General features: G+C 56.8%; 5 protein-coding genes and 1 long non-coding RNA gene across 7 annotated transcripts; 2 read left to right on the top strand and 4 right to left on the bottom strand.

Annotated features, from left to right (window-relative positions):
* The first annotated feature begins 27,668 nt into the window (after positions 1-27,668).
* Positions 27,669-30,751, top strand: ISLR (immunoglobulin superfamily containing leucine rich repeat). Its single transcript, XM_055319971.1, has 2 exons — positions 27,669-27,937; positions 28,716-30,751. Exon 2 carries the CDS (start codon positions 28,724-28,726, stop codon positions 30,008-30,010), a length of 1,287 nt encoding a protein of 428 aa, XP_055175946.1. The 5' UTR covers positions 27,669-27,937; positions 28,716-28,723; the 3' UTR covers positions 30,011-30,751.
* A 2,505-nt stretch (positions 30,752-33,256) lies between these two features.
* On the bottom strand, positions 33,257-60,415 carry STRA6 (signaling receptor and transporter of retinol STRA6). Of its 2 annotated transcripts, XM_055320096.1 has the most exons (19): positions 60,267-60,415; positions 53,942-54,077; positions 50,059-50,125; positions 49,724-49,809; positions 48,449-48,588; positions 47,957-47,980; positions 47,603-47,769; positions 46,068-46,190; positions 43,833-43,900; positions 43,587-43,663; positions 43,260-43,321; positions 42,189-42,351; positions 38,697-38,772; positions 37,565-37,698; positions 36,119-36,236; positions 35,934-36,035; positions 35,040-35,203; positions 34,650-34,790; positions 33,257-34,121 (listed from the first exon to the last, which is right to left on the bottom strand). In XM_055320096.1, the coding sequence occupies exons 2-19, from the start codon at positions 54,046-54,048 to the stop codon at positions 33,973-33,975; spliced, it is 1,968 nt and encodes a 655-aa protein (XP_055176071.1). In that variant the 5' UTR covers positions 54,049-54,077; positions 60,267-60,415; the 3' UTR covers positions 33,257-33,972. The 2 variants fall into 2 exon arrangements, with proteins under 2 accessions (XP_055176071.1, XP_055176070.1); XM_055320095.1 differs by lacking the exons at positions 37,565-37,698; positions 38,697-38,772; positions 60,267-60,415.
* Positions 60,416-62,503: 2,088 nt separating this feature from the next.
* On the top strand, positions 62,504-170,229 carry CCDC33 (coiled-coil domain containing 33). Its single transcript, XM_055320094.1, has 21 exons — positions 62,504-62,667; positions 77,061-77,135; positions 79,278-79,354; positions 88,049-88,212; positions 101,813-101,946; positions 106,231-106,340; positions 108,157-108,273; positions 111,347-111,438; positions 112,759-112,879; positions 118,494-118,623; positions 119,199-119,332; positions 120,453-120,524; positions 132,520-132,714; positions 165,536-165,704; positions 165,954-166,042; positions 166,225-166,356; positions 166,452-166,542; positions 167,452-167,618; positions 168,651-168,737; positions 169,073-169,186; positions 170,064-170,229. The coding sequence occupies exons 1-21, from the start codon at positions 62,628-62,630 to the stop codon at positions 170,169-170,171; spliced, it is 2,418 nt and encodes an 805-aa protein (XP_055176069.1). The 5' UTR covers positions 62,504-62,627; the 3' UTR covers positions 170,172-170,229.
* A 1,814-nt stretch (positions 170,230-172,043) lies between these two features.
* On the bottom strand, positions 172,044-183,433 carry LOC129506407 (cholesterol side-chain cleavage enzyme, mitochondrial). The gene is made up of 9 exons (XM_055320097.1): positions 183,165-183,433; positions 179,627-179,782; positions 178,035-178,234; positions 176,980-177,183; positions 176,191-176,348; positions 173,546-173,712; positions 173,268-173,346; positions 172,662-172,859; positions 172,044-172,231 (listed from the first exon to the last, which is right to left on the bottom strand). Exons 1-9 carry the CDS (start codon positions 183,431-183,433, stop codon positions 172,100-172,102), a joined length of 1,563 nt encoding a protein of 520 aa, XP_055176072.1. The 3' UTR covers positions 172,044-172,099.
* A 17,738-nt stretch (positions 183,434-201,171) lies between these two features.
* On the bottom strand, positions 201,172-204,225 carry LOC129506195 (uncharacterized). The gene is made up of 4 exons (XR_008663721.1): positions 203,740-204,225; positions 201,972-202,844; positions 201,705-201,872; positions 201,172-201,529 (listed from the first exon to the last, which is right to left on the bottom strand). It is a non-coding gene; the product is annotated as an uncharacterized LOC129506195 (long non-coding RNA).
* A 23,541-nt stretch (positions 204,226-227,766) lies between these two features.
* Positions 227,767-249,888, bottom strand: SEMA7A (semaphorin 7A (John Milton Hagen blood group)). Its single transcript, XM_055319889.1, is given in 15 exon segments — positions 227,767-229,345; positions 229,646-229,713; positions 229,899-230,053; positions 230,164-230,291; positions 232,763-232,792; positions 232,795-232,960; positions 233,042-233,150; positions 234,042-234,226; positions 234,843-234,982; positions 235,545-235,655; positions 235,774-235,858; positions 236,050-236,142; positions 236,457-236,498; positions 237,038-237,189; positions 249,696-249,888. Coding segments are annotated over 15 exon segments (1,995 nt in total). The 5' UTR covers positions 249,865-249,888; the 3' UTR covers positions 227,767-228,983.
* Between the last annotated feature and the right edge of the window lie 1,826 nt (positions 249,889-251,714).

Raw genomic sequence — 251,714 nt, 5'->3', positions numbered from 1 at the left:
GGCTGGCCGTGTGTCAGTGGAATCCCTCTGCAAAACAGGGAGTGGCCAGGAAGGGAGGTATAAGAGGAAAGGCATAGAAATAGGGGAGCAGATAAACATTCCAGCTGTAGCTCCAGCTTCCATCTCTTCTCCTCCCTCACCCTTTAGGTGGGTATCAAGTCTTCCTAACTGGACCAGTCCACCCTGGGGACCCGGCCCAGGTCCAGACACCCAGCCTCCTATCCTAGCCTGTCTCCTGGCAGAGGTGGGGACTGTGATTCTTCCCAGGGCCAGAGCCTTGGGAAGAGTCCACCCTCCCTTCCGCCCCCACCCCTGGTTCCCTGCTCAGACCAGCAAACCTGTGTCAGAGAAAAAAAAAAATCCCTTCTGAGAGTCACAGCTCGAGCCCTCCACTACAACTAGCCCACTGCCGGGGACACGGCTCAGAAATATAATCTTATATTATAAAAGCTTTGTTCTATTCAAAACTGCTGCCTTTGAGCAGGGGGCAGGGACTGGCTCAATTTCATAACTGGTTCAGGAATCCACCCACATGATTGCATTTGGCAGAGGCCTGGCTGGGTGAGTGCTCAGCAGCTTTGGCCTAACCCAGTTCTCTGGTCATGGGTATGGAGGGAGGAGGGGAAGACGGGGTCCTTGTCCTAAGGACTGGAGACCTCCTAGAACCCTGAGGGCCCCAGGGAGATGTGCAGGGTTCTGAGAGTTCTTCCCCTCCTTGGTCCCGGGCTCTGCGTCCCGCTGGAGGGGCATGGACTGCTCAGCCAGCCTGGTGCTCTCGGGGCAAAGCCAGGCCCCAGGCTGGCCTCACGGGATGGGAGTGCTGGAGGTGGACGACCAGGGAGCCGTGACACTCCGTCAGGCCCTTACCAGCTTCCTTCCGTATGAATGGGTGATTGGCACATGCACAGAATGGTCTCCAGCCTCCAGCCTTCCTTCCTGTCTCTTCTAAAATTTTATTCTTTCATTTCCTCCCCATCTCTCCTCTCTAGTCTCTTTCTCTTTCTGCTTTTCCCTTATTTCTTCCTCAAAGAATCTCTTAAAATCCCAGGGTTGGAAGGAACCCTGAAACCTTGCCTATTTGAAGCTTCATTCTTTTCTTCAGAGCCCTCGTCAGCTGGTTGTGTGACCTCCATCGCGCTGATTCAGGGATGGGTGCAGTGTCGCCAGGGGGTGGTTGTCCAGATCAGATGTGGGTCCCCAAATGTGGGGCGATGATTAGGTGGAAGCTGGTGGCAGTGTGGGACGTGAAGGAATTCACGTGAGGCAAAACATAGGAGATCATAGTTTATTGAACACCCCGCAAGGGGGCACCTGGGTGGCTCAGTGGTTGAGCGGCTGCCTTTGGCTCAGGTGGTGATCCCGGGGTCCTGGGATCTAGTCCTGCATGAGGCTCCCTTGCAGGGAGCCTGCCTCTCCCTCTGCCTATGTCTCTGCCTCTCTGTGTCTCTCATGAATAAATAAGTAAAATCTTTAAAAATATAAATAAATAAATAAATAAAGTCTGTCTGTCTCTCCCTGACTTCCACCCCTTAAGCCTGACTCTGCCACTGGCACACCTCTGTGAGAACCCTCAGAGGTATGCAAGTGTAGTACCCACTTCCAATCCTCGCTGCAAAGCTTTCCATTCAATGCAGATTTTTTTTAAAGATTTTATTTATTTATTCATGATAGACAGAGAGAGAGAGAGAGAGAGAGGCAGAGACACAGGCAGACGGAGAAGCACGCCCCATGCTGGGACCCCCACCTGGGACTTGATTCCAGGTCTCCAGGATCACACCCTGGGCCAAAGGCAGGCGCTAAACCGCTGAGCCACCCAGGGATCCTCAATGCAGATTTTTTTAGTGTCTCCAGGTCCTGTGCTATTTTGTCATAAGACTTACCTGGATGCGGTATGGGAATGGAATCCAGTGGGTTGAGGAGTGTGTGTGTGTGTGTGTGTGTGTGTGTGTGTGCGTGTGTGCGCGCGCGCGCGTGTTATAACCATGTGTTGGGAACTGGAAAATGCTCAGAGAATGCAATATGACAGCAATAGCCTTGGAACTCACAGCAATTTATCAGGAGCAGTAATTCTTTGAGCTACAGAAACCAGATGCCCAGGATGTGGCCTTGAATCAGATTGGAAACCTGTCTGCAGAAAGGTGATTTGAAAGGAGTGCCCCCCTCTTTAGTGTCTCCTAAAGATCAGCTGGAATGAAAACCATCTTGAAGATCATGAGAGAAAGTCCATTAATACAAAAGGACAAAGGGATGCAGGGCTTCTTTGAGGAAGAAGCATCTGGAACGGGGTCCAGCGCTTCCTGATCTTGTATTTGGAATGCAGCCCTCCACTCATGCCATTGGAATAACAACCACAACTAAAGCTAACATTTCTAAAGATTACTCAAGTCTGTAAATGTTTGGACAGTTAATCCCCGGTGGTGATGCTAATCTTGATTTTTCCCTCCTTGATCTCAAGGCAAAGCAATTTGGTAGGTAAAGGAAAGAGGGTAGCATCTTGCTACAACTGTCTTGCCCCAGACCCCTTAATATCAGAGCCCCAGCTATGAGACACCCCATAGGGAAAGAGGGCCCCTCTGCCCAGCAGGACGCATCATCCGCAGAGAAAGAACCACGATGTATGAGCAACTGAGAAGAGAGACTGGGGTACATTTACCTTTAGGGATGAGGAATATTCTCTGCCGAAAAAGCCAAGCTCAGGAAGGGGGACCTAAGGAAGGCCCCTTGTAGAGGCCAGAAACTGGGAAGTCTGACCTAACAAATACCTTTACCTGTAACTCGCCAACACAAGGACATTGACAAGAGCGATTCTGTTGGAAAATTGGGAATGGAGAAGGCAGGGCCATTTCAGTTGTAATGTGTCAATTAATTGATTGCATTTGTAACCCACCCACCTACACATAAGTGTGCAATGACAAGATTTTGCCTTAGGACTCAATAAAGAATAATATACTGAAAATGGAAGATCTGCTGTGACGGGCATATAAAAGAGATTGAATTAGAAATGGTCTTGCAGTATTAGCATTTAATTCAAAATATGGCCAGTTTTCCTAATGAGACTTGATATGGATTTTTTTCAAAAAGCATCCAAAGACCCCATGATGAGCAGAAAATAAAACCAACTTGTTGGGTTAAATTCGTTGGAAAGACTTTGTACCGTCTCTTGGTTGAGTAAGTAATTTAGGTAATTTGAAGATGATATGATTTTTTAAATTGCGTTAATTGCACATGCTTTGTCTGGACATGTGAATGTAAGTTTAATAATTAAGTTTTAGTCCACATGGAATAAGGAGAATAAATGTTTATATTTTTATCAACTGTTTACTGCTTAAATATGTCCCCTTGTGTATTGGGAGTTAATTTGGTTTTGGCAAATTAGATGCACTTTCTCTTAGCAATACTCCAGCAAACTGGTCCTTAAATTGAGTCTAAAAGCCATTCAAGGCGTCCAGCCATTTGAGAGAAAATTGCCAATCAAAACATCAGAGAAGAACTTCGTAAGAATTGATCAGTGTTGAAATAGGGCAAGAATGGGAGTGGAGAATTAATTATCAATGTTTTTTTTTTAAATAAAAAGGCTTGGGACGCCTGGGTGACTCCGCGGTTGAGCATCTGCCCTCGGCTCAGGTCATGATCCTGGGGTCCCAGGATCGAGTCCTGCACTGGGATCCTTGTGGGGAGCCTGCTTCTCCCTCTGCCTGTCTCTGCTTCTCTCTCTCTGTGTCTCTCATGAATAAATAAATAAACTCTTTAAAAATTTTTAAATAAATCAAAGTGGCTTATTGTGCATTTAGCAGACTAAAAATGCTAATAGTCACCTAATAAATACTGACAATAAGTAATTAAATTTAATTAAATTAAAATTACCTATTAATAATACCAACAGTATGTTCATTTATTGAACTCTTACTATATTTCAGGCACATATATACTCTGGAATTTATAAAGATTCTTTTATTAATCCTTATGATAATCTTGTGTGGTGATAATATTATTATTCCAACTTAGACAAAGAAAACAAAGAGCAGAGAAGGTTAGTAATTTGCTGGAGGTCACATAACTAGTGATTTGCAGGGTTGAGGTTTGTATTTTGGCTATTTGACTCCAACAGAGCACTTAGCCACAAAGCCAAACCTCCTTCTGATACCTTTATAAATCAGCTAAAGTGAAGGATGATATATTTTATATATTGTTAAATTTGCTGCTATGGAGTTTGTCTAGAAAAAAGTTTCTTTTGCTGTCTCTCTTATTTCTCAAAATAGCATTTTTTCCCTAAGTATAAAAGTTATGGCTGATTAAATGTAAATAGGTATAGACACTTTAGAAAAATATTTGATGGCATACAAAGGTGAAAGATACTTTATAGCTCATGAGTAGGCAATTTCACTCTCGGGCATATACCCAAAGAAGTGAGCACTTAACGACCATCAAAAGACGAACGAGTCTTCTGGTCAACACAAGTGCAAGAATATCGTAGTGGCTTTATTTGTTAATACCCCAAATTGAAAATAACCCACATATCCACCAAGAGTAGAATGTGAAAAAAAAAAAAAAAACTGGTATAGGGGCAGCCCCGTGGCCCAGCGGTTTAGCGCCACCTTCAGTGCAGGGCGTGATCCTGGAGACCCAGGGTCGAGTCCCACGTCGAGTCCCACGTTGAGTCCCACGTCGTCGGGCTCCCTGCATGGAGCCTGCTCCTCCCTCTGCCTGTGTCTCTGCCTCTCTCTGTTTCTCATGAATAAATAAAATCTTTTTAAAAATAAAGGAAAAATAATCCTTGGAAATAAAGCAACCAAGTAATATGTACTCAGTATAGAACTGCACTGATACAGTAGCCACTAGCCAATGTGGTTATTTAAATTAAAATTTTAATTAAAATGAATAAGATTAAAAATTCAGTTCCTCAATCACATTAGCCACATTTCAAATGCTCAAAAGCCACACTGGCTAGTGGCTACTATATATTGAGCAGCAGAGATACAGAACATTTTTATCATCACAATTCTATTGGTGGTGGTGTTATAGAAAAATGAAAAAAGGGGCAGCCCCAGTGGCCCAGCGGTTTAGTGCTGCCTTCAGCCTGGGGTGTGATCCTGGAGACCAGGGATCAAGTCCCACATCGGGCTTCCTGCATGGAGCCTGCTTCTCCCTCTGCCTGTGTCTCTGCCTCTCTCTCTTTCTCTGTGTCTCTCATGAATAAATAAATAAATAAAATCTTAAAAAAAATAAAAATGAAAAAATACAGAAGTGTATAGAAAAAATAATTTATTATTGGAGCACCCGGGTGGCTCAGTCAACTGAGTGTCCGACTCTTGGTTTTGGCTCCGTTCATGATTTCAGGGTCGAGAGATCAAATCCCACATCAGACTCCACACTCAGCTCAGAGTCTGCTTGAGATTCTCTCCCTCTCCCTCTACTCCTCTCCCTGCTTGCACACGTTCTATAAAATAAAATAAAATAATGAATTTTTTAAAAAGAAAACATAATTTATTATTTATATAATAAAACCCATCCTATGAAAACCATAGTTAACATTTTTACATTCCTTCCAGTCTCTTTCTACAGAAATTTATTAAATTACCTAAGTAGCATATTCTTGTTCTAAGATAATTAAATAACTGATTAACTGAAATGTCCTTGACCACCACCTGCAATCTCAGAGCTCTCCCCAGCAGTAATCACTCTTACCAGAGTGATTTTCAGACCATTTTTGCATGCATTTATAGACATGCATGTATTTGTATGGAAATACAAACTGTCATTATCACCACCCCAGTTCAGGGAGCTTCCATCTGGTTCAGTTCATCTCCCCAGGTGAATGTGAAGGGCGTTGTCTCCACCATCGACACCCCACCAGGGGCCTAGGGCTCCACTCCCCTTCATCTTGAGCAACGGTGGGCATGGGATATTGTAAGGGTATTTCTGGAGCGTGGTGCTGACTGCATGGAGAGCTAGTCTGAGGCCCAGGGCCCGCCTGACAGTGATGCCTGCTAGGAGGAAGCCTGGGAGGTCTGCAGGCATGACTCAGCTCCCCACTGGAGACTCTCACAAAGGTCTTTTGCCGCTTTCACACCACAATGGAGCACGTAACTCTTTTGTGAGGTCGCCCAGAATCCTGCTGGTACCAACATAATAATTTTCTCTTGGAGTAGCACTGCAGGGACTTCTGGCACAGGCTCCCTCTGACTCAGACCAATACAACTCTCCGTGTTTACTTTTTGAGTTCAGTTCTTAATTCATTAATTTTTAAACTTTATTCATTTTAATGTATGCCGTTATAGCTATTAATGTCGCCTTAAGTGCCATTTTAACAGCATGCCCCAAGTTTTGATAGGTAGTGTTTGGATTGTCATTTAGTTTTAAATATTTTATTTCATGAGATTTGTTCTTGGATTCATGAATTATTTAGACACATGCTTTTAAATTTCCAAATGTATGTGCTTTTTTTCCTGCCACTTTTTTTTATACTAATTCAGTTGTGTTGTCAGAGAATGAGGACTGTATGATATTGGCTATTGGCTATCTTACTCTGAGGAATAGCGTGTAGTTAATTTCTGTGAATGCTTAGATATGTTCAAAAAGAATGTTCATTTTTGAATTGGGTTCATGATTATGTGTTCATTAGGTTAAGCCTACTAATTTTACTGTTTCTTTTTTTTTAATTTTTATTTTATTTATGATAGTCACACAGAGAGAGAGAGAGAGGCAGAGACACAGGCAGAGGGAGAAGCAGGCTCCATGCACCGGGAGCCCGATGTGGGATTCGATCCAGGGTCTCCAGGATCGCGCCCTGGGCCAAAGGGATCCCAATTTTACTGTTTCTATCTTCTATTTCCTCACCAATGTCTTGCTCTGCTTGCTCTATTAATTTCTGAGGAAGGTGTGTTCAAATCTCCTTTTGTGATTATGAATTTGTTGATTTTTCTTTGTCATGTTGCTCATTTTGCACTGTATACTATTTTTTAAAAAGATTTTATTTATTCATGAGAAACACACAGAGAGAGGCAGAAACACAGGCAGAGGGACAAGCAGGCTCCCTGCAGGGAGCCTGATGCAGGACTCGATCCCAGGACCCCGGGATCATGACCTGAGCCAAAGGCAGACCCTCAACCACTGAGTCACCCATGCGCCCCCAGCACTGTATACTTTTGAGGTAATGCCACAAGGTGTTATTCCTTTCCAGTTAAAATTTTATTGGAATATAACATACATACAGAGAAGTATTTTCATAAAGAGAAAACATGTATAACTAGCCCTCAGATCAGCAAAAAGAGAATGATGAGCCCCAAGCAGCCTCCCCATGTTCTCCTCCCTCCCTCTCCTGCCTCCTAACAGCATGGATTAGTTTTGCCTGTACTTACATTCTGCTTGTGAGACTCCCCCGTGTTATTGCATGTAGCACATTGCATCTGTGTTATTGTGCATGTTGTTCATTCTCACTATTGTACAATGTTCCATTGTGTGAATATACTGATTTCATTTATTCGTACTACTGTTTTTGGACATTTATGCTGTTTCCAGTTTGGGACTATTAGAATAATGTAAACATTTCTCTATTTGTCTTTTTGTTTGTTTGTTTAAAGATTTTATTTATTCATGAGAGACGCAGAGAGAGAGAGGCAGAGATGAGAGATGCAGAGAGAGAGAGAGGGAGAGATGCAGAGTCGCAGGCAGAGGGAGAAGCAGGCTCCCTGATGCAAGACTCGATCCCGGGACTCCAGAATCATGCCCTGAGTTGAAGGCAGGTGCCAAACCACTGAGCCACCCAGGAATCCCTTCTGTCTTTGGGGGAATTTATTCATTTTTGAGGGAGTGGAATCACAAGGCAGTACAGTATACATATGGTTAGCTTTGGCAGATACTGCCAAACAGTTTTGCAATATGTACCGACTGACCCTTGCACCAGCAGTGAGAGTCTTCATCAACACTCAGCATTGTCGGCTTTGGGTTGTAGATATTCTGTTGGGTGTGGAACAGCATTGTACGTGCTTATAAGTGACGCTTCGCTGGTGATTAATACATTGAATACTGTTGTTTACTGTCCATCTGGATAGCCTTTTATGTAGCATCTTTTACTCATTCTTCTATTTGGAATAAGAGTCTTTTTCTTATTGATTCATAGGAATTCCTTATATTTTCTGGAATATGAATTCTTTGTATTTAACATGTCATTTCTCTTGCTGCAGCTTGCTTCTATTTTCACTTTTTTTTAAGATTTATTTATTTATTTGAGAGAGAGAGAGAGCAAGGGTGTGCATGAGGGGGAGGTGCAGGGAGGGGCGGAAGGGGAGGGAGAGGGAGAGAATCCCAAGCAGACTCCCTATGAACTCAGAGCCCAACTCGGGGCTTGAGCTCACCAATCTGATATCATAACCTGAGCTGAAATCACGAGTTGGATGCTCAGCTGACTGAAACACCCAGGTGCCCCTGTTTTCACTCTTTTAATGGTGTGGGGTTTTTTTTTTAAATAAAAAACTTTAATTTTAAAACATTATAATTTATTGACTTTTTTCTCTATGATTAGAACTTTTTTGGAATATGTTTAAGAAATTTTTGCCTATCCCAAGATCATAAGAATACTCTCTGATATTTCCTTCTCAAAGCATTATTATTTTACCTTTTTCTTTTTTTTTTTTTTTACCTTTTACATTTAGTCTACAAGACATATGGAAATTATTTTTGTGTATGAGGTAAGGTGGAATCAAGATTTGCCTTTTTTCCATGCGGATATCCAATTTTACTGAAAAGATTATTGAAAATATTATCTTTTCCCCTGCTACAAAGCCTTGGCACCTTTGTCATTACTCAGGTGACCATATACCTGTGGGGATTCTTTTCGGGATTCTCTGACTCTGCTTCTGTCGTCATGCCTCCTTTTGTGACTTTTTCATTTCCCTATTCTAATTTGAAAGACCCTCATGATCACATTGATGATCAAGGGTAATCTCCCCATCTTAAAGTCAACTGATTAACAATTTGAATCCTGTCTATAACTAATTCCCTTTTGCTGTGGACCCTAACATACTCACAGATTCTGGGGATTAGGAAGTAGTTATCTTTGGAAGGCTATCAGTCTTTGAGTGATCCAGTTTTTCTGAATCCTCACCAGGATTTGGTGTCATTACTATTTTTTTTTTTTATGTTGGTCGTTCTGATAGGCATGTGATGATAGCTCATTGTGGTTTTTGTTTGCATTTCCCCAGTGGCTAGTGACATTGAGCATCTTTTCATGTTTATATACCACCTGAATATCCTTTTTCAGCAAAATGTGTGTTTGTGTCTTTTGCCCATTTTCCCAGTGGATTTTTTTCTTACTATTGAGTGTTGGAGTTCTTTATATATCCTAGATACTAGTCCTTTGTTGGATACATGGTTTGGGAGTATTTTTTACCCACTCCGAAGCTTGTCTTTTCATCCTCTCAACAGGTTTTTCACAGAGCAGAAGGTTTTATTTTTTATGAAATCCAGTTTTCAAATTTTCCTTTTATGGAAAGGAAATTATTTTGGTGTCAGGCCAAAGAACTCTTTGCCTAGCCCTAGATCCTGAAGATTTTTTCCTATTTTTTTTCTAGAAGTTTTACAGTTATAGGTTTTACATTTACATCTATGATCAATGTTAGTTATTTGTGTAAAGTGTGAGGTTTAAGTGGAGAGCACATTGCCCATGGATGTCCAGTTGTTCCAAGACCTTTTGTTCCAAAGGCTATTCTTCTTCCATTGAATTGCTTTTGTGTCTTTGTTGAAAGTCATTTGGCACATTTCTCCCTCTCTCCCTCTCACCCTGATTATGTGCTGTGAAGAAGCCCCAACTAACCTCCTGCAGGATGAGCCACCACATGGAAGAGAACAGAGGAGCCCCAGCCAGCAGCCATGACCAGCTGTCATACATACACTGAGGACATCCTGGACTCTCTAGCCCCTGTCAAGCCATCAGCTGACAGCAACCCCATGAGTGATCCCAGAGAAGACCAGCAGAAGAACTGCTCAGATCACCAACCCACAAGATTGTGAAAAATGAGAAATCATTTTTGTCTTTAACACTGAGCTTTGGAATGAATTGTCATGGAGCAATAGATAAGTGAACACTTGTAAACCACATATGATGGGATTTTTAAAAACCCAGCCTGAATACCTTTCCTTCCATTGATAACAATGTATTCACAATTTATGGTACCGAATGATATGTTTGGATCTCTTCCTGACACTTTATTTTAAGCTTCCTCCCTACCATGGTTTTCGGGTTTCTTTTTTTCCTCCTGTTTCTTGCCTTTCGTTAGATAGGTCAAGTTTTATTTATTGTATTTTTCCTCTTGAGGTCTCGGAGGTGAAAATTCTGTTTCCATTCTTCTGGCTTTTCCATGTAGGAAACAAAGGAATATATTTGAACCTGTCTCTTCATTTTTCTTTGGCTATCGGGTGTGCTCTGGGGGTAATTAGATTGAATTTTACCCAACAGAAGGGAAGATACTCTTTGTGGCCTGGAAAAATATAAAATATAGAGTAAAGCAATCAGAATCACCGCAGGATAGGAGCCCTGTGGTCTGTGCATGTGTGGGCGCGGGCGCGGCTGGTTCCTAGGAGATAGTTGAGGGCTGCAGCTCACCAGCAGTGGCCTCCTGCTCACTGGTCTGACACTTATCAAAAGCAGCAGTTTCTAGAGATTGACCCAGTGGCCACCAATGCCCATTGCTTACCCTCTGCTTGGCCTCAACCACATTTCAGCTTGGCTTCCTTCTTTCCTATAGGCCTTGAACTCTGCTTTCCCCCAAGCCTGAGCAAGCACAAGAAAAGGGGAATGCACCCCCCACCCCCTTACCAGCCTCTCCTGGAAACTGGCTGACTACAGTGGGACACTTCTTTTGTCACACCTCACTGGCATTTCCCCTTGCTTGCCTCCCCTCTATCCTATGAAAGAAAATCTCTTTTCCATTTTAATTTATTTGTTTATTTTTAAAGATTCATTTATTTCAGGGAGAAAGAGAATGAGAGCACCAGTGAGGGGAGGGGCAGAGGCAGAGGGAGAGAGAGATTCCACAAGTGGACTCCCCCCACCAAGTGCGGAGACCAGTGCGGGCCTCGATCCCGGGACCCTGAGATCAAGACCTGAGCGGAAAACCAAGGCCGCTTAGCTGACTGAACCATTCAGGTGCCCCTCTGTTTGATCTTAAAACACTTGCACATTTCTGCGATGGGAATGTTCTTTCTCCCTATTGCAATAGTCTTTGTTTCCAATGAAAGTCTCTCCCCGTCTAAACCCGGATTTGCATGTCTTTAACAAGATATAATCCTCTTTTGCTGGGATTGGAAACTTGAATACCATCAGAAACTGGGAGGTAGACTCCTTATGGGCAGGAGGGCCTTACCTCTTTGCTGGAACTTAGGCACCACTCGAAGTGTGATAGGTATTATGTGTTTTCTGAACGAATGAACGGATGGAAGGATGAACGGATGGAAAGTTGCTCAACTCAGGAGACGGCGAAGGAAGCTGGGAGACTTGGTGCCTGGCCCCTCTTGCCCCTAGAAGCTAGGTTCTCCCCATTTACAGCTCCAGGTACCAGGGATTCTGAAGGAAACACATCCTTCTGCCTTGGAAATATGTTCAGTCGCAGAGCAGGAAGCTCTGAGTTACTTTCTGAAAGAGCTACCCCATTTAGAACCTGATCCCTAGAAGTCCTTGCTCCTGCAGGAGTCAGCGGCTGGGTGACAGTAATGGAATTCACACGTTACGTGTGACGGGCTCACACAAAGCTCCAACGACTGCTTGGAAAGACAAAGCATTTTGCCAGTGACTGGCCTTGCCCTTCCGAGGTTTGCCTTCTCCAGCTTCTTGCAACTGGATGGATGCACGTGTCTCAGCAGCAGCCTGGCCCGCCCACGTGACTGAGGCAGGAAGTCGATCTGTTCGGCTCAGCTGCTCCTGACAAGGCTGAGTCGTCTAGAATCTGTTCACCCTTCCCCTGAAGCTGCTGCTAAGGCCCATCCCCATCCCCTGGTGGCTTTGTCAGCCTTGTTTAGCTTTTCCTCACTCTTGACCGGTTCTGGATTATTTCTGGATCCTATATCTGTCCTCTGACAAATCCCACATCGCTGCCAGCTTCCTGGTGTCTATAACTCTGAGAGGCATGGAAAAAGGACATTGTCCAACAGAACCAGCATCCCACTGTGGCAAAAATAGACTCGTCAAAAACAATTTGGGCACGCATGAATGTCCCCAGTCGCTGAACAGCCCTGGCTTTCCCCCTGGGGAGGTCCATCTTTAAGCATTTTTATGGTCTGATTTTAATTTTGATTCCTTTACTTAAAAAAAAAAATCACTGAAGTCCATTTTTAGCCGGCTATTCCTTCTCTGGGCCGCAAGCTCAGAAACAGTGTAATTATCCAACAGTAAGAGACGTTCCTCCTGGACCTGGAGTGCGCTCTCCCGGGCTCAGGCTGCAGGCCAAGCCTCACTTATGTCCTCCCCCCGGCCTTGCTTGTAGCTAACCTGTGGTCTGGTGGCCTGGCCCTCCGTCCTCCTGGGAATCTTTTCCAACCAGCTGACCTCCACCTGGCCCATCCCAATGTGTTGGAGCACTGCTTGTTCCTGGGAGGGGGGGGGCTGCATGGAGCACAGTCCCGCCTGCAAGTAACTGGTCTGTGCACCCGCGCTCCCTCTGCGGCAGATTCAGCTGCATCCCAGGAGCTGCATCTGCTCCTTGTCCCCACCCCTCCCCAACGCAGAGGACCGAGAACATCATGTTCAAGAAATCCTCGCCTGGCTCACTGTGCTCAACGCTCGCCCCCTCCCCCACATCTCTCAATCACTAGCAGGCCTAGAAGCAGTCATGATGATGACAGCATCGCCTCCTGCCTTTCCAGCTCCGGTGGAAGACCTGTGCACTGGTTTAGAAAAGTCACCCTGAAAACCACTAGTCTGGGGAGGGGACACACTCTTGTTTTGTTCTGAGACGTTCTGCTTTCTTTGCAAGGACGGACGTGCCTCCTGGGCTGTGTGCAGCAGCCTGGCTGAGCGGGAGGGACCTGGTCACACACAGGGAGGCTGGATCTCTCACAGATCCTGACGACACAGGTATTTCTAAATCAGTCTAGAGTTTTCATCTTCCCCCCAGAACACTAGGGCTCAGCTGAACCCTGGCAGCCACTGAATTAACCTCAGGCACATCACACACACACTCGTTACTGTGTTGAGTCCTTGATTGCTTCATGAAACATAAGTAATGGCTCCTGCTTCAGGGGTTGCAAATAAAATGTCCTGTAGGGAAACAGAAGGGAAGGGTTGTTGTTGTTGTTCTTTGAACATGTATTTATTTATTTATTTGAGAGAGAGAGTGTGTGAGACTTGGGAGGGGGGCAGAGGGAGAAACCTTCAAGCAGACTCTCGGCTGAGCAGGGAGCCAAATGCAGGGCTCGGTCTCACAACCCATGAGACCATGACCTGAGCTGAAACCAAGAGTCAGACCCTTAACCGAGGGAGCACCCAGGAGTCCCAGGAGGGGCAGTTTTGCTAACAGATGCACCATCTCTTCACAATGCAGAGCTCATTCTGCCAGCTACTCCAGCAAGCATATATTCTATAGTATTTCAAGCGTTGAACATGGCAACAAAAACATGTTCTCTCGAGCTCTTGGTTATTTTGATTTGAGAAATGGAGCTTCAAATTGTTTTCCTGACTTTTATGAAGATCTTAAGGAAATCACAGAATATATGAAATCAAAGACTGTTGCTATCTTTTCCAAATGCAAACTAGACTTTGCTCATCTATCTGCATATGTGGGAAATGGTGCAAAAATAAGTTCTGGAAAATTCTACTCAATCTATGAACTTCTTATCAAAAAAAACGATTTTTTTTTTTTTTTTTGCACAGCCTATGGCTGAATGTCCTGCTTACTTTTCACATAACACTGCAAAAAAAAAAAAAAAAGGTGTGATTTATTTACCCGTGATACTGAGACTTTCATGACAAAATTTTTGGTCACTTTTCAGTTTCCTCAAAGCTTACAGAAGCACTTAATGAGATCTTTTATTTATAGAAGTGGAAGGAGATAGCCTCCTTAGACATATGCCTACAAGATGTCTTGTAGAAAAGACGTGAAAACGTTGCCTGCTGTAAAATGGTATTTTCAAAGTGTGGAAACTTCTCTAATTTGGAAATACACTGGGGATGAGACTGGGGATGGGGGCCACTGTAAAATGGAAATTCGCGTGCTGTTTCTCCAAAACTGTTTGATGACCCGTAGAGAGGCCATGCAAAAAGATGAACCAGGGGCACCTGACTAATTCCATTTAGGCTTAGGTGTGAGAAAACCCCACCCGGCAGGGGGAGAAAATGACTCATTTCTTGGAAATAAGACTGCTTCAGAACTCAAGAAATTATCACCAGTAAAGGACAGCCAAGTTAACGGAACTTTCCATGTTTCTTTACTAAAACCTTAACTTATCTGAAATCCAACTTCAATTTCACGAGTTCAAATTACCTCTGTTATAAAACCATTTTTCCCGAGAGGAGAAGTTTAGCCTGTGAAGACGTTTGATGTGCTTCAAATATAAAATGAGGGCCATTTTAGACATGGAGAGCTTCTACGAAGAACTTAAGGATGTCAGGACCTGATTGACAAATAGTTGGTCTATTCAAACAAGCCTGTGAGCACAAAGAGGATGAGCATTTTTGGAGAGGAGGGAATTAATTCCTACAGGTGTAAGAAAAGCTACCACTGCTTAAGTGAAATCTTAAGTTTTCCCTGATCAAACACTTCGGTTGAGAGGATATTTAGCACGGTGTCATCACATTGAATGGACACGAGGAACACGTGCAACGTGGGCTCGAGAAGAGCAGAGAGGATTTTACATTTGTCTCTATTTGGGTTTACCAGGACGTGAAAGAAAAGGATATTCTAAAGGCTGCAGGAGATTCAGAGAACCGTTGCTGAACGAGGAAGCTGGAAGAGTAAAAACACCCACCTGCAGCATAGGATGGAAGGAAACATTATCATTGTCATTTCTTTCTTTTTAAAGATTATTTATTTATTTATTTATTTACTTATCCATGAGAGACACACACACAGAGAGAGGCAGAGACACAGGCAGAGGGAGAGGCAGGCTCCATGCAGGGAGCCTGACGTGGGACTCGATCCCGGGTCTCCAGGATCAGGCCCGGGGTTAAGGCAGCGCTAAACCGCTGAGCCACCCAGGTGCCCCCCACCCTTTTATAAAGATTTATTTATTTGAGAGAGGCAGAGCATCCTTGCAAGTGTGGGGAGGGGCAGAGGGAGAGGGAGACAAGCAGACTCCACGTTGCAACCAGAGCCCGACAGGGGGCTGGATCCCAGGACCCTGAGATCATGACTTGAGCCAAAATCAAGAGTCTTCCGCTTAACCAACTGAGCTACCCAGGCCCCACCTTGGTTTGTCTTTCTAAAAGTCGGTCATCCTGTTTGTCACTTAGCCTAATGCTTCTGAGACTCACCCACATCGTGTATTTCAATAGATCTATTCTTTTTACTACTAAGGGTATTTTGTAGGATGGATATACTATTGTTAATTTTTTTTAAATCTATTCACTAGCTGATGGACATTCTTGCTGTGTTTGGTTTTCGGTGATTATGTGCACATGCATGTAGGGCTCTGTATGAACATATGTTTTTCTTTTTCTTGAGTAACTACCTCGGCAGAAATTGGTATGTTGGATGGTAAATGGATGTTTCGCTTCGTGAGAAAGTCTCCAGGGTTTGGCGCCGCGGTTTGGCCCCAGGCCTGATCCTGGGGTCCTGGGATCAAGTCCCACGTCCGGCTTCCGGCACTGAGCCTGCTTCTCCCTCTGCCTGTGTGTGTGTGTCTCTCTCTCTGTGTCTCTCATGAATAAATAAATAAAATCTTAAAAAAGAGAGAGAGAGAAAGTCTCAAATTTCTAGTCTCAAATTTCTTTCCAAGGAGGCTGTGCCATTTTACATTCCCCCCACCAGCAATACGAGTTGCTCTACATCCTAAATAGCATTTGGTAATTTGAGTTTAAATTTTTTCCCCCTTTTCAGCCATTCTAATGTTGTGTTTTTTAAAAATTCCACCGCAGCTATTTTGATGGACATTCACAACTGTCTCAAATGGAACTGAGATGAAAAGAAAACAGAAAGATAATTCTTCCTGTGAAGCTGGAGAATGGGACAGGTGTGGCGAGGGGCCTGGGAACGCACGTGACCCTGAGCATGTTCCAGGGAAGGAATCCGGTTTTGGCTGAGCTTAGTGTCAGGATGACCCAGACCCTCCCCTCCCCCAGAAGCTCACACCAGAACCCTGAAAGTTCCCAAGAGGGAGGAAGGAATAGAGAAGGGGAGGGGAGGGGAGATGCTTGCTCAAAGTCCATTCTCAGAGGGTAGCATTCATGCGAGCTCCATGAACTGCCCATCCATCCACCGTCGGCCTGGTCCCCTGCTCTGTCCAGAACCTGGCTCGCTGCCTGCCCCTTGACAGGAACCCTTGGGACACAGCGGGATGAATGAGGGAGTGTCACTAGACTGCCCGTCTTGCCACCTCTCCCCACTCCTTTGTGGATCTGGCCCTGGAGCAGCAACTCCACCTCCTGCCAGCTGGGAGAAAGCCTCTTCTGTTCCCCCCCAAGGCCCCGTTTGTGGCCCATCTGGTCGCTTCCTCATACCCCTAACACCTACCTACCCTACTGCTCCTCCTCTGGGGCCGCTGACAAGCTGCCTAACAGCCCTCCCTGTGCCCTCACTTCTGATCTATCCTATCCTGCTCCAGTGCCAAATTCATCATTCCCAGCCCTTCCTGGTAGCTTTGCATGCACACATCCCCACTGGCCCTTCAGTGCCCACCGGAGAAAAGCCAGTGGGCAGTCTGGCCCTGCTCCCATCCTACATCACAGCTCCCACCGGCCTTCTGCAGGACTGGGGATTTTGGTCAGCTTGCACCTTCATGTCTTCTATCCTTTTTCTGCTAACGCTACTTCCTGTCTAGCCTGTGAAGCCCCTCAATGGAATGAAAGAACTAAGGCTTGAGAATCAGACAGACATTGCAGGTCCCCTTATTTCCTAACCAAGGGGACATTGACAGATTCTTTACCCTGAGCCTCAATGTCCTCTTCTCCAGGATGGGCAATAAAAATAACCTACGTTTTGGGTGGCTGTAAGGAGATGGAATGTATAAAGGGTCTCTGGCACGTAGTAGGTATTTAAAGAATGGTAGATAATATTTTTGGTAATTTCTGCCTCGAATAAGAAAGTAAAAAGGGCTAAAAACAGGGATAATTAAGCCTTTTTTTTCTAATCCCCATCCAGCCAAAACACTGGGGGGATACTTCCCTAAAAACATCAGAGGAACTGTCTGGAAGAGATAGAGTTTTAAGTATGGCTGCTGCTGCCTCTCAGAGAAGTGCCCTCACCCTGGCATTTAGGGTCTCCTCATCCACGGTAATAGCTCCCATACCCCAGAATTTGGTCAGTCAAGATGCTCCCCACTAGTCCCTTCTACCCCCTTCCTACCCACTGGCTAGCCTTCCTCCTTGGGAAAGAGATGAGCTAAAAGATCAAGTGTACAATGGGAAGAATAGGGAGACCAGCCAGTGAAGAAGAACTCTCATTCTCCAGTGTAGGCAATACGGGTCATCTCATGTGTGAGCCTCACAAAGGAGGACGGTCAGGATAAGCCAATAGAATGTGGCCCTGGGGCACCTGGGTGGCTCAGTGATTGAGCATCTGCCTTTGGCTCAGGTCATGATCCCAGGGTGCTAGGATAGATTCTGCATGAGGCTCTCCACAGGGAGCCTGCTTCTCCCTCTGCCTGTGTCTCTGCCTCTCTCTGTGTGTCTTTCATGAATAAGTAAATAAAATCTTAAAAAAAAAAATCAACAAAACAGAATGTGGTCCTGATTTCCTGATTAGGAGCTCCCTGAGGGCAGCCACTGAGCCAGGAATGTCCGGAGCAGGGACCAGAAAAGACAAATGATGGTTGGAGATATTCCAAGAAGGGGACCTTAAAGCTTCTCCAAAGCAATGGGCCCCTTTGGAATAGAAGATCCCCAGCATTGATAGTATTCTAGAAGGAACATTTATGATCATGCACTGGGGAAGAGCCTGAAGCTTCAAATAGGCTCTTTGATTAGATGTCCTCGCAAGCCCAGCTTCATTCTGAGTCCTGCAACTGAGAAAGCTCTGGGGTTTTGAAAGCCTTTCAGCTGCTTGAAAAGCAAACATAAACAGAAGATGGTCATACGTCAATAGCAAGTAATTAAGGAAAGTGGGGGCTATAAATATGAGGCAATGTCAGTATAAGGAGATGTGTGCAAAGCTGGGTCATTTTTAGTATTTGGTGAAGGCATATTATTCTTTTGACGATAATAATAAAGACAGCAATTAGAAACTCCAGGAAAGTCAAAAGCTGCACAAAAAGACATGGCATACAAGCAAAATGCGCTTTGCCTTTGAGCAACTGGTGGAGCATGAAAAAGTTGAATACATTTGACTTTGATGTGTTCTTAGTCACCCTTTGTGTAGCTTGGGCATCATGACATGGGATCAAAGGACAGGAAATGTAATCCTTAGGTACATACTCCTTCCTGGGCTCAGTACTCACACAGGCATGAGAATGTAATATTGGTTTGTCACTTTTTTTTTTAACTTTTAAAATCAATATATGGCCAAAATGCAACTGTTGAAACAACTTCAAAAGTGCTTAAACACTATCACCTCTGAAATATAAAGGTAAGGCTATTACAGACAGGCTAAGAGGTAGAAGAGTTGGGGGAAGAAGAAAGATGGGAGTGGAAGATTTCTCATGTTCATAAATAGTCATTAAATAGCATCTCCACTCTACAGAGGAGGAAGTAAGGGGCATTGTTTAAAGCACAAATGTCACCAATAGGGGAACCAAGAATATTTTAACTAGCAAAAAACGGAAGGAGGAAGGAAGGGAAGAACAGGAGCACGTAAGTGAGCTTAAAGCTTATTTTGTAGATGCATGTGTTAGTTTCCTAAGTTTGCCATAATAAAGTACCAAAACCCGGTGACTTAACAGAAACGGATTCCTCTTTAAAGGCCCTGCTTCCAAATAAGATCACATTCTGAGGTACTGGGGCGGGGAGTGGTTAGGACCTCAACCTACCTTTTGTTTTTTAAAGATTGATTTATTGATTTGACAGAGAGAGAGAGAGCACAAATGGGAGGTGGAGAGAGACAGGAAGAGAGAAGGGGAGACAATCTCAAGCAGATTCCTTACTGAGCGCAGAGCCCAATGTGGGGCTTGATCCCATGACCCTGAGATCACATCCTGAGCCAAAACCAAGAGTTGGACACTAAACTGACTGGACCACCCTCAACATACTTTTTTGAAAGGAATGCAATCCAACCCATAATAGGGAGTCGTTAGTCATAATAGGGAGATATTATCTAAAGTTTCCACACTAAGACATGGTCGTCTGTGCATGTATTTTAGACTTATGTGGGTAAATATCACTTCACTCCCGGAACCCCATGCTTTAGAAGGCTCTGCTCTGACTCTCCTTTGGCCCAGAGTTGCCAGATTTAGTAGAATTTTAGACAAACAAGGAATAGGGCTTTCTGTTTATTTACTTGTTCTTGGAATGAATATGTCCCATGTAATATTTGGGACACGCTTATATAAAAAATTATTGTTCTTTACCTGAAATTCAAATTCAACTGGGTGTTCTGATTCTTATCTGGCAATCTGGCAATTTTCCAAGGCATCTTTCTACCTAGAGCTTACATCCTGCTTCTGGACCAGCCTTTGAGGATCTGAGACCCTGGAATTCTCTGCCTAAATGAAATGGCCTGAGCATGTTTCCAGGGCCTCTGTAAGCCTATCACCCTGACCACTCCTCCCCAGAGAGGACTATACCAAGGCATGTGCTTCCCTAGGCCCAAGTCCGTTTGAGGGAGGTTGGGGACGTGGACAGACCTTGACTGTGAAGACTGAGGTGTCTACCTACCTACCTACCTGCCTGCCTACCTGCCTGTATGCACAGCGCCCTGCATGCTGCATGATGGAGCTGGAGGTGGGAAGAGAAATAGGACAGCTGTAGGTTGGGAGCTGGAGGCTAAGGGCTGCCCGTCTAGCTCGGGTGAGGGCCTCGGAGAAGTCCAAGAGTTCTCAATTTGAACTTGGCTTTCAAATGGCTTTGAGGGACATTTGTCAAGGCAGAAGAAAAAACACATTGCAGTTTGTAGGGTTTATAACTTTTAAATATTTAGACATATGGTAAGTGTGCCTCTCAATGTCCTTTACCCCAGGCCCTGCAAACGTTAGGGGCAAGGCCTGATGTGCGGCCACAGCAGAACTAAAAACAGAAACCATCCCAAACTGCTGACTCTGGGGAATGGATTGGGGGAAAGGAGAGAGGGGAATCTGATTTCCTGTGTTAACATTTGCATTCTTTACTTTGTTTTGAAAGTTATTCAAGTTCCCAACCCTTCCCCGGAGTCTTCCTGACCCCGACTCTCACCTCTCTTCTAGGAGCTTCTATAACCCTCACTGGCTGTGCAACATTCTATCCAGCCTGGACTGCTCTCCCAGAGGCCTCTGCAGCCATGTCCCCTCCCCAGGCAGACTGGCCGCCTGTCTCTTCTTGTTGTCTCCCCCAAGAGTGGCCGAGGGCTGAGGTTAGCATGGCCGGTTGCGTACCCTGCCTGCGGTCAGCAGCCCCGGCTGGAGCTCCTCCCATGCCTCTGTCTCTAGGTGGGGCTCACACCTGAACCCCTAGTCAAGGCCCTCGGGGCTGGGAATGCCAGGGTCCCTGTCTGCAGCCTCTTCCTGGTTGGTGGCGGGGAGCAGTGTGGCAGGGAAGCCTCGCTGCGGCCTGCCTGTTGATGAGAAGCAGTGACCGCTGTGCCAGATGCCTGTGCTGTCAGTGAAAGGCTCAGCCTTGCTCCCCGCTGTCCCCAGCCTCTGCCACTCCTGTTCTCTTCATGGCTCAGTCTCTGCCTCCTTCCCCCCCGCCCCCCGCCCTGTCTCCCCATTTCTCCTCTGGGCTCTCACTGCATCGCTCTCTTGCCCTCTGCCCACTGCTTCACTTCCACTTTCGCTACAGGCCACAGGGGAACTGCCACCCTCCCATTCCACACCCCAGGCCCCACTTCACCTGCGGGGTTACACCACCCCCACCCTCACCCCCCACATCTGCACCCACATGCAGTCCTGGTCTTTCAGGCTACCAGATGGTCCTTGGCTCAGGCCCAGCGCCCCACAGCTAACGCAGGGCCTGGAATCCCGACCCTGTAACTCTGTCCCAGTGTCATAGAACCTCAATTCAAACACTCTCATTCATGCCGCTCCCCATCCTACCCCCAGCCTTTGGGAGGGGCGGAGGTGGAAAACTGGAATCTGCTCTGTGCCCTGGGCTATGGCCAAGGTCTGGATTCCTGGAAATTGTGGGATCGGCCTGGGGAAGAACAAAAATAATTCTCATGAAATATGCCCCAGTTAGTGCTGCTGCTAAAAACGGCTCCACAGACTAGGGGAAGGTCAGAAGAGGGCAGCAAGGATGGTGCCGGGAGGAGGACCAGAAATACAGGCTGGAGAGGGGCCAGGGAGAGGGAGGTCAGGGCCACACAGAAGGGAGGAGGTGGTGGTTCCCCCGGCAGGAGGCCAGGAGGCGGAGGAGCTGGGGGCAGAGGCTTCCTGCTGGATGCACCAAGGCCATTCTTCATCCGTCCTTTCAACAGCAATTTATTGAGCACTTACTCAGAACCAAGAGCCCACCCACATGGAGCTCACTCTCAGATTGGGAGGATGGACGACAAACACTCCTAGATATGTCCGCGGTAGATCTTCCTTTGGGAGAGGGAGACCGAGACTGACCAGGCCTTTTTTTTTTTTTTTTTTTTAATAAGCTGGTCCAGGAAGGCCCTTCCAGGAAGCTGGCATTTGAACAAAGGCTCCAAAGACAAGAGAGAGGGAACTCTTCAAATACACAGGGATGGAGTCTAGTTCGAGAGAAGAGCAACAGGGATGACCCCAAGGTGGGAGCAGCTGAAGGGTGGGCCAGACACTGGGAGCTGGGCAGCGATGAGGCTGGAGACGGAGCCAGGGGCAGACCACTGAGGCACATCCAGGTTTCCAAGGTGGGGGGAACTGTGAGCCTCACATCTGTGTGACAGGGAGGGGTGTGCGGAGAGGAAGGGGGAGAGCGGGAAAGGGAATGGTGGGAGTGAGGCATCTGCTGGGGGTCAGCTTGGGGCCAGGCTGCCTCTGCCTGGGCTGGGCCTCTGGGCGGCAGAGGATGCAGGGGAGAAGGTCCCGTCAGGTGCACTCGTGAGCTTATGCACTCTCCGGCCCTGGACCCACACTCACCATCACATACGCAAACCCGACAAGGCTCTCATGTGCATGAGTAGGATTGATTGCATGTGAACACACACACACACACGTGCTCAGACTCATTGTTCATTAGAATATCAGGGCTCGGGTCGCCTGGGCGGTTCAAGGGTTGAGCATCTGCCTTTGACCCAGGGCGTGATCCTGGGGTCCCGGGATCGAGTCCCCCGTTGGGCTCCCCGCATGGAGCCTGCTTCTCCCTCTGCCTGTGTCTCTGCCTCTCTCTGTGTCTCTCATGAATAAATAAATAAAATCCTAAAAAATAAACATATCAGGGCTCTAGGACATTAGATCTTCTCGTCCAACTCCCACACAGGACAGAGAAACCAAGGCCCAGAAAAGGAAGGGACTTTCTCGAATCCCGTGAGCTGGTGGTGTGGATGGACCTCAATGCCCTCCGCAAGCACACGCATGCCCATGCACCCACAGCCCACGCAGACTTCCCCCCACGGCCTCGGCTAGTCAAGGGCGAAGGCTTCTCCCTCCCAGGAGAGCCCCGGGGAGCTGCAACCCCTTCTGCCTGGAGCTGCTGAGCTTCTGCCCACCTAAGCAGGGTGGCGGGGGGCCGCTGGGGTGGACATGGCCCTGCCGGGCAGAGTGCTGACCCCGGCCCCCAGCGCAGCGGGCACCCACTGGCCCCTCCAGCCCGGAGCCGGCTCCAGGCCTGCCGCACCCTCTCTCCCCACCCCTGTCTGCATCTCACACCCTCTCCCTGCCTCAGGTCCAGCCCTAGCTGTGCCCACACCTCTGCTTTCTCGCCCCTGCCTCTGCGTCTCAGTGTCTCCAGGCCTCTGTCTGCGGGGCTCTGTCCTTCTCCCTCTGTTTTCTCTGTCTCTTTGGGATCTGTTTTAACTTTCCAGGAAAAGCTGGAGTGGCCCGGCCAGCAGCCCCTAGTAAGCGGGAGCGAGGGTTCCTGGGGGTGAGGAGATGCTGGCTCACAGCAGAGGCAGCAGCGCCCTGGGAGGGGGAAGACAAATGGGAGGAGGAGGGGCTGGCCTCTGCTGAGGGCACGGGGTGCACAATGGGGCACAGGAGAGAAAATCCCTGTGGGAACAAGTGAGAACCACCCCCACTCGGTGACCAGTCATGCCAGGGACTGTCAGGATTTTAGTGCCAAGAGTCTGTCATAGCAGAACACACCTCAATCCTAGGCAAACTGGGACAGCTGGTCACTCTCTGATAACTAGTGAGGTCTGCAAGAGCCAGGGCTGGAGTAGGAAGGAAGGACTCCCAAACCTGTGCCCCCCAGTTCTGCCTTCCACAGCTGCGGGGCTGCTGAGGACCCAGGGGGTGGAGGGATGGCAGGGTCTGAGAAGGGCTCTCCAGGCCTGGGTCCCTGAGGCCAGCTCAGAGGAGGCCGGGACAGGGGAGATGGTAGCCCAGGAGGAGGTAGGGGAGCCAACCTCAGGCTTGTCTCCTGCCTAATCAATCATGTTATCTCCTATGGGATGGGCTTTTCGGGAAGAACTTTAAGCCTCTGACAGCCCCGGGGAGATGCAAGGGGCTCCCTAGGACATAATAAGCCCCCATCCTTGAAGGTGTATGAACAACTGGGAGCTGCACCACTACTCCTCAGGTCTACGGGGGTGCTCTTGTGTGACCCACTGTGAAGCACCTTGGAGGCTCAGATGGGTTTGGCTAAGGCCCACTTGGCCATGGTGGCCCTTGCCCTTGTGCTATTGTCCTTCCTGGTGGAGGTGGGGCATGGCTACACCCTGGACAGTGGGCAAGAGCTGTCAGTGCCCAATGTGTGTGGACCCAGTTCTGCCTGGGTAGGCGGCTCCCTGTTACTTTTTCTGCCTTTAGCACCCCCTGGCCATTCCACAGTGAGGTTCTGAGGGCAGAGTAGTGTTCAGCTGTCATCAGGCCTTCATGATGGGGAATGGGGGTTCAAGGGCTCTCCTCCTTCAGGAAGGCTGCTGACATACTCAACCACCCAAGAGTGTGGCTCTCCCACAATGTGTGAAATATTCTTAAAATGTCCTGTCCTAAGGCACCATGTGACCCTAAGCACAGCCCTGTCCCAGGCTGGACCCTGAGTGCCTCTCCCTAAAACGAGGAGGTAGAGAAAGTGACCTCTACAGTATCATTTCTGGCATTTGATGGCTACCGCATTCACCCATTCATCAAGTCAAGAAATAGTTATTAAACATCCCTGTTCCCCGGGATTACCAGCAACCAGGAGGATAAGACGTCTGCCTTCAACAGGCTTTCTCTCTTGCGGAGGGCTCTCACATTAAACACGTGGGAAAACATTTCTGCCAAGTGAATTAACTGAGGAGAGCTCTCCCAGGAGAGACAGAGTCCCAAACAAGCCAGCCAACAAGGAAACAGGCAGTGCAGACAGAAGGAAGCCTGAACAGAAAAAAAGAGAGAGAGCTATTACCATCTTCGCAGAAATAAACTATAGTATCCCTGAAACAAGAACAGGTACAGCATGTTTTAAAGAGAACATTCAGCAAATAAAAAGGAATCTCTGAAATCAAAAATTTATGTACCACTCTATGAGAAGGGTGGAATGGTGACACAGGGGAGACCTCCCTGAAATAGCGACAGGAGGATACACAGAGGTGATGAAGGAGGGGAGAGACGAGGAAGTGAGGGGTCCCTCCAGGAAGCATGACACCTGGCTAACTGGGGTTCCAGAGAGAGCAGAGACAGGAGAGGTCAGGAAACCACAGGCTTTCCCGGAGCTGGAGGACAGCTCCGTGGATTATCAGAAGCCGGAGATACAGCGGGTCCTACGGGCTGCCAGAAAGACAAAGCCCAGGTGGCCCGCACAGAATCGATGCCCCAGCAGCTGTGCAGCCCCCACACCAGCCCTGTAAGCACCAGCAAAGCACCAGCTTTGAAGGGAGGGCGTCCAGTAAAGTTCTGGGGTGCAGAGCTCCAGCTGGAGTTCTATCCCCAGCCCAACTATCCCTGGGTGGGGGGAGGGGCGGCACCAGAGTCTCCAGACAGGCGGCTCTCCCAACACCCCTCCCATGCACCTTTTCTGCAAGGCGTTGGAGGGTGGGTTCTGCCAAAGTGAGAGTGGGATCAGGAAGCAAGAGGTCCAGGCCCCGAAAGCTGAGTAACGGACCCCTGGACCCCCGAGCAATGGAGGTGGGCCACCCGCTGTGCTTGCGGCCCGGCCACCCTTCAGGTGCACTGGGTAGGAGAGGTCAGAGGCCTCAGGGAGGATCCTCCAAGGCAAAGCTGATAGAGGACCGCATGTGTTTACTCATACTGAGAGATTTACCCAGCTCAAGGAGAGTGGGGAAATGAAATGGTGATAAGTATTAAAAAGATAAATAAATAAAACTAAAAACATGCCTCCCTCTCTCAAGAAAAACTAGGGAGGAAAAAAAAAGAAAAAAAAGAAAAAAGAAAGAAAAGAAAAACCAGGGAAGCCCATGAGGAAAATTAATGGGGGAGCCTGCTTTAGTTTTGGCGGGCTCAGAAGGCGCTGCTCTGATGAGATGTTTGACGGAAGCCTGAAATGGCGGCAGGTGCCCACCACAGCAGGGGTCTTCACCCTCTGGGCCAGGTGGAGACCGTGAGCTCCTCAGAGCACCTTGGAGGTGGCACGGCCCTCACGTGAGCCAGGTGGTGTAGGGGCTGCACAGAAGCACAGGGAAGCCCCTTCCACCAGGAAACCCTCCGTGACTGGTATGGAGGTTTCCAAGTTCTCCTTTGCAGTGTGATGGAGTCTGGGTGTGCAAGCCTCTAGTGGAGCCACCGAGCTCAGGACTTTCTCCCCACTTGCCCAGCACAACAACGACGATGCCAGACAAGGCTTCACCCGCAGTGGGACGGAACTCAGACTGCCAGAACCTTCTCAGGATCAGACTGCGGGGTTTTGCAGGGGGTATACTGTCCTTGCCCAGACTTCTGCAGCCTCACTTGGTGATGGGAATGGGGGAGGGTGGTGATGAACTGCGACGAGGGCTCCCCCGGGGATGCTTTTGACCAAAGAGGACACTGTCTTTGGCCCTGCCAGGACGGTAAGTGGAGTCCTGAGCAGGATTCAGTCCGGTATACAGATGGAAGGAAAAGGAAGGTTGGGGGACGAGGGGACTGAGGGGACGTGAGCAGGCTTAAGGTGTGGAGGGTAAAAGGATCCAGTCTACAAAGTGCTTTTCGGGGGCTCTCCCACCGTCTGGTTTCTCTTGCGGCTCTCTTGTTCTGGGCCGCCTTCTCCTCCCCGTTCCCACTCCTCTGGGCCCTCCTGTTTGGAGGAAGAGGTCGGATGCCCTCACCCTGGAGGCATATGTCCCTTCCACACACAGCTAGCGTTGGGACAGTGGAGCCCAGAGAGCAGAGCCGCCTCCACAGACATCCAGCACCAGTGGTGGCATTTCAAGCACCGTGGGAGGACACAGAGAATATTCTGGAAGAAGTGAGACCCTCAACCTCACCCCGGCCTATCAGGTGGGCCATCCTGGGTAACGAACTGTCTCTGTGAGCCTGGGTATCCCAGATTCCTGGCCGGGGAAACTGGAGGCTGACCCGTCCCTGTCCTGAGTTTTGGGCCACAGGGTTCGGAGCCTCGTCACCCCTCTGCCTGCTTCCCCGACCCTGCCCCTCCCGGCACAGCGGGGAGCCCAGCTTGGCCCCTGGGCGCCCGGGGACTTCCCGGACAACCTGTGTCTACAGCAGCCTCTCCTCGGAGCCAGCAGGCAGGCCTGACACAGACAAGGAAGCTGTGTTTTCTTACAAAAATGGGACTAACATTTTGGCTTCTTACTGAGGTGTGGGAGCCTGGCAGGTTTTTCACACACTTTGGCCTTCTCAGCTTCTCATTGAGACACACCATCACCCACACAGACACGTGGACACAAAGACCCACACTCTACACGCAGACACACCCCCCATCCACACACAGACTCGCACACACCGGGACAAACGCAGAGAGGCGCACAAAGGCACAGTCTCATGCCTACGCAAACACACGTTCAAACGTTTCCCAAACACACAGATTCACACACATGGTCTCACGCCTCCGTTCCGCACAAACATACAAACTCACCCCCACACAGAAATGTCACACACGTGTGCCTACACAAGCACTTCTCCAGCCCCAGCCTGGTCGAGACACCCCCCTCCAACCCCGCTCATTCTCTTATTCAAAGTGGGGTTCACTGTGTCCCGCCTTCCAGGAGATTCATTCTTATGCTTCGCTCCGTAAAAAGTCTTCTAGCCCCATCCTCTCCTGGGTCCTGTCCAGCTAGTGCTGTGTCTTTAAGGAAGTTGAAGCTGCTAAAAGTGAGTGAGAGAGAGGGAAAAAAAAGAAAAAAAAAATTGGCATCTTTTCCCTCTCAAGTTTCTGGTGTCACTTATGAAACACGGGTCCTCGCTGCTGCAGAGCAGCAGTTGTTTTGCTAGAAGGAGGGAGTGTCCGGGCTCCCTTCCTGCAGCCTCCTCTCGGCGAGGCCCCAGGCACCCTGTCTGGGGAAGGGCAGGCACGTTTGGGCGGACGAGCTGCCCCTGCCGCGGCCTCCTGTCCTCCCTCGGGCCCCCGTGGCCCTGCGGCCTCCCCGGGGCCAACTCGGTCCTTTGTGCTCTTTGGTTCCACCGTAGAAGACAGTCGTCCACTTGGCTAGGAAAGACTAGTTTGAAGGTAAGCCAGCTGGAAGGCGGGAGGCCTGCTGGGCCCCGGTGCTTCCCCGTTGGGTCGGGGTGCTGGGGATGATCCCTTGTTTGGATCTGTGCACGGAGCGTCTGCCCCGCCAGCAAACGCATCCCCGGAAACCCCAACAGCATTTGGGCTGAGCCACTGGCCTCGCCCAAGCCAGCGGAGAGGTCCTGGCGGGGGTTTATTTAGGCAGCTGCCCGTGCAGCTTGAACAGAACAGGCCACGGGTCTGACTCCGTAGAAAGGGTTTGGTGTCTGCTGTGGTCAGAGCCTGTAGGACGGGAGGGGGCGGACGGGGTGGATGGGGGCGGCGTGCACTGCACAAGGGGCCTTGTCTGGGCCGGGGCAAAGCATACCTATGGGGGGCTCTGGTGGGAGGGGCCGTGGCCAGGATGTGGGAGGGCAGGAGGGAGGTTCCTGGAGTGCTGGGGGAGGGGGCCGCTGAGAGCAGATTTCAAGTCATAAAGTCAGCTCGGAGCTGGGGAGCGGGCGAGGCAGGGAGAGCTCTCTGCTTGGAGGAGGAGCTGGGGTCCATCTTCGCCTCTCCTGGCTGCATGACCTCGGGCAAGTCCTGGCCCTTCTCTGGGTCTCGGTGTCCCCTTCTGTAGAATGGCCTGCGGGCTAGGTGGTGTTGGGGCTTAGCTGGATTTCTGGGGGGCAGGGCCTTCCGATGGGGAAGAGCTCTGGCTGGCTGGGGTCCCGAGAGGGCCAAGCGCCTTGCACGGGTCCTTCGGGTCACCTTGGCGGCATGTCCTTCTCTGCAGGAGGTAGGATGCCGGAGCTGAGGCTGCTGTGCTGGGCGCTCCTCCTGGGCCTGGCGCGGGCCTGCCCCGAGCCCTGCGACTGCGGAGAGAAGTATGGCTTCCAGATCGCGGATTGCGCCTACCGTGACCTGGAGGCTGTGCCACCTGGCTTCCCGGCCAATGTGACCACGCTGAGCCTGTCAGCCAACAGGCTGCAGAGCCTGCCAGAGGGGGCTTTCAGAGAGGTGCCCCTGCTGCAGTCGCTGTGGCTGGCGCACAACGAGATCCGCGCGGTGGCCGCCGGCGCCCTGGCCCCTCTGGGCCACCTCAAGAGCCTGGACCTCAGCCATAACCTCCTCTCTGACTTCGCCTGGAGCGACCTGCACAACCTCAGTGCCCTCCAGTTGCTCAAGATGGACAGCAACGAGCTGACCTTCATCCCCCGGGACGCCTTCCGCAGCCTGCGTGCCCTGCGCTCCCTGCAGCTCAACCACAACCGCCTGCACACGCTGGCCGAGGGCATCTTCACGCCGCTCACTGCGCTGTCCCACCTGCAGATCAACGACAACCCCTTCGACTGCACCTGCGGCATCGTGTGGTTCAAGACCTGGGCCCTGACCGCGGCTGTGTCCATCCCGGAGCAGGACAACATCTCTTGCACCTCGCCCCACGTGCTCAAGGGCACACCGCTGAGCCGCCTGCTGCCGCTGCCCTGCTCGGCGCCCTCGGTGCAGCTCACCTACCAGCCCAGCCAGGACGGGGCTGAGCTGCGGCCTGGCTTCGTGCTGGCCCTGCACTGCGACGTGGATGGGCAGCCGGCACCCCAGCTCCACTGGCACATCCATACGCCCGGCGGCACCGTGGAGATCACCAGCCCCAACGTGGGTGCTGACGGGCGCGTCCTGCCCGGCGCCCCTGCAGCCAGCAGCCAGCCGCGCTTCCAGGCCTTTGCCAACGGCAGCCTGCTCATCCCTGACTTTGGCAAGCCAGAGGAGGGCACCTACAGCTGCCTGGCCACCAACGAGCTGGGCAGCGCGGAGAGCTCAGTGAACGTGGCCCTGGCCACACCGGGCGAGGGTGGCGAGGATGTGCTGGGGCGCAGGTTCCACGGCAAAGCGGCCAAGGGGAAGGGCTGCTACACGGTTGACAACGAGGTGCAGCCCTCAGGCCCGGAGGACAACGTTGTCATCATCTACCTCAGCCGCGCCAGGGCGCCTGAGGCTGCAGCAGCAGGAGAAGGGGTCCCTGGGCAGCAGCCCCCGGGCCTGCTTCTCCTAGGCCAGAGCCTCCTCCTCATCCTCCTCACTTCCTTCTAGCCTCCCGCCACCCGCCCTGCCCTGGGCCGGCTGGAGCAACCCCAGGGCCTCCCTGATTCCCGCCCCCGCCCACCCGGACACTGTGCCGAGGGGCCTGAGGATGGCAACTCCCAAGGCCTGCATGGGGGCCTCCACGTCTTCCTACCTCCCTTCTCGTCTCTCCTGGAACGCTCACCACCCCCAACTTCTAAACTTGCTCAAAGCTAGTGACTAGAACCGAATTTGATTCCGTACTCACCGTCTACGGTGCTGTTTGCTGCTAACCACACTGCCCATGCTCCCTGAGCGGGACGGCCTGCCAGCAGGGCCATGCCCGACCGACCGGGTGAAGCCTCACTGATGGAATTCCGGGCGCTGGGACCGACAAGCTGGCAAAGGCTGGGGCCCCGGGGCTGGGGCTGGGGACTTGGCGGGGAGGTGGCCCGAAGCAGACAGGGCGTAGGAGAGAGGACTAGGGTCTAGGGGCAGTGGCTGGCATGGCTCTGGGCTCTTGGTGACCTGCTTAAGCTCCTGCTGCCTCTTGGCATTCTCTGATGGTTTGGGGGCTCGGGAATCTGTGCCCTCATCTCAGACAGGACTGGAGGATCCAGGACGGCCTTCAACTTCTCCCGCTCTGTGCCCCTCCACCCCGGACACCTGTCCCGCCTCTCTCTCCAAGTATGCATCTGTAGCCTGCCCCTCCACAGAGGCTAGCCAGCCCGGGGCGGCCGAGAAATAAACAGCATTTCTGATGCTCTCTTGTGACTGCCTGGCATTTTGTCTGAATCGAGGACCCCTCCCTATCACCCCGGTTGGGGATAGGATAGGGAACTGGAGAGTCAGGAAGGCCAGCCTGCCCGTCAACATGCCGAAGGGGCCTGTGAGGTACACCCAGACTGTGAGGAGCCAGCACGAGAGAGGGGAGCCCATGGGTCAGGGGCCAGGCCTCAAGCTGAGCGGAGCGGCAGGTGTTCCCTGTCTTTCAACTGGCCCAGGGACAAGTGGGGGTGCGGGCCTGATAACCATCACAGAGCTTCCCTAGGGTCCTGCTGGCCCCGAGCAGTGCTTTCTGCCAGCAGTGGCCTAAGGACACATCGGGTCTGGGGGGCACGGAGAATGGAAGCACCCGGATTGTGGCCCTTCTTCCCAGTCCTGCTCCTGGGAGAGACGTTAGGGAATGGAGAGGAAATGAGGAACAGACAAGGCAAGATGGAGAAGAAAGAGAAAGGAGGAGGTGGGGACACAGGCCAGGGGAGAGAGAGAAAGACCTAGGGATTGAGGACGAGAGCGTCCTGGAGGGGGATGATGGAGATGATGAGTAGAGCTTTCCAGGAAGAAGAAACGGTATTCCTGGAGGAAAGTCATACGTGGGAGTCTTCCCCACACAGCAGGTGGATCAGCGACTGACTTGGGGGGTGGTGAGGGCCTAGCAGAAAGCCGCAGGTCTCTCAGAGTGGGGAGCACGTGGAAATGGAGTCAGAACCTGGAGACTGATCCCCAGATGTGTGTCGAGTCAGAGATGGATCTCCACCCCCACCCCTTTCCAGACCGAAGGGTGCTACACAGAGGGACAGGACCCCCCCGCCCCTCCCCCGTGCAGGAGGCTCTGCGGCCTCCCGAGCTCTGCACTCAGGATCGCTGAGGCCGGCAAAGTGGAGGCAGGGATGCCCAGGAGCCTGGGAGGCAACTGTGAGCCTTGGAGGCTGGCTGGCTCCCATTCCCAGTCCTCCTGGTCCACAGGCAGCACCTCCCCAGACCCCTCCCCCTGAGGTCACCAGCAGCACACGTCATGGGTCAAGGACGACTGTGCACCTGGTGGGAAGCAGCAGGCGGGAGCCAAGTCCCCTGTGCTGTGCCACCTTGGCCAAATGGCTGTCCATCTCTGGGCTGCAGTGTCCTCAGAAAACAAAGGACTGGTGGGATGCTTAAGGGTCCGACTGACTCTGATTATCTAAGGCTTGACATCCTCATCCTCACCCACCTTGGACCCCTGACATCTCTGGCTGCATTCACCCCACGCAGCTTGTCTTCAGGAAGTGGGGCCTGGGCCTAAGACCCGAGTCGGGCCAGCTGGGGAACAGCCAAGCTCTGAAAGAACTACCTAGTCCCCTGATTGAAAGTCATCGTGGCGCCCCAGCCCTCGGGGTGAAGCCCAGGTCCCCCAGCCTGCCATTCATCGCCCCTGCCTGGTTCTCTGCAGTCACCCACTACTCCATGCTCTCCCAGACCCGCTAATTAATTGCTCCCTCAGTGGTCTGTGATGTGTTCCCCTCCGCACCTTTCCCTGCGTTGTTCCTTTGGTCTGGACACCCTTTCTCTCCTTCTCACTTGGCTAAGTCGGCTCAAGTACCACCTCCTCCAGTAAGCCTTCCTGGATGCCACACCCACTGGCTCCCAATGTGGATGAGGTCCCCTCCTCTGACTCACACAGTCCCGGGTGTCCAGTGTCCCAGCCTGATCACACTCTATTGTGTTTCCTTGTTAAGGGCAGAGACCCAGTTGGTCTTCTCGTCCCTGTGACCCTGTCGGACACCAACTTAGGGCCAGGAAGGCATTTCTCAATGGACTGCGGTGGGATCAGAGCCTGCCCTCTTTGCCCTCCTCACGGGCAGCCTCCCAGGTGGGTGTGAGCTCCCTGGCCCCACCCCTAGCTTCATGGGTATTTGCGGCTGTAGTGGGGATGCAGGCCATGTGGGCGAGGAGAGCAATCGTTCTCCACTAATTGTGCAGACATTCCTCAAGAGCCCACTGACCCAGGTCTGTGGAGTGGCCACGCTTTCCCCACTCTCTGTAGCCCCCAGGCCCACCATGGACCCTATACCCTCAGGCATACATCCTCCACCTCCACCAGTTCCCAGCAAGGGCAGGGACCCTCCTTCCTCCCAGCTGCCTTTCCCTGCTATGCACAGGGCCTACTCCTTTTGGGACAGCTCTGTGCTGTGCTCCCCACCACCTCCACATCTTTATTATAATGCTTCCCTTCTTCCTGAGATCTCTCTTCCCCAAGTCCTGCTCATTCTTGAGGACCCAGAAAAAGTCCTACCTCCAAAGTCAATGTCCACAGAGCTCGGGGTTGGCATCATAGGGTCCCTGGTCCCTCTGCCACCCAAGGGGGATATGGCTCTGGGTCCTCCCTGGCCCCGTACCTGGTGCCCAGCCCCACACGCAACCAGAATACCCCAACCCCCCGAGGCCCCACAATCGCAGTGTTGACTTACTGGCAATAGGGGCGGTTTCCCCCATGTGCCCCGCCCCGAAGGAGGACTGTTTCTCAGGGACAAGTTTATTACAGGGAGCACACTACCCTCTTTCATAATATCTAAAGGCACACCAACTGCAAACATATCAGGCTCTCAAGTGTGGCCAGCGGGGTGTGGGGCCTGGTTTGTGCCACGACTTCGCTGCCGGGTGGGAGCCCATGGTTTCCTCCGGGGCTGCCTTACAGGAAGGCCCAAGGCCCCCCGGGGAGCAGCAGGGGAAACGCTGTGTGGTTCATGGCGGTGAATCCGAGGCTGAGCTGGGCTGAGATGGCACAGGAGGCTGTTCTGGCCTGAACCCCCGGCCCGGTCGGGAGAGGGTTGCAGGGCGGGCTGAGGCGGGTGCAGAGCCAGCACAAGGAGTGGCCTGGACTCGGCCGCCCAGCTCCACTGACCCCCAGACCAAGGGCCTAAACCACCAGTTCCTTCCTTCGGAGGAGGTTTCCAGAGCCTGCGGGGGCCCAACCAGGACCCAACCAGAGTCCAACCAGAGCCCTCCCAAGGCTCCTGGTGCGGACAGACCTCCGCCCGAGCCCAGCGCCCTGGCTTCTGCTGCTGGCAGCTGATGGGGGAACTGGCGGCAGAGCTGTGGGCACTACGCAGAGGCTCCCGGGGCTGGGAGGATGCTGGGGAGGCTGGGGAGGACGTGGGCTGGGAGGAGGGGAAGCACCCCAGCACCCACCAGGAGGCAGTGGCTTCCCCGCCCTCAGGGCCAGACTCGTTGGCCTAGGTGCCCGAAAGGGCCGGCTTCCGGAAGGCCTGCAGGGCCGGGTTGTGCAGCAGCGTGTAGGCCACTCCCCAGCGGGCCCTGCCCTGGCGGGCCCTGGGCCCTGCTCCCCTGGCCGCCGGGTCCTTAGTCTGCAGCAGCTGCATCCCTAAGAGGGAGAGACTTTCTGTGAGTCCGTCAGCAAGCACCCAGCCGAGCCCCCTGCACCAGCCCTGAGCGCCTCAAGGTCCCGGGGGGCCTGGGGCCCAGGGGGTTCCGAAAGGCTCAGGAGGTCATCCTGCAGGTGGCAGACGGGGGGAGGGGGAACTGGAGGAAGAGCTGGGGTAGCCAGCTCAGTGCCCCCCGCCTCCTCCATACTCTCCAGGCAGCGGGGTTGGGGGGCAGACACCTCATCTTGCGTGTGAGGAGGGGGTGGGTGTGTGCGCGCTTGTGGAATGCGGAGAGGAGACGTGTCCATACCGTGGAAATAAATGACCCTGAGAGGGACCAGGAAACTCCTCACTTCCTTTCTCCCCCAGGCAGCGGAGGAGGGAGGGAGGAAGGTAGCGTGTTCCTGGCACCCGCCCCACTGTCCCCCATTGTCGTTGCACACGCATCCTACGTGGAGGGGACCATGTGTGCCTCCCCTCAGAGAAGAGGGTGGTCTCCACTCCCATAGCCCAGGGGGAGGGTGCACCTTCTTCTTCCTCCTCCCGTCTGAGGCCGTCCTGGGGGCGCCTGGGTTGCCGCATGCGCAGAAGCAGGGTGCAGAAGGCTGTGGTGGCTGGATGTGACTGGCTGGCCTCAATCTTCAAGAAGCTGCAGTATGTGTAGTAGCCTGGGGAGAGTGAGGATGGCAGCCCTGGGGGGAGGGCCGCACCGGCCCCTGACACGCGCACGGCGAGTGGCCTGTGCACCTGCCGGAGCCCCTCCCCGGGAGCCCCCTTCCCCAGGAGCCAGAGCAGGGCCCACACGGAGCCCACACACACCACTGCGCGAGGTTACAGACTGGCTCTGCGGATGGATTACCACGTGCACGAGGTCAGGGCCCGGCCACCCTGCTCCTGGCCCTGCCCGGTGACCCTACCTGGGTCCAGAGCGGCTGCCCTAGGTGGCATCAGGCTGAGATCCATCTGGCCAAGGTGGATGGCGTTGTAGAGGGCAGAGAGGAGCACCCGCCAGGCGACCACCATGGCACCCACCAGCACGTTGATGGGGAAGAGAAAGAAGGTGACTGCATAGAGCACTCGCCTGGGGTGGGGGGAGAGAAAAGCCTGAGGCTGGACCCCCCCCCCCCCAGCCCCTTCCTCAGGGTCAGGGGCAGACCTGGATGAGCACAGCCGCCGAGTGTTTATGGACCAGCCACCGTTTGTCGAAGCAGCCTGCCCTGTGCTGGGCCTGCCCTCCCCATATGGCTTGTGTCCCACCAGCATGGGAGACTGGTGGTGGTACTCCCTTCTGTAGAAGGGTAAACTGAGGCCCGGAGACATCAGGTGGCTTAGCTAAGGCTGCGTAGCTACCCAGCGGCAGAACTGAGGCTCATGGCCTGGATCTTTCTGTCTCCCACCTCCCTCCCCTAGTCCCTTGTCTACTGACTCTGAGTCCCTCCTGGTGCTGAGGTCCTCCCCCAGCCTTTCCACCTAACGTGCAAGTTATGTTTCTATTAACCTCCTTCCTGTGAAGGGGGGAGGCACATGGTTTTGGGGGCACAGAGGATCCAGGGGGGGAGAGCAGTGCTGATCTCCAGAGCAGCAAAGGCTCCAGGAGTATTTCTGGCACTGTGATAGGTGAACAGAGGTATCCTGGAGTAGGCTGGGCCACTGTTCCCTTTCTGTTTGGGAAAGACAAGCTCTCCTACTCCCCATCGGGCTTCCCTGAGATAGAAAAGGGAGGCATGGCAGTGGAGGCAGAAGGACACAAAAGAAAAGACCCCGAAGAAGAGGCTGAGGTCCTGAGGGGACCACAAGCCCAGGAGGCTCACCGGTTGGTAAGCTCTGGGCGTCCATGGTGAGTCTTCAGGAAGACCCAGTGGGCTGCCGTGTTCTGTAGGATCACAGCCAGGGACAAGGTCAGCCAGAAAGGCCTGCAGGGGGGTTGGGTAGGATGTCACTATTAGGAGCCCTCTGGGAAGTGGTCCCAGAGCCTCTAGCTCCTCGCCTCTCTCACCATGAGGACTCCAAGTGTCGGAGGAGCAGGAGGTTCCTGCCATGGAGCACGGGCATGAACACCAGGAAGGCAAGGATTGTGGTCCCCAGGAAGAAGATGATCTGCTGTACCAGGAGCCCTACAGGATGGCGAGGTGCAGAGGGACAGATGTCGGGCTCTGCGCGACCCGGCCGCCCCGGTGATCCCAGGGGCCCAAGGGCTGAGGAACGGGGCGGGCCTGGTTTCCGATCCCTGCTCTGCCACTGCCTCGCTGTGCCAACCACAGCGAGTTACTTTGCCTCTCTGAACTCCGGTTTCTTCCTCTGTCGCCTGGGGTAGTGGCCCCTACCTCAGAAGGCTTATGGTGATGATCCAGTATGTCTGTGGCCACTCTTGGACAGCCTCAAAGTGCTCTGCAAACCTTATGTTCCTCCCAATGGCCCCAGAGTCCTTGGGGACAAGATTGCATTTTGAATGAACGTTCAGGGTCCTGCTGGCCAGAGCCTGGCACACGGCGGGCGCTGGCAAGTTGTCTATTGAAGCAACTGGCTAGTTGTTTATGTGGCGTGACGTGGACAAAAGAGCTCAGGAGGCGTAAAGTCCACCGGGATGAGGAATCCCAAGTTTTGGTGCTAGCAAGTCCTCTTCTCCTTCATCATTCTCCTCCTCCCGCAGGGAGGTGAGGACTGAAGGAACCACCCAGGAGGGGAGTCTGGCCCTTGCTTTTGCAGCACTGACCCCAGCCCCTCGCTTCAGAGGCCTTTATTCACCACCCCACCCCGGGGAAGAATCGGAAACGTGGAGCTGGGGCAGCCCCGGGGGCTCAGGGGTTTAGTGCCATCTTTGGCCCGGGATGTGATCCTGGGGTCCTGGGATCCAGTCCCATGTAAGCCTTCCTGCATGGAACCTGCTTCACCCTCTACCTGTATCTCTGCCTCTCTCTCTCTCTGTGTCTGTCATAAATAAATAAAATAAAATAAAACGGAGCTAGGAGGGGTCCTGGAAAGCAACCTAACCTAACCCTCTCAGGCAGGACCCCCTTCACAGCCCCGGGGACGTCCACAGACCCTGCCTTCATACCCCCGGTGATAGGGGTTTCACTACCTCTAAGGCAGCCCTTGGTGGCATAATGCTCCCTTAGAGAAGCAGGAATAGGCCTCCTTGAGCTTCCCACCTTGCAGCCCTGGGTCTACCCTGCGTGTAAAAAGCTGGTGGCACTGAGGGGCTATCCTCGGGTGAGGGCTATCTTTTCTCCAAGGGCTTCTGCACCTGCTCCCCTCCCCTAACCTGAGTGGAGGCCGAGAAGGAAGGTGGGTCCCTCTTCTCGCTCTCACCCTGGAGTTGGCCCCAGCACAGGTAGGCGGCACCCAGGGGCATCCAAGACCTGCTGAGCACTCTCCCCTCCCCAATTGGGGCCAGTTTTGGGGGCCAGGTGAAGCCAGCTGGGGTGTGCAAGGGGGAGCTCACCAAGGCAGGTAAAAGCAGTGTGGTAGGCGCTGAAGCTCATCCAACACACTATGGCCTGGCGGGAGGGGTGGGAGTGCTGGGGCAGGGGGCCCAGGTCCAGGGCAGCCCCTCGGTGCAGAGCTTGCAGGTTGGCCCTGGTTGGGGGACAGGGGTGAGGAAGGCAGGGACCTCAGGACACACACACACACACACACACACACTCCCTAAATTCCTCCCTGTCTACTTACAACCTGTGGCCATGGACAGGAAAGCCAAGGGCTGCAGGAGCCCGGGGGGAGATTACTAACCCAGCCTGGGTGGTCAAGTGGGGCTTCCTGAAGGAGGTGGTCTCTGAGTAGAGTCTTAAAGGAGGAATAAGAGTAAGTTTTGGTGCCCAGGTGGGGGCAAGGCAAGGATCAAGGGAGACAAATTTAGGCAGAAGGCTCAACCTGAGCCAGTCAGAAAAGTGAGGAAAGGACCGTAGGAATGGAAAGGGACTCGCAGTTGGGCCACCAGGGCAGGAGGCAAGGTTCCCGGCAGGCAGAGGCTCGGGGGACTTCCATGCCAGCCTGGGTAGGGCCAACCCTGTGGGGAGAGATCCCTGGGCGAAAACCCTGAGGCCTGGCCAGTGTGCCCTCTGACATTGCCCCCTTTCCCATCACCCTGCTCCCAACCAGAAGCTGCCCTGCCTCTGCACTCACGACTCAGCTCCGTATCCCTCCCCACGAAAGGGCAAGCGCAAGCGAGGCAGCGTGGCATTCAGCGGCCCAGAGCAGCCCAGCAGCAGCCGGCTCTCCTCCACGCGGACACCAGTGCCAACACTGGCACGAGGCAGGCTCGCTCCCGCTGCTGCTCCTTACGCAGCCCTGCAGCCCTTCCTCCCTCTGCTCTGCCTCCTCTTCCCATCCCAGGGCAGGGCGGGCTTTCCACGCTGCCTTCCCAATTGAGTCAGCCCACCCAGGTGGGCCCTTTTCAGAGGGCAAGGTCCACACGCCACCCCTGGTCACCGAGAAGGCCCCGGGCAGCAGGGCGGGACACAGGGACAAGCGGGGCCTACGGCGACTCTCCCTTCTTCCATTCCCAGGGCCGGCCCCATAGGCCTCCTGCAGCTCTTCCCCACATCTGCACCCGGGGGTCGGAGCCTGCCACTGACCTGTGTGTCACCAGTGAGCGGATCAGCATGAGGAAGGTGAGTGAGCACGACAGGACCAAGGCTGAGATGTAGCAAGCTGGAGGGGCAGAGAGGGAGCCAAGTGGGAAGCGGGAGCCTGCAGTTCCCTCGGGAGCCCCTGAACCGCCCCGGGGCAGTGCCTGGTGGGAGCTACCCGGGCCCATACCCACACCCATACCCACGCCCGCCCTGAGCAGAGGCCCTTGCCACTGCTGCCCGCCCGGCCCTTCTCGGCTGCAGTGCGAGTCAACGATCCCAGCCCTCCCGTCCTGCTCAGTGACACGGTGGCCAGGACAAGGAGAGGCCGGCTCTGAGCCTCCAGGCCTGGTCTCCACCCTTGTCTCGCTGCTCCCAGTGCTGTGTGATCCCCAGAGAGAGGTGCCATCCACCCCGGCAACCGCCTCCTTCTCGGCTTCCCGGCCATGTGGCGTTCGGGGGGCCACTCGGTCCCCCAGCCTCAGCTTGCTCATGCCGGGCACAGCGCCGGGCTGCCCATCTCCCAGCATGACGTGGGCCTTAAACCCAGCCCTGGCCATGCCCGCACACGAGTCTGCTGGTCCTCATAGCAGGGGAGCATGCACCGTGCGGAGCGAGCGGCTGAAGTATTAAAGCCCAGCAGGCTCTCCTGCCCTCCATCTGCAGCCCGCCTCGGCCCGCGCCCTCACGGCAGCCCAACCGACGAGGCCGGGCCCACCCAGGAAGCTGAGGCTCGGTGAGAGGGCCTGAGCCTCTAGCCGCACCGCTGGGAAGTGATGGGCTGACACCAAGCAGACCCAGCACCAGCCCAGGGAGCCTGCCCCCCCGATGGCCTCAGTCGTCCCAGGGCGGGTGTCCCACCCGGAGACTCAAACACACGCGGAGAGGCAAACGCTACTTGCACGTCGCCTCGATGCCGTAGCGGCGGGTCTCAGGGCCGGCAGCCCAGCTGGGCCACCTGGAGCGGCAAAACCCCTCGCGGCCCAGGTGGCACCCTGTGCCAAGAAAATCGGAATTTCTGGGTGTGACATCCGGTCCTGAGCTTTTGGAGTTTCGTGTGCAGCCTGGCGGGGAGCTGCTGCACCGGGGGCCTTCCAAAGACGATGATCCAATTGAATCATTGGATCAATTCATTAATTGATCCAATGATCCAATTAATCATTGAATTAATTCAATGATGAATTAATGATTCATTTCAAACAATTGATTGGAATCAACCAACCCACCGACTGGTATCAGGTGCCCGCTACGGGGGTTCTCAGAGGGAGGCTTGCATCACAGCCACCAGGACAGCTCGTTCAGGCATAGAGGCTGGGCCCACCCTCAGTGGTTCTGGGGTCTAGCAAGGGGCTTGAGCCTTGGGGTCTTAAAGAAGTTAGCAGGCGATGCTCAGGCACGGCCACGGCTGGACACAACTGCAGAGGAAAGCGCTGGGGGTGTGCAGCTCTGCCCTGCCCCACTGGCCCTTCGGGAGCCAGCGCGGCTCCAGCGGTAGGGCACTGTGGCCCGTTTCCTGCCAGGTCAGGAGCCTGCCGGCTGAGCGGGCGCAGGCAAGTGAATGGGTTAACACAGGGGGAAGGCTCAGCAACCCCCGTAGTGCCAGGCCTGGCTTTTGATCATCATTCATCTACCTCCTGCCTCGCTCTCCTTCAGTTGGTTCCAAACTTGGGTCTCCCCAAATCCTGGTACCTGTAAACCCTTCCTGCTATTTGCTTCCTGGGACCCTGCCTGGTAGATAGATCTCTCTTCCTCCACTGGGTGGAGGGCCTCAGGGACAAGGCTGCCTTTGTAGATTCAACACCGGTTCTGCAGTCGGGAACCGGAGTCCCGAGAAGCCGTTTGCCCAAGATCACACGGATTGTAAGTGAGCGGGAGTTCTAATCTGGTCCACCTGGCTCAGAGGCCGAGCCCTCTGTGAGCGACGCCAGGCTTATGGCCCAGGTGCCCAGTAGGCAGCCCTAAAACAGGCTCTTGGAGTTGGGAAGACATGAGCTCAGTACAGAGCAAAAGGCCCCTGGGCCTGGATATAATCCCAGTTCCAACTGTGGCTTACTGAGTGGCTTTGGGCCTAGCTCTAATCCTCCCCTGCCTCAGTTTGCTCATCTGTGGGCTGGGAGAGTAAACCCTACTCTGTTGGGCACCTGAATCCGAGAAGATCCAAAGTGGAGGCCTTGAGGCTTGGATGTGATGATAAATGTCACTGTAGGAGGTAGAAGCAAAGTCTGCCATCCTGGGCAGGTCCCTCCTGGCCTCCAAGCCTCCATTTCCTGTCCTGCAAGATGAGGATTGACGATGCCGACCTAAGAGGGCTGCTGTGTGGGTGCCGGCCTTGGATGCAGGCGGATGTGGGCCACGTCCGCTCCTGCCTGTGGTGCGGCTTGCAGCCAAGTTGGAAAAACCTCCCTGGCGATGTCATTTGCAGCCCACCCAGAACTTGTCACCTGTCCAGCTTGCATGGCCACAATTGCAGGGTAGCCTCCGGGATGGGAGCAGAGGCGCTCGGGAAGGTGGTGGGAGTGGCGGCCTGGGAAGGGAGCAGCCCCTGCACCCGTCTGTGCCCACCCCCACTTCCTGCTTCTTTCCAATCTGCAGGGAGAGGATGGTGCTAACGGCCAGGAGCAGTGGTGCCACCGGAGCAGTCACACCCCATCTGCAGGGTGGGCAGCCTAAGCTCCGACCCCCGTGGTGCTCCTCAGAAACCAGGGTGCTCATACCCACGGGGCCTCCCAAGTGAGCCGAACGCAGGCCTCAGGATTCCTGACCACCAGGCTTTGTCTCGAGGTGTGGAGGGAGCCCCAGCATGTGGCAGGAGGCTGTATTCCTCTTGGCTCCTCTCTAGCGGGTACAGCCTCAAGCAATGCCGCCCTGAGAGTCAAGGGGGGGCGCTTCCCCAACTCCTCTGCAGGGCTATTGGGAGGGCCTGTGAGGTGGTGCGGGTGCAAGGCCAGACTAAGGGCTGAAGGAGGCATCAGACCCCAGAAGGGGAGGCTGGTAGGGTTCCCTGGCCCAGGGCCTCATTGTCAAGGCTCCCCCCAAGCCTCCCAGGGAGGGAAGGCACAAGGAGAGGGCCCAGGAGGACAGGGATCAGGGAAGAGGAAGCACTACCCTGCCCAAACCCGCCCGCCATGGCGATTATTAGCTCAGAACCCGGCCCCCTCTCCCACATCACTGCCTCCTTCGCTCCCCCGGCAAGGCTGGAGGGGATCACACACCCCGAAGCCTTGCCCGGCTCCACACCCGAAAGCTGAGTGAAGACCCGGGAGCTGAGGGTGGGGGACACCTCACAAGCCCCAGGACTGCTTGGATGACTCCTTCAAGTCTCAGAGACCCGGACCCGGAAACTGCCAGCACCCCAGCTTGGAGGTGAGGCAGGTGGGACCCAGAGAGAGGAAGGGACATGCCCAAGAGCACCCCGCGTGGCCCTGGCAGGCTGGAACTGAGCGTGGGTAGCCGCCTCATGTCCCTACTGGGCCCCCTCAGGCCTCCTGGGGGCCTCACCTTCCAGAGCCCACAGGTAGTACTTCACCAGCCCCACCACCTCCTGCTTGTCCTCCGAGAGAAGGATCCCGAAGCCAGCCAGCAGGTAGCAGATGTCAGTGGTGATCCCTGCCCTCATCCTCTGGATGGTGGGTACGACGCCCACCAGCAGCAGCAGGGCCACCTGGAAGAGCCCCACGAGGAAGGTCAGGGACCTGGCCGTGCTCACAGCAGGCCCCCATCTCGGACCAAGTGTCTTCTCAGCCAGCAGGGTGACTTGGGGCATAAACCCTGGCAGCACACAGGCTGCATCCCCATGCCCAACGCCCCTCAGGGCTCTTATGGGCCCTTTACCCGCACGTTGCAAAGAGATACTTGAGCCCAGCAGGCCACAGCCGTGCTTCCAAGCAGCACAGCCGTATGTCTACACCTCTATCTATCCACCGTCTATTGTTTAAACTGCAGAAAATAACATTTCCAATTGCCCGTGTTGGCAAAAGCCAAGTATCCCATAGACGAGCACAGGCATTGAAGCTAGAGGGACCTGGGCTCACATTTTGGCTACCTTGGGATATTAGCGATGGGAATTTGGTCAGGTCTAATTCTGAGCCTCAATTTTGCTCATCTGTAAAATGGAGAAAAATCACACCTACCTCCCAGGATTTGGGCTTCTCAGTTTTCCGGGGGTGGCAATGGAGGGGATTATTCAATATCTCAAACACATATTATTTACAAACTACCCAAACCTGCCTAAACCCTCCCAAAACTGCTCAAAGACGAAAGTAATTCTAGTTCCTCTATTTTACAGCTAATGTGTTCAGAGATGTTGAATAACTTGCCTAAGGTCACACAGGAGGTAAATAATGGAGCAAGGATTTAAATCCGTGTCTGTATGACTCCAAAGCTCATGCTCTGAGTACAGGAGCCCCATGAGAGTTGACACTCCCTCTCCTGCGTGTAGGCCAGTATTCCCAAGATGTCCAGGAGCAGCCGGACAGGATTGCGGTTGGGGCTTTTGGGCAGTTGAGCTGGGCCTACGCTGTCCCAGGCTTAGGGGTTGGGTGCAGATGGCACGACAGGGGCAGGACATACCTGATATATGGCGCTCCCCGTCAAAGTGGCTGAAAGCACCAGCTTCAGAGGGAGTCGGAATCCTGCAGACCCCAAAAGAAGGGGTAAGATGTAAGGGGTAAGGTGGTAAGCCGTAGCACCACCCAGGCCCGGGAGCCCCCATCCCTCCCAAAGGGCCCAGGAAAAGGGCCAGGGCTTGTAGGCCCAGCGAAGGCAGGCCAGGGACTTCCCCTTGTCCCCAGCGGGGCCTGTTCCTACTGACTAGGGTTCTGGGGGACGCGAGCTGGCCTCTCACTGCAAGGGACGAGCGAGATGCCCTGCCACTCCACCTCAGCTGCCCCTCCATACCTCGTTGTGGAGTGTAGATGTAGTTTCTGTAGGACACCCAGGCCCGGGACAGGAAGCCATGCTTGGAGGCGCGGGAGCTGCAGAAAGACGGAGGCAGGCGGTTCCCTCGGGAGAAGCCCCTGCCCTGAGCCCGAGCCCCAGTTTGGTTTGTTTCTCATGCTGCCCCCCAGGCTGCCTGGGGCAGCCCCCGAAGCGGCCTGCCAACTGGGCCTGCCCAGGAGCCGGAGGATGCGTCTAGGACCTCACCTGCTTGCCAGCTTCTTCCGACAGAGGAGGGTCCTCAGATAGTCCTCCGAGTAGCTGCTCTGCAGCCCCTGGGGAGACAGACGTGCGAGCAGATGAGACCCGACTGGGGCCATCCCGGGGACCTGGCGCAGGTGCCAGAGTGGGTGCACGGGGCTCTGGAAAAACCTCCTGGCTGTGGTGAGGTGCAGAGAAGGGCCAACCTGCGGGGGCGAGGGCCATGGCCCTTAAAGCCGCCCTTTCTCCTCCACAAATGGGAGACGAGTGCCAGGCTCTAGAAGACTCAGCGCTGAGCGGCTCTTCCTAAGGGCTGGCTCCAGCTCTCCGTCTCCCCTGGACACATCCCTGAGTGGGACACAGGACGGGCCCGTTCCAGGTCACATTCCCCCCCCTCCCCCCCCCCCCCCGCCCGCCCCTGCCTCTCCTGCTACCCCAGGGAGATCACAAGGGTGACAGGATTTGCCTAAGCCACATTCCAGGCCCTAAGCTGCCTGCCAAGTGCCAGAGGCCCACAGCAAGATGGGGTGAGCCCTGCCCCCCATCATTAGGAGAATACAAGGCTGTCACCTGTTGCCATGGCAACCCCGAGACCCACCCCCACCCCCACCCCTACCCCAGGGTAGCTGCGGGTCAGCTCTAAGCCTGACTGGGTCCCTGAGGCTTAAACCTCTCTGCCCCAGGGCCAAAGAGGATTTGATTTCTCCCAGGACTCCTCCAGGGGAGAGGCGCCAGAGGAGGCCCCCAGCGGAGGGTGGAAAGGGCCCCAGCAGGTTAGACGTGTGCCCCTGGGGGAGCCGCTCCCCGCTTCGGAGACAACTAAAAATGAGGGGACAGTGGGCTTCCCCAGGAGAGTGAACGTCAGGAGGGCACAGGGACAGTACCCGAGGTGCCTACTGCTACCAACCCGGAGTGGGGTGGGCCCACGGAGGACCCGGGGTGGCCGCTGGGGGACCGGAGCCCACAGGCCTCTCTCCCCTCGGTCTCCTTCCATCCTTGGGGTCCGCGATCCCCCTCCGGCTTCCGTCCCAGCCCCCCTCCTGAGCCCCGGCCCGTGGTCCAGCCGCCCACCGCCACCCAGGACCGCGCATCGACCCCCGCGCACCTGCTCGCGCCCGGCATCCGTTCCAGGTCAGCAACTGGCACCAGCAGCTCCCTGCTGTCTGGCCTGCCTGCCGCCTGCTGCCCTTCCCCACCCCGAGAGCAACCGGGCCCCTGGGCATCTGTGGCCTCGGCCTCTCCGCTGCTGCCCCTCCCTTTGGGGGCCTCTGAGGCCTGGTTTCTGTCTTCCTCCTCCCCCACTGAGAAGAGAACCTGACCCGGCTCTGCCCTCGCCCTCTGCCCTCGCCCGGCTCTGGTTGGGGCCCGGCTGCACGTCTCAGGTCGCACGGTGCCCTCTGTTGCTGACTCCCGGGGTGCCGGGAGCCCCTGGAGCGCAGACAGTAGGTAGCTCTGGGCCCTGGAGCCCTGTTCGGGGCCTGACCCTTGGGAGGCTCCTTGATGAGGTTGCAGGAATTCTCTCTCGCTGTGATCCACCCACCTGTCCATCGAAAACTTCAGAAATATTTGCTGAGGGTCTACCACGTGCTAAGATCTGCCCAGTGCTACAAATTACATGTGAACAAAACAGACACTACCTGTCTCTGCCCCTTTGCTCCCTCCTCTTCCCTACCCCTGCCAGGCCTTCTTATTCTTTCCATGCTCCCGGTCCTCCCTGTCCTTCAGAGCCCCTACGGAAGCCTACCTCCTCCAGGAAGCCCTCCCAGCCTGCCTCAGTTCTCCCAGGCCCCTGCTTTATCTCACTTTATCCAACAGTAGCCAGCCCCAGACTGATTTCTATGCCACTCTGCCCCGGGAGCTTCCTGAAGCACGTGGGCACCCGCAGAGCTCCCAGGAGGCACCAGGCTCCTGGCCGGTCTCATTTCTCTGGCTGCAGTTTCCATGCGTCAGAAGCAGAGCTCAGACTTCCCCGTCCCCCGGCCCACCCCTCCTCTGTTGAATCCCCACCGTGCACGCAGCTGGGTGCCCCAGGCATCCCGGGTGCCAGCCGAAGGCCTGGCCTAACCTTTGCTCGGGGAGGGAGGACTACCCAGTCACTTGGTGACTCGGCAAATATTTTCGGAGCACCCACTATGTTCTGTGGCTCACGTCAGGCGTAACAGGACAGGGAATCAACAGATATGCAGCAGTTCAGGACATCCTGGGAGTGAAGAGGAGCCCAGCCCGGCCCTGCCCCTTTACCTCGGAGCCCGCTCCTGGCCTGCGCCTGATGCTTCTCACCAGCTGTACCGGGTACCAAAGGCTCAGGAATCCAAGGCCCAGAAGCAGAGGCAGGGAAGCCAGCAGGGAGTAGTACTTGTGGATCTAGACAGAGAGACCGACATCCAGACACACCTACCTTCGGCCTTCCTCCCCCAGCCGAAGACCAGGATCCACTTCCCTTCCCACTTGGCTCCCACTGGGCCTGAGGATGGTCTGAGGCTTCTTCTTTATTTTATTTTATTTTAATCTATTTATTTATTTATTTGGTCTGAGGCTTCTGGTTCTTGGCTCCCAGGCCCCTCAGCACAAATACTCCTACTGCCCTCCTAAGGCTCCGTGGAGGCACCTCCCCGGGGCTCCTGGGCTCCTGGGCTCCCACTGCCCTTAGAGGAGTCCAGTGAGGAAGTTATGTAATCCCCTCTTCCCTGCCCCAGGGAGCTGGGGCTGCCCTGGGGTCTGAAACCAGGGATACCCACTTTCTATGCTCCTCTGTTCCTGGGCTTTGGGCACAGGCCCCTGAAAATTAGACAAAGGCCTAATTCTACCTATGTCCAGTTGCCACCTGGGCACCAGGGAAGCACGAGCCCTACCTCCTAGCACTGCCTTCCCCGGGGTCAGGCCCCTTCTGGATCCACTTATTTATTTCTCAATTCAATGCATTTTTACTGAGAGCTTAGTATGTGCCAGGTTCTGGGTGATGAAAAAGACCAATGAAGTCCCTGCTTTCAAAGAAACCAACTAATCTTCATCTCTACCCTGGAGGATGGTGTTATCTCCACTTACAGGGGAGGAAACTGAATCTCAGAATGGTGACATGGTTTCCTCAAAGCACTTAGCATCACCTGGCATCATTCTGTATATTTATGTATTTGTTGTATCTTCCCTTCTGGAATGGCAGCTCTCGGGATGCCAGGGACTTCATCTGTCCTGTTCCTAGCTGTATTTCATTAGTTAGAAATGTCCCCGGTACAGAGTATGTGCTTCAAATATGTTTGTGGAAGGCAGCGAGGAAGGAAGGGAGGGAGGGAGGGAGGGAAGAAAGAAGCTGGGTTCAAACTCAGGTTGTTTGGCTCTGAAACCTATGTCTCCACCCTTTGGGCTTAGCTTCACACTCCAGCCAACAGCCTGTGAACCAGGCTCTGATGTTCTAGAATTCTCTTTTTAGCCATCCCCCAACTCAGGGCTCACCCTTCTCCATCTCTTCACTCCCACTCCAGCTTGGCCAAAGCCAAGGCTGGGGAATCAATAATGGAGGGATTTCAGGCTTCCTCTTCCTCCCTCCTGGCCCCCTCCTGGAGCAGAAGCTCCTGAGGACAGGCCCAGCTGCCTTGCCACCCCCACCCCTCCAAGGACAGAGGGCCCAAACTGGGAAGGGCTTGTGTGTACAGGGGTGGAATTCTGTGCACAGTAGGGCACAGCAGAGAAGTCCAGCATATAAAGAGAGGAAAGGAGCCCCCCGGTTCACGCAGCCCCTCCATGCTCCTCTGCTCAGGCTCTTGTGAGTCAGGGGTTACCTGGGGTGTCTGAGGACACTCTGCCCTCTGCCAGACCTGGACCCCAAAGTGAGCCCAGGACAGCATGCTGCCGAGCAGGTGTGCAGCTCCGTGCCTGACGGTGGCGCAGGCGGCCAGAGGGTAGTAGAGGGCAGGGTAATAGAGCAGGGCAAGTATCTTCCAAGGCCCTGGAAGACAAGATGGGCAGAGGGAGACACGTGATGGGGAGGCAGATGTGGGGGGTCTGGGTCCAGCCCCGGCAGGCCACTCTCCTGCCTCCCCCTCCTGAGCCCCTCAGCTGCTTCCGTGAGCAAGAGCCCCACATTCAAATTCAGGTTCTGACCGGTACCAGACTTGTGATCTCGGGCAAGTTACCTCTCAGAGTCACAGTTCTTCCATCTGTAAAATGGAAATAAGGGTAGCACGTTAGCCCACCTTGACCCCTAGCGTCCTCCAGGGTGAAACGGGGCTAACAGCCACGTTTCGAATTGTGGGCATTGTGAGGATTGGCTGCTCTCAGGGGGTCATGTTAAGGATGGTGGCCCCTCTTGGCAGCAGCTATCCTAGTACCATCACTTCCCTGAACCCAGCTCAATTCTCCAGAACTGCCCCCGGCCCCCGCTTCCGTCCCGCCCTCTTTCATTCTCTTTTCTGGAAAAGGGGTTGGCACAAGAACAGAGGAGGTGGACAGGGCGGTGTCATGCACTGTGGCTGGGAGGTTAGCAGGACAGCATCTTCCTGGCGGTGGCTCAGGACGGGGATGACTCCCTGACTCCCTGCAGAAGAGCTCTGCCCCAGGCTCTGGACTTCCACCCAGCCCAGCCCAGCCCGCCAATCCGGCCCCAGGACCTCCTCTGCCCCGGGTACCTCCGCTGGGGAACGAGGCCAAGGTCAGGAAGGGCAGCGCGTCCTCAGCGGGGAGCAGCAAACACAAGGAGCTGAAGAGGACCATGAAGACAGCCGCGGGCACTGTCCAGGTCATGTCCCCAGCCAAGAAGTCCACAGGGCTGGGGTAGAGACAGGGACAGGACAAGAAGGGGTCATTCAGGCCCTGCACCCCCATTTCCCGCCATGTCCCGTAAACCAGGCAGGTAGAGGGGGACACTTTCCAGATGGAAACTGAGGCCCACTCTCTGTTCATTCCACAGGTATCTGTGGAGTGCCCCCATGTGCCAAGTTCTGGGTCCCATGGCAAAGTGACTCAAGAGCTACCCCCACACCCCCAGCCTTACACACTCAGGCAGTGGGAACAAGCCCGAGCACTGCTCCCTCCGCCCACCCTGGAAGCTCCAGGAAACAGCTGCCTCCACACAAATCAGTCTGTCTCAGCTGGCAAGTCTTCAGAGAGCATGGAGAGTCACAACATCCTTACGCAACAGCCACCGCCCCGGCCCGGGTGTGGCCCCGGGGCAGAGGGCAGACAGCGGGCACAGCTGTCCCAGGCATCGGCCCTCTGGGCTCAGCGCAGGCCCCACTCAGACCCTCTGCTTCTGTCGAGCTTGACCTCATGCCCTGAGAGCTCCAACCGCTTCCTTCTCCCTCTACGCAGGGCAAGCTCTTACCTGGGCCCACCAGTAGCCCAAGCTAGTTCTTCCCAAATCTATCATGGCAGGACTCACCTGGTGCGTGGCCTGGGCCTGGGTGGCAAGGCTGTCTACACTGGGGCTCTAACCAGTACCTCCCCCAACCCTTTGGTGTCTCCCCCATGAGCCTGCCCAGTCTCATCTCCTGAGGGTCATCCCTGTCCCAGGCTCTGGGGTCGCAGGACTGAAGGAGACAGGGGAAGAAAGTTCTAGCCTTAGGGACTGAAGATGAGGCCCATATCATCTGCCATCAAGCATCAGGGTCAGGGTGAGACCCTCAAGGGAGATGAAGGTCCAGATTGCATGGGATAGGTGTCGCCAGGCTATGGGCCATCTGAGGAAATAGGTAGTGGAGCTGGTGTCTCCCTGGGTCTGGGACAGGAGCAGGCGGCCTGAGTGGGGCCCTCCCCTTCCCTCTGGGCCCCTGCCTAGGCCCAGAGATCCAGGTAGTCCATTCTTAGTAAGAGCAAGCGCCCTCTGGGCTGAGAGAAGTGGGGGTGTGGCTGAGGCCCCCACCATCCCAGAGTGGCCCTGTTGGCGCCCAGGCCTCGGCACCCACCTGGGCAGTCCAGGCCCACCATGCCTGGAGCGGGGCCGGAGTTGGCGGCGCCTCATGAGCACAGCCAGCAGCAGCAGCACGAGGACCTGGAAGGAGAACGCAGAGCAGGCCCTGGGTGCCCAGGACAGCCCCCCGCCCAGGGCACCATCATGTGGCATATCGGGGCCTGACCAAGAGAACCTTGGAGGGGTTGGACTCGGCCTGCATCCTGGTTGGGGCCCCACCCTGAGACCGCTCCCGGATTTGGGGCTCTTGGGGCCCCCCTCCGCCAGCCCCCCCCCCAGTCTGGCAATAGGGTACAAGCAGTGACTAGGCTGGCCTCAGGTTAGACTCACCGACAGCACCGCCAGGCAGGTGTGGAGGAGGCCGGAGAGCACGCTGGGGTGGCAGGAGGGCACTGCCCTGCAGAGCGAGGGAGGGCTGGCTCAGGCTTGTGGGAGGACCCCTGGCATGTGCAGCCAGGCTTGGGGTTCCAGGCTCTACACTGGGCCCTGCCCTCCACCTCTCTCAGCCCTCTCATCATTCCCTGACAGGCTTGCCCAGTTCCACCTCCTGGGGGTCATTCAGGGCTCTCAGGCCCCTCATGGGGTGCCAGCCTCATGCCAAGCTCTGAGGTTACGGGGCTGAAGGATACAGCAGGCGCCCAGGGGAAGGCACGGAAGAAACAGAGGGGGTCAGCTCAGCCTGGAGCCCCCTTCTTTCCCATCCATTCTTCCTGGCCTTCGAAGCCCACTTCATTCCCCCCTCCTCCAGGCAGCCCGACTGCTCCAGGCCTCATAGACCTGTCCTTCTCGGAACTGTGGGCTGAGCCCTGAGTGAACTGCCTCGGTGGAGCAGTCAGATGTATGGTCCTATGATTGGCCCTGTGGCATTTGATTTGAGTTTAAAAGATGGTTTGTTGAGGCAAAGAAGGGGAAAGGGAGCTACGCTCAGGGGGAGGAACACGAGGAAGTGGGTGTGGAGGCAGCAGATGGTGTGGCTGGGGCCTAGCAAGGCTTTCAGGTCGGCTGCTGTCACGGGGTGGGGGCAGGCGGGGAGCAGGTCACAGCAGGCGCGAGAGGCACTAGGGAGCCATTGAGGGTGTTGCAGTGCCAGTGTTCTAGATCTGGGGAGATTCCTAGGACTCAATCTCAGTAATAGCAGCAGCAGTAACTAGTACTTACTAAGAATGGACTACGTGCCAGGTGCTGTTTGCTCCACGCATTAACCCAGGTAACCCAGGTATTACTGAAGAGGTGGGTGCTATTATTAATCCCCTTGTGTAGACAAGGACACCAAAGCTCAGAGAGGCCAAGTATCTTGCCCAAATCACACAGTTAGGAAAGCAGCAGAGCAAGGATTCGAACTGAGGTCGTCTGGCTCCAGCGCCCACATCTGACCGGGAGGGGAGAGGTAAGGAGGACGGAAGGAAGTGTTAGGTTTAAGAACCGTATGAAAGAGTCATTTCTGTACGGCAAGAACAGTTGAAAGTTAGCATTTCCAGAGAGTTCAGCATAAGCAGTGCTGGGGGAGAGAGAGGACAGGCCGGCTCAGAGGCAAGTAGCAGGAAGAGCTACATGGAGGGGGGTTTCCAGGATGACCGCAGAGCTCTAGGCCCAGAGGGGAGGTGGGGACCAAAATCACACGCAGCCGGGGAAGCAGGCTCGGTCTCGCACTCAGGGGCAGAGGCCGGACCGCCGAGTGGGGAGGACACTGAGACCAAGGAGCAAGACAGGGAAGCCCGGGTGGCCCAGCGGTTTAGCGCCGCCTTCAGCCCAGGGCCTGATCCTGGGGACCCCGGATCGAGTCCCACATCGGGCTCCCTGCGTGGAGCCTGCTTCTCCCTCTGCCTGTGTCTCTGCCTCTCCCTCTTTCTCTGTGTCTCATGAATAAATAAATAAAATTTTTTTTAAAAAAGGAGCAAGACAAATGCTTCTAGAAGTTTGTCTCTGAGCAGGAGCCCACAGAGGGCCCCACTCAGAGGGGAAGGGAGAGCACCTGTCTCTGGGTGGGAGGGAAAGCTGACTGCCTGGGTCGTTGGACCCTGATACACTCCCTGCCCCCAGAGCAGGGCCTGCAGATCACCCTGAGCTCGGCCTCAGCCTCCTGCTGGGAGGGCAGGCCTGGAGGGAAGCCTCCGATTCCCCAGGCAGCCCTTTGAAGTGGCGGGTAGGTAGACAGCTGTCATAGGCATTCGTGTCCCCAGGGTCTGGCCCAGCAGCTCAGTATTGGTGATAAGTGGATAACACATGGGCAGATGTCAGGCTGGGCACATGACAGGGTTGGCGGGCTCCAGGGTAGGAAAGGGCCAGTCCTGTGCTCACAGAAGATCCCAGATGATCCCACCATCAGACTCACTACCTGCCTCCCCAGCCCTTTCACCGGGTATTTCCAGCACAAGGACAACTGGACAAGTGTGACCAGAAGAAGGAGTCCAGCCGGCCACTGTCACCAGTGCCCGCCAGTCCGAACCCCAGCCTGCTGAGGGACGCTGAGATGCAGAGGGGGATCACCATCAGGAGCTCCCCAAAGCTTTGGCGCACCGCCTCCCTGGGGTATCTGACTCGCTTAGGGAGAGGAAGGCTCAAGGTCATCTTGTTGGTATTCCCCCGAGCTTCCGCCTTCGGGGGTGGTGCTGGGCGGGGGGTGCCAAGCAAAGCAGCTCGGATTGGCCAAGTAGGTAGAGTCCAACAGACCTCATCCTTGGGGCAGTGGTAGAAGGCAGTGGCAAATTCCAGATGCCTCCCTTGTTAGAGGTAATGCTGCCCATTCCCTGGGCCCGGCCATGTACCCAGCTTCGTTCTGAGGCCATATCCCAGGAGCCTGGCCCCAGCCGATGCCCAGGGCCCTGAGGCTCCCGGGAATGCAGCTACAGATTAGGGTCTTAACCCAGGTCAGAATCCATAACCTCGTGGGTTTCCGGGCCCCTCCCCAATTTGCTGCTTCTCTTACCCCCAAAATATGCAGCAGAGACAAGGAGCCCACGGGCTGTCTAGATCAGCCAGGGAAGGGGGCAGGAAATCCAGGTGGCCGGCACCTTGGCCCCTCCCAGCACGAGGCCTGGGTGGGGCCTCCGTCCCTGCCGGGTGACCCAAGCGCGGCCAGGCCACAGCCCCAGCTCCCGGGGATGCCTGCCAATATTTCCCCCACTCTAGTTTGAGTTGTTGATGGAGAGCAGATGTGTGCACATCTGGTTCAGCCACCACCACCCCTCCCCAGCCTCACCTTTTCAGTTCCTCAAACCCTCACAACAGGGAAGCAGGGGGGATGAGGAGAGGCCCAGGAACAAGAAGGAGGGATCTGGACTGTGGAGCCCACATAGGCGAGGTGTTCTTGGCAGCATGTGGGGCCCAGGGAGGCCCAGCCCCTCTGCCAGGGCGCACAGACTAAACAAAGACAGGGTCTGGCCAAGGGAGCCATGGGCCGAGGTAGTCACCCTGGATGGGCAGAGGCTGCCTCCAGCCGTGGGCTCCCCCGAGCACTCTGGCAAAAGAGAAAGGGCCTCCTCATCTTCGTGGAGACTCAGAGCTGCCCAAAGGCCAGGGGGCGGCGGGGGGGGGCATCTTTCCTCAAGGCCTCCCCCTGCCCTGGGCTGCCCAGGGAGCCTGACGCTGCTAACACTGCACCCCAGATGGTCACCATAGGGACCAGTAACCCCTTGAAGTCCGGCCCAACTTCCCTCACCCACTCAGCCAACACTCTGCACTCCAGCCACAGGCCAGAGTCATCCAGGAGCCACCGGGAACCAGCTGGACCTGAATTCGCAAAGATAAGGCCCAGGAGGCTGTATTTCTCACAAATCGCACAGGGGGCACCTGGGTGGCTCAGCAGCTGAGCGCCTGCCTTCGGCTTAAGGTGTGATCCTGGGGTCCCCGGATCGAGTCCCACATCGGGCTCCCTGCACGAGCCTGCTTCTCGCTCTGCCTGTGTCTCTGTGTCTCTCATGAATAAATAAATAAAATCTTTTTTTTTTTTATAAAAACAAACAACAAATCACACAGGTGCTTTCTGAGTGACAGCCTGGCCCACGTTCCCCACCTCAAGCATCAGCACCAGGGCGAGGGCTGTTCTGGTGTCACGGGAGCCTGAAGCCCGGGGAGGCTGTGACTTGCCAAGGGTCACGCCGCAGAGGAACGGCCCCGTTCCTCCCAGGGGTCCTTGCCCAGGGGCTGCCCCGTCCCCCGTCAGTAACCTCTGCCATGGCCCACTCTGCTGGCAGACGCGGTGGGGGCCACTTACCCCTCTGGCGGGAGCTCCTGGCCATCCTGGGGTTCATCGAGGTACCAGTCGCTGTAGTCGTCTGCGGCCCCGGAGGCGGTCTGGTTCCCGGCCGCCTGGGACGACATGCTCCGGCCTTTCTCCTCCCCCCGCTCCCCTGGACAAGGGGGGAAAAACCACTACAGATGTGAAAAGAGGCTTAGGGAGAAAAAAAAAAAAAAGAAGAAACCCAAACAAAGAAACGTTTCTCTTTAATCCTGAAGGTTACTTTCTTGCTCTTAGCTCTCTGGGAAAAGCCGTCCGGAGGGCCGGGGCTGGCCCACGGGGAAAGGGAAGGGCTTCTCCTGTCCCTTCCCGTCCCTTCCTGCCCCGTCTTGCCCGCTCCCCCAGGGGGCGTTACCCCCTTGGGAAGTGTGCGCCCCCGGGGTCCCTGGACTCCTGCCGGAGCACCTGTCTGTTCATCTGACCACCAGCCCTTGGGCGAAGGACCATTTTCAAAGAAAGTTTGTCCAATCCAAGCTGCCCGAAGAGACACCCCCCCTCTTCCTTCCCGCTCCCCAAAGCCACCCAAACGGACCCACAGACACATACTGGGGAAGGGCAGGGAGGAAGGAGCTGCAGAGATGAAAGGATGGGCGGGCAACAGGCAGGCGACACAGCTGGACCCTCCCAGCTGGGCTCCAGGTCCCTCCTGCCCTCCCAGTAGGTTGGGTCGGTTGGGGTCGGGTCAGGTCGAGTCCAATCCCCCTCTTTACTGGGCTCCCGTGGAGACAACACCGCCTCCCCAGCCCCAGCCTGCGCTCTGCCCTGCTCGCTCTGCTCTGCTCGCTGGCTCCTTTGGCCCTCGGTGATGGGATCGCACTGTGGTCCTAAGAAGCTGCCCCTCCCAGGGTAGGAGGCCCCAGTTCCACTGGTGGCCTGAGCCCTGGAGGGGTGTGGCCAGGAGGGTCCAGCACCTGGCTGCGCACACATACCTGCCTCCTGCGCCTCCTGCACACACATCCTTGCCCACCGCATCTGCAGCCCCCCGCCCCAACACACAAGTCCAGCATTCTGCAACCCAAAGAGGTGGCTGGGGCTGGAGCAGGGGCAGAGGTGGGGATGGGGAGCCTGTCTGCGCCTTCTGTTAGGTTTCCATGAAGGAGGCAACATGTGTCTCACTGGTCAAAACTTTAGTTTCCAACTTGATTTCACCAGGAGATAACTCACCCTCATGAGGCGGAGATTAGTCCTTTAAACACAAACCAGACCCAGGGGGTAAGTAAGAACTCCTCCTGCCTCGGCTCCGCCCACGCCACGGGGTGAGGGTGAGGAAGGCAGGGCCCAGGCAAGGTCTGGGGCTTCCCCTCCTTCCCCCCACCCCTGAGAAGCCTGTACCCCAGCCTGGCTCCCCTCCCCATCCTGGCCCCAGCTCAGAAGGGAGACAAGATGCAGATAAACACACTGAGTTGTTCTCAGGCCCCTGTCCCTGGGTGGGGGGGTCAGGCACACGGTACATTTGAAGCTCCCTGTCTTTCCAGCAGCCCAGGGGGGCCCTCCCCAGCCAAGGCACTCGTTCATTCCACAAGTGGTTGCTCAAAAAGCATTTATCCTTGTATTCTTTTAACGTAAATTCATTGAACAGCTACTAAGCGCAGGCGGCTCTGGGCCCTGGGACGGGAGAGTGTGCCCTCCCGGGGGAGATGCAGACAATTAGCCAAACCACAGGGCTGAGGGCTGAGTCTTCCTGCCTACAAAGGGAAGACAGGCTGCTCTGATGCATGCCACAGGAAGCTGAAGTTGGTCTAAAAAAAATGGGGGATTCCCGAAAAGAGAAACCTTTCCATGGAGGTCTGAGGGTAAGGAAAAGTTAGCTATGCGGACAGTGGGGGTCTTGAGGATGGGAGTGGGGGAGAAGGAAGTGTGTTCTTGATAGAAGGAACAGTGCCAGGGAGGCTCAGAGGAGACAGAGCTTGAAATCCTAAAAGCTGGGGAGACTGGGTGGCTCAGTGGTTGAGCTTCTGGCTTTGGCTCAGGGCATGACCCTAGGGTCCTGGGATCGAGTCCTGCATTGGGCTCCCTGCATGGAGCCTGCTTCTCCCTCTGCCTGTGTCTCTGCCTCTCTCTCTCTCTCTGTCTCTCATGAATAAATAAATAAATAAAATCTTAAAAAAAAAAAAAAGAAATCCTGAAAGCTCCCCATTCAAACTTAGTAGCCAGCCCCACAAGGCCTTCTAGGATTAGAGACTGAGCATTCTGCCGGCCCCGTGGCTCCCCCTCCTTCCCAGATGACCCTCTTCCAGGAAGAGGGCTCAGACCACCCCTCTGCCACCCCCAGAACTGTCAGCAGCAGCCGACTCAGAACTGAACCCAAACTTTCTGTGATGCAACAGGGAGCAGGAGCCCCCACTGCCCATCCGATCCCAGAACCCTGGGCTGAATCCAGCCTCCCAGGCCTGGTGGCGAGGTCCTGGGGCACCTGCCTCTCCTCTTCTTCCTCCCTTATCCCACTGATGCGCACTCAGCACGGGGCTCTTAGGTGACGACGACTTTATAAACTGGATTTGGCCAAACTATGGCCTGTTCTAGTGAGCATCACTTGTCCATGGGCCTGTCCTGTGCAGCCTACTATGCCTCCAGCCAGGCTTTTGTCTCCAGCCTCGGCTCCAACCCTACAGCCCCGCATTCCCGCCACTGCTCAGGAGCTTTGGACTCCCAGCCTAGAGAGCAGTGACTCCTATCCCATCTTAAATCCCCACTCGTGATTCCTCCAGCAATTGGAGTCCAGTCTGTGATGGGGAGCTCACTCCCTGTATACAAGGCAGAGGCATTCACAGCTGGGCAATGCTGCCTCTCAGAAACTGCTTCCCTCCCTCGAGGGAGCCTCCCCAGGCTGGTTTGTTCGTTCATTCATTTATTCAACAAATGCCTATTGCATCCCCCTTCTGTACCAGGCAAGGTTCTACACGCTGAGAAGGCAGCAGTGAGCCTGGACCTGGGGCAGCGGGGGACACCGTGTCATGGTGCTGAGAGGGAAAGTAAAGCAGGACAAGAGAAGAGGGACACAGACAGGAGGTGGCTGCTTTAGGCTGGCTGGTCAGGGAAGGCCCCACAGAGGAGGGGGCACTTGAGCAGAAACCTGGGGGAAGGGAGGGGTACCCAGCCGGGCGCGGAGGAAGCCATCCGGGTGCCCGAGGAGCCTCCAGCAGCCTCGGGAGCTGCCAGGGAGGTCCCAGGCCAGCCCAGCCCCAAAGCACCTCTCCCTGACTGAACCCCGCTCGGCTCCCCGGCATCCATCGCGGTGGATGCCTTCTGGCAGACTGTCCCTGAGGGATACCCAGTGCCCATATCCCCTCCCTCCTCCCTGGGGAGGCCCCCACCAGAGGCGAGGACATCGTGAACTTTTTTGCTCACTTGGGTGTAGGCACAGTGGCCAGAAGGCAGCGTGTGCCCAGTGCCCAGATCAGGGCCACGTGGGAAGCAGGCAGGAGCAGGCCCTGGAGGAACAGCACGGTTGCTGGATGGCATTGGAAAGTGCCCCAGTTGGGGAGGCAGGCTTACCTGGGTCTGAACCCTGGGCTGGCTGAGTGACTGAGTGACTCCCTTGGCCTCTCTGGGTCTCAACCCTCCTCTGTCCCAGGAGGAGTAGGGCTTTCAGCCTGGAGATTCTTTGTGGGCTCTCTTCTCCCCAAGGCCCCTACTCCCTGCCCTCAATGACTTCATGGCCCAAGAATGTGGAGCCAGCACACCAGGCACCCGGCTGGCTGGCTGGCTGTAGCAAGAAGGCCAAAGCCACAGAGGCTGTGATGACCCAGGTGTCCCCCCGGCCCCCCGCCCGGTGTCTTCCACCCACCCTCCTGGCCCACAGCTCCCCGCCCATCGTGCTGGGGGCTGGGAAGAAGACAGGCCAGGTGGCAGACCACAGATACTGGGTGGCTGCATGGCTCGGGCTGGGAGGGGGACCCCACTTCTTGAGCCAAAGTACCTCCCTAGCTTGGAGCTGGAAAAGCTTGGGGCCTGCCTCTGTAAAACGGGAGGGTTGGCTCCAAGCTGTTAGGAAAGATGCCACCAGGCCAGACAGCAAGCAGGCTGGGAAGCGTACTGAGAAGAGAAAGACGGTAACACCGTGCGAAGAATTTCCCCACCCAGCGGCAGGGTCCACAGCCAACCCCCTGGAACTGGTTTTAGAGCGTGACTCATGCCTTGAGGAGTCGGAGACTGGCGCCTGCCACCAGGAGAGGAGGGCCTGGAGAATGGAGGGACTTCAGAGACACACTGCAGACACTTGGGGAAGAGAGGTGGGGGGCCGGTGGGGGGGGACAAGGAGCCGTCCTAGGCAGTCTTGGAGGCTTCCTGGAGGAGGGGGCCTGAAGCAGGGCTCCAGGGGTAGTAAGAATGAAACCTTAAGAGAGCTAAGAAGGGGGGTCTGGAAGGCAGGAAGATAGGGCAGGGGTCAGGACCACCTAGCTGTGGCCTGCGTGAGCCCATGTGGGCACATCCAGGTGAGGCTGATGGCAGGACCTGAGGGGCGGCGGCCCAGGCCAGCAGGGCTCCCAGCTGGGCACAGACTGGAGGGTGCCCAAGCCCTACTCAGTGTCAGAGAGGGTCGCAAAAGCCTTCTGGGTTCCGAGAAGACAAAGGCCATCTCCTCCTACCTGGGTTGGGCACGGAGCTGCCCTGCTCTGCCCCTGGGGCTGGAGCTGGCCCACGGAGGCCTTGGGACAGGGCTTCCTTCCTCCCCATGTTTTTGTTCAAGTTGATTAAATCTGAGGAATGTTTGCGTCCAGGAACAGAGGCCCACGTGTGCGCCTTCAGCAGCCTCTGGTTATCAAAATCCTCTAAGGGCAAAGTGCTAGGCTTAAAAGGAGCTAACAGTGGGCCAGAGGCAATGCGCAAGGCCAGCAGCATCCCGAACCTCGAACCTCAGCACCACCCCCAAGGGCTCCACATCCTCCAGAACACCTCCAGAATCTCAGCAATAGCCCCCAGAATTATAGCAACACCACGAGACCTCCTGGAGCCTCAGTGTCACCCGCACGAGCCCCCAGAAGGTCAGTATCGCCCCAGAACCTCTGAAACACCTCAGAACCTTGGTCATATCCCAGGGACCCTCAGACATGGCCAAACCAAGCACAAGCTGGGGCCCGATGGTCAGAACCATGGTGAGCAGTTGCAGAAGGTCCAGCCCACTGTCCACCGGCCTCCCAGCCCGGCCCCAGCTTCTCGGAGTCCAACACATCCCCCCAAAAGTTGCACAGTACCCAAACTTCAGTGACACCTCAGAGCCTCAGCAGTGTCCGTCACCCCCAGGAGTCAGCAGGGAATGCCCAAGGGGTGTTGAACTCAGGAGCAGGGACGGTGCTTTGCAGCTGGGCCCTGCCTATGGGGTCCGCTGTGGAGAGGGAGCCCAGTCAGGTTCGACCCCACGCAGGTCAGTGGGCTCTGAGTCTGCTCCCATGTACAGGGCGCCCATGTAGCAAACTGTCCCCAACACACAAGGGTGCCCAGCCTGTCCCCAGGCACAGCCTGACCCCTTCAGGGGCCAGAAGGCCTGCTGTTGGCTGCTAAGCTCATGAGGGGCGAGGGGGGATGGTTCTCTACCTCCTAGGTTGCTTGCCATAAGGGAGCATCAGGCCTCACCTGACACACCCTTCCTGGAATCCTGTCCCTCCCACCACCACCACCATCAGACAGGAGGGATTTCGTCCCAACTGCTCTGGTGGGAGTGTAGACACTGACTGCTCGGGTGGGAGGAAGGTAGCCGGCCGGGCTAGGGAGCAGCATGTTCCGCCCCTCCCGGAGTGTGAGGCTAGAAGTGACTCAGAGCGGGGAAGCTAGAGAGGCAGACTTCAGCTCAGGACAAAGGGAGCTTTCTTCCTCTCCCAGGGTAGTGAGCCCCCAATCAGGGGAGGCAATCAAGAAGAGGGCTAGATCGAGATGCTACAGAGGGTTTCCTGCCTTCAGGAGAGGACTGGCCGGAGGGCCGTGAAGGTTCTCCAGGGCTGGACGAGGCCCGGACTCCTAGCCAGTCCTGCCCGGGGTGGCGCCGCCTCGGTTTGGCCTTGAGACAGAGACCTGTCGTGCTGCCCTCCCTCCTCGCCCCCCCAGGAGCTGACCGGAGGCAGATCCCCTGAGCTCGCTCCCCTCCCTCTCTCTCTCCCTCTCTCTCTCTCTTTCTCTCTCTCTCTCTCCTTGTTCCCGCCGCTGTAAACTCTTCTGATGTGTCCCTGTCTTTGGAGCTGGCGCAGGCTCCCAGGGTCCCCAAGCACGGCCGCCTCCAGGTCTCCAGTCCCATCCCCCGCTGCGCCCCACGCCACCGTCCCATCCAGCCTCGGCCTCGGCCCTGTTCCCCCCCTCCCCGTCCTACCTGGCCACAGCCTGGCTCCGGCCCCCCAGGGGTGCTCCCCAGCAACCCAGGCCTCCTCCCCCGGTGCTGGGTGCTGGCTGGGATCCCGGAGACCTAGGCGCCGCGGGCTTAGCAGAGGGCCCCAGGGAGGGTCCCCAGCACCTGCTTCAGAGGTGTTCCGTCTCCTCCTCCCAGGAAGGCGGCTCCCTCCTCCCACCCACCCTCCCACCCGCCGGCGCTGGCCCTGCCCCGCCTCCCAGCCCCGGCCTCCTGCCCCCCACCCCGGGCCTCCCGCCTGTGGTTCCAGAACTGGACAAGCCCCCCCCCCCTCTCCAGCCCGGCCCACAGCCAGCCTGGGCCCCACGCAGCACACAGGATGGCCTGTCTCTGGAGAGCCCCCCCCCCCCCCCCCCCCCGCCCCACCTAAACCATTTGCCCGAAACTCGATCTCCCTGGCCCTCAGAGTCACCTCTGCTGGAGAAGCCCGCCGGGCTTTGATGGCTGAGTTTCCCCAGCTGTGGCCCCGGATGGGCTCAGGAACCCCCTACCTACCGTCATTTGTCACCATCCGTCACTCCCCACTCCCGGGGCCACTGCCTGATGAATTGCTCCAAGCCAGAGGGGAGCCACCAGCTAAGCTTTTAATAACCCGATCAGCCTCCCGCTGCTGCCCAGCTGGGCTGAGGGCCCTGACCATGGGAAGGGGGACTTTGTCACACTTTCGTGGGGCTTTGGAGCTTGGATTTCAGGAATGATCCATTCAAGGGGGAGAGCCTTCTCCTCAACTCCCCATAGCCCCGTTTCTCTCCAGAAGTAGGCCGGGGTTCTGGGGCCTGCTCTTCATCCCAAACACATTCCTGCAACCCCCAAGGCTGCGGGGACAGTGGGCCAGCCGATCCCCATCCCCGTCCTCTCTGTTCACTGGAGGCGGGCTCAGGCTCACCGTGCTCTCCCCTCCTCCTCCAGAGCCCTGGAGGGGTAAACAGCACTGGTGGTACTGTGGCAGCCGGGGGAGGGGGGAAGGGGCAAAGATGGGACCAGAAACAAAGCCCTAAATCCCCAGGAGATGGACACCCAGGGAGGCACCTTCCTCCTCCTCCAAGGAGAAAAGGGGTACAGCCAACAAAAAGCTTGGGCAGCCTACGGAGCGCGGGCTTTAGGATGGGGGATTGCTGCCCCGAGGTGATGAGGACCCAGACAGAGGGCATAGCCCTGAGAAGAGATATTACGCAGAAAGGGGTAAACCCGCAACTCAGAGATCTCCCCTTTGGCCCCTTTTCAGGAAATCTACCCTCAAAGACCCTTTGCATACAAATGCAGGGAAGATGCTCTGCCTCTTCCAAGGCCCCTCGTAATGCAGAAGTTGGCAACAAGCCCAAGTCTATGGCTCACATTGCTAAGTCTTGTAGAGTGAGGTCCTTCCTCAGGGATGGGATGCTCCGACCTCCAGGTCCCGGCGCCAAGTGTGCCAGCCACGAACGCCAGGCGCCGAGCAGCACACGAATCGTGGCCCCACCCTTTATGTGCACAGGTGCGTGCATGTACGTGTGTGTGTAAATACACCAGAAAATGAATCTAGTAGACGCACAGCAAATTGTTCCTAGTGGCCACACTCGGGAGAGGGAGGAGTTTGGGGCAATGAAGGGGGATATTCATTGCTCGAAATGTGTATTTACAATCTGTCTACCTACGTATCGAGTAAACAAAAGGTAAAGACTCTAAGGCTGTATGGAAGCCTGCTGCGTGAGAGCAGCTGCGCAGGCATCTCTGAGCTGTGTGAAACTGTGACCCTGGCCTCTCCGGAAGCTGACATACAGCCCCGAGACTAGGAAATGGCCAACGAGATGGAAAAGGAAGTGTTGACTGTAACTTCTGAAGAGAGGTGTTCTTTACAAGACAGATGTTTTCTTTCCTCCTTCCTCCTTCCAGCTGGCTGAAATGCAGGTGTGACAGCTGGATCTCAAGCAGCCGTCTTGGACTATGAAGTAAAGGTCATGAGTTAAGTAGGAGAGAGCAGTAAATCAGCTGCAAAGAAAGAGCCTGAGCCAAGGCCAGGCCTTAGGGCAGGAGCTCTCAGAGACCCCTGCTCTACCCATACTCACCGTCACATCTGGAGGAAATGGAGGCCCACAGAGGCCACATGATGTGCCAGGGCAGTGACTGAGCTAGGAGAAGTTTTGCCAGAGATCCTCCCTCCTCCCACCCCCTACGCATGCACAGAGCTCACAGCTCTTTGCCCAGAAACCTCCCTTTCCAGGGCCTGGACTCTGCTCCCTTCCATGGCTGGGGACTCTGCCTGGGACCCAGTCCCTGGAGTTGGGCGAAGGCCCCCGGAGATGGGTACGTGGCCTGCCTGAGACACACCGCGCAGCACTCGGTCTGATGAGAACACAGCAGAAGCTCTGCACTCGGGTGCCTACTGGTGGGTCCGTCAGTAACTCCCGTTTGGCTCCTTCCTCTCTTTCTGTGTCCTTGTCCTTCTGCTGCCCACCTATCCCAGGCCCCAAGTCTCTCCTTCCATCCCCGTTACTGTCTCTCTAGCCCAACCTCGCCTCGCCCAGTCTAGCCTGCCTCCCACCTTTCTGTCTCTCCTTCCTGTCTGGCTCTGCCCCACTCTACATCAATCTGTCTCTCCCCCCGCCCCGCCCCCTCCCCGCCTCTCTCTCTCCACTGTCCTTCCCTTTCTGTTCCTCTCTCCCGCTGTCTCCCCGTCTGAGCCTGACTGTGAAGTTTGTCTCTCCACCTAAAGGTTTGAGGTGGCACCTTTCCTTGGGCCTTCCGGTGTGCTCACCTGGTACTGCCCCTGCCAGCTCCCGCTCTCCCTCCCCAGTCACCTGCCTGTCCATCTCGGGCGCACAGGAGGACTGCTGCTGGTCTCCGAACCCCCAGAGTCTGCAGGGCACCCACGCAGGCTGGATGCTGGCTCAGGACTTTGAGTCCTCGGAGCCAGAAGAAGAGCTGAGTGAGTAGGCGCAGGGAAGGCGAAGGGCAGTGCTGTGGATGCTGCCAGACACTAGGGCCTTCTCCCTTCTGCTACTCGGGAACTTTCTCTCTTCTGAGCCGAGGCTGGCAGAGAGGGGCTGCCGGGTGAGGACAGGGGTCACGGGTACAGCCCCAGCCTCCTGCTCAGCTGAAGGCCAGGGAGCCGACTGCAGGCATGACCCGAGCCTGGAGCAGGAGGCCAGGAAGGGCAGGATCTGCAGCCTGACGGTGCCAGAGGCCAGAAGACAGAGGGCACAGTGTCGGGGTAGCCAGGCCCCAACCCTAAGGCCCACTATCAAGGGAGGGAAGAAACCAGACTTCTAATGTGGCCACAAAGAGGCCCTGTCCTGCTCTGGGCCTGTTTTCCAATCTGGGTGATGGAAAGAGGCTGCTGCGATGCTTCGCTTGACCAGTGCTGAGTCTATGATCTTATCACCCTGTAGGCTTCTGGTGCTGTGGACTTGAAAGGAGTGGGGTGTGGGCCTGGGATGGTTCCCCTCGGGCCAGGGGGGTGGAGGGGGCAGGGGCAGGAGGGGAGAGGCTGCTGGGGGAGGCTGGGTGCTGAGACCACCCCACTGGCCGGGAAATCCGGAGGCCTGAGGTCCAGGTCCTTCCCTTCACTCCCCTCTGTGATCTCTCTGAGGCTCTGCTTCCCCATCTGTAGAAGAGGATGGTAGAGCCAGGAACTCTCAGATGTCCCTGCTGGGAGGACTCAGCTCTGAGCAGACACCAGGAAGGTTGCAGGGAGCAAGAGAAGCTGAAGATGGTTCCTTGGGGGTGAGGACGGGGGTCTGAGAGCCCACAGGTGTCAACAGAGGAGGCTGAAAGGAGCCCTTGTGGGAAGCGGGAAGGGGCCGCTGGGAGGGGCTGATCACAGGCCAGGCTCTTCCAGACAAAGCCAGCAGCCTCTGAGCGGCCACTCTTCCAGGGAACAAAGGACACTGGAGGGCTTCACCACGGCCTCGTGTGCTGGGGCCCAGGAGGGAGGCCTGGACCTCAGCAACGCTGCCCCCTCCTCACCCACACCCTGCTCCTTCCTGTCCTTCTGCGGGAGCCAGGCCTCTGCCTGCAGTTTAAATCTTTTGAAAACCACAGAAGGCTGAGTCAGGGAGGCAGATGGGCGTAGAGGGAATCCTGGGAAGAGAGGAGGGAGCTGGTCCTGATCTGCTACCCGGGCTCAGTTTTTCCATCTGTGAAATGGGGGTGCTAGCCAGCCCTGACCTCTGGAAATTCTCTGAGGTTTCCAGACTTCCTCTGTGGAACAGAGGCCAGGCCCAGAGAAGTCTGAGAATTAGGAACCGCGACCTCCTGGGCTGCCCGGGCGGCTCAGTTGGTTAAGCATCCAACTCTCAATTTTGGCTCAGGTCATGATCTTGGGGCTTGTGGGATCGAACCCCATGTGGAGCTCTGTGCTCAGAGGGAGTCTGCTTCTCACCTTCTCCCCCTCCCTCTGCCCCTCTGCTTCTTCTCTCTATAATAAATAAATAAATCTTTTAAGAAAATCTTTATGAGGGCAGCCCGGGTGGCTCCATGGTTTAGCGCCACCTTCAGCCCAGGGCTTGATCCTGGAGACTTGGGATCGCGTCCCCCATCGGGCTCCCTGCATGGAGCCTGCTTCTCCCTCTTCCTGTGTCTCTGCACTTCTCTCTCTGTCTCTGTCTCTTATGAATAAAAAAAAAAGAAAAGAAAAGAAAATAAGAAAGAAAGAAAAGAAAATCTTTATGAAAAAAAGAAGAAAAAAAAAAAAGGAACCACTACCTCCTGCCCTGTCACTTACCTGGCCCTTACCTGGGCACCAGCCTGCACCAGGATGCATCTAAGTCCAAGTATGAGTCAAAAGCCCAAAATGGTCTTTGCTTCTCTCTGCTGGAATCCAGTTGAAGTCAACAAAGAACCTTTTCTTTTCTTTTTTAAGATTTTATTCATTTATTCCTGAGAGACATGCAGGGAGCCCCATGTGGGACTCGACCCCAGGACCCCAGGATCACAACCTGAGCCCAAGGCAGACACTCAACCGCTGAGCCACCCAGGTGCCCCAAAGAACCATTTCTTACTCTTTTGTGTGCAAGTAAAAGCTGGATTGGGTTTGTCCATCTACTCATTCATTCATTCATTCATTCGTTCATTCAATAATTCTTTAATGGTCCCCTCGGTACCTATCCTTTGCTCGGCTCTGGCCTGGACACACAGACATGACCCCTGAAGTTCTATTCCATCCAGTATGGTAAGTCATCATTTGAGACAGAAGAGGATGGCACAGAGTGGGGCACAGGAGGGAGTCACTGCCCCAGTTACAGAGGAGGAGGCTTTGAGCCTCCAGCAGGATGCACAGGGTGACAACAGGTGTGGCTGGGCCTTTGGGGCAGAGGCAAGAGTACCAGCAAAGGCAGGGGAGGGGACACAGGGCAGGCCGGGCCAGGGACAGAATGCCCCAGAATGAAATAAGCTGGTCACAAAGGGACAAATACTGCGGGACTCCACTTAGACGAGGTGCCTAGAGCAGTCACTCAGAGAGCCAGGAGAGTAGAAGAGTGGTTGCCAGGGGCTGGAGGGAGGAAAGAATGGGGAGTTGTTATTTAATGGGTGTAGAGTTTCAGTTTTATGGGAGGAGAAGGGCGCTGGAGAGGGGTTGCGCCATAATGTGAACGTACCTAACACCGCTGAGCTACAGGCATAGAGGCGATTAAGATGGTATATTTTACGTTGTGTATATTTTGCCACAGTTTTATTTTTTTTTAAAGATTTTATTTATTTATTCATGAGAGACACACAGAGACACAGAGAGAGGCAGAGGCACAGGCAGAGGGAGAAGCAGGCTCCACGCAGGGAGCCCAACGAAGTGGGACTCTATCCCTGGACTCCAGGATCACGCCCTGGGCCGAAGGCAGACACTCAACTGCTGAGTCACCCAGGGATCCCCTTTACCACAGTTTTAAAAGATAACTGTACACACACACACACATACACACACCAAAAGAATGAGCCTTCCCGAGAGAGGCTGAGCTGGGGCAGGGAGGCCCGTGGGGGAGGGCTGAGAGCAGCATGGTCACCCCCGCCCTTCTATAGAAAGTGGAGGGAGGGAGGGAGGGAGGGAGGGAGGGAGGGAGGGAGGGAAGGAAAGGAGACAGGAAGGTAGGAAGGGCCAAGGGTTGCCTGGCTGGGGTAAGCCAACTAGAAGGAACAGCTGTGTACAATGGAGCCTGCTCACTGGGACACAGGGCTGAGCGGCGCACGGAGGTTGGAGTCCCACCTTGTGACATCTCTAGGGCGGCACTTCAAACATGTGAGGGAATGGGCGCCTGGGTTTGGCTCAGGCCATAATGCCAGGGTCCTGGGATCCAGCTCTGTGTAGGGCTCCCTGCTATGCAGTGAGTCGACGTCTCCTCTGCCCCTCCCCAATGCCTCTCTCTCTCACTATCTCTCTCTCTCACACACATAAATAAATAAGTAAAATCTTAAAAAACAAAACAAAAACCCAAGCGTGTAAGGGAAGAGAGCTGCTGAATCTCTAAGACCTTAGACCTTAGCGGGACAAACCACAGCTTCTAGACCCAGGTTGGTTGGTCAGGCCCAAAGGTTTCCAGGGGGCCTCTCTTCCCCAAATGGCCAGACTCTGGCCTTTCCCACAGTGACTTACATACAGAGTTTCAGACCTCCAGAGCTGGGGGAAGACTTCCCATCCAACTCATACTTACAGTACAGATGGGGCCACTGCCCGAGTTCACGCGCAAGTCAGGTGACTAGAACTCTGGTCTCCTAAACCCTCTTTGCCTCAGTTTCTCCTTGGGGGAATCTGAAGGAACCGGATTCTAATCATTGCAGAGGAAGCCTACGACGTACATCAGGTCCCTTAGCAGGGCTGGCCAATACCATCTTTAGACTGGTTATCTCTTATTTTATGGAAATCATGAATTTCAGCCAAGGTGACTTCGAATGAACTCTTGAACGAAGCCTATGTCTCCATACATGTACTTTTCGGACTCAGAGCTGTTCTTCCCCAGCTTTAGGATACAGAAGGTCCTAATAGTACGAATTTTAGGCTTCGAGACAGTCCCAGGGTGGGTTTATTTATGTTTTTAAAGATTTTATTTATTTATGCATGAGAGACACAGAGAGAGGCAGAGACACAGGCAGAGGGAGAAGCAGGCTTTCCAAAGGGAACCTGATGTGGGACTTGATCCCTAGGATCATGACCTGAGCCAAAGGCAGATGCTCAACCGCTGAGCCCCCCAGGTGCCCCCAGGACAGGTTTAGTAGGGGAAAGTGTAGTGATAGGTACAGATCTGGGTGATCTCTCAGCCTCCGATTCTTCATCTGTAAAACGGAAATGAGTATATCTATATCACAGAGCCACATAGAGTGTCTGGTACGCAGGAGCTGCTCATCAATGAGTATCATAAATGGTGATGATGATGATGATGATGATGATGATATTGGAGGTGAAGATGGTGGGATGGTGGCGATGGTGATGATGGTAATGGTAGTAATGGTGGTCATGGTGATGGTGATAGTGATGGTGGTAATGGCAGACCCCAGGACCCCAGTGACTATGGTCAGTCATAGTGATGGTGGTGATGGACACAATGGTGATGATGGTAGTGGTGATGATAATAGTCATGGTGATGATATTGGTTGTGACAGAGATGGTGGTGATGCTGATGGTAAAGATGGTTCTTAGTGAGGCGTGTTCAGAATTTCTGCTCTCCTCTTGGGTATCAGCAAGACCCAGGCTCAGGAAGGTTGGGTTCCAGAATGACAACTCTATAGTGTAAGAAGCTTTGGGCTCTCTGTAAAGTGAAGCTGTGCCCCATACTGTGAGTTTTGATTACAAAGGCAAACTGGTTCCAGAAGCAGGTGCCAAGGCCATCCTCCCAGAGAACAAACACTGTCCCTCTTTCCTTGAGACCACCCGTTCAACTCACCAACTCTTGGGAATGAATAGGTATGTAGAGACAGGCTCCCCCAGAAATGGAAAGTGCTGAGAAACCAATAGCCTGTGCAATTCTGCACCCCCCACCCCAGTATTCCTCATCCCTGACCCTGCACTAATATTCCCCCACACTGGTCTCCAGGACTCCCGTCTCCGCACCCAGAGCCCCAGCCGTCGGGTGGGTGCTGCAGGTGGGTGTCCCCTGGGACCTGGCTCTGGCTCTGGCATCAGCCCTCCCCACCCACCCCTGCTGGAAGTCACTGATCGATGGGGCTGGAAGTCACTGATCGATGGGCCTGACCGTCCCCAGATCCTCACTGAGCAGAGCAGCAGAACTTCTGAGGGTGGCCTCATTCCGTTCCGGAGAGCCTGCAGTCGGAGAACGGAGGCGGGGGTCCCAGTTTGCAGGGGGTGACGGGAAAATGGAGCAATGCCCATACAGAGCAGGGACAGCACTGGGTGGGGTTTCTTTTGCCCAATGGGTGAGTGTCCCCTGACAGCCTTTGGTTCCCAAAGGAGGACCCCCCAAAGGAGGGGTTCAGCCCTGAACCAGATCCTGGTGGCCTCAGACCCAAGGAAGAGAGTCTAGTCCTTGTCCAGGCTGAAGGAGGGTCTCCCAATGTGGTTGCGTTCTGCAGCCAGGCAGTGTGGCTGGTGGGCCTCGAAGCCAGGACAGGTGGAAGCTAGTAGAGCCAGTAGTAGCCCATTTCACAGGCAGTGAAATCGAGAATCATCCCCAAGGACGCAGGATTCCATTTAATACCAGTGACATTTCCTGGGGGAACTTAGTGTGCACTGGGGAAGGGGATCCAAAGCCAGGCCAGTCCCAGAGCTCGCGGTGCCTGGGTCGACACTGGACACAGTGTGGGCCTGATATAGTCCCGTAAGGCCCGTGCCAGAAGGGGCGCTCTGGTGAGGGAGGGTGCCAGTCAGGCCCTCCGAAGAGATGTCATTTGAGATGAGTCCATTCATTCGTTCAACCATCAGACATTTGTTAGGTGCTGATGGTCCGACCCTATGGGCCTATCCTCGGCGGGTAGGACTCCAGGGTGCCAGGCCGGGCTCTGGGGAAGGTATTCCAGAGGGAGGGACCAGAATAAGCTGGCTGAGGAGAGGGTCTCGCTGGCAGCAGGGGCTGCGCCGAGGTTGGAGCCCAAGGCACCTGGCTTTTCCTGCAGCTCCTCTCTCTGGGCCTGACAGGGAGCCCAGCGTGGTGGACTGGTCAGGTTCAAGGGGGGCTGATGGGCTGGAGAAAGGGGAGCGAGTCAGGGTAAGGTGGCAAAAGAGCCAGGTGGATGCTCAATTCGGGAGGCACAGGGGAGAGAAGATAACATCATGAGCCGCGCGTTAGGCAGCAATCCGGCAGCATGTGCAGGGCAACCGGAAGGGACCCAGGCAGTCTCTCCTCCAGGTCTCAGCCTGTTACTGGACCACTTTAGCCTCTGTCCATCCATTCATTCATTCATTCACTCGTCAGTCCATTAACAAATACTTTTTAAAAAATCTACTAATACTTTGGACCACCTCTTGTATACCCGGCCACGCGCTGGGGGCGGAGAAGGCTGCTTGTGAGGGACTTGGAGGGTCCCGGGGTCCTACCTGACATCCCACTCACTCAGACCACACGCCCTGACTTCACCGGCCCTGGCCCCGCTGTCCTAGTTTGTCACAGGGCTCCACACACACATGCAGAGGCTCAGAGCTCAGGGGAAAGCTGTCCCCAGTTCTCTGGGACCAGCCCGAGCCAGGGCTGTGCAGGCAGCTTGCAGGCTGCTGCCCTGAATGCATGTGGGGGGGCGGTGGCTGCAGGGAAGGGGGGCCTTGGGCTGCGGGAGCCAACGGCGGCTGCTCTAATTTCTGTTATTTAATGCCATCATCTCCCTGCCATTCCACCTCTTAAAGTGTCAGATGTCTGCTTCTACCAAGACAAGAAAATGGCTTTCAAGGGAGAGAAAGATCGCTTCCCTCCTGGGAGGTCAGCAATCACAACCCTGATGGCAGGGCCTGGAAGCCAGTGGGGGACACAATGCCACGGGGCCCTTCAGAGGATAGCCGGGCCGCCTTCTTTCCGCTCAGGTGAACGAGGACGACGGGCACTTTTCTGGAGCTGGGGCTCGGAGGCTCCAAGCTACTGCTGGCAGGACAGTGGCGAGACGGGGTGGGGACAGTCCCTCCGGCCTGTGGCCAGTGCCCTCGGGAAGTTGTGGCCTAGAACCGCAGGAGCCCTCGGAAACCCTCCTCCCTCCCATTTGCCGATGGGAAAATAGAGCCCAGAAGGGAAGGACTTCACCCAGCTGTCTTGGGCTCTCAACTAAAGAGGTGGAGAAAGACAGCTGAGAGGAGGGTAGGGTGAGGTGGTGAGTCGAGGCAGTGATGCAGAAGGATGGAGAGAGGAGACTGCATGCACTGCAGCCAGTTCGGGGCCAGGAATGGATTTCCGGGCTCAAGGTCACCTCCTCCAGGAAGCCTTCTCTGCATTGATTTTGTTCCTTCCGGACTACCTTCCGTCATCGTCGCCGTCGTGTCTGCATCAGGCACTTAGACCGTCGAATCTCTTCGACGTACAGCTTCATTGTGAGCTCACAAGTTGTTCTCCATCTTGTGTGTCAGTCTTCAAAGCAGAATTGCTGATGGTCACGGGCTGAGTGCGGAGTCCAGGGCAGAGGGCAGGAGGTTAGGAATGCAATGATCCAGAGAGTAGGCAGGCAGCAGGAGGCGGAGCTCCAAGTGGGTGGCAGTGACTGACTTGAACCTCAGCCCCTGTGCCCCTGAGCCATGTCCACAGGATGTGCGGCCATAAAGGACGCACTGGTGCTGCCGCTGCATTCCCAGGATCCTGAGACTCTGCTGGGATGGCGAACACCCTCCCTTCTCCAGTTCTTGAATTCACCCGTGTGTGCCGGGATCCATCCAGATCCCTCCCCAAGCCCCTGACCCATGGATGGGGCACTGACACTTAGGCAGGGGCCCCGTTGGCGGGGCGGAGGGGGGGGTTCCCAAGCATGGAGCCAGCTACAGGTTTCCTGCCCCCAGCTGTATGGGGTGTTTGGTGACTTCCTCTCTGGGCAGAGCTCCACCAGACTCATTCTGGCCCCTGGAGCTACCTCCCTACCCTCTTGGCAGCTTTAAGACCACATGGCCATGCCACCCTGGCACCCCCATGGCCTTCCCTCCTTCCCCCAGAGCAAGAGGGAGTTTATCTGACCAGAATGAGGGTGGCCTGTCCAGTGCTGGGCATGGAGGGTCCCGGAAGGTGAGGAAGCCCAAGGTGGAGGCCACAGTCAGGCTGCTGGAGTCAATTCTTTTAAGGGTGAACGTTGCCTCCTGTGGGGTTGGAGGCAAAGGACACCACAGCCTTGGGCCTCAAGCCACTAAGCCCTCAAGGGCCACATCCCTCCTGGTACCTCACTCAACCTAAGAGATGCTGAAAGTTTAAGGACAAACTCCCACAGGCAGAGCAGTTTAAGAGAGAAACCTTGGGCTGGAAATTCCCAGTGATGGAAATTTCTGGAAACATGAACTTAAAAATGCCTTGCTTGTGGCTCTGGGAGCCATCCTCGGGGCTCTTTCACTCAGAGCAGGCGAGCATCCTCCCACCGAAGCAGGAGCTGGGGAAGAGAGGGGAGGGGAGGGCGGTGGGGATGGGGGGATGGGGTTCCCTCCCCCACTCTGCCCTGCATTTACCTCCTCCAAACAATTGCAGTTTTGTTTCATGGAAATGATTCAGTTCCCTAGGAGCCTTTTAAATGACGCTTTCAAGGGTCTTTTTTTTTTGTATTCTTTCCATTTAAAACACTTTTTTTTTCCCTTTTGCCCTGGAGGGGGAAAAAAGAGAAGAAAAAGCTAATAAAGCAATCACCAAATGCGGAGCACCTGGCTTGAAGCCTGTGGCTTCTGATGGTGGCTTTGGCACCAACCGGCTGGGGGCTTTCATTAAGGAGAAGTGGAGGGGAACGGAGATGGCAATGGCTGGCCCGGCGTACCCTCTGCCCTCAGTCCTTAAACCTCTGACTCCCTCTCCCTCCCTTTGTTCCCTCCCTCCCAGTCCCTCTCCTCCCTCCTCGCCCTCCGCTCCCCCTGCCCCTGCAGGCCCCCCATTTGGGGCCTGAGCCTGCACCCTTCCGGCCGGCCTGCGGCTCCAAGTCCTCCCTCTCCTCCCTCTTTACTCTTTTAAATTCATTGTGCCTTTTACTGCTCGCTGTTGCACACGCAGCCTCTATGGCCCGGAGACTGGAAGGGTTCGCGGGGAGCAGGGCGCGCCATGTGGGTCTCATTAACTTTACTGCAGATCGGCTCGGTGGGGGCGGGGAGATGGGCCTCCCCCTTGCTCGGCGTCGCCTCCGGGCGGCCTTAGGTGTCCCCGGCAGGTAGGCTTCCCCCACCTAGAGCAGCCCCCCTCCTGCCGCCCCCTTCTACTTTCCTGCCAGGAGGCCGCCCGTGGCCCGTTGCACAGGTGGGGACCCAGGCTCCGGGAGGCAGAGGCCGGGCTGGACAGAGGTGAGCACGTGGGAACTGGGTAGCCCGGCCCTGCCAGCCCCTCCCGGCTCGGTCCCCAGCCCCTGGGGTCGCCCCTGCTCCCCCCTCCCTCCCCAGCTCCATCAAATACCGGGATTGGGGGCAGGCAGCTCCTCCTTGCAAATGAGGCCGTTTTATGGGCTTTAGAAAAACACTTCGATTGTTCCCTCAATTACCCCGAGCGCACTGAATATATTAATCTCTCTCTTAACCGAGGGAGCCCGGGCTGCGGCCCCTCCCCCAGCACCCGCACCCTCTGCGGCTCAGCTGCAGCGACTCCCAGCCCCTGGCCTCCGGCCCTGGCGCTCAGCCTGGGTCCAGGCAGCAGGCTTTTGCTGTGTGAGCACGCACACACATGCACACACGCACACACATGCACACACACACGCACACACATGCACACACACACGCACACACATGCACACACACGCGCATGCGCACGCACACACGGGCACCCGGCGGACAGCTGCTTTACGTTTCTCTATCAATTTTCATTGATTTCCTCCTTTACTGTTCTTTGGAAGAGGCTTTTCTTGGAGTAAACTCGATCACGGTATTGTGGGGGGGGGGCTGCAGGCAGCTCCCCCTTCTGCCGGTGACAACTGCCTCCAGCTTGAACACACTCTGCCTCAGGCAGCCGAGTCCCCGTTAAAAGCTACCTGAGGTTTCCCTTTGTAGCTCAATTTTCTTTTATTTCAGGGAAACAAAGGCACTGTCAGGGCATTCCCAGGGAGCTTGTCACCCACTGGGGAGGGCTGAGGCTGGCAGGAGAGGTAGGAGAGGCAGGGCTGGCTGGTGCTGGCCCAGCGACAGGGACCAAACTGCCCCCTCAGGAAGGGAAGGGCCCTCGGCTAAATGTACCACGATGGGGGCCAGCCTCCTGCCCCCTCTTCCTCCTCTGCGACTCCCAAGGACTTTCTGCCCTTAGGGGCCCCGAGGGAGACCTCAGAGCTCCCCAGACAGAGCAGATACAGACCTGAAAATGCCTAAACTGGGGCGACCCGACCCGTATTCACATCCTCGCCAGGCCTGCCCCTCAGCCCCTCCTTCATGACTCCCGAGTCCCCTCTCTGTCCCCTCCCTATACTCGCAGAGTCCTAGCCAGGAGCCTAGCCGGGAGCTCAGTGGGGTGGAGTATAGACGCAGATCGGGGTCAGGCAGCTGCCCTGGGGCCCGGTGAGCCTGGGCTCAGATCAGTCTCTAGCTCCGATTTGGTAGCTGTGTGGCCTTGTGCAGATTGCATAACTTCCCGCAGCCTCGGTTTCCACATCTGTGAAATGGGGGCTAGCGGTGCCTGTCTTCCATCGCTGGGAAGATAAATGAGCTAGTTTACAGCCCTGGCTTACACCTCCTGCCCTGGGGGAGTGTTGAGTAAGTGTTTGCTGTTCTAGTAATGAGTCGAGATGATGTGTCTGGCCCTCAGTTTCTTTATCTAGAAAATAGCGTTGCTCCTTCTTGCCTAGCCGGCCTCCAGGGGAGGGGTGATGGGAACCTGGGAGCCCCACTCTCTGGGACCTGGGTACCGGGTTTTGGAGTACAGAAGGCTGGCCCAGCCTGATGCTAGCCTAGGAAGAAGCTCCATTAGCAGATTTTGTAACTGAGCATGCCAGATGGCCCCCCTGCCCTCCCCCTCCTCACCCCCCACCCCCCCACCCCACCCCCACCCCCCCCACCCCCCCCCCCCCCGCTCTAGCCAGGGGCTACTGCTGACTCACACCTCTTGGAGGCTGGAGGCTGGGGGGGGGGGGGCGGGCAAGGGGGAGATGGAGCGGAAGGGGATGCCTGCCTCTGATGTCCTTCTCTCTAGCCCGCCCAGGGGAGGAACTGTGGTGGGCTTCTCCTCTCCAGAACTTACCTTCCCAGTGAAATAGGAGGGAGGAGGGGCAGGAGGCTCCAGTTCTCTGGCCTTTTATGGTCATCTTCCCCTTTTCTCCTTCCCTGACACGGGGTGGGGGTGGGGTGGGGGGGGTAGGATGTGCCCCTGGCACGCACTCCTGAACACAGCCACCCTCGTGCACGTGCGGGTATACACACACCCAGCACATCGCATCCTGGACATACAGAGATCCCCGCCCCCCATCACAAAGAGAGATTCACACCAGCTAACTGGTGGACACACATGGGACACATGCCCCCCCTCGCACAGATCTGTACCTCCTTGGAGCCTTGCTGGCTTCGTCCCTGTACAGAACCCCTCACGTGCAGCCTCTACTAGGGAAGAAAGGGACCTGGGGACATGGCAGGTGTGCTGTACGAGGTGAAATTAAAACTGCATGTGAAACCAATCTTTAAGAAAACAGTGGATGGTGAAGGGCTGCAGAGAAGGAACATGGACAGCACCCCCACCAGCCTGACCTGGGCCTGCTTAGGGGTTGGCCTGTGGGGAGTCAAATGAGCCCCCAGCCTGGTCTTGGCCTGGTTCTGCAGAGGTCCTGGGCTCAGGAGCAGCTGAAGCCAGCAGGGCCCAGCCCCTTCCCCAGACAGATGGAGAATAAGTGGGGCTTTCCCTCTTCCCTCTGGATCTGATAGCCTGCCCTGGAGCCCAGTGGTGCAACCTCCCCGGGCCCAGGGTGTTCATCCATCCATCTGTCTGTCTATTCATCCATTACCCCAGCAGTAAACAAGGTAGCTGTGTCCCCGAATCCTCGGCGAGCCTCCAGGCTGAGCAAGGAGAGGCAACAGGAGGACAGTGACTCTCCAAGCTGACAGTGAGGACCTTGGGAGGAAGCGATGGGCATGACTGGGTGATCAAGGACTGGGTCTGCTGTAGGAAAACCAGCTCCGGTCAGGAGTCAGAAGACCTTGGTCTAGACCTTTGTCTCCGTTGCAGTGTAACTTGGAGCAAACCACTTGACCTAATGGTGCCTCAATTTCTTCATCTGTGCAATGGGCAGAGCAGTGCCTACTGACGGTGAGGTTGTGAAGTCAGGTGAGGAAGGGGGCGGGAAATTGCTTGGTTCGTCAAAACCCACCTCACAAATGTCAGGGGGACATCTGATCCCTTCTCAAAGAATGGGTGGGATTCCAAGAGAGAGTGAGGAGAGTGGTTTCCAAGTGGAGAGGACAGTGTGAGCAAGGGTGTGGAAGAAGAACGTGGAGGTGTGTGAGGGAACAGCAAGCAGGGAGGAAGGAAGAAGTGGGGACAGCATCTCTGTGGGGCGGGGAGTTGCAGGGATGCCAAGGGAACAGAGGGCAGGTGTGCTTGCTCCGAGGACCCTGAGCCTCTGCTAGCAACTGCTTTGAGCCAGGCTGGCAAAGGGGGACACTGCGAAGCCCACTGATGCGTCATAAAGGTCTTGGGGGTGGGATGGGACAGGTAGCTCTCATCCCGTCCATTTTCTGGAGCAGGAAACTGAGTCCTTAGAGGAGGTGACCGCTTGCCTGCGGCTCTTCATTGGGTCCGTAGCAAAGCCAGGCTGGAATCCAGGAGCCCCCACGTGTTTGGGTTTCTCAGGGGCAGTACTCAGCACAGAGGGGGGAATGACGGGGGACATGCCTTCCCAGGGAGACTCCTACTCTGACGGGCTTTCTAAAGCATGTGTCAGGATCAAGGGGAAGTGGTCTGGGGGAACAGATTTCTTCCTAGTGGCCCCATATGGCACCAAGTCCAGTCAAGACGGATTACGGAGCCTGAAGTTGAGCCATTGTGCCCCTGGTGCTGGGTGGTTGGAGAGCAGGACTGGGGATGGGGCTGGGGCTGTCAATGGCTCAGGGTCCCCAGGCAACCCTCCTAGCCCACTGGAGTTGGCACCTGCCAGGGAGAAAAAGGTGTTGCGTCAATAGTCCCAGGACAGAACCGTGCCCTTTCGCTGAGGGGTGCAGGAGGGTTACAGCTGAGAAGGTGCAGGGGAGAAACGTGGGCTTTGGCCTCAGATCCCAGTCTCTGCCCCATACCCGGTGCTTCTGGTCAAGTTGCTTCTCTGACCCTTTGTTTTCTCCTCTGTAAAATGGGGGTAACGATGCTGACTCCGCGGCGTGATTGTGAGGATTAAATCATCTGCCAGCCTGACTGTAACTCGGCAGCCCTTCCTGGAGGAGAGGAGATTCCAAAGACTTCCAGAACAGAGACAGACTGGAAGGCACCGCGGGTCCAGCCTTGAGGCAGGGGCGGCAGGACACGCATCCACATGCCTTCTGCTGCCGCCGGGAGGTGCAGGGTTCTTCTGTGTGAGGCCCCGATTCTGGGCCAGGCCTGGCCTCTCGGGGCTCCCCAGGAGACAAGGGACCCCAGCAAGGCCTCTGCGGTCATTGGAGGTCAGAGGGGAAGCCCCGAGCCTACCCTGGGGGAAAGGGTGAAGACTTGGTCCTTCAACCCCTGCTCTGCCTCCTTCCCTCCTGTCAGATGGCGGAGGCACGACTCCCCTGACATTGTTGACTTGAATTTGCAGCAAATTTAAAGAGGACACGAAGTGCTCCAGGAACACTAGCTGTGATCCTTGTGCTGGAGGATGGCGGCCTGCCAGGTAGACAGGGCTGGGAGGGAACGTTTCGGCAAAGGCCCGGAGGCTTGGCTTCCTTTGGGAACTTGGGGGCGATGGGGGGGGTGTCAGGTGAGGAGCAGGAGTCTGCCCCCACCCCTTGCTGAGCAGGGAGCCTGCCCTTGACTGACTGCTGGGAGGGGGTGGGGGCCTCCCGGAGCTGAGGCCCTGGGGTGGGGGTGGGGAGATATTATTTTAATCTTCCTCTTAAAGCATAATTGCTTTTTGTCGGCGGGTGTTCCGGGAGCCGCCTCCCGAGAGTGCTGTGCAGGCTCCGGTCCTCCGGGACCCGGGCGGGGCTGGCCAGCGCTGAGCTGCATTAATACGCTGCAAATGCGATTTCATGGCCTCAAATGAGATTAGGGCCAGAGGCTGTGCTCTCTGGTGGAGACGGTCCGGCCATGTGGGTGAGGGACGGGAGCCGGAGAGGGAGGGAATCAGGGATCCCAGGCCCACTAGGCCTGAATAAGCAGTTTCCTGTAACCCGAGCGAGCTCCTCGGGCCTGCTGGATCATCCCAGCCCCGAAGGGGGGGGGGGACTCCCCACAAGCACCTCAGTAAGGGCGAGGCCTATGGTTACAAGCACACTGTGCAGCCAGATGGCCTGGGTCTGAAGGTTGGCTCTTCTGCTCCAGCCTCTGCCTCTGTTTTCTCATCTGTAAAATGGGGACTAGAGTAGTACTTACCCCAGGACAAGTTGCAACAAATGAGTAACATATGTAAAATGTGTAGAATAGGGCCTGCCACACAGCAAGTACTTGTCAATTGTCAGTTTTTAAAGATTTTTTTTATTACTATTATTCATGAGAGACACAGAGAGAGGCAGAGACACAGGCAGAGGAAGAAGCAGGCTCCCTGCAGGGAGCCCGATGCAGAACTCCATCCCAGGACCCCGGGATCACGACCTGAGCCGGAGGCAGATGCTTGGCCACCGAGCCACCCAGGTGTCCCTTACTTTTCAGCTTTTAATACAAGGTTCACACACTAACAATTTGTGCCCTAGGAGGGCGAGAAGGCCACAGAGAACTTGGACTCTGGAGGAAGAAGGATTATCTGGCAGGCAGACACCATTATCCTCAGCTGAAATGGGGGCTCCTGGAGAACTATGGGGAGGAAGGCATCTGATGTCATCCTTCACTCTTTCAATGAGCACCCACCTGGCACCGAGCTTGTGCCAGGCAACAGCCTGGGCGCTGAGGGGGCACCCCCAGGTGGAGTTCTTGTCCTCAGAGGAGACAGACCCTCTCCCAGAAAAGAACAGTGGGTCATAAGCCTGGGCACAGAGAGGCTGTGAATCCAATGCTCCTGGGTGGGGATGGGGGCCGTGGGGGCAGGCTTCAGGGATGATTTGCTAGAGATTGTTCCATTTGTGTCTCAAACAGGCGTCATGAATTATTCAGGATGGCAGAGGGAGGAAGACAGTCCAGGCAGATGGAACAGCATATGTGAGGGTCAGGGAGCCCATTCAGGGCACTGCAGGCACCATGTGGCTGGAGCATGGGTGTGAGGTGGGGATCGGCCGCCCTGACGCTGGAGAGGCCGGGCTGGGCAGATGTGAGGCCTTCGGGGGGCCTGTGGGAGAAGGCGAGTCTCTCCTGAGAGCAGTGGAGCCCTCCTGACATGTTTACTGAGGCAGAGGAGGGACTCGGTCAGATTTGTGGGTGGAAGAGTCGGGGTGAGGGGAGGGCCTGAGTGCCCCCCCCCACATCTTAGCAGGGCTGGCTTCTGCACTCCACACCAACTAAAGGGAATGGCAGGTGGCCTTCTATGCTCACCCCCTTATTTAGTTCTTTGTTAACGAGTTATTGACTTTTCAAAAGAAAAATGCCCCAAAGCCACGTTGCATCTTTAGCAAAGTGATTCATGAGTGAGGATGGGCCCGGAGCTGCCCCTGATGAAAACTCTGGCTCCCCAGCTCCGGGAAGCCTCCTTCAACAGGGCGGTAAATAACCGTGCCTGCTGAGCCAGTAAGGGGAGTGGCATGCCGGTTACAAATCCCCTGCTGCGAGGCTGGGGCCACAGGGACTCAGGTCGGGGCACCCTGGTGCACACGTCAGGGGGAGCTGGGTTCAGAGCACCTGCCCCTCACCAGGCCCCGGCAGGTGGAACATCCTGGCTGCTTTGCAGGTGAGGAATGGCAGCCCTGCTGGGTCCAGAGGCTTGCCCAGATGCTCACTGCAGGGCCGAGCGGAGCCCAGGGTAAGGTAAGGCGCAAGGCGGGCTGCGGACTCAGCATTGCAGGAGGGGCCCTCCTGATGTCCACCCTCCTTCAGCCCAAGCCCCCGCCCCCCCCCCCCTGCATATACCACTCTGGCCGGGGCCACGCCTCGGCATTTGGAGATGCATTGGAGATGCAGACCCTTCAAGAGAACTGCCTCAGCTGACAACTGTCAAATGCCAGGGGAGGGACAGGGACTCTGTAGCATAGACACAGGCAGGCGTCACCAGGGACACAGAGGACCATTCGGAGCAGGGGAAGAAGGGAGTCAGGAAGGCTTCCCGGAGGAAGTGTCTTGAGCCAGACCCTGAGGACAAATGGAATGGAGGTAGGAAAGCAGGCGGCCTTGCTGACATGTCGGCCTGGAGAAAGGCTGCGGAAGGAAGGGCCTGGAAGCCAGCCAGGGGTGGGTCGGCAGAAGAGGGGCAGCTGGGGCTGGAAGCCGGGGGCGCAGGGCAAGAAGGCTTGCACGCTGGCAGAGGGCACGCACTTCACCCTGCAGGCATTTTTTTTTTTTTTTTTTTTTTGCTTCTCTGGCCCGTGTCCACTGGGGAGAACCTTCCAGGCCTCAGTCTGTTGAGCAAGGGAACGAGGAGCATTTTTGGAGTGCTCCGCTGAGCGTCAGTGCTACGTGTGGTACCTGCATTGCCTCTTTCGGTCTTCCCAGAAGCACCGACTCCCCACTCTGAGGAGGGAGGCCAAAGCTCAGAGAGGGTTAGTATTTTGAACCAAGATCACAGGGCTCTAAGCTGCCATTTGCTACGGAATCACACTCAGTTTCCCCGTCATCCTTTACCTAAGCCCAATGCATCAGCCCAAAGGAAATAAAGAGAGAGTGATGGGGGCGGGGGGGGGGTACAGAGGAGGGGAGGAGGAGCGGGGTTGTGTGTGTGTCCAGGGGTACGGGACAGGCCCACGGGGAACTGAAGGCCAGGTTTGACGGCTCTGGGGGACAGACTTCCCTGGACTTGCTGCACGGATATTCAGGCCCAAGGGACATCTGGGACGTGGCAGGAGGGACTGTGGACAGCTGTGAACCACTTGTCTACACTCTTCCTGCTGCCCACAAGCCCAGAGCAGAGCCAAGGCGGGAGGGCAGGACCCCTCCCTCCCCAAGGGCCAGCCTCAGATGCAGCCCAACGGCTCGCCCTCCGTAGCTGTGGGCTCCCTAAATGGCCGTTTAACCCCTGGCCGGGCCACCAGGCTGCTCCAAGTAGGGGGGCGGCGGGGAGGGTTACCTATTAGCTGTGAGATCACTCATTACCTGCTTCCCCTCAAGCTGGAATCTCTCCGAGTCCTCAGAGCCTGGCGCCAGCCCCTGGGCATTGGGGTGCGGCTCATTTCCCTTGGCTGGGGGAACCAGAGCTCCGCTGCGGGGAAGGGCCATGAGGCCAGAGGACGAGCTGGGGAGGCAGGGAGAGAGGGGCTCGTGGCTGCGTTAAGTAGGAAAGCCACAGGCAGTCCCGGGCCTGGGCTGATGGCCTTCTCACTGGCCAGGGAGGAGCAGTTCTGGGGGAGGGTTCGTGTGGCACAGGAGCGAGTGTCCCAGGGGTCCTTGGCCCAGGGCGCGGGCAGCCCTCCAGGGGGGTGGTAGGAAGGCCCTTCTGGTGGCTGCTGAGTGCACAGGCTCGTGAGCACGCTGGAGCCAGACGGCCTGGAACCAGAGTCCAATTGCATTATCTTCTTCCCAGGCAGGAAGGCCAGCAGGCTGGGGCTCCCCGGGCACAAAATTCTCTCTGGGTGAGCACCCCGAGTCCAGGCAGGGCAGGTCTAGGGGCCACAGTAATGCAGGGACGGGGCTAGGGTGCAGGATTTGCGGACGGTGGTGGTAGGAGCGCCCTCACAGCCCCGAGAGCCGAGAGCCGGCGCCTCTTTCAGCTTTGCTCCCGAAGTACCCTGCTGGCCTCCCCCAGCCCTGCTGCAGCCTTGGGAACTAACAGGAAGGAGCTGGCACCCTAGGGTGGCTGGGAGCCATCACCAAGACCCTGTCCACGCGTGCACCCGACTGGTGGTGACATTATCAGCCCAGGAGGCAGGCCTGGAAGGGAAAAAACTGGGAGTGCGACTCCCCGCTTTCAGCCTCCGCCATCTGGATGAGCTTGGCTGGTCTTTCCAGTTCCAATGGGAGGTGAGGCCTAGTTTTTCTGTCTTGAAACTGAGGAGAGCCACATCCTCCTTGCCTTTCTCTAGACTAGGGCTGCAGGGGGAAGGAGCAGGTCTCCACAAAGCCATAGCTCCTACCTCTTGCTGCCAGAGTGGGCCTGCTTTTGGTCCCCAGACCCAGGACAATGGAAAGAACACTTAGTATGGGGACGCATAGGGGAGCTCAGCGGTTGAGCCTCTGCCTTCAGCCCAGGACGTGATCCTGGAGACCCGGGATCGAGTCCCACATCGGGCTCCCTGCATGGAGCCTGCTTCTCCCTCTCTCTGTGTCTCTGCCTCTCTCTCTGGATCTCTCATGAATAAATAAATAAAATCTTAAAAAAAAAAAACAGTATGGAGTCTAAAACCGCTGGCCAGAGAACGAGGCAGGCCACAGAAGTCTTCCAGATGCCTGTCAACCCCACCTAGTACCCCAGATCTCATGTTTCCTAGCCCAGGATTCCTGGCCATGCTGCCTAGCATCTCCGTGGAGCCGACCTCACCCCAGGCCAGGGGCCAGCCACCCCTCATTCTGGCCTCTCCCTGCACAGAAAAGCACTTGGAACCGTGCCTGGCACATAGTAAGTGCTACGTAAAAAGAACAGTTATCTTTGTAATAATTCCTTATGGAGCTCAGAATTGGACTAGTCATAATACTGGGTCCATCCCCCAGAACATTGCTGGCTCTCTTTAGTTATTTATAATTTATTTTTGATGATATAATGAACACCCATTAACTGGCCGATGTAAGTGGCGTTACGATAACATACCTCCTTGATCCCTGTTCTCTCTGCCACCTTCCCACTCAGCCTCCAAATGAAACCATTTTCTCCAACGTTGTGTTTATGATTATTCAACAAATGAAACAAATGAGAGACTACGGGCACCCAAAGAGGCAGAACGGCTGCAGATTCTTTAACCAAAATAGCTGTTAGCCAAGTTGTAACTTCCTGCGAGCAGGGTCTCAGCCTCCACCACCGGGCTGGGCCACTGGTGAATCCTGGTGGACGTGCAGTTCAGGGTACAAAGAGCAGGGAGGGTGAGGAGTGAGGGCCACAATGCAGGCAAAACCCAGCTCCCAAAACACGGAGAAAGGCTTCTGAGCCCCCACCCCACTTCACCTGGACTCTACCTGGGTGACTTGTGCTCTGCCCTGTGATGTCACACAGCGTTGCCCAGGTGATCCTGCCAGGGGGAAGAGCTCATAGCTTTTCCAGGCTTGGAGAGAGGCAAACCCCTGTCTTTACCTTCCTGGGTGTACCGAGAGCCAATTGGTCCAGTCGCTGACCCTATGGAGCTGGTCATGGCCCAGAGGCCTGAAGCCAACTGCACTTAAAGAATGTCTCACTACTGAGAAAGCTCCAGGCTGCCCTCCTCCCCGGCCCTGCCTGTCCCCCTGCCTGTTACCCTGTCCAGGTCCCAGAGCCCGTGTATGGCACCCCTGAGACAACACTGACGCTCCTTACCGTACACCAAGTCCAAAGGCTCCAAGGTGCTCAGGCCAGCTGCCTGGACAGGACTGATGCCTGATTGCCCACGGATATCAGGTACTGGCCCCAAGATCGGTAAACAAGGCCAAACACTCCTGCCCCTGAAGAGATGGGACGGAAAAAGAAAAAGGTGAGGCCTGAGGGCATGGGTCCTGCGCTTGCCTGAGTTCATCTCTCCTTCAAAGTCCCTTGTTGTATTTGCTTCTAAATCACGACCAAAGCTTCCCTTCTCTGGGTCTCAGTGTTCTCAGCTGCGAAATGGAGAGCAAGGAGGTCTCTGCGATGCTTCCAAGTTTAGGCATGCTAGACTCCTGGGCCACATGGGATCTGAAATTCGGCATGCTTGCAGGTGTTGTCAGCCCCCGCCACCCTTACCTCGTTGTCTCTGCCTGGTATCCCCATGACCCAGGGAAAAATGTAGCTTCAACTGGTACCTTCCCCTACCAACAGCCTGGAAAAGAGTTTTTGCCCCGTTGTCACGGAGGCTCCGAGACCCCACTGAGATGGCTCCCCATCACCCTCCAAGATCGAGGAGATTCCCAGGCTGCTGCCCTGGGACTGCCAAAGCTCCACTATCTTACGCCCCTCCAGCCAGGGCCCAGACCCTTGCCCCAGGCCACAGATGCTCAACTCCTAGAAAGAAGGGATTCTGGTCAGTTTCGATCACTGCTGCATCCCCAACACTCAGCACAGCACCTGACACATAGTAGGTGCTTAATAAATAGCGGGAACAGAGCAGCGAGACCCTGCCAGGAGGGAACGAAGATCCCAGTGCCGTGAAATGCAAACAGTTTTAAAAAATGAATAAATCTTTTTTAAAAATGCAAACAGTTCAGTATGAGGCTTCTCCTTACCCTCTGCTGACTGTCAAGGCAGAGCCAAGGCCCTTGACTGTGCCAAGTACCAACAGGGAGGGCAGAGTGAGCTGAGACCAAAGGCACCAGATACTTGCTAGCTTGGGAATAGCCTCTTTGCAGTTAGACTCAAACCAAATAAGCTACAGGTGCCCCACTGTGGTTTCTACTTTATTACCCTTGACTTTGGTGTCTGTGGTTCCTGGCGTTCTCTCCCTACAGCTGCTTCCTCTCCTTGACTCCTCCCTCCCCCTCTCAGCTCCTTTCTAAATGTCAGGGGCGCTAAGTGGCCATCTGGTCCTGACGCTCATTCTCACCTGCCCACCTGAGCTGGATTTGGGGATCCGAGGAGCATGCATGGGAGCCCTGAGAAGGATACAGATTTGTTTCATTTAATCCATAAGTTAGTGGAACATTTTCAATGACTGAGTAGAATGCCCCGTAAGGACGTTCATATCACGTACACGGTAGCGCAGTCACATTTCTTCTTGCGTGAATCTTCCATAGATCTTAGACGTCAGTGCTCTCTGTGTAGTAAGGAAATTCATTCTTTTATACATATTGCAAATATTTTCTCCTGTTTGTCTTTCCTTCGTATCGTGGTGAATTGGCGGTTATTACAGAAGTTGGCATGGATATTTAATGGAATCAGAGCGTCAGTCCTTCCCTTTATGAGTTCTGACTTTTGTGTCATCTTCGGAAAAGCCTCTTCTCCCTGAATAGCACAACTCCTACTGCTCCCACTAACAAGCACGGGCTCCCCGGGTCAGGAGCCCAAGGGCGTGTTGTGGCCCATAGAAAGCTCAGCACATCCAGAGAGCAGAGCAGGGATGTCTGCGAGCTGAGCCGAGCACCCAGATGCAAGTGCTTTTGCCTCCCTGAGCCCGTTTCCCCACCTAGGTTGTGGCCATCACAATCCCCAAGGAAGTTTAGATGCTGAAACTAGAAGGAACATGCAGGATCATTTTTTAACTCAAAACCTTATGACACAGCTGCAAAACTGAAGCGGGGGTGGGAGGGAGCATTGGTCCTGATGCAGGCACCTCTCGGAGGGAAGCCTGCAGATCCTCATCCAGACGGAGGAAGGGGAGGCAGGGAGGTTGGCTCACAGCCCCCACTCCAGGCCTCACACTTAGGTCCTGGCCTCCCTGGCTCTGGGCCCAGCCAGCCCAGCGGGCACATGCCTGCAGGCCTCACCAGGAGGTGCCAGCCTGGCAGCTGGCCTCCCGCCCAGAAGTGAAGCCCCAGCAGTTTCCATCAATCCCCCCCCCCCCCCCCCCGCTGAAGCTTGATTTCCCAGAAGGCTGTCCCAGAGCAAGTAGGGGACAGAGAGGGGGCCGCAATTCATGGGCCCGGTCTGCAAAATCACTGATTGGGCTCCGGGGCTACCAGAGAGTCAGTGAGAGCCCTTGGGCAGCTGCCGTGCTGCTGGGCCCTCACTTCTGGGGCCCCAGGGAGCTGGGGACAGGCCCCGTACCCACACAGCAACAAGGGGGATGGGGCCACCCTCTTAGGCTGCTCCTGGGAATTGGGCCATGGGAGAGACATTAGTCATCTCTCCTGGCCTCACCGCAGGAACCATAGGCCAGTTACGGGGAAGACTGAATTACAACCATCCCAGACATCCCCACTGACCAGGAGGGAAAGTGAGGACCTCACAGGAAGTCAGGGCAGAGCTGGCCTGAAACCTACCTCTCTCAACACCCTGGGCCGCTGGTCTGCTCCCGCACGGCTGAACCAGGAGACTAAGCGTGCTGGAGAGGGGAGTGGGTTATGGGGGAGCACACAGTGGGGGGGGCGGGGAACATAGGAAGGGAGCGTCTCTGATCTATGAGTGGGGAGGGGTGGCCCTGTGCCTGCTTACCCCCACCCCCCACCCCATAGGGTTTCTCTCTGAGCACTGACCTCCCTCTGTTCCTCCCACCCTGGCCTGGCTCAGGGAACAGGGAGGGGGGAGGAGTAACTCTCAACACCTCTCCAGATGGTGACAGGCCCCCCTGGGCCCTAGTCAAGGGGCACTCCTCAGTCAGAGGGAAGGGGCCTCTGTAGGGTGGCACTTCTGGGCCTGGGAGGTGGGCTTCTCACCTCCTAATTAGTCATCTTGTTAGGCAAGGACCACAGTTTGTACCAAGATGGCCTTTCTGATAAGGTGAGACCTGTAGGAAGTGAGGGAGTAAGCCACAGGAATGGACGTGCAGGGGAGGAGGGAACGGCCTGGCAAAGGCTTTGAGGCAGGAGCCAGCTTGGGGTGTGCAAGAAACCCCTGGAGCCAGGGGCAGGCGGCCCGGGGATGAGGTGAGGGCGGCTTCCACGGCCAGAGGTCCTTACAGGCCTTCGCGGGACTTACAGGTCCTCACAGGCCACTGCGAAGCTCTGGATGGACCGGAGCTGGTGCTTCCAGCAGAGGAGAGATGTGGTTCGACTGTGAAGGACTGTGAAGGATCACGGGCCTGCTCCGGGAGATGGGCCGGGCAGAGGCAGGGTCGGAGAGGAAGTGAGAAAGCAGTCAGGGGCGCGGAAATCCAGTGTCACGCACCTGAGTGCTTGGTGGTAACAGTGAGAAGGGTGAGAAGGGTGAGAAGGGCTCCGAGTCTAGACCCGGTTTGAAGCAGGGCTGGAGAAGCATCCCGCTGGGGAAGCGGCCTCCCGGAGCGTGACTGGCCCAGAGCTCTCCCTCCGCCCAGGGCGCATCAGGACTGGGCCAGGGGATCCACCGACGCCCACCCCACCCCCAGAACTGGGTCCTTACTCTTCTCCTGGCCTCCGTCTCCCCTCTGTCACAGGACATTGTTTTGTTTTGTTTTTAAAGATTTTATTTATTCATGAGAGGCAGACACAGAGAGAGGCAGAGACACAGGCAGGGGGAGAAGCAGGCTCCATGCAGGGAGCCCGATGCGGGACTCGATCTTGGGACCCCGGGGTCGGGACCTGAGCCAAAGGCAGACGCTCAACCGCTGAGCCACGCGGGCATACCCAGGACATTGTTCTTGATCTCCATGGATGCGTCCTACTTTGAGGACTCCCCCTACCAGGGCCTGCCTTGGAATACAGGTTCTGACAGGCCGAACTTTCTAGATAAAAGGGCAACCCTCACACCCCCTTCAGGGGCCCATCTCCAAGCTGAGGAGGTCCCTGGCTTCTCTCCTGGGGCCAGGAGGGGGGCCCCTCGCATCAGCTAGTGCTGATCGATCAGCAGAGGGATGAGGACGGGGGCAGCCTCTGCCAGGTGAGGACTAGCACGGGTGGATGTGGGTCACCCACGTCCAGCCCTGGCACTGGGAGTGAGAGTCCAGCAGCCAGTGCAGAGGAAGAGCAGCCCGAGCCACAGCAGCACAGGTCCACAGCTGTCCCCAGCCCACAGTGTTTACTCCCAAACTGCTGGTTCTGCTGCCCTCCGTGAGTCCTCGTGCCTCCAGAATCAACGCGAGCCTGCCCTGAGCTGTGGGAGCTCCCTCCCTGCCCTGCACCTTGCTCCAGCTCCTCCGTCCTCCCAGCCACATGTGTCCTCCCAGCCCTGTAAGGCCTCCTCTTCCCAGCTGCCTTCTCTGACTGCACCGGCGGCTGCTCCTGTCTCCTCTCGGCAGCTCTCATGGTCCTTGGGGCCCCGAATCCCCAAGCTGTGGACTGTTGGGCTCTTGAACTCCTTCCCACGTGAGTCTGCTTGGGGCCACCAGCCCAGAGGCCCTGTGCGCCATCAGGCACCTCTCCACCTTCCCGGACTGCAGGGTTCTCTGGGTGGAAGATAGAGGGGACACATTCATCTCTTTTTGCTAATGCATCAGGTGACTCCATGGATGTGGATAAATTTTGTAAAGGGCCATGCATGGGAAGGGCCTAAGGTTACAGGTGGACTGAGGAAGGCCTGCTGCTAGTACCTCAAAAGCAGGCAGGACTTAGGAATCAGACGCAAACACCTGCAAAAGCAGAGGCCCAGTGGTGAGACGACTTGAGGGATGAGGCCCGTCTCTCTCTGCAGGAAGTGAAGCAGGGCTGGGGCGGACGTGCGTGGGATGTGGGCCAGAGGTGGGGAGAAAATGGGGCCAAAGGCAAATGCCCTGTAGTTCCAAACTGGGTGGAGGGACGACTCAGGGAAAGGCTCTTGGAGGGGAGCTGTAAAGGGCTGGAGTTAATAGGGAGGCTGGAAGGACAGGCAACCACCCAGAGGAGGGCACTCAGCCCTGGCTCTCTCCGCAGGTCGCCAAGAGCCCAGAGGAGCCCCTGAACACCGTCCAGAGCATGGAACCCATCACCAGCCACCTGTCCCCCTCTAATAAGGAGACCATCATGGTTACTCTCCACGGGGCCACCCACCTACCCACCTGCAAGGATGGCTCTGAGCCGTGGCCCTACGTGGTCGTGTAAGTAGTGCTGGGAGCAGAGGTCTGGGCTGGCATTGGGCTGGGAGCAGAAACCAGTGTACGGACATTTGCGCGTGAGCAGCCAAAGGTCGGGGGCGGCACTGTGATACCCAGGGGGGGAAGCCAAGTGTGAATCACACAGGGGCTGCAGGCTCTAAGTGAGGCCTGACATCTTCCCTGCTGGGTAGGAAGCCGCTCACAGGGCTGAGGAAGGAAGGAAGGAAGGAAGGAAGGAAGGAAGGAAGGAAGGAAGGAAGGAAGGAAGGAAGGAAGGAAGGAAGGAAGGAAGGAAGGAAGGAAGGGCCACTCCTTGATCCCGAAGCCAGCTGGGCCGGCTTGGCCACAGTTTGACCTCAGGGAGGTCGGCCCCTCCCCTGCAGGGAGGCCTGGGCTGGGCTCAGAGCAGGGTGGTGGTCAAAGGAAGAAGACCTGAGCCTGCCTCTCTGGGCCTCGGGGTGCCTGATCCGACCATGCCCCATTCCGGGGTAGGTGCTTGCGACCATTCTGCTCCTCGGCCCCCACTACTTCTCGGGTCATTGCTATCACAGGGGATGCCCTAGTTCCTTTAACGCACCCCACACCCCCGCCAGCCAGCTCCAGTCAGGGCACACTTCACACAGCCTAGTGCCTGAGTGAGGCCTGCACGCCACGTGCACTGCTCACCTTAGGGCCTCACTCCTCCCAGAAAGGCATCGAGGAGCAAGAGTGTCCATCCAGCCAACCTTCGGTATGGATGTTGGACGTGAGTTCGGTCTTGATTACAAGGCGCTGTGCGGTAACCCTCCCACAAGCTTGTCACCCCTGAGCCCCTGTGTAAACAGTGGGAGCCACCAGGGCCTCCCCAAAACCCCCTCTAGGACACCCGGCCTCATTCAGTGCCTGCCGCAGCCCTCTCCCAACACCTGCTGAAATCCCACCTTCGAAGCCTTACCCCTGACGCCTCCTCTTCCAGGCAGCCACCAGAGTTGAGCTCTCCCCGCTCTGGGGTCCGGCAGAGCAGTGATACCTCTGAGCCGACGCACTCTACATAAACAGTCAGGTGCTGCTCTTGTGTCCCCCAAACTGGGGTTCCAGAGCACAGACCCTAGCTCCAGCATTCCCCCCCATGCGCCCAGCACCGGCCTGAGCACCCACCTCGGGGCAGAGGAGCCACTGAGACAAGCCCTGCACCCCCACACAGTGGGAAGGGGGATGGAGGGTGCGCTGGGGACCAACAGGTGGAACACTTGCTCCTCTCAAAGGCCCCATCCCCCCCCAGCTCCTGGGCGCTCCCCTCCCCCACCTCCCCCTCCTGGGCGAGGAGGGACAGGTGGCAGAGCGCGGGCTTGGCAGGGAGCTGCCTTCTCCCCTCAGCTATTTCCATAAACCAATTATCGCGATCATCCCGGGAGATGCAGGCCCTGCCTATCACCAAGCCGCCGGGGCGCGGGGAGCGGGCGGGAGCGGGCGCCGAGTGGCTCCTCCGCGGCCGCGACCCGGCGCCGGCACCGGTTACCATGGCAACGCGCGGCAGGGGGCGGGGGCGGGGCGGGGCGCGCTCCGCGGCGCCCAGCTCCGCCGGGCAGGGGCAGGGGCAGGGGCAGGGGCAGGGGCAGCCTCGGGTTCGAGGCCCCAGGCGCGCGCCACCAGCCCGGGTGCTAATGAGATGCAAATGACAGCAGAAGGGAGGGCTTCTGAGACGGGAGGCCCAGCTGTCAGGGACCTGGAAGGGGCTTTCTCAGCCAGCCCCGGGGCGGGGGGCACCCCAGAGCGAGGACCCAGACCCCCAGAAGCCCCAGGGCCCCAAGCGCAGAGTGACAAAGCCGCGCGCAGGTGGGAGCATCAGTGCCGCAGTGCCCCTGCCCCTCCTGATGCGATGTGGGGCTTCCAGTGTACCTGGTGTCTCGTCAGTGCGCATTAATAATCTTTCATGTTCTTTCGAAACACATTTTCTCATTTTTTCTGTCGCCCGTGTGATTGGTTCCCTCAGCTTGGTGTCCTGGCTGTGGTCCCCGCCGGAGTCTGCTGCATTCCCACCCCGCACCCGCCACCCCCCACCCCCTGCGACCTCTGGGGGCTGCAGAGGAGCAGGAGCTAAAAGCTAGGCCTGAGAGTACCCTGGAGCCATGAGCTCATTCAGCCCAAGAGTGGGGACCCCCTAGCTGGGGGCGCTGCGGGGAGGCTGGGTCAGCTCACTCCTGTGCAGCCTTCCCCCGGCTAATGATAGGGCGCCCCTCTGGTTGGGACTGTCCAGACCAAGAAGCCCACGAGGCTCATCTTGTGGTTCCGCCTCTTTCCACCTGAGCTTCCTATCCGACCCCACTACTCCCCTGAAGTAGCTTCTCAGAAGTCAGGGCTGGGCCTGACCCTGTGTGCCCCCACCCTGTGCCCCCCTAGTGATGCTGGCTTCCTCCCTAGTCACCCCTCTTCCTCTGTACTGTGTGCGAGGAGATCTCATCCTCCTCCTGGTGTGGAGGATCACACTCTTCCACCCCCACTGCCGCCCCATCCCCTTCTTGTCACTGTGGCTCCTCTGAATCTGGCTGCTTCTCCACGCCAGGCTCCCTGATCTTAGGCTACCACTGTTTTCTTCTTAGCACATCTGATCTTGTCCCTCGTCAAACCCCAAGGGTTTTCACTGCTCCCAGAGTAAAGAGGATTCCGGGCTCCCCGCATGGTTGGGTCCTTGCCGTGCCCAACCCCCCAAGCTCCCCAGGAACAAGACCCCCCCCACCTCCCTTTCTTGGCTCCAGCCATACAGGGTGCGTCTGTTCCCTAGCAGACCCTGTTCCCTCCCATCCTAGGCCTTTCAAGCTCCCTCTTCCAGAACATCTTCCCTTTCCCTCTCCTCCTTGGATCCCAGCTTAGTCACCTCCTCAAGGAAGCCCTCCCTGACCTCCCAGACTGGGCCAAAGGCTCCCGCACCCCCTGCTTCCCTGGGACCACACACCTCTGCAGGTCACAGCTGCAGCTCCACGTGGTTGATGTGCTTTGATGGGGTGACGGGCATATTCCTCCTCAGTGTCCACCCCTAGGGAGCCCCTCTAGTTCCACCAGCGACCACCAGGTCTGTTTTGCTCTCCAGTCTACCCCCCACTGTTTAACAAAGTACCTGGAGCTAGGACACTGTCAGTAGATAATTGTTGAATGACTCTGGCCCCATTTCTAGCTCACTCTGGGACTTCAGGGAAGTTACTTCTCCCCTCAATGCCCCAGCACCTCATCTGGGAACCTGCGTGGGAGGGCTGTAGAGATGATGGAGGCCCAGGGAGACGCTGACAGGCCTAAGCCTGCCCCGGAGTGAGGGAGATCCTTAGTGCCACACCGGGCACGTGAGATCTACCAGAAGCAAGCCATGGGGCAGTGGAGAGAAGCTAGAATGGGGCCAGGAAAAGTCAGAATCTGGCCCACGCACCTGACCCCCAGTGTGACCTGAGGCCAGGCCATGGCCCACTCTGAGCCTCCCTTCCCGGGGCCCACATGTCTCCGTGCTGCCCCAGGCTTGCCGAGCTGCTTTGTGCTCTGGCTTCTGTTCTTTAAAGACTACAAGTGCCTCAGCTGCACACGCAGGACGGACTCCACACCCGGGTCTGCTGGACTGCTGCCCAGGTCCTGGGTCTCCTCTGACTGATCTGGGCCCCAGCGGTGCCCAGCACCTGCCTCCCAGCCTGGCACAGAGAGACCTGCCAATCAGAGCACAGCGGGGATCCCGAAGGCAGTGGCCCTGACAGGTGGGGGGTGTCCCAGCAGGCTGGCTGCGGGGAAGGGGCCAGTCGGGCGACATCCTGTAGGGTGTGCCTGCTGCCCACAGCTAAGGAACAGGGAAGTGCTGCTTCCTCTGTGAGCCTGGGGGAAGGCTTGGCCCATGCTGCCACAGTGGCAGGGGCAGAGCACAGGTCAGGGCCAGTTAGTCATACTCCACGGATCTTTGGTTTTCTTGGATCAGAGAGCCCTGACCCTGGCCCCTAATGGAGACTGACCTTGGTCATACACTGAAACCTGACTCTGGTCACAGACTGAGTCCTAATCACACATGGAGCCCCTACCCTGGCCACACACTGAGCTCTGACCCTGATGACTAATTGAAGAAAGTATTGAAAATAGGACAATTGCATAAGGTCCTGGTAAGAGAGGGTACATTTACGGAGTGCCTACCGCGTACCTGGCAAATATGCTAGGAGTGCATGCACACACGCGTGTGTGTATATGTGTTTGTGTGTGTGGTGTTTTTCATAATTTAATCATCATGTAGGCCTTTGAGCTAGGTAAAATATTGTCTCCATTTTACAGATGAGATTACTAAGGGCTCAGTGTGTTTCTGTGACTTGTCCAATATCACTGAACTAGTGAGTACCCAAGCCAGGATCTGGGACTCCAGAACCTAAAAGCTTTTTCAACCTCACTCCCTGACTTGATCTTCATGCAGTTGGTCACCCCTCTCAGAAGGGGAGTGTTGGGGCAGCCCGGGGGGCTCAGCGGTTTAGCACCGCCTTCAGCCCAGGGCCTGATCCTGGAGACCCAGGGTCGAGTCCCGTGTGGGGCTCCCTGCATGGAGCCTGCTCCTCCCTCTGCCTGTGTCTCTGCCTCTCTCTGTATCTCTCATGAATAAATAAATAAAATCTTAAAAAAAAAAAAGAAGGGGAGTGTTGGCATCAGGGTCCTAACCCAGACTTCTAGAGAAGATCCAGTGACCAGTCTGAAGACCCCTCCTGGGATCTGGATTGCCCACACCTTCACCCATCCAGCTGTGGGCCTTGGCTAAAGGCCCCAGAGGACAGGGATTCCAGCAGGGTGGGTGGAAGCCTGGCATGACTCACAGATGACCCGGGAGCTTGCCTCAGCAGCCAGAGGGTTGGGTTCAGCAAAAATAATAATACGCAGTGACAGTGATCATGGGACAGCACCAGGAATAAAGCAGCCCCCATTTGCTGATGGTGGCCCATGCTGAGCTCTCAGAGAGCTCGGTTCTCCTTGCACTCTGACTCTTATACAGCCGCCCCGGCAGACAGGTTGCATAAGCCCCATGTGATGGCCAAAGAGGTCAAGACCCAGGGACGTGAAGGGCCTTGTCTGAGGTCACATGGCCGGCCAGTGAAAGTGGAGCAGATGAAGATAAATGTCTCCCATTTGGCCACTAGCAACTCACTCTGGTAGAGTTGCTTCCCTCCCAGTAGGATGCTTGTAGAAAAAGGCACAGTGTTGGGGAGAAGGCCCAGGGAGGCCTGAGAATCTCAGGTCTTATCTCCCCTGCAGGGCCCCCAGCCTATGGCGTGGCCTGACCTATCTGCACCTGCTCCAAATGATGTCAATCCCTCGAGGCTCAGAGCCTCAGAATTTTTGTTCAGTGAGAACATCCCCGTATCTCAGAGCTGTAAACACAGCTGGTACCAGAGATTAAAAGGGGGGGGCTGCCTGAGAACCCCCCCCAGCCAGACTGAAGCCACAAGGCCTTTCCAAGTGTTCCCCTATCACCGACGTGCAGGGCCCTGAGGTCTTCTCACACTTGAGACCCTTATTCAGACCCAAAAAGCAAGAGCTCTTCCCCAGAGACACCCGAATCCTGGAGAGCAGCCCAGCAGGGCAGTGCTGACCAAGAGAAGCAAGTTCTAATGGGAAGATTTCAGGCCATGAGGCGGGCCCCGGGGGACCCTCCTGCTGTCCTCACTGCATTATGCACAGGCTGTCTCATCTGCTTATTTCTGAGCATGGGCACAGCTGCTGACAGGGCCCCTCCTTCTGCCCGGGACATCGCAAGTGGCCAGAGGCTGGGTCCTCCCTCTGGGCTTTGTCTGGCTGCTGTCCCGCTGGCCTCCCACCGCAGGCTTCCAGGTCAGGTGCTGCACGGTCTGGCATCTGTCAAAGAGGGAGGCAAGCCACTGGGCGGGGAGCCGGGGCTTGGTTCCAGTTGGGCTCCTCCTGCCCTAGTGCCGTCCCTCTTTACGTCTCCTCCCAGCCCCTGCACACACTGAGCTTCCGTTAGAGGAGGGCCCCGGGGGTGACGAGTCAGTGCCTTCAGGCAGAAGGAGCCAGCTCCGCAGATGCTCAAAGCAGCGACTGGCTGTGCGGGTCCAAGCACGGGGCCTCTTCAGAGGAGCGCCTGGTCCGCACTCAGGTTGCGCCTGGAGGAATGCAGGCTTCGGTTGCCCACCCTTTCCACTTCTCGTGAGAAGCCAGAAATCCAGATTGTGGAGTGCAATCAGCTAGTTTTTACATGCAGCCCAGACACCTGGGCTCAGCTGACGCCTCGGGCCTCCCCTCACGTCTGCCCCCCTGAACCCCGGGCCCGCCCGACTCAACCTCAGCATCCCACTTCCCCGGCATCCTCTTCTTCCTGGGGCTGCTGGTCTCCCCGCAGATGCCCGTTCTCTCTACAGGACTCCCAGACACACACACCCTTCCTGAAGCCCCCTCTTTCTTCGTTTCTAGGACAAGCCTCTCCTGATGCCCTCTTCTCCCTTGGGCCACTCCTGTGTAGCATCCTTCCTCCCTACACCCTGGACGTGTTGGTGCTCCCTGCTCAGTTCTTGGCTTCTCCCTGGACCTCTGCTCCCCTGGGAGGAGAGGAGATCTTCCTCCTCCCAGGCGAGCCCCAGGCCCCTCTCCAAGGCCCAGGAATGTCTAGATCCAGCCCAGGCCTCTCTCCTGGGCTCCAGCTCCACGGACTCACCTGCCAGTGTACACTCCACCTCAGACTCACACTCAGCCTTCCCCAGACTGGCCTTGTCACCTCCCGTCCCCCGCTCCGCCAACAGCTGGGGTTCACCCACCCTCCAGAAACCTGTGAGGTGTGGAACACAATTACGTGGAGGAGCTGAGCTCAGAGATGTTTAAAGGATGAACCACAAAGCCGGTAGGCAGCGGGGCCGGGGCTGAAAGCACAGCCTGTGAGCCCGAGTGTCAATCCATCTGGCCTTCAGCATGACAGGCCTGGAGATGCTCAGGAGCCTATGGGGTTTTATCCCTGGGGAGGGCTGGCTGTGGCTGCTCCCAAAGGTGGGGACAGATCCGCTGCTGGTCTACGTGAGCAGAAAGGCTGGTTGTCTGCCTCTCCCTCCCTCATCACTCATTGTCTCACTTTCGGGCAGCTCTGGGGCCTGTGGGAAGTGCCGGGCACATGCCAGTGTGCTCTGGGGGGCTGGAATAGCAGGGCCTGGGGCCATCCTGTGGCTGCGAGCAGGGGCCCTTGGGATGGTCAGTGCAGCCAGGAGAACCAGACCCAGGATCGGGCTCCAGGGCCCCAGGGCCCCAGGGCCTTGGGGGGCTCAGTCTTCACAGCTGAGCTCTGCTTCCCTCCTTTTGAGGACATGCTCTTGGGTTAGAAACCTGAGGCCCCCTCTCAGCCCAAGAGCTGCTCCTGAGGCTGTACTGAGAAGCTGCCCTGATTTAGAACAGGTTCCAACACAGGACACCCGGGTGGCTCAATGGGTGAGCATCTGCCTTGGGCTCAGGTTGTGACCCGGGGTCCTGGGATCAAGTCCCACATCAGGCACCCTGCATGGAGCCTGCTTCTCCCTCTGCCTGTGTCTCTGCCTCTCTGTGTGTGTGTCTCTCATGAGTAAATAAATAAAATCTTTTAAAAAAATAGACTAGGGTCCCAATAGCCTGGGCCAGGGGCTGGCCTAGCAGAGCTGGACAGGAAGGGCTGCCTCTGTCCCCGTGTGAGAACCCAAATGTCTGCCACACCTTCCCTTGTTCAACAAGCATTTGCTGGGTCCCACTGTGCCCAGGTGGGAACTGGAAACAGTTCCCGCAGTGGAAAGTCCCTGCATGTGAGGAGCTCACTGTCACAGTCCGGGGTGGGAGGAGCCGTGCACTAAACAGATCACACTCACTCATCCTTTGCCCACAGACTCCCAAGGCAGAAGGCAGCTGAGCAGGCTCCAGACCCCTGGGCATCGGGACCCCTTGGGGAAGGCTGGTCTCTTCCGGAAGGGGGCAGGAGGCAGGCTCTGTGTCTGAGATGCCAGACCCAGACTTTGGACTGAATGCCATGCAAGTTAAGCCAGAAACACGAATCAGAGTGATTCAGGTCACTCCCCTGAGGTTGGGAAGTTCACCTCTATGTCTGCCCACATTCCTCCTCCCGAAGACAGCATCCACAAGAGAGGGGGTGTTCAGAGTAATCCATCATGAATGAGAGCGAGGCCTCCCAAGCAGGGCTGTTTCACCCAGGCCTGTACCTCACCAAGGGACTGTCATTCTGCCCTGTAGGGCCATGGTATAGCCTAACAGCTGGACCCTCTCCCGTTTGCCCAAGAAATGGTTCTCAAGCCCCCTTATCAAGCTAGGCCACAGGGTGGACCACAGCTGGACACTCCCAAGGCTAGCAGATAGCTCTTGGCCACCCCCACCCACCCCCACCCCCTGCCTCAGCAGACAATGCCCGACAGGCTGGGCCTGGAGTCTGGCTTTGCACCCATCACAGAATTCCGTGGGCTGAGGTTTCCCCTGGGTTGTGTGGAGAGAATACCCCTGCCCTGCTGCCTCCCTGAGCACGGAGAGGGGTACATGGTGGACCGTGCGGGTCTTCCTTGAGAACAGTGGGATTGTTTCAGATGACCTATGTATGGGTAGGAAGGTGGGGAGCAGCATTCTTGTTTTGTAGAAAACCTGTCCCCTCTGCCGGGGTGCTCATCTCAGAGTCCCTGGGAATGCCTCGTTCTGATCTCCAGAGCAGACCCCACTGGCTGCAGGATGGGCAGAGGGGAGCAGCCGTGCCCACGTGGAAGGGGAGCTGGCTGGCCTCCAGGGCTCCAGAGTCAGCTCTTCCCTCAATCGGGGCCCACCTGTAGTGGTGTAGCACCATCAGCAATTAGTGATGGTTCATTAGAGTCCAATTAATAAATGAAACCCAGGATGAGAGCCATTGCTTTGCTAAGGATACCAGCCCTGCTCTTGCCTAAAGTGGCAGCCTCCCAAGAACTCAGAGCCCACAAGAACCAGCTGCCCTGGGGGCTGGGGGAGGGGCACCCACCAGGCGGGCGCCAATGATGACCTCGAGGGCCAAGTGCAAGGCGGACATCCCTGCCTGGAATCCTCGCTCCTCTTTGTGGAGCCCTGGCCGCATCTTCTGGCCCGGCAATCCCAGGGGAGCTGGGCCAAGGCCAGAGGAGGGCAGGGTTTTGCCCTCCTTCCTGCTGGCCTCGGAGGACAATGACATGAGTATGGAGAGAAGAGGGCTGGAGAAGGAGCGAGGTCAGGGAGGACCACAAGCCTCACTCCTCTGACTCCCCCAGCCCATGCTCCACTCCCAGCACACGGACCCTGGATGAGCCAGCCATGCCCTCCCCGCACCTGCCCCTGAGACTGCTCAGGCCTCTCTCAGCCTCAGGCCCCATCCTCCAATTGGAAAGGTCCTCCTCTCCATCTCTACATGCCCTGCATCCTCCAAGAAGCCTTTCCTCCCTAGTCCAGCCCCGGCAGGGTCACAAACCCAAGAATCCAGCCTTTGACCACCCCGTTCAGGTGACCATCTCTGCAGGGGCCGAGTCTCCCTTCCTACCCCTGTTGCGTGAGGCCGGGCAGGAGACAGGTCATTGGGTTTTTCTGTGCCTTCCACGGATGGAAGTAGGTCTGTGCCTGGGAGTCTGACTGCCTCTTAGGCTTCTGGGGGATGGGGAGGCTGGCCTTGCCGGTGCAGAGGCCAGCGGAGAGGGTACAGGTAGAGGGGAATTGCCCTGACGTCTCAGGACAGAATGGGGCCCAATCATGACATACCTGGCACCTGGCCTGGAGGACTCTCAGTCTGAACCAGTTTCCTCACCTTCTCTAAGTTTCTCAGGTGAGCAAGCAGTAGGACTGTGAAGGATCAGGTCAAAAGATGGCAAGACATCTTCTTCTACCATCCATCCACCTAAAGCTTCCAACCTTTGTCCATCCTGGTTCTGCCTGCCTACCTCCTTCCTCGAGGCTCCTGGGAACATCCCTCTGGTCTTTCAGGATTCAGAGTCCTGCCTAGTTAGGACCCCAGCAGCCAGAACAGACCCCCGTTGGGGTCCTCCCCTTCCCCTTGCTCTCCTAGGGGCTGCCCTGGGATCAACCCTCAGGACAAGCCAGGGGGTCCACATCCTGGGCTTCCAAAGCCTTGCCCTGCAGGCGGCCAGACCTTGACAGCTGTTCATGCTCCATACTTTGGGGAGTGTGGGAGACCAAGCAGACAGGGAGGCCAAGTGCAGGGGTGGGGGGGCTTAGAGACCTAGGAGGCAGCTTGAGGGCTGGCACACCGTGGGTGGAGACGGGTATCATGTGGCACCCAGACCTCCCAGGGGAAGCCTGTGTGTCTGTGTAAGCAAGTCTCCATGCAAGCACACACCTGCTTATGCTGGTGGAGGGGAACCGGAGGAGGTGGAGGCACTGATCAGGGGAAACTTCCCGAAGGCAGGGCAATGACACACACAGGTCCCACCCCTCGAGGGTGTGCTCTAGTGGGCCTTCCAGAGGATGGGTATGGGGAGTGGCTGGGGAGCTTGCACTCTCCCCATCAGTGCCCGTGCTTCCCCACTGCAGCCCCTGGGGACCAGACCATGCACCTCCCTTAATTACAGCCCCAAGAAGGAAAGCAAAATCCATCTTCTTCCTTCCTGCTCCCAGATGTGCTTGGGCCTCAATCCCATCCTCTTGCTTGGGTGGGAGCCCCAGAGCCTCCTGACTGGGAGGAGTGTGCTGGGGGATGGGCCTGGTAGAGAGAGGGTCCTTCCCCCCGCCCCTCCTGCCCCACAGCCTAGGGACCAGGATTGCTCAACTGTGCCTCTGAACCCAACTCCAGTTCCATCCTGGTGTGACTGCCCGCCCCCCATGGCTGGATTAAGTCTGAGCCCCAGGACAGCAGACAGCACCAGGCAGCTCCCCCAGGGCCTGCATGCTACAGCCAGGCCAGGGCATTAGGGATGGGAGGCAGGATCCTGCTCTTGCAGCTGGGCCACGTGGGTACAGGTCCTGAAGGGGCCCCTGGGCTCAGAAACTGCCCTGGGAGACCTGAGCCCCATCAGGGGCTGGGTGTCCTAGAACCCAGCCTCCCACATACCCAGCTCAGGGTACAGATTGGGGACTAGGAGCAAGGGGTGAGCCGGCCCCCTTCACCCCTCGAGATCTCCAGTTTCTAGAATAGCATCAAGGCCTACAGGAGTCAGCTGTGCCAGGAGAAGCCGTTACCCTGACGGCCTCCCTCCACCTGCTAAAAGCCTCCCTCCTTCCCCTGGGGCCTCACCCCTCCTAAGTTATTTGGCCCCCACTCACCTAGCCCCTGCAAACCTCTTTGATGTGTGTCTTGGGGGAAGGGAGGAAAGAGATGCTCCCTTTCCCCCTCCTAGGCCTGAGCAGAGTCAGCACCAGCCGTCTCCCTTGGCCTTGTCTGTTGCCAACCCGCATCTCTTGCTACTTGGAAGCCTTCCTGCCAGAAGCCCAGGAGCTTGTGAGAGAAGGGGAGGGAACAAGAGGCTGAGAACCTCGGGATGGTGGAAGACAGGCTGGCAAGTACAGGTCCTGGCTTCCAACCTGACCTGCTGTCACTGCACTGCTAGTGACTCGAGTCCCCTGCTCACCGCTGTGTCTGTCTGCTCTGGCCACTGGCAAGCTCCCAGGGACACACACACCAGGTGCTCATGCAGGAGCAGGTTGGATGTTTGCAGTGCAGAGGGTTGATTTCGTCCTTACACAGAATGTAAGGCACAGGGTGGCGGGAGGAGGGCTCAGATTGCTCCCCAGAAGGAGCAGAGGTCACCAAGTCGGAAGGAAGGGAGCTCCAGTGCCTCCCAGCCTTGATGCCTTCTCCTCTCCAGCCTGGCAGGCTCCCACACAGCCCCTCTGCAGGTGTGGGGAGGCCTGGTGTCTGGGAGATGCGTGCTCCTCGTCTTAGCCCTCCTGCAGGGCTCCCAGCCCCTGCCAGGCTGCTCTGGGTCAGTGACCTCTGAGAAACATCCATCTTGTGTCACAAATGAGGGAATAACATGAACTGGGGCCTTTCTTCCTGGTCCGTGTAACCACCCTGGGAGGGAGGGTGCCCTGACAGAGCAGGACACTGAGGCCCAGAGAGGGCAGGTGGCCCGGTCAAAAGGCAACTGTGGGCTCAGACCAGTTGTGTGGGTCCCTGATGCCGGTGCTCTCTCAGGGACTCCATACCATGGTCACAGCAGCCAGAGACCCCCCCCCAGTGGTAGATCCAGACTGGGGGTCAAGATGGGGGGACACCAGGCCAAAAGCAATTAAAGTGATGATGATCATTACTATTAACATGGCCATGCACTTACACATACGAATGCATTCCCTGCCCACAATGGCCCTGCGTTACCAGCCCCATTTTCACAGATGAGGGAAGCAAAGCACAGCAAGACCTTGCCAAAGTCACACAGCCACTAAGGGGCAGAGCTGGGATTTTGGAACTCCAGGGACCCTGTTGTCATCACCAGGCCACACTGGCCCTCAGCTGAAGCAGAGGGAGTTTGGAGACAGGACTGGCGAGAACGGTTGCCCGCAGGCATCCAGTAGGCGAGCGGGGAGCAAAGATCCAGGCTGCTAGGTCCCTCAGGTCCAGAGGTCGGAGGAAGCAGTGAGGACCTGGGGGTGGGGGGAGCCAGAAGCCTTCCTGGAGGACAGGCTGGGCTGCGAAGGCCACAGGCAGGTTTAGCTCCCACGTGGGGCACATTGGCTCTGAGCTCATGGGCCAACTCCCCCGCCCCACACTCCCCTTGGGGGCCTCCAGGGGTGGGTCCGAGGCTGGTGAGGACACCCTCTGTGCTTCCTGCCTCCCCGCCTAGGAAACCACCGGTGCATGGCACCTCCCCCTCCCAGGTCCGTGGTGTGGCTCCCCTGCTCCAGGCTCTGGGATGATCCCTGCAGTTAATGTAGCAGTGCCATTTACAGCCCCACGTAATAACCTCCTCAACAGAAGAAGTATTAACTCGCTGAACTGTTTGATGGCCCAGGAGCCCAGGGACATTTAATTCAGATACCCTGTGGCGTGCATTGGGTTGCAGAGGGCCCAAGCTCCCGCCTCACCTTGCACGGCCTGGCCCTACACGACTCTTCATGGCCTGTCCCACGCCAGTGTCCAGCCCAGGGCCCCAGGTGCAGGGAGGGCTGCAGAAGGCAGGAGCATGTGTGTGCTCCATTGAAGACGCTCAGAGCCTGGGAAGCTGGGCCGAGACTGGGGAACCTGGGCCAGCAGGTTAGAGACGCGAAGGTCAAAGAAGAAGCCAGCCAGGCGGGCACCACAGCCGCCCTGCCCAGGGACTTCCTCCTGCTGAACAGGATCTAAAGGAGAGAGGCAGGATGGGGAGTCTATGCACACAGGCGCCTGCTGGGGAGCCCGGCCAGGCAGGGGGCAGGAAGTCAGACAGGCAAGGCATCTATCCCCTCTCCCATCCCCACCCTTGGCCTCTGGTGCCCGAGTCCACAGGAAGGCCTCAGCAGTGGTCAGCAAGACAGTGTGGTCACCCGGGCAGTCAGGGGAGCTGAAGAGAGAGTCCGAGTGTCCCCTGGGCCTGGGATGACTGGAGTGTGTCTGCCTCGGAGGGAGCTCTTCATTCTTTGTCCACGCTTTGCTCAGATTTATGGACAGTCCAGGAGGAGTGAGCGGGAGGCAGGACATCCTTCCTCTGACTCAGCCTCTTCCTCCCCTCCCCAGGAAAACCACATCGGAGGACACGAAGAACCAGAATGCTAAGGCAGTCACATCTGTGACCTCAGAGCCCACCACAGCCCCTATCTGGGGGGACACGGTCAAAGTGGAGCTGCAAGCTGAGGACGCGGGGCAAGAAGGTGAGGCAGGGCAGGGGTGGGGGCTGACACGCTGGTGTGCACGGGAGGGGTGCGGGGCAGAGGCAGCCTCCCTCTCAACTCAGCTGGAAGCCACCTGAACACCTCTTTGGGCTCAGTTAAAAGCACTTTAAAGGAAAAAAAAAACACATAATACTGTCATGCCTCATCTCCTCAGTCTGCTCGAAAAATGAGTTGTTCCACATAAATGAATTTTCCAGACAATGAAAGCTTATCTTTTTATGGCCACTGTTATCATCTTCATGGTTGTTATTACTACCGTCTCCCACTGAACCAGCGCATTACAGCTTCCTGGCACATCCCCACACGTGGCTCGCTGGAGTCACACCTCCTGGGAGAAGTGATGCTGTTCCCATTGCTTAGGTGGGAACGCTGAGGTTCAGGGAACATCAATTATTGGCTCAAGCTCAGGCAGCCAGTAAATGGAAAGCCTGGGATCAGCACATGTGCTCTTACTGCAGTTCCAGTGTTCGAGCTGCTTCCCCAGAATGGCTCCTCATCCTGCCCTGTCTCCCTGGCACTGCCCACTGTCACAGAGAGCAGTGTTCCCGTGCTTCCTGAGGACAAGGTGCACTCTTCTAGAAACTGCCTGATAGTTCTTGCTCCCCCACCCCACCCCCAGAATCATTTCCAGTCCTGCCTTTTAGCAAATTCTAACACTGTAGGTAATTTAAGTTTTTCAAGGTGGGGCTCATACCAAAATCTCCAGGTGCCTGTGTATGTGTGTGCACTCATGGTTTCTGCTGTTGGGCGAGAGCTCAGGCTGGGCACACAGGAGTAGAGACTGGCAGATGCCAGGAAGCTGTGGGCACTGGCATCAGGCTTCATCAGCAAGAAGCCCTGAGGTGGTACTTCTTCCTACAGGCTCCCCTCAGAGGACCAGCTTTCCTTCTGCTCTTGAAATCTCACTAGGACTTAGAGCTCCTGTCTGCCTCACAAAGAACAGAGAGCAGCTGCTACAGACCAGGGAGGAGGAAAGGAACAAAGCACAGGAGGCACACCAGTAAAAGGGGAAGGAGCTAGATGTGGGTCAAGCCAGAGGATATTTTTCTGCCTATAAAGGGATAAGTGGGGCTGTGGAGGTGAATTAAGAATACGTGGAAGAGGAGGGGAGCGCCTGGGTGGCTGGCTCAGTCGGTTAGGTGTCTGCCTTTGGCCCAGTCATGAGCCCAGGGTCCTGGGATGGAGCCCTGAGTCAGGCTCCCTGCTCAGGGAGGAGCCTGCTTCTCCCTCTCCCTCTGCTGCATCCCTTGCATGTGCTCTCACTCTCTCTTGGTCAAACAAATAAAATCTTAAAAAAAAAAAAAAAGAATATGTGGAAGAGGAGGAAAAATTATCTAGGACTTCATGCACATGAATGTGTGTGTCTGTGTGTCACATATATACGTACGTGCAGTCACAATGTGTTGTGTGCCTGGCAATACGCGTGTGTATAGTGTGTATGTGTGCGCGTATGCATGCATCTATGTGGCTGACAGGAAGTTAGGGGTTGTGGTGAGTGATCCCTGGGCTGGGATCCCACCTTGAGCTCTGCACATTTGGGGTGACTATAGGAAAGGACATGATGAGTCAGTGGCCCTGGGGCCCATCTGTGCAGCAGACAGGGGGACAGGACACACTGCAGAAAGAATAAGAGGGTAGGGAAGCCCTCCTGGATAGGCAGGGACTATTGGCAGGTGCCTCTTTGCAGATTGAAGTAGCTGGATGCTCATTGGAACCTGGTTGGAACCGGTTGCTGTGGTGATGTCTGTGGTGGGGGTGGGGGAGACGGGCCAAGCCAAGAGGTGGCGGGGAGGGGAGGAGGTAGCTCAAGGAGGTGTTAATGAAAAGCAAAGGGGAGTTGCAGACCCGTGTCAGGGCCAAAGCAGGCGGGTGACAGAAATGGCTTGTTGGCCACACAAAGGGAACAGGGGGAGGCTGGAAGGGCACAATGCCCAGAGAAGAAGCTGATGAAGCATGTTTGTAACATGGAGACAGGAACAGGGACGGGTGGCTGTCCATTACCCCCAATTGCAGCTCATCTGCTGGCTGCCCACACAGAGCTTGGGGTAGGGGGAAAATACAAATACCCCTTCTTCAGCCTCAGCAAATTCCGACCAGATTTGGGGACTTGGGGCCCATGGGTAGTGGCCACGAGGGGCTACAGTTTCCACAGCTACTGCCGAAGCTTTGGCTGGGAGCACTGGAATCCTCCAGCTGAGTTTTTTCAGTTCTGCTCAGGGCTGGGTGAGTATACAGTGCACTACAGATGGTTAATGAGAAGGAAAATAGTGACAGCTACACGGAGCATTTGCTTAGAATTTCATAGCTTGAAAAACACATTTCCCTTCCTACGACAATATTAGGAGAGGGATAAGGTTTTTCCTTTATAAAATATTAACATTTTGCAGAACAGGAACATGGAGCTCAGAGAGGTTAAGTGACTGACTAAAGACCACAGAGCAAGTCGGTGTGTTCGTACTGGAACCCAGGTCTCCTCTCTTCAAATCCCTTGTCTTACTCTACGTCCTGCAAGGCAACCTTAAGTCTTTTGGGTACCCATTTCCCTTTCTTTCCTTTTGGCACAGATCCCATATGGCCAGCTCTTGAAGGACTTTGGCAAGTGTCTTTCCCTCTCTATGTATCCAGGATATCTGGGGGGAGGGGGGAGAGTAATTAGCAAACGCTCCTCCTCTTCCACCTCCTCCACCACCACATGCTCATCCAAATGACCCACCCAGTTCCAAGTGACCCAGCCACACAGGGCTCCCAGCCCACTGACCCCGCGTGGCCGGCAGCTGTCCGTGGTGCTGACACGGCCTTGTCTCGAGAAGGAGGCAGGAGGCAAGGGGCTGCTCCCGTCTCCCTCAGATACACCTGTCCTTCCCATCCTTCTCTAGAGCTTTTAGATGCTTCCCTCCTCCATCTCCCTTATTCTCTCCTCCCTCCTTTTCTCCTTTTCCTCCTTCCCCACTTCCTCTTCTTCCTCAAACCATGGACTTCCAGAGTGGAAAGATGCCTCCAGGGTCACAAGCCCAACCTCTCCCATCAGCCATTTACTAGATCTGTGTTGGTGGTAAGTTATTTAACCTCTCTCAGCCCCACTAACATTTTTTTTAAAGATTTTACTTATTTATTTTTTTTAAAGATTTTATTTATTTATTCATGATAGTCACACAGAGAGAGACAGAGAGGCAGAGACACAGGCAGAGGGAGAAGCAGGCCCCACGCAGGGAGCCTGACGTGGGACTCGATCCCGAGTCTCCAGGATCGCGCCCCGGGCCAAAGGCAGGCGCCAAACCGCTGCGCCACCCAGGGATCCCAAGATTTTACTTATTTATTCATTCATGAGAAACACAGAGAGAGAGAGGCAGAGACACAGGCAGAGGGAGAAGCAGGCTCAAAGCAGGGAGCCGGATATGGGACTCGATCCCAGGACCCTGGGGTCATACCCTGAGCCCAAGGCAGAGGCTCAACTGCTGAGCCACCTAGGCATCCCCCCACTAACATTTTAAAAACAGAGATGGTGATTCATACTTGAGGGGTTGCAGTGGGGATTAGTTGGGATAATGGCTCAGGAGCACCCATTCCCATATCTAGCATGCAGCAGGTGCTCACCAAGCAGAATCGCCATGATTATTTCCAGGTCATTGGCATTCTCCTCACAGTTCATCCTGAAGTTTATGCATTTTATGACAAAATGTAGTCTCCTTGGAGGCTGTTTTCGAAGTGGTGCATAGTTCTTCGTGTTAGACTAGTTTTCATTTCCTTGGAGTAGACTTTTGTTGATATTTGTATTGAAAGATTTCTTGAGCAGATCACATTTCCTTACTGAGACTGAGACATTTGCAACATGTGGGAGATAAGCCCTCCGCTCCCTGCCTGAGGAGCTGGTAAGAGGAAGGGGTACTACGCCTGCTTGTGTGTGTGTGTCTCTGGGCTAGCACATGTGTGTCTGTTGCCACGGGGGCTCCGTGCTGTGTGTGCCCATCTTTGGGCTGGGTGTTTCTGCACCACAGGAATATCTTTGTTGCATCTTTGGATCCTAACAGCACCTAGCATGGAGACTTGCTCTGGGCTGGGGCTCACACAGTGCTTGTGAAGTTGTGTGTGTGTGTGTGTGTGTGTGTGTCCCACATGTGTATACTTGCATGTTGGTTCCTTAATATGGCCCCTGCTTCCTGCTCTCAGCTACATTCTCACCTCCCACTGGCTCACTTTACTGGGAGTGCAATGCTGGTCAGCTAAGCCCTGTTTTGAACTTGTGCTCATTTTTTCTCTTTTAAGATGTGATCCTCAAGGTGGTAGACAATAAAAAGAAAGAGGAGCTGTTGTCCTACCAAATCCCCATCAAGTACCTACGTGTCTTCCACCCCTACCACTTTGAGCTGGTGAAGGTGAGTCAGGGCCCTGAGACAGGTAGGGGGAGAACAGATGGGAACCACCTTAATGCCCCCAGCTATTCCTTCAGAGCTTCCCATGCTCATCCTGCAGTATGACAAGTCTTGGGCCATATGAGGCTCAAGAAACCCAGCTCCTGACAGGTAGACGTGAATGATTTCCTTTTTTTTTTTTTTTTTTTTTTGATGTGAATGATTTCCATGAGAATTCGGAATTCTCCAAATTCATCTCTGTAAAATAGCCCAATAGCATGGAACATCTTCTACATTAAATGAATACACCAGTTAAACATATTTTTCTAGGGGCGCCTAGGTGGCTCATTTGGTTAAGTGTCTGCCTTAGGCTCAGGTCATGATCCCAGGGTCCTAGGATCGAGCCCCATGTTGGGCTCCCTTCTCAGCAGGGCATCTGCTTCTCCCTCCATCCCTGCTCTCATTCATGTACTCTCTCGCTCTCTAACAAATAAATAAAATCTTTTTTTAAAAAAAGATATTTTCTGATTTCATATATGTTAAAAGTGGGAAAGTATCTAAAAATCAAAGAAATACAGTACTTACAGAGTACCTAGTATGTCCCAGGTCCTGAGCTAGACACCGTCTCTAATCCTCAAGGTGAATTACATTTTGCATACATAGGGCTAGAGACCCAGAGAGAGGAATCCTCTCAACATGGGTGACAGTGCAGATGAGTAGCAGAGTGGAGGGTAAGCCCGGGTCATACTGTCTCCCAGGTCAGTTCTTTCTGTGCTGTCTCCACGCACTGCCTTGGCAGGAGGAAGGCCCCGGAAATTTGGGACATGTGGGAGGGCAAGTGTTCCCTGGAGTGCAGCCCTCTAGTAGGCAGCTGGGCATGAGCCTGAGCGAGGAGCTGCAGGTGCCTTAGTCCGTGGCCTGAGCTCCCCAGGGCAGCTCCCCCACTGACTCTCTCTCCCCAGTGCTGATTGGTGGAAGGGAGAACTCACTCTTTCAGTGCTCAAGTACTTAGTAAGTACCTACTGTGTGCTAGGCACTGGACCAGAGATGAACAGAAGCACTACTTTCCCTTCAACGTGCACTCCAGACCCCTACTGTGGTTTGGAGTAAAGAACAATGTGGTGTAAGATTGCCTGGGCTCCTATCGGGGGTCTGCCTCTTCCTAAGTATATATCCATAGGAAGCTGCTTAACCCCCTAGGTCTCTGCTTCTCGTTGGCAAACTAGAGAGACTGAGCATGCATTTGGTCAGTCAAATGCAACAATGGGCGTCAAGCCCCTAGCAAAGTACCTGACACATAGTGGGTGCTCACTTTGGGTTAGTTCTGTTCCTTTCTTCCCTCCCCACTTCCCATCAGGCCCTGCACCAGTTCTTCTTTCCAAGCACCTCCTCAACACCGTGGCCTTGGGGTCTTTATCTTCCATTAGCCCCTTCCCTAAGCCTGGATGAGGTACCTGGGACAGGCAGGGACAGGAAGGCCCAGAGAGATCAGTGAGTGACTCACCTGGAAGACTCAGCACTTTAGTTGTGATTCTGCGATCATCACCCAGGCCCTCTGGCTCTCTGGCCACTTCAAAACACAGGCCTTGTTATCACACCTTCACGAAGAGAGCAGTCAGGCAGTGGTGCTTGTGAGGGTGATGAAATATTCAAATAGAAAAGGAAAGATTTATTATATTGATCTTGGAAGGGCTCGCGGGGACCATGAGCTTTAATTATCAGCTTGGAGCCCCGGTGGAGCAATGCCAAGTGATTGTCTGCAGAGGGCTGGATTTATGGCAGGGCCTGCCCCTTAGTCACTCTCCTTCTTGTGGGTCTTCTTCCCTCACCCTGTCCCCAGGCCGCTCAGTCCGGAAAAGCTGAGGAAGCCACTGCCAAGACCCACCTATATGCGACCGTCATTCGGAAGGGCAGCTTCTTCCCCCGCTACATCGGCAGCAACCACACAGCTCTGGAGGTTCCAAGACTGGGGTCCCTGGGGTGGGGGGGAGAAGGGGAGGGGGGAAGGGGCAAGCTTTGAGAAGCCTCCAAGCCCTGCCCTTCGCCACCTCTGATTGGCCTGACTTTGTGAGGCAGAGAGGGGTGTCTGGGAAAGAAACCAAGGAGGGAAAAAGCAATAGGGCTTTACAAGAATAGCCAAAATAGGGACGCCTGGGTGGCTCAGTAGTTGAGCACCCGCCTTTGGCCCAGGGCGTGACCCTGGAGTCCCAGGATCGAGTCCCGCGTTGGGCTCCCTGCATGGAGCCTGCTTCTCCCTCTGCCTGTGTCTCTGTGTTTCTCATGAATAAGTAAATAAAATCTTAAAAAAAAAAAGGAATAACCAAAATATTTTGTGAAGAACAAGCCTTGGGATGACAGGGATAGGGATAGAGATGAAAATGAGGCCTAACCTTTCCCAGCATTTCCGGACACAGTCCTGTCCTAATGTTGCCATCTCTTGTTCTGCTCCACACACACTGTGAAGGGAGGATGGAAAAGGGGGAACTCCCAAAGGCTTCTGTTTGCCTGAATCTCATGTGGGGGGGGAAGCCCCCACTTTGGCCCATATTCTCTTCTTGTTTTTTCTCCTGATCTAGGGCTTACAACCCTACAGCCACCTTGTATGCTAGTGCAGGTCAGCCCTGCAGGTTCCCTCTGTTCCAGTCTCCCTCCCTTTTACATTATGTCCTTTCCTGAGACCTGCCAGCAATCCTTTCTCTCTCTCTCTCTCTCTCTCTCTCTCTCTCTCTTTCTCTCTCTCTCTCTCACACACACACACACACACACACACACACACACACACACACGAAACAAGGAAGAGTGGCCACAGCTCGACCTTGCTGTTCCCAGGCCACACCCCACAGTGAAAAGGCCATTTGCTTAAGACCCAGCAGAACCTTGGCCTGCAGGAGTCTCCACGGAGGATCCACCCCACTCCCACCCCAGCCCCCAGAATTACTGGTATAGAGTCTCTAGCGCTCCACCTATCCCTTGGCCCCAGCACAGCTGTCACCCCTTCTGGTTCTGATGGCAGACTGGAGAGCACAGTGGGAAGAGAAATTGCTTCTGTTACTTATTGGCTCATGAGCAAGTGGGCTTGGGCAGCTATCTCATTCACACCTGACCATTCAGCGCTGAACAGGTGTAAATTAGCCACGACCACCCACCTCTCAGAGACCTACTCTCAGCCCCTACACCTGTTGGAGTCCCTGTGAGCTCTAGGGCCCAACAGCCCTGCAGTGGACTCCCCCAGCCCAGACTCCTGGCCCCACTCAAAGTTTGAAACACCCACATCAGATCCAGTCCTTTGAATCTGGGTCAGGGATTCAGTCTCCAGGGACCCCAGTGAACCCTGAAAGGCCCTAAGCACTTAAAAAAAATTTATTTATTCATAAGAGACACACAGAGAGAGGCAAAGACACAGGCAGAGGGAGAAGCAGGCTCCCTGTGGGGAAGCCCGATGCGGGATTGGATTCCAGGACCCCGGGATCATGCCCTGAGCCGAAGGAAGACGCTCAACGACTGAGCCACCCAGGTGCCCTTTCCTAAGCACTCTTTCAAGGCCTGATCAGCTCACACGTGTGGGGAGTTGTGAGCTACCAGCTAAGATGGTCCTGGCAGAGGGGCCTAGAAGGGAGTGCGCAGGGAGGAGGAGAGAGGAGCCAGAGCAAGCCCCTAGTCCCAGGTGCCCTCTTCCCCATGAAGGTCAGAGCGAGGAGGACCAGCACAGTAACGTCCCACCCCTCAGGGTCTGAGCTGGGATCCTCAGGCCCAGAGTGGAGCGGGGACCAGCCTCGGTAACACAGTGGCCCAGCTTTTCGTGAGTGGCCCCTCAGCTGTGTTCGCAGCCCCTTCCTTCGCTGCTTGCCTTCCCAAGAGCACCCCGTAATCAGGACCCTCACCCATCCCTCAAGAGCAGCTCAAGCCCAGCCCCTCCCTGAGGCCTGGCTTCTCCTCCTCCTCTCCCAGCTGTCAGGGCTTCTGTCTCTCTCACACTCAAACACAGCCTCTCCCTCCCCGGTCCCCTACTTTTCTCCTTCATAAATGGAGCTCATTTATCCCGGAAACACACACCGAGCTCTTACTCTGTGCCAGGTGTGTGTGCTAACAGCTGGGGATATAGCAGTGAATGAGGTAGACATGGTCTCTGCCCCTCTGGAGACTTGGTTCCAGCCAGATGGACAGAACACGAAAAGAGAGAAATTAGAGTGAACACAGGCTATGAGGAGTGCCGAGGAAGAGGTGGTGGGGGGTGGGTGGCTAAGAGAAGGGGGTGGGCTTTTTTGGTCGGAGTGGTCACAGAAGGCTTCTCAAAGGTGGTGACGGTTAACCCTAAGGGAAGAGAGAGCCAGCCACTGAGTTGCTGGGGGGGGGGGGGGAGTCTAGGCAGTGGGATCATCATGTGCGGAGACCCTGAGGCAGAAGCAAGTGAGCAGGTTGGAGGGGGTGAGACGTGTGAGGCTGGAGCAAGGGAGGACCTGGGGGCCGAGGGCAGACAGGCCGACATATGCAGGCCTTGACCCTGATGGTAACAATTGCGGAATTCATTCCAAGGGCAGTGGGAGGAGTCACTGCTGGTCTCAAGCTGGGGAATAACATGGTCTAATTCATTTTTCACGAAAGCAGTTTTTGCCATCATGTATTAAATTGCTGGGGAAAGGGGATGGGTTGGGGGGCAAAATAGAAGCAGAGGCCAGTGATGGGGTCAGAAGTAAGAGGAGCCACAGGACTCACAGTTGGGGGGTTGGGGTGAGCGCTGAGGGGCGAGTGGGAGCCCATTTGGTGGGTAAGGGGTGAGGGCCAGGAGCCAGATCAGGAGTCGCTCGGGAGGGCAGTGGAGGTATATGGGGCAGAATCCGTGTCCTCCCCCCGCCTTCCCAAGGCCTAGTCAGGGCCTGAAGGAGGGCAGCTTTGAGCCGAGAAAGAAGTAAGTGAGGCAGATGGAGGCAGGGATGAGCTCATTACTGGGGAGAAAAGTGGCAGGTGGGTTGGCCTTGTCTCCGAGAGGGCTCAAAGCCACCCAAGGCTCACCTGCCTCCTCTCTTCCCCAGGTCTTTCTCCGGGGAGTCAATGAGCCCCTGGTCAACAACTGTGACCCCATGGTGGTCATTGCCAGGGTGGTTCCCAACTACAATGATTTTAAGTGAGTGGGGCCCAGGCGGGTGTGGGCAAGGAGAGGGCGGGCAGGGCAGAAGACAGAGGAGGGGAAGGGCTGTCGCTGCCACCACAGGCCCTGATTCCAGGAGCCCTAGAACCCTCCCCTCCCCAAGGCCTTTCAAACCTCCCACTGGGGTCTGAGGTTCAGGAAGTTGCCCACAGTCCCTGCCTGGAAAGGGGCAGCTCAGAACTCCCTGCAGATGTCCTCAGCCCTCCACACCTGCTCCGTCCCACAGTCCCCCCTCCTACTCCAGCGCAGGACCAAGGCTCCAACCAGTGGTTTTTCCCAAAGAAGGCAGCCTGTGGGTCTGCTCAGAACTTCATGACCTTTAGCCCCGCCTGTGAGTCCTCTCCCTCACCCTCCTGAGGTCTCCTGGCCCCAGCCAAACTTGTGCCCCTCCTCCCCAGACCACCTTTGGGGGTTTGGTGGATTTGCCGTCCTCAGGAAGGGTATTTGGGCTAGCGTGGCCCCTGAGGGTCACACAGCGTGGGGAGTCCTCCAGTGCACATGGGCCCTGTGTGACAGCTCCATTTCCTGGGGATCAGCTGTCTGCCTCTGTCACTTCCTCTGACTCTTCTGGCCCAACAGGACTGCGCCACACCATCTGTTGACCTGGGAACACTCCTTGCTTATTGAAGGAATGAAGCTGATACACTCCCTCCCAGCCCTCTTAAGAGCTAGGCACATGGGGATCCCTGGGCGACGCAGCGGTTTGGCGCCTGCCTTTGGCCCAGGGCGCGATCCTGGAGGCCCGGGATCGAATCCCACGTCGGGCTCCCGGTGCATGGAGCCTGCTTCTCCCTCTGCCTGTGTCTCTGCCTCTCTCTCTCTCTCTCTCTCTCTGTGACTATCATAAATAAATAAATAAATAAATAAATAAATAAATAAATAAATGAATGAATGAATAAAATAAATAAATAAAAAAGCTAGGCACATAGCCACACGCTTGCTCACTCGCTCACACACACACACCCTGGACCCTGCCCCTGCAGCCTCCACGTCCCCCTTGACCTAAACTAGAACTGCCACCACCAGGGTGGGTCATTCCGGCAAGGACTTCCAATGGCAGGGCTTTTTAAAGATGGGGCCGCTGGGGCAGTCAGATGTGGCCAGGCCACAGCAAGTCATGGGGAGAACCTGGGAGCTACGGCTCATCTCCAGACCCAGAGAGTTCTCCCACACCTTGGGCCGGTGATCAGAAGGACCAGGGTCCATCACCTGTCCTGGTGTCCAGAGCCCTGCGCCCTCCTGCAGGCCTGAGCCACCCGCGGCACTTGTGGACTGACCGTCTCCTTGCCTCCCCAGGGTCAACCAGATAAAGCAGGACGCAGCTTCCGTGGGGCTGCCCATCACCCGCCTCTCCTTCCCTAACCCATCGGTGATGCGCTTCGACGTTCCTCGGGGCAGCCAGAACGGGTGCCCTCAGGTACGGCCCCCCCCAGGAAGTGTGCCTCCTGCACATCAAAGGGTCACACACCCACACAGGTAGTGTGTGACCTAGTAACAAACCAGGAGGGACTGTCAGGCCTGTAAAAGGCACAGGAGAGAAGGACAAATGGTGTCTGAAACCGCTGATTGGAGGTCCCTAGAGTACACACATTCGCAGAGACAGGAGGTAGAAGGGTGCTCGCCAGGGACTGGGGGGGAGGGGGAGTGTTATTGTTTCATAGGTACAGAGTTTCCTGTTTGGGCTGGTGAGAATGTTCTAGAAATTGATAGTGGTGATGGTTAGACAACAATGTGAATTTACTTAATGCCACTGAATTGTGCACCTAAAGATGGCTAAAATGGAACAGTTTATGTTGTCTGCATTTTGCCACAATAAAAAATAAATTTTAATTCGAGGCAAGAGGGACGTGAAGCCTGGCTGATTGGAGTGGGTATCCAGACACAAGACTCTTGAGTGTTTAATAGGGGAGGGATTGTGCAGGGCGATAGGGAACGAGAGCACGGGAGTGGAGCTGGGGTGCACAGGACAAGATAGATGCACGTTCAGGGCTGGAGGGGACAGTGAGTGGTGTGTCTGAATACGTGGGGGAGGGGTGTGCAGACTGCGGCTGGGTACCAGGGAATGGCCGGGTCCGTCTCTTCCCATAGTCTCTACTTCAGCTGGAGTTTGCCCCACATGATGGTCCCCACATTCCTAGAAGCCTTAAAGAAGACAGGGGTGCCTGGGAAGTCCTTCCTGTTGTCTGCCCACCACTCTTCATGTCTGGCATGGCAAATACAGAAAGAGGCACCCCTTTGGAGCCCCCTTCATTTAAAGGCAAGGACATTTGAAGGCTCAAATATGGACAAGAATGATGGTGGCAGGGAGGGGTAGGACGAAGGGGGACCCCGGGGATAGAGGCTTCAAACCCAAACCAATCCTCGGCCTGATTTCCCCAGAGTCCTCTCACACATGGCCCTGCATTTGCCCAGAAAATTATGAACCAATCAGCAGGCAATCCCGAGGGGCAGGAGGCCTGGCTGCTGTAAAGAGGGAGCCCCCTCCCCACCCCGGGCCCTCTCCGGCTGCCTTTGCTGCCCCACCAGTCTGTGTAGCGGAGGGGCCCCTAGCTCCGGAGACCTGCCTCCAGGGCCTCCTGCATGTGGGGGATGGAGGCCAGGGGCCCTGGGACGCCAGGACACTTGTCGAAGTTCATGAGACCACATGGCATTCGGGCAGGTTGAGAACTCACAGAGGTGCGGGGCGGCGAGGATGGGGCAGGCTTGCTGGCGGGGGGTAGGTGGGGGTGGGTGTCAGCCAGCAGCTTTCACACTGCCCTTCCACTTCCCTTCCTGCGCCTCCATTGCCTCACCTGACTTGAGGGGCGGTGGCTGGGCCAGGTAGTGTCCGGGGCCACCTGCCCCCTGACACCTTGAGCTGCTGTGACCTCCTCCCCACCCTGCCCACATGCCTGAGCCCTGCAGCAGCAATTTGAGGGCCTGGCGCCCCTGGGTTTTGCCCCCTGCTCTTGACTTGCGAGCTGCATGGCCTTTGGTCCCTCCAGTCTCAGAGTCCTACCCTTACTGGGCTGTCAGGTGCGCTCTAAAGGGCTCAGGTGCCCACAGCGTGGGGGGTGGGGGCAGGGGCTTAGGGGCTCCTCCCCTGTAGGAGCTGCTCCTCCCCCAGTGTTAGATGCCCCCTGAGACCACAAGTAACAGACACCTCAGGGACCAGGCCCCACGAGGTTTGCTGTCACGCTGGGCACGGGGCCCTAGGCAGGCAGCTGCCGGAATTGGTGGATGCACCATGTCAGCGGTGTCCCCAGGACCTGCTCCCGACACCCCCAAATTGCCACCGGCAACTGGCTAACAGCTCCCGGAAGCAAAATGTCGGGGCACCCCATCCAGGCAGGGCCAGGACCCGCGAGGGAGCCCCTCCCCTCCACACCTGCACCTGCACCTGCGGCTTTCCTGAAGGCCCCCAGATGCTCTCCTCTTGTCTCATGGGCCCGAATTGGGTCACGTGCGCTCCTCTCAGCCAATTACGGGGGCGTGGCATCACCGAGGGGTCTGTAAGTGACAGGTGTGCGGAAGGGGTGGGCCACCAGACGAAGCAGGTCACCTGGGACGGAGGGGAGCGGCCCTTTGGGTCGGCTTCATGCCCCTGGGAGCCTGGTGATGAAGGCACGACGGTCAGTGAAGGGACGGTTGGGCCGCAGGGCCCGAAATGGGGCAGGACTCAGCAATTCCTCCCCCTCTGCACCCTGCACCTTTGGGGGGGCCATTGCCCGACAGGCTGCCCCCGTTGGCCTGCCCTCCCTGCAGAGCTGAGGCAGAGTTCCTGGCCGATGGGGAGGAAGCAGAGGAGAAAGAAGTTGCCCACCGTCCTCCCCTAATTCAGCTCCGACGCCCGTGGGCACCCAGGCTCTCATGGGGCCCCTGTCGAGGGCCTCGTCTCTCGCATGGACCACAGGAGTGGCCTCCGCTCAGGCCCTTCCCTTGGACCCCTGGCTGACAGGACGCAGCCCTGGCGGGCAGTCACGGCTCCCAGGCCTACCGGCCCAGCCCCACAGGCTTCCGGCAGGCACACTGGGTGCCCAGGTGTCCACATACATGCTGTCCTCTCCGGTCTCGCTGCACCCAGCCTAGAATGGCCCCCTCCCTCGGATCCCCCAGCCAGGAGTCCTTGCTTTCTCCAACATCCCAGCTCCCACCACCCATACTTGCTTAGACCTCTGCATGGATCATAGGAGAGTGTGTGTGTGTCCCATCACCTGGGAAGATGGTGAGCTCCAGAGGGGACAGGGTCTGACTCTAGCTCCCCGAGATGCCCCGCAGCACTCCTAAGGTGTACAGCATGGAGACGCCCCCAGGCGCCTCGCTGAGTTCAGCTGAACTTTCATCTTGGTGGCCAAGCAGGCGTCCAGAGCCAGGGTGTCCTAGCTCCCTCAAGGTCCCCCAGCCTCAGCCTCTCCCCAGGATGCGCAGAGCCGGTTGTGGTAGGTGTGGGTGTGGATGCGGGGGCCCAGGGGAAATGCGAGGAGGCCCTACGGGCCCTTGTAATGAAGGCTCTGTCCCCAGGGAAGGCAGGTCTGCCTCAGTGGCCAGGGGTTAATGGCTTTGCTGAAGATCACAGCTGAGGGTTAATCACATTCCTTAATTCTACAGCCCGCCATGGCCTTGCCCATTACTGTCTGTGGTCAGTGGCTTCCCTGCTGCACACTCTGCCCCCACCCCGCCACACACACATGCCACCAACACCTTCCCCGGGGCCCTGGCATCAGATTGCGAAGGAGGCTTAATCTGGAGTCCTTGCCGCTCCCCCTCCCTCCCTCCCTGCACACACAAGAGAAGCTGCCCCTCTCTCCCCAGGTGGAGGTCCGAAGGGATCTCTCTTGGAGGACTCCTCCTGGGAACCCATTCAGGGAAAGACCTGTCCTTACTGAGCAGTCAGACACTATTTCTTGCTTAGTCGACTCCATTTGGACACATTAACAGGCCCCAGAGAGGACAGCCAGCAGCCATTAAATGTTCCCCTTCCAGGGTGGGAGCAAGGGATGGGGGCAGAAGAGGACTGAGTGCCCCAGGGCCTGGCAGATGGTCCGGGCTACGGGGAGGCCCCTGAGGCTCCCAAGAGAATGGGGCAGCTCTGGGATGGGCATGGTTTGGGGATCAGTCCTGAAAGACCATTCCCAAGCCCCACAGAACCTGGAAGCAGCTTCTTTAGCCTGGCCTGGTGGCCGCGTGGTTGTCCCTGAGCTCCCTCCAGAGCCCATTCTCAGGAACAGTCCATCACCCCAGTCACGGTCCCTGTGTTCAGGACCCCTAGCCCCAAAGTGACTGCAGCCCATGTCCCCAGGGGCAGGGGCCTAGGCAGACACAGCTGAGCCTCAGGCTGGGCCTCAGAGAACCAGAGCGGACACATTAGTGTGACAGGCAGGAGGGCCTGCCACCGCGGCGGGGGCGGGGGCGGGTGGACCCACACTGATATTTCAAGATCCTGCATCAATAACTCTCCAAGCCAGTGGTGCATTTGTGCTGACCTTTCTGAGCAATGACGGGTTCCCGCAGGGGAGCAGGAGGTGGGAGCAGCCGCCACTGTCACTGACAGCCCCTGGCTGGGGATGAGGCAAGGCAGCCTCAGGGGGAGTCTGCACCAACGACCCCAGCCCCTCCCTGTGTGGGGACCATGCAGGGCGGCCTGCTGTGTTCCATTCCCCCTGTCCCACCTTCCAGCCTTTGCAGAGGCCTCCTCCCCCTGGAGTCCCGCCTTATTCCAGGCATCCTCCAGCCCTGCCCTGCTTGGAACCACCACCACCTCTGTTTTCCCAGCCAGACCTCCCTCCTTCCCTTTGCCCTCCCACGTCTTGCTTCAGAGCCATCCCCTGGTCCTGCTTCCTGCAAGACAGCTTCTGTGACCACCGTCGGGAATGTCCCATGTAGCCCCCTTATTCGGGGGCTCTAGTCAATGCCATCTTGTTTCACTGTGTAAATATGACTCACGCGCATGCCCGAGCTGGGGCCTGGTGTGCTATCAAATCCCCCAAATTCCGATGGCCTGCGTTGCCGATGCACCAAGGCTCAGGCATCTGAAGAGCCTCTGCAACCCATGTGGGGCAGAGGGGGGCTGGGGCCAAGGGTGGAGTTCATGTCTACTTTGGCGTCTATGACACCACCAGCCATGGGTGTGAGTGGGCACAACTCTTTAGGAAAAGTTTACCCATGAGCAGTCAAGTGCCTTAAAATGTACATCTTTGAACTCAGCATTCCCATTTTGGGTACGCAGGAAATGATTTGAGACACAGAAATACATGTCAAAGAATATGCAATGCAGTGTTACTGTAGGGCCACGTGGGAAGGGGGAAACCAGGGCACCTGGATGTGACAAAATATCCTCTGGCTACTGAGATCATGGATGCCAAGTATTATTTATGACTCTGGATATGCTTAGATTTTCACAGTAAATGAAAAGCATAGGATGTTAGGATGACAATTAAGTACAAAATAGGCTTAGGAAAAAACTAGAAAGAAACACACAGCCTGGGGCACTTGGGTGGCTCAGTGGTTGAGTGTCTGCTTTTGGCTCAGGTCGTGACTCCGGGGTCCTGGGATCGAGTCCCATGTCAGGTTCCCTGCATGGAGCCTGCTTCTCCCTCTGCCTACGTCTTTGCCTCTCTCTGTGGGTCTCATGAATAAATAAATAAAAATCTTAAAAAACACACACACACACACACAGCCTTAGGACGGTTGTCTTTAGTGTAGGAATCTACAGTGTTTGGGGGGAGGGTTTTTGTTTTTGTTTTAAGTAGGCCCCACACTCAGTGCAGAGCCCAACTTAGGGCTTGAACTTGTGACTCTGAGACCAAGATCTGAATTGAGATCAACAACCAGACGATTTACTGGCTCAGCCACCCAGGCACCCCTGGGGTTTTTCTTTTTAATCCTTCTACTTCTCCATATTTTCCAAAATTCATTCATTACACGTCTGTTGCTTTTATAATTGGGACAAACGTTTGTGATGTGTGTAGACACACACGTATGGCTATATCTGGACATCCCTCCATTTGGGAGAACCCATGGCCCTGCCACCGACTCCCACTGTCTCCTTTTAGCTGTCCAAGCCTGGGGGAACCCCTGAGCTGCCCTCGTGGAATCAGTCCTTCCTCTTCCAAGGTCGAGATGGAGCCACCAACTTCTCAGAAGACACAGCCCTGGTGCTGGAATACTACTCCTCGACTTCCAGTGAGTGCCCCTTGGTGCCGGGGTAGCTGTGCATCAGGACCTGAGGACCAGGGGGTGCTCAGACCACCTGCCTCCGCCCCCTGCAGGGACGCCCCAGTGTGTGCAGACAGGTGGAGGAACGCCTGCCGGGCGCCAGTTTCCCCTCCAAGCTGTGAGCCCTGAGGGATCTATCACTCCGTCCTCACTGACAGGCACATGGGGAGGGGGTAGTCGTGTGATAAAAATGCACGGATCTAATACGGGAATAGGACCCGTGTGTCCTGCCCATGCTAAAGGACAAGGGAGCCAGGCAGGCGTTCCACCACGGAGAGAGTAAGGCCCCTGAGGGCAGAGACAGGGGAGATCCACGTACAACCTAGAAACACCAAATATGGAGAGCTGGCCTTGAATTCAGGGAGCCCTAAGAGCAGAGGAGGAGGCTACTTGGGCAGGCAAGGCCAGGAGTCAGGGAAATGAGGCGAGGGGGAACGGGATGTTAGGAACCAGAGGATCCAGCGCCTGCTGGAGCCTCCAACACGGGGCCCGGGGGCCTGGGCTGGGGTTCTGGTCGGAGTCCCAGCTGGTCCTCCCCACAGTGAAAGGCGGTGAGCCCTGGACCCTCAGCAAGCCCCTGGGCGTCTCCGTGTTGCCACTGAAGAGACGTTTGTACCGCAAGATGCTGGCAGGGAAAGGTCTGAATGGGCTTCGTGTGGAGAGGCTCCCCATCACTGTGAGTGCCCCCAACAGAGCCCATGCCGGCGCCTGCTCCCGCCCCACCCCACCCTGTTCCACCTTGCCCCACTAACACCAGTGAATCTAGCTTCTCCGGCAGCTTCCACCGGGGCCCCTACCACGGAAGCCGACCACTTTCGAGTGTAAGGAGTTCCCCAAGCTCCTGCCCAGCAACAGGAAGAGAAGCACAGGGAGGCCCCACCGGACGGTGGCAAGAGTACAGGCCTGGGTTTAAATCCTGACTTGCCTTAGGTCTCACTGTGCAACCTGGGGCAAGTTTCTTAGACTTTCTGAACCTCAGAGTGCCCACTTTTAAAATGGGATCAACAGGGGATCCCTGGGTGGCCCAGCGGTTTGGCGCCTGCCTTTGGCCCAGGGCGCGATCCTGGAGACCCGGGATCGAATCCCACGTCAGGCTCCCGGTGCATGGAGCCTGCTTCTCCCTCTGCCTGTGTCTCTGCCTCTCTCTCTCTCTCTCTGTGTGACTATCATAAATAAATAAAAATTTAAAAAAAATAAAATAAAATGGGACAACATGCCTTTATAGGATCTCTCTGTAGGATGAGAGAGCCAAGAGCCCAGGCTCTAGAGCCTGACTGTCTGGGTCCAAATTCTGGTTCCACCTCTCATTAGATTATATGACTGCAGGAAAAATTAAAGTCCTGGTGGCTCAAGTTCCTTGTCTGTAAAATGGATTCATAGTAATAGAATTTTTCTCATAGGGTTGCAGTGAGTTTTTTTTTTTTTTTGAGGAAATATGTGTAAAGTGCTTAGAATAAGTTCTCAATAAGAATTAATCATCATGGTTTATTTCTATGCCACCTTTTCCCCTAGAATGCTTCTGGCCTTCCTGAACATAATAGACCTCAGTAAATGGGACTTTTGCCCCTGTGCCAGGATGCAGGTCTGGAAGTGCCAGTCAGGTCTTCAGTGGAGCCGGGAAGGGAAGTTTGAGGCAGTGAGGGTGAGCAGAGGCAGGGGACCGGCTCCTGCCTCCCTCTCATTACCCAGGCAGAGCCCCCAGCAGGCCCCTTCTTGAGAAATCCGGAGCAACGGGCAGATCAGAGGCAGAAGCTGCCCTGGCCAGCATGGACTGACTGCTCCGCTCTCCTCCCCAGGACACCAAGCTGAAAACCATAAATGGTGAGGCCCCCACAGTGGATATCTCCTTCCAGCTGCTTTCCTCTGAGGTAAGGCTGCGGGGATGTGGAGGGCAGCCGAGCGCCAGCTCCTGTAGCCCCGTGGTGGGTTCCAACCCCCTGCACAATTGCTGGCCTTGTCCAGGGGCTGGGGCCAGAGGCTTTGAGGAGGAGGGGACCACTGCTTTGGCTAGAAATGTCTGAGGGTGATTTAAGGCTCCAGAAAGTGAGATAGTAAACTGAGATTAGGAAGAGGAGAGTTGGGATCCCTGGGTGGTGCAGCAGTTTGGCGCCTGCCTTTGGCCCAGGGCGCGATCCTGGAGACCCAGGATCGAATCCCACATCGGGCTCCCGGTGCATGGAGCCTGCTTCTCCCTCTGCCTGTGTCTCTGCTTCTCTCTCTCTCTCTCTCTCTCTCTCTCTCTCTCGTGTGACTATCATAAATAAATAAAAATTAAAAAGAAAAAAATAATTTAAACAATTTATTAAAAAATAAAATAAAATAAAATAAAATAAAATAAAATAAAATAAAATAAAATAAAATAAAATAAAAAGGAAGAGGAGAGTTGAGAGAAGAGGCCACCCAGGCCTGGGAGTCGGCCTGTAACTCAGCCCAAGGCAAGGCTGCCTCACTGGGATCAAAGTTCTACAAGTCCTACAACTAGGATTTGTTCAGGTCCTACAAACCTACAACTAGGATGTCAGCTTCCATGGCTGTGTAACAAACTGCTACAAACCTAGCGGCTTAAAACAGCACCCACTTATGGGCTCACACTTGTATAGGTAGGCAATCCGACAGGGCACGACTCAAGTCAAGATGTTGGCAAGGTCTCATTCCTTTCTGGAGGCTCTGGGAAAGAGTGTGCTTCCAAGGCTCCCAACATCTCTGTTTCCTCGCTGGCTGTCAGCCGGGGGGGCCTCTCGGCTGCTGCAGCCTGCCTACATTCCTTCTCCCAGGGCCCCCCTCCACATTTCAGCCAGCAGGGATGTCAAATCCCCCCCATACATACCTCAAAACTCCCTGGCTTTCTCCTTTGTCAGCAGCCAGAGAAAACCCTCTGCTTTTAGAGGAGCTGATGTGATGGGGGAGGCCCACTCTGATAATGTACCCATCTCAAGGTCAATTGTGCCACGTGACGTGATCCCCGGGGTCATAGCTCCCCATAGGCATGGGTGCTGGGGATTAGGGTGTGAAATCTTGGGGGCCCGTTTTTGGAATCCTGCCTACCACAGCTGGGTTGATCCAAGTGGAAAGCTACTACCGGCTGAGCCCCGCCTGGTGGATGGGATCTCTTCCTCCAGCCAGCGCTCCCTGGACTCTGAGTCCCGGCTGGACCCTGGTCATTTGGCTCCTGGCAGGCACCCTCTGCCACTTTTTAGTCTGGGATGCTAAGACAGACACAAAGCGGGGATGTGGACAGGTCAGGACCATGAGCCCGGGAACTAGTGACCAGGGGCCAACCTCTGGGTCAGCCCCCTCCTGCCAGCTTCCCACACCAGGAAAAATAGCCACTAGCGCTGGGGTAATACTTGCCCTGTAACCTCACCCATGGAGCACACAGGGAATTAATTGCCTGGTGTAGGGTAAGAGGCACATATCTGGGAACGTAGCCACTGGAAAAATGTGTCCCTACAAGGCCTCTGGTAGGTACCCGGGACTTCCCATTAGCACTTCCCCTCTGGAATGTTCGGCATTGTCTTCTAATTCCTGATTCCTCTAATTCCTGGTGAAAGAGAGTTTGTCAGATACAGCCCGTCACACACCCCTGCTCCCACCCCCACCTCCATCCCTACATCGGGTGTAGGACCAAGAAGGTATTGGGAGGGGAGGACATAGAAGCAGCAAAAGACCCCAAGAAAGAATCAGGGTCCTTAGAGAAAAAGTCACAGATTTCTCAGATTGGAGCTCAACCCCCCACTGCCTTTTGCCGGGGTCTTGAGTCTGCCGGTGGCCACTGCCCATCCCTTCCTCACCTGCCCCCGCCTCCCAACCCTTCACTGGGGTACATGTGTCCTGAGGACCGAAAGGAGCATCAAGTGCCCCTGGTCAGGCCATTGCGGGACCCAGGCAGGCAACAGGCAGGTGGACCGGACCCTTCCCCAGTTGCCCAAGGGCTAGGCACAAAGGTCTCATTGATGAATTATTCACCAGAGCTGTGCTAAGTGCAGAATTAATCCCTTTCCTTCCAGCTGGCGGCCTCACTAAATTATCCCTCCAAGTCATGCGGGAAAACGCTGCCGAATTCATTTAGCGGCTGAGTGTTTTGATCTGGGCCTTGTGATTTTTAGCTTCCCCTTCCCCCAGCCCCCCTCCCCCTGGAGGCGGGTAAAAAACCTTTCAGTAATGGATTTCCGAGAAGAAAGGAAAAGAAAGGGATCAAGATTGGGTGTGAACCAGGAAAATAGTACTAGAGGAAATTCAGATTCTGCAGCCAAGCATTCACACACAAACACAGCTCCACACTCGCACACTCCTCACACCATCGCATGAGACGGTCCCATATGCACAGACATGCACACGTGTGCACCCCCACCCCCCTTTGCAAGGGTGCACACGCTTAATGCGTATACCCATGTTCGCACACAATGCAGGCCGCCACACAGACATTTTCACACCCCTGTTGGCGTGCACAGAAGCTGCATATCTTTGTGGCTAAACTGTTCCTTGGTGACACTATATGTGAATTGGCCCATAACTGACTCACTTTGATTCTAGAATCTTGAACTCCAATTTTGGGGCAAATGTGGTGGGTTCCACATAGGTTCTTGCAGCCAGGGCACCCAAGCCATTCATTGGCTGTCCTTGTGGATACAGTGAGGAGAGGGAGGGACTGGCAGCCATGGAGCCCATCTGCCTTTTTTCACCCTCATCGGGCTTGGACGTGGCTCTCTGCTAGCATCTGAGCCCTCTTGGCATCCTTCTCACTAGGGGTGGTGGGAGAGTGTTGAGAGCTGATGAACAGGTGGATGGTGTCGTAGCTGAGCCCAGAGGGCCCAGCCCCAGCTCCCTCACTCACCATCGCCCTCACGATCATAACACTGGTGTTCTCTGTGTCACTGCCAACATTTATTGGGCACCTACTGTGTAGCAGATACTGTCCTGGTTTGAGAGATCTTACAGTCCTCATAAAGCTTGCATTCTTCGAGGAATCCAGGGAATGTGGACCAGACAACCAGCAAGTGAGTTCATGAGTAGCATCAGCTCCTGGTAAGAGGCCTGACGAAACCCAGTGAGAGCAAACACTTGACAGGCTCTGAATTCCTTGCCTCTTCCTGTTGCACCTATAATGTTGTCTGCAAATTCATGGTGGAAGGTACCTGGCCTTCATGTCTGCATTCTTGCCTGAGGGACCACGACCACTGCTTCTTCCATCTTTTAAATCAAACACTGCTCAAAGCTCCATGAGCCACCGCCTGAAGTCTGGGATCTTAGAGTCCCAAGGACACTCTGGCTGCAGGGGGGCTTGGGATAACGGGCCTCCTGGGGCCCCTCGTCCATGTGGCTAATGGTTCCATCTCAAGGGCAATTCCCTGCAAGTTGTCAGACGTGCTACTGAAAGGTGATGCTTCAGGAGAAATAAATACACATGGCCTATTTGGGTACCGCCCTCCTGAGGACACATCCTCGTTCTCCTGAGCCTCCATGGGACAGAGACAGGTTATCCTGATTAACTGAGGTTTTGGTGAACACCTACCCCCCACACCCACTGCTTCCACATCACCCATTGTCAGAGCCCCGGGAACAAGAGTATTGCGGAAATTCCAAACAGGCAGAGACCACAGAGCTGTCTCTCAGGAGCCCATCCTGGACAGGATTCTCCTTGACAACATCTACTGCAGGTGGACTTAACCTTACTCTGCCATGACAGGACGCTTACTACCACCAGAAGTGCCCTGTCCCATGGCTCGGTGGCCACAACAGATAGAAATGACCACCTCCCACTGAGCCCACCCTCTCTGTGCCCCCAGGCTCCTCCGTGCAGCCCTGGCAAGCCCCCAGTGCTGGGGATACTGGCACACTCAGCCATCCGGCATGCTGCCTGGCACACCAGCCAGCAAAGCCTGCAGGTTCTGTGAATGGCAAGATGGACTGTGCTCAAAGCTAGGTCTGTGGGCCATGGGTTAAGCTTTTTCCCTCTGATGGGACTTGTCTACAGGCACCTGCTGCTGAGAGTGATCTGCTTTAAGCTGGAGTTGTGTGTGTAGATGAATATGTGAGTAACTACATAGATTCACCAAAACCATATATATGCCACAATATATGCATATATGCCACAAACTTCCCTTTATCACGCATGCTGTGGGGGTTGGCCTTGGACGTCCATTCGGCTCTAAGAATCCATAAGCCTATGGCTACTCCACATATACATATATGAATAACCTTTTGCCCTCTTTCACTTTCCTTCTGATGTTGGCCTCTTCCCTTTGAAGAGTGTGATCTGGTCCCCCAGGAGTCTGTGCTTCTCCAGGCTAAGTAGTCTGCCTCTTTTAATGAACTGGTTTCAAGATCCCATAGCATCCTAGGTGCCCTCCAGCTTACAGGCAACCTCTTTGAAGCGAGGCCCATACTGACCAGGTTTCCTAGGCTGACCCATGTGGACGGGAGCCCAGCATCCATGTGATAGATGCTCACTGTGTCAGTGCTGCCTCCTTGCATGGAAATGTGCCTCCTGCAAGGTGGGACAAGTCTATGCAGTCCTCTGGGTGTCTGGCAACAGTGTGCCCTCTCCAGCTGGGATTTGGAATCCAGAGTCTTATGCAGGCAGAGATGGGGCCCCTCACATTGAATGGCTGCCTCCTTCTTAGTCCACAAGCCTGAGAGGTGCTGGAAGGACTTGAAACCCATGCATTTCCTTGGATTTTGGCACAGGGTAGGTGCCCTTGAGGAGAGAAGGAGATGGCCCCTGCTGCCACCCACTGAGGGAAGTGGTGGTTCCCACAATCCCTTCAGACCCTCCCCCTTCCCTGTTCTTACAGGGAGAGGCAAGGCAGGTCTTCAATGCCATGCAAAGGGCTGCCTGGTGTTTTCACTCAAATCAGCCACAAGGCTCTCTGGAGACCAAACCAAAGTGGGGACAGGTGGCTGTTTAACAAATGTGGAGGTAATAGGCAGGTAATAGGCAGAACCATGCTTACTTTTGACGAATTTTTATAAGTTTCTATGAAAGCTCTGAGTGGGTCCTCAGAGAAGCCCCAACACAAACCTGCCTCCATTTCCTCATGAAGCACAGCTGCCTAGAAGACCCAGTGTTCAGGATGGCACGATAGCATCCTCCGCTGGTTTTGTCCTCTGAAGGGTTCTGTCCCCACCCCCAAGACTCCAGCTCTGAAAATGCTACCACAAGGACAATGATGGATCCCGAGAAAAAGGACCCTTTCCCCTCCCACAACCGCACAACATCCTGCCTGTCTTCCTTTCCACCCCATACCCCCTACACAAACAGGGTGCATCCTTAAGTCTGGGTTTGAATCCTGGATCTTTCACTGATCTTAGCCACCCTGAGTCCCACCTTCCTCATCCACAGAGGGGAGGTGTGATCCCTACCAGCCAGGAATGTAGTGAAAATTGAATGAAGGAGCATGTGTAAGTGCCCAGCCCAGTGTAGCTGCTGACAAACATGCTGAACTCATCAGAGATGAGGACAGGGCTCCTGGGGGAGGGGAACAATGAAGCCTTGCTAATCTGTCACTCGGCGCCCGCCCCTCATGACAGCCGCTCCACCAGATTCACATCCATAAGGACATCAGGAGGCCTTGTCAAGTGCTGAAGATAAACATCACCAGCCCCACATTTGGTCTCACAACAATTTTTCAGGGAATGAAGAAATGGAGAAGAGACAGACAATCATCTCTCTAGAGGCCAGAGATGCTGAAGTCCCCAGTGTACCCTGCCTTGAGCTGGGAGCTGTGGAGGAGATGGAGAAAGTAGAGACCTGCTTTCTGGCCTGTGAGTGGACAGGGCTGGACCAAGAGCCATACTGAATGCTCACCCCAAATGGCTCACCAACCACAGGATTCTGTTGCCTTGAGAAAGTTAGCCCGTGGCTCGCAGCCAGAGATGGAAAGTATTGAGTCAGGACACAGGGATGGCCAACGAAGCTGGACATTTGGGCCCTCCCCTGGCCTGCTCTGCTCTCTCTCATGTACAACCGTTGGGTTGAGGAAGGGGGGCGAATGAGAGAGGGCAAAGCTTCCAGACCAAACTATTCAGAGAGTGGGGGCAGAACTTTTCTCAAAGCCACACTATCCAAGCTTAGGCCTTTCTTCAGCCAAACCATATGTACCCCCACTCCACCCGAGGCCATTCAGGCATGAATTGTTAGCCAGTTTTTAGATCTCCAACCTGTGCCAAGCAGTAAAGCACCCTGGCAGGTCATTACCACCCATCTTGCTAAGGTTTCTGGATGAAGTACACTGAGCATACAAAGGTCAGGGGAAGAGTCACAGGAAAGAATGGTTTGAGCTATGCCTCAAGGAATGGCTTGAAAATTGGCAAGGCAGAAGGAATCACAGACGCAAAGCCATGGAGCCATGACAGTATCAGAAGCACACGGGACGAATGGCAACTGTTGTGGGCAATGAGACTGGAGAGTTAGATGGAGCCTACTCTGTGGAGGGCCTGGATGCCAGGATGCAGGTTTAGACTTTGGTGGTGGTGGTTCAAAGTGGTTTTGGCAGCAGTAAGGTGTGATCTGATCCATTTCCAACTCTATGTTGGAAAGCTCTCTCTAGATGACAATGGAGGAACCCAATGGGAAAGATTAAATGCAGAAAACCCAGGTTCCAAGCTAACGAGAGTGAGCCCACAGACTGTCCAATGAGCTATAGGCAAGGCTCTATTTAATACTAAAATCCTTGCCAGAATTTTAAAATATCCTTATCACTGGCTCCCCTCCCCTGACCCCACAACTTGCTTTTAAATTAACCCTCTGAAACCATTTTCTGGAGAATGAATTATGGTCCCAGTGAGGATTAACACTCAGACCCTCTTTTGCTAGCAGACAGACTCAGAGCTTCCAGCCCCAGCGCAGGTGCAAGACCATGCAGGATGCCATAATGAGGCTTGTGATATGCATGGGAGGCAGCAAGCCCTCTTGGAGGGCCCCGTTTTCTGAGCCTCGCCTTCAGCTGAAGAGATAAGAACCTACAACTGGGGCCACAGGAAATGACAAAGCAGTGACTGATCAGGGAGCTGCTGCACGGGGCTCATTATGGTGCTTGCCAGCGGGCGAGACACCCTTATCAGGGAGAAAATTGCATCAGGCCTCCTGAATTACTAGCGATTGGAAGCAGATTTCTTGGGACGCACTTTGTTAGATACCTAATGAGCGGGATACAGGCGGGCAGAGCCCAAGGCCGGCGGGGCGGGGGACAAATGTCTTTGTTAAACAGAATTTGTCAGTTTCCGCTGCAGGTTCCCCGGGGAGGGTTCAGGGCCAGCTAATTGAATTAAGAGCGTGTGCGCTCCAGCGAGAAGCTCAGGGCGGGGCGAGCGGCGGGCAGGCCTGAGGGCGGGCGCTCTCAGCACCAAGGACAGCAGCTGCACCCTGGCTAGTGGGTAATTGCCAGGGCAGGCTGGAACTGTTGCATTTTGCATGATTATGGATCTAGGGGACCGAGTGGGTAGGAGGGAGGCAGAGATGTAGGGGAGGAGGAGGAAACAGGTGACCCAAGAAGCCTCGAGTCTGTGATGCTATTGGCCTGGTCTGTCCCAACAGACCCTCCTCTGCAGGCAACGGGGAGGCCTGAGAGGCATGAGGAAGGGAGTCTTCTCTTCACCATGACACTCACGTGGTTTGGGGCAGCTGCGGCAACACAAGCAGCGGTGGGCTGTGCAGCGAGCCTGAGCCGGTGCATGGCTGTGCATTGCTTCGAGCTTTCAAAGTAGGTCTCCCAATTACAGCCCTAATGAAGCAGGACGCGGTGCAGCCACGGAACCACAGAGTGAGGGGGCCACTTGTCAGCCCCAAGCTGCCTTCACAAGCAGGGGCAAGGCCTGCTGAATAGCAAAGCAAACAAGCCGGCCTCTGGGGTGGGCTAGCAGCCTCCACCCCCACCTGGAAGAAAGGGGGAGAGCTAGGTAAGGCTGGGCTTAAATAGGAAGGAGTAGTCCCCAAGGCCCTATCCTCTCTCCTCATCCTCATTTTAGCACTGTCTCCCTCCTCCTTGCTCCACCCTGACCACCCACATTCCGAGCAGCCTGGCCCCTTCTTGTAGCCCCAGACAAGCTCTCTTCTCATGAGAAGCAAGGAAGAAGGGCACACTTGCCTCCCCACAATGTGGGTAGACTGAAGCTGAGCAGTCTGAATAGGCGATGTTAAGAAGAATTTAGGTACTGTGTGGGGCATTGTGGGCCTCCTGGTGCCCCTTACCTCACATGACAAGAGCAACAGCTTCTGGACCTCCCTTTGGGGCCTCTACTGTGTGGGAGTCTAAAGATTTTTCTGTAAAAGTCACCCACTTGCTTTCCCCCAACTCCCAGGGCAGGATGGATCCTGACAAAGTTGATTAGAGCGGGAGAGTAGAAATGTGGGCAGGAGTCCTGCAAGGACAAGTGTGGGAGGTGGGGAGGTACTAGCATGAAGCAGCTGTGGGAACAGGTACAGTCCAGCGCCCGCTATGGAGAGTTCAGAGCAGAGTAGATCCACTGAGTCGGGTAAGAGCTACAGGTAGAGCAGCTGTGGGTCCAAAGGTACAGAAGAGTTGACATTCATCACTACTCTGCCTTTCCTTCCCTCCTCCTGAGAACATCTTCCCCCCATAATCTGCCTCAGAGACTGACAAGATGAAGTCACTGGTCTGGACTGAGGGGCCAGTGTCATTTTAATTTTATCTTTGTGATGAAAAATTAAATGATTTATACATCATAAATTTCAGAATCCTACGTGAAAGTACCTGGTGAGTGGATGTGAGGGTGATATGGCTGCAACATCTCTCACCCCATTGATCACCAGATTGATTCAGCTGATCTGGTTGGCTAAGCAGATGTCCCCTTCCTCCCTCACTGCTCCACATGCATCCCTCCCGAAGCTGTGCTGTCTAGATATTGAAGGCCAGTTCCTCATTCAAGGGTTTACGAGTAGCTGCGCTCCCCTGCTAGAACCTCTAAAGCTCTCAAGGTCCATTTGTAGGAGAACACAGGATAGTCAAGCTTCCAAGACTCCAGACACGTCTAAATGAGCCCCTACTTATGACAATCTGCCTTTTTTTAAAAAAAAATTTTTTAAGTACCTGGTAAGTGCCCCGCTTTGATGAGGAACCAAGTAAACGTCAGCTCTGGGTCACTGAGTTTACCCAGCTGGTACTGGGCCTACACAGGGTAGATGTCAGAGAGACAGGCTATGGGGGAAGGGACTCCCTCTGCAATGTGTCCCTGCTTTCAGAGCTGATGGGGTACCTCTGGAGACCTCTCTCTTGATTTCATTACTTCCACTTCCTCCCCTAACTGGATTAGATGGCAGTCTATGAAATCCAGGGCAGCAAGATTGGCTTTCTGCCTGGAAATGAGGAGAGATGTCATTACAGGTCCTGAATCAGCATCTCGCCCCAGTCCCAGGGGCCACCTGGTCAATGGGGAGTCCGTCTTTGCCCTGGCTAGTTGTTCTTTCCTTCACTCTCTCCTGTATCCATCTACCCACGCATCTCCAGTAATCATTCTGTAGTTCTCCTGCTACAGCCAGTCTGGTGTTCAGCTATTCTGAGCAGGAGACACATGCGGTGCTTTTTCCTATCTAAAACATGAAGACGGGGCACTTGGGTGGCTTAGTTGGTTAAGCATCTGCCTTTGGCTTGGGTCATGATCTCAGGGTCCTAGAATAGAGCCCCACATTGTTGGGTTCCATGCTCAGCAGGGAGTCTGCTTCTCTCTCTCCCTCTGCCCCTTTCCTTGCTCCTGTTCTATCTGTCTCCCTCTCTCAAATAAATAAATAAATCTTTAAAGAAAAGAAAAAACTCAGAGACAACAAGACAACCCCAAACCACCTGACTCAGATGCTATCCAAAGGCACTGGTGTGTTCAGTGGGGAGCCTCTAAACGAATTTCGCCCTCCCTAAACCATAGCTACTGGGAGAGGCAGATGAGAGAGGTGGCCAGGTCTGAAGCCCAGGGGCAAAACAGGCCTGGAAGTTTGGGTACAATAGGTGCCAAAATCAGCCTCAAGGTCACCCGAAATCAGCCACAAGGTCACTCAGTGCTTCACTCTTCTCATTTCAAGAATCTTCATGTAACTGCTTTCTCTTTGGAAGTGTCTGTCCTTGTACCCACCTGACAGGGTGGGTCAGAGATGAGGCCCAGACTGGACTGGATACCTCTGTTCTTGTATGACTATCCCTTACTCTACTGACAGAGGCCTGAAAGGACTTCCTGTTAATTTCTGTATGCCAAATTTTATATTTTTAAGATTTTATTTATTTATTTATTTATGAGAAAGAGTAATGCATGCAAAGGGAGGAAGGGCAGAGGGAGAGGGAGAGAATCTCAAGAACCAGACTGCACCTAGTTGGGAGCCTGACTCGGGGCTCAATCTCATGACCCTGAGAACATGACCTGAGCTGAAACCAAGAGTCAGAGGCTTAGCTGACTGAACCACCTAGGCAGGCACCCCATGAACTTCTCTGCATATCAAATTTTATTTTAAAAGGGCATAAAGGAATCATTAGTTAAAGGATCCAAGTGGTAAAATGAAGCGTCCTTATCCTGATTCATCTGGTTCATGTGTGTGGGTTTTCATTAGTGTCCACTTAAAGAGAGGCTTACCTGTACTGTTCTCCCTCTGTTTGTTCAGGGACAGACATTCAAGCACCTCTAACATTGAGCACATCCTGTCCTGGTTGGCACTATGCCCCTTGTTCTATTTGCTTCTAGCACAGATGGTGGCATATTTATCTGCTATGTGGCTAAGAGAGAACTCCAACAACTGATGTGGGGTAGAAGCTGGTTGCCTTTGAGCTCCCTACAGCCTTTGAGCAACATGCACATTAGGGCTAACCATGGATCTCTACCAGAGTTTTAAAGTAATCTCTCCTAAAGGGAGCATAAGCCCATGTCTCTAAGCCCAGGGAACTTAAAGTTCGGGCAGAGAAACAAAAATGGCAAATGAGCCTGGAGTTAGAGAACAGTGTGAGAGCAGAGAGAGCCAGCTGCTGGTCTGGAACATTCCAGAAAAGCCTTAAGTGAGTGTGGGTGGAGGCCATCAAGATTTCCTGGAGAGGTTGGGATCTGAGTGGGGCTGGGTTCTAGACAAGCAGAGATGAGAGCTGTGGTCCTGCCAAGGGAAGAAGGGAAGAGGAAAAAGAACCTGGAAAGACGAAGAGGAGGCCCAGCAGAGTAGAGAGAGGAGACTGTTTAACAGGTAATAAGGTAGGAGGATAAGGCAGGCATGGAATGGAAAAGAAATCTATCCAGCAAAGGGTGTCAAAGGCGCAAGGCTGTTGCTACCATACCAGACGTGAGAGCCTGGATGGCATGGTTCGTTTATTCCTGGAACAAATATGTGTTGTGCACTTACAATGAGGCAGCCACTGGGGATGAACAAAGTCTCTGCCTACATGTCACTTGTGTCCTAGTGTGGGGAGGAGAGGAGGGAGGCAGACACTAAACAAGCAAAAAGAGTTTTTGCAAGTTTAATTTTCTGGCAGAGTTGAGTACTGTGAAGAGTAAAATGGATAATGTGAAGGCACCCCTACAGTAGAGGAGGGGTGCCTTTAGAGAGAACGGGCCTCTATCTTGAAGGCCAGGGCCCAACCGGGAAGATCACATCTGGGCTGAGACCTGAATGACGAGAAGAGGACAGCCCTGTAAAGACCCATGAGGCTTTCTGGGCAGAGAGCACAGCAGATGGAAAGGCCCTGAGGCAGGAAAGAGCTTGGCTCATTGGAGGAATACCAAGGACAGTGTGGTGAGGCCAGTGAGCAAGGGGGTGGATGGTAGGAGGTAGACGGGCCCGCATGCAGGGCCTCCTGAGCCATGAAGAGGAGAAGCTTGAAGGATCTAGAAAGTACACTTGTGGTAGAAAGACACAAATTTCTTTGCACCTTCTCTTCTCAGAATCCGGAAAACTTCTTGACGCCAAACAACAGCCAAGTTCTTCCCATCCTAGACCCCAAGATCTTGGATGAAAAGCTGGGTACCATCCGTGAATCCTGGTCCAAGGCCACGGTGAGCTCTACAATGGAATCCAGCACATCTACCTCTCAGGAAGCAGAGGTAGAGCTTCAGTCACCCAAGATGTCCCATGAGATGGTGAGTGTTTCCACTCAGCACTGGGAGGGCCAGAGTGGTGATGGGGTCACAGGGAAGGGGTTTGGCCGTCACCTGGTCACTCTTCAGGTGGCAAGGAGGCCTCCCTTCAAGCACACTCCGTATGTGACTTACCCCAAAGCTAAACTGGTGGAAGGTGTGGATTCTTCATTTTACAGTCTCTTCATCTTTTGAATGGAACTCCCAACACAATTTCCCTCAGGCAAACCCAACATTGTAAGAGACCATCCATTGACTCAGGTAGTGAGCAACCCAGAACTTTCTCAGGTACATGTCCACTGGGTAAAAGAAAGCCCCTCTGAGTCATTAGTTTTGATTTCTCAAAGAAGAGTTTGGGGCTCAAAGAAAAGAGGACGTCATCTCTGGTTAGAGTCTGTGTCCTTGGTCATGACTGCTGCTGCGGCCCCCTCCTGGCAGGAGACCAGATGCTGGGAAAGGGTTGATGAAGGTGGTGAAGGTGGCATCTTAATTTGGTGAGGGGTCAGTGCTGAGTAGTGGCCCCTTCATGCAAAGAGGTGAAGAACAGGCTACCTGTAAGACAGTCCAGTCAAAGTCTCCTGCAGGGGTACCACGGGTCCCTTCATGCGTGGCTCCCCCCCTTCTTCCACAGCTGATCCCATGGGGAACATGGATCAGAAAGATCCTGAGGAAAGGCCCCAGCCAAGGCCACTGGCCCCTAGGGAAGCCCAAGGCCTCTTCCTCTCAGGACCTGACCCTCTCCACCGACAGCCTCCGCATCTTCCCCTGGCACTTCTGCACCTTTCTGAAACATGTCCCGTCAGATGAGTAGGAAGGTTTGCAGACCGCTGGGTGTGCCCAGGGTGCTCCCATGTGGACTGCCCCTGGCCACCCCGGAGCAGGTCCAAGAGCACTCATGGGCCAACTTCTACACCCCCTTGTCTCACCTCTGCCCCTTGGGAAACAGCTCTAGGGGCTGACCTGCCAGCCCGGCTCTCAACTCGGTTGAAAATAAATATTTCAGACCTTGTCTTTGGAGACTTTGGCAGCATGAATAGTGCCCGTGGTCACTCTTCATCATCTCTTAAGAATTCCACTGTATGAGATGGTTCTAGACTGCAGCTTGAGAAGTCAAGGTTAGCCAAGAGCAGGAACTGTTCTTAAGCAAGAGGCCGAGTAACTATTGTGAATGGTGGAGGGGAGGAGGAGAAATAAGTAGCCCAAGGGCACGACGACAAGATTCTGGAAGGTTCTGAGCGCATACAAGGGGGATTAGGGCTCCCCTGTACCCACAGGCTGAGTGGCTGTGAGTTAGGTGCATGCATCCGGAGATGCGTGCCCTCTCTGGGAATCACCCAGTAGCCCTGTTGGTGGGCTGGTCCCTCTACCTTCCCCCTTGCTGGGCACCCGGCTAGATGGTGGTATCTCCTAATTTGATAAAGGGTGGCAATGAGGAGGCCCCGAGGTGGGGTGACCCTGCCGAAGGCTTCCAAACCCCACTCTCCCATGCTGCCTTCCCCAGGCGTGTGCTGTTCAGCCAACCTGACGCCACTTGGTCCCTCAGACGCTCAGAGTATTCAGTACATTGGGCCTGCCCTTCTCCCTTGCCCATCACACCCTGTGTTAGACCCCCTTTCCCTCCCAACCCTGCATCATCTGTCCCTTCCCACCTCTCTCTCAGCTCAGATTTACCATCTGGCTATTCCTACCTCTGGTTCTTTGCCCTAGTTGGGTCTGGAAGACCCAGCCCCCAGTTCCAGCTCCTACCCACTCGCCAGAGCCCGCACGGACCGGGGCGGGACCCAGACATTCACATGGCCGGCAAAGCCCCATCCCAAGCAATAGAGCGTGGGTGAGGAGCAACGTGCAGTTCCGTGAAATCGCAGGTAGCCATGCAGCAATGGGTCACCGTTCCATAGCAACCAAACAAAATTACATAGCGATAGACGAGCTCATACAAACAAGAGACAAAGTGACAAGCAATAGAACGCAGTCAGGGAGCGGTGCAGTATAGTTGCATAGCAATAGACCCCAGCCCTACAGTGACCCTCCACGGCACCGTATTACGGGACATGGGACCGCAGACTACCATGGTAGTGAGCACAGAACACAGCACGTAAGCTGCAGGCAGAGGCCCAGAGCAACAGAAGATACTCGAGTAACACTTGAACACATCCGGGTAGCAGTGGCCCCCTCACAGGGTGTGACTCCTGGATGTGTGGCCAGCAGCAGAGCCTGGGGCAGGGGGTTGGTGGCAGTGGGACCCAGTGACATGGCAGTGGTGGAGTGGCCAGCAGACGACAAGCTGCCTCCCCTCTTCTCTCCACCTCTGTGTTCAGACCCTGAGCCTCTCATTGGCACCGGATTCCTGGTGCATTTGTGTGTCTAGTCTTGTAGTGGGGTCTCCAGAGCCCAAGAAACAATTTTGCCTGAGTCCCTCCAGAGCCTACTCTGGCTTAATAGGAAATTTAACATTTTCTGGAGAAAGGAGCACCTTGGGAAGAGAGGAGGAGGTGGAGGGGATGCCGGGTCGGTCCCCTCTCCGCGAAGAGGCCACGGGTGCTCCCCGCTGCCCCAGGGCCTGCCAGCCTCCGCTCTAGCCCCCCTGGGCACCCTCCCCCACCAAGCACCCTTCCCTGAGTGCACCCTCGGGTCCGCCTTCATTCCCAGCTGCAGTCCTGCCCAGTCTCCCATCACAGGCTGGTCTTCACACAAGCTTTTCAGGTGCCACTTTGTGCACGTGGTGCAAAGCTCCTGTCCCGAGTGGACCCACTGGGACCAGGGGCTCACGGGTGTGGTCTCCGGTCAAGTGTTGGGTTTGGCAGAGCTGGAGGAAGGGTTTCTGGGCAGCCCAGAAAGTCTTTCCAGGGAGAGGTGGGTTTTTGGGTGTGAGGAATGCAACGTCAGGAGTCATCTTCAACCCCCAAACATGAAACAACTTGCAAGCATCCCCCTTCACCCCTCCCGCCCTCCCCTGCCCACCTCCCACTGAGCGGGTAACAGGAGGGGCTCTGGTTGGGTTCACAGAGGCCTTCTAAAGCCCCTGCCCCCCACTGCCCACTGCCCACCCCCACTCGGGCAGCTACAGCAGCAGTTCCTCCAACCTGCCAGAAAACCCAAACCCCCAACCCCTGCCAGGTGCCCAGTGCTGTGTGCAGAGGTGCAGGGGGAGGGTGGTGGACGGAGAGGCCGAGGGCCCGGGCTCTGCAAGTTCTCCGCAGGCGGGAGAGAGCCCCACTCCACAAACAGCAGAGCGACACAGACTAGGCCCTCGGAGGCAGGTGAAGGATGAAGGCTGCCTTGTGGCAAAGGGGCACGGCTGGCACCATTTCTCTTCTTAAGTGCCACAGTCACCCAGCATTGCCGGGCACGCCCAGTGAGCCCTCAGGAAGAGAGAGGAGCAAGGAAGGCTTCCTGGAGGAAGCAGAAGTACTCAGTACTTCTTGCCATTCAGGAAGTGTATGTTGAAATTCCAGTGGAGGGTCTTTACCCTCCTCTCTCCGGCTCCCTCACTCCACTCCCCGCCCACACACCCCCTTCTCTCTCCCCGACCTCCCCCCCCCCACCTAGGCATCTCCCTGCTTCTGCCTTTCTTCGGTTTTCTCTTTCTTTCTGATTCTCTGGCTTTCTCTCTCTCTCTCTCTCTCTCTCTCTCTCTCTCTCTCTCTCACTCCCCCTCCCTCCCTCCGGTGCTTGCTTGGCAGACCAGAGGGCCCTCAACCAGCAGATGAATAATTGACAAGGGTTGTTTAAAGATTCAGTGGAGTTTTCCCTCCTCACCACACTGGAATAACTCATTTCTCTCATTCTCTCTTTGAAAGCCTCTCCCCCTGCCTCCATCTCCCCCTTGCCGGTGCCCACGTGCCTGCCCTCCTCTGAGTCAGCTCTTGGGTCTCTCCTTTTCTGAAGCCTGCTGGACCCCAGAATGATCCTGTTTGGCCCTCATTTCCTTAATGTCACTTGCCCCGCGGCACCACCCCCTTTAACCTCTCTGAAGGGTGGTAGGTTGACTTCAGCTCCCCCGGATAGCATGTCCCCAAGAAAGAGCGCCCCATTTCATGGACCAGGAGAGGAGGGCAGGCCCAAGGAACTGTGACTGTCCCAGATGGCACAGCAGCAGAGGTGGGGTTGGGAGCACCGGGGGGGGGGGCAGGCCTCAGAGCCCAGCGCCCACCCCCCACCCCAGGCCCCTCCGCAGAGGGAGAGGTGCTGGCTCTGTCCTGCCTGCCCAGGGTAGTGCTGAGCACTCTGTCCTTGAGCTTCGGTCTCTCCATCTATAGCACAGGAGAGCTGCTCACCCTGCTCTAACAGCCCCTGAGGACCAGATGGGACAGATGAGGACCCTTTACAAAGGGGGGGACTGGAAGTGTAGCAGAGATATCGTGCTGCGTGCCTGCCTGCATGGCCTGAGTGTGCCCAGCCATCCCTGTGTGCCCAGGGGTCCCCGAGCCATAGGACTTGCGGTCTAAGCCAGAGACAGACTCAGCTGAACCAGGAAGAGGGTCACCTGCATGGCATGGGCCTTCCCCCGCCCCAGCCCCACTAGGGTCATGGCTGCCACAGCCTCACCGTCTCCACAGTCCACAGCGACAGGACCCCCACCCTCTGCCCGCCTGGCCCCCTGCATGCTGCCCCCTGCTCCCACAGAGCTCTAACCGGCTCCTGGAGGTGACCTTGAACTCCCTTCCCTCTCTGGGTTCCTTCCTCTGTCAGCAGAGGAGGTTGGAGCAGATGTTCCAGAGTCCCCTGGGGCTCCTGCGCTGACCAAAGCCTTGGTCCTGCCCTAGCCCCTCCCTGCCCTCCACCCCCAGGATGAGATCTGTAGGCTGGTGGGGCTGGGGTCAAGGAGCTCAGACCAGGCCCCACTCCCAAGGCACCACCTGGCGGCAGGTGGCAGGTCCTGGCAGTGGTTACCTGAGTATGACACTGCCTACGCTGGCGGCAGGAATGTCCATCTTGGGAGAAGGTATGGCAAAGGCCAGGGGTCTTGCGCCCCATGAGCCTGAGTGGCACAGAGCCCGACCTGAGAGGCAGATCACCCCGGTCCTGTGTCTGAGCCCCACCAGGGGACCTCGATACTTTGGGCCACAAGAGGCTGGGAAAACACAAGAGAATCCAAGTGGGACAGAGAGAGAGAGCATGTGGCCGTCCGCCCACTCACTGCTCAGCAGCCTCCAGGAGGTGAGCCTGACTGGGTTCCCCTCCCGGCCACTCCACACAAGCCGCCAGATGCAGTCTCGAAACGGAGCATCACTGTCACCTTGTCCCTCTAGCTCCAGCTCCTCTCAGTCTGTAGTCCCCAGCTCCCCTGCCCAGTGTCCGGACCCCAGTGCGCCTGGGCCTCTTCTGTCCCATTGCCTCTGCAAGCACCCGTGTCCTGAGGCCCAGGCTGGGGCATATGTTCATCACACACAAGCACTGTGCACACGCAGCCCACGCCACCCCTCCAGGCCCAGTTCCCACAGGCAGGACGTCCTCTGGGGGCTCCAGCCCTCCCCAGCTCCTCCCTTGCACCCCGCGGCTGCTAAACTGTGAGCTCCCATGTTGGCACTGGGCAGGGGGCACATTCCTAAACTTAGATCTTGGAGTGGGCGGCTGTCACAGCTCTCGGGCCCACCTGAGGCCCTCACCAGCTCCTGACTCTTCCTCTCTGGACTCTGTCCTTCTCTTCTTCCACATACAGAGAGAGGGAGAGAGAGAGCCAGCTCACAAGCATTTGAGGAAGGGAGGTAAGGGAGAAAGGTGGGAAAAAGGAAGAAGACCATCCAGCAGGTGTCCTGTTGTCTCCCCCCACAGCCCCTCCCCTCCTCTCCAGGCAGCCCCAGCAGGACAGGCTTCTGTCCCCACCACGCCAGAGCTATGTGACCTTGGATGAGTCACACCACCTCCCTGGGCCTGTCTGCCATTGTTAAGTGGAGGGAATAGTCTCTCCTGTCCCCCTCTTGAGGCTGCAAGGAGGATTAAGGAGAGCAGATGGCAGTGCGCTGGAAACGGGAGGGCTGGCCACCGTGCCAGAGGCTTAGGACTGCTCTCTGTGTTCATGTGTTCATGGGCCCTTCGAGAAGGAGAGGGAAGCTGTGGGGGTGGGGGGTGGGGCAGGCACTGCTGCCCTCCACCCTCTGACCCTTTCTCCAGAAGGGCTGTTCCCAGACCCCTGGCCCACTCCTCTCCCCCCTCACCCCCGCCCTATGAGTCTCTGGAGGGCCATCCTCCTCCCCCATTCATCACCTGGGACTAAAGAGATTAATAAACAAGACTCATAACTCAGCTGCTGGGATGCAGCAGATATTTACGGCTCCGTTTCAATTTGCAGAGAGATTAAGTGTTTGTCGATTTATTGTCTCTTGGTCTGTGTGAGCGCTGAGCAAGGCCCCCTGCAGGCCTGCCGCCCTCCCCGACTCCGCGCCTCACATGGTGGTGGGCGCACCACCCCCTGCCTGGTCCCTGGAGCAGGTGGGAAGCCTGGTGCCACCCAGCAAGGGGAAAGCCACTGGCTGCTGGAGTGGACTTGTCTTTCTGATCAACTTGACCGCAGGGGCGAGTGACCTTGGCCCCAGGAAAGGGTCCCCAGGCCCCTGGAACAGGGTTATTAGACAAGATGGGAGTACCGTCCTTAGATGATCCAGAGGGTCCTTCTGGGGCTCCCACCATACTCATGTCTCCCCATGGGCGAAGGGTCTGGGCAAAGTACCATAACTGTAGGTCACTTTCTGGGTATCCAAGACCCCAGAATTCCCTGCTCAGATGGACCTGAGTCTGCTCTTGAGAACCATGCAGACCTCTTCCCAACCCGTCCTCCCCAGAGTTGAGTACTTTCAGTGAGAAACAGGGCCAGGCCCAGGGGATGGCCCTTTGGGGACAGAAGGTGGCCCATGCCAAGAGCCTCTTCTTATGCCCCTTTCACAGGCCCCACAGACAGTAGGGACCGGATCTGGATGGGGAGGCACACTTCCAGTGAGAGAGCCTCCGGCTGGGGAGTGGAACAGCATGGGGAAGCTGGGAGGGCGGTGGCACCGGCCCTAGGGGCTGCCCCGGTGTGGGAGTGCTTGAGGAATAAGAAGGGGGCACAGAGAACAAATGTCAGGGGCTCCCCACCCGCGTGGCCCCGAGCTGCCTCTCTCCTTCCCTGGTGACTGTGGCCTGGTGCACATATGCATGCACGCATCCGTTCATTCGTTTATTAGGCCAGCCTTCTGTGCCCGAGCTATGTGCCCGCCCTGTGGCCTTGCCCTGCACAGCCCTCCCACCTGTGCAGTTGAAGCAGGCTCCAATTCGGTCTCCACCACTCAAGAACTGTGTGACCTTGGCTCGACCGCTCCCCCTGTCTGGGCCTGTCTCCAATGTTGAGGGCATAACTCTCCCCATCCCAACTGCTGAGGTCCTGGAGAGGACGGAGAGAGGGGATGGCGTGCGTAGGAAAGTACATCACTAGATCACTACGTCACTATGTCAGGGACGAGTGTAGGAGGGTGGCCGGGGGATCGTGGGGACACAGAGGGCCGTGTACCTAACACTAAGCCCCACCCTGTCCCACCCCAGGAGTCAGACATTAGTGGTTGTCAGTACGAAAGCCATGACAGATCTTTGATTTGCTGGTAGAAGAGAAGTACGGGTCGGTGAACTTGTTCCTGTGAGGGGCCTGTTGAGTTGAGATTATCTGTGTGTGAGTGTGTGTCTGTGTGTCTATCTCTGTATCCCTCTCCAAGTTGGGGCCGTGGCCGGGGTTCTCCCCGAGAAGCACTGGGGGCCCTCCTTCGGATCTAGTCCTGAAGCTAGGACCTCAGTTTCTCTCTCTGTCAAATGGGGAGAATGCATCCCTGCAGTGAGAGGTGAGGAAGCCTTAGGGCGTGGAGGCGAGAACTGAGGGAAGAGATGGGACTGTGGGTTGGCCAAGTCGGGGCCTGCCCCAACAGGGGATGTGGATGAGGGGCCCACTGAGGCAGAAGCCCCTCAGAGGAGTGAGAAAAGTAACAGCTGAGGGAGCTTGGGACAGGACGGGTGCCTAGAGACCTGGGTCTGGTTCTGACTGCCGCTGACCTAAGCAGTCGCCCTGGCTGCACCCCCTCCTCTCTGGGCCCCAGCGCCCCCTCTGTGGAGAGCGTGGCCTGGTCTTGCTGATTGCCCCTTTCATCTGGCCAACAAGGCGGACGGAGGCAGGACGACCTCCGGCTCTGCTCCGTGGAGACGGCTGGCACCGCGCGGCATTGCTGCCCATCTCCGCTCCTGACTAAACACTGGTGGGTGGGCCAGAAGCGGGCTCTCTTGGGAAACAAAGCCGAGGTCTGAGGCCATAAATTGCTGAGGGCTCGAGTCATCGATTGGTGCGCGTAGGAGAGACTACAGAACCAGGGGTGATACCTGGGAAATGCGGCCCATTCCTTCTGCCAACTGCCAGCTTAGCCCTCCTCTCAATAATGCTGACTATGCCCACCCATCTCTACTGAGCCCCTACTCTGATCCCAGAACTTTAATCATAATCTCGTTTCCTCCATGCACCAACCTGATGAAGGACGAGCAGTTATCATCCCCACTCTACAGCTGGGGAAACTGCTGGAAGCTCAGTAGCCCTCCCAGGACCCTAGGGCAAGATGGAGGGGGAGCAGTCATTGGTCCAACCCAGGTCTGGGGTCTCTAGCCCCTGTCCCTGCTCCTGCGGCTGCCTTGGCCAGGCCTCGGGACTCAGGAGTCAAGAGCCTGGTGAGCTGGACTCATCACCTTCCCAGCCCATCTGTCTGGGTGGGAGGGCTGCCTCAGTTTGCTGGTAAACACCGAAACAGAGCTCTGGGGCCGCGGCTCCCGTCCCCAGGCCCACCCCAAGCCTGTGAGAGGACGGGTGGAGGTCTGCACACCGCACGTCTGAACTCCGAATTACTAATAACTAATAATTAAGTTGTTAAATGTGTTCTGTTCTAGTCTTCCTTCACAAATACACTTTATTCACCAGCTCAGAAAATCCCCAGCTTCCCACTTTGGACCCTGGCAACATGGTGGGTGCCGCTCCCAGGCCCTGCCCCTGGTTCTCCATATCCCAGGAGGCGCCCCCTTTTCAGTCCTATAGGCCCATGGCCCAATGACCACGTGAGACTTTTCTCGGTGCCCTCGGGAGGACAAGCCCTGGAAGTCGGAGGGAGTTCTGGGGTCCCAGGTACGGGGGGTTGTGGTCTGGAAGGGTGCTCAGGCTCGGGGTGGGCTCAGCTCCTTGGCCCCACCAACTCCTCAGCCCAGGGCGGTGGCCAGAGCAGGACCCTGTAACCCGCGGACCCAAGGCGGGGGCTGCCAGGCCAAGGCTAAGGGCAGGACAGCCCGCCCCCAGCTCAGGGACTCCGTTAGGCCGCACCCCTGAGCTCTGATTAAATGCTTTTCAGTACAATCCAATTTCCTCCTGACGGGCAAGAAAAGCCCCGTCTGTCCACGCGCACACATGCACACACATGCACACACACGCACACACAATGCATTTGGTGTTAAATACCCAATCAGGTCCAAAGATAACAGAGAAGGGCCAGTTCACTCCCAGTTTAATCAGATAAAATGCTCATTCATCGGCTCCTGCCAGCAGCTGACGTCTCCTCCTCCTCAGCCGCCAGGGCCCAGCAGGGTGGGGGTGCGGGAGGGGGGCTGGAAGGGGGGCCCTGGGGGGGAGCCATGGGCTAAGTAGGTGGGCTGTGCCTTTAAATCTTCAAGGAGGGGGGCCAGCACTGCCCACCGGGGACTAATTATCCTTCAGCCTTTCGCCAGCTCTTACTCAAACAGACAAAAGGGGGGCTCAGCAGCCCTGTGGTGGTGGCACTAAGCAGTTTTTTTCACTCTCAGATATGCAAATGGGTGTCGGCCTGGTGGCCTCTCGGGATGGCGTGGGGAGGGGGTGGTCGGTCTGGCGGGGGTGGGGGGCCTGGTGGCTGGGCCCCCTCGCAGGACAGTTTTGGAGACTGGAGGCATCTCACCCTCCCTCCTCTGACTGCGGGAGGAGCCCTGCTTCACAGGGGGGGGGAGCCTGAAGGAGGCCAAGAGGACGGCCTCTCCCTCTCCTTTATGGGGGTGGGGGCTCCCTCAGCAAGCTGGCCCAGAGACCAGGAGCTGACAGCCCAGATGGCACCCTCCTGTGCACTTGGCCCCTCCCTTCTAGGACTTAGCCACCAGCTAAACTAGCCAAAGCACAAATCTAGTTGTTGCCCCTGCCATACACCTGTCTGTGGCTCCCTCATCTGGTGGCCCCGTGACCTCTGAAGCCTGTGCCCCAACCCAGAAGATTCCACCCATGCCTAATCTGAATGGTAGTCACTCAGTTCCGAGACTTGGCTGCTCTGCTCGGCCTGCCTTATGCCCCGCCTGCAGCCCCACTCCAGGTACCTGGCATACAGTAGGCGCTCGGTAAACGCGTCCAGGAAATGCATACAAGTGCCCGTTCCTGGGCAGCCACGTAACCCGGGGAGATGACAGGCCTGGATCAGAGACAGGAAGAGTGCCTTCTGCTTAGCCCCCGGCCGGCGCCTACTAGAAGCTCAGTCTTTCCAGCTGTGAAATGGGGTGATGATAACCCTTTCCCTGCAGGCTGGCTGCCAAAGCTCCCTGCCTGGAGAGGGCTCGAGGACTTGTGAAGGGCCTCTGGTGGCTTATCAGTCACAGTAAGGTGAAGAGGACAGTGTGGGGAGAGGGCGGTTAGAGGCCACATGCCATCTCTCTCAGCCCCTCCAAGGCTCTCCTATCAAGCAACCTCCCTTGGGGAATCCATCCCCACTCTGGATGGGTCTCTGCCCAGCTGAGGATTTTACTGCCATCTCAGCAGGAGGGGCCTGGGGCCTGGACCCAAGGCTCCCATGGGAGGGGAGCTTAAACACTCCGGGAGGCGGGTCCTGACGCAGGAGTGAAGAGGGGCTTAGTGCAGAAGGTCTGGCTAATCGGGATTTGGATTGTGAGACTGAAGCCGGGGCCTGAGATGGGCAGGAGACAGGTATCCCAGGAGAAAGAGTGGGTGGCAGGGCAGGGGGGGCAGGAAGGGGGTGACCCCAAGCAATGGGAGATGCCCTCATGAAGCTCCCTCCCCTCACTGCTGCCTGTGTTGTGAATGTCTGGGCCCAGGAGGATGGATTCATGGGAAAGGATGAGTCATGAGGGGGGCAAGCAGCCAGGAGAGGCCGGGGAGCAAGCCAGGTGAGAAGGGTCTCTAGGGATCCCCGGGTGGCTCAGTGGTTTAGAGTCTGGCTCAAGGCATGATCCTGCAGACCCGAGATCGAGTCCCACATCCGGCTCCCTGCATGGAGCCTGCTTCTCCCTCTGCCTGTGTGTGTGTGTGTGTCTCATGAATAAATAAATAAAATCTTAAAAATAAAATAAAATAGGCTTTATCTAAAAAAAAGGGGGGGGTCTCTAAAGGGACCAATAGCCATGAGACTCAAATCTCCAAAGGCAAAGTGTGACACTTGGATTTCCAGAAGCATTGCCCAGGAGTCCGAAAGCAGATGCACCTAGTGAAGCCTGGCAGAATGGAGTACAGTGTCTAGTAACTCAGGGCTGGGGAGAATGTGCCAGCCTGGGCTGGAGGCAGGAGGGCAAACCAGCCGCAAAAGGTCTAGTCACTGAGGATGAGGGGTGAGGAGAGGACATAACAGCCCCTAAGAAGGAATCTAGCTGGGGTTGGGGAGGCAGAGACAAAGTACGTGAGCTCCCAGGACGGGGACCTACACATGTCCAAACCCCAGCACCTATTAAGGGATTGCCCAGCCATGCCAGCCTCCCCTCCAGAAAGCCCCTGGAGTCTGCTCCTTCCAGCTCACCAGGCCTGGGCATTTGGAGTAGAAGACCCTCCCCTCTCCATGGACTCCCCCAGTTCTGGCTTTCCTGGGGGCTAAGGTGAGCGCGGAGAAAGAAGGAGCTCCAGCTCCCCTGTCCCCAGTCCCTTCTCTATCCACCGCCTACCCTGCAACCCAGCTCAAGATTGTCTCGGCCTCCTTGGGTCCCTCCAGACACCCCCAGATGTCCTGCCTGAGGCTCCTTCCCCCACAGCAGAGACCTGGCCGGTGGCCCCCAGGGCTTCTCCCCCAACCCGCAGCCCAGCTCTGGGGCTCCAGGAGGGGACACAGAATGAGAATTGGGGGCACACACACCTTCAATAGAAACGATAAAAGGGCGCAGGTGGGATAGAGCGAGCTTAGAATTCACACCTGGAGAACACAAGAACCTGGAGATGGTGCTCTGTGCCGGAATCCCAGTCCGCGGCGGCCAAAGCCAGACAGGACACACCTATGATCCAACGGGGTTGGGTTTATTGATTCATTGTGGCCAAGGGGTGGGGGGCGTCAGGAAGGGTGGGTTGGAAAGGACAGAAAGGCTGCAGCTCAAGTTAGGAGACGTGGGGGTGTTCGAGGATGCGGGATTTCGCTCTGGTTGGATTCTCTCCGGACGTGGGGTGGTTCTCACCCGGGAGGCAGCAGGAGCACAACACGGGCTAAAACTGTCCTCAATAAAGAAGCAGCAGGCACTCAGTTTGGCCAGGGAAGGCTGCTGTGCGGTCATTTCTGTGGTTTGAACAATGTTCGTGTTTTATCTGTGTTCACACGTGGTTCCGAGTGGCCTTGGTTTTGTCTTGCTCCAGCACGGTCAGAACGTGGCTTTGTATGAAGGGCGGTGGGGGGCTCAGTCAGTTGGGCATCCAACTCTTGATCTCAGCTCAGGTCTTGATCCCGGGGTCGTGAGTTCAGGCCCCACGCTGGGCTCCCTGGAGGGCGTGGAACCTACTTACATTTAAAAAAAAATTTTTTTTTTTTAAATAAAAAGAGGCCTCAGAGTGATGTCCGGCAGCAGGCCCAGGTGTAGCCGTGCAGGCCAGGCCAGTGCCGGGCGCCGGGGCTGCTTGTCTCTCTCGGGGCCTCCAGCACGGTGACTGGGGACAGGGGGCAGGGGCGTGCGTTACACACGCACTGGTGCCAGGCACTGTGCTCAGCCCCAGACCGACTCTGCCCGCTCAGCTTCACCATAGCCCTCTCCCCATTGTACAGATGGGGAAAATGAGGCTCAAAGGGGCAGAGTGCTCGCCAGAGTCAACACCAGCTGGAAACAACCCCCCCACCGGCCCCCACGCCCTTGGCCTGAATCAGGCTGAGCTCCGTCGGCTTCACGGGGCCCGAGACCCTACAGCGTGTCCCCCAGGCATCCCGGTGGGGTCCCTCCTGCTGCAGGGGTTCAGCCCGGCTGTCACGGCCAGTCCCCTGGGCCCAGAGGTGTGAGGGGTAATGAGGTCCCGTAATTAAGGTTCCTGGAGACGCGGCCGGCCGGGAGATTTATAGACAGGCTCTGTCGATAAGGCTCTGGCTGCGTCCGGGGAGAGCTAAGTGCTCGTTACAGCCTCGCCCCACGCCTGCCCTGCCCCCCAACCTCCCCCCCCTCCCCCCCCCCCCCCCCCCGCCTCAGGCCGCCTGCGCAGCGCCTGTGTACACAGGCTTCGCTCAATTAATTTGCACTTGTTGGCACCATCTGTTCTTTTCCTGTGTCCTTATCAGGCGTGTATGGGTCCTGCCTCCTCCTCAGATGGGCTCCAGAGCGGGGACTGACTCCCCGCAGGCTGGGGCCCCTGGGGTGGGGCAGCTCCCCTCCCCCAGGCCGGGCTCCCCAAGGTGCGCCCAAGACCTCCTTCCTCTGCACCTCCCTCCCTCACCTAGCACTCGCCCTGGGGAGCTGTGCTGTCTGGCCCCTGGCAGGTCCCCCCCGGCAGCCTGGCCCCTTTGGGCAGGGCCTGGCCCTCTAGAGGAAGCTCAGGCCCCAGTCGAGCCATCCCCTGGAAGGCTGGCTGCCCCTGGGGGCTAAGAGGCCCCGGCTCTGGGTCCAGCGTGGCCTCCCACGGCCTGAGCTTTGGAAGGCGTCTGCTCCAAGAACAGTGACATCACTGAGTCACAGGGGTGGGGTGAGAAGGCCCTGCCAAGTCTCTCTTTCTCTTGAGTACACGGGTCAAGGGGGCTCCAGGGGCCTGGACCTGGGCAGCCCCCAGTGCAGGGTGGGCATGGCCTGGTGGCCCCAGGATGCCAGGCAGATGGCCCAGCCAGACCAGTGAGGAAAGGCAACATCCCAGCAATGCCTGCCCTTGGCTGTCTCCCCATCCCAAGGCTCTTGGTGGCTGGCATCCTAGCCCTACTCCTCTTGGGGCTGCTCTCACCTCCAGAAGGGTCTCTCAGCAGCTGCCAGCTCTGCTGGACTGTGCCTCCAGTTTCCCCAGATGGCCAGGCTTTCCTGAGCCCGGAGGGGGTGGGGGCGGGGGTGAATGCAGGCTGGTTCTGCTGTGAGAGACTGGCCAACCTCTTGCCCTCCCTCTCGGGCTCCGGGGACCTGGGAAGCACGCTGGCATATTTACAAGGAAACCAGGCCTCATCTTGGGAGTTGTTTGGAAATTCATAGTCAGTATGTAGCTGCAGCCCACCCCACCTCACCTGACTTAACAGGCTCCACAGTTGGGCCTTGGCCTGGCATTCAATGCTCCATGACTAGACCCTGCAGCCACGCCAGCTTCGTCTCCCACCACCTGTCCTCACTGTCTCTCTACACTTCCCCCGGGTGCCAGGCGGCTTCTAACCTTCACACCTTTGCCCCTGCTGTTCCCTCAGCCAGGAATGCACCTCTTCCTCTCTCCTTTGGCACCTGGCAAACTCTTACTCATCCTTCAAAACCCATTACCAAACTCCTTCTGGGATGGCCTCCTTCACACCTCTGCCTGCACCCCAGGGCATGAAGGAGCCTGGCTGAGGGACTTTCCAACTACTGCCCTTATTGTGCTGATGTATTGTGTCACACCGTGCCTGCTGCCACATTCACTACAACACAAGCTCCTAGAGGACGATACAAGCTCCGAGCCTTGGTCACATCTGTATCCCTGGTGCCCAAACGGGGCTACTAGAGAGTATGTGTTGAACTGGAGCGTGCCCAGCATCCTTGGCCCGGGCTGGAGGAAGGGCAGTACTCACAGCCCCCATAAATAGAAGGTGACTCCCCTTTGTTCCTCTGGCTGTCCCCCAGTAGGGTCATGGAAGCCCCAGGTGGGCAGCAGGCTCATTAGGGCAAATGTGGCACTGGGGAGGCACACAAGGGAGGGGCTTTGCCCAGCTCCCTGCCCACCCTCCCCCCTGCCCTGGGCCCATCCCAGGGACCCGGGAGTCCTCTGCCATGGATGATTCCAAGTATCCTGCCCAGGTGCAGGGGGTAGGGGCTGGGACTCAGCAGAGTGGTGAGAGGCGAGGGGGGTTCAGGCCTACCAAAGTGTTTCAGGCCCACTGGTGGCATATCTGCCAGGAGAGGGTCTTAGGAATGCAGACTCATGCTCAGCTGGCACAGGCTGGGCCTGCAGGCCCTGGTGTCTCAGGCTCTGCACAGCCCACGTGCAGGGGTCGCAGATCCCTGGGGGCCCATAAGCCTCGGCCTAGGCTGGAGCCCAGGCCCACACCTGGGCAGGGCACAGAGACACCAGGTGGCATGCCAGAGCAGCACTGTGGACCTCCTCAGTCCCGGCCTCTTCACCGTTCCATGTGCCAGGACCTGGGGGATGGGGGGCGGGAGTGCAGCGGCCACTGGGGACCCATACGTGCCCAGCCCTGAGCTCCCCTGAGCTGGGGGTCCAGCCTTGGTGAGGAAGTGGAGAACACAGCCCTGCCTTCATGGGCAGGAAGGCCAGCTGGGGACAGGAGCCAGCCCCAGGCTCCGCGGGCGGCCAGCGCTCCTGCCTCACAGCCCTCCCCTGCAGGATGGGCACAGAGGCAGCTGCCCTGAAGGATGGACCTGCAGAGGCGGGGTGAGGGGGCCTGCGTTCTGTGGGTGGATGAACTATTTCCACTCTCCCCCCAACATCCACCCCCCACAGCTGTGATGGGCTGACCTCGAGGCCATGCTGGGTAAATCGAGCCCCCTCCCGGGTCACCAGGAGTCTCCGTGCGGCCCTCTTCCTGCTCCCCCCCCAACCTGCTGCCCCGTGCTTCCCGCACCTGGCGGGAGGAGGCTCCCCACCCCATGGAGAACCCTAATCCTGACGTGGCCCCTGTCTGCTGTGTCTCCCCACGCTTTCAGAGGCGGGGGCTCCTTAGCACCCATTTGATTTTTTAGAAAAGATTTGTTGATCTATTTGAGAGGGAGGGGGAGAAAGCACAAGCAGAGGGAGGAGGCAGAGAGGGGGAGAAGCAGGCTCCCCCCTGAGCAGGGAGCCCGACGAGGGGCTCAGTCCCAGGACCCCGAGATCCTGACCTGAGCTGAAGGCAGACGCTTAGCTGACTGAGCCCCGAAGGCAGGGCCCCTCACCCATGTTATAGTCTCTGAGATCAGATAGGTCCCCCCGGGACTTCAAGGGGAAGGCTCAACACTTTGGGAGCGGCATCCCCCCCTCAGCATCCCGCGCTGGCTGTGCATCCAGTGCTAGACCCCTAAGGGATCTTGGTGCTCCCCTGCCTCCCGCCAGGGCAGGGCTGGAAGACAGCCGTGTCTGGGCCTGGCTGAGCGCCGCCGATGCCCCCACGTGGTACATTATTGATGGGGCCTCTAATTGTACGTTTCCCAAAGTCTACAGGCCTTTGATGAAAAATTCATGGCATGCCTGAGGATGGGAGCGGATTCAATCGATGGGTAGCGGGGCGGGCGCAGGAGCCCTGGGCCCCTCTCAGTGAGGGGGTGGCGGAAGCCCGGGTGAGGAGGGGGCACCCATGTGGCATTGCCTTGATCTGCGACTTCTGGCCCCAGGTCTTAGGATGGAAGGTGCACACACAGCAGAATACAGCAGCCCATTCCCCCCCAGCAGAGTCGGGGGGGCGTAGGTGCACATCTGGGATGCCATCTGGGTGGCTGGTGTCGCCCAGAGAGGGTGGCCGTCTCCATCACGAGCTCATTTTCACTTTAGAGAAGTATTTGACCCCCTGGAGCCCCCATGAGTCGCACAGAGGTGGGAGTAACATTCCCAGTAGCACATCTGCGCCAGGGACCCTGCTTGGAGCTTTACGCTCACAAGCTCATTGAATTTCCCACCGCTCCGGGAGAGTGGGGAGGTCATGCTCTCCACCTTACAGAGGATGAAACTGGCTCCGAGAGGTTCAGGACTGCCCTGACCAACATCACACAGATAATGAGCAGTCGAGCAGGGATGAGAACCGAGCCCTGAGCAAACGTAGGACCCACGGTCTTTCTCCTGCTCCTTGAGTAGAGCCACAAAGCACTGTGGGGCTTGTCCTATCCAACTGTCCTGCTATTATACAAAGGAAGTAACCCCACTAAGAAAAAGGATCTCTCCAAGGATCTCCAAGTGAATTACATGAAAACTGAGGCCTGCAAATGAGTAAGCCCTCCCCACCTCTGCACCAGCAACAGAGGCCAGAGGCCCCCCACGCATGCGGAGTCTGAGCTAGTACCCAGCAGCCAGGGGTAGGGGGCTCCTTAGACCAGGGTGGAGCCTTTGAAACAGGTCAAACTGCCTGCCTTGGACTGTCCAGTCAGGGATTAGTACTGTGCCACCACTGAGGCCCCAGACCCCTGGCATTCACTCATCTGTTAAGTAGGTGAAGGAATATTAATGGAGTCCCAGCCCCGTGCAGGCACTTAGCTGGGTGTAGATGAGGTGCCTCTCGGGAAAGGCTTTGGGGCCAGGCTTGCCTGAGACAGTCTGAACCCAACACAGTCAGGGGAAAAAGCCAGACATACCCCCTCCATGCCCTTGGAGGGGGTCTCTGCAACCCAGGCCAAGGGTGGTGCAAACAGATGGCTGCCTTAGTGACCAAGACCGTTTCTAGGTGGTGGGCTGCTCTGTTTGGGTTTGTTTTCCCTTGCTTCCCAGTGAGTTCCTTTCAAAAACATCCACCCATGTCTCGGCTGAACTAAAGGGAAAGGAATTTGTCCAGACCATCAGGAAAGCAGAGATGGGAAAGCCCGGGGGGCCGGCATGGGGCCTGAGACCATGCTGTCCAGCTGCGAGAGGAGCCCAGCCCGGCTGTGGTGGGGAGATTGCTGAGGGTGTGGGGATGGGGGAGCAGAGAGCAAGGAGGTGGAAGCGGAGAAGGGGGGCACTGAGGTATGGCTACAGGGCAGGCTGGGGGCAGAGGGTTGCTAAGACCAGAGCTGGGGGGAGACAGAAAGCCAGAGCCCTCTGGGCCTGGCCCCTTCCTGGGCTCCTGGCCCTACCATCTCCTTGCAGTTCCCTGGCCAAAGAATGAACCTAGCCTGACGCCAGCTACCCCACCCAGATGCTCCCCACCCTGGAACAAAAGGGAAGTGGCCCCTGGAGCCAGCCTGCTCCAGCCTGGGGCTGGGCTCAGTCACCAAGCAGACACTTGTTGTGGCAACGGTCCCTGGGGACGCATCCCGGGGAACAGGACAGCCGGCAAGAAAGATGGGGGAGCCAGAGTCCCCAGCCCCTCTGGCCCCCAAAGCTGCCCCAGGCCTCCCGGACAGCGGCTCTGTAAGTCTGGTTCTGGGAGGAAGGAGGGGTTTACCTAGAGGGCAGGTGAGTTGAGGTGTCCTGCCTGGCAACCAGAAGTGTTCCCAGAGCAAGCACAGGGAGGACCAGAAAGAAGATCAGGCTTGCGGGCGTTGCCCCCCGCCCCAGGCCCCTGGTCCCAGGAACCTTCCACTGGGCCACCAGCCCCAGCCCCGGCCACCTGAGCCCACACCTGGGAACCCCGAAAGGGAAGACAAAGGGCTTCTGGGAAAATGCCTTAAAGTGACAATTGTCTCCTCCTCTTGGAGGTCCAGAGCCCTGCATCCTAGAAAGCGCCTGGGCCTGGGCCAGCGGGGGCGGGCAGGGGGGTGGGCAGGCAGAGAGGGCTTGCAGTTTGGGCATAGCTCACGGGGGCTGTGGGGGCGTGAGGTAGACGGGGGCATGGGAGAGGAAGTGGGTCAGCCCTGGCCGGGGCCCTGCGCTGCCCGCCTCGGTGACACCTGCTCCCTGGGACCCCAGTTCCCAAAGCATTTGCTCTTCCTCTGTGGCAAGAACACCATTGCACACCCCCGACCTGGATTGTCACCCCAGCTTGCCTATGAAGTGTCTGAGCAGGCAAAGGCCTTGCCTAAGGTCATTCAACAGATGTGGGCAGAGGCTGGATTAGAACCCAGGGTTCTAGACTCTAGGCAGGGCTCTCCGCCTACCCCCCACCTCCACCCGTGGCCATGTGGGATAGTCAGAGGCAGCAAAGCTCTAAACAGAGAGGATTACGGCAGGAGGCGACCGGTGGGGTCAGAGGTTCTCTATGGAAGAATAGGCAGGGCCCCGCAAGGCCAGAGCTGGGACCGAGCCCCTCACCAGCCCCGTGAGCGCCCGGCCCTGTACTTCCTCGGGCCCCAAGCTGAGTCCAGGAGAGGCAGGGCTCTGAGCCACAGACCTGAGGAGGAGTGACTGATGGTTGGGCTCGGGGTCTGGGGGGGTCTTCTTGGAGGAGGAGGGCCCAGGGTAGAGCCTTGCAGGTGGGATAGGATTCTGGGAGGCTTGGGAGAGGAAATGGGAATGGAAAGACAGACGGTCCTCCAGGAAGCCCACGTCCAAGTCAGCCCCACCCCCAGCCTCATTGTCTGGACCCTTTCCAATTAGCCCCCCTGGCTCCAGCCGGGCCAATTAGGCTGGGGCCGGGTAAGCACAGGACAAGGCCTCCCCACCCCTCTGAGCCTCACTGTGCGGAAGCACAAAAGGCACCATCTCTGAAGCAGCAGAAAGGAAAATAAAGAATAGTAGGAAGAGAAAATGCACTCCTTTTGTTTCTTTGCCATAACCTTGGGCTGAACAAAGAAGCGACTGCCTCCCCCTCGGGGAACCTGTTTTAAACAGCAATATGCACAGAGTCGCTTGTGATTTGGAGACTCAGCTGACATTCAAGGGGAACCGGGAACAGGGATCTGGGGCCAGCAGGGCCCTGGCTCTAGGACCTTCTGTAGCTCTGGACTGCCCTCGATCCTAAAGCAGAGCCCCTGGCTGCCTCAAGAGTGTGGTGGGTGTGTGATCCTCCAGCCACAGCACCCTCAGGCGCCCAGGGCACCCTGCCCTCTGCCAAGTCTGCCAAGTGCAGCCTGGAGCCCAGCCCCTCACCCTTGGCTGTGCATCGCCTCCCGACCTAAGTGGGCCAGCCCCGCTCACGTCCCCTCCAGCCGATGGGGCTCTCGGGCCTCCCTGGTCCTCCTGCCAGCGGTGATGAGGTTCAAAAAAGAATGAGGAAAGGAAGAGTCTAGTCTCAAGGCCACAGATTTCTGCTGTCACACTGTGCCATGGGACAGAAGGGGAGCCCCACTTGGTCGGCAGTGGCCAAGGGCAGAGAGGTCATGGATTTAGTGTGTGACCCTGGGCGTATCTATGAGTGAGGGGATCCTTGGCCAGCATGGGCCCTGAGCCCCCGGGAAAGGCCCCCCCCCCTTTCAGCAGATGTTTAGCACAATCCCCCTCCCCACACCCTTCACACCCTGCCCCCTTGAGGCAGCGCCCTAGAACTGGGCCCTTGCTCAGAGCTCAGATCTCAGGATCCGGGGAAGGCAGTACCAATTGCACAGGCTGCGCGTATCCATTTCATTTTAAAGAGATGAGGCTAAGTCCCATTAAAGGTGTTGGAAACCTTGGATTGGCCGAGAGTGGGCTCTCAGGCATCCTGAGGGGACCTGCGGGAACTCTGTCCATCAGGTGATGGCAAATCTGGCCGGAGCAGTGTCGCCAGTCCAGGGGGTACCCGCCTGGCCCTCTTCCCCACCCTGGGATGGCCACTAGAGTCTGCAGAGGGGAGGGGAGGCCCTTGCATGCTGTTGGGATCTCCTGGGAGCTGGAGGGAGAGCGTATCCGTGGCCCCTGGTGGGAAGGGGAGCTCGGGACTGGGGGCAAGGGGATCGGGGATGGCTTCCTGACAGAGGTAACAAGGCTTCAGAGATAGAGGGGCCCAGGCCCAGGGTGGCCGGCCCATGGTCGGAGCGGTCATGGCCAATTTCTGAAGGGGTCTAACTTTGCCATAACAGATGGCCTTGAAGTTCAGAACTAGAAGTTCATCACAAGGGCACGTGGGAGCCATGAAGGGCTGCAGAGCGCAGGGACAATGTTCCGTTAATCTACTGCCGCATAGCAAACCAGCAAACCGCCCCGAACATCGAACATCGTGACTCGAAGTGATCACTTATTCCATATTCTCTATCTCTGTTCTTTGCATCAGCGGCGTAGTGGGGCGGGCTGGTCTCTACCCACCCGGACCCTGACCGGAGGGCAGGTGTGTCTCCTGCCCCCATTAGTTGGAGCTTCCTTGCAGCCCCGGGGTCTCGGGGTGGCAGGGTTTCTTCCCTGGGGGACAGCAAGTGTTCCAGGAGGGAGGCGGCAGCCGCGAGAAGTCCCGGAACCTCACCGTGCACAGTGCGTGGTGCCTTTGCAATTCTCTGAGACTGGCCCAGGTCCAAGGGGAGGGCGCTTCGATGCCACCTCTCCCTGAGAGGAGCAGCACAGCGTTGTTAGCCATCTTTCACCTACCAGACAGGGCACCTGTGCTTTGAGCACAGAGAAAGCCCAAAGAAGCAGAGAACCAGGAGGCCTGCCTGTAGGAGGAGGCCACAGAGATCAGACCAGCTGGCCAGCAGCAGTCGGAGGGGGAATGCCACCAGGAGATGCCTCTCCAAGCAGAGGAAATCCCGAGATGGGAGTGGAAACACTCTATTATTGGCTGGGTTCAGGCCCCTCTCAGGCTGGTGTAGAGGTACAGCAACGCCAGGAAACAAGCCTCGTCAGACCTGGGGCAGGGAAGTGGGGGTGCGCAGTGGGAGGTTGGCAATCTCTCTATCTCTGACTCAGAAAAGCAGCCCGGATGGACCCTAAGAGCGCGTCATGGCTTGAAGGGGATCACATGGGCCTGGGTGATGTGTAGACCTGCCCTCCCCCGGGAGACACGGAGCCCAGGACAAACAGCCCCAGTCCCAGGGGAAGGGGCAAGGTCGAGGGCAGAGTGGCACCTTACCCGGCCCCCTTAAAGACCGTAGCCCCGGTTCTCCCACCGCAGGTTGGCTCCCTGGGCCTATAGGACAGTCCTTCAGCCACGTCCAGTGAGCCCCACGTCACCGCAGCTCTGGCAACCCTCCCTGTGGGCCTCAGCTTCCTCCCTGGGAAGTCGGAATGAAAATGCCTCCCCTGCAGGCTCCTTGTTTGAACCAGAGAAAAAGTAGGGAAAGGGCCTGGCCAGTGCAGGCATTCACCAAGGCGGGGTGGGGCGGGGGGGGCGGGGCAGGAGGGGGCTCCGGTTATCAGGCCCCGTGGCCCCCGCGGGCCCCACCTGGGCCTAGTGTTCATAGTGTGACTTCCGAGGTGGATAGAAGGATCTGGTCTGATTTGCAAAGACTTAGGGTGTGTGTGTGCGTGCGCGTGTGTGTTTAGTACACTTTGTAGACGACACCCAGGTCTCACAGGGTTTGGCACTTGCTGTATCACCGTGGGCTAGTCAGTGTCCTCTCTGGCTCCCGTGGGCGATTTTTGGCAGAGGACACCCATCAGGAGTCCGAGATGGAGTTCACAGGCAGCTGCGGGAAAATGAACAAGGACCTTTCAGAGGAAGGACAGGTGTGGGGCTGGACAGCAGGACAGCAGGACAGCCCCGGCCTCTCCGCCACCCCCAGCGCCACCCCCACCCGCCGAGCTGAGGCCGCTCCCCGCCCATTCCAGCTTCGGCTGAAGGCAGAGCATCTGCGGGAGGCGGCTGCCCTCTGCGGGCGGCAGAGACAGACAGCAAGGCCGGAGCCCGGGCTGCCCTGCCAGCGGGCCTGGGGGTGCCCCGAAACCCAGAGCTTAGAGGGCTGCTCAGGGAAGGGCAAAGGAGGGAAGACGAGTGCTGGGCCCAGCAAACCCACCGCCGAGTTCAGGCTCATTACTCCCCCGTCCCCCCCGCTCTGCACCCACTCCCCCCACTGCAGAGGCCTGCCACCCTCACTGCCTCGGCTCGGACACCTGTCTACACCTGCCCCAGCCTCAGGCTTCTTCCTTCCCCTTGGAGAGTAAAGTCCCCCCTGCTCCTACCCCCGCTCCAGCCCCAGCCCTCCATACACTCCTCCATCTCCTCACTCTCCCAGAAGTCCTCTCTCTGTGCACCCCCACGCCTCTCCCCTACCTGGTGTCCCCAGCTCCCTCTGTCCCTTCTCAACCTCACTGTCCCCCTCACCCCATCCCCCACGTTGTGGCATTCAGAGCCCTGGCCAGGGTGACCCCTGCTCACCCCTGGTCACCCCCTCGAGGCCACACCCAGAGGCTCCGTCTGCAGATCAGAAGAGAAGCTATTGAGCCTTTTCACCTTTTTTTTTTTTCAAAAACCTAAATTGTGAAATGTGACCCACATGGGTTACCTTGAACACACACACACACACACACACAACCACAACCAAATTCTTATAAAGCAGATGCTCCCGTAACCACCGGCCAGGTCACTGAGCATAGAGCATCGCCAGCACCCAGAAGCCCCTCGTGCCCCCTCCCCTAGACGGGACCTGGGCACAGGCCCCTTGTCTAGCTTCGGGCCTCTATCCTGTCACCACCCAAGTGTGCCTCCCCAGGCCTGCGTCCTAACAGCCCATGGCTTGGCCTTTCTCTAAAGAGCATCACACCCCGCGGGTCATCTTGCGTGTGGCTCTCTTGTTCCACTTCATGTGTGAGATCCATCAGTGAGGCTGCCCGGGGCTCGGGTCCTTTTCACGGCTGCGTGGTGCTGCTGCGTCCCTGCGCCCTGTCCCAGAGGAGGTCCTCAGCGTCTCGCCAGCTCTTGAATGCTTTGAGGACGGGGTTTCCTCTTTGTATCCAGGTTTTAAGGTCATCTGCAGGCGGCAGGCGGAGCGTCTCTTTTACCCAACGTAGTGTTACCCAAAGACCCTCCTCTCTGAGCTCTGCGGCCTTGGCTTTGCCAGCCGCTTTCTGGCTCTTGCCCTGAACTTGAGGGCTCCTCTCCTGTTGCCACTTTCCTTTATCCTGGAGTGCCCCCCTCCCCAATTCTATACTTCCCTAGACTCTGGAAAATCTTCGGAGGCTTCCCTTGAACCTCCACAGGCTGCCCTCCCCACCCCACCTCCAGCCATGATGCTCCCCAAACTTGACCATCCTCAACTGCCTGTGACCACCCCACACCCCACATGCCTCATGCTTCCCCAGGCGGTACCTCTTTCTCCCCACTGGGTGCATGCACCTCTTCCCTGTCCCCCAAGACCACAGACCCCTCCTCCTCCTCTTCCTCCTCCTCCTCCTCCTCCTCCTCCTCCTGCAGCCCCTGCCCTCATCTCCATGCCCGCTGCCTCTGCTTGCTCAGGTCCCATCTCTTGTCGCTGGCCCACTGCACCTGGCCTGGTTCCCTCAGGGCTGGGCAGGCAGGGAGGGTCTTATCACACACACGCACATGCACACACACACCTGCCCTGTGTCTTCGGCCCTTCAGTGACCCTACAGGACAAGTCCAAGCCCCTGACACTAGCCCTCAAGGTCCTCTTCTGTTTGCCCTGCCCCTTCTCTAGCCACACCCCTGCACTCTCCTCCCTGCACCCTGCTTTCCAGAAATTGCCCTGCTTTGTTCCTCATCACATACACACCTCCCTGCCTTTGCCACGGTGTCTCCTCTGCCCAGAGAACCCACACCCACACCCACACCCGCACCCCGACATAACAGCTTCTCATCCTCAAGAGTCGACTCAGATTATCAATTCCTCCAGGAAGCCTCCCAGCCTAGCTTAAGAGCCTCTTTTGAGCTCCCCCCTGTCACAGGCACTCCCTGCCATCTCCTCTGTGCAGATAGGACATCCCACAGGCCGGGAGGGACAGTCGGGCTCCTCTGTGCTCCCTGGCTCCCCAGCATGGAACAGACCTGGCACAGAGTGGCGCTCAGCAAGTGTTGGTTGGCTGCATGAGTAGGAGCTGCTTCCAGCCTGGGCTTTATAACTGAGTCTCTGTGACTTTGGACCTCAAGGCATTTCTGGTCAACCTGGCCGTAGTGGCTACAGGTATGTTTAAATGCCCCCACTTGGATGACACCCCTCAGATCCCACCATGAGAATGTCTGAAGGGGGAGGAGGGAGTAAGTATTGTCCTCTCAGGCTCTGATGAAAGATAACCACGATCCTTTCTTTTTAGTTAATAATAAGGAGAGTGAGGAGTGGGCAGGCCCCCGGGTCTGTAACATGGGTGATAATCATACCTTCTATGCCTGGTACCCAGGGCTAGTATAAGACTAATTTTTTTTAAAGCACTTGTAAGGGGACACTCAGGTGGCTCAGCAGTTGACTGTCTGCCTTCAGTCCAGGGCATGATCCTGGAGTCCTGGGATCGGGTCCCATGTCGGGCTCCCGGCATGGAGCCTGCTTCTCCCTCACCTGAGTCTTTGCCTCTCTCTGTGTGTCTCTCATGAATAAATAAATAAAATCTTTTTTAAAGAATAAATAAATAAATAAATAAATAAATAATAAAATAAAATAAAATAAAATAAAATACTTGGCAAGTGGTACAGGGACCGGAGCCAACGTCGTCCTCTGGGCTAGGGCCCGAGCTGACCCTCCACACACCCACTCACCCTGTAGCCGCCCCCGGTTAGGGCTATTTTCCCGCTCCATGTATGAGGACCCGGAGGCTCAGAGCTCAGCTGCCCCCCTCGTGGTGTGGCAGAGGGGTTATTTGAATCTGGGGCTGCTACCTGATGCTTCTCACCTCAACAGAGCCTGAGAGCCCAGAGTCCTCTGGGGGACCCCAGGGTGAGAGAGGCACAGAGGGCGCTCGGGGTCAGACACGGGCAGAGTCGGTGTCCCCAGAGAATGTGCTAGCCCAGAGGGGAGGCGGGGAGAGCGGGCACCCTACCCACCAGCTCCAGAGCAGCCCGGGAACTGGGGGAAGGAGAGGGCAGAGAGGCAGAACCACAGCGGGAATCTGGGACGCAGTGTCGTGATCTCAAGGCCCGGCTGTGACGCAGAGCGCGGCCCTGGGCCGAGAGCCTAGCCGGGCTGTGGGACAGGTCAGGGCCTTGCTGCCAAGGTCACTGCTCAGCTGCGGAGGTGGGTGAAGCTGAGAAGGGAGGCGCAGCGCTGGGCGGCCACTCCTCTGGGCCCCATGGGCAGAGGGCGCTGGCTGGGCCAGAGGCGCAGGGAGGCAGGCCACGGTCCTCTCCACCCTCCCAGGGAGGCAGCACCACAGACGGCAGCAGGCCAGGGTGCCGGAGCGGCCTGTGGGAGGTCTCTAGGGCTGAGTTTCAAGGCGCAGAGTCCCAAAGGACCCGCTGCCCTCCCCCTAGCAGGGGCCATCTGGCTGAGGCGAGGACACCCCTTCGGGAGTCATGCTCTCCCTCCGCCTCCTTTTCCCTTGCTCTGGGTCTCAGCTCTCTTCATTTGTCAGGAGGGGAGAATGTTAGAAAGAGAGGCTCGCTCACCCCCAAGACCATGGAACTCGGGAACAATAGGACCTTAGAAAGAGCGGGGCCCGGATGAGAGGAGGGGCGACCCCCCCAACACCCTGCATGCACACGTGCATATGTGCACATGCACACCCCCATGTGGACGATAAGAAGACCAGGGGCAGTTGTGGGAACAGGGTTCTCATGTTCAGCATGAGTGCAGGCATGAAGGAGGGCACGAGAGTGTGTGCGGGAGGGGAAGCGTGGCTCCCATGCCTGAGAGAGGCCTCCATGCGAGCCTTCAGACTTGGCATCTGAGTTGCCACAGCGCTGGAAGGGGACTGGTCCACACCTGAGGAGATGGCTGGGACCAAGGCCAGCCAGGAGGATCTCAGCCCGCCACCCGCTCACACTCCGACTGCCGGGCCTGGGGCTCCAGCATCTGGCAGAGCTGTTCCCTGCTCGGGGCTGCTGCTGTCCCCCTACCCCTACCCTGGGCGCCCTGTCCTCGATCAGGGAGGCCCATGGCTCCCTGTGGAGCAGATGGGAGAACTCCTTCCACCTCCACCCCGAGGCAGTCTTGACCTCAGAGACAAAGGACAGAATGGGGCTTGGGGACATCAGATGGACACTGACCACTCCCCCATCACTGCCACTCAACTTCTGTAGACCAGTTGAGCTCAAGTCAAGCCAGGACTCATTCTTTCTTCTCTCTGGGTGAGGCCTCCACCCCTCCTCTATCAAGGAGGTACAAGGAGCGTAGCTTTTTGAATAGAGTTGGATTCCAGGGCTAGAGCCACATTTGCAAGCCAGTTGAGCTTGGACATGTCCCTGAAGCCATCAGAGTCTCACAGAGTCTCACTGGATCCTCTGAGGCATTGTGTAGGCCCCTAACAAGGATCAGTATTCAGGCTTCTCCTCCTCAGAGGGCCCTGCCAGGAGGCGGAGCAGAACCCTCCCTGCGCTCCACAGAAGTCTGGACAGGGCCTCACAGCAGGAGGAGGGGCCATGAGGGCCTGGGGGCAGGGCCCATTGGGAGCATCCAAACTCAGGGCTGAGAAGAACCCATTACTGCTGAGAGCTGGGAGGATCCCCGGAGGAGAACCACGGTATGGAGGCTTCATGTGCATAAACAGACTTGAGCCAGGATTCATTTATTTTTTAATTCGTTAGATGTTTTTACCTTTTTTATGTGAAGTACACACATTCAAACACATGCACAGAACATAAGCATGTTCACTGCAATGTTATATCATAAAGTGAACATGTGTGTGTAAGCCCCACGTGTCCCACAGGTCAAGAAGTGTAGCACTGCCAACACCGTAAAAACTCCCTCACACCCCCAGTCACTGCCCCCACTGCCCCACATAGATCTCACACCCTGACTTCCAACTCTAGTGCTTCAGATTGCCTGGTTTTTTGTTTTGTTTTGTTTTTTAAAGATTTTATTCATTTATTTGAGGAAGAGAGAGAATGTGTGCAGAAGCAGGGGGGACAGGCAAACGGAGAGGGAGAAGCAGACTCCCCACTGAGCAGGAAATCAAGGGTTGGGGGGTGCTGCTCCATCCCAGGCCCCTGGGATCATGACTTGAGCTGAAGGCAGACACTTAACCAACTGAGCCACTCAGATGCCCCAAGTTTGCCTGGTTTTGAGCCAAATCTATATGGAATCATAGGGTAGGTACTTCATGCCCAGCTGCTTTTGCCTGAGATTTTTTTTTCAGATTTTATTTATTTATTCATGAGAGACACACAGAGAGAGAGAGAGGCAGAGACACAGGCAGAGGGAGAAGCAGGCTCCACTCATGGACCTGACGTGGTACTCAATCCCGGGTCTCCAGGACCAGGCCCTGGACTGAAGGCAGCGCTAAACCACTGAGCCACCCCGGCTGCCCCTTTGGTTCGAGATTATGTGTGAGAGATTCCCCTCTGTGGTTTCGTGTAGTTGACGCTCATTTATTTTTACTGCTGTCTATATTCCATTGTATGAGTAGAGTGTGTCTCTGTTCTAGTGTGATGGGCATTTGTGTGATTTCCATTTGGGATTCATACAAGTGATGGTTCAAGGAATGTTCTCACATCTGCTTCTTGATGCATGGATGCACTCGTTTGTGTTGGGTACACACACAGAAGTAGGTGAGGATCGCCTACATTCAACCCGAATAGTATCCAGTAGGCAGGTGTTTCCCCAAAGCAAAGGTGGCCCTTCAGGTCCCCCCAGCAGTGAATAAGTATTCACACCCTCACCCACATTTGACACCATTGGGATCATTTTGTTCCGTTCTTGTCATTCTAATTGGTGTATCATAGTATCTTCTTGTGGTTTTAAAAGACTACTGAGGGTGGGCACCAATTCACATGTTTATTGACTTATTCTATCAAGTGCCAGTCAAATCCCTTGTCCATTATTCTCTTGGGTGGTCTATTTTTTCTTATTAATTTGCAAAAGTTATTTTTCCATCTGAATATGAGCTTATCATCGTCGTGCGTATTGCAAATATCTCTTACTGGTCTTGCCCATTCACCATTAAATATATTTTTAAAAGATTTTATTTATTTATTCATGATAGACACAGAGACAGAGGCAGAGACACAGGCAGAGGGAGAAGCAGGCTCCCTGCAGGGAACCTGATGTGGGACTCGATCCCGGGTCTCCAGGATCAGGCCCTGGGCTGAAGGTGGCACTAAACCAGTGAGCCCTCCGGGCTGCTCCCATTAAATATTTTAATATGTTAAAGATATTAAAAGAAAATAATATCTTTTCATGAGTAGAGGCTCTTAACTTAAATAGCCTAAACTTATTAATCCTTTCCACTCTGGTTTGTGCTTTTTTTGTGTCCTGTTACTCAATACCTTTCCCTCCCATTAGGTCTTAATGATATTCTTGGCCTTGTCTTTTAGAGGCCTTACTGTTTTACCTCTTACCCTTCGATCTCCACCTATCTGGAACTTAATGTTGTTTATGATATGTGAGAGCAGCCAAGTTTCCCTTTCCCTTATAGATATCAGATGGATGCAGCACCATTTACTACCATCGCAGTCCTTTCCCTGCAGCCCTCAAATGCCACCCTTGTCATGAATTAAGGGTCCATATACATGTGGGTCTGTTTCAAGTCTCTCTATCCTGCCTCTTTGGCCTACTTATCAATCTTTGCACTGATATAACTCTATCTGAATTGCTCTAGCTTTATCATAAGTCTTGATAGCCAATAAAGCAAGTCTTCCCAACTGTTCCTTTTCAACAATATTTTAGCTATACTTTCCCTTTTATTTCTCACACATTATAGAATCAGCTTGTCTATTCCTACACACACACACACACACACACACACAGTTATTATTTTTATTGGGAGTGCATTGAATCCATAAATCAATTTTGGGAAGAACTAATTCTTTAAATACTCCATGTTTTAATCCATGAACATGGTATGACCCTCAATATATTTAGATTTAAATTCTTTTTAATTTAAAAAGAATGGATATGTTCTTATTAGAAATATAAGATTAGAGGGCAGCCCAGGTAGCTCAGCGGTTTAGCGCTGCCTTCAGCCCAGGGCCTGATCCTGGAGACCCGGGATGGAGTCCCACATCAGGCTCCCTGCATGGAGCCTGCTTCCCCCTCTGCCTGTGTCTCTGCCTCTCTCCCTCTCTCTGTGTCTCTCATGAATAAATAAATAAAATATATTTTTTTAAAAAATATAAAATTAGAGTGGAGTGCCTGGGTTGCTCAGTCAGCTAAGTGCCAGACTCTTGATTTCAGCTCAGGTCATGATCTCAGGGTCATGAGATCAAACACTGCATCGTGCTCTGTGCTGGGGGCATAGAGCCTGCTTAAGATTCTCTCTCTCTCCCTCTTTCTCTGTCCCTCCATCCCACTCCCCTATGACTCACATGCTTTCTCTCTCTCTCTCTCTCTCTCTCTCTCTCAAAAAAAATATATATATATAATATACAACTAGAAATGAAACAAGTATTCCTTTTTTTTTTTTGAAACAAGTATTCCTTTCCCTTCCTAAACACAACAGTAGCCACTGTTCTTATATATCTATGTGCACACACACATACACCAGTTTTGGATGGGATCATAGTAATTTGCCACGTGCTTTTTTGCTTTTTTATTTAACAATATTGTGTAGACATCTCTCTGTGTCAGAACAATTTATCTAGGTCACTCTTTGTAAGTACTGCCTGTAGCTAGAGATGGAGTGTGCCTGAGTAGAAATCTACAGACTGAACTCACTGAGCATCTTGGAACATGTTTTCTTGCATGTCTGTGTGTTCCTTTAGGAGATTTAATCCTATAAGCAAAGAAACCCATTTGGATACTGCTGTAATTATTCGGAGCATACATAATAAAAGTCTGAGGTAGGCTGGGGAATGAGAAGAGGGATGAATTTCCCTTTCCAAAATAACATTGCTTCTTCTTGACAGTCCTGGGCTGTCAGTCACGGAACTGCCAGAAATGGAAGATGTAGAGCACAGCAGAGGAGTGGGCGAGGTAGCCCAGCGTGAGGGCAGCAGGGATGAGGAGGAAGGGGCCTGACCTGGTGATTAAAGCAGCCCCTTAAAGCAGTGATTAAAGCACTGAGCAGAAGTGGGGCGAGAAGAGAATAGGATGAGAAGCCAAGCCATACTTGTCCTGGACAGGGTCCTATGCTGGTTGCCACACAGACTGACTCTGAGCTTTGAGATAACCCTGTGATTAGTCTGTAAGAGAAATCTAAAGTTCAAGAAGATGAAGGGACCTGTCTGGGCTCAGTGAGTCAGTGTCCACACTGGGCTTCTGACCAAAGCCTGACCACAAAGCCCCTGTGTCTCTAAGCTGAGCCTCTTAGTGAACAACGCTGGGCCCAGATGGGCCGATCTAGAAGTGCCAAGGCCTGGAACTCAAGTGGGGCAGGTGCTGGGGAGATGGGCCCCACACTGGCACCAGTTAGAGGGAGTCTGGCCAGAAGGCTAGACAGTGGCAGGTGACAAGTGGTGTCTGATGAGTCCCTGCTGTCTGGGAACCCTTCTCTAAGGAGCCAGTGGCCCACGGGCAGCAGGTTGGAGGCAGTAGCTGGGAGCCTGTCTACATCCCCGGTCAGCAGGGGGCCCAGGTAGGAGTTGGGAGCAGAGCTCCGCTTCCTGGGAACTTGTGCACCTGGCGGGACCTAGGAGCCCTCACTCCCACATGCCAGGCCTCCCTAGCCTCAGGAAAGCCACAGGCCACGAGGGCTTAGCAAACTGCCAGCCTCACTTCCCTCCTCCCACCTCCTCTCCCTCTATCAACCTTCCTGGTCTCATATTTTGAGTCCCTCTTTCATATTTATATTTAAGAAACTCCCTTTTAAAAATTTTTTCTAAATAACAGTAGGGAATTTTTGTATTACAAAACAAATGTCATTAATGTAGTCCATTCATCTCCTACACATACATGAAGGTAGACGTTAATTTTTTCCCCACGCCAAGATTATCCTGATCATCCTTTTTAGGGAGCTGCTTCTACCACTTAATTTTTTTTTTTAAAGATTGTTATTTCTTCATGAGAGAAACACAGAGAGAGGCAGAGACACAGGCAGAGGGGGAAGCAGGCTCGATGCAGGGAGCCCAACGTGGGACTCGATTCCAGGACCCTGGGATCACATCCTGAGCCGAAGGCAGATGCTCAATCACTGAGCCACCCGGGTGCCCCTGCTTCTACCACTTCTCAACATACTGTGCAGTTTCCCTGGATGGGGGCATGTGGCAGGATGGCACAGTGCTTAAGAGCAGACTCAAGGGCCAGCAGGCCTGGGTTTCAGACCCTCTCTCTGCCACTCATTAGTTTCATGACTGAGCGAGTTACACACCTCTCCAGGCCTTGGTTTCCCCGTCAGTACAATGAGGATGATGACAGGCTAGATTTGAGGCTCAGTGTGGGGAACTAAGTGAGGGAGGGCCTCGCCCAGAATACACTGGGTGTCTGGTGAGCACCAGATACTAGGACTATTGTTATTCCTAACCAAAGACAGAGCCCGTCAGCCTGGCCTGACTTTATACACAAGATCTCATAGCTGGATCCCAGCCTTGACCTCAAGTCTTTATCTGAGTCTCCTGGGCCTACCCAATGTCTCTTCCTGCCCCCTGGGATGGTCGGGGGCTGGGGCCGGGGCTCAGCCACAAGTAGCACTCAGTGGGTTCTCAGTGACATGAGTAAGGAGGACAGGGATTAGAAAAGGGGAGAAGGAGAAGGCAGAGAAATGGTTTGGAGTTAGCCAGACTCTGGAACCCAGCCTTTCGAGACTGTCACTTGTGGGCTCCTTCACCAGGTGTGTGAGCCCCAGGTCCCCTCCTTGTTGGCATCACGGGAAGAGCCACAGCCCCTGGGAGAGACCACCAGGGTGATTCCTCTCCCGTGGCCAGGAGGGGGGAGACCATGTCATAACCACCCACCTAAGGAGTTGCTAAGACTCAAGGGCACAGCTTGGAGTTCAGTCTGCTCGTTGGCCCGCTGACTTGCAAGTGTGGATGTGGGGTGGGGACCCCGGGGGGGCTGGGGACTCGCTTCTGAGCTCTGGGACCCACAGGAGTTAAACAACTACCGGCGGGCCATGCAGAAGATGGCAGAGGACATCCTGTCCCTGCGGAAACAGACCAGCATGCTGGAGGCCGAGAACCGCATGCTGAGGAGCCAGCTGACCCAAGAGGAGGGGGAAGAGGAGCAGGACAACAGCAACGCCCAGAAGCTGGATGAGGGTACACGGGCCACGGAAGGCATCCGGGGGCCGGGCTGAGCCCAGGCTCTGGATGGCGGGCCAGGGTTGGGGGAGCCTTTCCCAGCCGCGCCTGCCCCTGGACACCAGCAGGGGCCCACACCCTCTCAGGAACGGGGAGTGGAGACTCCAGTCCTCTGTCTCAAGCCCCGGGACTGAGAGACCCCTGCCCCCACCCAGCTGTGCTGAGTTGGAGATGCCTCTTCCCTGAGCCAGCTCCCTCCCCCACCAGTGTCCATGAAGCAGAAACTGGTGCTGAGTGAGCTGGACATGAAGAAATTGAGGGACAAAGTGCAATATTTGCAGAATGAGCTGATTCGAGTGAGCCGGGGCTGGGGGGCTGAGGGGAGGGGAGCTGGGGGGTATTCAGCCAAGTGTCTGGTAGCAGATGGGAGAGAGGCATGGAGGGATGGGCTCACTGCAGTGGAAGGCTCAGTGGAGGGGCCCAGGGTGACCCGAGGCACCCCTTCTTTCCCCACCCCACCCCCTTCCCCCACCATCAGAAGAATGATCGAGAGAAGGAGCTGCTCCTCCTGCACCAGGCTCAGCAGCCACAGGCCACGCTGCTGAAACGGTACCAGGACAAGCTGCAGAAGATGAAGGTGCTGGAGGAGACTGTGCGGCACCAGGAGAAGGCAGGAGTCACAGGGGCCAGCCCGCCGGGCGCCAGCCTCGGAGTGCAAGGTGGGGAGACCCCCGGCCAGCCCAGCCTCTGTGCTCTGCCCTCCAGGTGATCGAGAGGATGGAGCGGGTGCTGGAGGACAAGCTGCGGGATTGGAGGGAGCCCCTGCTAAACAGGCCTCAGGGAAAGCCTCCCATGGGTGCGTCTGCTCCCCGGCCTTTGTCCCACCCCTGGGGGCCCCGGCTACCCACAGCAGTGGCTCCAAGGGCAGAACTGGGGCAAAGGATGCGACCTCCCTACGGATGCAGGCAGGGAGGGGCTCTCAAGGGTCCCCTGGGCTCCCTTCTGCCAAGGAGCCCCTCAGGATGCGTTGGGACCATGTGTGAGCCAGGCTGGAAAGAGAGCGGGTCCTGCTCAGACCCCAGAGGAGATGCCCCCTCCTCAGAACATCTGGAGCAAGCAGTCAGGGGCTGCCCGAGAGGAGGGGCGACCTAACCCTTCCCGGTACCTCCTCGTCTCCCCAAGTTCTTCAGGGAGTCTGCTTCTACAGAACAAACAGTACTGGCCTTGATGTTAAGCAAAGCCACCTAGAACTGGCCAACTGGGTGGCTCAGACGAGCTGGGGAGAAGCGGGGGGGCCCAGGCAGGGAGCCCCCGAGCCTCCCGTGCAGCCTCACCGGGAAGCCCTGAGTGCCCAGCCCTGCGTCAGCCTTCACTGCATGGGTGTTGGCGGGGGCCGCTTCGGGAGGCCTTCGGGAATCAGCGCAAGCCGGGGCTGCCTTCCAGGAACCCCAGAGTCATCCCAGAGTGGGGCCTAGGGAGGCCGAGGGGGGCCGAGGGCTCAGAGCATGGGCAGGCCAGGGGCGGGAAGGAAGGAAAGAGAGCAGCGAAGAGCTACAATAGACCCAGGGCCAACGGGGAGCACTGGGGGCGGGTTCTAAGGAGCCTAGAATGATGCCTAAGGCCTGTGGCCCCGGTTCCGTTGGCGTCAGGGAGCCACGGAAGACTTGGGAGCAGAGGAGGAGCAGAATGGAGCACAACCGGGGCGGAGCAGGCCGGGGGCATGCGGACGGAAAGCCCATCTCAGAGCCTGTGGCCCCGTCCGCAGCCTTCCCCGTGCTCCCAGCCTCCGGCCTTCTGCTGGGGACCGCAGGAGAGCCCCTGCCTGCTGACCTGTACTCAGCCTTGCTGGCAGAGAACTCCCGGCTGCGGGCAGAGCTGGAGAAGAACCGCCACCAGCCGGCCCCCATCATCCTGCAGCAGCAGGCCCTGCCGGTAAGAGCCACCAGCACCCACTCGGCCCGGGCCGGCCCAACAGGTGGTGGGTGCTTAGCGGTCGTACCCAGCACAATCCGAGTAGAAGACCATGACCAGGCGCTGGGCTTCCGGGGTCTCCAGCGTGCCCCCAGCGCTCAGTCCTGCTCTTTTCTCCCGGGGGGAGCACACGTGGGCCTGCAGCCTCCACATTCGCCCTTGGCTAGCAGCCTGGGAGAAAGCAGGTCCCTCGTGGCCCCTGACCTTTGATCCCTATTGCCATCTGGCTGGCCTGCACTTGAACTTGGCGCCAGCCTCTCTGAGCTCTGTCCTGGAGCATTTCCTGAGATGGTACAGCCTTGGAGAGCCTTTTCCCCATCCCAGGAGGACCCCGGGGAGTTGGGAACAGGAGGAGACCTGGCAGAGAGACTGCAAGAGACAGATGGCCCAGGCCACTCCAAGGGCACAGAGACCTTGCCCGCACAGGTGGGTGTCCTGGCCCCAGAAGTGCCCGAGCCCCGCTCCATCTCCAAGGCTGCTGCCGGTGCCCCTGCTTTATGCAAACCCAAAGACAAGACATTGGAATTACAGAAGAGGGGTGGGCAGGGAGCCCAGGAGAGCTCTTCTCTTCATCCCGGGACTTGCAGGAGGTGAGTTCTGTTTGAAAGCACACTTGATGCATGGACATCCAGGTAAAGTGTGGGGACAGGGGAGCCCTTGCTTCCATAGTCTTCACTTTACAAAAAAGACACTCTCCTCCAAGATTCCTAGCTGGGCGCACTCGGGGGCTGCTTAGTGCGGTTTACGTTTAGAAAGTGACTTGCAGAAACTCCGCATAAGCAAAGTCCCTGGGGGAGGACAGGGGTGACAAAAGTACCTGCCATCTCAAGTCAGCTTCGGGAGGAGGGTTCGGCGCTGGGCCTGAAGCTCTGCGCTGGGGAGCTGGGAACTCAGACCTGGCTGGCGTCTCCCTCAGTGGCTCACAGCCCCCCGAGCTCCCACGGCTGTGGTCCCCGTGGGAGCCGAGTGGGTGAGTCTCCGTTTCGCCCACAGGATCTCCTTGCCAGCACTTCGGACAAGTTCAGCCTTCTGGCCAAGCTAGAACGAGCTCAGAGCCGGATCCTGTCCCTGGAGAGCCAGGTAGGTGAGCCCGGCAGGGGCCAGTCAGGCTGGGCACACTTGCCACTCAGCCCTTGACCTTTAGGCTTCCAAGTACGGCCAGGGTTGTGACTCCATGTGTGACCAGGGTCAGGGCTCAGCGTATTGTTGGAACTCAGAGGTCAGTCCGTGTCTGGATCAGGCTGCCCCTCCCCACCCACCCCTGCCACACCTGATGTCTCTGTAAGGCAGCAGGCCCCCGGTGGCCAGGGCTTTGCTTTCTACCTGGAGAGGAGGCTCAGGCTCTGGTTGTCCTGGCTCGAGGGATGGGCCTTGCTGCCCAGCGGTTCCCCATTTGTCCCTCTCCGTGTTTGCAGTTAGAGGACTCGGCTCGACGCTGGGGACGAGAGAAGCAGGACTTGGCCACACGGCTGCAGGAGCAGGAGTACGGCTTGGGGCACCCCTCAAACTCCATCATCACTGACCTGCCCGTGAGTGATCCCTCTGGACAAGCTCCGTGGGGTGCATGCAGTGGGGCTGGCAGCTGCCACCCCTGACCTTGAGTCACTACTAGGCCTCAAGAAGCACTGTCAGGGGAACCTGCAGTCAGAACACCTGCACCCAGTTTCTGCCCTGTTACCGTCAGAAGCCCTGGCCTGGTCTGCACGCCCCACTTGCCTGAGGGGAAGAGAAAGCCCCCCTGACCCTACCCCCTTCCCACGGGTGGTGGTGAGAATCAAGGGGACATGGCCATGGATGAAGGGTTTGTCCACACAGGCATTTCTGGAATGCTCTGGCCCTGGCTGTACTTTAGCACTGGATTTGCTCATGAGCAGAGTAGCTGTAGCCCCCACCCAACCCCAGAGCCCGAGTGCTCTCCCGTGAGCACAGCGACTTGGCACCTGCAATGCTGCACACCTGCCGGGGATGGGAACACATTGCCAGAGAGGAATGCTGCTGGCCCCCTACACACAAATAGACCTCTTCACGACCCCCTCAAGCTCAGCCCCAAATCCCCAAGCCTCCCAGAGCAACACCCCTGCTAGCTCCTGCTCCTGATCATCAGGGTTCTGCTCATTCCCAGACTTCCAGGAAGGGCTGAAGAGGATGGGGGATGAGGGTGGGGACCAACAGGGAAAGCAGGGCTAGCTACCTTTGCAAACTCGCTTGCTAAGACCTAGGGGCTCATAGAGAATTGGGTGGGCCTGCCATGGTTAGACAGGTTTGGAACCCTTTGTGAAGGCATGGCCCACTGGTTTGGATCCTCTGAGGCCTGGCCTGCCAGGCAAGATGCTCTCTGATGGGTACCTCTCCCCCGGGGGAGAGGGGCAGAAGTGCACTCACTTTGCTTTGCTTTACATACCACAGAACTCCCTGGCCCACACCAAGGACCACAGACGACCCTTGAAGCTGGACCCCTTGATGCCCAGCTCAGACACTAAGCTCAACAAGCCTTCAAATTCCCAGAACACCTGAGTCTTGGCTGATCTGAGTAGCTGGAGCAGGCCTCCCTCCCTGTGCGCTGGAGAGTCTGGTTCCACCCCCCAAATGACTGTATTAAATGGTGTAGGTCAGTGAGCCTTCGCCTCTTTCCTGGAGTAGGGCAGCCTAGGGGGCCCGGTTTCCTCCGTCCAGGTCCCACTCTGAGCCCGGACCCTCTGCTACGGCCCTATAGCCGCCTGCCTATCCCAGAAGCTACTATCTTGGGAGAGCCAAAGGCCATAGAGGACTGAGGAGGGTGAGAAGAGAAGAGGCCTCCCAAAGTAGGAGCTCTTCTAGACCTCCAGAGGAAATGAGACCACCAGAGGCCAGCTCCACTGGGAAATGTGAGGGAGGCTGCAACTTTCCACTTGCCCCCAAACATCTCATAGCTGAAATCCCTTCTTTCAAGTTTCATTTATCTGTTTCCTGGGAAGGGGAAGACTTAAAGCCTGCCTGTGGCAATCAATTACAGGTTAGTGTGAAATACCCTCATTAACCTGGGCTAGGCTGAGCTGGCAATGTTGAATCCAAATACAGCCAGAGCAGGAAAGCACATGGAGCCAGGGGAAGGAGCCCTCCCCTGAGAGTCAGGAGCCCTGGATTCTAGCTACAAGCATGCCGTGTGGCCTTGAGTGACTCAAGCAACCTCTCTGGGCTTCCATTTCCCCATCTATCCCGTGCAGAGCTTGCCTTCTTTGATGGTAAGGGCCTTTTCAGCCCTAACATTTCTGCATCATAGACAACTAGGGCCCAGAGAAGAGAGAGGAAGCAAGAAGGAGAGAGAAAGCCAATGAGAAAGAGGATCGCATGGCAGGGAAAACAGAAAGGCTCCAAGAGTGGACTCCGAGACCGCAGATGATGGTAGAAGAGACCCAGGCAGCAGGGCTGCTCTACTGAGTGGGATTAGCGCCCCTGCCTGCCTGCAGGACTTAGACGTGGCTAACAGAGGGCCAGGAGGGTTCAAGCACCTGATCAGGCCAGGAGTGGTGCGGCTCGGGAGGGGTTAAGAGGACTGATGTTAGGGCCAGTGTCAGACAGTCCAAAAAATACACCGAAGACTCAGCCACAGTCTTCTTGCCTACTGCCCACAGTGTGGACAAGTGGGTACATCTCCCTAGAACAGGAAGCCGGGGCCTGGGGAAGCCCCGAAAAGGTCAGGTGGGGTGAGGAAAGCATGCTTCTCCTCCAGGTCAGCCACCTCACACCAGCCCCTCACTCACAGGCTGTGGCCCTGGCTACACCCCAAAACTCTAGCTGGACCTTGGCAGAAAGTCCTCATGAGCCCGCGGGGAGCTCCTGCCCAAGGTTCAGCCGATCAGAGCCCAGCAAGAGCCTCAGTCCTGCTAGGTGGCCCTGCCCCGAAGCCAGCATGAGTCCACCCCTCTCAGGCCACCCTGTTCCCTTCTCAGAAGCCAGATCCTTTGTACCTCTGCCTACTGCTCTAGTAGCTCCCGGCACGGTGGCAGTAGCCCACCACCTGCCGCGCCTCGCCCCCACCCCAGGCAGCAGGGAGGTTGATCCTGCGGGCTCCCAGCTGCTGTAGGTGGGAGGGGGTCCCAACAGAAAGGGCCCTGAGGCTCCGCCGTTCCTGCTCAGATCCCACTGTTGACCTGTCAGGGAGCATCTCCACAGGAGGGCGGATACCTTGAGGTCCAATAGAAATGAAAACACTTCCCGTAGTTCAGCCATTTATTGCCTTCCTGGGGGGGGCAGGGAAAAGGTGGCGCGAAAGGGGGCTGTCCCCGCTGAGCCGCAGCCGCTGCCCCCTGAACACCAGCTCTGTCTCCTGAGAGCTGGTCCAAAGGGAGCAGGGGAGGGGGACCGAGGACTGGGGAGCAGACACCCCCCAGCTCCACCCCCTCGGGACTTCCTCCGGCAGCCCTGCTGGCCTGATGGGGGAAGAGACAGTATCCACACTCTCATCACACCTGGGGTGGGTCCTGGTTAAAGGGCCTGAAGGTGAGGAAGATGGGCTTGTCGGGCATCAGGATGAGGTTGAACGTGGTGCCCACATCCCTGAGATGCTGCATTTCAACTCTGAAGTTCTCCAGAATCTGAGAAAGAGGGGAGAGATGGGGAGGGGCTGTCCCCCCAGGGCCAGGCCCATTCAACTGTGGGTGTCGCCCGTGCGGGGTGACTCGGGGAGCTCTAAGGGGTCATCTGCCTGCTCCTGTTTACCAGGTGCAGTGCCTGAAAACACACCACTAGTGCTTTGTTTCCTTGGTCCACCTTAGCTCCTATGAAACCCTAGCCCACCCCGCACCCATCTTGTCACCACTTCCAGGAGGCAGATGGCCAGAGAACACCCGTGGGCAGTAAGCAGATTAGCCCAAAATTGTGGGGGGAGGTGGAGGGCAGGTCACAGGAGGCAGGTGTCCCCAACCTGCACTCCCTGGGCTCCAGGCAGAAACGGGAACAGGAGGCTCAGGGCCTCCATGAGGGCCACGGCCAGGCCGGGTGCCCGACGTCTGGGGCAGGACTCACATGGATGAGGAAGAGGGTCATCTCGAGCTCAGCGATGCGCCGGCCCACGCACTGCCGCACACCCCAGCCAAAGCCCAGGTTCCGGAAGTGAATGAGCTCCTTGTCCTTCCCCAGCCAGCGGGTTGGGTCAAACTTGCTCGGGTTGAGGAAGAAGGTGGGGTCCTGGCCCATGGCATAGGTGGACACCTGCACCAACGTCTGAGCACAGGGTGGCGGAGGCCTGAGTACAGGTGTCACCTTCTCGCAGCTGGGGCGTACATACCCCGGCTCCCCACTCCCACCCCTAGCCAGGCTGTCCTGCTCCCCTGCTGTGTGACCTTGACAAAGGCCCCAGGCGTCCCTGAGCCTTGCCCAGCAAGTGGGCAGTACCAAAGACTCAAGGCCAGGATGCCCCTGGGGACTGTCCCAGAGGGCTGCCCTCCTAACGCAGGGCTCCGGCACCACTGCAGACACCGTCCCCCCTTATGCCCAGTCCCCAGCCCTTCATCCACACGTGCACTGCTGCCACCAGGGACTAGGAGGGGACGGAACCCCACCGGCCCATCTGCCCCCACCTGACCTCCCCCATCCGACTGGCAGAGCCAGAAGTGCCCCGGCTGCACCTACCTTGGCAGGAATCATGTAATTTCGAAGAACCAAGTCATTTTCAAGGTATCTCTGCAGGGTCACGGAGATGGGGTGGAGTCTGCCAAAGGAAGGCATTAGGGAGCTGATGGCCTGAGGCCGGCACGGGGTCCCAGCTACTGCACCCACCCCAGAACCTGGAGACAGGACTGTCCCCTTAGTTCCCCCCTCCCTGCGCCCAGCGGTCTCCACAGACGTCTTGCCTCTGCCCTGCCCGGGGCCTGGGGGGTGAGGCGGGCAGGCGTGGCCGGCGGGCTTGCCTCAGTGTCTCCTTGATGCTGGCTTTGAGGAGCGGGACCAGCTGCAACATCGTGCTCACGTTTCCCTGGGCCTGGCGCCGCGCAGCCAGGACCTCCTCCCGCAGCACCTCCTGCACCTCCAGGCTGCGTGCCATCTCGTAGAGGTGCCACTGCAGTGTCATGGATGTCTGGCAGGAGTGTGGGGGTGCAGAAGGCAAGGGGGACCTGTCACTCCTGAGACATCCAAACCCACCCTAAATTCTCATTTCCAAGAATCTCTGCCCATCTTCATCCCTGTATCCAGAGACCACCATCCACAAAAGCAAAATACACTTCTAAAGGCAAAGGTCCCAGAAGCCTTCCCCACCCACCGCAGGACAGTCTAGGGCAGCACTTGTCCCGGTCCTCGTCCTTGATGTCACCAGAGCCCACCTGTTTCCTCAACCAGTAGAGTCACTCAGTCACCCTTCTTCCAGAGGACTCCCGGAGAGCTTTGGGACCAGATCCTACTGTGACGATTGTACTCCCAAATGACTGCCATTCTACCCCTCGCATAATAGACCTTCCCCCAACCTCAGCATCTGCCTGGGGGAGCATAAAATAAAGTGAGACCCAAAGATCCTAAAACCAGAACAACCAGACCTGTTTTCCCTCAGCGTCGCAATTAGCCTGTGGTAGATCCTAAGATGAACCAACTCATCTCTGTATTAGCCGGAGGTGGTGACCATTAGCCCTACATGGAGGTAGGAGTGACCCTCATCAAATCCCATAGCCCCAGATTCTTTGGTGGTGGGACCCCAAACTGGAGCCAGCCTCCCTCCTAGGGCTGGGACATGTTATCTTACCAAGGATTATATTTCTGTCCAAGAGGTTTGGACACTCTCCTACCTCCCCGCAGGAGCACTCAGGAAAAAAATGTCATGTGGTCACTTTTCTGCTTAAAACCCTTATGTGGCCCCAGACGCAGCTTGTGAAGCCCAGAGATCTTCCTCATGCCGTTTCCTCTTTCTAGAACTCCCCTCCCCGAACCCAGGAAGCAAAGATGTTCTCTTTCTTTAAGGCTCGGAGAAAACATGTGTATTTGTCTTATTACCCCCAAGGCCCGACACAGAGTGGGAGGGTCAGGAGATATTTGTTTTATCAAATAAGTCAAATAAGTTGCGCTGTGACCTCGACTAAGTTACTTACCCTCTCTGTGCCCCAGGTGCCTCAACTAAAAATGAGGGATCATAGTAACATACCTCCCAGCATCGTTTGTGGGTACTAAATGAGCTAATACATATGAGAAGCTCAGGCCCCTGCCTGCCATATAGGACAGGGTTAATACATTAATAATAAGGACAGCTGCTTTGGTGCAGGAAAGCGATTTTGGAGATGCCTTCTACATAACTGACAATGTTTAAAATATGCTCAGAGGCGCATCTGCAGCCTGTCCCATAGACCAACACCCCTCTGTTAGAGCACAATAGAAAGACGGTACCTGGGAAACAAAGTCATTAACATGGGAGCTTGGGCACCTGCTCCTCCCTCCTCCTGGCAACAGCCCTCAAGACACAGGTTGAACGATAGGTCCCGTATGGCGCACTCTCCCTATCCTAGGCCACGTTTTCTCTCCCTGCTTCTCAGCGCCGCCAGTCCCCAGCACATGCCTGGTCGTCGCCCTACAACACAGTGTGGTGGTCCTCTGTGCACGTGCTCCTCCTCATCATGGGATGATCATCATCATCATCCTCATCACAGCCCCACAAAGCTCACAAGTTGCAGTCCTAACCCCTAGTAGCTCACACAGCGACTGTATCGGGAGATAGGGCCCTTACCAAGCCAAGAAAGGGAAAATGAGGTCCTCACGTTTAGGGCAGGCCCTAATCTAATAGGACTGGCATGCTTATAAGACAAGAGTAGGACACAGACGTCCCCAGAGACCGTGCGGCGAAGACACAGGGAAAAGACAGCCATCCGCAAGCCACGGAGAGGCCGCAACCAACCCAGCACACTAATATGCCACCTGGGGCATTTGAGGTCTATCATACTCATCTTTATAGTCTCAGTGTCTGAATTCCAACTAATAATAAACACTAAATAATTAACTCTCACTATCACAGCAGCATGAGAAAGTTCAAGATATTGGCAAAAGGGAGGAGCACAGGCCAAAAACATTTTGACATTCTAGAAGTTGCTAGGGTACTGCACTGCCTGTGGAGAGGACCTGAGGGAGACATCACAGAGCATGTCTTCAGGTGTCGAGGTGGGTGTCGAGGGGGACTGAGGTCTGGAAGGGGGAGCACTGGAGGCAGCAACAAGACCCCAGGGCAAGTTCCACTGGCTCCTCGCTCTTCTGAGGGCCAGCCCGCCCTCCTGAATGAGTGCGCTGTGTCCTCCACCTGTGACTGGAGGCCTTCTCCCTTGTAGACACCAGGCACAAGCCGGCCATCTACACACCTAGTCACTCCGTTTTCAACGGCAAAGAAGAAAGTGTGGGTCAGCCTCAAGGCAAGCTCCATGGATGACGAATGTGATCTGTCCTTCTAGAAGATCGGTATTTAAGAAATGCAGCCAGGAAAGGGAGACCCACCCCCACATAGATAGGGCTTCATGCTACAAGGTGGCCTGGAGAGTAAGGGGCACAGGGCGCAGGAGGCGACAGGACGCACTGAGGGCCATCTTACCGTGTCCACGCCCCCCGCCAACATCTCTGTAATATTGGCCTTGACATCCTCGAAAAGCAGCTTGTTACTTTTTAGGAGGCGGTGCAGGATGCCCGGGTAATTGTCGACGTCTCGCTTCTGCCTCAGTTCCCAGTAGAAGTTCTGGGTGTAGATCTCGGCTGTGCAAGGGGGAAGGGAGTGAGGTCTCTGCAGGCGGGAGGGAAGGTGCGAGGCGGCACCTAGAAAGCTGGGCCGCTTTACTGAGCACACACCCTCTGCTAAGCCCTTTGTAGCCACCTAATTCCTGACCCCAGCTCTAAGGGGTAAGTGACGTCATTCCCATTTCACAGATAAGGAACCAGAAGTCCTAGAGGGTAGTGACTTGCCCAAGGTCATGGCGGCATCCGGGGCAGAGTGGACTTGACTCCCGGTCTGGCATCAGCACCACACCCCAATCCTCTTTCTCCACCCTGCCTTACCATCTCTCCCACCAAAGTCCTAATCCGTCACCACGCCCAGCCGTGTCTGATGCATGGTCCTTGACCCTCTGGGGATCCTGCTCTACTTTGGAAGAATAGGCTGAATGCCTCTGATCCTCTTTCTCCGGAAAAATCTAACCACCTCCAACAGTCAGCCTCTAGCCCACCGCAGCCAGTGGTTCCAGGGCCTCCCCGCCTCCCCTCCCTGCCCACCAGAGCGCAGAGCCTTCTTCTCTCTCTCTCCCCAGCCCCAGGCCTGGGTTTCCCACCCTCTGAGGTGGACAGGGCTCTCCTGGCCCCCGGACTTGGCTACCTAGGATGCAGCCGTCACCTTTGTTGAAAATCACATCCCATGCAGCCACATGGTCCCTCCAGGTCTTGGTCTTGAACAGACGGAACAGGTCTGGGGGGAAGGTGAGCATGGGGACACTGGTGTGAAACATCTGGTAGACAGCATCGATGAACCGCTGGGCCTCCGGGTCCACTCTCTCCTCCAGCATCCCCAGGCGCTCCCCGAACATGACATTGGTGATGGCTGCAGAGGGACGCAGAAGAGGCGCTTCCAACCTGGCCGTCGGAGGGCCTCAGCCCCCAGGAACCTCACCGCCACCCCTGCTAACACAGAGGATCTCCTGCACCCAACCTCAGACTCCTTCAGAAAAGAAACTGAGGCCTGAGTCCCCAAAGGCTGCGATTGCAGGGCTGAGCAACCTGCCCCCTGGCAACACTCAGATCCTTCAGACAGGAGAGCGGAAGACCCTGCAGAGGGTGGTGAGAAGCAGAGTCTCGGGCAAAGCTGGGAACCAGACCAGGAGGCGTGAAATTGCTTCACCCCCCCACCGCTCTCTCAGCATCCGGAGCAGCCTCTGCGCTTTCATCTTGGGCAGAGAGGTAGATTCCTCATCTATAATTGACCGAATTGGCTAACGATTTCCTGAAACAGGTCAGATGGAGACTGAGGCACACAAATCCCCGGAAACTGGCCATCTAAAACCCACTGTGGCTGGACCTGTGGTTGTGACTACAACCACCCCAAGTGTTTCCTGCCCACTAGGTCAGGAATTTGCATCCCAGATCTCCAGCAGAGATCAGGAAACCCCCATCTTCCCACGAGGCCTTCGCAGGCACTCTTCCCTCTGCCCAAGCTGCCTGGCCTCCTCCCCCATCTGTAAAACTCCTACATATCCTCAAATACCCCATTTAGATGAACCACCCAACCCTCCTTTTCCCTCCCAGACCTCAAAGGTCAATGTCCCGGGACAGAAAGAGGTAGAGGATGTGTCCAGCAGCTCATCCCGATGCTTCTTCAGGGTCTGGGTTGAGTCTCCAGGCAGGAGGCTGGTTCTCCCCCCACAGGACCACTGCCAGGTAGATAAAGCCCCTTACACTCAAAGGCGAAGCGAAACAGATCATCACTGATGTCTCCTGAGAACTTTCCAGAGCCCTGCTGCTTGATGCGCCTGTGCAGGACTTTGACAAAGTCCTGAGACACTGGGTCCAGCAGGGGAATGAAGTTCTTTATGGCCTCTGGAGCCATCACCTCCTGGTTCAAAGCCAGCCGGTCTTTCTTCCACGCTCCTGACTTCCTGAGAAAACACAAGCCCTCAGGCCCTGATGGTCACAAGCCTTGCACGCCTGGCAAACAGAGAGGGGCTGACTCGGCTGCGCCACAGCTCAGAGCCAGGTACTCACTCCCACCCCCAGCATCCTGGGCCTCCCATCTCCCAGCCTCCGCCTGGCCCAGGGGAGGAGACAGGAAGAAAGAAGGTGAGAGAGGAAACAAAACCCCCACCCCTCCTCCACACCCCCAGTCTCCCCTCCTCCGCACCCCCAACATGTCCCACTACTGACGTTGGTGGGGGATCTCAGGTGCCCTGAGCTGGGTCAGTGATAAGTCTCAGCTTATGGCCCATACTCGAAAGTAGAAAAAAAAATTAAAAAAAAAAAAAAAAAGAAAGAAAGAAAGAAAGTAGATCCATGCAAAGCTCTCTTTGTGGTTTCAGGGTTTGCTTGTTTATAAGGATGTTATCACAAACTCACCAGGCAGCATGGAAACTGGGAACTTGACAGTAACTTCTATGTGCCCACCCAGTCCTCCCACCACTGCCTCCCTGGCCAAGGGGACTCCCTTGCTTGCTTTTACATCTTGTTTTATCCAATCTGTATCTATTCCAAGACATACTTTTAAAAACTGTATTCTTGTTTTCAACTCCTTAAAAAGGCTGACATGGTTTGCTTTTTCCACTCGATTTTATATTTCTAAGTATCATCTGGATCGTTGTGGCTCGCTGAGTCCGTTCACCGTGACTGGTGTGTGCCACCGCTCACTCAGCCTCACTCCTGTCGGGCATTTAGCTGGTTTCCCGGGCTTTGCCGTCATGAGCAGCACTGCTGCAATCCTTCTAGCTCGTGTCCCCCCGGGACTCCATTCTTTGGAGTCTATCCCGGGACACAGAACTGCTGTCTCGTACGTATGTGAACGTCCAACTGCAGGAAGGAATGACCATCCATTTTCTGAAGTGGTGGCACCAGCTTTCACTACGAGAGCTCTCATCTCTCTGTATCCTCAGCAACACTTGACCTGCCCATTTTAAACTTTTGATGACCAATTTGGTAGAAAATGGTATCCGTTACACTTAAATACATGGACTTGTCTGTTTCTCACTGTCCCTGTAGACGCACGGTGGCAGGGCCCTGCCCTACTGGTCACTATATCCCAGAGCCTGGCACATAGTAGGTCCTCAATAAGATGGGACTTAATGCATGAACCAATCAATGAGAACTTTGCTAGGTCTTTATTTACTCAGTAGGATCTTTGCCCTGAGCGCTTCCCTGAGGCTGACAGAGTAATTCACCGTCAGCTGTTTTATGGAGACAGGAAGACCCCAGGGATTTGCCCAGCAGCCCCAGCCAGAAAGAGCAGGGCAGGCATGGCCCGTCATCTCCCTCCAGCCCCCAGGAGGTGGCCCAGGACTCACTTCAACAGGACGCCGACCGGTCTCTGGTAATACTGGTGATAGGCCACCCAGGGTGGGATGCAAAATCGTTCTGGAGTGGGACCCTCAAACTTAAACAGAAGGGCCACATCTTCCGGGTCGATGATATAAACAGACTCCACGCTGCCCAGCTTCTCCCTGGAGGAACAGAGGAGAGGAGCTAAGGTGGATTCCAGGGAAGCCAAGGTGACCTTGGGCAATCAGGATGGGGCTCATAGCCTAGAGCACAGATCAAACAGTCCTGGGAGCAGATCCCCCTTCCGCAACCCCCTCGCTGTGTGGCCTGAGGAAAGGCATTCACTCACTGAGTCCCAGTTTCCTTTTTTTACTAAATGGAAATACAGTCCCTGTCTCACAGGGTTGCTGAAGGGCAAGATGCTAACGCCTATGGATGTGACTCCTGCTAAGGCATTCTACAGTGACAGCTTTATGCTCATGTCACAGTAGCTGCTGCTGTACCATGGCATGCCCCCAGGCTAGCTCTACCTTACCCAGGGTCTACCTTGACCATCAAATCCGTGCTCCCACGCTCTTCCTCCTGCGTGTACACACCCTCAGCACCCTCCGTGCATCGCACCCCCTGCAGAGCCCAGGAACAGCACGGTCATGTCACCATTGGAGTGACTCGGCGTGGCTTGCTAGGTAGGCAGCCCATACACCTGGCCAGCCAGTCTCTTCTAGACTCTAGGATTGAAACTCTGGGAGTGACCACCCTGCCTCTCCTTGGACGCCAACAAAGCACTTTGTCTCTATTCAAACAAAACCACGGTTAAACATCAGGCCTCAAGCATAGATATATGTCAAAAAGCACTTTGTGGGTGGTCTCTATTAAAACATGACAGTCAGGAAATAGTAGAAAAGTCCAAATCTCCTATACATCTGCTTTTTGCATAAGAAAGTTAATTCAAGGGCAGCCCGGGTGGCTCAGCGGTTTAGCGCTGCTTTCAGCCCAGGACCTGATCCTGGAGACCCGGGGTCGAGTCCCACATCGGGCTCCCTGTATGGAGCCTGCTTCTCCCTCTGCCTGTGTCTCTGCCTCGCTCTTTCTCTCCCCCTCTGCATCTCTCATAAATAAATAAAATCTTAAAAAAAAAAAGAAAGTTAATTCAGGACACACTATAGGGCAAAATACAAAAATATATAGGTATAAGCTAAGTTATCTCTCTTTCCCCTTCCTCAAAGTGAGGAAGGAGGGAGGAAGGGAGAGGATGAGGGGAGAGGGAGAGAGTGCTCTTTAACCACGAACCCATTAAGCCCCAGCCTACCTTCCTAAGTCTCCTTGGGCTTCGTCCATGGCCTCCCAGAAAATCCCCTCAGTGTTTTTCCAGCTACCAAGTGTCCTCACACCACTAGCTCCATCCCCCCACCCCAGCTCAGCAAAATCCTTGAACTGCTATTACTATTATCAATTCCAACTCTGGGAATCTAGCCCAAGGCAGTGATCTGATGCGGGACAATGATGCCTCTAGGCATCGCATCTAATAGTGAAAAATCCCAGAGAGAGCTGGATGGCCACTCTAAAGAACTGGCTTCAATTATATGGCTTATCCACACTACAGGCTAACATGCTGCCTTTTAAAATCATATATAAGAAAAAACAGGCATATTAAAGAGAGAAAAGAGAAGTCATCCAGGTGTTGTGGGACCCCACCAAACATTCATAATGCTACATAAATATTATCAACACTGAGATGTATCCGATTGCAATTTCCATTTGTGCTTGTCGGTATTTTCTAAGTTGTTTATTCACATGTATTCAGAAGTTTATCATTTCTGGGCCATACGTTAGAATGGAACGACGACACCAAACTAGGAATCGGACGATTGGGGTTCCCTGGCTTTGTCCTGATGAGCTGTGAGACCTAGGCAAGACCCTTCACCTCCCCAGCCTCAGTTTCTCCAACTGTAAAATGTGAGTAGTAACATAGCACTTAAGGATGCGTCAAGAGGCTCAAAAAACAGAAAGGGGCTTGATAAAAGGAGTTCCTACCCGAGGGAGAGGAAGCAGGGCAAGAGGAGGAAGGAAGGAAGCAGGAATAACAAATGATCTCCCTGAAGAGAGGAGTAACCTTCTCCCAAACCTGGCACTCAGCCTGCGGGGCTCCCTGCCTCCAAGCAGCTGCGCAGAAGGCCCCTCTTGGACTTCAGAAAGGCTCGTGGGAGACGGAGGTAGGAGCTCTGACGAATGAGCAGCTGGACCCTACACAAACCCCCTGCCCTCCCGCCCCAGCCCCACCAGCGAGCCGGCCAACATATCCTATCAATGCCCTTTCCCCACCTTGACCCTTTCACTTAAAGTAAAAAGCACTGTCGCCCCTGGGGTCCCCTCCCCACCCCCAACTGGCACCTCCACCACCTCCCATCTCCCTTGAGTATCAGAACCCCGTCAGAACAGAACCCAGGTGTGGCTTGAAGGCTATGCACCAGAGAAACAGCTGAGCCAGAGCGAGCGAGGCCTCCCGTCAAGGGCAGCCCTCAAACCCACCTCCAGGGCTGGGGGGAGGAGGAGCACATTCAGAGGCTGAAAGAGCAAAGGCCTGTCCTCCTGGCAGAAACCAAGGCAGAGGCTTGGAGAGGGCCTCTAGCCAGGCCAAGTGGAGGGCACAAAGTCGGCTGCTCCCGAGCTACCCAGGGCTGAAGGCTGAGGCCAGCATCCCAGCAGGACAGGGATATAGCTGGGTGACCAGGCAAGGACGCTTATCCCTCAGAGCCTCGGGTTCCTCCCACAGGGGGGATGATAGCCTTACCTGCCAAGGCATCTGGAGGATACTGGATGGAGGAGGCAGTTAACAGGGCTTGTCCTCTTACCGCCATCACCCCCGTGAAGTGTCAAAGGGTGTAGGACCTGAGCAGCCTAGAGGCCTCAGGCTGGGGACTGAACCCACTGTCTGGGAAGCCTTGTCCCTTCTGCCACTGTCCTCAGGCATGGAAGAAATAAAGTCAGAAAAGGTAAGAGCAGGTGTGCTGGGGGGCTCAGTCGGTTAAGTGTCTCACTCTTCATTTCAGCTCAGGTCATGATCTCAGGGTGGCAAGATCGAGCCCCGCATTGGGCTCTAAGCTGGGCGTGGAGCCTGCTTAAGATTCTCTCTCTCCTTCTCCCTCTACCCCTCCTCCCCTCTAAAAAAAAAGGGCGGGGGATCCCTGGGTGGCTCAGAGGTTTAGCGCCTGCCTTCGGCCCAAAGAGTGATCCTGGAGTCCCAGGATCGAGTCCCACATCAGGCTCCCTGCATGGATCCTGCTTCTCCCTCTGCCTGTGTTTCTGCCTCTCTCTCTCTCTCTCTCTCTCTCTCTCTCTCTCTCTCTGTTGTGTGTGTGTGTCTCATGAATAAATAAATAAAATCTTTAAAAAAAGAAAATATGATTTAAAAATAATTTAAATATTATACATGTTTAAAAAATAATTTAAAAAATAGACAAGAGCCTAGAATGGAGGACAGAACTTTTGGGGAAAGGGAGTCCAGAAGGGCTTCTCAGGCCCCTCTACCCCGCTATCCCACCAGCCCCACACTGCCAGGCTTACCTGTAAATGGGGCCATACTTCTGGAAATTCTGGACTTGGTGATAGTGGATTTTCTGTGAGCCCATTTCCCTCCAGAAATTGTACAGGTTTAGCCAGCCATTGTTTCCTGGGGTGGGGATCTCACTGAAGGGGCGAGGAATCTGAGTGGAGATACTGGCTCCATCCCCGGTGGGCACCCTGGGATGCCCCGGACCCTCCCACACGGTGCTCAAGAAGGGCTGGCAGCCTTTGACCAGGACTGAGCGAAGAGGAAGCCCCTTGGCCAGCATGCCGTCCCCACGATCGCTACCGTCCCTACTCGCACTGCAGCAGGCCTGCCAGGGTGACTCCGGCCCTGGGCCCCTGCAGTCCAGCTTATAAGCACCAGCTCAAGGCTAAGTGAGCTGACAAAGCAGACAACCTCCCTCCTTCTCCTATTGGCTCCAGCCCACACACAGAGCCCTTCCCAGACTTGGGGTACAGAGGCTCAGTGTGAGATTTCTGCAGACAGAGAGGCTTCCCTAAGCACAAGGAGGCTCCCCGTCTCTGCCCTCACTATCAGCCCCAGCAGGCCCCTGCAATGGCACAGCTTTGTGCCGTTCCTCTGCTAGGGCCTCCTGCTCCTCCCTGCAGTGGGACCCAGGCCCTGGCAGACGTCTCTCAGGATGTGTGGACAACCTGGGGCCCAGGTTGGAAGTGAGAGCCACCCTGCAGCTTTTGGGCAGCACTTATTTATGATAGATAAATAGACAGATGATAGACTGATACATAGATTCATAGCCAGATACATAGATACATAGATAGAGACAGAGATGATCATAACCTGCTTTTGTATAGCTCTCTAATTTTTAAAGTTCTACTTTTTCTGCTCAGAATAAAAAACCCTGTATTTTCTAAAAATGTCATAATTGACAAGTATTGTTACATTATTTTTAAAAACACTAGTATCTATAAAAAACAACAGCCAAGTTTGCTCACTGTAGAACACTAAGAAAAAGGACCAACAAGAAAAATCAAAATCTCCTGAGACTTTCATGATGAGTGAAAGAACCCCACACCTGAGGGTGGGAGCTTTGGACCCTGCTCTGGTGACGTGTAAGAATCAGCGAAGTGAACATGCGGCGACAGGAGCGCTCCCCTTGGGCCGCTGGGTGGGGGTGGCTCAGTGGGTTAGGTGTCCGACTCTTGATTTCAGCTCAGGTCATGATCTCAGTCAGGGTCCTGAGATGGAACCTCGTGTTAAGCCCTGCGCAGAATCTGCTTGGGATTTTGTCCCTCTGCCCCTACTCCTGTTCACCTACTCTCTCTCTCTTTCAAATAAATAAAATATTTTTAAAAAGTTTCCTCTATGTCAAAAAAAGAAAGAAAGAAAGAAAGAAAGAAAGAAAGAAAGAAAGAAAGAAAGAAAGAAAGAAATGCTTCTCCTGTGGGATAATGACCAGGGGAGGGCATCAGAGAACTTCCTGGGGTGCTAGAAATGTTCTCTGTCTTGATCTGTGTGTTTATATCTATAAAAATTCACCCAAACTGTACACTAGTGATATTTGCATTTTATGGAATATAAGGTACCACAATAAAATGTAAAAAAAAAAAAATCTGTCTTTTTCCTAAGAAACTCCTTTTCCTAAGAAAAACAACAGGCTTTGACAAAGAGGACGCAGCCTTCCCAAGTAGGAGTTAAACCCAGCTCAAGCTTTGGCGCCGCTCCCTCTCCCTAAGGTAAGTAGGAGAGGGAAGTCCCCTGAGTCACGGGAGAGCAAATAGTCACTAGGCACCGAGCAGGGCCCACCCGGACGCCCCCACAGAGAATGGGGAGGGGACTGGGAGCCTTGGCCCGAGAAGCTGGACAGGTCACTGCCACCTGGCAGGTAAGGCCAGCAGTTTGCTCCGTGGGTATCAGTAAGGATGATGGCATCGCCACACCTGAACATCTGTCCAGCTGGCCCAGGCAGCAGTCAGTGGACTGTCACCGTATATGGACCGACGGATGTGCTCCTGCTTTTATCAAAATCTGCTGGGCATCCAGGGAGGGGCTGCCCAGACACAGATGCTCACAGATTGGGTTTTTTAGCAATTCCCCAACTAAGGACTCTACCCTCTGTCTCAAGGCAGCAGCTGCAAACTCCCTTTTCTAGCGTCCCTTGTGACTAGGATGCAGGCAGATGGATTAGGCTCCCCTAATTTTGGAGGAAATTTTGGTTGGGAAGGTGGTGGCATGAAGAGGTGAGCACCCCGCGAAACCCACTGTGGCACATGAGGTGGCAGAGCCGTCAGGCCCAGGCCAGCTGCAGCGTGGGTGGCCAGCGAGGCAGCCCTGGGATGTGATTCAAACGACATTCCCAACACCTTGGCATCCGAGCCTGACTATCCACCCTCCTGCCATGGATCCAGGATAGTCGGAGGTGACGATATGAAGAAAGACTCGGGGTCTCACTGAATTTTAACCTGGGGGGCAGGGGGGACCGAGACTTGGACTAGGACTCAAACCACGCTCGGACTCAGACCCGAGGCTTTGTCTCCTCCAGGTTTTATTAAGAGAGTTAACAGGTTGGCTGTAGGAATGATTGACTTTGGGAAGCAGAGAAAAACATGTTTACTACAAAAGGTCAAAGAATAGGCTATTGCCTCAAGGAAGAGGGCACGGAGGAGCTGCAGCTGGAGAATAGTGTGGTCACGAGTCAGGGTGCCCACTCAGGACCTCCCATGTCCCCAGCGTGCCGAGGACGACAAGACTCAGCTCTCAGGCTCTGCAGCTAGCTCCTCACACCCTCCCAGAGATTTTGGGTTTTTTTTAAAGATTTTATTTTTTATGCATGAGAGACATAGAGGGGGTGGAGGCAGAGACACAGGCAGAGGGAGAAGCAGGCTCCATGCAGGGAGCCTGACGTGGGACTCGATCCCGGGTCTCCAGGATCACGCCCTAGGCTGAAGGAGATGCTAAACCACTGAGCCACCAGGGCTGCCCCTCCCAGAAATTTTGTGAACTGCGTAGTATCTCTTGATAAACTCTCCTCTGGGAAATACTGGCTGGACTCTGTTCTTGATGACTAGGAACTCTGATACAGGAGTAAGCAATAGGGTTGCTAAAAATCTGTCACACTCCTACATGTCAAACATCATCTTCACCTAAATTAATAGGGCCAAGTAGGATCCATTTGATAATAGGATCCAACTTTTAATTTATGCCCCACACAGGCTTGAACTCGTGAAGGGGACATTCTGGGAACCAAAGAGAAAAAGTCCCATGACAAAGTCATGTGCCATGGAAGTGGGGGGACGGCGGGGGTGGGGGGAGGTTTGTTATGGGGACCACCAGCTGGAATGCCCGTGACTCCACCACCCTGAGATAAACACAAAATCCATTCATGTATTTCCTTCCAGTCCTTTTTGAATCAATTCTTCTCTGCTTTCCTCTTTCTTTTTCTGAGAGCTTGAAATTGTATTTATTTTTTACTTCAGTGTCTAGTTTTATCCAAATAATCCGTAGAGTGGTTTAAAAATTCAGTTAGCACTCGTATGAGGCTGGGTCCAATCCAAAACTAGTCAGAGGTGCGTGAGTGGAGTCAGAGGCTCATGCAAGTGGGGCTGGCTGGGCGAGCCTGAAGGGCACAGGCCTGGGCGGGCCGTCGGAAGGGCAGGCTGGACGCTCGGGCACAAGCAGAAGCTGCGCCCACAGGTGCAAGGCCTTCTGCTTCAGGGGAATCTCAGATCTGCTCTTAAAGCCCTTCGAGTGGGTGAATCAGACCCACCCAGAGGGTGGAGGATAATCTTCTTTATTTAAAGTCAACCGATTATGGATTCAAATCACATCTGCAAACTGCCTGCACAGCAACACCCAGCTCCGTGCCTGAATAACTGAGGACCGGAGCCCCGCCAAGCTAACATCTCCAACTGACCATAGCATCACTCCTGAGCGTGTCAGGAACAGTAGCAATCCTCTGCCCCAGCCTCCCGACTCTTGAAGCCACTTCCCAGAGGGGAAGGGAACTCTCTTCTCAATAATCAAGGTCATCCGGGTCTCATCCATCTCTGCTTCTTCTTGGAAGCGGCCTTCCTGGGGCCTGCTCTGCACTCGCTTCCCCCATCCATGCTGCCTGTCTCTGAGCCGCTACAGCTGCCATCCAGGGACCTCCCCCTCTGCCCCTCCACGCCCCGCTCCCATGGATGCTTTCCCTCTAAAAAAAAGGAAGAGAGTGCATGCAAGGTAAAATGTTAAGACCTCACTTACCTACTCGTATCTTTATTATGCCCTCACACTAGATTGAGAGTTCAGCTGGAGATAGAATTCTCGGTTGAGAATAATTTTTTTAAAGAACTTTATTAATTTGAGAGAGACCGAGTGGCAGAGGGGTGGAGGGAGAGAGACTCTCAAGCAGACTCCCCACTGAGCGCAGAGCCTGACTCAGGGCTCCATCTCACAACCCCGAGATCATGACCTGAGCTGAAACCAAGAGTTGGATGCTTAACCGATGGAGCTACTCAGGGGCCCCTAGGTTGGGAATAATTTTTTATTTTTTAAAAAAAAAGTAGTGCTTGAAAACATAGCTCCATAGTCTTCCACTTTCCAGAACTGCTATTGGGAAATCCAAAGCCTTTGTGATTCCTGAACGCCTCCTTGCATTTGACCTGCTCGGCCTTTGGGCTGCTTCAAATTTCACAACGCCGCTTGCCACATCAGTTCTTGGGCTGGGTATTTGGTAAGCCCTTCTTATCTGGAAACTCATGTCCTCAAATTTCTGGACACTTTCTTGTAGAGTTTATTTCATAATTTCTCCTTCCACTTCCTCTTTTCCCTCTTTCTTTTTTTTTTAAGTTTTTATCTATTTATTCATGAGAGACAGAGAGAGAGAGAGAGAGGCAGAGACAGAGGCAGAGGGAGAAGCAGGCTCCCCATGGGGAGCCCAATGCAGGACTCGAACCAGAACTCCTGTTCTTCATCTGGGATCCTTCTGGATCTATCTGGTACTGATCTCCTGTATTTCATTGTCTTCTCATCCCACCTAAAGACAGAAACCCTGCTTCAATCCCTCTAATCCCTATTGTGGTTTTTATTTCCACTATCTGGCTGTTTTTTTTTTTTAATTTCCTGGGGTCCCTTCCTGTATCTGGATATGGACACCATACAGACACAATGGCTCCTCAAAACTCTCTAAAGATACTAAATCATACAGTTGTTTAGTCGTTGGGATTCTTTGCGTGTTTCTGTTTTCCTTTGCTCTCTGTGTTGTCTCTGTTCCTCTGAGTTTCTTTTTCTGTCTGGTTTTGTACCTGTCTTTCATGTTAGAAGTTTCCTTCAATGTCTGCAGACCTGGGGCAGTCCACTGGACATCCTGCCAAATTTGAGAGTCACAACCCAAGAGGCTGGCGAGCATGGAGCATGTGGGCAGGACTTGCCCAGCTGTGGCTGCAGAGCAGGATCAGCAGGGAGGACTCTGACAGATTTGCAAGGCCAGCGGCCTCACGGCTCTTCACATAGGCTGCTCATTCTCCCTGAGGAACAATCTGCTACGTCTTCAGTATGGGACCCCCTCCCTTGCCTCGCCATGGCTGATGTCCCCCAGGGCCAGAGCCTTCCTGGTTCAGTGAATCCGGAGAGCAAACCTCACCGCATTGACCCAGAACCCCTTCAGGTGGGCTGTGCACACAGCCATGGTCTTCGGGTTCACAGAATTTTGTGCACTACTGTCTTTTCACCCAAATTGTCATAAGCATTTTTCATTTCTTAATTAAATACTCCTGAACTATCTCTTGGAAAAGCCACATCACATTCTGTGATTGTGCTTATCTCCGTCTTATTCTTTTATGTTCAAAATTCAAAGGTTCAAGGACACCTGGGTGGCTCAGTGGTTGAGCGTCTACCTTCGGCTCAGGTCGTGACCTCGGGTCCTGGGATTGAGTCCCGCATCGGGCTCCCTGCATGGAGCCTGCTTCTCCCTCTGCCTGTGTCTCTGCCTCTCTCTGTGTCTCTCATGAATAAATAAATAAAATATTTATTTAAAAAAGCTTGAAGGTTCAGAGGTCACCTTGGGTGGTTAGGAAGGGCCAGACCATGAGGGGTAACAACCAAGGGGTCGGGGGACGGTGGATCAATTCATTCCCACACCTGCAGCATTCCACATCTCTATTCCGGGCACTGGGCTGGGTGATGGCATAGAAGGGAGGGACACAGCAGCCCTGCCCTCGGGAAGGGCCCCATCCAGGGAAGTAGCACAAAATTGAGGATGCTAGGAGGCTTCTGGCCTCATGCAGAGAAGGATGAAGTGGAGTTTGTGGGTGAGGCTCAGTGGCCCCCATGGTGGGAGTGGGAGAAGACAAGAATCCTCCGAGAACCAAGAAGGAGCACTTACAGAAGGCTGCCGGGGACCAGGAGAGGGCCACTTCCCAAGAGGAGGGCAGATGAGCTTCTCAAACCCCACGGAGGGAGAGGCGGGGGAGCCAGCGTGGGCTTTCTCAGTCCCGTGAGCATTCATGCCGTCTGTGACCTGCGCGGTGAACTGCCCCCCGAGGCTAGTCGAGGGCACTGCCCGCAGCCTCCGGTCTCTTGCCCAGGCCCTCCTCTCTAAGGCAGCTGCTGAAGGAGCAGTTCCAGAGAAGCATTGAGACACGGGACAGGAGGAGCCTGGAAGGAACCCAGCCTCCTACTGGCTGGAGGTCCTGAGACACTGATGCATCTTCTCTGCAAGTCCACCTCTGCCCAGAGGGTCACCCAACAGGGCACTGTCCCCCAAACCCTGTGCACAGACCTTGCCCTCCATGAACCGTGGGTGTGGACCTCCCCCAGAGGAGTGCAGGGATCGGGGGAAGTACCCGGATGGGGCAGACAGGTCAAATCAGGGTGCTTTGATTTCTCTTCTCCCGGGCTAAATCATGGGGGGACCTGTGCAGGTGGAGAGGAGCGGAGAGAGAAGGAGAGGTCAGGGAGGAGGCCGGGCCAAGAGCCTGGGGGGAAGGGATTGAAGGAGTAGGGGCAGGAGGGAAATCAGCCCCACTGAAAGTTCTTTCTGGGTCATAGTATGCCTGGCCATGATGAGCAGGGTTCCGGATGAAGGAGGAGAAAAACAGAAGGAAAATGAGCTCTGCCCTCAGCACACTCGCCCCTACAGGAGTGAAAAACTTGGCTCCTGGTGAGCAGATACAGCCTTGTCCAATGCCTGAGGCTCAGTCCACAGGCCATCTGCATCCCTCTCTCAGGCCATCCTCCCTGCCCACAGCCCCAGAATCTCCCTCCACCCCCTCCAACACACTGCCAATAGGGGACAAACCAGACCGGCACCCAACAGAAGAGGAGAGGTGTGCTCCCAAACCGCCTGCCTCCCAGGCCTCTGGATTTGGGAATATTGAGAAGATCCTGGATTTCCACTTCTGCCCCTGGGCAGGCTCCATGACTTTCCACATCCACATCCTAGAACATACTGGACATTTCCTACGTGCAGGGTACCCAACATGCATTATTGCACTTAATTGTCACCCTGTCATAAGTCCTAATGTTTCCCTGTTTTAGAGACGAGGAAATCAAGATGTAGACAGGATGGGCATTTACCTGACGTCACAAAACTAACCAGTGACAGAGCTGTGATTAAAACCCAGGCGGTCGGGGGATCCCTGGGTGGCTCAGTGATTTAGCGCCTGTCTTTGGCCCAGGGCGTGATCCTGGGGTCCCGGGATCGAGTCCCGCGTCGGGCTCCCAGCATGGAGCCTGCTTCTCCCTCCTCCTGTGTCTCTGCCTCTCTCTCTCTCTCTCTCTCTCTCTCTCTCTCTCTATCATAAAATAAATAAATAAATAAATCTTTAAAAAAATAAATAAAGAAAACCCAGGCGATCCCTTGGGGTTCCCGGCCCGCTCAGTTGGTGGAACATGGGACTCCTAACCTCGAGGTTGTGAATTCCAGCCCTACATCGGGTATGGAGCCTACTTGAAAGGAAAAAAAAGTCCCAGGTGGGTCCCTCTCCCAGAGCTGGGCTCTCAGTCCCCTTGCCACGCTGCTGAGAAGGCCTCAGGGCACCAGAGGAGGGCAGGTAATGAGCACTCTGCAGACTGCAAACCAATGACCAAATCCCCTAAACTGAGCTAGGCCTCGCAGCCTAAGGGACAGGGAAGTGATATACAGGTATTATTTCTTTGGTCTCTCATTAAACAGATGAGAAAACTAAGACCCAGAAAGGGGCAGCATCCTGCCCCGAGTCACTAGAGCAAAGCAGGAACAGGGGCAGGCCTGAAGCCAGGCCCTGAGCCCCCATCACAGAGCAGCAGGGCCCAAATCTATAGTGGCCACGTGGAGAGGCATGGCTGGTTCCTCCCCACAGCCTGCCTTGGCTGAGGCCAACCCAGCAATCACTACAGACTTCCAGAAGAGTAGGCACCTGGCTGATAGTAAACAGGAAGTCCAGAGGAGGAAGGGGAGGAATGAGAAGGCCTTCATCTCCCAGGCCTTGAAGAAACTTAAAACAAAAGAATCTCACCTTGAACCCCAATCCTCGTCATCCCTCCTCAGCTGGCCCTGATCTGGAGCCAAGATTCAACATGGCTGACTCAGAAGGAGCCCTGGGTCCCTTGAGTGAGGTCTGTGGTCAGGCCACTCTGGATTCACTCCAAGATCTTGGCAAATCAGGTCACCACCCAACCCGGGATGTCAACTTCTCCCCGTCCACACACAAGCTCTGTGTTCTGTCTCCACAACATGCACCACTATTACCATGTCCCCAGACCCATCCCAGCCAAGGTCAGCAGCCCCCCACAGCACCCCCTTCCTACACTCAACACCTTCCCAGACAACAAAGATCGATCATGATAGACTTTCAACAAAATCACAGCCCACTTGATAAAAGTGTGTATGTCAGAAAGCACATGCATATCATGGAGAACATTTATTTCTTTTTTTTTAAATACCAATTTTTTTAATTTTTTATTTATTTATGATAGTCACACAGAGAAAGAGAGAGAGGCAGAGACACAGGCAGAGAGAGAAGCAGGCTCCATGCACCGGGAGCCCGACGTGAGATTCGATCCCGAGTCTCCAGGATCGCGCCCTGGGCCAAAGGCAGGCGCCAAACCGCTGCGCCACCCAGGGATCCCGAGAACATTTATTTCAAGACAATAATCCACACTATACCATATGCTTCACATTGGGCAATATGACTTCTCTCCATTTTTTTCAGACTTTTATCTGCTGGCAAACAAAGGATATATATATATATTAAGATTTTATTTATTTTTCATGAGAGACACAGAGAGAGAGGCACAGACACAGGCAGAGGGAGAAGCAGGCTCCCTGCGGGAAATCTGATGTGGGACTTGATCCCAGGACCCCGGGGTCATGCCCTGAGCCAAAGGCAGACGCTCAACCACTGAGCCACCCAAGTGCCCCAAACAAATGATATATTTAAAACACACTTATAAGAGACAGAAGTAGAGTAGCAGATGCTCAGGGCCGAGGGGATGATATCTAAAAGGTATGAAGTTTTAGGGCACCTCGTTGGCTCAACCGGTTGGGCATCTGACTCTTGATTTTGGCTCAGGTCATGATCTCAGGGTCATGGGATCAAGCCCTGTGCTCAGTGGGTAGTCTGCTTGAGATTCTCTCTCCCTCTCCTCTGCCCTTTCCCCCTCTTGTGTGCTCTCTCTCTCTTTCTAAAATAAATAAATCTTTTTTAAATTATAAAAATAAAAACAAAAGGTATGGAGTTTCTTTTTGGGTAACAACGTGAAAATATTCTAGAATTAATTATAGTGACTGTTGTCTGTGACTATACTAAAAAATATTGAATTGTACAATTCAAATGGGTGAATTGTGTGGCATGTGAATTATATCTCAATAAAACTGTTACCACCCCCCACCCCCCCACACACACACACATAAGATGATGTCCTCCCACCCCCTTCTGTTGTGTCTATCAATCCCTATACAGCCACGCAACCCAATATTTGAAGAACGGTGTCGGACCATTCCCAACAAATTTATTTATTTTTTATTATTTTTATTTTTTAAAGATTTTATTTATTTATTTATTTGAGAGAGAGAGAGAGCAAGAGAGGACATGAGCAAGGAGGAGAGGGAGCAGCAGACTCCCCACTGAGCGGGGAGCCCAGGACAGGGCTTGATCTCAGGACCCCGGGATCATGACCTGGGCTGAAGGCAGACACTTAACTCTCTGAGCCCCCCAGGTGTCCTCATTTCCAACCAATTTAAAGCAGCAGTTTTTAAGTCGAGGGGGGAAAGAAAAAAAATATCTATCTATATATATATATATTTGCACTTCTCAAGAGTGGTTATTGCTCTGCCTGGAAGTGTGACCACTGCCCCTTCCAGGCACAGGCTTTCTGATAAAGAGCTTAGAGGGAGCTGTTTTGCCTCACTGCTGACCTCGAACCTGGAATGACATCAGCCGGGGAAGGCCATGTCTCACAGGCAGCACTGGGGCAGTGAGCTTCCACAGAGAAAAGCACAGAATCACAGAACCAAGGTAAAATGCATAAATTCCTGACTGCAAGCCAAGCGCTTTGTCTCAAGTGATCCCCACTTTTTTCCTCTCTGGGAGGAGCTGATTGGCCTGGCAAGGTAGACCTGTGGTCCTCCTCTGGGAAGCACCCCAGATCTAGTCCGGCATCCCTCCACACCTGCCCCTGGGCCTCTGGGACCCCCTGGGGAGTGGCCTATGGGGCGGGGAGTTATTAGCCTCATCCCACCCCGGTCAGCCATTGGTTGAAGGATAGGCCTGTGATTAGCCCAGGGCCAATGAGACCTAAGGAAGTGTTTGATGGAAGCTCCTGGAACCGAGGCTTCTTCATTTTCTGGAAGAGCTTCTAGAAACACATCATTTTCCCTGAACATGCTGAATATGCTACTTGTCTATTGCTGCTGAAAAAATTATTCCAAAATAGTGGCTTAAAACTCAAATGTTTCTTACCTCAGTTTCCATGGGCCGGAATCCAGGAGCAGCTTTGCTGAGTGGCTCTAGCTGGCAATTTCTCATGAGGGGCTGCCTTCGGGGGAGGCCTGGCCCCGCTTGATGGCCAACTCCCAAGCTCATGGCATTAAAGTGGCCCCACTTCAAGGCTTTTCTGTGGCTACCTGCAGGGGACGCATTCCCCAGGGCTGTTGGTTGGAGGCCTCAGGTTTTCACCGCAGGGGCCTCTTCCAGGGCGCTCGCTGCTTGACCATCCTCTCAACATGGTGGCTGGTTTTCCCCAGAGCAAGTGATCTGAGCAAGAGCAAGCAGAAAGCTGCCTTCCCTTTCATGTCCCAGTCTCTGAAGCTATGCCAGCACTTCTGCTTTTTCCTGCGGGTTGGAAGAGCACTCAAGGAGTCGGGGATTTGGCTCCAACTTTTAAAGGAAGTGTCAAGGAATTTGTGGACATATTTTAATCTGCACAGAGGAAGCTTGCAGCCCCAAGGGGTTTTGGCAGCCATCTTGCAATTACGAGAGGGAGCCAGTTTTTAGAAAAATGTGAAGAAACCAGGCCCTTGATGCTACTGTAGAGATACTGGATTAGAGAACCCGAAACCAGACCTACATTGAGACTTTGCAATACACAGGCTGATAAATCCTCTTTATAGTTTCAGCCAGTTTGAGTTGGGATTTCTGCTGCTTGGAATCAAATATCTCTTGATCCCCTTAGAAATGAAGAAGACGGGGGCACCTGGGTGGCTCAGTTGCTTAAGTGTCTGCCTTCAGCTCAGGTCATGACCCCAGGGTCCCAGGATCGAGTCCCACATTGGGCTCCCTGCTCAGCGGGGAGTCTGTTTCTCCCTCTCCCACTACCCCTCCCCTCTGCTTATGCTCTCTCTTTCTCATGCCCACTCTCTCCCTCTCTCTAATTAATAAATAAAACCTTAAAAAAAAAAAAGGAAAAGAAGATGGTACAGTCACATGATCTAACCACCCATGGTATATTATAAGGGCAAGCATACCTTCTGCCTGGGGGGATCCAGGATACTGCCCACCTACTCACTAGGCTGTCCTGAGCAGAGGGGCCAGCGGGCCTAGGAGAGCCCTCAATCTGATGCGGAGACTCACTTCAGAAGAAACTCTGGGACAGTCACACATCTGGCCTTTTCTCATTTTGTTTCCCAGAGAGAACGCTCGAATGCTTTGAGATAAAACCAAAGTCCAGGAGATGCCTTAGTTGGGTCCCAGAAATGAGACCAGGTTCATGCACTCAGGCCTCAGTGGGTCCTACACCCTCCATACTACCAAAGGTTGTTCTGGATATGCCTTCCTGTGCCTTCCAACTCCAACACAGACAAACACCCACATGTAGTGGGAAAAGTGCCAACAATTTTAAGAATCTGACAAATATATATGTGGTCAAGCTTTATATCTGGCCCCTACCAGCTGTAGGGCCCTTGGAAAATGCTGAGGCTCATCGTCTGCTCATGGAAAAATTAGTACACGCCTCACCAGAATATTGCAGGAAATAATGGAATCGCATGCTGTTTCTTCATCTATCTACATAATATAAGTATACATGGGGCACCTGGATGGTGCAGTTGAGCATCTGATGCTTGGCTTTGGCTGGGGTTGTGATCTCAGGGTCATGAGACTGAGCTCCACATCGGGTTCCACACTCAGCATGGAGTCTACTCAGGATTTTCTCTCCCTCTGCCCTCCTGCTTGTGCTCTCTGTCTCTCTCTCTAAAATAAGTAAATAGATTTTTAAATATATATATATAATTTTTTCCTTCCTCCCTCTCTGTTCCTGCTAGTGCTCACTCAAGCTTCCACCCTCAAAAGTGATAGCAGTTGGGTCCACCCTCACCAAGCTCTTCATGATGGAAAAGTGATTTCTCTGATAGATGAGGGTGGCCTACTGAGCGGGCATGCCTGAGTCCTTCCTGGCTCTCTAGGAGGGTGGGCCAGTGCGTACAAAGCCCACATCCCCTCCTCCTCCTCTTGCCTCTGCATCCTGCATCCCCATAGTTCTCAGAGTAGGGCTAGTATACACTTAGATCCACCTAGAATGTTGCCTGTGACCAAGATGGAGATTAGATTGATTGGGATCAGGTTTGGATGGATCAACAGCAAACCCAGAGTCCAGGCTTCCTGTTCCCAGAGCCCCTAGAGGCCCAGCTGCACCTGCGTCCTTCTGGTAAACTCCCAGACTGCATCCCCTAACTCCAGCTGGGTTTCTGTCACTTGCCATCAAGAACTGGGACTACCGGGATCCCTGGGTGGCACAGCGGTTTTGGGGCCTGCCTTTGGCCCAGGGCGCGATCCTGGAGACCCGGGATCGAATCCCACATCGGGCTCCCTGCATGGAGCCTGCTTCTCCCTCTGCCTGTGTCTCTGCCTCTCTCTCTCTCTGTGTGTGACTATCATGAATAAGTAAATAAATAAATAATAAAATCTTAAAAAAAAAAAAAAAGAACTGGGACTACCCCCCAGTCACCTCTTCTTTTCCAGGAGAGAAGAGCTTCGTGTTGCAGAAAAGAATCAGTCAGAACTCTTGTGGTAGCAAGGGCAAAAACCCAGCTCAATCAGCTTAAACACAAACAAATACATAAGTAAATAAAAATGCCTTGGCATAAGTTTGAAAAGTCACAGTTAAAGCAGGCAATCCAATGGTGTTCCCGGGCTCGCAAGCTCTCTAACTCCCCTGCCTCTTGGTTCTCCTTTCTTGCTCATTGGCTGCACGCTCCCACAGCCATCTGCATGTGGCAAGGAAGGAGCTGGGCCCCCAGATTCCAGGGCCCCTGCAGCTCCTCCTCTCAGGGGTAGAGGGGCCTCCCCTCCTGCCAACACCCACAGATCTCACTGAGGAACTCCGACTGGCTCACATGCCCACCCTTCAGTCCAGTACAGAGCCGATAGGCACCCAACTGGGCATCTAGGGGCCAGCAGCCTCTGTGCTTGGGGGTGGTGGGGTCAGGAACCACACAGGGTGGGGGGAAAGACAGTGTCCGAAGGCAGAGGAGAGACGTGGTAATACAGTTTTACATCGGATGGATGTGGGTCAAGTCCCAGGCCAGTCACTGAGTGCTTGGGTGGCCCTGAGCAAGCTACTTGAACCTTAACTTTTTCATCTTTAAAATGGGGAATCACAACTGGCTTTTCAGGATTGTTGCAAGGATTAAGATAAGGAAGCCCTCCGAGAACGTATGGGTGAGCCTGCCAACCCCACCGCAGCTAATGCCGCCCTACCACCCCTGGTGGCTTAGGTTAGGATACAATCACCACACAGGAAATTGCTTCTTTCTCTTTCTTTTCCCAACAGGCTCGGTCAGACTGTCATGAAGTCAGGCCGCACCCCCCAGCCCCCCACTCTCAGGGTGAGTTTCTTCTATGCTCTCATGCCACAACCCACAGTCTAACAGTTCAAGAGTCTGGGGTAGGGTAAGCTGGACCTAGGACAGTTTAAAGAGAAACAGCCCTGGTGACAGGCCTCAAGCTTGTGGAACTTCTAATTTGAAGTAGCAAAATCTGACTCAAAATTTTATTATTATTGGACACCTGGGTGGCTCAGTGATTGAGCGCCTCCCTTCGGCTCAGGTTGTGATCCCAGGGTCCTGGGATCGAGTCCCGCGTCGGCCTCCCCGCAGGGAGCCTGCTTCTCCCTCTGCCTGTGGCTCTGCCTCTCTCTGTGTGTCTTTCATGAATAAATAAATAATTTTTCTTTACTTTATTATTATTAAATTAACACTGAATTCCTTTTGCTATTCACTGTTTCTTCTCTCTCTCTTTGCCTTGGGAGAGGTCATGTGGCCATTTGCCAGTGGTGACATCTTCCCAGGAAGAAATGACAACATCTGTCTCCCTACCCAGGCTGGCCATCATATAACCAGGGTTAATAGACTGAGTGTTCGTGCCCTGGAAGGAAGGGGATCCCAGCTGGGAACCTTCTAGTGGACCCTGGGCTATTCCTTCTAGCCAGAGAGAGTGAAGTGAGGGAAAATATGGGACTGAGTTGACAGAGCTTTTGGGGTGGAGGTAAAGTAGGATAGGGCAGTGGAGAAGATGGGACCTGGAACCTGGAGGCCAAGGGCCCAGAGCCCTTAGCAAAGGAGTGTTCTCACTTTGGGGTTCCCTGCAAAAGGCACGTCTGAGGGCTGGCCCCAGATGCCTCCCATCACAACCCTCCTATAAGTACTTGCTCCACTTGAATGTCCTGAGGGTGAGAGCAAGCCTGAAGCCTCATCTTCACTCAGTGACCCTGTGGCACCTCCCGGCTCCTATAAGACCCCATAACCCCTGTGCGTACAGAGGAGCTCCTGCACCCCAACTCGCGTCGAATAGCACTCCTTGAAGAAGTAAAAGAGAACACTATCCCTCCTCCTTCCCGTCACCATCACTGTCCCCACCCTGTCCCCTGAGGCTTTCCTGTGCCCCATCACCAACCCCCACCCCCTCATCCTCACTGATTCCTCCCTCACCCTCAGATAAAGAGCTGTTTTTAGGACCTCTGCAAGCCCTGGCATCTTTATTTTTGACAGCTTCACCCCATATCAGTGCAAACATATTAAAATATTAAAAATCTGCTGTAAATATTTTTGAAAGGATATTTATAATTTTGCTCTTGAAACCATTTGGCTGGGAGTAACTGATTTAAATCACAATTGGGAATTCTTGTAAAACCTAGCCCACACACTCCTTCAAATGTAATGAAAATTTTATGAATACTAAATTTAACAATTAATGAGGTTGATATAATGTTACAGTTGGACATTTGATTAAGAATTTATTGATTTCAATTTTGCAGCGTAATGATTTTAGAAGCAATAATTCTGTTTCGGCTGTCCAATACTCACACTGTCCCCTTTGGGGGGCTCGGGCCATGGGTTCCTCTCATGGGTAACATAGAAGTAACCCGGACCAGTAGGCGTCCCCTATCTTCCACCCAAAGCATGTGCACCTTCACACACACACACCGTAGAGAGAAACGTCACCTTGGCTGGACTGTGGAGCTGGAGTCCAGCTCCCGATGGAGAAGACAACGGAGCCAAGTAAGAGCACAGACCGAAGCGATGTCTCCATGTCTCGTCAGGTGAGAAAGGACTTCCTTCCTTAATGCAATCAGTGGCTGCAGCTGCTGAGGGCACAGAGTCCGAGACAAGCCGGCCTCAGGGGTGGGCACAGACACATTTCCCTCCTGAGGACGGTGAGCACTGGCGCGGGAGAAGGGCCCACTCACCCTGATTTCTGCAGCCAGCCACAGAGCGCTTCCCAAACCCGTGTGCGGACTTCAGTGGACAGGTGGACGCGGGGCGGGGGGCTCGGGACCGGGAGAGACTTCTCCGTGGCACCAGGGCAGTGCCCCACCAGGATGGGGCAAAGGCTGACACAGCGACACAGGCAGCCCTCCAGGCAGACACACCGAGGGTGGGGAGACGGGGCAGAGAGGGGAGGAGGAAGGGGGAGGCCTGGCTGCGGGCAGGGACCAAAGCGGGAAGGGTGCCAGCGCTCAAGGGAAGGGAAGCGTCTCCTGGGGTCGCAGGACCTCTGGGTCAGCAGCCGCTGGGTGTCAAGGCCAGCCCAGGGGTGGGAGGGAGGGCGCCAACTTCTCCGAGGTCACCAAACCTTCTGGAGGCAGAGGGGTATGAAGGGGGCTGTGCGCTTGGTAAGAAGCTCCCAGTGCCTCAGCCTCCCCTTGGAATCAGAGGGAGGGGCTGGGCCGAGGCAGAGAAAGGCCACTCTGTGCTCGCTCCAATGTCACCGGGTGTATCCAGGTGTCCCCACCACTTACCTGCCCCGGCCTTCCCCCAGCCTGTCAGCGCCTCTGAAGTTGAACACTGTGCCACTAGGTGGAGCCAAAGCCCACGACAACGGCGCTGGACTGGGCTGGACTGGGTTGGACTGGGCTGGGCTGGACGGGGCTGGACGGGGCTAGACTGGGCTGGACTGGGCGGGACTAGACTGGACTAGGCTGGACTGGGCTGGACTGGGCTGGGCTGGACGGGGCTGGACGGGGCTAGACTGGGCTGGACTGGGCGGGACTAGACTGGACTAGGCTGGACTGGGCTGGACTAGGCTGGGCAGGGCTGGACTGAGTTGGACTGGGTTGGACGGGGCTTAACTGGGCTGGACTGGGCTGGGCTGGCCGGGGTTGGCTGGGGCTGGACTGAGTTGGACTGTGCTGGATTGGGCGGGACTAGACTGGACTGGGCTGGACTGGGCTGAACTGGGTTGGACTGGGCTGGGCTGGACTGGGCTGGATGGGGTTGGACTGGGCTGGATGAGGCTGCACGGGGCTGGACTGAGTTGGACTGGGCTGGACTGGGCTGGACTGGGCTGGGCTGGACGGGGCCGGGCCGGGCCGCTCGGGGTTAAGAGGACGGTGGGGTCGGGAGGCAGAGGACTTCAGGGGAGAGGGGCTTAGTCCGGGCCCTGGGGCGACGGGACAGCCGGCACAGCTCCGAGTGGATTCACTGGGCCTCCAAAGCCCGCGGGCCGTGAAGCCAGCCGCTCTCGGGGCGCACGGAGGGCAGGGCGCACGCGAAGAAGGTGCCGCCTCCACCCGCCGGCACCCGCCTGCCCCCGAGGCAGGCACCAGAGGCAGAGCGCAGGAGCCTGCGGGTGGCGGCGGGGGCGGGGCTCGGCCGGGGACTCCGCACTGGACGTGGGGGTTGCTGGGGCTCTCGGATTGGCCGGCGGCGGTGGGGGCGGGGCCGGCGGCGGTGGGGGCGGGGCCGGGAGCCGTCAGAACCTGGATGGAGACTGCGTGGGGAAGGTGCGCGGACCTGGCGCAGGTGGCGCGCGTCTTTGCTGGCGGGGCGGGGAGCGGGGGGCCGGAGGGCCGGGGGGCCGGGGGGCCGGGGGGCCGGGAGCCTGTCCCGCGTCGCGGGGGGGAGCCCGGGCCGCGTCGTCCCCAGGCACAGGTGTGCGGCGGGAGACCAAGTCCTGAATCCAGGACTCCTGCTGCCTCTCCCCGGGGTCTAGCGACCTCCCTCCAGCCACATCGGGTAGGGAAGGTGTCCAGACCTGTTCCAACCCCCCGCCCCTCCCACCAGCAGCTCTGCCCTCCCTTTATCTTCCTCCTTCCCTTTAAATATGCCTCCTCCCAGAGTCCGTTGGCGCTCAGCGCAGATCCCACCCGCCCCGTGATGCCCCAGTGGACGCCCCGACCCTCTGCGGGGTCTCTCAATAGGAGGAAGGAGGCGCAGGGAGCAGCGAGGCCACACGGTTGCCCCGGGTGCGCACCCCGCTCCGCACAGACACTGGGCCTCAGCGCTGCGCCCGGCCCCTAATGGGCCCCGAGACAGAGCTGTGAGCCAAGCAGACGCGGCCTCTGCTGTTCCTCGGTTTGCACACCAGACTGTGGCCCGGAGAGGAGGACACAGGTGGGAGGAAACGGCCAGCTTGTCCCCACGCTGGGGGTGCGGGTGATAAAGTTTGGCTTCAACCGTGGAATAAGGACGTTTGCAGAAATGTATTGGGGTTCAAGGTAATCACACCTGTAAAAACGGAAAATGATCAATGAACATCAATACCAAGAAGAAGAATTGCTGCCTTCTAGCTTCACACAAAGCAATATGCACACACCAACCCAAAAGTGACTTCTGTTTGGGAGGAAGGGGAAGAAATTAGGTGTCTGGCTCTATCCAGGAATCAACCATGAGGTTTCCTTACATGGCAAATGGCCTTTGGAATCTGAAGGAAGACATGGCCTCTTCTGGGCACGCCAGGTGTCCCCTCAGGATGGCGCAGTCAGCGTCCGCTAGAGGACAGCAGAGAGCTGCAGATGCTGGAGAGAAGAGCCCTGGATGAGTTCACCCCCCTCCAGAGGGCATGAGCAGCCTGTGAGGACAATGCCAGCAGCAGTGGCCTGGTTACTCCAAGCCAGGCATCCTTCTAAGGGCTTTAGAAGAAACGACTTCGTTTGGTGCTCCCACCAACCTATGACGGGGATGCCGGGGATGCCGGGGATGCCGGGGATGCCGGGGATGCCGTTGTGCTCACTCCATTCCACAGGTGAGGAAACGGGCTGAATAACTCGCCAAAGGACGCACGGCCAGTAAGTCCATGCCAGACGCGAACCCTGAAGTGGAGCTGTAGGGCCCGCACGCATCACGCCGTGCAGTTCTGTCCCTGTGAAGAGGGGCAGGATGGAGAACAGAGGAGGCCACCGAGGTCGCTGCCGGCATAACCCCCATGGGCTCTCCAAGGCCAGTGCCACAAGCAGGCACCAGACAAGGGCTCTTAGCTAATCGAGAACCTCGACTCCTCTGTCAAGTAAGGTCAGAAAATCTGAGCTTCCCACCCCCAGATGCCCCACATGCTTCACCAGGGATATACGGCACCAGTGAACCCCATCACCACCTGCAGCCGGACCCAGCCCTCCAGTGCCCCCACCATGGTGCACCCTTCCAACCACCGTGGCCTCTCAGGCTTAGACGTGTGAAGCTGGCTCCAACCGTCTGTTCCCCTGTCCCATAGGCAGCCCCCACCCCGCCTACCCCCATCATGGCCTGGCTCAGGCCTCCTCACTGCAAACAAGAAGGGGCTGTCCGAGAGGCTGGGGTCCAACAAAGATCAAGAGGACATTGGTGAGGATCCTGTTCAGGACAACCTTGAGGGGAGTTGAAGACCAGAACCCAGTCTTCTCTTGGTTTTCTTCTCTGCAGAGCTCCTGCTGTGTGCGCTCCCAGCGCTCACGGCACAGGTTGCAAGGGCATCTTGCTGGGTGCCCCGAAACAAGCCATTTATCCACCCTGCCTTCTGTTCTTTCCTCTTCCATAAACTGAGAGGTTGGAGACCAGGAGTTGTTAGCTGCGGACCGACATTGCGTGGGTTTGTCTGAGTACATCTGTCTAGATCAGGCCTTCTCAGACTTGGCAATGTTGATGTTTTAGCCTGGATCATTCTTTCTTGTGGGGGCCTGTCCTGGGCATTGTAGGATGTTTAACAACATCCGTGGCCTCTACCCACTAGATGCCAGTAGCGCCCCCTCCCTGTTGTAAGAGAAAAGTAATGTCTCCAAACATTGCCAAATGTGCCCTGGGGGTTCAGAAACACTGTAGAAGAGGGGCGCCTGGCTGGCTCCGTTGGTTAGGCCTCGGATCCTTGATTTTGGCTCAGGTCATGAGTGGGGCTACACACTGGGCGAGGAATCTGCTTAAGATTCTCTCTCTCTCCATCAAAAGAAAAGAAAAGAGGAACATTGTAGAAGAGCTGCAGGAAAGCCCTGGGCTAAACCGGCAAGTTCATCGGTGCCCCCTCCTGTACGATGAGGGGGTGTGGGGCTGCCCTGTGTAGGGTGAAATGAGGCGATTGGCAGGAAGTGCTCAGCCCTGTCATCTTCCTCATCCCTGACCTTCTGGAATTCTAAAGGGTCAACTGCCCACAGAGGGGCGGGGATGCCCCTTTTAAGAAAGAACCTGAAAAGACCCATTCTTACCCAAAGTTCTAAGGGAGGAGCACTTCAGGTGCCCTCTTTGAAGCCTTTCTGCCTGCCTCCCCCATCAGTGGCCAGGCTGGGAGGGGCGCAGGAGGGTGGCACGCTGCCATGGACCGTTTGGGAGAGGAAGAGGCAGGACCTCCTCTGGGCCCCGCTCTCTGTGAGCCCTGCCAAGGCCGCCCACACTTACTGCCTCTCTGGGGCCCCTTAGCCCTCGCCTGGCTGGCTGCCCTCCACCCCGGCACCCATGGACGCAGGCCCCCTCACCTGTGTCCCCAGGAAAGCCCCGAGGGGAAAGGGGCCAGCACTTGGTGGCAGATGTTGGAAGCCAGTCATCCTGCTTCCCAAGGCAAACCCCACATCCTTTCTCTCCTCTTCTTTGGCGGCCTTCATTAAGCTCTGCTGTGCGCCCAGCCCTACTGGAGGGGCCCGGAGGGCAGAGGCTGAGCTCCGTGGTGCGCTGAAAAATGTTTCACAGCCAGCCCTCTGGGATGGGGTGAGGGGCCCCAGTATGTGGCTCTTACTCATGTCTGTGGTGTCAGCATTCCTACCCTGACAGGTATCAAGGCACCCATCTGACGTTGATGAATGGCGAGTTGGCCCACATCCTTATATGGTGTGTGTCCACCCCCAGATACGATAGCCATAAATAGCCTAGGTTAGATAACAGTAAAATAATTGGGAAGTGATGCAGTTTTAGTGCGTATTTCCCTTTTTAAGAAAATGGTTTTCATTGTAAGTTTGTAAAATTAATTTCTAATGATGGCCGAGTTTAACAACCAGTTCAGAAAATTCCTAAAAATTGGGCAGCCCGGGTGGCTCAGCAGTTTAGTGCCACCTTCAGCCCAGGCCCTGATCCTGGAGACCCAGATTGAATCCCATGTTGGGATCCCTGCATGGAGCCTGCTCCTCCCTCTGCCTGTGTCTCTGCCTCTCTCTCTGTCTCTCATGAATGAATAAATAAATACTTAAAAAAAAAAAAGAAAAGAAAATTCCTAAAAAATTTAACCACGAGCTCGTGAAAGCCATTTGAAGCCAGCTCCAGCTCCCCACTAGGGATCAAATGAGGTCCAAGACCCCGAGATCACACCAGCTAACTAAGGAAGACAGGCCCACCCAGGGTGGGCCGCCAGCAGAGGAGAACCTGAGGAGGAGCTGACCCTACCCAGGCGTTCAAGGAGGGCTTCCTGGAGGAGGTGGTGTCACACAGAAATCTGAGGGAAGAGGATCCCAGCTAGGGGTGAGAGTGTACCAGTCTGAAGGGAGTGATGGCAAAAGACCAGGAGAGGAGAAAGTGCTTGGCGTGCACCAGAAACCAAAGCAAGAGGCCCAGTCCTGCTGAGCGGAAGGCTGGGCTCCTGTGCAGGGTCTTCTGTTGACACCTCTGTCCCTTGGGGCAAGTCCCCTCCCTTCTCCAGGCATCTTCCTTCTGTCGGACTGAGGCCTTGAGCCAGATGGCCGCCAGGCCTGTTGGCTGTCTAGAGCCCCCAGGGTCTTCGGAGGGGCCTGCGGTGGGGGGCGGGTGGAGGCAGCCCACATCCTGCCCTCTGCGGCCAAGTGTTCACCTCGCTTCCTTCTCCCTTCTAGCCAGCTCCCCCAGGTGATGCCCGAAACTCCTGGTTTGGCTGCTGACAGTAGCTCTAATTACAGTTATTTAGAGAGCAGTGTGCTGCGTCTCCTAATTACCAAGCTGCGCAACCCCAATTACATGTCTAAGGAAGCGTCTCGGGAGCCCCTTTCCCAGGGCCAGCCTGCCAGCTGCAGCCCCGGGCCAACCAGAAATGGGGGGGCAGGCTGGCATCTGCTGCCGGACCTCTCTCCATAGCTCCCTTCGTGCCAGACCACGCAGGAAATGCTGGTTCCGAGGCCTGCCCTGGGGCAGGGGAAGTGCCCCCCAAAGAGCACGGCTTGAGACCCCGAAGGGCCAGAGGCAGGAGGCCGCCATGCGCAGCAGGTGCGCTGGCCCCGGCCACCCACACGTCAGAGCTTGAGCCCGGGAAAGAGGCTCAACGTTTAGGAAGAGACCCCTTCCCGCGCCCCCCCGCCCCCCCCCCCCGCCTGAACTAGATGCAGACTCTCTGGCCTCGAGCCATCACCGCCCACTGCAAAACCCCCTCAGGAACAGCCCTCACCCTGCAGAGGGGTCATGCAGCCCTGCCTCACATGCCTGCCAGGACAGAGGACCCCAAGACGAAGCCTGTGTTCTCGTTGAGAGCTCCATTTACGAGAAAGAGAAGGCTCCCTTTGTGCAACGCCCGCCTCCAGGTCCCATGTCAACCCCCGGGCTACTGTGCCCTCCATCCTGGGGGTCTCGATGGGTGCTGTGCCCTTTGGCTGGGGAACCGTGCCTGGCTCCTCAGCCAAACCGGTTTCTAAGAGGACCCTGACCTGCAGCTCCCCAGGGCTTCTCCTGACGCTGGGCTGACGGTTCACAAGTGGCTCCCAGCCTGAGTCCCGAGCATTGCCGCCTCCCGCCTCCCACAGCCAGGCCATCCGGGGCCACCCACACCCACAGCCACACCATGCCCCAACCCAACCCCACGAGCTTCTTCTGCCCCTTTCCATCCAGCCCTCAAAGCCTCAAACTCTAGAACTTCCTTCTCCCAAGGATATTCAGATCCCATCCTCTGCCCCAGGACACCTGGTCCTGCCTGACTCAGGGCACCAGCCTCTGCCACCTAGAACCCTGCAAGGCCCCTAGCTGATCTCCCCACCGAGTCCCAAGAGGCAGGGGAGCCTGGAAATCAGGTACACAGCTCCATGGGTTCCCCTCCTGGCTCCCCTGCTCACAGCTGGGCTCCGGGCCTCGAGCAAGCTACTTAGCATCTCTGTGCTTCATTTCCTTAGTACTGGCACCTGTCTCCTCGGTGCCTGTGGGCAGGATGGTTCCCGAGGACTTCAGAGTGGCCAGTGGGGGACGGGGACAAGAGGGATAAAATGAGGCAGAGAGGGGCACTGGAGCCAGGTCTCAGGACTTCTGTGTTCGAATGAGGCCCAGGAACTTGCTCCTGAGATGAGTGGAGACCCTTCAGGGTAAAATCTCCTACCAACTTGGTATCTTAGATGGTGCCCAAGGGATGTCCTACCTTCTGTCCTACAGCAGCCGAGAGCCTGTCCAAGCGGGGTGTGGCTGCAGCCCCCACGTTGGCTCTAGAACCAGTGAGTGACGGAGCTCTGCATGGCACAGTCTTGCCTCTCTCACTACAGGGCACTGGGACGGGACACACTAACCCCTGGCCGGGGAGGGTGGGCCAGTGGCCAGGGCATGGCCCTGCCGGCAGGGGCCCGGGGGACAGTGGCCTCACATCCACCACCTATGAAGGCCTTTTGCAAACATATTATTAGCTTGTTTAATTCTCGTAACAGCCCCGGGAGCTGGGTGTCACTATCCCATTCGACTACGGGCTCACTGCACAGTGGTCCCCACATACCCACGTCCAGGCACCGTCCGTAGAAAGCCCCCCGTAAAGGCCACTTGGCCCACACTCAATCCTCCAGTTGTCACCAGCTGACTGGCTCCTCCGCCCAGGGGACAGACAGGACGGGCGGGGGGCGGGGGTCACAGCGGGCACCCCGGAGACAGCAGGGCAAGAGAAGTGGAGGTGGGGACAGAGGAGGCCAGCATGCTGGCAGGTGGCAGGCTTGCAGTACGGAGAGGGGCTGGTGACTCATGGACAGAGGAGCATTTCCTCCTGGAGCCGAAACCAGACTGGGAGCGCCAGACAGGGAAGGGCGGGAGGGAGGAGCACACATCCTGCAGGTAAGGGTCCAGGTCAGCATTTCCGGGAGGCACGGCGACCCTCCTGCTGCCTCATGCTGTCGTCAGAGTCCCCCGCCCTGGTGGCTTTACAGTCAGGACCTCCCACCCTGTTCCACTGCCACGGACACCCAGGTTCAGCCACTGTCACCCCTGCTGGGATGACCATAGGAGCTTCAAATCCCCGACGTCCTCCCACTTCTGAGGCTCCCATCCTGAGGCCAGGGAAGGCAGGCCTCCTGGGGTCCCCGTACCCACCCCAGCCACCCAGCTTCTCAGCTCCTCCTGCTTGCAGGCTCACAGGTGCCCGCTCCTCCGAGCCCTCTGCCTGGAATTCCCTCCCACCCCACACTTTGCCCATTCAGCACCTACTCTTCAGATTCAAGCCGAGTCATCTTCTCCTAGAAGACTTCCCCGACCCCCCAGCTAAGCCAGACGCCCCCATGATGTGTGCCCTGACCATACGCCCCCTCTGGAGCCCTGGCAGAAGCTGCATAGTGTCATGAGGTTTAGTCGTCTGGGCCGTGACCAGTGCCTGCCTCCCCCACCCGGTCAGAACTGGGCCTGGTATGGTCTCCGTTGTCTGCAGTATGGGGTGCAGGGCCAGGCACTCCCGGAACGTGCCCCGAATGAAGGGATGTAGTGGGTCCACAGCCCCTCACCGCCCACCCCACCGGGCCCCAGCTCCTCTCGGGGGCCCTTGTCATCTGCAGGCCCTGGAGCCTCCTGCTGATTGGTCTCTGTGGTGGGGACTGGGCACTCTGCCCCAGGCCCCAAGATCAAGGCCAGACTCAAGAGCCCTGTAAATTCCTCAGCAGGTGCCAGGATCGCCTCCGTGACACCACTTGCCATGACCTACCGACTCAGAGGAAGCCAGTCCTCCAGAACCCAGCCCTCCAAAAGGAGCAGCCCCCGCTGGAACCAGATGTCCAGAGAGGGTCAGGGCCCAGCCCAAGGTCACACAGCAAGGCTGCCACAGAACTACGCCAAGAATCCAGGGCACAGGCTCCGGCTTAGGGTGCTCCCCGCATATAATAAAAGTGACTATTTTTAGGAAGCTAATTAGCAAGTCAAATATGACTCCTGCTAATAATAATACCACCTTTATGCTTTTCAGTCTCTGCATCACCTCATTTGCTCCTGCAACAGCAGGGTAGTGAAGTAGGAGGTGAGCTCATTGGAGAGGTGTGGTCAGGAAAGAGGAAGTACTGGTCCTTGGCCAGTCCCCCCCAGCTCCGCTTAGTGATGCTCTCCACGACCACGGTGCCCCAGAGGCTCCCCTCTCCAGGGCCTGGCTCCGAGCCTCTCAGGAGAGGTGACCCCCACCCCACCCACCCCGCCGAAGTCAGCCTCCTGTTTGTCCCCCGTTCCCTGCTGGCTGCAGCCCCAAACCTGCCCCCTCCAGCTGCTGGGCTTCAGGTGGCCCCAAGAGAGGGTATCCCTGGAGAGATCTCGTCCCCTGCCAGCCTCCAGCACCTGTACAGGATAGTCCTGGGCAAAGAGGGCCGGGCAGACTCGCCGTACAGCCGGGTGCTCCCCAGCTTGGGACCCCGCTAGGATGGAGGACATCATCCCAGCAGGGGCTGGAGTCCGATCCATCCCCTCATCCCGCAGGCCCACCTCCTCCCTACTCCCTCCTCCCCGGCAGAAGCTTCTAGACATCAGCTGGCACCAGGCAGGGCCGGGTGGATGTAAGCATGAGGTCAGATCCTCGATTGCTTCCTGTGACCTTCCCGGAGGAAGGAGGAGGAAGGAGGGGCGTCCCACCAGGATGCAGCCGTGCTCTTCTGTCAGGGAAATGGGTCAGGGCAGAATGTGACGGGGCCCCCCCGTTTCTCAGACAGGCCACCGTGGCCTAGGCTGGAGGGCTGTGCCCCTTGCCTCTGGAAAGAGCCTGCGTGGAGCCCCAGGGGCCCAGCACCTGCCTGAGGGGGTGAGGTGTAGGTGTAGAGGTTGGTTCCCAGGAGTCTCAGCTCCCAGCACAAGGACCCCTTCCCCAGACCCAGGCTGGGGGGCCCTGCAGTCGAGAGGGCTTCTCATGGGGGGGGCACTGCAGGGGCTCGCACTGGGGGGCACTGAGACAGGCACAGCAGGTGCAAAGGCGTGGAGGATCGGAGGGGCTGGGCAACCGCCCCTCAGCGGAAGGCCCCTGGCCCGTGCCCCACCTCAGCTGGATAGACTGGCCTGCAGGGGAAAACCCGGACTCCTGGCCCACCACAGGTGGGCACGCACGGGCCCCCAGGTGGGGTGACTGCCCCCTGGGGTCTCTCCACTGGTAAGTCAGGCTAAGGCCTGCCCAGGGAGGGGCTGCTCCCAGGATGGGGACAAAGGCCATCCCGATGAGAAGTGGGCCTCCAGGGGGCCCACAGATGCCTTGGGGGCAAGAGGTGCCTCCCCATCCCCCCATTACCTGGTGGGGGGCTCCCACCCCCGGCTACAGGACAGGGTTCGCCTGGCAGGGGACAGCGGTGATGCTGACACAGCAAGACCAAGGCCGTCCGTGAACAAAGGGCGATGGGAAGGGGAGCCGCGTGTGCAGGAGTCATTTCTAAGGTGGCGGCCGGCCTCACCGGCTGCATGTCCCAGGGAGGAGGCGCGAGACCCGCTTTCCCCGAGTGTGTCCCTGTCACCGGCCCCTGGTGGCCACAGCTCAGGGCGCGCTTCAGCCTTCCTGTGCCCCCGTACCCCCTGCCCCGATGGAAGAGGGCTCTGACTTCCATCTGAGGGCTGAGAGCAGGGTGTGTTCGGCAGCCCCCACCCCTTGCCCCTGCGGGCACCCTAGCACCCCTCTGGGCTGGAGAGGGGGTCTCCATTAACAAGGGAGCCCAGAAGGGTCACGCTGAGCCCCAGGGCAGGCTGCGCCGAGGGAGGGGGGCGCTTATCAGACACCACGGGCCTCGTGCGCCCCCATCACCGTGAGGGAGGCACCCTGTAGAGGGGCAGGTACGGGAGCCCGAGGTCGGGCCTGTCACAGCATCAGGGGAGGAGCTGCCAGCAACCAGCAAGGGTTAGGAGCCTCGGGGAAGCTTTTCAGCTGAGTGAGTGACAAACGCTGGCTCAAGTGGAGTTGGTGCCCCACTTTCTGGCACAAACTGGGGAGGGAGGCCCACGGCCTGCAGGGCCCGGGACAGAGTATGCGGCGCCGGAAGAGGCAGCGCAAGGTCAGGGGACAGGTGGCAGCAGGCGCCCCTCCCCATCCTGATCCCACAGGGGAAAGCGAGGCCCACTAGGTAGGAAGGGAGGCACTGGTGCTGGGCAGGAGTCCCGCCATCCGGGGGGCGGGGGGGGGGCAGGCGCAGCTCCCTAGAGCTCAGCGGAGCACCACGGCCTGCATCACCCCGGTGCTGTGTGGCTCAAGTGCCAGGAGGCAAGCAAGGGGGGATGTGCCCTCTGGAGCGGGGTCCTGGGGCTGCCCCAAGACAGCATTGAGCTTAGACGCAGGCAGGAGGGGCCCCCACCCCAGAACCCACACTCTAGAGAAGCCCACCCCTCCTCTGGCTTCATCCCTGTGAGCGAAGAAGACCTGCCCTCCTCCTGATGCAGGACCCCAGAATCCCCTGCCCCACAGTCTGCGTGGGCCTTTCCCCTGGCCCTGCACCTGGTATGTACACTCTGGGCCTAAGAGGTGGCCTGGACTGTGGATTAAAACGTGGCTGGATGGCCTGGGGCAGCCATGGGTGACACCCATCTTTGGAGTCAGGGGAGGGTCTGGGGCTTGGCTCTCCCCACGCCGCCACATGCCTGCCACTGAGACCCCAGGAGTCCAAGAATTAATGCAACCTGACCTTCCAGGCTATTCTCAAAGTACGTTTATCCACGTGGGAGGCCAGAGTGTGTTCTATTTATCATTTTGTTAGCTTGATTTATAACTTTTAAATATCTAGACATGTGATGGGCAGCCCGGGGGGCTCAGCAGTTTGGTGCTGACTTCAGTCCAGAGTGTGATCCTGGAGTTCCAGGATCGAGTCCCACATGAGGCCCCTGCATGGAGCCTGCTTCTCCCTCTGCCTGTGTCTCTGCCTCTCTTTCTCTCTGTGTGTCTCTCATTAAATAAATAAAATCTTAAAAATAAATAAATAAATAAATAAATAAATAAATAAATAAATAAATAAATTTCTAGACATGTCTTATGTGGGCCTCCATTTGTCCTTCTGCCCCGAGCCCCACGACTGTGAGGGGTGGGCCTAACAGAGGTACTCTGTGCAGGTCCCACACCACCACCATGTGCTTCTTCATTCTTGCTCTGAAGCTCATGGCCTCTTTCCTTCCAGATGCCCTCAAAGGGACATGAACCCCAGACTCCCAGGTGGGTCTGTCAACTCCCTGAAGCAGAGGCCAAGTCCTAAAGCACCACTCCAGTTCATTCCAGTGCTGACTCAGGCCTCGTGTGAGCAGCTGATGGTGGGGGTTGTCCCAGGAGGTTAGTGGCCTGGAGGAAGGAAGTAGAAGTCACTGAGCACCTCCTGTGAGCTGGGTTCTTGAACCATCTCCCCTAATCCTCAGAAACCCTTTGGGGACATTGTCTTTATTAGCATCCCCTTCCTGCAGACGAGAGGATGAAGGTTCACCTTTGGGGAGCTTACAGACCTTGCCCAAAGTCACAGAGGTGCTATGGAGCCTCCCCTCTAAGCGCCAAGCCCACACTCTTTGCACTTGAGCAGGAGAAGAAAAGTGGGGGGCATTCATAGGAGGCTAGGGACAAGCAGAGTGCAGACCCCTAGGGATCACATTGGGGGAGCCAGGTCTAGCCAGCATGCCCAGACCTGAAGCCCTGATCCCCTTAGGAGCCAATCCCCCGTCCCCAGCGGGGTGCCCTAGGGACTGTGGGGGGTCCGTGAAGCAGTCCATGGGCCGAGCACCCTCTCAGAGCCTCTCTCGGGCCCCGAGTGCCTCTCACCAGAGGTAGCAGGACTCTTTCATAGGGTCTGTAAGAGCCTCGGGAGGCACAGGCCTCCAGGAAACCAGCACCCAAGATAAGACGGGAGATGAGAGGTTTCCCCAGCAACGTGGAGCGTCCCGCTGACCATGTGCAGGGGACAAATGACACCACGACCTGACCTCTCCACACCTCCGTGTCCGTGCCCTTCATGTCACTACACAGCGTGGCCTTGGGTGAGTCACCGAGCCTCCCACAGCCTCAGCTTCCCCATTTGTCAAGAATGAAAAACAACAATGTCCTCTCGGTGAGGCCCTTTCACCCCAGGTGAATAATAAAATGCTCCAGGCTTGGCCCCTGCTCGCCGTGTACGTGTGTACGTGCGTGTGTGTGTGTGTGTGTGTGTGTGTGGGTGGGTGTGCGTGTGTGTACGTGCGCGCGCTCGTGTATGTGTGTGTGTGTGTAGGGGGGAGGGCTATACAACGAAAGTTAGTTCCTTTTCCCCAAAATTAAGAGGCAATTCCGATTTTCAGAAAAGAGGAAGTGGATGGATTCCTGAGAACCTTTAGCCCGGAGGGGAAGCCGGCCCTGGCGAGAGCCTGGCTCTGCCCGTTGAGCAGTGAGGCCAGGTGTGCGCATGAAGGGAGAGGGGCCCGGACATGGACTGTGAAGCCGGCACCTGTCCCCTGAGTTCTCGCCTCCCCCATCCGCTCCCTCCCAGCGTGCCTGGCCCCTGCCCTGGACACACGTGGGCCCCTGGAGGTCTTCCCAGGCAGGGGCAGAGGTGGGCGCAGGGCCTGGCAGGCTGGGCTCCGGGGACGGGCTTCAGGCCCCCTGGTCCTGCTTCCCGGGCATCAGCAGGCTCCCCCCGCTCCCAGCCTGCGCCCAGGCCGCCCTCCCTGCGGGTCCAGCCTTCTCCCACCATATGCCGGCTTGGCCCCCCAAAGCCCTCCTCCAGGGGCCCGCCGGGGCCTGCTCCTGCTTGTTCCAAAAATGTTTTCAAAAGACACCTCCGCTGTCACCGGTTTCCCTTCCGGTCGTCTCACCGCAGCGGGAGTGGCCACGACTTTACCTGAAAAGATGTCACACTTGCCCCATTCCTGCCTCCGGCCCGCCCTCACTTTGACCGGATCCCACCCATTCCTCCCTTGCCGGGACCGGGAGGAGGTCATCGCAGCCTTGTCCCCTGGAGGCTCCGGGAAACTCCTCACTGACCTTCACCCTGTCTCGCCTGCAGCCCAACCTCTCCGCCCCCCAACGCTGCTGCCCCCAGCTCTTGGCACCAAACCCTCTGCTTGGGTCCTTCCCGCCCTCCAGGAGCCCCCCTTGGCCTCACCTCCCGCCCAGTCTGGCAGCTCTTGAAAGGGTTGTCCTTACTCCGGCTCCACAGCCACCCACCTCTCACCGCCCCCTGACCCGAGGTCTGACTCCCGTCCGGTGCGCCAAGGTCACCGGCAGCCTCTCCGCTCCTCGTGCCACTTCCCTGCCCGCACCGACTCGCCTCCTCAGGGCCGGTCTCGCTGCTGACCACTCACCCTGGACCACCCCCCGCCGCTCGGCCGCCCCCCCACGGGCCCCGGCTCCCTTGTCCCGATGCCACCTTCACGTGAGCTTCCACCCAGAGCTCTGCCCCAAGCCTTCTCCTCCTCGTCCCCGGGGACAGACGTCTCCCACCCAGGCTCGTGCTCCTCCAGGCTTGAGCTCCCCGGCTCCTCTTTGTGCCCCAGGCCAGATAACCGGGAGCCTGCTGGATGCCACCACTGGCTGCCCCTCAGGATCTCCCTGAACCTGCCCTCCCCTGCGCCCCCTCCCCTCGTCGGCCCAGATGCTGAAACCAAGCACACCTTTCACTTTCTCCCACCAGATCTCAACGAGGCATCTTGTGCCTTCTGTGCTCTGTGAACACCCACAGATGCACCCGCCACCCCCAGCCCAGGGCTCTCCCCAGGGGCCCACTCTGCGATCCACTTGACGTCTAAGAAACACGTCCAGCGTCCCAGCTCCGGCTCTCTGCCTGGAATGTCCTCCCCCGTGTATGTGCAAGGCTCACCCCTCAGCCGCCTTTATGCCTTCATTCAAACGTCACCTTCTTGGTGAGGCTTGACCTGACCGCACCATCTAAAACTTCCAGAAGCTTCCTTGACCAGGACTGCCAGCCACCCTTACCTTTATTGTATGTTTTCCACGCTTCTAATGGACTATGCCATTTACATAGGATTACATATATTTTTAAAGATTTTACTTATTTATTCATGAGAGACACAGCGAGAGAGGCAGAGACACAGGCAGAGGGAGAAGCAGGCTCCCTGCGGGGAGCCCGATGCGGGACTCGAACCCCAGCCCGGGATCAGGCCCTGAGCCAAGCGCAGCCATGGTTTTGCTACGTGAGTGAATGAATGGTGGGATCTCGGGCTCGTCCCCTTCCGCAGCATCCACACCCCACACATCACCAGGTCTCCTTTCCGCCTTCCTAAAATTAGGCCTTCAAATCTCCACCTGAGTCCTCATCCCATAGCCACTGCTTCACCCCCAGGCCCTATCGCTCTGGTGTCTGGGCTGCTTCAGACTCTCCCTTGCCCCCCGCCAGCCCCCGCCAGGCCGCCACCCCGAGAGGCAGGACCAGGCACGGGCTCTGGAGCCAGACTGGCTGGGTGTTTCCCCTGGCTCTGCCAGTTACTGGCTGTGTGACTTCGGGCGGGTTCCCTAACCTCCCTGTGCTCTATTCCCCCGTTCGTGAAATAGGGATGATGATTACAGCACCTCTGTCGTGGTGTTTGGAGTTGTTGAGAGGTTGAATGAGACAAGGTGGTGAAAGCATATTATAAACGCAGGCTGCTGCTTTGCGGTCGCCAAACCTGGTCACCAGACAAGACAGAGCAGAACCTGCTGAAGCCTGTCCCTGGGCTCCTGGTGGTTTTCGGTTTCTTCTCTGAAGGATGGGGACCCTGTCCTTCTGATGTGGCCTCCCTGTGACCCGCCGGCATTTTCCCTTCATTCAGATCTCTCTCTCTGGCTGAATTCCCCAGGCCTCCTGAGCTGTCAGGCCGTGCCCTGCGCCCCCCCCCCCCCCCCCCCCCGCCCAGGCTCGGGCCACCCTCTCTACCCTTCGCTGACTTGTACTTGCCTTTTCACTGGACAAAAATTCCGGAGCTTTTTTCGCACCCTCGTACACAGAGAGCTTCCACATTCTTTTTACAGCTGCCTGGTGGCCCACGGACACGCCGCAGTCCCGCCCGGCCACACCCACTGAGGCACATGCGCTCCAAGCAGTGCTCCCGGGGAGGCTCTGTGCACCGTCCCAAGCACGTAGGCGTGTCTGGAGGACAAAGCCCCAAAGGTGGGGTCGCCCAGCCAGAGGTGACCAGCGAGCTGCTCTCCTGCTGCCCCTGCATGCCCCGGCCCAGGAGAGCCCAGGTTGGGGTGCAGAGCCTGCGGCCGCTCCCAAGTAGAGCCCAAGGGTGACCCGCCACTCTATGCACAGGCCCTGGGGACCCAGCGGGGAGCACTGGGACGGCCCCCGGCCTCTCCAAGGACACTCTGAGGCTTCATGCACACCAGGGGCAAGGGTACGGACTCCTGCCCTCCTGGGTCTCCTCTCCTGGCCGCTGCCACTGAGCTGCCCATCGGCACCCGCAGCACCCTACATGGGTCCCGCCTGAGGGAGAGCGGGCTCAGCCAGTGAGCAGCTGCAGGGCCACTTCCTAGCTGGGCCTTGGCCATCACACCGGCCCCCGAAAGGCGGACTGACCGAGCTCGGCGACACTGCGGTGGGGGCGCACCCCCCCCAGTGCCGAGGGCTCCCATTGGCCACGTCCCGCCAGCCGCGCGGAGCCAGAGCCCAGTCGGTGGCCATCTGCCATGGAGTGGGGGTGCCTGTGCCGGCTCCTCCCGGGAGGCCTCCTGGCACAGAGCGGAGGGGCTCAGGGGGGCCCTGGCTGGGGTCTCAGGGTCCTGTTGGAGCCTCCATGCTCGCCCTCGTGTCCCCCCACATCCACTCTGCCCCAGCCGGTCATGTGGAAACACCCGAGCTCCCCACAGAGGTCATTCTGGTTCCCACCTCCGCACCCCTGACCTGGCAGTTGCCCTTGGCCCCATCTTTGCCCAGCTACGTCTACTTTTCCACACAGAATCCAAGAATCACTTTGGTGTTAATGCCCCCCACCCTGGGTTCGCTGCTGTCGGGACTCTGGCCCCCACTGGCCGGCCGGTCCCAAGGGCACCAGTGAGGTCCTCACAGTACCGCCGGCCTGGGCAGCTAGGCCCTCCAGGGGAGTTTTAGCCATGACGAACCCTTGGCCTCGCCGAAATCCCCCACCTGACTGTGCCACAACCCCAGGGCAGCCCCAAGGGAACACCAGTCCTCCAAAGACCGTTTGCTAAAGATCTAGAAATTGCCCCCAAAGCCCCACGGGAGCTCCATGATGGGGAAGTGAGGCCTTCGGGAAGCCAGGGTAGCAGGCGGCGCTTCCAGGACATCATCTTCTGGACTTTCCCAGGCCCCCATGACTCGAGTTTCTCCGCAGCATGGGGGCTGCCACGGAAAGAGATCAAAAGATAACACCAGACTGAGTGAGCTGGGCCTGAGATGAAGAGATGAGGGGGTGTAGGGTGAGGGAGACCAGCAGGCAGGATGGGCGTGGGAGCCACAGGGCTCCCTCCCAGCTCCTGGAGCTCCCAGCCCACCCACTTGGGCACTCGGGTCTGGCTGTCCCAGCTGTCTCCATCCCATCCACGCTACCACCACTGCCTTTGCCAGGGCCGAGGGCGCTTCTCCTGCTGTCTGGGAGGACAAGGGGCTGCATCCCCACACACCTCAACACCTGCTCTGGCCAGGAACTTCCCCCAGGGCCCCATGAGTCACAGAGCATGAGGGCGATGGTGAGCTCATTGCAACTTAGTCCTAGAAAGTATGAGCTCATTGAGCAAGCTTTTCCCAAACCTTGCTTTTGAGGCCAGCCACCAGAGGTTCCAAGTCATGCGATATGAATGCACACAAGGCCACCGACTCTTCCAGCCCTGTCCTGCTGTAGCTCAGCCCTACGCACGGAGGATGGGCCCAGCCAGCTTCCAGCCTCCTCCCTCAGGCTGCAGGACCTGGGGGGAAGGGCGAGGACAGGAAGGCAGGCTGAGGGAGGAGGCTCCGACTCCGTGGTGGTGGGTCCCCCCCCAACCCTGGGGTCTCAGGGGGCCAGTGAGGCAGAACTGAAACTGGGCAGAGGACAAACTGGTCTGGAACAGACCCCAGGGACCTCTAGCGCTCACTCTTCACCTACACACCTTGCCCAGGGCCCCTCCCTTGAGCCTGGGAAAGTCTTTGAAGCTTCCTCCCGCCAGGGCCCCCTTTGCAGCCTCCAGCCCCAGCTCCCCAGGCCTCACCCCAGCCCGTGGGAACTGAAAGCACTCTGGTTCCCTCCACCAGGGCTTTCTAGGGTGACCTTCGGCAAATCATTCCCCACCCTGAGCCTCAGTGTCCCCACCTGGCCTGGCTGCCAGCCCACCATCTGGAGATGAAGGCCCAGCACAAAGAACAGGTTTCACGGGCAGAGGGGAGGCAAGGGCAGGACGGAGGCGCCGGGCACCTCGATCATCACCCTTCCCGGAGTCGGTGCTCCCTCCGAAGCCTTCCCGCCACTCCCTCGCACGGAGGGCCCCAGGACTTGGCCTTCGCGCCACTCTCCACGAGCAAGGACCGCTGTCTTGTCTGTGTCCCCTTGGCTCTGCCACAGTGGCCTGAGTCTCTGCCCCTGCCCCTGCCCCCTGCCCCCAAGTAGGTGCTCCACAGAACAGGTGTTGAAAGGAGAAGGGCACGGAAAACAATGAGTGGAGCAAGTGGAACCACACGTGGTTGGGGAGGACGTAAGTGGTACCCCCGGGGAAGGCGGTTGGCGGGTCCCCGGAGCCACGCACCGCGTCAGCGGGTGACTTCCCAGCGCCACCCCCGGCGGGCAGACACCCCAAAGGACGGAAAGCACACGTCTGCAGGGGAGCTTGCCCGCCAGCGCCCACACGGTGCCACTCGCGGTGGCCAGCGAGGGCAAAGCAGCCCGGTGCCCGTAGTGCGAGCCTTGTGGAGGGCAAGGCCCGGGGGGTGAGCCAGGCACCGTGCGGGTGCACCGTGAGGATGGTTACGAGAAGTGAGAGAACCAGGCTCCTAGCACCTCCGTGACGAGCGCGTGTCTGTGAAATGTCCAGGACGGACAAATCCCTGGAGACAGAGAGTAGATTTGTGGGGACAGCGCCAAGGGGAGTGACCACTAAGGGGCAGAGCTCCCTGGGCACGGAGGGTGCCGATGGTCCCTAGCACTGGTAGCACACCGACAAGCTCTGGATCGAACACTTTAAAACATGATTTTGACCTCAATTAAAACAGGGGCGCCAGGTGGCTCAGCCCGTTAAGCGTCTGCCTTCGGCTCAGGTCATGATCCCGGGGTCCGGGGGTCAAGTTCCTCATTGGGCCCCTGCTCAGCGGGGAGCCTGCTGCTCCCTCTCCCTGTGCCGCTGCCCCTGCTCACACACACTCTCTTTCGCTCTCGCTCTCTCTCTCTCTGTCTGATACACAAAATCTTTTTAAAAATTAAAAAAAATAAAGTAACATAAAATGAAGGCAAACAACCTCCCTACGGATGAGTTGGAAGGCCAAGCTGGTTTGTGTCTGAAAGCACCAGCCATGGCAGCCCTGCAGCTCACCACACCCCTGCCCCGTACTCAGCCCGGGAGGGGTAGGTGGGAGGGGCCTGGAGGCCCAGTGGGCCTTGTAGTGGGATGAAGTGGTCTCCCTGTGCCCCCAGCTTCAGGACAGGTGCCCCACGACAAGGGGGCTCGAGGTGTGGTTACAGTCTGGTCTCTGACACAGGTCCCGCTTGCTCCTCCCAGCCCACCAGCAGCCCACCTCACCCTCCCACACAGAGGTCTCTCCTTTGGTGCTCATTCCAGCCCGGTAGGGATGCACAGTTGGGAAGTTCTTCCTTTGGTCTGACTGTAGTATCTGGCTTGGAATCAGCAGTGGGGAGAGGTTTCCACTGAGTCAGTCTGATTCAACGTTACTCAGCTTCAGGCCCCCACAAGGGTCCTCACCCCCACAATGTTCACTTCACCATTATGGGGCAGGATGTGGGTTCCCTGCAGCCCCTTAGCAGCTGCTTCCTGAGGTGGTGCTGGTGGGAACCAGTGAAAGGGGAAGGCTGACACCCCCCCACCCACCCTTGGGGGATACGTTGGTGCCCCCCTCCCCAGAGCCTCTTGGGACAGGCCAAGCATCGGGAGCGAGTAGGTGGGATAGGAGAGGCCCTGGTCCACTGGGCCTGCTTCTGCCCCAGGCCTGACCATTTTCATTTTGCCAGAGTGACCCCATGTGTCTGCTCGCCTCTGCTCTGTACATCCTGCGTCAACCACAAGCCCAGCAAAGCAGAGGAGTTTAATAAGTAGCTACAGAATGAGTGAGCAAGATCAGATGAAAGGCTTGAAACCCCAGTCTGTTAGTTTTTAAGGTTTTATTTTTTTATTTGAGAGAGAGACAGAGAGGGCACAAGCAGGGGGAGAGGCAGAGGGAGACAGAAGCAGACTCCCCACTGAGCAGAGAGCCCGATGTGGGGCTCGATCCCAGGACCCTGAGATCATGACCTGAGCTGAAGGCAGATGCTTAACTCACTGGGCCACCCAGGGGCCCCCAAAACCCCAGTTTCTTGAGAACAAAATCTAGATGCATGTTTTTGCTGTGAAGTGTTAATAAATTACGTACCCTCTCTGTCTTTCAGTTCCTTTAATAATAAAGTGGAAATGATAACAGTATCAACTTCATAGGGCTGCTGAGAAAATTAGGATAATCATGTAAAACTCCCAGAATACTCTAGGCATACACATCATAGGTGGTATGGGGCCACCACTATAACTGTTCATATTATTGTCCTCATGGTCTTTCCCTTTGAAGCCTAGCCTAGGGTGCTGGCTGACCAATGCCCCTCTCTGACAAAGAGGGAGGGTGGAGGTAGGTGACACCTCTCAGAAGGACCTCTGGGAGGGGGGACACCTGGGAGGCTCAGTGGTTTAGAGCCGCCTTCGGCCCAGGGCGTGAACCTGGAGACCCAGGATCCAGCCCAACATCCGGCCCCCTGCATGGAGCCTGCTTCTCCCTCTGCCTGTGTCTCTGCCTCTCTCTCTGTGTCTCTCATGAATAAATAAATAAAACCTTTAAAAAAAAAAAAAACAGACTGCTGGGCTCCTCCTGGTCAGTCCCAGGCCCTGGACGGGCTCTAGCTCCTGCCCCGGCAATGAAAGGTGCCCCCTTCCCCACGGCCAGCCTGGGTGCTTCCTCCACACAGAGCTTGTGCTTAATAGGTGCTCAATAAGTGCGCTGCTCAGGCCAGAGAGAGGCTCTGGGGACCACTTGAGCACAAGACCCCAGGGCAGGTCAAGTCCTTGGTGACTCCGCAGGCTTCCTGCCTGCCCGACTTCCCCCCACCCCCACCCGTGGGATCACTTTGACCCTGGGAGACCAGGGAGGCTAGGCATTCCAGGAAAGCACCCATCCGCCCAGGAAACCCAAGTACCTGGTGGGGTCGCGTCTGGCCTATTGTCCTAAAATGACGGAAGTGAGGCCTCCGTCATCATGGGACCCCCCCCAGGGACATCCAGCCCCCAGCTCTCCACGGGTGGGGTTCATGTTCAGTCAGCCTTCCTCCCTGGGGCTTCCTATGACCCAGTGTTCCTATGTCTGCAGCTTCCAGGTGGGCCAGAGGACATCTGAGCAGAACTCTGGGGAAGGGGCCTAACGTGGGGCTGAGGCCCCTCCGGGCCACCAGGGCATCATTAACTCCATGTTGTATCTTTGTGTCCCTATCTCCTCGGCTCACCTTCCAGGGCAGTCTCTCTCTCTCTCTCTCTCTCTCTCTCTCTCTCTCTCTCTCTGTCTCTCTCTGTCTCTGCAAGTGACATTGGCCCAGTGATCCCCACTAGATTCCCCAGATACCAGTGGGGCTCCCAGCCCAGACCTTCAAGGCCCCAGCTGTCAGTGCCAGGGAGGCTGGGAGAGCTGAAAATTAAATGAGGGTTTGCCTTGAGCACGTAGACACGCTTCATGCCCCCCTCAAGTGTGTGGACAGGACCCGAGGATGGAGGGTTGCTGTGGCCAGGTGCTCGTGTGCACAGACGGGCATGCCTGTGTGTGTGTACATGTGAGTAGATCATGTGTGTGGTCCTGCATGCCTGCGTGTTATACGTATACGTGCTTATGCTATGTGAGTAAACATAAGAGAACAAGTCAGGGAGAATGAGGAAGGATACGAAGAGACCAACAGAGAAGGAGTGAGACAGAGACAGAGAAGGCGCAGAGATAGAGGCCCCGCTATGCCATCTTCCCCGGCAAGGGCTGCTTTCCTTTCACTACAGTGATGGGGATGGGTCTCCAGACAAGGTGAGCAGATAGCAGGTGGAGCTCAGGAAGGGGTGTATCAGGGCTAGGTTGGCAACAGTCCCCCGTCTCCTCATTCACAGCGCCAGCCTGGGCCTTTTTCAAGGGTTGTGGTTTCCTCAAGCTGAAAAATGGGTCTAGGATTCCAAGGATGCCTTCCTGGGTGCAGCCAGGGGAGGGGAGCACCTCTCACATGCCTCATAGCCAGAGGTGAATGTCCTAAACCTGACACCTCGTGGTGGCCAATACTCACCCTGAGGACGGCCCCCCTCTACTGGGAAATGAGCACAGTGATAGGAGTAAGAAAACCTCAAAACCTCCCCAGCACCTTTACCTTGGCCAAGAACCATCTAGATCACACCCTCCTCTGCTTCCTTGGGGGCAGGTGTCATGTAAGCGTGGGAAAAGGCAAGACTCCTGGGTTCTGGGCTGAGCTCTCGTGGGCTGTGCAGCTCGGGGCAGGAAGCTCCCCTCCCAGGCGCCAGCCTCCCATCTTCTACTGGGGAGCAGCAATGCCCACCCTGGCACTCTGCCTCCCAGGGCTCTGGCCAGTCTATCAGATGTTGGGGCAAGAGGCAGCTTTGGTAATAGGATTCCCGGAACCCTTTAGGGCAGCTTTAGGAAGGTCCGCCCCATGAACTCAGCATTTCCCTGAGAGTCAACCTCCCGAAGAGGAAAAAGTAACTTCCGCTGCCCCCACTTCCTGCAGCTGGGACCCTGCTCAGCTCAGACTGGGGAAACTGTCACGGGCCAACAGCGTCACCTGCTCACTCACTCTTGCCACCAGGAAGGCCCTCCACAGAGCGGGGGCCCCCAACCCCACTCTTCAGACTCAGAGCAGGATGTGCTCCCAACAGTGATGGTCTGACCTCAAAGTGAGGGGATGAGCCCCAGCAGGACACTAAGCCATGAAGGTCCTGGTGCTGGCCCTGCCTGGCGCTCCAGGCTGTCTCCTGTCTCTGGGCATCAGTGGGGAGCCTTGCTGGCCCACCTGCAGCTTTATCAGCAGACAGGAACCCCAGAACTCAGAGCTGGAAGGCTCCAGGGCTTCCCACAAATCAGAGGTATGGTTGGGCCAAACTGGAGAGATGAGTAGCCCCCGGGGCTCTACACACAGTGTGGACAGCATGGCAATGGCTCTCCCGTCGGGGCGGCCCCTCTGTGCGGGCCAGGACAGAGCCAGCCGGAGGACCCACGCACGGCAGGGGGGCATCCAGCCTATGCCTGGCCGCGCTCCAACTTGTCCTACCTGTCCTTCCCACAGCTTCCCCTTTGCCACAAACCGTAGCAGAAATACTTGGTTTTGTGCTTGCTGGTTCCACTGCCTGGAACACCCTCAACATCCCCTCAAGGACGGGAAAGTGGACCGGACGTAGGGTTTGGAGGTCCAGGGCTCGTGGTCCAGACTGTTTGGGAGGGCAGAGCAGTAAGCAGACCCTCTGCAGGCCTGACAGTGGGAGCCCTAAGCTCAGGTCCCCAGGGGTCAGGATGGGACCGAGGCCGAGGAGCCGGGGGTCGGGAGCTGGGGCACACTGTGCAGACAATCTGGGCCGTGGAGGAGCTGGCAGGCGCAGGGCCCGGCTCGGCGTGGGCGGCTGTGGGGGAGGCTGGAACTGCAGCCTATTTTTAGGCTCCTGCTGGATGGAGACACAAGGATGCTCCAGGCTATAGCCCTTGCTCGCTGGGGAAAGACTCAAGTGGCCCCAGTTGCCCCCCGGGAGCACAAGAGCGTCCTGTTTTGTCCCTAGGGACCAGGGGCTGGGTCCAGGAAGTAGACCAGAAGCATCCCCAGCACCCCAGGGAGGCAAATGCCCCTAACAGGTGATTTCCATATCATTTACATGCTGTCCTACTGCCTCATCAGAAGGAACCAGAAGTTCCCCTTCAAGGGGACCAGTGGCAGAGAAGAGCTATCACCCAAGTCCACCTCCAGCTGCCCATTCTGGGTTTTGGAAGGGTCCAGAGAGGATGATACATGCTCTAAAATTGGGAGGGCACAAATGGGCATTTTAGCCCCGTGCTAGAGCTACTGTGCAAGCTCAGGGTAGCAAATGCGTTCTGATTACTTGGTTGTGGTTCCCTGAAGAACAAGGAGTCATTCATTCGTCGCTCATTCCACAAATAATTATTGAGCACCTACTATGCAGAGAGAGGGGGGCCTGGGTGGCTCAGTCGGTTAAGCGTCTGACTCTTGATTTCAGCTCAAGTCATGATCTCAGGGTCGTGGGGTCCAGCCCTGCATTCAGCAGGGAGTCTCTCCCTCTTTGCCTCCTGCTGCTCGCACTCTCTCAAATAAATAAATCTTTAAAAAAAAAAAAAAAAAAAAAAAGGACAACATTCCCTGTCCTCACAGAGCACATACTCTATAGCAGTAGTGCCCAGTAGAAATATCTGTGAGCCACATTGAATATTTTCAGTTTTTCCAGAGTCACAATCAATAGAAGTCAAGAGGAACTGGTGAGGTGAACTTCTACAATATATTTTATTTGACCCAATATATCCAAAACATTTTCGTTTCCCAGTGTAACCAATGTGACAACGTATCAATAACCTTCTGTCCCTATTACGCCTTCGAAATCCATTTACATCTTTTAGACTTATGACACCTCTCAATTCAGATAAGCCGTAGAGCTTGAAGAATGTGGTTCCAGAGGAAATCATTTCTCTGAGCTCAGAAGCAAGAAATGCCCCCCTTGGTTAGTTATGTCTGCTCTGGGCGTGAGTCAGCCCCCTGAGCGGGGTAGGCTGCAGGCTGCGTCAGCCCACACGCTCTCAGCCCAGCCCCAAGCGTGTGTCCACCCCAGCCTAAGCCCTCTGAGCCCATTCAGCCCAATCTGAATGAAGCACCAGAGTGGGAGCCCAGGACTTCGGGACTTTATTCAGGTGCTGACTCGGCCATCCTGGCATGGGCGCCTTCCTACAGAGAGGCCCCCGCATGCCCACAGGACGGTGCTTCCCGGGTGTGGTTCTGTGCTCTTTCCTCTCCTGTGGGCTGGTCTGTGGCCACTGGGGATCCTGGGAATGTAGTGTTGTTTTTGTTTTTTTTCCCAAGGACAACTCGTCCCAGAGTTGACCAATATCAACATAAAAGTGTTTTCCTGAGCCTGAGTGAACTATTTCAGCCTCATTCCACTGACCCACACCCACAGACCTCCTGGCCGGAACCCCGACGGGGAGGGCCCAGCCCAGACGCTCCGCTTGCTTTTCCAGACAATGAGAGGCTAAAATTGGGCCACAGAGGCAGCTGGAAATGGCTGGGGATGGGAGAGGGGGTGAGCTTGGGAAGAGGCAGGCAGGGATGACACGTGGGCACTAGGGGCCCCCATCCGGCCCCCAGCATCCTCACCAGCACTGTAGTCATCATCACCCTCCTCTTGCTCGAACTCCTTCAGTGGCTCCCAGGTCCCTGCAGGGTGGGGATCTGGGGCCTTCGCTCCCAGGAGCTGCACTGACAGAGCCATTGATTGTACTTTCAGATGCTCTCTCCTCTTTCATCCATGGTTTCAACAGGAATGTGTTGCAGGCACTATTCTCCGTGCTAGAGATGCAGCCACCACCCAAAAAAAAAAAAAATTTAAGATGTTCTTTATTTATTCATGAGAAACACAGAGAGAGGCAGAGACACAGGCAGAGGGAGAGGCAGGCTCCATGCAGGGAGCCCGACGCGGGACTCGATCCCAGAGCCCAGGAGCCAAAGGCGGACGGTCAACCGCTGAGCCACCTGGGCGCCCCTGGTGCCACCCAAACTGACAGGAGCCTCCCTGTCCTCCCGGAGCTCACACTACTCCAGCCAAGCCCAGGACACTCCAGGCCTCCGCAAATGCCGTTCCCTCTTCCATTCTCTGGTGACCTCCCCACCCCGGGGACTTCTCCTTGTCCCCCTAAGGCCCACTCAAGCCACCCTCCCCCACCACCATGGGTCGGGTACCACCCTCTCAGGATCGTCACTGGCACGGTCCCCAGCCAGCCCCACTTCTGCTTCCCCGACCAGGCTTCCAGGGTCCCAGGGGCAGCGGCCGAGCCTTCCTGGGCCAGGACCCCAGGGACCCACTCCCAGCCCGAAGCCCAGGACAGAGCAGGCCGCGGCGTCAGTGGTGCCGGTGGAAGGGACAGTCGAGGACTCGTCTGAAGGATTCAAAGTCGGTCTGCAGTGTCTGCCTGGGGTCACCCTGCTCCTGGCCTTCCAGGGGAGAGACCCACAAGAGCAAAGGTGGGCGGGAGACCGCAGCTGAGCATCGAGAAGGCAGGGGTGTGCGGGGCTGTCCATGGCAGGTCAGGGACCTGGCCCCAGAGAGACTAGAAGGCAGCGGCCTCCCCCAGGGGAGACGGGCCCCCAGGGTAAGCCTCAGGGGCCCCTCCAGTTATGAAGGGGTCTCTGTTCCCTCTAGCTGCCCCCACAGAGGGCAGCCTTGGTCTTCAACAGCACACACGTCCTCCCCTCAGGGCGGCAGGGGGTGATGCATGAGACAGAAGGCAGCGCAGGCCTGGCTGGCCCCCCAAGGGGCCGATGTTGGGGTGTCAGGTGGCCCTCGGCACCTGCAGGCCCAGCCGGATGGCCCACGCAGCCCACGCGGCCCCGCCGTGCAGGGCCCACGCGCTCCTCGGCCACGGGGGAGCACAGGCCAGGGGTCCTGTGCCCGGCCTGCCCACCAGCCCGCTCATTTACGTGGGATTTACATACGCTCGGTTCATGCCTCCCCGCCACAGCTTCCTCCTGCCCAGCCCTGCTGCTGCCTCTGAAGAGACAAAGGAGCGTCTTCTGTCCCTCGAGTCTTCTCCTAAAGGCCCATCTGGGTACCAAGAGCACCCCGACTGGAAAAAGGGAGCCTGCTAAAGTCCAGAGAGAGCAGGGACCTCACTGGAGGTCACCCAGCCATGCAGGTGGGGCCGGAGCTGGAGCCGCCCCCCCCCTCCTAGCTGCTCCTGAAACCCACCCTTCATCCCCCTCCCCACCACGGGCTGGGTGGGCCCCTGAGGAGGTAGACAAGGCCACGAGTAGGCTCTGGGGTCCCTCCAAGACAAAGCAAGTTGGTCTTAGAACCCAGAACTGTGGAGGAAGGGGCCCCACAAAAGCCATGATCCAGCCCCTTCTTACAAACAAGGAGAATGAGTCTCAGGGAAGGCAAGGTCCGCCCAGGATCATGAGGGCGACTGGGGACGCACGTCCTGCCCCCAGCCCAGAGCGCTTCCAGGCCCCCCAGATGCCCAGGCTCCTAGCCCCACGCACCTGCTGTTGCCTTGGTCAATCTGGAAAGGCTGGATGTGGGGGGGAAAGACCCAGGCAGGGTCGTGGGGGGCTGGCCCAGGAAAGCCCAGGGCAGACGGACAGGGAGGGGGAGCCATGGGAGGGTGATTCGAGTTCTGTGGGTGTCCTCCAGAGCCGCCCAGAAGCTGGGCTCAGACTCAGACGGGGGGGGGGGGGGGGGGACCTGTCCCAAATCTCCCACACACCCCAAAAGGCCCCGTCCCTACCGCCAGGGGCAGGCCAGAAAAGAACAAAGAAAGGAAAGGCCCCGGGATAGGGCAAGGTTCCTTCCTCTGCATTCCCTGAGGCCCTAGTCTGCCCACCCCCTCCCAACAGCCTCCGAACCCCTCCCTGCCTCCCACTCCCTGCGCTTCTAAGGCGCAGACCCCAGCCCAGCCCTTGTCACTGCCCTAGGGGCTGAAAAGCCAAACTCTGAGGCTAGGGCACAAACTTTGTGTCCTGCCCACCAGTTGCCCCTTGCTCGCCAGCCACCCCCCTGCATGCAGCCCTCACCCCCATCCTGCCCTGTACCCCATCCCCACTCAAGCCCTCCTGCACACACACTGCCATCACCACCATTTAATCCACCCCCCCCCACTGCCCCCTCCTCCCCACAAGGCTGAGAGGCCTGAGGCTCTAAGCCTGGCCAGGCCAGGCCTCTCTGGAAAGTGGAGGGAGGGGGAGCCTGGGGGGATGGGTGCAGGAGGAGAGAGGGCCAGCTCCTGAGGTGTGAGGAGCAGGGTGGGATGCGGAAGTTGCCTGGGCTCCAGCCCACAGCTTGGCAGGCAGTGCACTGCTCAGGAGATGGGGGTTCGGATCCCATTCGTGCCTCGGATCCCATCAGCCAGGAGCTCCACGGAGTGCTTCCGGGGCTCCAAGGACAGAGGCAGTTAAGTGTGTGTGATGCCTGCACAGGCAGGAGGTTCTGAGCCATAAACAGGAGCCCCCCCCCAGCCCTCAACCCCTCCCCCCCAACCAGCAGGGCTTTGCAGGCAAGGAGCAGACACGGGTAAATAAATAGCTGGTTTATTAGTAATATGTTACATTATTAAAGTGCATTGAGAAGAGATGCAGGGGCCCAAGCTGGAAGGCCGCCGGCCCCAGGCCCTGCCCTGGGCTGGCCAGACACAGCCAGAGAGGGGCCCGGCTCTCTGCCGAGATCTACGGACAGGGCTGGGGGCAGAGCCGCGCACCTGGAGAGCTTGGCCCAGGCTGTCCCCACCGGAATTCACAGTTTAGCCTAAGTTATAACATGTCCTGAGCTGAAGGTGGGAGACTAGGAGCATGGAAGCGCAGCCCCTGGGGAAGGGGGCTGAGGGGAGGGGAGAGGACCCCCCGCCCCCCAACCCCCAATGCCAAGGGCAGAGTCCTGGAACCCCCCCCCCTGAGGACCCGGCTCCTCCTTCTACATGGACGTGGTGAACCCAGGGCTCAGTTTCTCCTTCATCCTCCCCTGTCTCCCTCACCCTACCCCCTCCCATAGCTGCCCCCACAGCGGGGACTGGGGCCGTGTTCCCCTCAGACTGGGATCCCAGGGCAGAGCCAGCTCATGCCACTCTCCGCGAACCCATGCCTACCCCTAGACTCTCACCCCGTCCCCGGAGCCTCGACTGGGACCCCCCTCCCCAGCCCATTTCTCCCCCAGTCCCTCCCTGCCCCACCCCACCCCCAGCCTGTAGTTTTGGTATTTTCATACAGATGCAGTCAGAATTAGCTATACATGAAATAAGCCTAACATAAAAATAGAGCTTTTTCCGTCCTTCCGTCCGGAAAGCAAACATCCTTCAATAAACATGCAAGGCCGCTGCCTGGTGGGACCCAGGGCTGGTGAGGACGCCTCGGAGGCAGCCCTGGGCTCGCCGCGCCAAGAGCAGGAGCAGGGGCAGCTGGGGTGGAGGGTCCGGAAGGGCTCCGGCCTCGACCCCCAGGTCCAGAGCCAGGGTCCCAGCTTCCCTTCCCGAACCCCGCTCTCCGCCCCGTGGGCTCTTGAGGATGTCACCGCATTTGGCCAAGTTTGGCTCCTCCTCAGGAGCGTTGGAAAAGTGGTCTCCAGAAGCTAAAGTCCGAGGTCACCCATGCCCCAACTTCGCGGCCCCCACGGCCCGTGCCCCATGCGGGCCTGGCAGCCGCCCGCGGCTGGCCATGTCCAGGCCTGGGTCCTCCATCAGGCCGTGCAGCGGCGCACGGAGACTCCCCAGGAACCCGCGCCACGCCCAGCCCCGGGGCCCTAGTGGACCAGCAGGCTGAGAGCCAGCGTGGGCAGGATGCACAGCCAGAGGGAGGCAGCCAGGGCCCGGGCGTGGCCCAGCAGGTGCTCGGCGGTGGCGCCATCCTCGGGCAGCAGCTCCCAGTGCTGAGCCTCGTGGAAGTAGGAGCCCTCCTGGGCCTCGCAGTGGTAGTGGCCGTACTGGCGCGCCGTCAGGTTCTCGATGAACAGGATACAGTTGGGGCTCTGGTGGCCCGGCTCACAGGTCTGCTCCACGTTCTCCTGGTGGCGCCAGGAGTAGGTGGCGTGACGGGACTCCATGGGGCAACTCAGGTAGTAGCGAGAGTTCTGAGCCAGGGAAACCTTCTGCAGTGGGGCCTTGTCTGGAGAGGAATGGGGGAGGCAGCCATGAGGGGGGCTGAGGGCTCCTGAGGCAGGCTGTGCTCTCCCCTGCTGGCCAGGCCTCTGGGCCCAAGGCTTCTAAAGGCACACGGTGCCCACCGTCCTCCCCACTCCCCCCACCCGGCCTCCCTCCCCACAACCGCCCCATATGACACCCCTCCAGCCCCAGTGGGACTGGCCTGCCCCATCTGCTCAGGGCCCCCAGGACCAGGCCATGTCTCTGTGAGATGCGGCTGTACCACCCCAGGGAACTGGGGCCCCAGCAGGGCCAGATCGGGTACCTGGTTTGGGGTTGGGGCATTCTTTGTGTGGCTCGGCTGGATGAATGGACTGCAGCATTGACCTGGAGCTGGAAGGGGCGAGAGGGTAAGCGGACAGGAGCCCACAGGTCTGGCCCCTTCCCTTCCCGCACCCCCCCCCCCGCCACGATCAGCAGCAGTCTGCCCCCAGAGGACCCCCTGCAGCTCACCTCCAGCACCCCCACTCCTGTGTTCACCCCCACCCCCCAGGGCCGAGGGATCTGGGCCAACGTACGCTTGGGAGCTGTAGATGGAGACACAGCGGCCCTGGTCCCAGCCGCAGTAGGGGTCTCGGGCCATGAGGCAGCCGTGGCAGCCCCCGCCGTAGACCTCACACAGGTCCAGGGGCACCTGGCTCACCTCCCACTGGGAGCTCACATACAGCTTCCGCTGGAAGGAGAGGACTGCGGTCAGGCACGGCACCCCCAACACCAGCTTCTAAGTCACCAGGCCAGCCCTGCCTCGGCTGGCCCTGGGGACAGGGATGTGGGGAGGCTCACCCGCTCGGCGTCCAGCGACATGGCCTGGATGGCAGCCGGGTGGTGAAAGGGCTGGATCTCCATGATGTTGAAGACCAGGCTGCGCTCCCGCTCCCCCGACTCCACCACCTTGTGGATGGTGCCCCTGTCTGGAGGCGAGGGGCAGAGGGTCAGCGGGCCAGCGCGGGGGCTCCATCACCTCCCTCCAGATGTGGAGGAAGAGGCTGTGGGGCATGGCTCTGGCCGGGATCCCAAGACGTGGCCCGGGGTGTGCGAGGAGGGCACGACTGGAGAGGGGTGCGGGAGCCTGGGAGAGACCCTGTTGGCCGGAGGCTGGGCCACAGGCGCTGGAGGAGGTCGCAGGGGCAGCTGGGCCCGGGGCACAGAAACGGTCCTCAGGGCCGTGCTCCACGCTCTCAAGAGGCGGCTGCTACCTCCCTGATTTGGGGACGAGGAAATGAGGCTGAGAAAGGCCCAGCCACTTGCTCAAGGTCATGCAGCCGGTGCCTAGAACCCGGAGATGTCAGATCCCCACCCCTCAGCTCCTACGATTCCCCTGCTTCCTGGACTCTTCGGGGGATGTTTGCCTTAAATAAACTTTTCATTTTGGAATATTTTTAGCTTTACAGAAAAGTCGCAAAGACAGTACATAGTTCCCGAACACCCTTCACCCAGTTTCCCCCAACATTACTACCTTATATAACTGTGGCACATTTGTCACAATGGGGCAATTGACACTGGGACGTTACTCTTACCTCAACTATAGACTTTATTTGGGTTTCTTGGGTTTTTCCACTAAAGTCCTTTGTCTGTTCCAGGATCTAATCCAGGACTCCGTGTTGCATTTAATCTTACGGGATTTTTAAAGTTTTATAAAAATGTTTGATTGGAAAAGGACCTTAGATGCCACATAGAGATTCCCAAGGTCAGAACCAGGCTGCCTGCCTCCAAGGCCGTGCTGCCTCCATTCCTACCTGTCGGGGACTAATGGGCATTCTGACCTCCGGGTCTTCCCATTCCCACCTGCCCTGCTGTCCCAGATTCTAGAATAGCTTACCTCCCTCTCCCTCCCTCCCGATTTCCCAGGGCATCACTTGCCCCAAAAAAGCAATCAGATGATCACCCACCTAGGACGCTCCTCTATGTGTCTATGATCCCCCTCTCTGGGCTCCGAGACGTGACCAGATGCTCCTTTGTCCTGACAAGCCCCCCAGCCTGACCCCTGCCTTCACACCCCCACGCTCACACATTGCCCTCCGCCTCCTCCATGGCAGCCCAGTGAGCGCCTCCCACAGCTTCTCCCAGGTGTGAGACCTCCCACTCTCTGCAGTGGGCTCAGAAAGTTCTATTTCGTATCTGGCCCCGATCCTCCCTGTCGCAGGCTCCAGGATGCTAACTCTCCCACGGCCCTCACGGATAAACGAGGACAACTGCCTCATCGTTCAAGTGCGCTTGCCTCCCCGGGGCTGCAGGAGGGGAGCCCACAGCCCCACCCAGCTTTCCTTGTCCTGGCTCCAGCTCCCACTCCTGTCCTGTGTGACCCTCCCTCTCCTGCACCTCAATGCCCTGCTATCTATCCCCCTGGCTGACCACAGCTAGGCCAGCCACTGCTGAGCGGAGCCAGGGCAGGGGACCACGGGTGCAGCCAGGATGAACGGGGCAGTAAAGAAGTGGGGTCTCAGAACCCAGGAGCCAGGCCCCTTGGGGAATTCCTCTTCCCTAGGCTTCTGGGAGTCAACCAACCACTAAGGTCATTCGGGCCCTGAGACAGCCACACGGTGAAGCAATAGCAGGAAGCCCCGTGGCAGGGGAGGTATTGAGGGTGAGCGCCTGAGGCTCTGACTGTGGGGCCCCAGAGGCTCTAGGCTCCCGGGGAGCCACTGCCCCGGGTGGCACCACCACCTAGTCTCAAGGAAGGCCCGTGGCCCCGCCAATACTGATCTCCATGCCTGCTCCCAGGAGTCCCTTTGCCCACAGCCTGGAACCAAGAAGCTGCCAAAAACTCAGCTCAGGCCTGGCTCGTCCCCAGCTGGTGGCTTCCCAGAACACAGGGGTATCTCCCAGGGCATTCCCCCCGGCTTCTGGGCTCAGCAAACCCTGACTGCCACGGGTCCTCCACGAGACTCTGCAAAGGCTCTGCTGTCTGGAAGTCCTCACGTCTCACTATATTCTTGGCATCCCGCATCAAACGTTTCCCCTCGCCTGCACGGTCTCAAAGACAAGGAGAGGCCGATTTCCTCATTCTGCCGGGCAAAGGCCCCCAGGATACCAGTGACCAGGTCCTTCCTCCTGACTTTGCATTTTTCTTCCTACCATCTTCCCTGGGTCAGAGGTCGGGACCAAAGCTACACCCAGCTTTGCTCAGACTTGCTCCATTTCTGCCTCCGAATCCTCACGCCTGCTCTTCTCCCATCCTAGGATAACCGCTCCCCTTCCCTCTACCCCCACCTCCTCCAAGAAGCCCTCCCTGCCTGACTCTTCCACAGCCGCACATACGAACCCCTGGCAGGTCTTGGTCACCAATTCTTCCTTCCAAGTATAAAGATCCAATCAGATGTTAGTCATATTATCATGTGTGTTTTTACAAAGCAGGCCAGAAGGTCGCGGGGTAGCCCCTCACCTGTGGTTAGGTAAAGCACGTGGAAGGTCTCCCGTTGCTGGCCTGCATGCGGTGGACAACCACTTTCTGGTAGTGGTACTTCGAGTGGAACAGGGGCGTCTTCAGAGGCCCCATGGGCTCCACCCTCTGTGCCACCTCGGGGTGACTGTCAGCCACCTGGAAGGTCTCCGTGGGTATGGGCTGCCGGTCCGGGAGGCACTGGGCAAGGAGGACGGGTCCAGGTTAGTGGTGCGGCTGGGAGGTGGGCCAAAGCCTAGGCCATGGTGGGGGTCAGCTTACCTTGCCCGGCCGAGGGTTGGGAAGGCTCATGTGGTAGCCCTTGAGTGAGGATGTTCGGAAGACCCTGTCAATGTCACCGAGGGAGTACACGCAGACGGCCGAGTAGTTCCTGGGGGGGCACAGAAAGCACCTCGGTGGGGGGCCCGGGACCCACCGCCCTCGCTCACCCAGGCCAGCCCAGCACCGGACTGAGGCGCAGCCCAGCACCCTGGCCTGGGAGCCATGTGGGGACAGGCACTACCCTGGGGGTCAGGCCGGGTGCCCAAGAGTTATCAGGCGCCGGGGAAGACAGGAGGGAGGGAGGGACAGCAGGGTGGAAGGCAGGAGGAGGGGGGAAGGCAGGGGAGAGAGGCAAGTTCAACCACATTTCTGTCTGCTGTAATCCCAAACCCCAACCTGCGTTCTTCACAGAACCACTCAGTGCAGAGGGCAGCCCCGGGGCTGGAGAAGTCCCAGTGTGTGTGTTCCAGGGGGTGCTTCTCCCACTTCTCTGGGCACAGCTACAGCATGCTGCTGCCCAAGGAGACCAGACTCTGCTTCCCGCCCTGGCCAGGCTGGATCTGCCCACGCTCAAGCAACAGGACGGGGGCCTGGCCTCCCCACCCTGTCCTCCAGTTCTCCCCACACAAACCAACACTCTCGCCTGCCTTGTTTTCAATCAACAAGAGTGATTAAGAAGTGTGAATGATCAGGTGCAGGCAGCGCTTGAGCAGGTGTGATAGCACCCGGCACCCTAAGAGGCCTCGGCACCCCCTCTGAGCACGCGGTGGAGGGACACACGGGCACCGGCACAGCCGTAAGCATGCCCGTGGCACGTGCACGCATACCCACGTGCCCAGACTCCAGCATGTCAGCATATTCATCTCCCTGAACATGGTCATCCCCCCCCACAGGCCCAGCAACCGTCCCCGTTCGTGCCCAGCAGGGCCTACACATTCAGATCCCCACTGGACACGTAACCAATGCCAGCCCAGCCCCAGCCCCAGTGAAGGTCACTCACCAAGGGTTGGAAAAAACACCATAGACTCTAGTGTCCCTCCACTGGCCGTTAGGGTCAGGGAGCAGAAAGACATCCTGCAGCCTGTTGAAGTTCTTATTAGTGGTGACATCGCTGCACACCAGCATGGCTTTCAGGAAGGTGTTCCACTTGGAGACTGACAGTGAACTCTCGCCACCCTGGTCCCCCTGAAAGGAGGGAAGGAGAGGCCCCTCAGCACCTGCCCCGGCTGCCACACAGCCATGGGACCTGCTGCCAGGAATGCCAACACCCAGGCTCCAGAGGAGGCAGGGAGGCTCTGAAAGGGGCCGGGACCTGCCAGGTGACGAGGCCTAGGTGCCTGTCCTCCCAGGCCAGGTGCTTGGACCCAGCTCCAGCCGCGGGCCTGGCTGATCCAGGGCACAGGGCCAGCAGTAGGGACCTGCAGGCGGAGGGCGCCCGTCCCCAGACAGGAGACCAGCTCAGACACGCATTTGCCCACTCTCACAAATACACGCTCACACACATGGCACAGATGCATCCCGGCACCTTTAGACGGCTGAAACACACGTGTAAACACACTTCCACACTCACGAACACATGCCATAGGAGACACACATCTGCACACTACCATGCATGCACAGGTGCCCAGACCCTCTTGTGCACGCACGTTCACTCCCACAATCCCACACCCAGACTCACGCGCACGTCACACGCTCCTTCCTGCAAACGTGTGCAACAACTGGCCCAGGTGTGTTTTCGCACATTTGCTCACTTCTGCTCAGGTGTGGACATGCACGCTTGCCCACTCAGCCGCCCACTCACCCTGCACAGCTGGGCCACGCGGGACACGTTGAGAGGGGCCTCAGGGTTCTTGTCAGGATTGTCCTCCCGGAAGAAGTAGTAGATCTTGTCATCATAGGCCTGGTCTTGGTGCACGATGGTAGCCTTGATGAACTGGGGGTCTGCCAGAGACACAGGTGAAGGGGTGTGAGGCTGGGAGCCCGCTCAGAGGACCCGCCCCTGTGTGCACGCGCGCGCGCACACACACGCAACCCGAACCTCTACCAACAAACCCGGGGCAAACAGACCTAGAATAAAACCCAGAACATCAGGCCAGATAGCCCAAGGGGCCTGAGCCTCTGCACCCCCACCCCACACCTGTTTTGCCCTCTCCTATAAGGATATGGTCGGCCCAAGAGCGATGACTTCATGCCTGGGGACTGGGGGGAGGTCCCTGGGGGCCCCTATGTCGCTTCTGCCTAATTGGCAGCGCCCTAATGAGGAGGGAGGAGGTGTTGCCCCCACATAAGCTCAGCAGAGGGATGCACTGGCTCAGGGGAGCCTACACTGGGTCTGCGGCTGCCCCCCACCCCCACTCTATTGTCTCCCGTTCCCCTGCCTCTGGCCCCTCAGGCCCCCAGTGTCTTGAGGGCCCAGGGAGCCCCCAGGGAACATGAGGATTCCGCCCACTGCCCTGGGCATGCACACCGCTCCACCCCCTAGCCCAGCTGGAGCCTGACGTACTCTGCATGACGGTATCACTGGTGTACAGCTCAATTTCGCCCTGGATGCGCCGGAACCGGGGGATCTTTCCATTGTATTCCTGCTTCCGGATGGTGGAGTACACTTCATCCCCTGGGCGTGGTGGGAGGGGCACGGGTAAGGGCAGACAGCTCCTGGGGGTCCCTTCTCCGAGCCTGGGCCGCTGGACACGAGCTGACCGCCCTCCCCCAGCCCAGGGCAGCCGCCCTACCGTCAAACAGGACCAGCGAGTTCTCGTCCGGGCTGAAGGGGGCATAGCCTCTCTTCTCACCAAGAGACTCCACGGTGCCATTCACCTGGGGGAGACCAAGGAGGGTCCAGCAGCCACATGATACCATGGCCACTACTCCCAGGAGGCCAGCTTCCCAGCCAGGGTCTACATCCTCCCAGGGACCAAGGTGAGGCCAGCCTCCGAGTCCCTCCAGCTCCTTCCCTATACAGGGGGCAGAAGCCCACCCAGACCGGCCCATAGGGAGGGCTTTCTCACCAGGCTCCAGCAGCTGGGACGCCGGGCATTGGTGCCGCAGATGAGCAGCCTATCGCCCTGCTTCTCCAAGAGCGTGATGTAGTTCTCGCAGTCCTGCCCAGGAGAAGGGGAAGGAGAGGGTTGGCTGGAGGCCCTGGCAGGCCTAGCACTCGGACCCTCCGTCTTGAGGCAGGAGGCATCAGAAGTCTGAATCCCAGAGGCACCCTTCAAAAGGAGAGCCCGGGGGAGGGGGGTGCCACTGACCCCAACCCCCCCAACAACAGAGTAAGGGCAGAGAAGCCTTAGAGAATGACCACGTCTCCCCATCAGAACTGGGACTTCTGGAGCTCCCAAGGCCGGGCCATACCTCCTTCCCCAGACTCAGGACTCCTGTCCCTACACCCCCGCACTACCTCTCCCCCACTCACCCGCTTGTCCAGGCAGGACCCCTTCGTGGAGCCGATGTCCACCTGGGGGAGAGGGGAGAGCATTAATCCACTCTGCCGAGGTGAGATGCCTCTAAGTACCTTCCATGCATCTTGGGGATGAGCTCACTTTATAGATGAGCAGCTAGGGCTCTGAGAGGCTGAGTGATTTACCTGAGATCACACAGGCTGGCCTGCTACCCAGAGCCAAAGCCCAGAGCCAGCCCAGAAATCTTGGAAGACGGGGGCCATGGGGTTCTGGAGCCCAGCTTCCTATCCTGCCCACCCTCCTCCCGCAGCAGCACAGCCCACTTGGCCCAGGGGGCTAGCTCTAGGCCTTTCTCAACGTTCCCCCAACACCCGTGCCAATCTGGACTACCATCAGGGAGCCTCTCCCAGGGACCATATGTGGGATATAATAGGAGGTGGGCCAGTTTACAAAGGGATGCTGGCTCCCAGAGATTCCATGAGGCCCCCCTACCAAGGCCAGAGGGGAGACAAGGAGCGAGACTGGGGGGGGGGGAGGGGCCCAGCTCGGTTCCTGGGGCCAGCAGGGGGATCCAGGCAGAGGGGTCCGGGCTCACCGTGTGCATGGAGGCATTCTTGCCCTCGGGAAAGTTGAAGAGATAGACCTTGCCACGTCCACCCACCCACACGGAGGAGCTGCCGGGCTCATGGAAAAGCACCGTGTGAGGCTCCGCCAGGCCGAAGTCAACCCAGTCCTGTCCTGCGCGGCCTGAGGAGGAGGCAATTGGCAGAGACATTGAGGTGAGGCCCTGGGCAGCAAGAACCTGCCTCCACTCCCCTGGCACACCAGCACCTGCCTGGCAACTAGCATTTGCATCTGGACTGAGGCAGTACCAAGACGCAGAGCCGTGAGTGGGAGAAGCGAAGGGCCCCTGCTGGGGTCCAGCCACCAGCTGTCCTCACCCCAAAGCCATGATCCCTACCCTACAATATGTGTAGCCTCAGGGTGAGGGCAGGATTTAGGGATCCCTGGGGAAAACAGATCTCCCACCATCCCTGCCCAACACACACACACATATACACGCGCACGCGTGCACAGGCGCACACACTTCAGTCTGCTATTCCCAAGAAGCTAAGGCTTCAGGACTCTACTGGGGCTTCCCGGCTTTGCTCTGTGAGGGTCACCCCTGCCAGGACAGAGGCAGCAGCCACGGCTGCCCTGTTGCAGGGAGTGGGGCCTCTAAGCAGCCCACTCAGAGTCCGGGTTCCCAGGGCTCACTTTGGTCAGAGCCCAACCCTTCCTTTGGGAAGCCCTCTCCAACCCCTCCTGACCCACCCAGGCCAGCTTTCATGGGAGCCAGAAAAGGAATCTGAATATTCACTCCTCCCCATTTTTACAGATAGGAAAATGGAAGTCTAGAAGGAGGCAGCCCAAGGTCACAGGGTTGGGAGCAGGCGCTGAACGACCACACACACCACAGCCTGGCCTGTTCCGGGCTGCGTCCTGGGGGTGCTGGCTCGCCCTGGCCGGGGAGGACCGGCCTGACCTCCCCAGCAGCTCTGCGACCGGGAGCCCGTCGCAGGGCACAGCCGAGGCCTCGAAGCAGAAGGGCTGACCAGGACAATTTTGCCCAAAAAAGAAACTGTCTGTAGCCACTACCTCCAGGGACAGGATGTCTCATCTCTGGTGACATTGCTGAGGTCGGCCTGGTTGTAGGACTAAATTAGAGATGGGACGGCCTGCGGCTCGGCCCCCTGCAAGCAGCCCCAGCTAGCATCTTCCTGCCCCTGACCAGCTTGGGCTCACCCCAGAAGTCAGCGACCACTGTTTATTCAGCTGCAGCAAATTCAGCCAGTTTCCCACCGGCACTGGAGCAGGACACAGCCTGGCCCACTCGGAAGAGGGCCGCCGTTCCCTGAGCCTGCCCTGGGTCCTGCCGGCGCTACAGTCAACGGGGCGACCCTCTCCCCTTAGGCTACCCCCCCCCCCCGCACGGTCAGGTCAGTCCTGGACGTGGGATATTTTCAGTCTTCACCTTGGCTGTGGCCTGGCGCAGGGCCTCTGGGGGACACGCCAGCCCAAGGTCACACGAGAAGGAGGACGGACTGGCTCCTAGAATCGGTTCTCAGAGATGCCGCACCACGGGCCGCAGAGCTCACTGCCCGGGCTTCCCCTGGCTCTCCCGGAGCGCTCCACGCACAGCCTGAGCAGCCGGGCTGCACCCTGGCTCACCCTCTCAGCCCCAGCTGTGCAGAGCGATGCTGAGAGCCCAGCTCGGCACTGGGTTGGGGTGCGGGGTGCTGGCCGAGGCTTGGGCACTGCGTGGCTGGCAGGGCTCAGCCCCCAGGCTCCCCCCACCTCTCCAGAGTGCTAGGGTCAGCTGCCCGGCTCCCCTTTCGTTGGCAGCCAGCCAGGGATCCAGACAGTCTGTGGCTGCCCCTTTTCCACCCCCAGCCGGCCACGGCCAGGAAAAGCTGCCTGTCTGCATCTGCATCTGGAGATGGGCTGGAGCCTGAGAGCTGAAGCCCCCCGAAGCCTACCCCTCAAGCCACACTGGCCTGAGAGGAGAGAAGTGCAAGGCCAACCACAGGTCGGGAGTGGTGGGGGCGGCGGGGGGGGGGCACCAGAGTGGGTCCCGGAGACAGCTCTAGTCTAGGGGTTGCAGTCCTGCCCCGGGGAGTCAGGCCTGATGGGAGATGCATGGCCTGGCCCCGGAGAGCCAGGTGTGAGGGGGAGACCTGGCCCTCCGCTGAAACCCAAGTGACACAGCCACAGCAAAGCGAGCCTCCCCGAATCTCATGCAGACCTGTCCCCGGTGCAGAACTCAGGGCCGCTCACAAGGTCTTTCTGAGGACACAGAGGGAGGGAGGGTGAGGGCGGCCTGCTGTGGGGTGCGGCACAGGGGCTACGACACTGGGCGCAGGACGGCCCTGCGAGCCCGAGTCCCACTCCCTCTGAACCCCGGCTGCAGCAGCCAGGGCTGCGTGACGCAGAGATTGTTCGTCCCATTCTGCAGAAGAACACACGGGGGCCAGGGAGCACTGCCGCCCTTGGCCCCCAGACTCCCGCCCCCCCACTTCGCGCCTGGTGCAGTGTGTGGGTAGGACGGCACCCGCTCAGCCCCAGGACGCAGCCTTGGCCCATTCTCCACCCAGCCCCGGCCTGGCTCCCGAACTGCCCAAGGCCCTCAAAGGGCCTGATTGTGCCGGGGAAGTGTCTGAGCAGCAGCGGCTCGATGAATACATGAAAGAAAGCTTTGTTCAGGTTGTAGGAGCTGGGTGGGGGCTCAGGGGCAGGAGGGCTGCCTGGAAGTGAAGGCAGCACCAAGCCTTCACAGCCAGCACCCGCGGCCCCATGGCACCATCACAGAGAGCTGGGTCAGGGAGGGGGCGGCCTTCAAGGCTCTGCCCAATGAGGGGCAACGCCAGGCAGAGCGAGGCCAGAGCTTGCCCCTAAAAACAGCCAGCGGGCTGACCAAGTGTCACATCCTTACGTGCATCTTTTTGCTTCCCAGTGAATCCGAAGGGCTGGGGGGAGGTGAATCAAAGCTAGATGGGTCAGGAACAGGCAGGAGGAAAATCCCAGACAGGGGAAAGAGCCGAACGAAGGTGGGAAGGCTGACTGGACGGTGGGTCCCCAGACCCAGGGGCCCCGAGCGCGAGGGGGTGGGGAGGTACAGCAGCACAAGGAGCCTGCCCATCGGCCTGCAGCACTGCCCTCACCTCCCTCCTCCGGGCAGGGCTAGGATCCAGAAAGCCTCCCCTTGCTCCTCTGGCATCCCCCCACCTCCCTGCTCTCCTGCCTGACCAGCTCCCTCTGCTTCCCATCCTGGATATCTAAAAGGAGCACCGTCTGGCACTGTGTCTCCCCCCTCGCTCCCCGGCCTGACGCATTAGTGGCTGACTAAGTGGTAGCTAAAAGCTCCCAGAATAACCAGGGGTTCGGGCCAGGGAGGGGGCTAGGTGCACCTGGGGGGGCATGGCCCCAAAGGTGGGCCAGGCACAGGACCCCTGCCCCCACCCCCATGTGATTCTGAGCCAATCCTTGCTCCTTCTGGACCGAGAAAGAGCACACTCAGGCTGCCCTGTACCCACACCAGACTCCATGGCCCCGAGTCCCCACCCTCCTCGCAGTGGCAGGAGCTGCAAGACCCAGCCTCAGCCAGAGAGGAGGGTCAGGAAGGTGGCCGAGCGTGGGAGGCAAGGTGCCACCGGAAAGAATCAGACCTGATCACTCTCATGGCCCACCCTCCCACCACCATCCCAGTGGCCTAATGGCTGGAACAAGTCCGGACTTCCATGGGGTAGGTTTTCTGAAAGCAGGCTGCCATGGGGGGATACTGTTCCTCCTCTCCTTCACTCCGGGTGCTGTCTCTACCTGGTCCCCACTATGCCCACATCCTCACTGCTTACGAAAGAGAGAGGCAGCTCAAGAGGAGGATGGGAGTGGGGGCTGGGACGTAGGGGATGTTGTTGTCCATGAGGGAGCAACAAGGCACAGGCCCCATAGCCTGGCCTGGGCAGGGACGGCCTTCTAACCTGACCCACTGACCCGAAGGGCCTCGAATGCCAACATCAAGGAACCCTTTGAAAGTGGGCATTGAGGCAGGCGCTGAGAATGGCAGGAATGTGGACACCAGCAGGGAATGCCTGAGTCGGGCAGCTGGGGAGGCCCGGGCACAGGGCAGGAGCCAGGCCAACCTCGGACTGGGGACCCAGCCACGTCCTCCCACGGGGCACCCCACCCCGCATTCCTACCATGCACACCTAGCTGAGAATGAGGAGGGAGGGCCCGCGTGTGGCCCGGGAATTAGTATGCAGCCTCTCCAGCCTTTGCCACCCACACCCCACAGGTCACGGTGGAAGGGAGAGGATCTGAACAATCACTGAGCTAAGGAGGCAGAGAGGCCAGATGAGCTTGCCACTGGCCCAAGGCACATGGCAAGGAAGGCAGAGGTAGGGGCGGGCCACAGCTCCAGCCCTGCAGGACCACATCCCCACTGCCTAGAGAGCCTCTTGATTTACAAAATGCTGTGTATTGCTTCTCTCTGCTTCCCCGGGTCACCTCCTGCTCCCCATTCTCCCCTCCCTTGCCCACTGGGTGAAAACCTGCTGGGACGCCGGGCATATCCTCCCCTCCACCGAGGTCAGCTATGGGTGGGAGCGGGGCATGCCTCACAGGTGGGCTCAGCCCTGGCTCCTAGAGGCCTGTGCTCCCTTTGGCAGCCAGGTGGCTGCTTGGCTGTGACCAGGGCCTTCCTGGGTGGCTTCCTTCTCTGTGGGCTGAAGGAGCTGATACCTGCTAAGGTCTAGGTTTTCTGATCCAACCGTGGTTCTCAGGACAAATCACAAAACAATCAGCTTTGAGTTCAGGGGTCGTTTTGGGGAAGTGTGGGAGTGTAAGTCCCAGAAAAGCCAGAGACGGCTTTTTGAATGGAGGTAGGAGCAGCAGAAGAAGCCAACATCCCCTTCTGCCTCCATCAAGTAGCCTGCCAAATACCTTGGTCACCGAGCAAAGAAGGCAGGACAAGGGTCTATACTTCCATTTTCCAGACAGGAAAACTCGGGCCCCTCCAGGTGGGCAAGGGCTGTGCACTCTCTGCACCGTGCCACTGCACTCAGGGGACCAGAAGCCCAGCTGGTGGGAAGCCCTGCTGGGGTGAAGGCTTCCGGGAACCGGGCAGTGTGGACAGCAAGCTGGGGGGGGCCCTGGGCTGAGCCAGACTTGGGAGACTCAGGGAAGGAAGGCTGAGCCCATGGCCCACGTGGAGCAGCGAGGAGCCTCAAAGGCCAGGGGAAGGCAGGAAACCCGGATGGGCCGCATGCCCTGTCCACCTTCTGCCTCTTCTTCAGCCTGGCAGGTTCCAAAAGCCCCAGAGAAAGTCCAAGGTCAACGGGTGGCTCCTTCAAAGGAGAGGATGGGCAGAGAGGCAGGGCCTGCCCTTGGGCCCAGAGCCAGGGGCCGATAAGGGAGCAGGGCAGAGGTGGGGGAGAGGGCAGAGGATGGCTGACCCACCCCGGTACAGGGACGCAGGCGAGACGGGGAGACCTGAGAGAGGCTCCCCAGCTCAGCCTCAGCCTGGGCCGGGGGAGAGGGGGCAAGGGGAAAGAGCGAGGGCAGCCTGCCAGCACGGCGTGGAGGGAGCGCGGGCAGGGGCCGGGCTGGATCTCGCCAGAAATCAGAGACGCCAAAGGAGGAGAGCGGCGACAATGACACCCCTGCCACCTAACCCTGCACTGCACTTCCGACGTGCCAGGCACTAGTCTAAGCGATTTTTAGATACATTAACTCATTGAATCACTGCTGAACTCTTCGAAGGGGGGTTCTTTTATCACCACGTCTCACAGCGAGGGCAGCGAGACACAGAGAACTGGAGCCACTTGCCCAGGGGCGCACAGCTATTAGGTGGGGGAGTGGAGGCCAACGCTCAGGCAGACGGACTCTGGAATCTGTGCTTCTAGCACTGCGCTCCATAGCAGGGCCCTCGGAAGCTTCCAGGCCAGTGCCTCCCACACAAAAGAGAAGACTGGGGCCCAGAGAGGGTGGAGCTTGGTCAGAGGCCTCTGGGGCCATGAGGGTCTGACCTCTATCCACGATGCCTTAAAGAGACCCTGTGTAAGGGAGCACAGGCGCGCGGGCCTGAGGCAAGGGGGTGAGGGGTGGCAGGGATCTGAGCGCCGACGGCATGACTGACTGGGGAGGTGAATATCTTGAGATCTCGGTACAAAACAGCAAGGCTGGGGTAGAGCACAGGGCAGGGCAAGATATGCTCGTGAGCCCTCCCTTACTATCTGCCCAGCCAGCTTCCTCCCCAGCCGGCACCGGCGAAAACACTCGGCTCCAGCCCCGACTCAGCTCCAGAACCCGCCATGGCTCCCAGCGCCTCTCCCTGCAGGGCCCTCCCCCTCTACCTGGCAGCCAAGGCCCACCTCTGCTCATCTCTGCCACGGCTCTTTCCCTCCTCCCCTCTTTTGCTCATGCTCTCCTTTCCCACCGTTCCCCTCTCCCCTTCCGTCTGTGCACATGGTCCTACCTGTCCTTGAACACCTGGCCTCAGCCGCCTGGCTTCGGGAGGTATTCCCGGCTGCTCCAGCCCTCACTGCTCCATCCTCCTTCTGACCTTGCGCAATACACCATCTGGCACACACCATCCGCCCTCAGATCACACTGTCTGGTGGGATTTTGCCTGGACCGTTGGGTCCTGAAGGTGAAGGCCAGGCCTCCTCTCATTCCGTGGGCCCTGGGCCAAGCCAAGGCCAGGGCTGGGCAAGTAAGGACAGCTCAGATAGCAGGGAGGGGTGGACAGGAGTAGTCGCCAAACTGCTACATCAGCGGAGCAGTCGTCTTGGAACGGGTTCCTGGGCCACCGACAGGGCACTGAGTTATCAGGGTAACATTCCTTCCTCACTAGGCCAGGCCAAAGCCCTGGGCCCAGGAGGTAAACAGCATGAGTGGGTCTCTATGCCACACTCTGCCCTTCGCTCTCACCTGGCCCCTGCTCCCCGCCCAGTAAGTCTCCCCCCGCTGGGCCACCTCACACTGAAATGTCCTGCTCTCACCTCCTGTCGCGGTCCTCGGCTCTACCCCTAGTTTCCAGATCTCCCGGGTGCCCTCCCTGGCCCGCAGCAGGCTGACCTCTCCAAGCAGCTCTGTGCTCCCTGAGGGCCAGCCCGGGCCTTCTCCCCGGGCAGGTGCCACCGCCCTCCGCAGTGAGAGCTGCCCCGAGGCGTTAGCGCAGAGCCCGAGCCCCTGACTGGAAGCAAGGGGTGCAGGAGGCAGGGTAGGATCAGCCTAATCCCAGGGGGCCGTGACGGTTAAACCCAGATTAGCCCAAGCCGTGACACAGATCAACCTGCCCTCAAGACCTGATGCCCAGCTGCCCAGAGGAAAAGACCAGAAGAGCCACATGGACCCGGCCCAATCTAAGGCCCCGAGGGAGCCTGGTCACGGCCGGTGGGCTTCTGGAAGCAGACAGCACTGGGGCAGGAAGAGCCTGGGCTCAGTCGAACTGGCCAAGGAGGAAGGGCTCAGTGAGCCTCAGGCCGGGGAGGGAGCGGGTAGGCAGACGGGCAGGTAGACAGAGGCCAGTGGCCGGGCCCACAGCAGGCTTGGGGAGAAGACCCAGCCCTGGCCCTCACTCTGCCTGTGTCCTTGGGTGACCTTGGCCGGCCTCTATCATCTCTGTCCTCAGTTTCCCCATCTACGGAATGTGTGGTTGGCCCAGCTGATCTCTGACGTTTGTCCTCTGATGTCCTAGGCCCTCTCCATCAGGCCGTGAGGTGGAGTCATCCAAGGCTTTTTGGAGGAAGTGAGATAGAAATGGCAGAAAGGAGAAGGGTGATGAGGGTGCAGGGAGGGATGACGAGCAGGGCAACAGCACCGAGGCAGGAACACATGGGTGCTGGGGAGTGGGAGGAAAGATGTGTGGGAGAGAAGGTGGGTGCGGAGCCCAGCCACAGGCAGCCCTGGGGAGAGTGGTGGCTCTGTCACTGCACAGTACCATGGAGGGACGGAAGGGCCGCAGGGGACACAACTCCCTGGGAAAGGGGGACGCGTGCTCTCCGACTGCGAGGTCAATAAGGGACCACCGTCCTCCAGGCTCTAGGAGGACCCCTCCCCAACCCTGGAAGGAAGGAGACCTCTGGGGGCAGACAAGCCTGGCCAAAAAAGGAAACTATGAGAAGGGGAAGCTTTCCGTCCCCAAAGCTACCAACCAGAGCAGAGGAAGTATGGTCAGGCCCTTGTGACATAGCCAGACGCCGTGTGGTAGCTGAAATAAGGGACACAGGGCTGGGGGTGGAGGACAGGACGTCAGCTGGGGCCTCAGCTGTCAACAACAGGGCCACCCACTCCCAATACAGCCCCCCTGCAGGCTGCTGGACCCCTTTCCCTGGTCCGAGCCTCAGCTTACCACCTACACGTCAGGGGCCCTGGCCTGGCCCTTCATAAAGAAGGGTGCCCAGGTTTCCCTGTTTCTCCTGAGTGCCCAGAATCCCCCAGACCCCCCAGCCCAAGGAGTGATCTACCCTCCGCTAAGGAGGTAACGGTGCCTGGAAGGGGAAGCTGGCCACAGGAAGGGATCTGCCCCTCCCCGACCAACAGTGCCCGGATGGTGCAGGGGGAGTCCTCCCACCACGGCAACTCTCAGCCCAGATACAGGAGAACCACAGTCAGGAGTAAGGCAGAAAGCTCCTGGCTCCCCATACGGGAGCTAGGACACGCAGGAGGCCTCCCCTGCCAGCCACGGTCCTTCCTCCCACTGGCTGTATAAGATTAAGTGGCCCAACTCATATGTCCCCTCCTGTAAGAAACCTTCCTGGAGTCCCCAACCCTGGCTAACTCAATGTCTCCCTCCTGGGGGCACCCACTCAGCTCTTCTCCTCTCCCTGGTCCTAGTTGTAAGTTTTTGGGTCTAAAATCCTATCACACTAGGTACTTCCTCCTGTCGCTCCCCTCCTCAGCTGGCTTCTACTACTCGTGTCATCCCAACTTACCATCTCCTCCAGGAAGCCCTCCCTGATTGGGCGGACTGGGTTAGGTGCCTCCTCAACCCCCAGAGCTGCCTCTGTTACAGGCCTTGCCTTTTATTGTACCTGAAGGTTGACCTGCCTGTCCGTCTCCCCACCTGCACTGAGAAGTCTATATAAACTGGTCGACTTTCTCATCCCTGGGTCCCCAAACCCTGCCCTGAGACTAATACAAGGTTGACCCCAGCAAATGTCAAATGTCAAACATGCTAAATCACTATGCCCACCTTTAAGACTACTAACTAGTGAACCACTTCCTGCAGCTGATTCTCGGCCGTCCGCTCCTGAGAGAGAAAGATAGGAGAGAACACAAACCCAAGGATTTCCCCTGACTTCCCAGGTTTCAATTTCTCCTTAATGCTAAGGTTTGAACCGGCTACCGCAGCCTCTGCCCGTCCCAGAGAGGCAGGAGTCCCAGGAAATCCGTGCTCTGTTAAGTATAAGCTCCTCCCTCCACCCACTTTGGACATCTGAGGACACTGAGCCTCAGAAAAAGGCAAGTACCTGCCCAGAGTCACACAGCAAATCAGGTCAGAGCGAGGACCCGAGCCAGTTCCTGACCTCTGCTCTCTTTTCCCCACACTGTGGATGCCTCAGGCCCATGCCTGCATCTGCCCACCCCAGCCTGCTCTCAGAATCTTCACTAGTAAGGAACAAGGGGCCACGGGGCTTGGCCAGATGATGTCACCCGAGTGACATCATCACTCAGAAAACCCAGTCTCTCCTCCTGGGAATTGCCCCCCCTTCCCTGGTTCTGCAGGAGGAGTTCATCTGGAAGGTGATGAGCACATCTAAGTCCCCAAGGGGGCAAGGATTTCCACTGGAAATGCTGATGCTTGGGGAGCCCCAGCTGTGACCTCATCCCCTGGAGAAGGTGACAGCAACCCCCTGCCCTGGGGAGTCACCCCATAATGGCTCCCCCAGCAGCCACCAAGTCAACAATAACATCCTGTTGTTTAATTGGACAAGAGATAGTGCAGAACCGGCTGGGCAGGTGGAGACTGGAGACTCAGCTGTGTTTCTCATTGTAGACACGCTGGCTCACCTCTGATTTGGGGGGTCAGGACCTGCCTGGGTTTCCCCAGCTCCTCCCAGCAAGGATGGAATGAGAGAGGAGTACACAGCTTACACAAGCATGCCAACCTCTTGCCCCCACTTGCAACCCACTCCCCTCCAGTCCCTGCTGGCAGGGAGGTCAGCCCCTTACTTTGCCTCCATGACTGGCCCATGTGTCACAGTGACACCCTCAGAGGACAACCTCCAGAGCCCTTCCTGATCTGACTAACTCTGAGGGTCAGAGACAGATGCAGAGTTCAAGGGCACCCAGCAGGTCGGTGCTGACACACCCATCTCTCTCTGGGCCAGGCCGTCATCAGGCTGGAGAGGCTTCAAGCTCCCTAACAAGTGCAGGCTGGGAATCTCCCAGAACGCCCTGATCAAATCTTTCCCTGAGGCTTAGGAGTATAAGCGACACAAAATAAACGGCAGAGATGAACCCTGCAGACCTATACCAGTCCCCACACCCATCCTGGCTCAAAACTAAAAGCCCAGTCTATGCCTCATAGAAAAGTGTCTCCAGAAACACCATTATCTTTGGTCTAGTCGTTGGTGGAGGCCCACCCGCTGGAAGTCAGGGGCCTGGGTCTACAGCAAGGCTGGCGGGTCCTCTTCTCAGCCTACTCCGCATCTCGCCCTGCCCAAGCCCATTCCTGTCCGACTGCCATGTGTCACCCCACAGGAAATCGGAGGCAGCTGTCAGCCAGGCATACCATCACCAGCTGTGGGCCCGGGGGAGAGGCTGATGGCAGGGTCTGTCTGGCTGGCGGGGCGCCTGGCACCAGAGACTGCCTTCAGACGAGATAGGTGAGGGGGCGGCAGGCCCCGGTAGGGATCGATAGTGCATTACCAAGCCCAGGGCATGGCCAGTGCGGGCCCGTGTGGTACAGTTGTGAACCATGCGCAGTGGAAAGAGAGTGGAGCTGGGTTGGGAGCCTTGAAAGTGGGCAAGAGGGCTGAGAGCATCTTTAAATAGCCCCAGGGTGGGGACTAAGTGGCTGAGCTGTGGAGGTTCACATTATGTGCTAAGAAGTGGCTGTGCATTAAGTATGGGGGGAGGGGTCTTAGGAAGCCTTGGGGGTAGGGGCAAGCAGAGCCAAGTGCAAGGGATTTGGTGCAAGGGGAGATTCCAGAACACTCGTATGAGTCCCCTTCAGGGAGCCCAAATGCAGGGCTGCTCAGGACAGCCAAGGAGACTGAGGTGAGGCAAAGACGCTGGAAATGCAGAGAAAGCCTGGGCTGGAGTGAGGGGTGTGCAAGTGTCCACCCCGAACAGACGACCAGAGGTCCAGCTTTCTGCTCTACTCCCACCGGGAACACTTCTGGCCCGGTGGCAGAGCTCGCCCCCAGGGAGCCCCCTTCAGGGCCCAAACGCTGCCTAGCTTCTCCTCCCCTCCCTAACTCATAACTGGCGCTGGTGCTGCGCCAGATCGAGCCCCCAGTCGGCACCGGGGGCTCCTGTGCTGCGGAGTGACCTTGGGCAAGTCACATTCATTCCCTCCGTCGCAGCTGCAGATCAGGCCGCTCGTTTTGTGTGTGGGATTTTTTTTTTCCCCCTCTCTCAGCTAAGAATACCTGCCCCAGATAATGCTCAGGCTCTCGCCAATTCCTGCAAACCGCCTCAGGCATCAAAGGCTCCCGGCTGGGCCAGACCAGACCAGTCCCCCAGCCCCCACGGCGAGCCGGCCACCGCCACAGGGGGGCCGCAGTGCCGCCAAATTCGGGGGACAGAGCCCTGCGGGTCTAGGGGCGGGGAAGCATTTGTGTGCGATGCAGGGGAGGGGAGCTCAGTCCCTCGCGGCAGGAAGCCCCCAACCCCGCCGGGCCTGCTTCCTGACCCATCACACAGGGGTCGAAAGTGAGGCGCCCCCGGGGGAGGTATGGCCCCCCGGGTTCGCGTGCGCACCGCGGCCTAAGAGCGGCACCCCCGCCCCGGATCCGCCGCGCGAGGGTCCCGACGACCGCGCCCCACCCCACAGGCACTGCCCCCCGCGCGGCCGCCAATTCCTGGTGACAACTGCCACGTGCGGGCGAGGGGGGAGCGGCTGGTCCCGGCACTGCGGAGGCAGCGCCCGGTGCCCCGAGCCCCCGCGCCGCGCCGCGCCCCGGCTCGCCGCCGGGTGCCCAGCCCTCTGCCCGGCCTGCGCTCCTGCGCTCCTGCGCTCCTGCGCTCCCGCGCTGCTGCGCTCCGGGCCGGGGCCGGGGCCGGGGCCCGGGCCGGGCCCGGGGCGGGGGCAGGCGGCGGGGTCTTTGTTCCCGCAGCCCGAGCGCGGCGGCGGCGGCGGCGGCGGCGAGAGTCCGCGCCCCCCTTGCCGGCCCAGCCTGCGCCCCGTGCGACAGCGGCGCCCGCAGCTCACGGAGCGGACCCCCGGCTGGGGGGGCCCGGCCGAAGAGAGGGTCCGTGCAGAGGTCCGGCGCTGCAGAACCGGGGACGCCCCCCGGTCGGGAGGGGGCCCTGCCCGCGCCCCGGCGCTGCGGCTCCCGGCCCGGGAGGACTTGGAGCGACTTAGCCGGGCCCGGCTCCCCGCGCCGCGCAGCCCGCCCCGCCTGCCAGCGCGCACCCCGCGCCCCCCGGCCCCACGCGCTCCCGCGGGGACGGCCCGGGACCCGCAGCGCCGCGCGCGCACTGCCCGGGGGCCGCCCTCCCCGCGCCCCGCGCCCCGCGCCCCGCCGGCCGCGCGGCGCCCCCACCTTTCCAGACCGCGGAGACGCGGGGTCCGTTCCTCGAGTGGCCTCGGGCGGCGGCGGCCGCGCACAGCAGCAGCAGCAGCCGCAGCGGGGGCCGGGGCCGAGCCGGCGGGCCGGGAGCGCGGGCGCGCGGGGCGCCGAGGGAGGCGCATCCGGGCGGAGGCGGTGTCATCCCGCAGCCCCGAGCGACGGCGGCGAGCAGCCGGGACTGAGCCAGCGCCCGACCGCAGCCGAGCTCCGCGCGCGAGGGGCGGAGCCGAGCCCTGACCCCACCCTCTCCCCGCCCCCCCTCCCCCCCGCCCCGCAGCCTTCCTCGCCTCTGCTGCCCGACGGGGGCGCAGCGCCCGCAGCCGGGGAACCTCGGCCTTCCCTTCCCCGGCAACTTCTCGGGGAGAGAACCCGGGCCTCCGGGGACAAGACTCACTTGGGGGCTTCTGTGATCGGTGCGGGCCCCGTGCGTCCCTCTCTGGGCCCCAGATCCACCCCCCGCACCCCACGAAAGGGCGGGCCTACAAGTCGGGGAGGACCTCTCCCAGGGCACCCTGCAGGGAACCTCACTAATGGCCGGCTCGGTGGTTTGGACTCTGAAAGCTGTGGTTCTCCGAGGACAGCCTGGCTTAAGTGGACGCGGTTCCCGCAGAGCCTAACAGGGACGAGCAAGACACTTTCCCCTGGAGCGGGGGAAGAGGGTAGATGATCTGTGGGGAGCACTCAGCACCCCATCATCGCTCTGCTGTGAGAACACAGAATTTTCATCTTGGCCTGACTCCCTCCCCTCTCCCTTCCCCTCCCTTCCCCAACCAGCAGCCTTCTGGGCTGCCTCCCCCCAGCCAGCTGGTGTATGCTCAGAAAATCCAAACTCATTTCCATGTGAGTGGAGGGGGATGTAATTAAGAAGGCCCCTTTCCCAAGTAGAAAGAGAAAGGAGCATCCTGCATTCCCAAGTCTTGCTGTCCTGGAGGCAGGGTCAGACCAGCCTTGGGGAGTCTCGGCTCCCAAGACATCTAAGGGTTCAGCCATGCAGACAACCTGATGACCCAGCAGTGATGTGGGCAGGATCCAGACCCAGTCCCTCTGCCAGTTCTGTAAATAGTCCCCGCAGCTCTGCCATTAGCTGATCTCTCAGAGCCACATGCCTGCCCTTTGCAGAGGGGTCTCCTCTCCGGGCCCAGGCTCTCCACCTTTGTGCCTGAGGGAACCATGGATAGGAATTCCACTTATCCAGTGCTTACTGGAGATCTGAACTGGTATCTGTCTCCCGAGTGAGCTGCACCAAGAGGAAAACAGGGTGAGGAGGAGGTAGCAGAGGTGCCCCTAGGCCTCCAGGACCCACACAACTAGCTGGACTTGATTCACACACTGAACATACCAGCATAGAGAGGGGGCCGCCCGGCCCCGGCCCCGGCCCACAGCCAGCAAAGTTTCGTCACCAGGAAGTCTTTTGCTCGACCATTCCTTATTTTGTTACCAGCTATCCCTTTCCTTCTTCCCTATGAGCTCCAAGATACCCCAACAGGCTAAAAGGTGAAATCAAGATGCCTCCAGAGACAGGGCTAGGTTCCTGGCCTCCTGGGTGGGGCCAACAGCTTCCAAATGCCCAGAGGTATGGTCCCCCAAAAAGGGGAGGCTGTGGACAGTTCAACCCCAGGTGTGCAGCCGAGCCTGTGGCCCTGAAGCCAGCAGCGTGTCCTGGCCCAGGCTGGTCTCCAAGACACATTCTCCCTCCAGTCCAGGACCTCATCTGCTGAGCTGTATGGCCTCCATTGTCTGTCCTCTCTGCAAAGCAAAGGAAAATTAAGAAATCATCTCGCTCCTGCCTTTAAGAACTGAGAATTCAGAATTGATAACACTGCCCTTGTGCCACCGGGCAACTCACAACCCACAACTCACTTCCACCTCTGTTATCCCCAGCAGTTCTAGGTCGTCTCCCTCACTGAGGGAGAGGGGATAAGCTCCTATTAGAGGCCACCAGGCACATGGACGGGAAGGGAGTTGCCCAAGGCTGGCCGGCTTTTTGGACTG

The sequence above is a fragment of the Nyctereutes procyonoides genome, unplaced genomic scaffold (genome assembly GCF_905146905.1).
Source record: "Nyctereutes procyonoides isolate TBG_1078 unplaced genomic scaffold, NYPRO_anot_genome, whole genome shotgun sequence".
Classification (NCBI taxonomy): domain Eukaryota; kingdom Metazoa; phylum Chordata; class Mammalia; order Carnivora; family Canidae; genus Nyctereutes; species Nyctereutes procyonoides.
This window is presented reverse-complemented; position numbering and strand designations above follow the sequence as displayed.

Coding starts and splice junctions, on each gene's coding strand:
- ISLR (XM_055319971.1), top strand. CDS start 28,724: ATGCCGGAGCTGAGGCTGCTGTGCTGGGCGCTCCTCCTGGGCCTGGCG.
- STRA6 (XM_055320096.1), bottom strand. CDS start 54,048: ATGTCGTCCCAGGCGGCCGGGAACCAGACCGCCTCCGGGGCCGCAGAC. Junction 49,810..50,058: donor CCTGCCTGGCGGTGCTGTCG/GTGAGTCTAACC, acceptor TTCTCCTTCCAG/GTCCTCGTGCTGCTGCTGCT. Junction 43,322..43,586: donor CATCTACACTCCACAACGAG/GTATGGAGGGGC, acceptor TGGGGTCTGCAG/GATTCCGACTCCCTCTGAAG.
- CCDC33 (XM_055320094.1), top strand. CDS start 62,628: ATGAGAACACAGCAGAAGCTCTGCACTCGGGTGCCTACTG. Junction 120,525..132,519: donor TCCAGCTGCTTTCCTCTGAG/GTAAGGCTGCGG, acceptor TTCTCTTCTCAG/AATCCGGAAAACTTCTTGAC. Junction 168,738..169,072: donor TCCTGTCCCTGGAGAGCCAG/GTAGGTGAGCCC, acceptor CCGTGTTTGCAG/TTAGAGGACTCGGCTCGACG.
- LOC129506407 (XM_055320097.1), bottom strand. CDS start 183,433: ATGCTGGCCAAGGGGCTTCCTCTTCGCTCAGTCCTGGTCAAAGGCTGC. Junction 173,713..176,190: donor TGGCGGGGGGCGTGGACACG/GTAAGATGGCCC, acceptor CACTCCTGCCAG/ACATCCATGACACTGCAGTG. Junction 172,860..173,267: donor ATTACATGATTCCTGCCAAG/GTAGGTGCAGCC, acceptor CCCTGTGCTCAG/ACGTTGGTGCAGGTGTCCAC.